Genomic DNA, 257,965 nt, shown 5'->3' with positions numbered 1-257,965 from the left:
ATTAATTTGCTCTTCTGTTTATACATTTATTTAAAAAATATTAAGTACTTATTATATGTTAGAGGATCAATCCCTAGATTATCTTGATAGAGAAAGGAAATGTTCTGGAGAGATGGTGGGGAGTCATTCATAGGAATATAGCTAGAAGTTTCACTGGAGCAAATGGTAAAGTTGTTTGAGACCACTAGGTGGTGATATTACATTATGAAAATGATATTCTTCTAAGACTGGAGGCCTCTGGTTGTTTCTGAGACCGTCTGTATACACAGCCAAAGAGACTTCTTTGTGAGTAAATGGAGGAAAAGCTACGTTTCACCCTTTACATAAGTGATCTAATTTAAGTGCTCAAGGGGACTGGAAGCTCCTGGAGGGATTGGGCTGTGTCTGTGTGTCATGCTTATAGGCCCAGCTTATAGCTCCGGCATGTAGTAGGCACTCAGTAAATGAATGAATGAATGAATGAATGAATGAGTCTGAACAATTTAGATTTTCATTAGAAGAACCATTTCAAGAGTGTGGAAAATTCTTGGAACATGCACAGAGGCCTAGGATTTGGGGAAGTTGGGGGCTATTGATGGTCCTGACAGATCATCAGCTGGGCAGAGACTCAGGGAGGCAGCATTTGGGAAGGTAGAAACATCAAAAGCTATCTGAGGCTCTTATATTGCTTTGTGTCTCCTAACTTTATCTTGATGAGATTTCACCTGTTTAATATAGGGAGGGTGTAAACCAACAAATTTGGATTTTTTTCTTGCATCTGTATTACTTCTAATGATGGCTCTGCCTTGGAAAGGATCTCCAAAAATAACTTACTCTTCTCTGCCTCTCATTCATTGGTACAGTTGTTCACTCAGTAATTTATTTGTTGTTCATTCATTCAGTCCACAAATATTAATTGAGCACCTATTATGTGCAAAGCACTGGTCTAGGCTGTGCGATCATCTCTGACCTTTCCCTATCATGGCCCCTTTGAGTTCAGGGAATCACCAAATCCTATGAGCTCTAGAACCCAAATTTATGCTCCTCTCTGTTCCTTCTGCTCTTACCCTAGCCCAGGCCTCCATCTTCTTTCATCTGGGTCACTGCATCAACCCCTGATTTTTACTGCTCCCATCCATTCTCCCATCTTTCCAGTGTGCAGATATGGTCATGTTACTCCTTTCCTTAAAACTCTCCCTTGGGGACTTCCCTGGTGGCACAGTGGTTAAGAATCCGCCTGCCAATTCAGGGGACCTGGGTTTGATCCATAGTCCGGGAAGATCCCACATGCTGTGGAGCAACTAAGCCCATGCACCACAACTACTGAGGCTGCGTGCCACAACTACTGAAGCCCACGCACCTAGAGCCTGTGCTCCGCAACAAGAGAAGACACCACAATGAGAAGCCCGCGCACCGCAACAAAGAGTAGCACCCGCTCGCCACAACTAGAGAAAGCCTGCGTGGGGCAACGAAGACCCAAAGCAGCCAAAAAAAAATAAATAAATAAAATAATTTTTAAAAACATACCAAACAAAATAACTCTCCCTTGCCCTCAGGGTCAAACCCAACCTCTTTAGCTTGTTTTACGAGCCTCACAAGATAGGACTGTGACCTGGTTGGGCCCTACGTGTTTTCCTTAGCCCCAATTCCCCCAACTCTCACCTCGTTCTGTGTGCTCCAGTCATGATTTTTTTCTTCTGGTTCTTTTAATAAGCCCTGTCCTCTCTTACCTTCAGGCTTTTTCTTCCCCCATACTCTTCCTTTAACCTGTAAAATTCTTTTCTTCCTCCTTCTGCCTGGCGACTTTCTACTCATTCTTTAGATATCAGCTTGTGTGCTATTATTTGGGGGAGCTTTTTCTGAGCACTGTCATGGTGAGGTTCCACTCTTTCCCCTTTCCTCTCATACCCTTTCCTCACAGCTTGTCCGTTGCCACCCTCCACTGCCAGACTGTCAGTTCTGTGGTTGGCATCTGTCTTCACTGCATATCTTTACCAACTGGTTGACTGCCTGGCACATTGTAAATGCTCAATAACATATGCTGAATGAGTGGATGAATAAAAAACACAGTGACATATCTCCTCCTTTGGGGTACATTTAATGTAGCAGTGTGAGCTGAGTGGTACAAAGAAGGAGCTATAGTGGTAAGGAGGAAGGGGTACTTTGGGTGCTACCATCTGAGGCTGAATTAAGTTTTGGCAAGTGGAGATGTGTGTGGAGGTGGCCTTTAGGTAGAGGGAAGTGGGAAAAGTTTGGGGGATAGGCAAGGGGTGTAGTGTTCCTGTCTGGGAAGAGTGGAATGTAGGACTGGAGATAACTTGTGACTAGATACTTTAGGGCCTTGAATGCCAGCCTGGAGAGAGTGGACTCTATCTGATAACACTGATGGCTTTTTTTTTTTTTCTCTTTTTTTTTTCTAAATTATTTATTTATTTATTTAGGCTGCACCAGGTCTTAGTTGTGGCGTGCGGACGCTTAGTTGCGGCATGTGAGATCTAGTTCCCCAACCAGGGATCAAACCCGGGCCCCCTGCATTGGGAGCACGGAGTCTTACCCACTGGACCACCAGGGATGTCCCTCACTGATGGCTTTTGAACAGAGGAGTGATAGAACTAAATTAGTGCTTTAGAAAATGTTAATCCAATGGCAGTGAAACAAGAATTGGAGGGAGACCAGCTCTGTGTCATAGGAGGCTGTCATAGAAGTCAAGATGGGAGATGACCAGGGCCTGGATCACGTGCGTGGCAGTAAGAATGGAGACAAAGGGAAGTTGTGCAGAGGAAGAATTAAGAAGCTGGAAAGTGGAAAGAAAGAGTGAGGGAGAGGGAGGAGTCAAAGAATTTTCAGCCTGACAGTGAGGTGCTGTCATCAGAAATTGTGAAGTTAAAAGGAAGAACCAGTTTACGGGAAGATAAAGGAATTAATTCATCAAACCTTTCAGTGGAGTTCTAGCTATCTATGCTTTTCACTTAATGGAAATTCAGTCAGTGTGCGGGGCTAAAACATGAAGCACAAGTGCGAGGGAATGACAGACTATAATGCGTGCGGTGGGGGCTGTTCTGGCTCTGCACTCAGTGAAACTACATCCCGGAGGGAGTGCAAGACAGAGAAGGTGAATTTGCTGTTCCCCTTTTGATTCACAACACCACGTGCATTTTATGGATGACTAAGGGCTTATTTGAGGGTAATTTTGACTATTCACAGTCTATGCTTTATATGCTGATTTAGATCTGAATTCCCTGGCAAGATCTGCCTTTTTAAAATGTATGCCAGACTAGGCTGGGCAGTAGCAGCTACTAAGAAGACACATCTCAGCCGCTGCATTAGAGTTGTTCACAGTTAGCTGGGTGGAAAGATATGAAAGCAGACAATTAGGGCTACAGTCTAGGTGAGCTGTCGGGGAGAGGGTGGGTGCAGAGAGGAAGGAGATTTTTGGTTCGTGTGTCAAAGCAGAGGTGGCCCTGGGCCCTGGCGTTGCAGAGAGATCCAGGAGTCATCATCAGAACAGGTAGCTGAGAGTAAAAATAGGAGTGGATGAGATCTCAGAGGGGGAGAATATTGAGGAAGGAGGGAGACTGAAGGGCACAACTGGGTAGCATACTCTCACTTGGAGGCAGGAAGAGCCATAAAATAGAGGAATTTTCAGAGAAGTGGGAGAAAAACTAAGGCAAGGGAGATGAGGACTGAGAAGAGGCAAATGATATTCAGAATATGGAAGTCAGTGATGACCTCTGAACAGTTTCAGTAAGTGGTGGGAGCAGAAAAAGGGGTCCCAGAGTTACATGCCACTGTTCTCAGTTACAGTTCCAGTAAAACCAACCTGGATATATTCCCTAATTCCCAAGGAAATTCCCTTGGAGAATGTTTGGGATCTCTAGATGCCATGACCTCTGTCCTTGTATGATCTGCTACTGTCCACTGGAAGACATTTCATCATCACATTACGTTGATCCAGAAAAAGGCTTTGGTCTACATAAGCTTTATATTCAAGCTTGAGTGTCATCCATCAGAGCCACAGATCTCAGCTCTGGTTGTTGCATTTTATACTAAATATATCCATATTATTTTCTTCCATAAGTAGAATCCACATTCCCACCTGACTGCAAATGCTAAGTTGCTAATAGCTTCCCTGGAGTTTGCTTCTTGCAATTACCTCATCAGAATTTAGACAAGGCAACATATAACAATTTATTCCAGGATGCAGGGAGCTCTGGGTGGTTTTTTTTTTTTTTTAATTTATTTTATTTATTGGCTGCATTGGGTCTTCATTGCTGTGTGCAGGCTTTCTCTCGTTGCGCCAAGCGGGGCTACTCTTTGTTGCGGTGTGCGGGCTTCTCATTGCCGTGGCCTCTCATTGTGGAGAACAGGCTCTAGGCACTTGGGCTCAGTAGCTGTGGCTCGCAGGCTCCAGCGTGCAGACTCAGTAGCTGTGGTGCACGGGCCCAGTTGCTCCGCGGCATGTGGGATCTTCCTGGACCAGAGCTCGAACCCTTGTCCCCTGCATTGGCAGGTGGATTCTTAATCACTGCGCCACCAGGAAAGCCCTCTGGGTGTTTTTTTTAGTTAATCATTTATTATCCTAGTTATAGTGTTCTTTTTTAAAAATTTTTAATTAAACATTTTTTTAATTTTTTGCAGCATAAGAACAGTAACCGTTTTGATTCACTTTATTTACTTTTTTAAACATCTTTATTGGAGTATAATTGCTTTACAGTGGTGTGTTAGTTTCTGCTTTATAACAAAGTAAATCAGCTATACATATACATATATCCCCCTATCTCCTCCCTCTTGTGTCTCCCTCCCACCCTCCCTATCCCACCCCTCTAGGTGGACACAAAGCACTGAGCTGATCTCCCTGTGCCATGTGGCTGCTTCCCACTAGCTATCTATTTTACGTTTGGTAGTATATATATGTCAATGCCACTCTCTCACTTTGTCCCAGCTTACCCTTCCCCCTCCCCGTGTCCTCAAGTCCATTCTCTACGTCTGTGTCTTTATTCCTGTCCTGTCCCAGGTTCTTCAGAACCTTTTTTTTTTTTTTTTTTAGATTCCATATATATGTGCTAGCATACGGTATTTGTTTTTCTCTTTCTGACTTACTTCACTTTGTATGACAGTCTCTAGGTCCATCTATAATGTTCTTTTAAAGAGATTTAAATAATAGGAAAAAACCCTCTTTTATATGTACCCACATAGTTACCATTTCTGGTGTTCTCTTCATTCCTTTTGTAGATCAAGATTTCCATATTATACTGTTTTCCTCCTGCCTGAAAGACTTTAGCATCTCTTGTAGTGCAGGTTTGTCAATGATGAATTCAATCAGCTTTTGTAAGTCTGAGAAAAATCTTTATTTTCGCCTTCATTTTTATTTTATTTTATTTATTTATTTATTTATTTTTGCAGTACGTGGGCCTCTCACTGTTGTGGCCTCTCCCGTTGCGGAGCACAGGCTCTGGACGCGCAGGCTCAGCGGCCATGGCTCACGGGCACTGCCGCTCCGCGGCATGTGGGATCTTCCCGGACCGGGGCACGAACCCGTGTCCCCTGCATCGGCAGGCGGACTCCCAACCACTGCGCCACCAGGGAAGCCCTCGCCTTCATTTTTAAAAGATGTTTTTGCTGGGTATAGAATTCTAGGTTGACAGTTTTTTTCTTTAAAGTTTTTGCTTCACTCTCTTCAGGTACATATTTCAGGTAAGTCCAATGTCATTCTTTCCTTTGTTCCTCTGTATATAATGTGGTTTTTTCTTGCTGCTTTCAAGATTTTTCTCTTTGTTACTGGTTACATAGAAAGCTTTTGATCTTTTTAGGTCTTGCTTTTAGGGTTTTTTAGATGAGAACAGAGCATCATTTAGTCTAGGGCTAATTATTCCCCACAACTGGGGTAAAACCCTTCTGAGTACCTACCCAATGCCCCATGAATTAGAAGGTCTTTCCACTCTGGCTGATGAGAATAAGAGGTAATCCTGGTCCTGTGAGAGCCTGGGAAAGATTATTCCCACTAGTTCTTTTTGGTGGTTCCTTCACCAGCCTCAGGGTACTTTCCTAACACCTATGAGCTCATTAACACTTAGTTGAAGATTTGAAGGGAGACCCTCTGCAGATCTTTGAAGCTCTCTGTGCAGCTCTTTCCTCTCTGATGCTCTATCCTGTGAACTCTAGCTGCCTTGAGGGTTTGGAGTTGGTCTCTCCACGCAAGGAGCTGTGGCAATCATAGGGCTCACCTTGCTGGTTTTGTTTCCCAGGGATCACTGCCCTTTGTTGCTTGATGTCCAGTATCTTGAAAACTGTTATTTCATGTATTTTGTCCAGTCTTTTAGTTGTTTCAGGTGAGAGGGAAAATCCAGTCCCTGGATTGGTCCAGTCCCAAGATGTTACTCCATCTTGGCAGGAGGCAGAAGTTTATATTGTTCTTTAAGTCTGGAAAACTTTTTGAGGGCCTCTGGAGCCCTTGACTGTGCCAAGCCAAGCTGCTTGTTATCAGGTCAGGAAAATAGGTGCTTATTGAAGAGGCTAAAAGGGCTTCCAACATAACTACAAGGAAACTGAGCCATTCTAGAAGAGACAGGTGACTCTGCTTTTCAGTCAAGTTTTTGGCCCTTATCATTGGACTCAACTAACTATTTCACATTCCTCTGGCAGTGAAGGTTTTGCTCTCTTCTATTTTGAAACAATATCTCTCAGCTTACTTGAAATCTTGAGTTTTTTTGCTTGGTTACCACTTAGACCCTATTTGTGTATTTAGGTCACCAAAGGCTTCTATAGCTGAGGCAAATTGAAGTTTCTCAGTGGTATTTACAGCAACCAGCACCTGCTCCTGTAGGGAACCACTAACCCAAGATACTGTGTTTTACCTTGAAGATGAACTGCAGACATACTTTTAAAAGGCAAATTCTTCATTTCAAGGGTGAAAAAAATACCACTTAACAAAACATTCCAGCTGGTTAAATTTAGGACAAGAAAAAAACCTGACCCAAGAATATTCTCTGGCTTTGAGCCCAGGGTATTTTTCCTTTTGGTGTGAATTTGGTACAGTTTCATTCATGTGGAGCTGTTGCCTCCCAGCATTTTATTCTGGTATGGAAGGTCAACAGTGATTGTCTTCTTGCTAAATCCAATGGACACTTCTCAGTTATTAACCTCCTTGACCTCTCAACAGTGTTTGAGATTGTTGACTATTGTCTCTTTCTTAATACATTGCCTGGCTTTCATTCTCCCTTTCTAGCCTTTCCTTCCTCTGCCTGTCTTTTCAGTTGGTATTCTTCTTGGTTCTTTCCTGAGCCTTCTTCTCACATTAAACATTCTATTTGGGCGCTTTTATCCATGCCATGGCTTCACTGGGAATTCCTAAATCTATATTTTAGCCTAAGTATTTTTTCCTGAACTTATGTCCAGTGTATTCAACAGTTCACCTGACATATTCAGTTGGACAGCAAGTAAGTAACTCAACCTTAGCAGACTCAGAGGTGAACTCTTCAAGACACCCCTCAGTCCAGCCCTTCCTCTCATGTTCTCCATCTCTGTAAAGGTCACTTCTGAATAGATAATTTCTCAAGCCAGGATTTCTTGCCTTTTACCTTCCAATCAACCACCAAGTCCTGTTGATTCTACCTTTTTCCATCCCTACTGCTACTACACTAGTTTTTTTTTTTTAACCTGGGCCACTGGAAAAAACTTCACCTAACAGCACTTTTGGATTCCAACACTCATGCCACCCCTCCATCTTCCCAATCCATTAAAAAAAAAAATTATTTATTATTTATTTTTGGCTGTGTTTGGTCTTCGTTGCTGCATGCAGGCTTTCTCTAGTTGCGGTGAGCAGAGGCTACTCTTTGTTGTGGTGTGCGGGCTTCTCATTGTGGTGACTTCTCTGGTTTTGGAGCACAGGCTCTAGGCACTAGGGCTTCAGTAGTTGTGGCATGTGGGCTCTGTAATTGTGGCACTCAGGCTTAGCAGTTGTGGCTCACGAGCTCTAGAGAGCAGGCTCAGTAGTTGAGGTGCATGGGCTTAGTGGCTCTGTGGCATGTGGGATCTTCCCAGACCAGGGCTCGAACCTGTGTCCCCTGCATGGGCAGCTGGATTCCTTTTTTTTTTAAAGATACAAAAGATGCCTTTTATTTCTTCAGTAAAGCCCTCCAGGGTTCCCTGGTGGCACAATGGTTAAGCATCCGCCTGCCAATGCAAGGAACATGGGTTCAAGCCCTGGTCCGGGAACATCCCATGTGCTGTGGAGCAACTAAGCCCATGTGCCACAACTACTGAGTCTGCGCTTTAGAGCCTGCAAGCCACTACTACTGAAGCCCATGGGCCTAGAGCCCGTGCTCCACAATAAAAGAAGCCACCGTAGTGAGAAGCCTGCACACCGGTACGAAGAGCAGCCCCCGCTCAACGCAACTAGAGAAAGCCCGCACGCAGCAATGAAGACCCAACACAGCCATAAAGAAATAAATAAATAAAGCCCTCCAAAATTTACTCTCCCATCTTGTAAGGCCCACATTTTCTCCAAGGACCAAACCCACAGCCTTTGGCATTGCCTAATTTACTTTACCAAGGAATTAAAACCATGAACCAAAGGTTGCTGCTTAACCCTTTCAGTGCTGACATTCCCCATATCCAGGGCTGGGAGGGGGCATGGGGGGGTGACAATGAAATGCAGAGAGGAGAGGACAGACACACAGGGTGTACTCATGAGATGCGGGAGCACCAGCGTTAATGGAAATAAAGCCAGCTTTGGATAGGGGGCTCAGAAAGTTAGTCCCGGATGTAATGGGACACAATGGGTCCCATCCTCACACTACGTCTCTGGGCTTTCCTCTTCTCTGATGCAGGTATCAAACCAAGCACTGTTCTTCCAAGATGCCCTGCCGGCCCAGGGGTCCAGGAGGCCATAGGTCTGGCCTCTGTGACATTCTGAATGCCTCCTCACTGAGAACAGCAGTTTGACAACATAAATTATCCAGTGGCGTGCAGTCAGGCTCAGGCTGTACACCTCCACACTGCTTTTTATGGATCCCGCCCCCTGAGCTTCCCGATTCCCCCCGCCCCCCGACCTCCCCACCCCCCTTCCTGCCACATTTGGAGCTAAAGACACCAGCATTTGTTATGACTTCTGCATAAAGCAGTCATGGAAGCGGGCCCCTCAGGGTCTCTGGCTGCCCACTTCCTCTTGATCCTCCCCGACCCCTACGAAGTCCAGTGAACGCAGAAGAAATCATGCCTAGAGTTAAAATGTGCAGTGTTTCTAAAGGGAAGAGAAATGTCACATAGAAAGTATTACAAAAAAGGATTAACTTTGTCAGCTGTCCACACACTATCAAGACCACATGCTTTATACAGCAGCAATGCAGTCGAGCCCACTTCTTCACTCAGCAGGCAGAGCTGGCGACAGGCCTCTTCGGCTCGGGAGGAGGCAGCTGAGGAAGGCGGGGAGGCGCTAGGAGCTCTGCTGCTTCTGAAGTCTCCACTCCGAGGCAGCAGGGCGGGCTGATTCTTAACTACTGCCCCACAAGGGAAGTCCCCCCCCAATCCATTTTTTAATACTCTAGCCATAGTGATCTTTCTAAAACACAAAACCTTTTGGGATGGCTCAAAATCTTTCAACGACTGCCCTACATTTAGGATAAAGCCCAAGCTCCTTTTAATAATATGTGAAGCCCTGTATGATGTTTACCTTCTTGCATATTCCTCCCTCCCTGCCATGTGTCCCATTGTTCCATTCCTCAAATGTATAAGCTTCTCTCATTAACTGGCCTTTGCACGTTTTGTTCTTTTTGCCTGTAACCCTTCCTTCACCTCATTGGCTTGGCTAAATCATCCTTCAGGTCACTTTCTTTGAGAAGTCTTTTCTGACTTCCGTTCTCATCTTGGTTGGCCCAGATCCCCAGGCTAAGTGAGATACTAATCTGTGTTTCTGCAGGTTACCATGTTTCCTCCATTGTAACACTCATCCAGTCTTCCACCAGATTGTAAACTCCATCTTGTTCACTTCTGTATGCTCAGTGTTCAGTGTAAGGCTCAGCACAGCATGGGTGCTTAGCTTAGCAAACATCTGATGAATTGAATTTTAATGTGTTAGAAGCCATGGAGGTCTTAGTACTACTAGTTGAAAATTAGTGTGAAAGATGATATTCTATAGTGGTTCTTTGGCTGGATTCTTATTTCTCCACTGTTTATTTACTACCTTAGCAACCTGATTCATTTAACAGCTCTGAAACTTAGTTGTCTCATCTGTAAATACAAATGCTTGAACTCACTGAAGGCAAATGGTGGGATGATTTTTTTCTTTTTCTGGTTACTAGTATTTTATGTATTAGTCAATTATACTTCCTGTCTTGTGCAATGATTATTTATGTTCTTTGGTACATTTATTTTTTTCTTACTGATTTGTAAGACTCCTTTGTACATATATACATATTTGCCATATATTTTGTAAATATTTTACATTCATTTTTTAATTTAAAAAATTTTTATGGCCATAGAAAAACCTTTTTTAAAAATCAAAACAATTTTTTTTCAACCATTAAAAGCTGTAAAATCCACTCTTAGCTTACTTGCTGTACAAAAGTAGGTGGCTGGCCAGATTGGCCTGTAGGCAGAGTTTGCCAACCCCTGCACTTATATGTTCATTAAATCTGAGCCGTCTTTGCATTCCTGGAATATATACCATTTGAATGTATCATGAATATACTGCTGGATTTGATTTGCTAATATTTTATTATTTAGGATGTTTGTGTCTATATTCATAAATCAGATTGGTCTAGCAGAGATTTCAAACTAGTTATAGGGTAGAGACATATTTTATTTGGCCTACATGTTTTTTTAAAATTTGAATGAATAGTCAATATTTTAAAATTGGGAGACATCATATTAAAAATTAGACATTTCTAACTTTTCTTTTAAAAAAGGAATGTGGCAAAACTGGGGGAATGTGGGCTTAGTTTTGTCACATTTTTAATAGGTCTTCTTTTATCTATGTTTTCTATTTCATTAACTTCTACTCTTATTTTTATCTTTGACCTTTGGTCTATAGTTTTCTGTTGCTAACCTTATCTTGTTTTTGTCTTTGCCTAGCCTTGTATCTAGTACTGACAAATCTTCCAGTTTTTTTTTTCTAGTTCTGAAACAGTTTTAAATTACATAGGCATTATCTATTTCTTGCAGGTCTAATAGAATTGGCCTCTAAAACTATCTGAGTCTTCTGTAATTTTGTCAGGTAGATTTTTTTATTTCCTTTTGTATTTTGTCTATGGTTAGTGATCTATTAAAAAATTCAAACTCTTGTATAAATTTTAATAATTAATACTTTCTAGAAAAGCATCAATTTCCCCCCAGATTTTCAAATTTACAAATAAAGTTGCAATGGTTTTCTCTCACAATTTAAAGAATTACCTTTGTATCTTGGCTATCTTTCTCTTTCCTAAACTTGTTTATTTATAGTTTTCTTTGTTTTGCCAGAGTTCTGTTTTATTGGTCTTCTCAAAGAACCAGGCTATGGTTTTATTGTTGAAGTCTGTTTTTTAAAAATAAATTTCTACTTTAACCTTATTATTTCCTTTAAAAATTTTCGTCTGAATTAGCCGTTCCATCTCTTTGAAATGAGTCTTTAGTTTAAAGAATTTTGAACATTGTCTTGTTTTCTAAGTAAAATCATATTTCCCCTGAACTTTCTATTCTGTTCCATTGAGCTGTCTTCTTTCTACATTATTATAAGACTGTTTAATATCTGGTAGCCCTAGTCCCCTTTATTATTATTTTTCAAAATTGTTTTGGATATTGGGCCAGATGATATCTTAAAGGCACTAAGGTTCTTTGATAGCTAATGTGAAAATACACCCAAATAAACCTCTTTAGTCCCTTCCCTCCAAACACAAGTAGTCCTTATTCTTCTTGAAACAGAGTCAGTCTTAAAAAATATAATCAATCTTTGTATGTGGATGTGCTGTATGTATATAGTGCATTTAAGTGGGTTTTTTTGGTGTGTGTGTGTGTGTCTGTGTAGCATGTGTCTGTGTGCCTGTGTATGTGCATAGGATGCATGAAAATCTGTGGGGTGTGATTGTATATATGTGTGAGGTGTGTATGTGGTGTGTTTGTGTGTGGGGTGTATGTATATGGTATGTTTGTGTATCTGGTGTATTCGTGAACGTACGTGGGAAGTGTTATGGTATGCGTGTGTGTGTGTGCATGCAGTGTTACTGTTGTGCCGCCAGCCGCGGCGGGTCCTCAAAGTGTAGCAACAATCGACGAGAGGGGGTAGGGAACTGAATGCACCAAGGTATGGGATCAGAAGGGCACAAGCAACTGATGGTTGCAAGGCAAGTTTAATAACAAAGCATAGCCATCTATATCCCCCTAAAGCAGGGAATTTGCTTAGTCATGCGTTATCGGCATCAGCTGGTTAATTGGCTTGGTTGCAAGGCAAGTTTTTTTTTTTTTTGTTTGTTTGTTGTTTTTTTTTTGTGGTATGCAGGCCTCTCACTGTTGTGGCCTCTCCCACTGCGGAGCACAGGCTCCGGACGCGCAGGCTCAGCGGCCATGGCTCACGGGGCCCAGCCACTCCGCGGCATGTGGGATCTTCCCGGATCGGGGCACGAACCCGTGTCCCCTGCATCGGTAGGTGGACTCCCAACCACTGCGCCACCAGGGAAGCCCGCAAGGCAAGTTTAATAACAAAGCATAGCCATCTATATCCCCCTAAAGCAGGGAATTTGCTTAGTCACGCCTTATCGGCATCAGCTGGTTAATTGGCTTCTCGGCTTAGTCACGCCTTATCAGCATCAGCTGGTTGATTGGCTTCTCGGCTTCTCCCTCAAAGGCACCAATTTCCCCTCCAGGGTTGGTTTTCCTAGCTTTAGGGAACAACCAGGGACTCCCAGTAACTGAGCAGGTCCCTGGAGCGATTTGGCCAAAGGCCATCTCCTTTTTTACGTTCATCCCATAAAGTCCAGGATGCATACCAAGGAGAGTACAATCGGGCCCTGAGGCTTATGAGGGTCTTAATGGTGCCTTCCTCAGAGGGCAATGCTCGCCACATTTCCCCCTCTTTTATTTTTTAAAGCTTGATAATGGAATTTCAACCCATACACCTCCTGACGAAGAGCAGCGAGAGGGCCAACAATAAAGCGTAATAAACAAGGTAAGGCAATTTTTTTTTTCTTTTGTTTTTTTTTGCATTATGCGGGCCTCTCACTGTTGTGGCCTCTCCCGTTGTGGAGCACAGGCTCCGGACGCGCAGGCTCAGCGGCCATGGCCCACGGGCCCAGCCGCTCCGTGGCATGTGGGATCTTCCCAGACCGGGGCACGAACCCTTGTCCCCTGCATTGGCAGGCGGACTCTCAACCACTGCGCCACCAGGGAAGCCCCAAGGTAAGGCAATTAACATCGACAATACACATGACCCCACGGTAATCAATCCTGTGAGTCCATTTTGAAACCAAATGCATTGGGTTTAACCACTGAAGCTGATCCAAGAGTCCTTGAATTAATTGTTGGGGCCCGTCTTCTTGTAGATGAGCTTCTTGAATTGCTTGTATTTCCGCAGTAAGTTTTTGTATGTTCAAACTAATGTGTCCATCAGTCCATACACTTATTCCAATGAATCGTTTAGGTCTTTTTTTTAAAGCTTCAGATAATTCTAGCCAAGCTTGTATGCTAGTACTATGATACCATGGTTCAGAAATATTTACAGGCAGCATTACATAGGAAGGTTGTTTTAACATCATAACAGAAAAAGTTCCTTTCATAGGCAGAAGGCAAGTACTAAAAATACAATTCTGACAAGTTATATTATATCCTAAGGAACCAGAAGTAAACTCAATCTGTAAGTCTATTAGCAAGGCATATGAGGGTGTAACACAAGTAATAACCGGTTGATAAGAATAAGACAATGCAAACTTCCCCAAATCCCAATGCTTATAAAAAACCAAACTATTATCAGTAACAGAAACTGAAGAAATTAGAATGGTACCATTATTATAATTTAAGGTGCACCAGATTTGAGAATTCAAAATCAGATTGGGGAAAATCAGAAGGAAAAAAGGAGTGAAACTTCAAGCTTGTAACAGCTTTAACTACCTTTAAACTATGGCTGGCCAGTAAAGTCCCTTGTCCTCCTACATATACTTCAACACAAAAATAGTATCTTTGACTTTGCAGCTTCTATTAGAGCTCCACTTTCAGCTTTATGATTAGACCCATCTTTGTTGCTGTAATTACCAGTCTCATTCTTTCCATTTTTGTTATTGTTGCCCTGTGAAATCATTTTTTCTAGAACAGCAAGAACATGTAAAGCTTTCTCAGCTTGGTAGGTTAATATATACAGGTCTACGAGCGAAAAACACACTGCTTGGGCAAATTTTTCTTCAAAAGGTTCTATGAACTGATAAAGATTTTCACCAATGGATATGGCTTCTGTATACTGTTGGACATGATACAGGATGACTGCTTGATTGTAATATAACATACTGCTTTCAAGATCATCTAGTCCATCCATTTCTTCAACAGCCAAGTGCACCTGATTCTTCAGTTGGTTAAGTGTCTGTCTTAAACTATCTGTTGTTGTCTGGTTACTTTTGAAAAACTCAGCTACTGCCGTATTCAAAATTATTTTATAATCGTCTTTGTTTATATCTTGTAGGCAGGCAAGATGTTGCAGACAGACATCATAATTTCCAGCTGTAAAAGCCTGGAAAGCACTGGTGGACAACTCCTTCTCTTGATCAGTGATCTCAGGTCGCTTCTTGGATACTTTTTGTCCCATATTTTTTTACTTCTGACTATTGCCCCGAGTTACTATCAACTTTACTATGTGGCCACACTTTCACTCTTCACTCCGGGGATTCACCTACCGAGATTCAGGTGTCCCTCTTGTCAAGTCCCTGTTTGGGCGCCACTTGCCGCCAGCCGCGGCGGGTCCTCAAAGTGTAGCAACAATTGACGAGAGGGGGTAGGGAACTGAATGCACCAAGGTATGGGATCAGAAGGGCACAAGCAACTGATGGTTGCAAGGCAAGTTTAATAATAAAGCATAGCCATATATATATATATATACCCCTAAAGCAGGGAATTTGCTTAGTCATTCCTTATCGGCATCAGCTGGTTAATTGGCTTCTCGGCTTAGTCACGCCTTATCGGCATCAGCTGGTTGATTGGCTTCTCGGCTTCTCCCTCAAAGGCACCAATTTCCTCTCCAGGGTTGCTTTTCCTAGCTTTAGGGAACAACCAGGGACTCCCAGTAACAGAGCAGGTCCCTGGAGCGATTTGGCCAAAGGCCATCACCTTTTTTACGTTCCTACCATGAAGTCCAGGATGCATACCAAGGAGAGTACAATCGGGCCCTGAGGCTTATGAGGGTCCTAATGGCGCCTTCCTCAGAGGGCAATGCTCGCCACACTGTTGTATGTGTAGTTTGTTTATGTATGTGTGGAGTGTGTGTGAGCGTTAGAGGGATACTGAGGCCCATGACCAGGGGAGCTAGAGGGTTCAGGGCATGTCAGAAAGCCAGGCGTGGTCCTCAAACTCCCTTGTCTTTTTGGAGAAAGCAGGGCCATAAACCTCAACCCTTTCTGGATGTCTGCTGTAGGCAGTACTGTGGGTTAATGGGGCCAGTGTCTCCTGCAGTGCCACTGCCCAGGCTCCCATTCACTTCTGTCCTCCCCCTCCTGAGAAAAAAGTGACCTGCCCCTTTAACAGAAGGAAGCTTCTAGTGCTCTACTAAGTAAAGTGGCCTTACTGTTGGTGGTGAGGGCGGTGGAGGTGGTGCCACCACAAGTCAAATCACTATCAGAGTGGCACTGGGGTCCCCAACTGATGAGGCAGGAGGAGTCAGGAGGGAACCTGCAAGGCAGCAGGACCTTTGTCCCGAGTAGGGGTGAAGTGCCAAGTGTGGGCCTCAGTCTTTTCTCCCCGAGGCCACATCCAGATAATGCAAGTCTACCCAGCTCTCCTGCTGGCTTCTACCCTCCTGAATGTGTATCTGCCGGTTGCTCACAGCTTCCTGAGTCCAAGGTGGTCTCCCTTAGGTGCTACAGTGGTCCCTGAGCTGTGAAGGGGCCACTGTCACCTTGGGCACATCACTTTTCCCTTTGTGGGCCTCCCTTTGCTCAGACTCCTGAACATCATACTTCTTAACTCGTACTGGGGCAGACCCCCCTTTCAGGGGGCATCCTCAGGCCATGCCTCACTCATGCCCCCATCTTGGTCCCGCAGGTCTACAGCACTTCCAGCCTCCGTGTCCTGTCTGAATCCTGTGGCTTGAGCCTGAGGTTGCCTGTTTTCCTTGGCTGGATGGAGTGGCAGAGCCGGGATACTTCCCTGCCCAGAAAGGCTGCCTGGACTCAGACTTACCCAGCCAGGAGACGGATCAGGCCTGCTCAAGTCCAGGGTGCGGGTAAGTCTGTCTGTCACTGGGCTGGGGCCAGGGGAGCAGGCTTGCCCCTGCTAAGGGCAGTGTTCAAGGAGTTGGGGTGGGGGAAAGAGCAGAGCAGGGCTTCACAATGTGCCAGGATTTGAACAACCCATTGGCCTTTATGTGACTCATTTGCACTTGACCATTACTTTGTTGATTTCTGGGCTCCTTTTCCGGTTTCTGCTCCCCTCTGGTGGCCAGCTGGCCCTGTGGCATCTAGTTTCCTTACCTGCCTCAAGAAGGCAGGTCTGCTCCCTCCACCTGCCATTGGCCATGGGGCAGGAGTGGAGGCCAAGGAAGGACAGGAGGAGGATGGCCTTTGGGGCAGACCAGGCCTGGGTTCAAATTTCAGCCCTGCCCACCTTGGCAAAGTCACCTGCCCTCTCTGTGTGAGATTTACCAGGTTTATCCCTGGTAAATTGGGGCTAATACTTCCTAGGGTTACTGTGAAGATTAAATGAGAAGATGTGTGTAAATTGCCCAGCTCAGCCACTGGCACCTGGTACTCCATACATATAACTTTTCTCCCCACTTTCTTTCTTGCATCCCCCAGCCTTGTCTTGAGTGGATCACTGAGCCACAGATATCCATTTGGCAACTGCCGACACTTCCCATTTTTAGATTCACATAAGACCAGCAGCTTTCCCCATGGCAGCAACAGAGAGCTGCAGAGCAGATGTCTTTGAAACTGCTCCCGGGAGGCATCCCATGAATGTTTGCCGACAAAGCAGTGCAGGGGCTGACCTTCCTTCCAGCTCTGCTTCCTTGCAACAAGCTCTGGAGATTGAAAGTGCCTGCCCCCTCCACATACTATACTGTGCATTTCTGTCCGCTCAGATGCTGGGGGCCAGGCTGCCCATGGGGGGCCATGAGGCTGTCTGGAGGAAGCTGCTCTGGTCTGGACCTGTGCCAGGCTGCTCTCATCCAAGAGAAGGCTCAAGAGAGAGATGGAGGGGCCAGGGTCAGGGAAGGGCCCTGCAGCTGGTGGGAGGTGGAGGTCCAAGGGTGGAGAACGTTTTTCCAAACCCCATCGCTTTGGGCCAGGAGGGTGCTCCCCTGCCCTTGCTTGGGTCTGGTGAGTACAGGTCTGAGCTTCAAAGCATGTTATAAACCTGGCTAATTGCTGGCCTGGGGCATCTGGGCGAGCAGGCCAAGCCCGCCGAGTGGGCGCGCCAGGAGCCGCGGGCCTGATATGGGGCTGGCACCTGCAGCCCAGAGCGGCCCCCGAGCCCCGAGCCTCGGTGGGGCCACCCATCCTGCCGGCTCCACGGGGAGAACCACCGTCCCGGCAGCAGATGGGCCGCGGGCGTCTCCTCCCCTCGGCCGGTGGCGGCTCGGTCAGGTGGAAATCTCCCCATTCAAACCGGCGCGGGCCAATCAGGGCCTGGCGCGCCCGCCGGTTCAAACGCGCGCTGCAGCCGGCCTCCCGCTCCCGCCGCCTAGACACTGGCGCGGGGGCGGTGAACCTGCTGCCTCGGTTACTGAGAGCAACACAGACGCCTCGAGTTACAGGCGCCCCGGCCCGGCCGGAGCGGGGCCATTGCCATGGAGCGCTCCCTGCACCGCGTCTCCCTCGGGAGCCGGCGCGCCCACCCGGGCTTGTCCTTCTACCTCACCACTTTTGGTAAGTGCCCGCGGCGGCTGCCGCCAGGGGCTGCTTCACCCTGCCCGCAGCGCCCAGAGAGGGCAACCCCCTCGTGGTGGCAGGTGAGGCAGGGAGCAGCCATCCTTCTGTTTGGGGACATCTGCCTCCCGTGGTCGCGCAGGAGGGGCTCAGGGCACAGGCTCAGGCCGCGCAAGCCGCTGGGCCCCGCCTGCTGCCTGGCCACTGGTGCCGAGCGCAGTTGGTTGGGCCTCGCTTGGCTGGAACAGTCGTGCCCCAGTTAATCTTTCAGGGATGGGGTTTGCCACCACTGAGCTTCCCATTAACAAGCAGCTCAGGGTTAAGTCAAGGTCTTGTTACTACATCTCCAGACCTCCTCAGTCCTCTTTCCTTTGGCTCAGGGACAGGACAGGTGCTGGGTCAGCCCCGATGGCCTTGGCTTCCTGTGGGCTCACTTTGGAGAGGCTGCAGTGCTACGGCTCCAGTGGATGCCTGACCTGCAGCAAAGATGGGAGAATTCTCTCCTCCAGGAGCTACTGCGCTCTCAGCAGGGTCCCAGGGCAGCCCTGGGGGCTTGAGGCAGAAAGAATTGGGCAATAGGCTCCTGCTTCCAAGCCCCTAGATAGCAGGAGTGGGTTCCCCCAAATAACAGCTGGGCAGCAGCTGCCCCAATGGTCTGGGCCAACCTGGCCTTCCAAGTCCCCACAGTAAAGATAAATGGCCGTGTCCTAGGATACAGCTCTTCCTAGCCCTTGTTTCCTCACTGGTTCTGCAACTCTCTGTGGGGAGGGAGTTATGTCTCCTCTCTGAAGACTTGAGATCCCGAGAGGAAGGTCTCCCACTGGAAGAGTTCTCTCCTGCTTCCTTCATTAGTTCTGTTTCCTTGACAAATGCCGTCCCTCTTCCAGGCTGCTGATTTCTTTGTACACTGAGTGATCTTTGCTTGTCTGCTTGGGAATGAAGAGTTTTACCAGTGGTTTTCAAACGTGGCCAGTTATCAGAAGCACCTGGAGATCCCAGAGATCCTGGTTTAATAGGTCTGGGGTGCAGTCAAAGAATCTGTAATTTTAAGAAGCCACAGAAGTATTTTGTTGATGAGCCAGGTTTGGAAGCTATGGATTCAGAGTCAGTTGGCTATCAACTATTCAGTTTGATAGCCAACTTGGACTCCCTTAAAATGAAGGTCTTTGCTAAGTTTTCCTCAGTTCACTGGCTTTTCCCCAGCATGGCAGGCAGCCCCTGGCCTTCAGCAGTGGGCTTTGCCCTGGTGGAACCAGAGGAAGCTGCTGCTTAGCTGGTAGTTCCCTGAGCACAAATAGGTAAAGGGAGCTAAATTTCCAGCATCTCTGGAACTGAAAAGAAACAAAATTGTTTTGACCAGAATTTTTTTCAGGGAGAATACTGTATGGAGTATGTTGTGATTTATGTATTTGTGTGTGTGTGTGTGTGTGTGTGTGCGCGTGTGCGTGCGTGTGCGTGTGCGTGTTTGTGCGCATGAGTACAGCTCCTTGTCCCCCAATAAGGGGCACCTTCAAGTAACGTTAGTTGGCCATACATTATGTAGCCTTCTAAGGAGGTGGCCTGGCTTCAAGGGAGGGGGGTAAGTAAACTAGAGCTCGAACCCAACTACTCCAGAGAGATTTTATATTTATGAGAAATGGTATAATTTGAAAAAGCCATTACAGGTGCACATAAGTTTTTTTTTCCTTCAGGATTATATATTTTAATTTTATTAGTATATTTGTTAACTTAAAAAATAGCTTTTTTGAGATATAATTCATATACATACAATTCACTCATTTAAAGTATACAATTAAATGGTTTTCAGTACATTCACAGAGTTGTGTAACCATTACCACAGTCAGTTTTAGACCATTTTTATCCCTTCAAAAAGAAACACTATACCCTTTAGTTTATTACCCCCAATTCCCAATCCCCTCTGTCCCCTAACTCTAAGCAATCACTAATTTACTTTCTGTCTTTATATACTTGCTTATTCTGGACATTTCATATAAATGGAATCCTATAATAGGTGGCCTTTTGTGACTGGCTTCTTTCAGTTAGCATAATGTTTACAAGGTTCATCCATGTTGTAGCATATATCAGTATTTCATTCATTTTTACGGCTGAGTAATATTCTATTGTATGGATATACCACATTTTATTAATTCATTGATGGACATTTGAATTCTTTCTGTCTTTTGGCTATTATGACTATTGCTCTGCTATGAACACCGATACACAAGTTTTTGTGTGGACAAATGTTTTCAGTTCTCTTGGGTATACACCTAGGAGTGGAATTGCTAGGTCAAATGGTAACTCTATGTTTAACTATTTTAGAAACTATGAAACTCTTTTCCAGAGTGGTTGCACCATTTTGCATTTCTGTCAGCAAGGCATGAGGGTTTTGCTTTCTCCACAACCTCACCAACACTTGCTATTATCTGACTTTTTGATTCTAGCCATCCTAGTGGATGTGAAGTGGTTATCTCATTGTGGTTTTGATTTACATTTCCCTGATGACCAGTGCTATTTAGCATCTTTTCATGTGCTTATTGGCTATTTGTATATCTTCTTCAGAGAAAAGTTTATTCAGATTCTTTGCCCATTTAATTTAAAAATTTAAAATTAATTTAAATAGCCAATTTAAGGACTACTTGTTTATTTTTGAGTTGTAAGAGTTCTTTATATATGCTAGATACTAGTCCCTTATCAGATATTATTTACAAATATTTTCTCTCAATCTGTGGGTTTTTTGATCCACTTTCTTTTCTTTCTTTCTTTTTTTTTTTTTTTTTTTTTTGCGGTACACGGGCCTCTCATTGTTGTGGCCCCTCCTGTTGTGGAGCACAGGCTCCGGATGCGCAGGCTTAGCGGCCATGGCTCATGGGTCCAGCTGCTCCGCGGCACGTGGGATCTTCCCAGACCGGGGCACGAACCCATGTCCCCTTCATCGGCAGGTGGACTCCCAACCACTGCACCACCAGGGAAGCCCGATCCACTTTCTTGATAGTGTTCTTTGCAGCTCAAATGTTTTTCATTTTGATGGAGTCCAATTAATCCATTTTTAATTTTGTTGCTGTGCTTTTGGTGTCAAATCTCAGCATCTACTATCATATCCAAGATCACAGAAATTTACCTCTATGTTTTCTTCTTAGAGTTTTATAGTTTTGAGGGCTTCCCTCGTGGCGCAGTGGTTAGGAGTCTGCCTGCCAATGCAGGGGACACGGGTTCGAGCCCTGGTCTGGGAAGATCCCACATGCTGTGGAGCAACTAAGCCCGTGCGCCACAACTACTGACTGTGCTCTAGAGCCCACAAACCACAACTACTGCAGCTTGCGCACCTAGAGTCTGTGCTCTGCAACAAGAGAAGCCACCGCAATGAGAAGCCTGCGAACCGCAACGAAGAGTAGCCCCCGCTTGCCACAACTAGAGAAAGCCCATGCGCAGCAACAAAGACCCAATGCAGCCAAAAATAAATTAAATAAATAAATTTATTTTTAAAAAAAGAGTTGTATAGTTTTGACTCTTAGAGTTAGGTCTTTGAGTTTGAGTTAAAAGCTTATTTTTAAAAAATTGTTTTGAGTTAATTTTTGTATATGGTGTGAGGAAAGGATCCAACTTCATTCATGTGTATATGGTATCCAGTTGTCCTGGCATCATTTGTTGAAAATACTATTATATCGTCATTAGATGGTCTTGGCACCTATGTTGAAAATTAATTGACCATACATACATGAGTTTCTTTCTGGACTTTTAATTCTATTCCATTAATCTGTTTGTCTATTCTTATGCCAGTATCACACTGTCTTGAAAACGGTTGCTTTGTAGTAAGTTTTGAAATTGGGTACTGTGACTCCTTCAATTTTGTTCTTCTTTTTCAAGATTGTTTTGACTATCTTGGGTTGCTTGATTTTCCATATGAATTTAGGCATAATATTTTATATAGAAAATAAAAACCTAAATTCATAAAAATGTTTGATAAATATTTAAAGCATATCTTCTTGAAAGAATACCAACTTATTAGCTTGCCTGAGGCAACAGATAATTCACTTACCTGGGATTTGGTCCAGGGCCTGAATGTGGTGAGTGATCATGGGAGAGAACAGCTTGCCTTTCCTCCAGGGTGTCTGAGCCAGGAGGTGATAGGCAGGCTGGACGCGTTCTGAGGGCTGCAGGGAGCTGTGGCCATTCGGTGACACAACCTAACTCTCTTTAGAACAGTTATACCCAAATGAAAGCTGTGGGTAGTGGCTCTGCCTGTAAGCTCTAGAGCAAGTGCCTGGAATCTTGGGCTTGCTAGAAGGAAGTCAGAAAAATGTGGTTCTGCAGGCAGAGTAGACTAAGGAATGTTGTTAATTTGGTGGGCATTTTCTTTGTTTTTCTATGTTTGTTGTGATAGTACAATATTAGCTGGGACCTGTCCCTCCTTTCTCTGCCTCTCATTAGAAGCCACAGAGATAAAAAGTCCATTTTCTGTAGTGAGAATGAAGCTTGGGAACAGGTGCCAAGCAGGATCTTGTGTTGGGCAGTGTGAAGTCAGGCCCTGAACTTGAGGCCTGCGACATGTCCCTGCCAGCTGCCCCTGTCTCGCCCGGCTGCTCTGAGCCCAGGACGATGGGGAAACCCATCCAACCATTTCTCAAGAGCTTGTCATTTGCTGGTCAGGGGCCTCAGCATTTATTGGCTTTCCTGTCATTTGGAGTCCATTTGCTTGGGAGCATTCAGAAATTCTCAAAGTCTGGGCTGTTGATAACCCTTTGTTTTCTTTTCCAGTTCTGCTCTCTCTGTTCTTTTTTAAAACACTTTTTATTATGAAATATAACACACATACAGGAAAGTGTCCCTCCAAATGATGTGCAGTTCAGTGATTTATTGTGAAGCAAATACTGTGTAACTTTCACTGGGGATTGGCTTCTGGATTGCCAATATCCAGAAACCTCATGTTTGATATGTAAATAGTTTTTTTCTTTATCATTCAGTTCAAAATGTTTTCTAATTTTCAAGTAATTTCTTCTTGAATCCATGGGTTATTAATTATATTTCTTAATTTCCAAATAGTGGGGATTTTAGTAGTTTTTTTGTTCCTTATTTTACCTTTATGCAGAGAATGTACTCTGCATCCATTCAGTCCTTTGATGGCTCAGCTTTTATATATGTTCTGTGTGTACTTGAAAAGATCTGAAGTAAGTGGGTGTAGTGTTCTTTGCATATGTCAGGTTTAGGTCGAGTTTACTACTTACTATTCATATATTCTATATCCTTGCCGATTTCCCCCCCCCCATCAGTTACTGAGAGAAGTGTGTTAAAATTCCTACTATGATTATAAATTTATCTATTTCTCATTATAGTTCTGTCATTTTTTCCCTTTATATGTTTTGAAGCAATATTAAGAACATACAAATTTAGAATCATTATCTTTCTGATGAGTTGAAACTCTTATTATTCTGGTCTTCATTTATTGTTATGAAGTCTTCTCTTCATTTCTAGTGGAGACAAAGTCCACTTTTCCTGAGATTGACATAGATACCCAGCCTTCTTTTGGTTAATAATTGCTTGGCATATCTTTTTCCATCCTATTTCTTTCAATCTTTCTGTTTCTTTACATTTTAGATGTGCCGTGTCTGTTACAAACGGCAGGCACAGACTTGTTATTTTTTTTCTTCTTAATGCAGACCTGGGATGATATCTTCTTTAAAAAGATCTTTATTTGTTTCTGTCAGTTGCTGGAGGTCACCAGCATCTGGAATAATCTTAATTCAATGTTAGGGACTCAGATTGAGGTGAGCTGCAGTCCCTTGAGGAACTGTGACCATGGTTTACTCTGTTCCTAAGGAGCAACCCTTTGGGGCTCCAACCCAAAATGTAGGGGTGCAGAAGGACCCCACTTCTTGGCAGGCCCTGGTCTCCAACTCCAGCCCAAGAGGCAAGAAACTCTGCTCAGGCTATCAGACTTTGTTACCTCTGGAATTTGTAAATATTCCCAGGAGAAAATTAGCCCAGAAAAACAGTAAACTTAATTGCATGGACCTCCATCCCCCCAGATCCTGCTTCATAGCTCCTCTCTATCTTGTTACATCTCCAAGAAGCTGATTTTAAATATTTTGTCTAGTTTTTCTAGATTTCCTCAGTGAGTCTGTCTTCCCAGGAATAGAAGTCCCCTACGTATGTTTTCTAATTTTTCTGACTTGTTTTTTTTCTTTTTCTTCTTTCCTCCCTTCCTATTGTCATTTCAGTGGGAATGCCTTCTATTTGCCAGGCGCTTCACGTATATTAGTTCCCACTTTTACAACAGCTCTATTAGGGCTGTATTATTATTATTCTTTCCATTGTACAGATGAGAAAACTGAGGATGTAGTGATTAAGGATCGTCAGTGGTGGAACCAGGACCCAGACTAGGTCTTAATGATTCCAAAATGCTTTGCTTAGAGATACATGCTTCCTCTCTTGTGTTTTTCATATTAGACTTGTTCTGCTGGAAAACTTCATTTGATAGTGAAAAAAATAATGAAAATGTAAAACATAATGAAAATAGGGGACTTCCCTGGTGGTCAGTGAGTAAGACTCCATGCTCCAATGCAGGAGACCTGGGTTTGATCCCTGGTTGGGGAACTAGATCTCACATGCATGCTGCTACTAAGAGTTTGCATGCCGCAACTAAGAAGTCCGCATGCTGCAACAGATCCCACATGCTGCAAAGAAGATCCTATGTGCTGCAACTAAGACCCGGTGCAGCCAAAATAAATAAATAAATAAATAAATAAATAAATAAATATTTTAAAAGCATAATGAAAATAAATGATTGACTCCATTGTATGGCTCAAAGCTATTAGCAAGCACATAACAGGTGCTAATCATTATATAATAACATACTTAACGTTGGAGAAGCCTGTAATATGAAATGGATACAGATGCTGAGTAATTTATAAAATGTGATAAAACTGACAATTCTGGAATTAAACTTATATGACTTTATATAGATGTGATTAAATTATTATAATAAAACTTAAAGGAGAATTGGAAAATGCAGGATAATGTGAATTTTCTATATATTACAGTATTGTACACAAATGTGTATAAAAGAAAACCATTTACTCTGCAGGTAAAGCATTTTCTTGAATGTGCTGGGCTGTCCTTGGGTTAATGTGGGACATTTCTAGATTTTGCAGTTTGGTGATAATGAGTATGGTTTAAATCTATGAAAATTCTTTATTAAGAAAATGACGGACCTCAAAATCTGGGAGTCTTCTTTATCCTTAGTCATACTATGCTGATCTATCTTAGAACTGTATTTTCTTAACAATTTTTAAAATTGAAAAATTGCTTCAGAACTGAGATCAGATTTATGTCACCCAATTGTGGAGGCAAACATGGGTATGTATTAGTTATCTACTGCTTCATAACAGGTGATCCCACTACATATTGGCTTATAAAAACCAAACATTTTTTATCTCACTGTTTCTGTGAGTCAGGAGTTTGGGGATGGCTTAGCTGGGTGTTTTTGCTGAGGGTCTCTCACGTAGGTTGCAGTCAAGATGTTAGCAGGCTTATGCTGGCAGTGCAATCTACTTCTGGAAGGAAAAACAGCTTGGGAAGCCACATGAATATGAAGTTTCACAGGAAGCAGAGAGTCAAATGAACAGGGTTGAATTGACCCATCAAGATTTTTCTTCCACCACGGCAGCCCCCTCCTCACTTTCGTTCTGCCAGCACTTACCGTCAAAAGCCAGGGCCGCTTCTCCAAATGGAACTCAAGGTTCTCCCTCCTCAAAACAAAACACTTGAAATTCTCCAGGGCTGCATCCTAAGAGCTGTGTGGCTCCAGTTCCCCAGCACCGCTACCGTTTCTCCCTTAGAGGCAGAGAATGAAATGCATGAACAGGGCATAACCCTCTCTGAGTGTTAGCGGCTGGCCAGGCTCCATGTAGACCCAACCTCCTTTGTATGTTTGTCCTGTTATCATCCTCCTTCCTGTGGCTTTCAACACATGACAGCTCATAAATGGGGAATTGCTTTTGGGGTGAATTGAATTTGGGGGTGACTGCTGCTCCATGCTAGCCAGGCAAGTCCCTCATAAATGTAGTCTCCGCACACCTCTGGGTGGTGGGAGCTCCTTCTAGCACACATTCCTGCTGATCCTGTGTTCAGCAGTGGTGTGCAGCCCCCATCTTCTTGCTTCATTTTCTGAGTAGGTCTCTTCCTGACTGTGTCCTGAGAGTCGGAGCTCATCTTCCTGTGGCCCTCTATTTAGGAAGGTCTGCCAGATTAAATTTCTTTAGCTGGCTTCTATAACTTTTTTCCCATAGTGTCCAGTGAGTCCGAAACCCCCAAGTCCTGTACCCAGCAGAACATGGGTTCGTTGCTTTCTCTGCACTTTCTGAATCTCACTCTCATCTGGTATTTTTCTTGCCATATGGGGCCCGTCTGGTCTCCCTTTACCTCTGGGCCCCTGCTCCCTGGTGACCTCCTGCAGCCTCTCTGGGCACCTGTCACCACCACCCTTTGCAGACAGAGTCGGTGCCCAACTGTAGCCCCATGGGAACTGGGGATGTGCCCTCTCCAGGGCTCCCGAACACCCGGTGAGGATGACTTCAGGCCCTCTAGCCTGAACTTCCTGCGTGTTCTCAGGCCACACCCTGAGCCTAGGGAGAAAGTAGGGATATTGACAAGACCACAGATTTGGGGGGGCTTGATTATCTGGTACCTAGAGCAGCTGAAGCCCCCAGGGATTCAACCTGACTTCCCCTCCTCCTGGTGGTTCATTTCTCTAGACTTGAAGACATTTCTTGGAGCCCACCCTCTCTTGGGCTTTCTCTTGGCTTCTCAAGCAAAGGACAAACCTTGTCCTGTGTCTGATGGCTCTCTCTGCTCCTGGGCCCCAGGGTTGCATTGGCAGATGCCATGGTGCATAGTTAGAGGGCTGTGAGTGTTCTGGAAAACCAGTTCAGTGCACAGGAAAGGTTTGGGCAGGGTTCTGGTCTCTAGCTCTGGCTCAGTCTACCCTGGTCCCTCTGGGCCCAGGGCAAGTCATCTTTCATCTCTGGGCAGGACTGTTCTGGCTACCAAATGAGGAGGTTGGGCAAGGTGATTTCAGGAGTCTTAGACATTTGATGGAATGGACTAAGGGGGAGGACAGAGGGGACAGTCATGGCCAAGGGAAGGGTTCTCATTCTTTATCTTGCCGTCCCTCATCCGTGAGCCTGAGAATGGGCTGGGGTAGGGAGTGTACTGCCCTGGGGACTTGGAGCTTGGTCTGCCGGGTTTGGTTTCTCTGCTGTTACAGGGTGTAGGCAGGGCCTGGAAGAGGAGCTGCGTGGAGCTGTGCAGACTCATCTGATTTCTGAGTCAGTCTTCACCCCAGGCCCATCCCCTGCTGCAGCTCCACCCTTGACCTTGCTCACGCCCCTGTCCTAGCCACTGGGCTCTGAGATCCCTGAGGGTAGGCACTGTTCAGATCTGCCCTTCCTCCCTCAGGCCTTCGTGCAGGTGCCTGGCAAATGTTTGTCAAATGGAATTAGTGACCATTTGTGTCGGGAGATTTCTCGATTCTGATTTCTGGGAAAGGGCCTTTGGAAGGTGATAGGTATTGGGCAGCACAGTGGTTCCCATGGCTGTGGAAAGCCAGATGTGTTTGGGCCCGAGTCGGCTTTGCACTGGTAACAGTTTCAGAAAAAATACGTTAACTGTAGATGCCTTTGAGTTGATGAGATCCAGTCCATGGCTGCTGGCCCTGTTCATCTGTTTCCAGCCTCCTTCTCCCACCCCACGCTGGACCTGGGCCCAGTTTTTGTAGGAGGCTTCTCAGCTCTAGGGAGCCCCAAAGTGGTAATTGCTCAGACCTTGAACTAATAATACCACGGATTCTCCTGGCGCCTTTCATCCAAGGACCTCCTCGCCCTCCAGCATTATCTGATCCCCACACAGCTCAGAAAGTGCGATGACCCCTATTATTAGCTCCACCTCACGCCGAGGACATTGTGGCTCTGAGAGAGGAGGGTAGTTGGGTCTGGGGCTGGAGCAGACCTCCTGGGCTTCTGAGATCAGTGTCCTGGGCAGGAGAGTGGCAGGGATTTCTGATGCGTGAAGAGCTGGACCAGGGTTTGCTGCAGCCTGAATTGCTTGGGACTGTAGATTAAACACCCCAAAGTTTGAGGGGCAAGATCATAGTGGTTGGTGGACTGCTGTAGAGCTATGAGGCATGGAGTTTCCCTCCTTTCTGTGCTATGCCTGTCCTTCTGCCAGCCAGCAACTAAGCGTGAGCCCCAACCACCAGTCCAGTTTCATGGGGCATGTCCAGAGATGAACAGTTGGGATGATGAGGGGTGTCTAATTGTGCCACGAGGAATGCTGGAGGGACTTCAGACTTTGGTGTAAAGGAGAGAGCCCAGAGGCTGCAGAGTGAGGTCCAGTCAATGAAAGGTACTGAGAGACCACTTTTGGCTCAGTAAAGATGCAACACGGAACAATCAGATCTATCTCAAAAGGGACAGGGCTTTCGTTGTGAGAAGTGAGCTCCCCATCACTGGAGGTGATCAAGCAGAGGCAGATAACTTCTAGACAGCGTTGTCATGGATGGAGCAGATGCAGGGCTTTCTGGATGATGTGCTGGTTTGCTGCAGGCTGGGAAGCCCTGCCCTTCCCCTGTGTCCACTGGGTAGATCCTGTTCAGTGGTTTCTTGAAGCTCTAGGAGGAGTCTATTGGATGGAGAGAAGATTTTTCCACGTGTCATTGAGGAGGAGAAGTGTGGTCCTATCTCTCCTCTATCCATGTTGGAGAGCCACTGGGTGTCTGTGAGGATGACCTGGTGTTCTGTTTTTCGTGTGTTTTTAATAAATTTATTTATTTATTTTTGGCTGTGTTGGGTCTTTGTTGCTGCACTCAGGGTTTCTCTGGTTGCGGTGAGTGGGGACTACTCTTCATTGCAGTACGTGCGCTTCTCATTGCAGTGGCTTCTCTTGTTGCGGAGCACCAGCTCTAGGTGCGTGGGCTTCAGTAGTTGTGGCACGTGAGCTCAGTAGTTGTGGCTTGTGGGCTCTAGAGCGCAGGCTCAGTAGTTGTGGCGCACAGGTTTAGTTGCTCCGCGACACGTGGGTTCTTCCTGGCCCAGGGCTGCCATCTGTGTCCCCTGCATTGGCAGGTGGATTCTTAACCAGTGTGCCACCAGGGAAACACCCCCCTTTCCTTCTTTATTTGTTTCCTCTTTAGTTTTTGTTTTTTTTTTTTTTTTTTTTTTGGCACACGGGCCTCTCACCGCTGTGGCCTCTCCCGTTGCAGAGCACAGGCTCTGGACGCACAGGCCCAGCGACCATGGCTCACGGGCCCGGCCGCTCCGCGGCATGTGGGATCTTCCCAGACCGGGGCACGAACCCGCATCCCCTGCATCGGCAGGCGGACTCTCAACCACTGTGCCACCAGGGAAGCCCCTCTTTAGTTTTTTTTTTAAGTTTTATTGAAATATAGTTGATTTACGATGTTGTGTTAATTTCTCCTGTATAGCAAAGTGACTCAGTTATATATATATATATATATATTTTCATATTTTTGCATTATGGTTTGTCACAGAATGTTGAATATAATTCCCTGTGCTATACAGTAGGACCTTGTTGTTTATCCATCCTATATATAATCGTTGCAACTGTTATAAACTGTTACAACAACTACAATAGTGATAGATTGAGATTCCTCTTGACTTCCCTCCCTCCAATTCACAGTCTCTTCCCTAGAGGTGATCACTGTTTTTAATTTGACATCCTTTCAGAACACACACACACACACACACACAGCATACCACACACAGAGAAATATATACCATGTGTATTGTTCTGCAATTTGCTTGTTCTACTTAAAAACGTGTCTCGATAATGTTCCTATTCCAGGACTTATACTGCCCCCCCATTCTTTATATCAACCCATACTATCCCGCAACACAGCTATAGTTTGTTCATTTAACCATTTTCATATGGATGGATTTTTCAGGTGTTTCCAGTTTTTTACAGTGCTGTGGTGCCAGCCTTTGTGCACACTTGAGTTTTTGTCTATGATAGTTACCTGGAAGTATAATTAATAGGTTGAATGATAAGGACATTTATATTTAATAGATTTTGTCAGAAATTACCCTCCATTTACACTTCCTCCAACGGGGTATGAGAGTATCTGTTTTCCTGCATCTTTACCAACATTTGACATTATCGTCTTTTAGATTATCTGCCAGTCAGATTGGGGGAAGGTGGTTTCTTATTAGTAATTTGCATGTCTCAGATCTCCATGAAGTTGAGCATCTTTTTGCATGTTTATGGGCCATTTTGTCATCGCTAAATTTCCAATTCAATATCCTTTGCTTGTTTTTCTATTGTGTTGCCTCATAAGTTTGTTTATGGTATGTTTAATTGTAACAGACATTTTTAAAGTTTTATGGAGTCAGATTTATCTATCTTTTCCCTGTGGCCTCTGCTTTTTTGTGTCTTGCTTAAGAGGGCCATGTCTAAGCTTAGAAACATGTTCAGAGACTCTTCAGCGTGCTCTGGTCTAGGGCTCCTCAACCTTCAATGTGCATGCAACTTCCTGGGGATATTGTTAAACTGTAGCCCTGAATTCAGGAGGCCTGGGCCAGGGCTTGAGATGCTGAATTTTTAACTATCTTCCACATGCTTCTTGTGCTGCTGGTTCTTGGACCTCACTGTGAGTAGCAAGGCTCTAAGCCAAGGTCAGAGAAAGCCTCCTTAGCTTTTCTTTAGGGAGGTCAGGATTCTGTGGAACGACTGGGGGCATTAGCATTGACTTCGAAGGATTGCTCTGCCCACAGCTGATCTCTTTCCTTTTGCTTTTCCCCAAACTCATTCATCGTATGTCCTTGTCTTGTTATTGCCTTCCCAGAACATAGCTAGCTGTTTGTCACAGCTGGAAAGCTTTGGCCAACCCCCCAGCATGGACTTCTGACTGAGACCCAGGATCCTAAACTCTCCAATCTAGCCTCACTGAGATGTGGATGCAACAGCTTTTCCAGCTGTCCAACAGTGAGAGCTCCCCGGCATTGAACTGGGCTGCCTTGTAAAGTAGTGAGCTCCCCATCACCTGGGGGAGTAAGGATGGAAATCAATACCGCTGGAGGTATTGACCTGGTGAGGAGGCTTAACTAGGTGGCTTCTGAGCTCCCTTCCGACCCAGAGACTGTATGAATCTTTGAATCGCTTCACATGGACAGAAGCACATTCCCATCAACGTCACTCCACTTTTCACCTGGCAAGGAAATGAGGTGAAGCTGTCTCTCTTGTTGTTTCCTCAGGTCAGCTGAAGCTGTCCATCGATGCCCAGGACCGGGTTCTGCTACTGCACAGTGAGTATGGCTGTGTGCCGGGCTCACTGGGGAAGGCTGGGCTACTTGGCCTCCTGCATGGAGCCAGGGCCGGGTGGAGGTATTACCATGGCCAAGCCTACTTTTTCATCTTTGTATAGTGTCCTGCCATGTGTCTGTTGAAAAAAGGTGGGTATTCACTTGGGACTCCTAGAGACATTTCCCTGGTCCTGCTCCGATGCAGGTGGAGTCCACAGCAGGCTGGAGCTGTCCCCGGGCACCTCAGCATCCTTCTTGGCCCCAGTGGAGCAGGGCCACAGAAGAGCTTCCCTGTCCTTCCTCTCGTCTTTCTTCCTTCCTTTCTTCTCTTTCTCTTTTTCTCATCCATTCATTCGTTCATTGATGGCAGTGTCACGGCCAAGGTCGCCACCTTTGGAACCAGACTGCTCGTGCCTGAATCCCGGCTCTGATACTTTCTTGCCAAGTGACCTCAAGCAAGCTTAGTTTCTCATCTGCTGGATGGCAATAAGAGTACCTATCTTATGGAATGTGGCAAGGATTAAAGGAGTCAATATTCGTAAAGTGCTTAGGACAGCGCCCAGCATGTGGTAAACCCTATATTAGTATTTGTTAAATAAGATAGAAAGCCATAAATTCCAAAAATAGTGATTGAGCATTGGCCCTGTGCTAGGGGCTGGGGACACCAAGGAGAAGCACCCACCTCTGTCTGGGTGGTGCTGATAGGATGGCAGGAAGGCTTGGAAGAGGGGGCGATGCCCACACTCCATCCTGAAGGAGGACCGAGCCTGAGCCAGGCAGAGGGGAGCAGGAGGGCTGGGCGCTTCACGCTGGGGGAGCTGCAGGTGCGAAGGCCTGGGGTCAGAGAGAGCACGATGCCCTTGAGGACTGTCTAACGTGCCTGCGGCGCAGCACAGGAAGGGGTGCAGGGGTGAGCTGGGACCGGGCCAGGAAGGTCTGATGTGCCACCCAGGGGATTTTATACTTTCCCTGCCATTTATCCATTTGTTTGTCCTTCTATCCAGCACACAAATAGTTACTGAGCTTCTGTCGTGGCCCGGCTCTTCTGTTTGGCCCCGCAGGCCCTGCCTGTCTCTCCAGACTCCCTGGCTCTTGCTGTTCAAGGCACCTTCCGCCCCCTGTTCTGTCCGGTTTTGTGCCTTCCTCGCCCCCCAACGCATCATGCTTGCTTAGGCCCCTGCCTTTGCACCCGCTGTTCCTTGCGTCTGAGCCTGCCTTCTGTTTGAACTCCTTTTGAAGAATAGGTCTCCCTTCCTCTGATTTTGTAAGAAATATGCCTGCCTTAATCTCATTAAGACTCAGGAAGGAAGGCTCATTTTGGCTCACTTTTTCCCCTCCAGGAATCACCCCCTGACCCACCTGCAGGGCTGAGTTTGTTGCTTCCTCCTCTGTGTCCTCATCACAGTCCCGACTACACTGTGTCACCCTGGTGTGTCCAGGATCTGTCTCCTTCAGTAGACGGGGAGTGTAGGGAGGGTGGGGACCATGTCTGCCTCAACTCCACGGGGGCACAGGTAGATCAAGGGGTTCATCAGGCCTGGATCCCGCCCTCAAGAACCACACCCACAGGAAGGTCTCACGCAGGAGCAGTTGCTAGGATACCAGGCAGAGGAGACCAGCAGGCGCCTGGGGTCCTCCAGCCTTGGCCTTGGGGGGCCCAAGGTGAACTTCCCAAGGACCAGCAGACGGGGGTTCTTTGCCTGCCAGAGCCTGACTCCAGCTGTGCAAACAGTTTTTGCCAAGTGCATCTTGGCCTCCCCCGGTCCATTTGTCCTGCACAGTTTGCTTTGGCTTCACCCCAGTCTTAGGCCCTTCATCACTTTCAGCCTGTTCCCCTCTCTCCTTTGGCTTCCCAGGCCTCACGCCTCAGACTACAGGGGCTCCATCTGAGCCAAGCCCTAGGGCTCAATTAAAACTGAACAGAAAAGAAAATAGAAAAGAGGCTCAGCTTCTGTTAGGTCCACTGTCTGCTTCCTACAGACCTCAGGCAAACAAGCCACACTTGCTTTCGTGGCCAGACCTGCACCCCCGCACCCCACCCCCCAATCCCTTGCCTTTATTTATTCTTGTTTTCTTTAGCAAACCTTTCTTGAGCAGCTACCTTGCCAGGCACTCTACTAAGCACCTTAGACACGTGATCTCGTTTAATCTGCACAACTACCATGTGAAGTGGATATTATTATTATTTTTTTTTTTTGCGGTACGCGGGCCTCTCACTGCCGTGGCCTCTCCCGCTGCGGAGCACAGGCTCCGGACGCGCAGGCGCAGCGGCCACGGCTCACGGGCCCAGCCGCTCCGCGGCACGTGGGATCTTCCCGGACCGGGGCACGAACCCGCGTCCCCTGCATCGGCAGGCGGATTCTCAACCACAGCGCCACCAGGGAAGCCCTGAAGTGGATATTATTATCACTAACCCATTATTATCACTGACCCATTACAAAATGGCAAATTCAGTCTCCTGGGTGAAGCAACTTGCTCTGGCTCACGTGACTATGTCCTCCAACTTGGCCCTTCCATCCCAGGAGGCAGTCTTGTGCGGTGGAAGGAGCACCGGACTGGGAGTCAAGAGACAGGGATCTAAACCAAGCTCTGTCATCCCCATTGCTCTGTGACTTTGGGCACGTTTCTTACTGTCTTTGGATGCCCCTCATAGCCTCATCTTCACCATTCAATGAGGGGTTGGACTCCATAAACTACATTCCCTTTCAGGGAGTCAGGGAATTGAAAGCATCCTATAATGCCTCGGTGAAGGTGCTGCCTGAGTGTGGGAGATGATGGGAGTGGGCTAGAGCAGAGAGGGGTTAATATCCAGTGGTTGGTATGTAGATTAAGAGTCTGGTAACGATCCTTCCCACCCACCCACCCCAACATTTTAATTCTCTGTTTAGTCATAGAAGGCAAAGGCCTGATGAGCAAGGAGCCTGGCGTCTGTGATTCCTACGTGAAGGTATATGATGAGCTGGAGGTGGGGTGGAGCGTGGTGAGGGACCACATCACCGGACTGAGTTCCAAGGTCCCAGCACACCTGTGGGCTTCGGGTCATTCGAGGTGGCAGCTGCGGTTACATCATTTGGTCAGTAGGCGTTTATTAAGCCTAGTGGCAAGGCCCTGAGCTAAGATGGACCCCCTTCCCTTAGCCTGGCTTGGTCTCTAGGGCTTCCTGCAAGCTCTGGAATCTTACGGGTGATCTTGTGCCTCACCCCGTAGGTGAGTACGGTGAGCATGTGCTTGACGGAAATCTACAGGCAATCCCAAGCCCTCTGGTGAAAAGCAACATCTTCACCCCTCCCTGCCCCCAAACTAGAGGCAGGGTGGCAGTTTGGGTGGTGGGGTAGAGGGAGTGTCTCTGAGGGCTGGAGGATCCATCTGAAAGGAGCCCTTGCAGTGAAGACAGAGGCCCCATAGGGGCAGGGGGCCTACTTCCAGCCGGAGCCAAAGGCCAGGCGCCTCCCAGAGTGTGGCAGCCAGATGTCAGGTGCAGGCTTTGATGCACCACTCTGCCTTCTTCCCGAAGCCGCCTGACTGCTCAGAGGCCCCTGTGGGCTGGGACAAGGTCAGGAGCGGGGTAGGAACCTGCGGCGGGGGATGCATGGCACTAGGACGAGAGCATGGGTGGGGGGCCTTGGCAGAGGCTGGCCTGGAGCCTCCTGGGAAGGGAGCACTCAGCAGCTGCTGGGAACTTAGAAGAGAAGAGGCCTTGTGCTTGGAGGAAGAGCAGAGATGGTCAAGTTGCACCCCATCTCTGCCTGGGCCTGGCGCTGCCTCCTGGGTACCACCCCTATGAGGCCCTGTCCTGACATCTGACTGCGGTGCCTCCGGCCCAGGGCTCCTCTTTCTTTCCTGGCATTTGATTGAGGACTCCACTCTGTCCTCTGCAGAAGCTGGTTTGAAGAACACTTGGGAAGCCTTCAGCTTGGAGATGTGCAGAGTCAGCCAGTGGAGTTAGGTGATTACATGGCTCTGAGATCGGCTAACCCTTACTTTTCTCCGATTCAAGATTTCTTTGGTCCCCGAAGATAATCGACTACGCTGTCAGAAGACGCAGACCATTCCAGACTGCAGAGACCCAGTCTTCCATGAGCACTTCTTCTTGTAAGAGACTGGAGCAGCTGGGCCCTCGAGAGCATAGGGAAGGAGTGTTTATCTGGAAACAGCTCTGTTTGCCAAATCTAGAATCAGATCTAAGCAGAGAAACAGTGACTTCTAAAGGATATCTTTGTTTTCTCATTTACTTGTGTCCTTGCATCCCTGGCACCTGGCCCAGCAGCGAGGTCCACAGTGATACGGTGTCATATGGCTTGTTCCCATAACTGAAATGTCCAGCCTGAGGCTGGCAGCCCCCGAAAAAAGTAGGCACTTTCCCACTGTGCCTCGGGACAAACTTTCTCCTTTAGCAGAAGGAATTTTCCACGCTGAGGGATGTTTTGCCTCCCCTCCCGCCCGTTCCCAACTTGCTAACCTGAGTCTTGGCTTCCTTATTTGTAAAATGGGGCTAATAACGTACCAACCTCAGAGAGCGGAGGTGTAAATGAGACAGTATAACACAGAGCGTCAGGTGTTACTGTTATTATTATTATTTCTTCCCCTTATCCCTGAACTCTGGGGCCAATGGGAAGGTAATGGACATTTTGTATTTTCCTATTAGTGAAAACTAATCATATTTTGTTATATTCTTTACGACACAAGGTAATTTTGCTTATTGTAGAAAAATAGAAAATATAGGTAAACAAGAAGAAAAAGAGAGAGAACACTCCTAGCCCTGCTCCTCACTGATATGTTTTGTGGTATTTCTTTCCAGATCTTTGAATTTGTGTGGGTGTGTGTTTCCAAAGATGGAATTGTTCTATAGTATTGTGTTGTAACCTCCTTTTCACCCCTAACAATGTAATGTAAACTCTTTCGTGAAGATAAATAATCACCTCCCACACTATTCGTGCTCTAGTTTATTTAACCAGCTCCTGATGGTTGGTGTTCGGGTTATTTCCAAAATTTGCCATGATGATGGACTCTGTGGGTCTGGACTGGAGCTCGGCCCTGCTAACACACTGACTGTCTGGTTTGCTTTGCAGTCCTGTCCAAGAGGAAGACGAACAGAAGCGCCTTCTGGTCACAGTGTGGAACAGGGCAGGTGACTCCAGGTGAGGGGAACTGCCGAGCTGGAGGGGAGATCCTGCTCTGGGCTCATGGGTGGCAGCCAGGTGGCCAGCATACAGAAGGGGCTCAGTTAGCGCTTGTTGGGTAAATGAATGGTGGCGGCTAAGTTTGAGAGGCTGCCACTGCCCTGACTCCCCATCACTCCAGGTGATGCCAAGGATCACGTTACCAACGTGCATTTGCTGAGCCCTTGGTATCAATAAGACACTGTGCTGGCCACTGGGATGCCAACGAGCCTACATGTGGCTTCTGCTCCCAAGGCACCTACTTTCGGAATAGGACACCACGCTCTGCATGGAGGCAAATTACAGTCACAACACACACAGGCTCAGTTCCACAGGAGCAGAAGCTCCATGAAAAACGGGTCCATTTCTCTCTTAGTCACCACTGTACCCAGTGCCTAGCATGTAGACGTTTGGTGATTATTGGTTGAAGGAATAAAAGAACAAAACGAGTAATAGGACAGTAAGTGTGGGAAGAAGGAGAGTTCATCGTGGGCTGAGGCGATCGAGGAAGGCTTCATGCAAAAAGTGGGATTTTGAACTTGGGGCAGAGCTCAAGAAGAAGACCAGGAGAGTAGGCTGGAAAGGGCACTGCAGGCAGGAGCACAGCACGAGCAAAGGCAAAGAGGCAGGAACACGTGCAGTGGGCTCAGGCTGCCATGAGGAGGCCAGTTTAGGAGGTGCAGAGTTTCGTGCGGGAGAAACCGAACAGGTTTCAGGCAGCCCAGGACACAGGAGGCGGATGTGGTCGTTAGTCATGGCGGCCAGTACAGAGCAGGGGAAGAGTGCTGGGTGGTGAGGGTGAGAACCAGCTGCTAAGGGGAGAGAATGGAAGTGGGTGAGAGCACTTGACTGCATGGCCAGCTGTGAGCCGCAGGGGCTCATTCAGCTGGTGCGGCCCAAGAAATCCGGGAGACTCTGTGGCCAGTAACATTTGTCCAATGATCGTAGAACAGAATGGTGACCGGAAAAGGGCCTAGGTGAATGAAAATCAGCTCAACTCACCAGCTTAGACCCAGAAAATATTTTTGGGCTCAGTGCTTTTTGGTACCCTAAATTTGATAGCTAGTATGCTTTTAAAGTTGAGCCTTCCTCAACTTTCGTAATGAAAGATTTGTCTTTCAATAGAGTATCGCTTACTGATACTTTATCGTTTACTGATATTGTAAACAAGAGCAATCGTTTACTGGGTGTTGACCACAAGCCAGGGTTTAACAGTGCATCATCTCATTTAGTTCTTAAAACAACTCTAAGGAAAGTATGTTTTTGTCTTAAGTTTTCAGAAAAGGAAACTGAAGCTCAGAAAGGGAGTTACTTGCCTAAGGTCTCATGGCCAGTGAACAGCAGGGGCGAGATGGGAACCCAGGTATTTAGACCCTAGAGTCTTCAGTCTCGACCAGTAGAGTGCAGAGGGCAGGGCAGGAGTGGAGAGGGATCTGCAAACTCATTGGTGTTGCTGGACGGTCAATTACAAAGTAGGGACTGACTGGAGATAAGATGAAGAGGCTGGCATAAACCACATCGGATGATTCTGTAGGGTTTCTTTGGAGTGTGAATTTTCTCAGAAGGGCCAGTAGTTCTCAGTCCTGGCTATGCATCAGAATCACCTGGGATGCTGGTGAGGAACATAGGTTCCCCGGTAACACATCAGATTGATTAAGTCCAAATTTTCACGGGCAGGGCCTAGGAATCTGCACTTACCCAAGTTCTCAGGGTGAACCTCATGCAGCCAGCTTGGTGTTTGGGAATGTGGTGATGGGGAGATACTGAAGGGTGTTGAGCAGGGGAATGACAGGTGTGTATTCTAGATCTATCACTCTGGTAGGTCTTTTGGAGGTTGGGGAGGAGCTGGGAGATTCTTGTGGTGACTCTGTGAGAGAGATGATTTAGGGATAGAGAGGAGGGAAACAGACCCAGGATATATTTAGGAGCTTGAACCAATAGTACTTAGCGGTGATCTGGCTGTGAGAGCAGTGGGAGAAGTCAAGGATAACTTCTGGGTAGCTGGTGACGTCTCCAGCTAAGCCAGAGTGTTCCAGAGGGGAAGGGGAAGCAGCTGTGGATATGGTGAGATGGAGGTGCCCGGAGGGCAGCCAGCTGAGAGCTGTGTACGAGGGTTGCCTTTGCTGACCCGGAGCTCAGGGGAGAGAGAGGTCTGTGGAGATGTGGGAGCCGTGCCCGCCAAGGTGGTGGGTGAAATTTTGAGCAGGTGAGACCACCCAGGAAGACAGGGGGTGCCAAGGACGAAGGGTCAGAATCCAGCCTTGAAGGGATGGGCACAGGAAGGGAAAGCCCTGAAGGAGACAGGAGGAGTGGTAGAGAGACGGAAGGACGCCTGGCGAGCCTTCTGGACCGAGGCAGACACCAGACTGGGAGTCACCGCTCCCTCTGCTGTGACCACTGTCCTGCGAGAGCACAGTGAGCCAGGCGGAGCCTGCTGGAGAAGGGGCAGCAGTGCACTTGGAGGTTTTTGGAAAAGAAAGTGAGGCTGGGGGAAGTGAGTCAGCGCCCAGTGAGGCAACGTGACAGAGGCAGTGTCTCCGCTTGTTGCCTATTTTGGGAAAGTGAGATTCCTTATTAAACAAAACACAGGCAAACTCGTGGTCCCAGTCCCAGCCCGAAGCTCAAGAGGGACAGAGCAGGCTCAGGCAGACCTGCTTTCCCAACAGATGGCCCTGCCCAAGGTGCCAGCACCACAGTGACCGGCTCAGCGGGTGGGAGGCATAGTATTGATCCATACCTGAGGGAGAAGACCTCTGAGCTGGAGGAGACGGACAGGGCGCTTGCCGGAAACTTCTGCCCTGCCGAGCACTCTCAGATCAAACTGTGCTCCTCCGAAGGACGGACAGACATGCAACTTCGCAACATGAAGGACAATTACAGAAGGAAGGAAACAAACGTTTATGAACTCTTCTCTGTGCCAAGCACTTTACATACATTATCTCATTTAATCCTAACAGCGACCCTGAGAGGTAGGAATTATTACTGTCTCTCTCTTCAGAGAAGAGAAAACTGAGATTTACGAAGGCTAAGGAACTTGCCCAAGGTTATAGAATACCTCATATTTATTAATCACTTAATGTCCACTAAGTGTGTGGACATTAAGCATATTCCATGCATTATCTAATTTAATCCTCACAGCACCATATAAAGTAAGCATTATTGATGTCTCTCTTTTACAGGCACAGAGAGGTTGAGTAACTTGCCCAAGGTAACACAGCCAGCACTTCGTGAACACAACATGCAAATCCAGGTAGCCTGGTGCCAAACCACATTATAGTACACTTGACCAGCTCACCCAGGTGATAAAGGGCTCCGAAGCCACACCTTTTCTGTGTCAGTACACTTGTGCCTCAGGCCTCAGGCTACCTCTCATAGCATTTATAATGTAGTTTTATGTAAATCATCCAGCTGAATATGTGACAATTACATTTTTTAAAAAAATTATTTATTTAGGCCGCGCTGGGCCTTAGTTGCGGCACACGGGATCTTTGTTGCCACGTGTGGGCTCTTCGTTGCAGGATGAGGGATCTTTAGTTGCGGCACGCAGGCTCTTTTAGTTGTGGCATGTGGGCTCTTTTAGTTGCAGCATGCGGGCTTTAGTTGCGGTGTGCGGGATCTAGTTCTCTGACCAGGGATCGAACCCCTGCCCCCTGCATTGGGAGCACAGTCTTAACGACTGGACTGCCAGGGAAGTCCCGTCAGTTACGTTCTGAAACTAATAGGAAATGAAAAGGGAGCATCTGTTTCATGAATTCTCATGATCCTTCCAGTTATGGCTGTAAATTTGTATTAGAGAAGCAAGATGATCTACAAGGAAGTTCTGGGGGTGCTGGCTGATTTCAGCTCACACAGTGATTTCAGCTCTTGGTGGGAGCTGAGGAGAACCAGGCCTCAGAGCAGTAGATTTTGGCTTAGCTCCAACTCTCTGTGAGAGTGTGGATAGGTCCCTTCCCTGCTCTGGGCCTCATTTTCTTCACCTGTAAAATGCAGTGATCTCAAAGATTTCTTTTGGCTTGCAGGTTCTGTGAGTTTTAAAGAAATTATAGACATTTTCAAACATATGCAAAGTTAGAAAATAGTATGTAATAAACCCTCACATACTAATATCTCAGCTTCATCAATTATCAATATATGGCCAATTTTATTTCATTTATGCCCTCACCCACTTTCCCCTCCTCCAGTGGATTATTTTAAAGCAAATTCCAGACATCATCTCATCTCAGCTATATAAATCTCTAAAAGATGGCTTAAGAAAACAACCACAATGCCATTATCACATTTAAAAATTAACAGTGACTCCTTAATATCACTGACTATGGAACTGAACTACTTAAAGGTTTTGTTTGATATGGTAAAAGCCAAACTGAAGCTTCTAGTGTCAATCATAGCATTTTCAGAACTTGTGGTCAGAGAACAGTCTTAGAATTGTAATGTTATGCACCAAGTTAAAAAAACTCCCAAACACACACAGCATATGTTTGAAAAACGTAATCTTTTATGCTAATAGTAATTACGAATATGGAGAGGCTGCTTGCTGTGTGTCGCACACTATCTTGGGTACTCTGTCCTCTTTCCTTTAAACTATTTTATAAACAACCTCAGTGCCAAAGTGCAGTGCCAGAAAGTTAGAAAGCTTGTGACCAGATATGGGGACGGAGCTTAAGGAAAGAAAAAATGATTGGAAAAATATTGTACGATTTAAGCCATCAAATTAAAAATAAATTGAGATTAAATGGGATAAGTCTGTAACAGAAATAGTTTAAGCCCCTGAGAGAGAGAATTAAAGTGCATTCCCTTAAAATAATGCATTTTCATTTTGTAGCGGGTCTCCTACCCTGTGCTCAAAAGTAAACTGAGCCAAGTACAGCCATCCCTCTGTGTCCATGGGGGATTTGTTCCAGGACCCCCGTGGATACCAAAACCCATGGATGCTCAAGTCCCTTATATAAAGTGGTATAGTATAGTTGGCCCTCCGTATACGTGGGTTCTGCATCCTTTCATACGGAGGGCTGGCTGTACTATTGCCTTTGAATGTTCCATGAAGCCTTACCTCTGAGCCTTTGTACCAGCTGTTCCCTCTGCCTGAAATGCTCTTCCTTTCCTTCTCTTTGGCTTAACTCTTTTTTTTTTGTTTGTTTGTCTTTTTGCGGTACGTGGGCCTCTCACTGTTGTGGCCTCTCCCGTTGCGGAGCACAGGCTCCGGACGCGCAGGCTCAGTGGCCATGGCTCACGGGCCCAGCCGCTCCGCGGCACGTGGGATCTTCCCGGACCGGGGCACGAACCCGCGTCCCCTGCATCGGCAGGCGGACTCTCAACCACTGTGCCACCAGGGAAGCCCTGGCTTAACTCTTTAGGCCTTCTTTGAGCATCTCAGTCCTAAACTACCTCTTGCCTCTCTAAGCTTTCAGCATTTGTTGCCTGCACTGTTCATCTCTCGATCCCACTCTGTCTAGTGACATCCCTTGTACTGCTGACTTGAACTGGTATTTAAATTCCTGCATGTTTGTCTTGTTTCCTTAACGCTGCAGCTCCTTGCCCAGTGCCTGCCAACATGGGCATGATGGATTCATCCGTTTGTCAAGGCTTCGCTGAGCTTAGGGTTCGGCATTCAGAAGGACCCAAGGCTTGGCCCCTGAGACTAGGTGCCTCGAGAAATTTCAGGCGGTGTCCCAAGTTTATTACCTGACCAGTATATTGCCGTGTACTCAGGCTGCATGTAAAAAGTCTTTCTTCTTCCAAAGGTTTTCAAAAACAGGCTTCAGAAGTAGCCCATTGAAGAATGCTTAGAGGTTCCTGCTTATGGACATTAACTGTGACCATTTGCTTGGCCTAAATTATCATGAAATCTTTGGAGGCCCCTTAGCAGGAAGCAAAGCTCACGGGAGGCTATTAACCATTTAGCATTCTCTAAGCACCAGGGGATGAAATTTCCACTTACTGAAGAGCAGGGAGAGGCAGCCTTTATTACAGCTAAAGCATCCTGCCTGGAGATTTAGAAAGTTACAGCCGTACTCAGTGTGAAAGAATAGCGCACAGCAAGGCAGTGTGGGCACCTAGATACCAGCTGGGTTGCTTTTGAATGTGCTGACACACAAAATTAAATCAGTGATTAGGACTTTGGCAAAGTCTTGACAAGGCTTCTCTGGGATGTCAGCTCAGGTCAGTGTCTGTCACTCATGTTGGTCACTGCAGCTGCCCCTCCATTAGTGCTGACTTGGCCACTTGCCAGGAGGGAGGAGTATTTGTTTTTGGTGCTGGGTGGGCAGGTGGATGTGGAAGGGTTGCTTTAATGGAGTGACCTCACTGTTCTCTATCGGTGGATGGTTAATATGGCCTGGTATGATGGGAGGGGGCAAGGAAGGAGAAGAGAGCAGGTGCAGCCAGGGCTGCAGGAAAGCGGGGGGGGAGGAAGAGAGAACTGGTGGGGGCGGGTAGCAGAGTGAGAGTCGCTGGTGAGACACGGCCTGATGCAGAGTGTGCATCTGTCGGGGAGGGGTACCAGCGTTGAGAATCCGTCCCCAGCATTCTGCATCCCTGGCCCTCAATCGGCTGGGCTGCCGGCAAGAAGCCAGTTTTGTTTTGCTTAGGGCTGTCAGGTGGTAGGCTGCCACCCTTTCTGGGGAATCCAAACAAAATGTATTTATAAAGATGTGGTACACTACCGGTCCTCGACTGGGGCAGGCACGGGTGGGTGCCCTGTAGGATCCCCTGGACAGCTGTCTCCAGACTCCCATGCCCAGACCCCCACCTTGGACATACTGGGTCTGGATCTCAGGAGCAGGCTCTGGGGCACAGGACTTGGACAGGCTCTTCAGGGTGTTCTGTGGACTTGTTCAGGCCCCCTTAGACCAGGCTCCGAGGAGGCACATCTCCAGGGAGTTAGTTCACTACCCATCTAGGCAGCTCATTACAACCTTGGCTTTGATATGGTGCCTTCCCCCAAAACGTGCGGAATCCCTCGTCTATGTGGGTCCCTCACATATTGAAGTCAACCATCAGGGTTCTGCTCCAGTCTTAATACCCATGTTGTTTCTTGATTCATAGCTATTAAACCAGTCTCTGAAGAGGCCTGAGTTGGGGATATGCCAAGAGAGAAGAGGTAGAAAAAAAAAAAAAAGCACCTCTAGTGTTAGGGTAGAGAAAGATGTGGTAGACTAGAAGGACTTTCAAATACATTTATACTACTTTTTTTTTTCTGATTCCAAAAGTAGCACTTGTTCCCAGTGAAAATTTAAAAACACTAAAAACCCAAAGGAGAAGAGAAAAACCTTTCTATTCCCACCTGCCAGATACACCCATTGTTAATATTTTGGTGGACATCTTTCTCATTAAACTAGAGATTTTTAAACTTGCTTTTATCCCATAATAGCTGTATTATTTTTGGCATTTCATTAATATTAATCTATGCTATCACTGTTGAAAGCTGCCAGGTATCAATCAGTCCCTCAGTGTTGCACATTGGAACTCAATGATGGACATTTTTCAGGAACTTTGAATTACCCTTAGTCAAGTAGGACCCAACTGAACTCAGCCTGTCTGCACAGCATGACATTTCCATGAGTCCTGACCCCACTGGCAGCCAGGTTACATTGGTCTTGGCAACTCTTGTGTGTCAGGTTGGTTTGGTCCTTGATCTGGAACTGTCCAAGAGCTTCCCAGGTCTTGCCTGGACCTAAGACAAAGAAAGCTTCTCGAGCTTGAGGCCCCATAGCTTTTCTCCTGGGTTGAACATCCCCAGCAGATGTGGGAGGTGAAATTCCCTTTGGGGACTTGGCTCTTCAGACCTACCAGCACCAGAACAGTTCGAACCTCCGAGGTAACTCTGAGCTTCTGTGGTTGGTTTCCCATGGGACTCTACTACTAATGAGTCCTGTGACCTTGGGATGGGGATCGACTCAGCCTCAGTTTTCTCCTCTGTGAAATGGAGAGAATAACTCCACTCCAGCCTCACTCACAAAGTTGGAAAGATCAAAGGAGACAATGCAGGTTAAAGTGCTCCGTAAGCCACAGTGCATCAGGCAAACCTATGTTACACTTGACAGTCGACCTCCCGACGTAGCGCAATGAAGAGGTGCTCACTCGAGCTTCTCTTGCTCTCCCAGACAGAGTGGACTCATCGGCTGCATGAGCTTCGGGGTGAAGTCCCTCCTGACTCCGGACAAGGTGGGTCCTAGGGAAGCTTCTGGCAGGGTCAGGCCACCTACGCCAGGGCTGGTACAGGCACAGGCCTTTGTCTGGAAGCCCTGTGGTGGGGCTTCAGTCTGTGAGATGGTGCCCCACCGAGACAGGTGCCCCCTGGCCTGATAACAGCACTGTTAACGGCGTGACCAAGGGTCTGGGTTCCTGCCTTGGCTCATTCTTCTCAGAGACCAGTTGTTAGGCGGCTCCAAGTCTTCCCAGAAGGCTCTAGGTCTGGTGTCTTCCCTTAAGGACACTGGCAGGTCCCCCAGAGCTCAGAGCACTCCCTGCCCTGGAGGCTGAGGGATGGATGCTTCTCGTGGTCTGTTCCAGGGGTTGTCTTGACGTTGTTTGCCAGGGTCTCAGGTTTCTGGGCCTAGCAGGTGCTCAGGGATGGAGTGAGCATCCTCTGTGGAGCTTTCCTTCAGGCTGGGTGAGGACTCTGGGACCTAGAGGCCCCTTCCTCTGGGTGGCCAGACCCTTACCCAACGCTACTTGGATGGCACTGCCCGCATTTGAGGCTTTTGTGCAGGGGAGGGATGTGCTCCTCTTGCATATCCCTGGAGATGTTCTGGTGGCCCGCTGCAAGGAGTTGCCAGGTGGCCCTGCCACCCAGCTCTGTGTCCCGGAAGTGAAGTCTGGGGTAGGTGGCTGAGGACCCTTTATCCTACATGTGGGTCCCAACTATCTTGTCTTGGCCTTATGCCCTCTTGGGAGAAGATGTCTGCCCCTGGGGACTGCTCAGGGGCCTCAGGATGCCTGCCTTCTGGCCTCTCCCTCCCTCCCTTCCTCCGTTCTGCTCTGTCAGCATTTACTGGGCTCCTGCTTTGTACCAGGCATGGTGCTAGGCACATCAAGGAGCCTGTGTACAGCCTAGTTGGGGAGGCAAGCCTGTGAGTAGACTTGTTCTCCAGGGACAAGAGGCGTGGGAAGTCGGCAGAAGGGGGGGATCAGCTCTTAGTGGAGCATCAAGGAGGACTTCCTGGAGGAGCAGGCATGGCAGCTCCCTTTGGGGAAGGGAGGCCGGAGTGTGTGTGTCTGCAGAGATGCTGCTCCTGAGGAGGCTCTCCAGCTGCTGCTTTTTGACGGGGATTGGTGGCTGCCTGACCTGTGCCCTCTGCCTCCTCTGAGCATGTCACGCCTTCTCTTGTGACAGGAGACCAGCGGCTGGTACTACCTGCTGGGCGAGGACCTGGGCCAGACCAAGCACCTGAAGGTGGCCAGGCGGAGACTGGGGCCCCTGAGAGGTACATGCCCACCACGTTCAGTTCTGCCCAGACATGCCAACCCCCAGGGCTCCCCCCACTCCACTGTGTAGTAGCCTCAGTCCCTGTGTTTTGTGGCATGTGTCAAGCTAGGCTGCCATCAGACCCTGGGTCCAGGGACTTCTCACGAGCGCTTGCTAGAATGAAGCCTGCAGGCAGCCTCGTGCCCATGACTCCTTTATTTATCTAGCTCATGGAGGGCTGGGCTTTTGGACCTTCCCATGTTGCCCTTCCTCAGGGTCCGTGGTCTCAGGATCCCCTCTGGGCTGCCTGGCTGACCTTCGGGCGCCCACCTCTGCAGACAGGCCATGTGGGCCCTGCTGTGGGTCCTGAGGATTTTCCCCTTCTGCTCCGTCCTTCCCACACACCCATCTGGCTCCTGAGCCCCTGCCTGGCCCGAGCCTGGGCATTCCCACATCCTGGAGGCCAGCAGTGGCCTGGTCCACCACATGGGCCTGGCACCCTGGCCTCATCCTCTGGGTGGTCTGTGGAACGGGCACTTAGATGCCAGCAGAAACTTTCTGACTCTGCTCTGTCACCTTCCAGACCCTCTGTTGAGACCGTTGGGAGGTGAGGACACCGAGAACGGGGAGAAACTCAAGGTAGGTGGGGACTACCTGGGCAGGACCGATGGGCCCTGAGCACTGCTCTGGGCTCTAACCTGCTTCTGGTCAGTCCCTTGGCCCAGGAGACCCCTAAACAGGGCAGCATTCGGTGCCTGAGACTCAGTTTCACTTGGTGCTTGGAAACTCAGCACGTTGTGCATTTTTAAGAGGTTGTTTCTGGTGCTTTTCTCGGGTTACTCAAGCTTGGGGCAGGAGTGGGGAGAGAGCCGGGCCCCGGCCCCTGGAAATAGAGGAGTCTGGGTTGTACTGACTTTTGGTCTCTTGAAGCCGAGTCCTCCCTTTCCTGCAGGCCCCCTCAGGCCCCTTGCCCCCCCTGCCACTGTGGCCCAATTCCCCTTCAGGTTTGGCCCCCTTGATATCAGGGAGCAGCTGTGAGTCTGAGCCCGAGACTTATGGGTCCTCACTTCATTAGGGCTTTGAAGCTAGAGAGGAACCTTCCTATAGGGATTTTGGGGAATTCATCCAAATTTGTCACTTTGCAGGCCATGGCAGGTGATCTCTGGTTTTCTCTAACCATGAAGAGAGGGAGAAACAAGCTCCCAGTGCTGAGTAGCCCCTCGGTCGTAATCTGACGTGACCCTCACTCCCACCTCTGAGGTGGTTGTTACTACCCATTTCACAGATGAGTGGGACTTGTAAGGTTCAGAGATGTTAGGTCACTCTCTGTGGCCACACAGACAGCAAATATGGCTTCAGGTATGGCTGTCTCCTGCAAGTGGCCTGGTTGGGAAAATATGACAGTGATATTTTCCATGATAATATATGGCACTTAGGTGTATTATTATCTACAAGACATTTCCCCTTTCATTCACTCAAGTCATTCACTCATTCATTCATTAAGTATTTATTGAACGTCTACATGGGCTAGGCCTTGTGCCGGGAGCCAGGATATAGCTGTCAAACATCCCTGCCTTCACAGAGGGTACAGGCTATAGGGCTGCACTGCCCGTTATGGCAGCCACTAGCTACCGGTGGCTACTGAGCATTCGAAAGTGTGGCTAGTATGAATGAGGACCTGAATTTTAAATTTTATTTAAAAATTTAAATTTAAATTGCACCTGTGTCTAATCGCTACCATATTGGATAGTGCAGTACTAGAGTAACTTGCTGGGTCTCTGTTTTCCGTGGCTTCATTACAAGTTTAAAAGCTTTCTTCCAGCTTCAGTGGGGGAGCTGCAAAGGCCTTTCTCCCTCTCTCTGTTACATGCCGAGCACAGAGAGGACAGTGACCAGGGAGTCTCCCCGGGGATTTGTGAGAATTGCCCGGACATCAACACTGCAGGTTTCTAGGTGGCCTGGGAGAGTCCTACTTCGTGCTGGGCTCTGCACACAGGCCCTGACCTCTGGGGGCATTGTCCTGAGGCGCGTTTGATTTTCCTCGGCTTGCACATGCAGCGATGTCCGTAGGACTCAGCAAGGTGTGGGTGATTGTCAGAGGCTTGGTTAGGACAGAGGGAGAACCCCGAGAGGTGACCTGTTCAACTCCCTCTTCGTGTGCATGGAGGGATGGAGGCTTAGAAACCTGGGTGGCCTGACCACTGTCACAGTGACCAAAGCTGGGCTGGACCGAGGGCCCCTCTCTGGCATGAAGGATGTGAGTGGCTGGGTAGTTTTCCTCAGGGGCTCTGAGGTTGGTGGAAGGGGCTCTAGGCTCACCAGGCACTGCTCTACAAAGCAGGGATCGAGACTGGGGCTCTGGTCCCAGCTCCACCCCACCCTGCTGTGTGATCTCAACTGCTCAAGGCCCCCACTTCTTCACCAGTAAAAAGAGGACGCTGGATTATCTAGTGATTGGAAATCCCTTCCCAACTTGACTTTATGGTCTGTCATCAGATCCTTAAAGCAGCCCACGTACCTGGATGAGGGAACTGACTTTTAAGTAGCTTCGGAGTGACAGGCAAACTCCAGATGTTTTGTATTTTCTGTCTTGACGTGGGATGTCTGTGGGTGCAAAGCATCCTTAGGTTCTTAGGCTGAGTTAGTTCCCTGCATTTGTACCCGGGGTCCCGGGATTTGCAGGGGGAGGCGGCATTGTTACAGAGTGGGCCGTGTTTTCTGCCTGGGTTCTCCTCCAGCCAGGGGTGTTTGTGAGAACGCTGGAATCACAAAGTGGCCCATGGCGGAGAATGCAGCCAGAACAAAGGCGCCCTCTCCCCGCCGGGGGCCCGGGGAATACTAACTAGTTGACAGGAATTTTAATATAAAACTCTCCCTCTTCCTTGTCATTCGGAGGTTTCAGGAAGCCTTCGGGCTTATCGTGCAGCGGCACACAGCACAGACAGGGCTTGGGGAGGTGAGAGGTGATTTCCTGCCATTCTTCTGCGGGGCGGGCTTCCCAGGGCGGCCATGCCAGGCTGACGGGGCGCAGTGCGGGCTCCCACTGCTGGGGGGGAGAGCTGGGTTTTCATGGGGCGGCAGTCGAGGCAGGACCCGCAGCCATGAACCGCTTCAATGGGCTCTGCAAGGTGTGTTCGGAGCGCCGCTACCGCCAGGTGGGTGCTTGGCCCCTCGAGGGGGGCGCGTGGGGTGTCGTTGAGGGTCAGGGGTGTGGGCTCACCGAGCAGGACTTGTCTCCCCACAAGGCCTTCCTTGCCTCCTCCTGGCCCTTGCAGGTTCATTGTGACCTGGGGGGAGGATAGAGGCAGGAACTGGCCCCGAGGTGGCCTTTACCTGCTGCCCCTCTCTAGGGGCAGACGAGGCCAGCTCTTCGCCATCCTAACCACTGACTGGGTGGTGTCCGTGGTGAGATCATCTAGTTGATTTTCTGTCATTTGGGAGGAGTGTGGGTTAAAAAGAGCATCATCCCAAGCCTGAGATTGTAAGCGGCTAGATTGCTGAGCAGCTGCATTTGTGGATTTTTGCTAACTTTCCCTACTTCTGATGGGACGGCAGTGCCTGTCCTGTGTTGTGTAGGTGTGATTGTGTTTTAGCGTGTGTTGGTGTGTGCTTGTGAGCGAGGTAGGATGTGTCTGTGTATATGTGCGCACGCATGATTTTCCTCCCGGATGGCTGTGATGCCTTGAGGTGGGTCCGGAGTCCTCTGGCTCCAGAGCCCAACTTCACAGAGAGGGCTTGGCCCTCAGCCTCCAGGCTCAGGATGTGGGGCAGAGTGGGAGTGATGATCCCTTAGCCCCCAAGACTCTTCTGGAACTTTGAGGGACATTTTTTTTTTCTTATAAAAAAGGCATGGGGCTTCCCTGGTGGCGCAGTGGTTGAGAGTCCTCCTGCCGATACAGGGGACGCAGGTTCATGCCCCGGTCTGGGAGGATCCCGCGTGCCGTGGAGCAGCTGGGCCCGTGAGCCATGGCCGCTGAGCCTGCGCGTCCGGAGCCTGTGCTCCGCAACGGGAGAGGCCACAACAGTGAGAGGCCCGCGTACCGCAAAAAAAAAAAAAAAAAAAAAGGCATGGTGTCAGACAGGGTGAAGGCAAGGGATGTCCAGATTTTGGGAATGTCCAAGCTGATGGGACTCTGGAATGGTTCTGATTTTAAAAGTATAGAAAATTCCCTCTGTGTTTTAATGACCAGCCTGGAATCTGGGTCCTGAACTCCTTCAAACAGGCAGACTGAGGTCTCAGGGAGATGCTCAGAGGGGCCTCCTGCACTGTGAGTGGGACATGTGTGTTCTTGCTCCAGTCCCCAGCTCTTAGGGCCCTCCCGCCCTCCTGGAGCCTGCAGAGCAGCCCCTGCGACACGGGCAACTGGATGGCGGGGTGGTGAGGCACAGAGGGCACTGGATGGGAGGTCGAGAAGTCCTCAGTCACTTGGGACTACAGGGCTGAGGACCGGGACACTCTGGCAGTCAGAGTAGGACCCCAGGCATGAGTGCGGTCCAGGCCTGGGGCTCTGGGACTCACGTTCAAGACAGATCCCCTGCTAGAAAGTAGTGTGGGGTTGAGAGCACCAGCTCTGTGCCAGACCCGGGCTCACATCCAGCCCTTCTTGAGGTCTGACTCTTGTGCATGGCAGTCTACCTCCCTGAGCCTCAGTCTTCCTGTCAGCGGAATGGGGTGATAATGTGACAATGCTGTGAAAGTAAGTGGAATGTGTATGAAGTGCCTGGTGCAGGGGGTTCAATAACTGTGGCATTTAGGGATTGGGATTGAAGTCTAGGCATGACGGAGGGTCAGAAATCAGGCAGGAGGGCAGAAGTGAGATGCCGGCATGGGTGAGATCTGAGAGCAGTAGCAGTTCCTACGCTGGACAGGAAAGAGCAAGAAGCACCCCAGGAAGGATGGCCTCTGCCAGGAGTCACTGAGGTCCCAGAGATAGGGCAGGGCTGCTTCCCTTGCCTCCTGACCCTGAGGCCTGAGGTCAGAGAGGAGGGCGGAGAGCTTACTTGCTTCAGGCCTCAGTTTCCTTCTCTGTAAAATGGGCATACTGAAACTAGCCCTGCATTCCCTCAGGGCTGCAGTGATGATCAGGTTCTTTGGACATTGTCCTCTCAACGTGGTCGTGGCCACGATGGACAGAGCATAATTCTGCTTCCTTCACGCAGTCCCACCCCGTCACACTGAGCAGGAGAGGGGCTTGCTTCCCAACACCGTCTCCTCTTCCCCTCTTCCCAGCCCCCAGCTGGCCTGGACTGTTGTCTGGACTGGCTCTGCTTAGGCTGGTGCCCAGGAAGGCAGAGGGGTCTCCTGTCCACAGTCCCACCTGGATGCGGGGAACAGGCTGTTTTCTGGAGCACCCTCCTTCTCTCCAGATTCAGCTTTGGGGCCAGTCCCCAAACTGTTAGCCCTGGGTGCTGGGGCTAGTTTTCCAGAGCTGCGCCCCAGGCAGGAGGGGCTGTGGCTCTTGGTGGGGTAGGACTGGGGAAGTGCTAGCAAGATGCTGGCATCCCAGCTTCTGCCTGGGTTGAGGGTGGGTTGTGAGGTCCCTAAAAATCCCTGCTGGTCGCATGGAGTGGACCGGGCTCCTGTCATCGTCCCTTGGCCTCAGTCTGGGCTTTCTGCGCTCACTCCAGAGTTTGTTTTTCTTTCTTTCTTTCCATTTTTTTCCTCTTCCTGTCTTAGCTGTGTGTTTTCCCAGAATTCTTATGGGAACAGGGTATTTTCCTGCCCCCCCCGCCCCTTCCCCTTGTCTGTCAGATTTCCTGTTTTACAAACTCGCTTTGAATCCAGGCCCAGGGCTGGTGGGAAGCAGAGCCTCAGGGGCCTCCCCAGCAGCATCCAAGGGCCTGGGTCACCCCGGGCTCCCCGGCCCTCCCCTTTCCCATGCCTGGCCTTTGGGACAGCTGGCAGGTGAATGCTGGGCACCCAGCCTGGAAGAGGTAGCCCCTAAAGGAAGGAGACAGCAGTCTCCTAAAGAGGCGGTGGCTCTTGACCTCTTTCAGGGCTGCTGAGCTGGCTTCTTCCTCAGCCTGCCTGGGGTGCCCTACCCCATGCTGCACCGGGGCCCATGCCACATCCAGGGAGCCAGACCCCTTTTCTGACTTCAGCTGCCTTCGCCTGTTGCTCTCATACACCTGCTCTGAGCAGCCTGGAATTGCTCTTTGAGAGGGCAGGGGCTGGGCTTTCTGCCCCCCTCCCAAAGCCTAACTGGGAGTGCACGGAGAGGGCATGCAGCAAGGTAGAACTGAACTGAGCTAGCAGACCGCGCCGCCCCCTGCCAGCTTTCCGCTGCTGGTGGGAGGCTGCAGCGCTGTCCTCACTAGCGGAGCACTTGCTGGTTCCTGCCGTGCGCCAGGCCTGTCATCTAAAGTCAAAGCACAAAGGACTCTTCCCAGCACCATCCTCACGTTTCGCTGTAATGCTTGTCGTGACCTGCTTTGCTTTGGAGAGATCAGTGTCCCCTCATGCTCCTCTGGGAGCCAGAGACCAAGGCCTCATGACCTGGTGCCTCAGCAGAGCCTGGCATGCAGTAGGAGCTCAGTAATTGCATGTTGCTTTGAAAAGAGCATCCAGATGGCAGGGCCCTTTCAGGGGACTTCTGAAAGTAGGGGTTGTGCACCTGCCATGCACACAGGCTGCAGCTGGCACAGTGAGGTCATTGGCTAGTTCAGGTTCAGCCAGGAAGCCTATCTGTGCCCTCACTTGCCCCCTCACCTGGGAGCCCTCACTGATACCTTGAGACCCTGGCGGTGGACGGCCCTGAGAACCCTAGCACGTGTCCCCTGCCCCTTGGCCTGAGGTGGTGAGTGTCTGCATCCCTGTCTTCCCTCCCCTGTGCTCTGGGAGGGCAGCCAACAGGCCAGCTTTGTCTCTGGGCCCTCAGCGTGGGGCCAGCCTTGGGCCGATGCTCCATGAACCCCTGGGGAAAGGAGGAAGGGACCGAGCAGGCAGTGGGGTCACAGGTGAGGCGGAGACGTGCAGTGCAGTGGGCCCTTGGGTAAAGGGCTAGGCCACATGTCTTCCAGGGCTGAGGAAGGCGAGATTCACCCTTCCAAGGCTCTGTCTGGGCCCTTCCACGTGGGCCTGGCTTACCTCCTGAGCTCCCAGCCTTCCTGCTTGGCCCACAACCCAGTACTCAAGATGCCTGGGCCAAGATAGGGACAGCGAGGGGCCAGCCAGCCTCCTTCTTGGCTCCAGCAACCTCGGAGAGGAAGGTGGCTCTGGGGTGGGGACTGTGTTCTTCACGACCTTGGAGCAGAGACAGCAGCCTCATGGCTTCTGGGAGTAACTGGGCAGGGCTGTGTCCTAGATTACCATCCCGAGGGGGAAGGACGGCTTCGGCTTCACCATCTGCTGCGACTCTCCGGTCCGAGTCCAGGCCGTGGATTCTGGTGAGTGAGTGTCTCGGGTGATGCCAGCCCGAGGCTTTGCAAACAAGATGTTGGAACTGAAATGGGAGCCCTAAATGGAGCAAAGTGTCCTGGTTTTTGAAAAGGAAAAGAATAATATTTTTAAATGACCATAGATGAAAGTGAGGTCTATGAAAATACACCTACTCTCTCTTTTTTTTTTTAAATCAAAATGAAAATAGATTTTTATATTTTGTTTCCCAGTCATTTCAAACAGGAACTAAACCTATATTTTCAGTAATGGCTGCATGGGAAAATTAGAGTCATTTATGAACTCGATTTGGAACCAGTATTTTATATCCTATTCCAGCCTGATTAGCACTTAAAAATAGTCATTCCCTCCCTATTTTTCACAAAGAAAAGACTTCTAGTCACCGAGTGAGCATCCAAAGTGGAGAAGCTGGGACATGGTGAGCTGAGTGCTCCCATTTGCCTGTGAGCCTGGCAGCAAGGAAGGGTTCTCAAGGGCTGGGAGGCCCTGCGGAGGGAGAGGGGCCTGGCAGGGAGGTGGAGAGAGGTCAGCCAGTCCTGGGTATGCGGGCAGGGAGGAAGTGAGGGCAAAGGGGAGCCTCCCTTCAAGGTCCCCGAGAGCCTCCGAGGTTGGCCCCTCATTCACAGATGAAGAAACAGAGGGGAGCGGTCCTTGTCCAGGGTCACTGTGGAAACAAAGGACCCCGGGGCTTTTGAGGGGGTTGCGGGCTTTAGGAGCCCTTGAGTGGCTTTTCTCTGTCCCTGCAGGGGGCCCGGCAGAGCGGGCAGGGCTGCAGCAGCTGGACACGGTGCTGCAGCTGAACGAGAGGCCCGTGGAGCACTGGAAATGCGTGGAGCTGGCACACGAGATCCGGTGACAGGGGCGGCGGGCAGCCTGGGGCCTTGGGCTGAGGCGCACCTCCCCTCCCCAGACCTGGGCACACGCCTCGCCCGTCCCTCCTTCCCAGCTGTGAGCAATTCACTTTGCTCCTTGGGGGATCAGTTTCTTGGCCTGAAATTGGAAGGTTCAGGTTCTGAGCAATTTTGGATCCCAGAGCAGACGGCGGGGAAGAAGCTCTCAAATAGACCCTGTGGTTCGTGGTGCAGCTCCAGGGGGTCGCTCTCTACTTTAGCTCATTAGTTCTGCTACCTCAGAGCTAAGCCCTTAGTTTCCTAAGGATGCGTAGGTGTTGTGAACATTTTCAATTGCACAATTAAACAGTTATTCTTTAAATTTTGGGGTCCCCTAAATTTCGACCCTCTGGGTTAAAGCCCTCGTGGCCCATTTTAGGTTTGCTTCTAGAAGGACCGGATGAGGGGTTGTACACAGGCCGTGGCTTGCTGGCTCCTCCTTGATAATACTTTGTGTCCGGGAGGCATATCACTAGTTGAGTTTGGTCTTTTTTCTTGTTTACTTGGCCTTGGCCTCAGTGTCCTTCCCAGCCTCTGCCAGTCAACTAGAGTCGACCTAAGAGACCCCTTTGCTGTCTCTACTGTAGATGGCCTCTGCATCCCCTCCTGCTCTGGCACTGGGAATTCCCTGCCCTCTTCCCCTCTCTTCCTCTCTGCCCCCGCAGGCCCCCACCGTGGCTGACTTTGGTCTCCCCCAGACTCAACTTCCCTTTGTGACTCCCCGCCTCCTCCAACTTCCAGGAGCTGCTCCAGCGAGATCATCCTGCTCGTGTGGCGCATGGTCCCCCAGGTCAAGCCGGGGCCAGATGGCGGGGTCCTGCGGCGGGCGTCCTGCAAGTCGACCCATGACCTCCAGTCGCCCCCCAACAAGCGGGAGAAGAACTGCACCCACGGGGCCCAGGCACGGCCAGAGCAGCGCCACAGCTGTCACCTGGTGTGTGACAGCTCGGATGGGCTGCTGCTCGGTGGCTGGGAGCGCTACACTGAGGTGACCAAGCGTGGGGGCCAGCACACCCTGCCTGCACTGTCCCGTGCCACTGCCCCCGCCGACCCCAACTACATCATCCTGGCCCCGCTGAACCCTGGGAGCCAGGTATGGACAGCTGGTTCAGGGGAGGTGAAGGGCATGGGTCCCTGAGTGAGGCCAGGGAGATGGGAAGGCTCAGAATTGTGTTGTGAGGAGCCTGCCAGGGGCTTGGAGTGGGGAGCAGGGAAGTGGGCTAGGTGTTAGCTCCAGCCTCTGTAGGGCTGTCCTGGGCAGAGACAGCAGGTGGGTCTTTGTGGCCTCAGGGCACAGATCCAGGACCAGGGGAGGTCACACGGTGGAAGATTTCACCCCAAAAGAAGGAAGAACTTTCTGCCAGTGTGCACTTTTCTGCAGCGGAATGGGCTGCGTGGTAGGCAGCGAGCCCGTCATAGGAGCTGTAAGATGGCCTAATGGGATGTTGGCGTGTGTCCCCCAAAATATCGGTCCCAGGAGATACTCTGGGAAGAAAGTCTCCTGAGGTCAAATGAGTTTGAGAAACACCTTATACTCTCTTCCTCTTCTGGGAGATTCCCAATGCATATTAGCCTATTTGAGGCTCTGAGGGTACCTGCAGTGAAGAAGGTGGTTTACCCTTGTTTAACCGAGCATTTCTCAAACTCCCCTGACGGTGCACCCTTTGCGCCAGAGTCGTTAGCCTCCCAAGTGCCAGTGTTTCACAGAAGACACTTTGGAACAAGCCGCTGTCAAGGAAGTTGGGGACTTGGCCCAGGGGTTAGACTTGACGACAGCTAAAGCCTCGTTCAACTCGAACATTCTGGAGGATTCTAGATTCTGTGATCCCTCCAGGCCCCCCTCTCAGCTCGTTAGTGGGACTGCTGTTTTGCCCTCGTGCCCTGAGGTGCTCCCCTCCTATCCCCAGGCCAGGGCTGAGCAGCCTGCCTGGTGGTCTGCCCCGTTCCTGGGGCTGAGGTAGTTCTCTGTCTTTCCCTCGCAGCTGCTGCGGCCTGTGTACCAGGAGGATGCCATCCCCGAAGGTGAGTCTCTCCTCTGCTGCTGTGCCCTCTGAGCCCTGGAGAGATGGTGAGGTTAGCCATCTGTTGGGAGGCCTTCCCAATTTTGACACAGACTCTGTCTCCTCTTGGGACCTTTTTCTCCCTCACTGAACCAGTGTCTTTCTTCCTTGGAGCCTGAACTGAGGAGAAAGAGGGGGCATCTTCCCAGAGCAGTCTAACAGATGGTGTTCAGGACTCAGGCATTCAGCTGAGATTCAACCAACGTTACTGAGCAACCAATATACATAAGGTGCTGTAGGCGCTGTGGTCACAGGCCAGCTCGGGAGGGAGGCACGGAATTTGGAGCTGGGAGGTTCCAAATTGGAGTTGTGTGAGTTTGAGCAACTCGTGTCCCCTCACTAGCCTCAGTTTCTTTATCTATAAAACAGGGCTGATAATTCCCACTTCAGAGGGTTGTTGGGAGGACTGAAGGAGATAATGGTTTTGAGTAGCAGCCTGTTTACTGAGTGATGTTACACAGAAGTTAGCTGTCTTTGAAGTGCACAGATGTCTCTGCTGTTTGAAGGGACTTTTCTCCTTTGTCCTTCAAATCCTGGCCTTATTTTTTAAGGGCCAGGGAGAGAAGCTGGGCTCAAAACCAGTTCCTTCTCCCAGGAAAACTGAGGTATCAGTGTTGCTGCTGGATTTGGCTGGGCATTCCTTTAGGCCCTCTCTGCGCTGGCCTGAGTCTAGCTGGCTGGAGTCCAGATGGTATCTGGAAGGTTGAGACTAGCCTTGCGGTGGTCCATGGTACTGACCTTGGATATGCTTGAGCCCTTCCTTCAGAGCCCACAGAATGCCCTTTGACCTCCTTCTTTGTGAATGGCCTTTTCCCAACCACTTGCAGACTTGCTTCCTTGCTGTCCCCCTCTGTCAGTAGCATGAAGACGATGCTTGCTTAGAGCAGGTGCCCTTTGGAGGGAAAAGGGCTCCCATCAGGCTCAGAGTTGCGGATGGAAGCCATCTTTATTCTCTCCAGGCTGGGGCATTTGGGTGTTAGGGCTTGGTCTGTTGGAAATGAATCTGTGTTCCTTCCGGAGAAAAGTCTGACGGTGATTCAACGCTGAGTTTTAAAAAGGCTTTTAGTTGCCGCATCAGGTTAGAGTGGAGATGTCACTGCTAAATGGTGACCCCATTAAGGGCAGGGCCTAGGCCTGTTCACCTCCGTGTGTCTGATGCTGGTCCCAGGGTCTGACAGACAGCAGGTACTCAACGGAATTTTATTTGAGTGACTGACTGAAGGGGAGTGACTCTGGTTGCCTCCAAGGTTTGCAGACCGCTCATGGGGGAAGGGAGCTGGAGAGGAGTGTGGGTTGAGACAGGCTGGTGTGGTTCCTTCTCGGCCGAGAGATGCTTCTTGGGGTCCTCCCAACTCGTGTCCACATTTTGGTTCCCCTCTGAGAATACAGTACTTAGTAAACCAAGAAGGGCAGAGTCACAGAGGCTGTGGGAGAGGGACAAGCAAGGAAATGATGCTGCTCTTAATAACAGTGGTAACTTTTGAACGCATTATATTAAGAACTTGACCTGACTTCATTTATTCTTCACGCTGATAATTATTTTGGTATCCAAGGACATCTTTGCTCTTCACCGGGGATCAAATATTCCTAGCCCCTGGTCCGCGGGTTCAGAGGAAGGGGTGGAATTCAGGGTACAGATCTTCCGTTAAACGCACTCAGGGCTCTCCAGAGGCTAAAGCTGTCGCCAGGGTGCCGACTTCTGTCTCCTCCTCTGGCTGCGCTGCTCGGCCTCCTTGCAGGAGGGTGGGTGGGTTGAACCAACCTGAATAGAATGGGGGCTGGTGCCCTTCTGGGACCTGGGGTGCCTGCCCGCCTGTCGTCGGCGTGTTCTCCAGGGCTGCGGGTGCCCTTGGCATTGTCCCTTGCCCTGTGAAAGCAGCCCAGCCTCAGATTCGCCACAGCCGGTGGGGGGGTGGGGGGGATGGCTGCCAGGGCTCACCTCGGAAGCCGGAGCAAAGCTGAGTAATTACTGTTTGGTCAGTGAAGCAGGTGTTTAAGGGGTGATATGGGGATTTGGACCAGAGGGTGTAAGCGGTAGCAGGTGGGAAGTTAAGGAGTTTGCTTTCACAGAGCTCAGTAGCTGGGTTATAACTTGGACTGTTTTTAAAAAAAGATATTTCAAAAACATCAGTTTTGGAAAATCAAGTCCACTTGCTACACACTATCCAGGGTATGTGGAGATGGGGCACGAGGGCACGCCACATAGGTTGGGTTGATTCCGCTTTGTACCACTTACTGGCCAGATGACCTCGGGCAAGTCCCCCAATCACTCCAGACCTCAGTTGCCTTGTCTATAAAATGGGGCTGCTTCCCACCTGAAGGCAAAGGTGTATGTCAAATGGCTTATTCATGACTCTCTAGGCCCAAGGCAAAGATTCTGTGACAGCCCTATGCAGCTGGGCTAGGGCAGGGAAGAAGTGGATTCCTTTAAAGGTCAGACTGGGGGAGGGCAAAGGCCCAGATTTGGGCATTAGCAAACAGCCCCCTTCGTTAAGTTTGGTCTACTTTGCCTCGCTTGTCAGTCCTGTGTGGTTTTGCCTACTCTGGTCTAGGCTCGGTTGTGTTAAATTAGACTGTCTAGTTCCAGACTGACCCCATGATCCCCGTGCATGGTACAGTTTGTGGCGCAGCAACCCTGTCCTAATGCCAGCCCCGACGGGTGGATTATTCGTTGGCTTGGGTTTATAATCCTCGTGCTCTCACACCCTGGTACCATTCACCAAACCCTTTCCCATCGGGTCTCTCGTGTGTGCCCTCACCTGCCCTGGGGCAGGCAAGGCAGCAGTGTGTATTATCTCTGCTTTGCAGTGGAGAAAACTCTGGCTCAGAGGGGGAAGGAACATGGTCAGGGTTACACAGCCGGTCTCTGAGGAGGCCAGTGCTCAAGTTCAGGTGTCTTGTTCAACTCAAATCCAGTGCAGAGCTTGAGAGCCAGGATGGGTTCTTTCAGCAAAGGGGCCAGTGCCTGGCAGCACAGAGCCCTCTGGAGGCGTACGTCTGGGGCCAGAGCAGATGAGGAGCTGGGTAGGTACTTCCATGCATCTGCCCCCCGCCCCTGTTCTGGACTCACGCTCTTTTCACTCTTCTCTAAGTGACTCCTTGAAGAAACAGAAAGTGTTTTCAGTTATTATGGTTTGAGTGCTGCCCCCAAGATACTGCTGTGATCGGTGGTCACTCGTGTGTGGGGGTTGACTTGTTTTTCTCACCCTCCTCGGTGAGGAGGGGCATGGAGTGGGTAGAGGAAGCAAGTGTAAAACCTTCCGAGCTGAGTTTTTCCCCCGAGGCTGTGGACCACGCGTTGGTGGGGAGCTCCCCTGAGTACTAGCAGGGGTCAGGCCACCTGTTCACCCCCAGGCTGCCAGGACTGGGGGTGGCGGAAGGAGACCTGGGCCTCAGTGGGCTGCCCATGCAGGTCAGGGAGGGCTGATCAGTTTGCCCACCTGACAGGGACCCTCGGAGGGGGCCCAGGTGTGTGCAGAGTCTGAGTGCCCTGGAGTTTGTCTCCTACCTGCTTGTGTCCAAGAATTCCTGACTTTTTAGCTACTCTGTGTTTTGCTCTTCTGCCCGTTGGATGAGACATGAAAAAGATCTGTATGCCACCCCTTGTTCAGTGTGAGGGTGTGTGTCCTGCTGTGTCACCTTATAGAGGGACTCCCTGCAGCTCTCTGCTCTCTTCCCTGGGGGTGATTCATTCTCTTTCTCTCTCTCTTTTCTTTCTTTCTCTCTCTCTCTCTCTCTCTCTCCTCCTTTTCTTTTTTTTTTTTTTGCGGTACGCGGGCCTCTCACTGCTGTGGCCTCTCCCGCTGCGGAGCACAGGCTCCGGACGCACAGGCTCAGCGGCCATGGCTCACGGGCCCAGCCGCTCCGCGGCACGTGGGATCTTCGCGGACCGGGGCACGAACCCGTGTCCCCTGCAGCGGCAGGCGGACTCTCAACCACTGCGCCACCAGGGAAGCCCCCTCCTCCTTTTCTGATGAGAATAATTTGTGAGCTGATAGCCAAGCCGGGGAATACCTCCTGGCTGCGATGAAGCCTAGGATTCCCAGAGTCCCTGGAGTATCTGATTCACTTGCTTTTCCAAGTGGAGAAATCACAACAACGAAACCACAATAAGTTAGCAGCTCGCTTTTATCGCGCACTTATCAAGTCCCAGGCATTATTCTAGGGGCTTTACTTGGAGTGTCTCATTTAACCCTCAGAGCAACCCCACAAGCTTGGTACTATAATTGCAGTGAGGAAACCAAGACTGTGAGGGGGGAAGTGAGTTTCTGGTGGTCACCAAGCTGGGGAGCAGAGGAGTGGGATTTGGGTGCAGCCCTCTGGCTCAGGACTGCTGCCCTTGCCCAGGAACTGGAGCGACAGGTGCCACTCCTTATTCCAGACTGACTCAGTGAGCCAGGCCGCTCCAGCTCCCTTGGCTAGTAGAAGGCAGACCCCCAAACATCCTGAGAAAGCCCACTGTCTCTGCTATCACTGCAGAGACATGACCTCCAGTCCCTCTGTCCCAGGGACCTGGGAGGCAGCGAAACGGGCCAGCAGTGCTGGGTGTGCACAGGGAGCAGTGGGGATGGGGACAAGGGGGAGGACACATGCCCTGCCACCCGGGACGCTCCCTCTGACTGCTTGTTTGATGTGGGACTGTGGGCCCGGTGAGGTCAGATCTTCTGATTTTTCAAATCTGAGAGATTTTCTGGTTTTTTTTTTTTTTTTTTTTTTTTTGGTACACGGGCCTCTCACTGTCTTGGCCTCTCCCGTTGCGGAGCACAGGCTCCGGACGCGCAGGCTCAGCGGCCATGGCTCACGGGCCCAGCCGCTCCGCGGCATGTGGGATCTTCCCGGACCGGGGCACGAACCCGTGTCCCCTGCATCGGCAGGCGGACTCTCAACCACTGCGCCACCAGGGAAGCCCAAGATTTTCTGATTTTTAAATGTACGGGGCCAAACCGATAGGTCAGGAACGCTGCCTTTATCATTGTTGGCGGTTCCCAGCTCTGTCCTTGCCCTGGAGTTGCAGGTTTACACGTTAGTATCTCTCACAGAGTGCTTCTGAGGTCTCCCCGTCTTCTCAGCGCCTTGCTCAGAGCCCCGCACAGCTGCTGTTGTTAATGGCTGTTAATGGACTGAGACTGTGTTCCTGTTTTTGCAGAGGCATGCCTCTGCAGCGAGGGGATAGAAATGCCTCACGGTCCCCCATCTCTGTTCCACAGAATCAGGGAGTCCCAGTAAAGGGAAGTCTTACACGGGCCTGGGGAAGAAGTGTCGGCTGATGAAGACGGTGCAGACCATGAAGGGCCATGGGAACTACCAGAATTGCCCGGTCATGAGGCCGCACGCCCCACACTCAAGCTATGGCACCTACGTCACTCTGGCCCCCAAGGTCCTGGTGTTCCCCATCTTCGTTCAGGTGAGCTGATGGCCGACCCCAGGGACTCCTTCTGGAGGAGGTGAGAAAGAATAGGGTCCTTCACCCTGGGACTCAGAGATGGTACCTTGTTCCAGGACTGAGGACCCCCTTTTGGGAAAGACAAATAGCTTTAGGGGCTCAGGATTCCGGGGGTTATACTTAGGGAGCAGAGGTTTCCAGGAGGAGGAACAGGAGAGTGGGGGCAGGGAAGCTCAGCGACAAGTGGGTTCCCCCTCCCCTCTCCCCCTCCCCTCCCCCTCCCCCTCCCCCTCCCCTTTCTCTGGGGCCATTTTAGACACGCTACAGCTGCTGGTTGTATTGTCACAGGGCCTGTGTGCTGAGGGTTCTGCTTCCTGGCTCCTCCAGTGCTTTGTTGTTCAGAGATGACCAAGGGAGAGAGCCTCGAGGTCTGGCATCTTGTCTGGCCATCAGACATCTTAGCAAACATGTCTGGCCGGTACTAGCTGGTGGCCTGAGATTATTTAGATCTCCCTTCTCCTGCTTTTCTCTTTTTCCTTCTCTTCCTCCACATTTCCAAACCTTTATTTATTCTATCACCCAGCTATAACCAATGTGAGTATTTAGATATCTTTCCTGTGCATATACATATTAAAAAAAAAAACCCAGACAGATCTGATTGTACGTTTTATATCCTGTTGCCTTTTTAAACAAGAATTGCAGCATGAACATTTCCTACATCATTAAATATTCTTTGAGTCTGTGTCTTGTAGCGGTTGGACACTACTATATGGATGTACCATATTTATTTAACCAGTTCTCTATTCTGTCCAGACACTTGTGTTATGTCTACTCTTTTGCTATTGTAAATAACTCTGTGATAAAGATCCTCATGCGTGAATTGCCTCTCGGATTATTTTCCTTGGGGGAGATTCTGAGAAGCGAAATGACTGGGTTATGGGTCATAAACATCTTAAAGGTTCTTTATGCATATTTTGACAAATTGCTTTCCAGAGAGACTCTTAGTTTATCCTCTCATCAGCAACCTAGAGGGGACGTGGCCCCAAGAGCTTCATTTCTGACCATGCCTGCCTTCTCTGGTCTCCCTGGCGTCCCATTCCGGGCCTGTCACTGGCCAGTGGATCTTAGAACTCATACTTTTATTTATTTATTTATTTATTTTTGCGGTACGCGGGCCTCTCACCGTTGTGGCCTCTCCCGTTGCGGAGCACAGGCTCCGGACGCGTAGGCTCAGCGGCCATGGCTCACGGGCCCAGCCGCTCCGCGGCATGTGGGATCCTCCCGGACCGGGACACGAACCCGCGTCCCCTGCATCGGCAGGCGGACTCGCAACCACTGCGCCACCAGGGAAGCCCAGAACTCACACTTTTATAGGACACTCACAACGCAACTCTGGCAGGTGATGCGCCTCTCCCCAGACAACTCCGTGGGCAGGGTCTGCCCTTTGCCGTTCTCTTGGTCTCTTCTGTTTCTCGGGATGTAACCACAAAGGTTTTGGAATCCATGGGACTTATTTTTCATTTTCATTTTAAAATTTATACAAAAAAATTAAAAATTAGTTTTTAAAAGTGATAAAAATCTTTTGACTTGTAAAATATATAAACCAAAAATGGTATAACACTTAAATGCAGAGTTTAACGGGTAATTATAAAGCAGATATCGACTAAGAGAAAGGATTAGACCATTGCCACCGCTCTAGAGGCTGTGTATCTCTCTTCCTGATTATGATGCCCCCTCCCCCCGAGACATACCCACTAGCCTGACTTTATGATAATCATATCCTAGCTTTTCTGTAGTTTTACCACCTATATGTGCTTTCCTAAATGACTTCTTTTTGAATATTGCTTAATGAAACCATATCTCATGTCTTCTTTTGGGCCTTGCTTCTTTTGCCTCATGTTACTTGTAAGATCCATCTCGGTTGTTGTGAGTAGTTGACATTTGTTTCGTTTTCTTTCTTCCAGCACCTTGCTTGGGTCAGGTGCCCACAAGCCATGTTATAAATGTGCATTCACGAGGATAAGCCCTGCTGGGTAGTCCAGAGCTGAGGGAGGTTTCTTCAGGTTGCGCGGGGGCAGGGCTCCATCGTGGGTAGGGGGCAGGGTCATGTGGTGGGGTGAGAGGTTTGGGTGAGACTTGGTCCCTGGGAAGTGACAGCTGAGAAGGACTCAGTGAACTCAAGTGTGTTATGAATGTAGAGCGGGGACTGGCCTGGCCTTGAAGGGGCTCAGGTGACCAAATCTGGCATGAGGCTCTCAGGATACTGCCAGAGGCGTCCTGAGAGCCTGGGCCTGACAGCATGAACAGGACAGATGGGGGCTTGTGGGGGCCGGGAGCGCCCAGGAGCTCGGTGCAGTTGGGGAGCTGGGGCGGGCTCGGGTGGTAGGGTCGGGGGTGGGGAGGATGGCAAAGGCCGACCATGTGGTTGCACTTCCTGCAGCTAGTGTGTGAGGGCTGGTGGGGAAGGTATAGCAGCAGCAGTTCCGCCCAGGATGAGCATCTCTGTCTTTCTGTTTCTGTCTGGGTATGAGTGGGCATGTGGGCTCTTGGGGTGTTGGGACAGGGCTAGTGGTCTTCTGTGGCTGGCTTTGGCAGGCTGCCTCGCCCTCCCCCTCCCCTCCCCTCCCCCTCCCCTCCCCTCCCCTCCCCCTCGCCTCCCCTCCCCTCCCCCTCGCCTCCCCTCCCCTCCCCCTCGCCTCCCCTCCCCCTCCCCCTCCCCTCCCCTCCCTCCCCTCCCCTCCCCTCCCCTCCCCCTGTCCCTCCCCCCCAGTCTCCACCAGGCCTCTTTGAACTGTCCTCTTTGTTTTCAGCCTTTAGATCTCTGTAACCCTGCCCGGACCCTCCTGTTGTCAGAGGAGCTGCTGCTGTACGAGGGGAGAAACAAGGCTGCCGAGGTAAGATGCTCACGTTTCCCGGGTGGGGTTTCTGGTGGGCTTCACTGGCCATCCTCCAAGCCCCTAACTTTCCTCTCTTCCTGATGGTCTCAGAATTGTACAGTTGGGGTAGAAAAGACCAGAAAAGACCACCATGCCCTCTTTACCAAATGGCTACCCAGCTTTTTTTGGTATATTTCCAGTGATAGGGAACTCACCACCTCTCAAAGCGATAGAGTCCATCTTTGATGGTTAGAGAGTTTTCCCAACCCCTAATGACGTTCCACTGTTTACCCCAACTTCCTCTAAGGAGCAGGAGAGATGGCATTTCACCCCAGCTCTGATGAATGACTTTGTGGATGAGAAGATTAAAGCTGTTAGCCAAAGAGAATTTTTAGAAGAGCACCCGTTACCTGCGTTTTTGGGTGTATATTAACCCAAATCCAAAATCCTCTTCTGAGGGATAAGTCTGTGATCTCTCTTTGGGCTCTAGCTCTGCCAACAGAGACCTAGGTGTGTAGGTCACGCTGTTTTTCCTGGGAGGTGGCCCTGGCTTATCTCTAACTGGGGGGATTTCACTCGCCCACACCATCCCCAGAGCTGGTCAGGTTCCGGCTCAGTCTCACGAGTTTAAATCTACTTGGGAACAGAAGTTGGAGCCCTGGGGTCTGACTGGGCTACCTGGGAGCCTTGAAGAGAGGGTAGGGGGCTTGCCTCCAATCAGGCCCTGATTCAGAGCTGGCAGCATGGCTTGGCTGAGTTGAGTGGCAGCTTGGGGTGGTGGAAAGATCAGGAAACTTGGAGGTAGAAGGCATGTAGCCAGCTCTTGCTCTGCTGCTGGTTCACTTACAACTTCTTCCTTCTTCCTCAGTCTTCCTATCGGAACAGTGGGTGTGTGTGTGTGTGTGTGTGTGTTTGAGGCAGCAAGGGCAGGGTCTGAGGTCAGTTGATCTCTAAGGGCCCTTTCAGCCTCAGCATTCCGGGACATTTTGTGTAGTCGTGGCTAAAGCAGGCCGCTTTTGTTTTGTTTGTGAAACAAGCAGACCAGAACTCATATTTTCCAAATGAGCGTTGTCTTTCAGGGGCGCTCCCTGGGGAGACTACAGGATTATTTCTACCACAACTGGCGTTGCTTACCACATTTCTGGACCTCCTCTTCGGGAACTTTCTTAAGAACCTTGGCATAACTTCTGAATTGCCTCTGTGGGAGTAAAACTTCATCTGTTGCGGGGGATCTGGGTTTTAGGAATGAGAAGTCCTTTGGAGCTGTGCTTGGTGAATAAGTGTGTGGTGGAGCTCAGTCAGGTAGCCAAAGATCAGAAACTGAGGTGTGGCTATAAACTCACAAGGCTCAGAAGGAAGCAGTTAGAAATGGCAGCCGCTGTGGAATACATTCATATGTCTCAATTTTCTTCCCCTACTCACTCCCCATTAAGCCTGCAAACCTTGAGCACTTTTTATTTATCCTCACTCTGCAAGTTTTCCATACTTGATCCCAGTTAACTCTTGCAGGTCCCCGAGGAGAGGCACGTTTGTCCCAACTCAGTAGATGAGGAAACTGAGGCTCCAGTGAGATTAACTAGGACCTGAGGGTCTCAAGACTCCTAAAAGATGGAGCCATGATTAGCACTTGGGATCTCTCTGGCTTAGCAGTTCTTTCCAGGATCCCATGCTGGCTCTGGTGTGTTTGTTTAAAAACAAACTAACAAACACAGCTAAAGCCAGAGCCTGATGATAGTGAAAATCTGTCCAAAAGCTCTTTGCCTAGTGGGTCTTTGGAGCCCTAGAACTAAGAGACCCCTTTTGACGGTTGAAAGAAATGATCTGAAGACAAGGAAAAATGATGCATTTCTTTTTCTTGAAATATGATAGGAAGCAAATATGTGGCTCTTAGTAGCCTGTCGTGTTATTCAGGCCAAAAATATAAACCAATTCAAGAGGGGTGTGGAGAAGTTCAGAGACTCGCATCGTGGCTGGGGCCTCAGGAGCCGTGCATTCTAATTGCTTCCCTGTCACTTTCCAGCTGATCGTTCTCCAGCCTCTTCTCGAGTCTGCTGAGGGAGCCCTCCCAGCAGTGGTTCTATTACCAGAGAGCCCTAAATTGTAGAGGGTTCTCCCTGGTGCTCGACAGAAATCTTTGTTCGTGGAATGTTCCCCCTTGGTTTGCTGTCCCTTCTCTTCTCTGGGCATGCTCCATGAGCTGATCCAATCCCACACCGTGAACTGCCCTCATCACACACCCTCCCGGAAGTCACCAACTTGATTCACGTGCCCTGAGATCAAATTAGCGTTTTGGTACAGCCTCATTTCTACATTCAAAGAATGGGTACCGAGCATCTACGATGGAGCCAGGCCCTGTGCTGGAGGTTCCAGGAGTCCTGTGGGGAACAAGACAGACATGCCCTCACTTTACACACTGACTCATTAAGTTTACCCTTGGCTCAGGCACCAAGGCCTTTGCTGCAAAGCCTGCCCTCAGGCAAGACTCCTCCGCGGAAGCTTGGTTAGGACCACGTGGGATTAGTGATAATCCCACGTGGGATTATCCTTCAAGTCGCAAGGATTTCCTAACCAAGAGATTCCTCCACTCTTGAGCCTTTGGGAAAACAGATGTGTCCTTGGAGCAAGTGTGGGGAGGACAGCTGGCGGCCCCCAGGGCCTGCTGTGGGAAGCAGAAGGTAACTGGGCTGTGGAGATGGGCGTCCCTGCACTGCGGGCTGCTGTGGCTCCCGCGGGGAGCAAAGCTCACAGGGTGCTGGTGAGACGGGAGAGGGGCCCACCTGCCCTCCTCTGGCACCCTCACCTCTCTGCCCTGTCTTCCGCTGTGCACCAGCTCTGTCCTTTCCATGACCTGGCTTTTGGGGAAATTCTTCGTTCAGGCCTTAATCACTTCCTGTCTAGACCACATTTTCAGCTCTGGGAATCCGGGCCAGAGCAGCGACCTGGGTGTTTTCTCACCTTGCTTGTGCCTCTTCTCCACTTGCCATCCATCCAGCCCTCTCTGAACCTGGGTTGTTTTTTGAATTTTTAGGCTTCTGGCAGACTGTCTCCTCTGACCCTTCCCCTGCCAGCTTCCCTGTGGGTCCAGAGACCACTTCCAGGTTTCCACTGAGTGGGTCAGGGGAGCCTGAGGGTTTGTTTTGTGCTTGCCTAGTGTAGAGCTTTCTCCTTTCCACTCATTGGATGTTGAGGTCTTCTTCTCAGACAACCAACCCCTAAACTCCTGAACTCTGAGATCATTTTCTTCCCTTCCCTTAACTTCCTGTTTCTGTCTCCTTTGTTCCTCTTCTTTGGTCCCTGCTTGGATTCTTTCACATTCAGGGACAGGACAACTGTAGCCACATTACTACCTCACCATATTGTGAGAGCTTGGGGGTCATCCAGACCTGGGCAATGGTCTCTGGCTGTGTAGCCTTGGACAGGTCACTCAACCTCTCGGTGCTGTAGGGTCCTCACCTATACATGAGGGCAATGATGTTAGTTACAAGTGAGGATCCACTGAGCAGAAAGTAAGTGCTCAATAAATGGAGGCTTCTGTGGGCTATGTTGGGTCAGGACTGTGAAGGGAAGGGGTTTGGAGAGAGTCACTGCCAGGATGCCTTCCAGCCCAGGGTTCAGGAGCCCTTGTGTTTGGTCTCCCGTTAGATAAGCCAGAGCCCCTGAATGCCTCCTGCTCAAGAATGCCCCCTATCGTCTCTGTGGCCCAGATTCCCTCAAACCTCTGTGTGCTGCGTAGTCCTTTGAAAAACACTTATGTATTTTTAAATTATAAAAGTAACAGGTTCTCATTGCAAACTAATGCAAGTTAAACAGAAATGTATAAAGTCAAGTCCCATTCCCCACAGTGAAGACTGTGATGAGTATTTTAGACATTAAAAAATGTATAAATACAGACAGATTTACAGTTTGGTTTTACGAAGTTGGATTATACGCTAGGTAGTTTTTGGACATTGCACTATTTTGATTTATGATGGACAGATTTCCATTTCTGCCCACATAGCTCTACTTTATTCTTTCAATAGTTGCATAAAATTCTACCGCATGAAAGTAGCATAATTTAGTTTATCCATCCTCTCTTAATGGGTGTTTATGTTCTTTTTAAAAATTACAAAAATTTGTAATGCTGAGAACTTCCCTACATGTTCATATTTATATGTCCTTGTAAGTATTTCTATAGGCTAGAGTCACAGAGGTGGAGTTGTTAGGACATCTTTAACAGTCTGACAGCTAAATGTCAACACGTTGGCTTTTTAAACTTCGTCAACAATCCAGCACACACTCACTGTGGCCCTTCGTAGAGCATGCCGACCTTCCAGCAGACTCTTCTTACCCCAGATGAGATGAAACATCAGATTTTGACACCTCAAAGGGAATTCCACATAATTAATAATATTTTGTTTTCTTCAGAGAATCTAAAATAGGGTTTTTGTTGCTTTTGACTAAAGGCCACCACAGGATTTACAAGACTAAGAACAGTGTAATCTTTACTGGCATTAGAGGATCAAGTGGATTTTTTTTTTAGCATAAAAATATGCTGAGCATGCCTGATGGTTTACCTATAATGTCTAAAAATATCTTTCTCCTTTATTTTTGGAACAGCTAGTGCATAAAAGAGATAAAAGTTCTGTGCATGTCTGTGTTGGAGCATAAGTAACTGGCTTTTTCTTGAACTGATTGTGCATGAGCGCAGTTAAAATTATCTACAAGGAATTTGGTAAGAATACTCACATTGCATGATGCTTCAAATTCACTGTCTACACAGACCTTGTGAAAGAAGCCTGTAGGGAGCTGGGCAGGGGCGTTCCCCCCTGTTTGCACAGATGAAAAAAAAACTGAGGCAGAAGGGATTCAGCAGACTTCACCAAGTTTTCACGGCTACTTAGCGGGACAGGTGCCTCGACTTCTGACTCCAAGTCCAGTGCTCTTTCAGCCAGACATTTAGAGGAGAATGCAAGCAAATGTGGCACATCCTGCAGCTCAAGGGTGGCTCCAAGCCAAGGGCACTGGGTTGGAGATTCCAGAGGCGTTTGGTCAGAGAGGTGGGCCTGTGGGGTGTCGTGTTGTTGAGAGGCTGGCAGAGGCCATCTGGCATGGAGGATGAGGATGAGGGCTGATTTTTGTCCTGTTATTTTTTCCTACTGTGAGGAGTAGGCAAAAGGGCAGTCTTGACTGAAGGTCAGGTCTCTGCCCTTGGCTTAGGCCACGCGGAGCATCAATCTGCTCCTGGTTATGCCCGAGATGATGGAGACTCGTTACCTGGACTCCCAGAGGAGGCTGTGGCTTCTGGCCTCTGGGACAGCAGAACAGCGAGCTCTGTTTGCTCTCTCCCTGTGCAGGTGACGCTGTTTGCCTACTCTGACCTGCTGCTCTTCACCAAGGAGGATGAGCCAGGCCGCTGCAACGTCCTGAGGAACCCCCTCTACCTCCAGAGCGTGAAGCTGCAGGAAGGTGAGTGCATGCCCGAGATGCCCTGGACTCCCTCTGCATTCTCCCTGAGCCCTCCTGCTCTGGGCAGCATGGATGGGACGTGTGCCCCTAGGTCTGGTTCTCAGACACTGGCGTTCCAGTCTAGGCTGGCAGGCCCCCGTACACCCTGAGCTTTGCCGGCAGGCTTCTGCTCCAGTGAGGTTTCAGGGAGGCTTGGGAGTGGAATGGGAAGAGCGCTGGGTTCAGACAGACCTGTGTTCAAATCTTGGCTCTGCCCCTCACTACCTGTGTGTCCTCAGGCAAGTTCCTCAACCTCTCTGAGCCTGTTTCCTCATGTGTAAGTGAGGACACCGATAGTATCGCAGAAGCTTTTTGTGAAGATTAAATTAGGTCGTTTATGCAAAATGGCTGGCCCACACTGTGTGCCCAGGTAACACATCCGGGACAGGAGCACGTGGGAGGGTGAAGCGAGTTTCTACCCCACACTTGCCACGGTGCCCTCCCCTCCACTCGGGAATGGGAAACCAGCGGGAGTATCTGTCGAGTGGTTTGGTTTGGCGCCTGAGGTCTCTGCTGAAAGGGGCTCAATTTCCTCTCCCGGATTATGAAAACAGCACCAGACCTGTTTGAGCATGGGTGACAGGGGCAGGGAGGAAAATATTACCCAGTGAAAGAATTCTGTTTTGACGGGTTTTGCTCCAGGAAAACTTCCTGCCTGTTTGCAAACCCAGCCTGCGTGCTCGGTGCCCCCGCTCTTCTTCCTCCTTAGAAACCCAGGCCGTGTGAGAACCTCCATTCTCGCAGCCCCACAGGAAGTCGCTTACAACTTCTCTTTCTCTGCCTCTGGCTTTCTCCTGCCCACTGACCACGGCGGCCACTGAGGGGAAAAAGCAAGTCACCTTGCTTGGGGCCAGCCTCTCCTGCAAGGTGGGCTGGGCCTGACCAAGGTCATGGGGGGGAGCAGCCCTCTGAGCAACTTGAGCTGAGATCCTGGCATTCCAAGGAGCCCCCCAGTACCTGCGGGAGCGGGAGCGGGGCGGGCGAGAGCTACAGTGACTCTGCCCTTGGCTTCCCCGCTGCCCTGCCCCTCCCTGTCCCTCACGCCCAGCTTCCCCTACACACCCATTCTCCCGTCCCTCCCACCCCTCTGCACACACATGCACTCACACGCCTGCCCACCCCCAGCTCCCACTATCCAGGACGCAGTCAGATTTGAGGGGTGCTGGTGGGGGGCTGTGCTTGGTAATAAGGCTGATTGATTATGAGAACCATCACACAAGTTGGGCTCCTCACACAAGTCTGGGGCCTGCAAGCCCAGGATCCTGGGCTGCTCAGCCTTCTGCTGAAAGGAGGGAGTGAGAAGAGGGCTTTCAGACTGGCTGAGCGTTGGGTGCGGGTTGGGAGGGACAGGGCGGAGAAGAGCTGAGGGCAGTAGCTGGGGGCGTGAGGGCGTGGGCCGGCTTTGCTGCGGACGTGTGGTGTGGCTTTGGATGCATCTTCCTCCCTTTTCTGGGGTGCAGTTTTTCTGTGAAACCAGGCTTGGGCAGTCCAGTGTGTTCCCTCCCAGACCTGACGTGCCCACATGGACCCCGGGGTTGCTCTGAGAAGCTGGACAGTGCTCGTTTGTCTGGTCCCCACCCCTAGCCTGGGTTGGGGGAATCCTCTGGGAATTGGTTGGATCTTCCCCTCCTGGCGGCCCCAACCTAAGGCTTGAAGTGAGAGGCAGGGTAAGCACCATCCTCCACTGGGTGGCGGCTGGTCAGGGTGGGTGGCGTGAGGCCTTGGGGCGTGGCAGAGAAACCTCCCACGTGCCCAGCCTGTGCGGGCATGGCCTCCTGGGGCTGGAGACTGTGGGTGGCCAGACCAGCACTGCTCAGAAGAGATGACCACAGCCCTTGGAGCCTATTGGGTTGGTACATGAGGGGCGTCTGTGTGTGTGTGTGTGTGTGTGCGCGCGTGCGCACGTGCACGCCTGTCCTGGCTGGCCGGACAGTTGTTCCGCTGCGAACTGTCTTGCCTTTCTCCAGCAGTGTCAGTCAGCAAACACAGCGAGTGTGGCTTTCCATGGAGCCAGGGAGCTGCTGGGAGCGAAGGAAATGGCTCAGAGACACTGAGCACTCAAGGTGCACGTTCCAGTGCTTAGACGTCTTTTCAGGCACTTGTGGGGAGCCCTTGCCTCCTCCCCGGCCCCCGCTCCCTGAGACAGCCTTGGGGGTCCCGGGGTTTGCAGAAGTCCGGTGACCACCTCTCCAGCTGTCGGAGTTGGAGCCGCAGGACCCGGTGTCCTGAGTCCTGGTGCCCGCACTCCTGCCCGCCTCCCCGCACCTCCAGAGACTCGCTGCAGCAACAAGGGCCTGAGCGAGGCTTTTAAGAGATTCATTTGGGGCCTCAGCTGGAGCTTCTCTTGGCAGGATGGTCTCTGATTAGCATCGCTCATGACTCCTAAGGTTTCTCGTCTCTCTCAAATCAACATGTGCGGAAAGTTCAGTTTGGGGCAGAGAAGATGGTGAACAGGGAGCACACCCAGCCTTTCCTGCAGGCTGGGGCTGGCGAGGGCAGTTCCCTGGCCGAGGAGGATCTCCCCCACCCAGGGACCAAGGACTCCCTTGTGTGACATGCCGGATGCATGCTTGGCTCTGCTGGCTAAGCCTACTACCAGGGCTGGACACGGGCACAGAACATGGTGGGTGCCCAATGACTGTTTGTTGGGTGAATGAGTGTAGGACCCAAGGGAGATGGGAAGCGTGGCCTCAGCTTGGGGGCTGGAGTGCACTCCTCCCTCAGGGCTCCCGGCTGGTGGCCACTTAAACCTTGCCCGCCCTCCTCCTGCCCAGCTTCCCCCGAGCTTCAGCAGGGCTGAATGGCGGTGTAGTGGGAACAGGCGGAGAGCTGGCGCTAACGACTGGGACATCTCCGGTCAGCTGGGGCCCATTGTGGTCTCTTCCTGCCTCTGCCGCCCACTGGCTTTGCTGTTCTTTGTGTTTCTGCCTCCCGGGTGGCCAGTATCCCACCCACAGTGTGTCTTCCTGACCTGCTGTGGTCTCTCAGGATGGCCTGGAAATGTCCAGCTGATTCTTGGGTTCACCATCCACCCTGAGGAGCCCAGGGGCCCCATCTTGGAAACTCAGCTGCTTAGGTCCCAGCTGCTGGAACACATGGAGTTAAATTTAGTCGGTTGACATTTTCTGAGCACCTCCTCAGAGCCCACCTCAGTGCTGGCCGCCAGGGTGAGAGCAGAGGAAGAGACACATACATCCCCACCTCCAGAGCGCATGGCCAGGTGAAATGACAGATGAGTAAACCGGGAGAGGGACAGAAGTATGACATAGTGGTCAGAAGACAGGCTTTGGAGGCAGGCGGTCCTGGGTTCAAGTCTCAGCTCTGTCACTTGCCCACTGCACGCCTTCTGCAAGTTGTTTTCCTTCCCTGGGCCTCAGTTTCTGCATCTGGAAAATGGGGGCAACAGCCCTCCTAGCCTGTCTCACAGGTGGGGAGGACTTGGTAACTGGGTTGATCTGGGGATCTCAGACCAGGCTTGAGAGGACTCTGGGAAAATGACAAGAGGGGTCAGACCTGGGCCGGGAAGCCACCTCTGGGCTCCCCACAGCCCATGACTGGGGATCACCCTTGCATAGCCCATGGTCCATGGCCCACATTCCTTGATGGGAAAGAGTGTTCACCCATCACCCAGGAACCAAATGGCTCCTTGTTAAATTTCAAAATGGTGAAAGTGGTTGGAGTGTTGGATGGGAAGCCCGAATGTGTGCTGCCTCACTGTCCCTTTTCCTTTACACCCGCCCCCATTTCCACACTCTGGAAAGTCCAGAGCCCAGTCCAGCGTTTTGGAAGGGTTTCTGGTGGAGCTGAGGTTTCTCTCCTGGGTCAGCCACGCTGCAGCCTCCTTTGCTGAAGCTGCAGCTCCTTACAGGCACCCTTGGCTCCTGAGCCTTGTTGTCCTTTTATGAGGCTCTGAGCCATGCTGAGTGCTGCCCCCATTCTGTCCTTCTCCCAAAGTACTGCCAGCACAAGGCCATGACATGGAGCAGATTTCAGTGAAGGTGTGCAGTAACGCAGGGGTGCGATGGTGGGGTGTCACGGCACAGAAAAATTTCACGGCGATCCGTCAGCGATCCCTCGCCACTGGGAATATGTCCTAGGCTGCATCCCCCAACCTTGGCCTCCTGTCTCCCTGAGGCTGCCATCGACCTGGCTTTCCCCTCCCTTCTAGAACCTTCTCTTCTCTCACTGCCAGCTTCTAAAACCCAAAATTCTGTTATTTTCTTACACAGATCTTTTTGTTTCTCCCTTGGCACTAAAGTCTGCTTCTGGAAAGTCAAGGAAACGTCCCAGTGTGTTTTCTTAAACAAAAGAAACCACCTCCCCTTGTCTCCACCCTCAGCAATGCAAGGAACTGGCAGAAGCTTTGAAATCAGAGGTTTCTGAAACACGATGGACTTCTTAGGCAGGGCTGCCCCCTGCCCCCCAAGCCATCTCTAGGTGGGGAGAAGCAGAAGTATTTATTCGAATTCCAAAGCAAACCCCCATTTACTTATGAGCTATTTTCATCTGGCTCTGGCTGGCATCCCTGGCCTTAGGGATAGATTTGCCCAGGAAACTGCCCATATGCTTGCTCTGAGGGGGCCTGGCCTCCACCCCACATGAGGGCCTCACTCACTACTTGTCTTAGGAATAGGCTTGACCCACCGTCTCTGTTTTTCCCTTGCCACCTTTACTTTGCAACGCATTTTGGGTTTTTTGGACAACTTCTTTGATTCAAGTGTATGTTGAGGGTTCTGCGTTGAGCCCAGCACTAGTCCTGTTTCCTTGAGGGGACAGGCGGCTGGGTAGGGCCTACCTGGTGGGCATTTGAGAGGCAGGTGTGTAGTGGTTCGGAGCGTGAGCTCTGGGACCAGGCTTCCCGGGTGTAAATCTGGGTTTTTCCCCCTTCTACCTGAGGCATGTTACCCATCCCCTGTGCCTCAGTTTTCTCACATGAATCATGGATGATAATAACCCCTGCCTCATAGGGGTTGTTGTGAGTGTCGAGTTTATGCACATGAAACATTTGGCGCTGTGGTTGGCACACAGCACTGGGTACGCTAAAGCCCTATGTCAGTTTAAGTGTTTGCTGTTATGTGTGCTGTATGATTGCTTCCCTCAAAAAGGATGACCTGCCTGGTGAGGTCGAATGCTTGAAATACGGGAAGTTCCTAACCAGCCCTGGCCTGTGCTCAGATGAGCGGCCCACGGGGAGTGCTGCCAGGTTCCGGGGAGCAGCCTGCAGCGGTCAGGGAAGGCTGCCTGGAGGAGGAGGCGGGGCTTCCTCACACTTGCCATCCCTTGAGCACAACCTGTGCTTCTCCATCTCCATGCCTTTGCCGGTGCTGTTCCCACCTCCCAGAGTGCCCTCTCTTCCCATCTTGAGTTCAAGCTCAAAAGGGTCCCCCTTTTGTCAGGAAGCCTTCCCTGACAGCTGTGGGTCATCTCTTGGCTCTTGTGTTTCTGAAGCAGGCTGACCAAATCATCTTCCGCCTTAGGGTAGGTATCCCGCCTCAGCTTCTCTGCTGGAGGAGCGGGGAGTGGCCGACAGGCCCTCCCAGCTGCTTCCCAGGTGGAGAGGGTTTGGTGAGTGTTTGAGTTTGGGATTCTAGACCAGGGGTGAGAAGGCTCTAGGAAAACACACTGAGGGGGTGGGCCTGGGCTGGGAAGCCATCTCTGGGCTCCGCCCAATCCGTGATGGGGGATCCCCCTGCATAGCCCATGCATTCCTTGGTGGCTCCTTGTTGAATTTCAAAATGGCAAAGGCAGCTGGAGTGTTTAAAAGAAAACCCAAGTGTGTGCTGCCTCCGTGTCCCTCATCGCAGGGGGCATGGAAAGGAAGAGGCCTCCTGGGATGGATGACAGCTCCCTGTACCCCCACTGCTTGATGCCCAGAGGGTACTCCTGGCTACCTTTCATAGGGTGAGAGCTCAGTATTCCTTGGGTCAGGCTGACCTGCAGGCAAAGGCCTTACAGCTGTATCTCAACCTAATTAGATATTAAGTGGGCTTTCCTCCAGAGATTTCCCTGCCCCTTTCTTCCTCTTTTTACAGGAAGTACCACACACAGCCCTCTGGGTGAGACAGCTGGCTACGCTTAAGCAAACAGTTGAGGCTCTGTAACCAATTCTAAAGCAAGTCTTACTTTTTGTTCCCTCAAAGGTTCTTCAGAAGACCTGAAATTCTGTGTGCTGTATCTAGCAGAGGTGAGTCCTTCCCCCTGAATCTGAGGAGAGAGGTCTGTGTCCTGGTGCCTGAAGGAAGATGTTGGGCCGGGTTCTAGTGCAGGTTCTGATGCTGCCTCCACACCAACGCCTGCAGTGGTTCCGGGCAGGTCCAGAGTGGCCGTGTCCTGCTCTGCGGAATGGGAACAGCAACCCCTGCCCCTGTGTCTCTTACCTCTGTAGAGAAGAGCAGTGGACGTGAAGGTGCTTAGAGGGGCCAGAAGGACACTGTGGTCTCCTGCTTAGGACTTCCTGGTCTCCAGCCCCTGCAGGGGGTCACAGTGAGGGTGTGGCCTGAGAGCCAGGCATCATCGTATTCATTTGGTCGTCCCTCCTCTAGAGAGTGCCCCGATTCTTGTGCCCACCTCTTTCCTCCTCTCTTTCTAGAAGGCACCACCTATGTCCCCTCCTGCAGGGTCTTGTCAGTGTTTCAAAAGGCCTGAAGGTACCTGTACCTTTACCTGGGCCAGATAATACAGGTGAGAGCAACCATCTAGCATCTGTGCTTTGGGTCGGAGTGATACCCACTCAGTGTGATTGGTGTTCCTCACTTCCTCATGCTGGTTATCTCAGTCTGATTAGAAGCTCAGCTAGACAGTGTGCCTTTGCTGAGCAAAATGGGGGCAAACAGCTTATTGCTTGGTACGGTTTGGGAGATAAAATATCATTACCAGGGATTTAATCAAAGAGGGCCTTGGGGGCCTCCCTGGTGGCGCAGTGGTTGCGAGTCCGCCTGCCGATGCAGGGGACGCGGGTTCGTGCCCCGGTCCGGGAAGATCCCACGTGCCGCGGAGCGGCTGGGCCCGTGAGCCGTGGCCGCTGAGCCTGCGCGTCCGGAGCCTGTGCTCCGCAACGGGAGAGGCCACAGCAGTGAGAAGCCCGTGTACCACACACACACACACACACACAAAAGAGGGCCTTGGTGATGAAAACGTTGAGAGCCACTGAGCCATCCAAATTGTTTGCATTTCCAGCAGATTTTCTAATCGCAGCCTCGTACCGCTGCTCATATGAGTCGGCTACCAGTTCCAAGCAGGGGTTTATGAGACCCGTTCCTTCCCTCTGCTTCCGCTCATCTGTCTTACCCAGTAACAGTCCTGGGAAGCTGCCTATTCTGTGGGAGAATCTCCACTGGCCACATGCTATGGGTGAGGCCTGGTCTACACTGGCTGGCCAAGAGGAGTACACCATTTTGAGAAGGAATTTGCATGTTGTTTGTGGTTGGAAAATCATTCCTTCAGTTCCTGGCTAAGATAGGAGGTGCAGGGCTTCAGACGAGTCCCTTGGGTGAACACAGACCCCCTGAGGACAAGACAGTTGATGAGAGGTTAGCTTCAGGGGACAGCAGGGAGTCCAAAGGACAGTGGACCTTGTCGGAACTGAGCCAGGGACCCTGGCAGCCTAGAATGGCCACTTCAGGTCCAAGAAGGCATTGATGTCCTCCCCTGTGTCAGCATATCCCTCCCGGGCACAGGAAGTAGCTGGTGGAGACCCTTCAGGGCCGGCGTGAGTTCATTTCCCCAGAGCCGAGCGAGCAGCTTAGGAGAAGCTGTGAGGCAGGCTGGGAAGAGAGCATTTACCTCCCCAGCCTCACCCATCTGGATTCCAGTTCTCTCCAGCGGGGCCTGAAATGAGGCTCCAGGTTCTTTAATGCCAAGACAGCTTCCTGCCAGGCTGGGGTTATTTTTCCCAGAGAGAAGCACTTCTGCTCCTTGGTTTCCAGGGAGCTGTGACCTCCTACCCCTCCAAAGATTGATGAAGGGACATTGATCTGGGACCTTTTATTTCAGTAAAGTGTCAGGTGATCTGACCCCAAGGGGCTGCGTCTTTGAAGCTCACAGGCAGCTAGAAGCCCCTCTGTTCTCTTAATGGGCTGCTGTTTACGAGAGGCATGTCTATATCACAGGGAAGACAAGATCCCTGCTTGCCCTGTGGCCTGGAATAGGCTTGACAACAGTGGTTTTGGAACCCATGGGGAACCCCAGACTCATGTCTTAGTTGGAACTCCCAGCAAGCGGTTTCTCTTCATTGCCTCACATGCAGGTAGTGTCCAGAGAAGAACCAGGGCAGGGCAAGAGTCAGGATTTGGGGACAGTTTTCCAGTCTGCATTGAGAAAGACCCAACTGCCTGCGGGGGGCAGCAGCTCTGATTGTTCTGCAGCAGTAGGTCCTGGTTAGTTATCAAGTGGGTGGGATTGTTCTGAGCAGGCCTTGGCCCTGGGGCCTCTATTTCCCTGGACAGGTGTCCCTCAGCCCCTACAAATCCATGAGACAGATGCAGCCATGACTGGCTGTACCAGGGGCATCGGGTCAAAGGCCACACAGGTCAGGGACCATCCGCTAACTTGGAATTTGATCCTGGCTCCATTAATTTAAGAGTCTGCTCTTTGGGGTTAGGAAGACCTAGATTGGAATCTTGGCCCTGCCATTTCCTAACTGAGTGATCTTGAGCAAGTCACATACTCATCTCTGAAACAAGGCTGATGAGTCCTACCTTGTAAGGTTGTTGTAATGATTAAATGAGATTCAGTAAGATACTGTGTCCAAGGCACTTAGCACAGAACCTGCTACACAGTGAGTGCTCAATAAATGGTAGCTATTATTTCTGTCAGCTCCCTAACAGGGGGAGAGCTTTTCATATTCATTTACTCTCCATTAGAGACATCACCAATGATTTATTGATCCTTTAAAATAAAAGCTAAGAGGAATATCTCACATTTTTTGTAATGTACATATACTGTTAAACAAATGAGACAAGATCGAAGGCTCTGGAGGGAGGCGGAAGACAGACTTTGAATCCCTCCTCTCCTGAGACCTCCTGGGGCTGCTGACTTCACCTCTCTGAGCCTTAGTTTTCTCATCTGAAAAACAGTAACAGCTGTGTTTTTCCTTCCTCCCCATGTCATTGGGTCACTGGGAGAATTGAATAAAATGAGAGAACATCTGTCACAGCAAGTGAGCAAACGTAAATTGTAGTAGAAGAGGTTTTAGTTTTTACAAGGATAATATTAATTCAGGAACAAGGAGATTGAGGCAAGGGGAGCCATGTTTCTAGTTGGATTTGGGGATGCTCATGTTTGAATGCAGAGGTCTGGGCCCAGTGCTGTCACATCTGGCGGGCTCTGTGCTTAGCTAACCACCCTGCAGTCAAGGAAGCCCTGCCTCTGAGTGAGTTTCGTGAGGATGCTTTCAGGGCAGCTTACAACCTTGACCTTGGAGCCTGATATTCGAGGGCACGGTGTCTATCAGTGTTGAAACTGATGAGTCAGATCACAGAGTGGACCAAGAGAGACGGTTCACATGCAGGGACAGCCAGGCAGATGGTGGGGGGCCCTGATTTAGACAGATTTAGGCAGATGGAAACTCAGCATCCCTGGAGGGAGCTGTCTCCATGCTCCCCCTCTTGGCCAGGCCAACCTCCAAAGCTCCAGGCAACACTTAGAGAGGAGCCTTGGGAGCAAGGCCCTCCCCAAAATGTGTGCCCGTCTAAAACAGCCAGCCCCACCCCCCAGCCAGGCCTAGGGTTACGTCCTTGGTGCCTCAGATGCCTTCTTGAGATCATGCACGGGAAGGTGCTTTTTAAAATTGATACTTAGATCAAGGGAATTATTATTAAGGCAGAATCCTGCTTCAGAACAGAAAGAGAGGAGGAAGTTGGGGCTCAGGGAGATAAAGGTAGAGGCAGGCCTGGGAGGCTCAGGCCAGGACCAGATTTGTGGAGTGATGGCTTTTCCAAGCGGGAAGGGACTACAGTCCCTGCCCCGACTCGAACACAATGAGACAGGGAGCAGAGGGCCCTCTAGTCAGCTCCTGCCCCACCTGGTTTCTCCCTGGAGCATCTTGGGGTCTTTGCTGGGTGTGTCCTACCCCTGCAGTGGGCTGGGGGTTCTGGGAAGTGGAGGGAATCGGTTATTAAGTGGGAGGATTGCCTCACCACATCCACTCAGTTCCCTGAAACCAAGAGGTGGGGCTTTCTTCCCTCTCTCTGATCCTTTTAGGAAGAACAGCTTCTGAGCACGTTGGGGCTGGAGAGGAATGGCTGACACCCTGGGAACACTTAGCATGGGAGGTGGCCCTTCCCTGAAGGGGAGCATCCCTGAGGGTTGGGTTTGATGGCAGGGTAGACTGTGTCCCCAAATGCTGTTAGATGATGCTGATAACCACCCCAGCTCAGAGCCTTTGCATTTGCTGTGCCTTCTGCCTGGAACAGTTTCTCCCTAGCACTTTCCTGGCTGGCTCTTTCTTGTTCAGCCTTTGTTGGAGTGCTGCCCCTTAGAGGACCTCTCCCTTTTGGCCTTTCCACAATCTGTAATTACATTGTTTATTGGTTTATTGTCTCTGCCCCCATCCTGAGGGCAAGAACTCAGTCTCTCTTATCTCCCTCTTCACCCCGAGGGCCTACTACAGTCCCTGACACAAAATAGGTGCTCAATAAATATTTCTTAAACAAATGAAGTACTAATAACAACGATAGCTGCTGTTTATTGAGGCTTGGGTTATTGCTTGCCCTCCCAATAGCTCTGAGAGGTAGGTGATATTACTGTCATTCCCATTTTACAGACTTTCCTGAGGTGACAGCTAGGAAGTGGCAAAGCTGGGATTCAAACCAGGCCTGTCCAACTGCAAAACAAGGAAGGACCGCGTAGAAACACTGTCTTTTTCTCTGTTCCAGTCCATCCGGCTCACGCTCTTAGCTCCCTGGATGAGTTCATCTAATCGCAGCCCTGTGGGGTTATAATCAAATTCCAGCGGAGACAGAAAGAGCTAGCCATCCCCTGCTCAGAGCGTTCTGGAGAGGATGTTAACACTGGGCATGCTGTCCCGCCCCTCCCCACCCCCGGCACATTCTGACTCCTTCGGGGCGGGGCCGACTCCCTGGGTCCCAGCCTCTCCCTGGTGCCTGTAAGCTGGCCTGGATTTGACCTCATCCCGGAAGTCCCTCCAGGGAGCCAGAGCTTACTGAGGCCTTCACTTGCCAAGCACTGCGCTAGGCCCGGCTGAAAAAGGCCTTCCTAGAGTGAGTTTCTAGTCTAGTTGGGGAGACAAGACTGCAGCATTTAACAAGGTTAAATAGCAAAGTGAGATTTAAATGGCAGCAGTGGGAGAGACTTGCACTCAGTTGAGCTGAACGGTCACTGATCAGACCCAGCTCACGTGTCAGGCAGTAGTGGGGCTGCACAAGGCCACACAACTGCTCTCCAAGGACTTTCCAAAGGGACCGAGTCGCCGTTTGGGCACCCATCTAACCTTGGCCTTGTGATCAGATGAGTGTGCTGAGGTGGGGGAGAGGGGCTCTGTGAGCCCGGGGAGGGGTCGTGGCTCCGTAGAGCATCAGAGGGGCGGAGACCTTGGCCCTCTGGGTTCCCCACGTGCTCCCCCAGCTGTCGCCTCGTGCCGCCTGTCCCCGGGGGTGACCTCACCATCGCAGTCGGTGGCCCTCCACAGAACTCCACTGTGTTGGCAACCGCTGCCTCCCTCCCTTCCCCCAACCCGTGGGCACACGGCTTACCAGCCGACCCCCGAGCCAGCTTCCCTGCTCATGTGGCTGCCTCCGTGTCACCGGGGATTAGTGGGCATTTGTGGCTTTCAGCGGTCACTCCCCTCCCTGCTGCAGCCTCACCCTCTGGAGCCCAGGGATGGGCTTGGGCTTGGTCCTGGGAGCCGCCGAACCAGGGAGCAGCGCTGACTGCCCCTTTCTCTGTTTCCCCTGACATCAGAAGGCAGAGTGCTTATTCACTTTGGAAGCTCACTCGCAGGAACAGAAGAAGAGAGTGTGCTGGTGCCTGTCGGAGAACATTGCAAAGCAGCAACAGCTGGCGGCGCCGTCCCCTGAGAGCAAGGTAAGGGCCTCGCTGGTGGCCACAGCCCTGGCTGCCTGGCTCCCCCTCGGCCAGCCTGCACCCCTGAGCCTCCGAATTGAGCTTGGGACCAGCCCTGCCTTAGGACTTGGATCTGGGCAGCAAGCTCTTGGCAAGGAGGCCTGTGCTCGAACGACTCTCACCCTTGGCCTGTCGCAGGATCTGCTGAGCGAGTTTGACGGTGCTCAGGTAGAGCGACAGAGCCAAATCGAGCATGACCCATCAATCCTCGGTTCTCTTCTCTAGTTTGCCGACGGCAAGGTCTAGTTCGGGCTGGCCTCCCAGCTGCTGCCTGGCGTGCGGTCCTGCTCTGCTGTTGGGTGTAGGTCGTGCCCAGGGACAGCAAGTACACTGGTGTCTAACACTGGCCTGAAGCAGACATAGTTGCGAAGGGACGTTTGTGGCAGAAGCCGTGCTGGTTCGATGCGGGCCACGGCCAGGTGGAGCCAAGTGGAGTTTTCTGGGGACTGGGAGCCTGCCAGCGGGAGCATCAGGGAAGGTTAGAGACTCCCAGCTGAAGCTGACCTGGGGCAGGCACCCCCTCGGCTGGTCCCGTGCCTGTGGAAGGCATTGGGATCGGAGCTGGACTACAGCCTTCCCCTTGGCCCCCCGGATGCCAGGCCAAGGCACAGTTGTATTCCGCCATTTGTGAGTCACTCGGGTCCCTTCTCCTGCTGAACGTGTTGGCCGTGTTGGAATTTGGTCTGATTTGCTGCAAAGGGAGCCGTGGTGGTCGGCTGGCCGGAACCAGGGAGAAGAGGGTAAAGGAAAGCGAGCGACAGCTGGTCAACTCGCAGGCCTCGTGCTCCTTCCTGCTGCGTTGAGGGCCGCCCTGCGCCTGCGCGTCATGCATACATAGCCCAAAGGGGCAGTGGGGCAGGCTGCTGCGGATGGGAGGTGGGGAAGAGGCTGCTGCGCAGCCCCTGTTGGTGGGGTGGTGGCGGATGGCAGCTCCTCAAGTAGTGCATGTCTGAGGATTATGTGATCTCAGGCTCGACAGTTACCTTGTTTTACACTTGCCAGGGGCAAGAATAACCGTGATGAGGGAGGACAGCGGGCACAGCATGGACACAGTCACATTCTGCTGCTGGCTGGCGGGTGACCTTGGGCAAGTCACTGTACTACTCTGTGCCTTGGTGTCCCCATCTGGGGATAGTAGTTTCTCCTCCAAAGGGTTGTTGTGCAAATTAAATGAGACAGTGCATACACAGTTCATAGCACAGTGCCTGGTATTCAGTAGGTGCTCTTGCTACGCCGGCTGGTTCCCAGTCTCAGCTCCTACTCCTCAACAGAGACTTGCCAAGGCTGTAGGCTGCCTGGCCCCCTTGATCCTGGGTTGGTCACCATCAGAGACCAGGCCACTTCCTCCTCACGGGGGGGTGGCTGCTGGGATGTGGCATGCTTGCACTCGTGTTCCTCAGTTTTCTTGTGTTTTAGGCTTAGCTCCTCCTGATCTGGGGAAAAAGTTCTTTCTGCCTCAACTTCAGAGTTTGCCGGCTCTGGAGAGTGTTGGCAACAGCCTTCTCAACGCCCTGGGGAGTCTCTCCACCTTCGGTTGCGGGGTGAGGGGGACAGTTTGAGTGACTGAAGGTAGGCTGGGTTTCTGAGACAGGCGCTGGTCACCGCAGGGCCGTGGGCTTGGCTGACTGACCCTGGAAGGGTCCGAGAGTTTGGGGCCTGGCTTCCGGGCCACGCCAAGATATATGGGCAGCCTGGGCAGGCAACAGCTGGACGCGTCTTCAAATCAAAACTCTTTAAACGTGTGCTTAATGGAGAAGCTCTGTGTTGGGCGGGAGGAGGGAAAAGACGGAGGGCCCGACCTCTGGGACGGCCTCAGGATCGCCCCCTCGCCTGGGAACGGGCCCTGCCCAGCTGGCACACCCCACTTGGCCCACGCTCCTTGAAAGGCAGTTAGGAACCACTTTTTGTTAGGCAGGCGCCTTGGGGATCTCCCTGCCCAACCTTCCCTCCCCCCCATCACACCCACTGGAAGAGTCATAGCAGCTCATTCCTTCTAGTCACTTGCAGAATGCTTCCTGAGAGAAGTTCCCGTAAATAGGATTTTCTCCAGCCCCGTACGGTTCCAGGAGTGCTTCAGCAAAAAAAAAAAACCTTAACTGCCGGGCCCAGGTGGCTGTCCAACCGGCACAGGCCATCCACCTGCGCTTAGCTCCGTCAGGTCCTGGCTGCCTCCAAGGTGACCGTGAACCTCCTTGCCCAGGGCTGGGCCACAGCCCTTTTACTAGGCTTGCTGTCCTCCAGGGGAGAGAGAAGAGGGAAGGCCAAGCAGAGCTTGGACACTGGCTTCTTGCTTCGGTCAAGCAGACCACTTCTGCCTGAAATCTGTTTTGAGCCCTCACTGAGGGGCATGCCTTTTTTAAAAAAAAAAAAAAAAAACAAAACACGCCTTTTCTTTGTTCTGAGCCTGTTCCGCCTCCTGCCGCAGAATGGAAACCGATGCCTAAGCCACTCCTTGTCTGCCCAACTCCAGTGCCTCTCCGGGGAAAGAGGGCTTTGCAAGGCAGCTCCCCAAACTCCTGTGCTGCCTCTTCTCAACCCTGTTCGTTTCAGCAGTGTTTGCTGACACTTGGAATGTGGGATTGGGATTCTTCAAACATCTCAAAAAATGCAGAAGTTCTTCCCCAATTTGCAAAACACGATAAATGTGATATGCCCTGAACACGAAATGCTTCTGGGGAGAGATGGAGGGAATTGGAGGAAGATGGATTCAAAGGACAGTAGAGAGGCTGGTGTGCCACTCCCTGCTGTGGGACCTCTGGCAGCTGCTTCCCGCCGTGGCGGGCCCATCTATGCATTGGTCAGGTGGCTCTTCGCAGCTCTTCAAGCTTTGTGATTCTCATGAAAGTTGAGGACCTGGAGTCGTCCAGTTCTCCAAGATTTCTGTATAACTTGATTGCCTGTGAAGTGCGCTGCCCTTAGGGGCCAGGTCTACTCCCCTCCTGGCGGGGGGAGACATAGACTTCCTGCGCTGTGTCTGAGGTGCCTGTGACCTTGGGTTGCAGTGTTGGGGTCCCGGCTGGGGCAAGGACACAACGAGGCAGGCCGAAGCGGACTGCATCCCGTCTCTGGGGCCCCACTGCCTTTCTCCGGCTCACTCCTGGCTGACCGTGGCAGGTGGAAGGCTGCTCCAGGTGGGCCTGCGTGCTCCCCCTTTCTGTAGCCATAAGTGGCCGGCTTCCTCTCCTCTCCCAGCTTCCTTTTTCTCACCACCCCGTTCTTCCTCATCAGCATTCTGCCCCCTTTCTTGCTTCATCGTCTATGCCTGGAGGGAAACTACCTGTCTTCTTTCACCTGGGACAACTTCTACTAAACTCCCTGCCATGGGTACCGCTGCCATGCTGCTAATCTAGAATAACTCACAGGTGGTCTTACCTGTGGCTGTTAAGGCTAAGGTAATAGGGAGAGACAAATGCATATTGTGTTGGTTATTCAATCAAATATAGAAATAAATGCCTGCTCTGGGCCGGACACTAGTTTAGGTCCTTTATGGGGGCGGGCGGAGGGCTCTTGGCTGTACATTCATTGTCAGTGAAACTCCACGAGCTCCCACCACATGCACAGCGCTGGCCTGGGCAATGGACCTTTCTCGGGGTACACCCTGAGCTCAGTGCTGGGAATGCACGGGTGAATCTGTCATATTCTTTCCTTGGGAAATTGCGGTCCAGCGGTGGAGACCGATATTGCCAACAGACGGTTCAAAAATAACATAGCGAGTGATATGGGAGGCGTGAGCTCTTACCGCTCTGTGACCTCAGGCGAGGCACCGAGGCTCTCTGAGACTCAAGATTTTCATTAGTAAAGCAGATGGATGAACAGGGTTCTCGTGAGGATTAAACTCATGTAATGTGCTTAGCAAAGTGGCACACAAGAAGAACTCTGTGAATTCTTATTATTATTAAAGTTATGTCTATATAGGAAGATTCATCTAGTGACCTTGTTTATTGAAGCTGAGTGCTGCCGCTTTGAGCACATGTAACGACTGCTCCATGTCACTTCCTGGTAGCCACCTGCTGTATTCCTGGGACCAGGCAGGGAAACTGAGGCCTCCTGGGTGTGCTCTGGCTGTAAGACTTCTCCCAGGTGTGACACCGAGGTGCATGCCACCTCGTCATCTCCACTAGGGCGGCTAGAGATGGGGCCCTGGAGACGCCAGGGTCTATCTGAGCACCTTAGAGAGCAGCAGGGCCAGGTCCTGGAGTCAGGCAGCCCTGGCCCGAGTTGACAGCGAGCTAATTCCAGTTCTGTCTGGTTCCACAGAAACTGCACCCTTATGGCTCTCTCCAGCAGGAGATGGGGCCGGCCAACTCAACCAATGCTACCCAGGATAGAAGCTTTACCTCATCAGGACAGACTCTGATTGGCTGAGCAAACTCGAGGGCAGGACTCTGCTTCTGGCAACTTAACCCTTTCTTGGGCATCCCCTACCACACAGTAACCTCACCTCAACTGGACCCAAAACGGAGGACCAAGATGGTGGGCCTAGGGTCATCTGAAGGGAGTGGCCCCACAGGTGTGTGGACTGGCGTCAGAAGGACCACAGTGGTGTGAGAGGCCCTGTGGGCAGACGCACACTGGATCAGAAAGTCCCACATGGAGAAGACCCAGAAGCTTATTCCCTACAAGGAAGAAGGAGGTGAAATAGCATCTGGGCTACTGGTGGTTCCAGCACCTGCCTCAGGCAGCAGGAGAAGTTGGGAGAGGTCAGCCCTGACGGAGAACAATGCCAAGATCCGCTGCTGCCAGAAGATATCTCCACCCATTCACTCATTTTTCATCTGAATTCATGCATTCGTTCCTTCATTCATCAGATATTTTTAGGGCATCTACTTTATGCCAGGCTCTGGGCTGGGAGCTGGAGATACTATGGAGAATGAGAGGGACATGGTCTCTGCTCTTATCAAGATTTCAGTCTTAGTAGGGGAGAGAGCATTACGTAAACACCAACACACACACACACACACACACACACACACACACACGGGATTACACACTGTGATCCTCTATGAAGGAAAAGAAAGGATTACTTTAAGAGAGAATATTATTAGAGATTGCTGTGTGTGGGTGTGGGGTGGGGGAGGGGAAGAGCCTAACTTTTAAGCCAAGAAAGGAGTTAGCCAGTCAAGGACTTTGGAAAGAATTTTCCAGACAGATGGAACAGCCTGCGAAGAGTACCTGAGATAGCAAGGAGCATGGAGTGCTGGAGGAACGGAGGCCAGGCCGTTGGAGCTGGGGCTTAGTGCGGGGGAAGACCAAGTAGGTGGGGGCCAGATGGTACAGGGCTTTGGTGGTTAATGTTGTATTGATTGCATTTGAGACACAGTGGGAAGCCACTGAAGGCTTTTGAGAAAGGGAGTCACAGAATCTCAGGGACATTTCTAGATGATGAGAGAACCCAAGGAGGGGCCCAAGTGGGTGTAAGGAGATCAGTTTTGTTTTGGGAGGGGGGGGGGTCCCTTCAGTCCTTCAGGTGATGGGTGATGGTGGCCCATCCTGGATGATGTCTGGGGAGGCGGGTATGTGAATGCCCAGACCCTCGGGTAGGGGAGGCTCTGCGATGAGAAGAGAGAGTTTCCTGTCCCTCCACCACTCTCACCCTCATCCTCCACTGTATCGCACTCTTTCAGTGGATGCAAGTAAGGATGGGGCCTTCCTCACAGAGCCCCCTCCTGGTGAGGCCTGGGTAGGGACCAGTGCTGAGTTCCAAGAATGTCCCTGGGAGTTGGGAGTTATGGGTGCTTCAGCTGGCCCAGGTGGTCAAGTTCACAGCCCCCCAGCCTCAGCAGGGGTGGCCTATGCTGTCCCTCCATCCTGTGAACACAGCCCTCTGGAAACTGACTGGGTTTGCTTTCTGCAGAGCTCCTGAGGGTCAGGGACTGGGGCTAAGTGTGGCTCAGCACACTTAGAGGAGACCGTCCTGCCATGAGGCTGACAAAAGGCCTCTATGGGGACGGCGATTAGAGGCTCAGCCTGCTCACTGCCTGCTGCACCTTCTGGTGCAGCCCAGCGTTGGGCAGCTTTCACACCCTTCTCTAACCGCGCAGGCATAGCTCACACATCAAGGGGATGCGTAGGATCAGGGTCATTTGCATAGAAAGGGGGTCAGAGAGGCTGGACTTCAGTTTAGAGAAGTCCCCTCGGAGCTTGGACGCCCCGTGTTGTGTCTTGTAAGAGCTTCTCCGTGTCTTTAGAGAGGGGTCTTGTGCCCTGGTGAGTTTGCTCAGCTGCTTTGGCTACTTGACCCCTAAGAAGGGTGGCCCAGAAGAGAATTTGCCCCTTACCTCCCACGGATCACCCCTCCTCCCAGCCTAGGAAAGATCCGACGCGTCGCATCAGTCATCTAGCAGGGGATCAGCCCAGTGCCCTGCCCAGCAGGGGAACAGCCTGGGCCTGAAGTGGGACAAGTGATCCGCAGAGTCTGTCAGCCGAGACTCCGCCTGCAGGGTTAATGCTGAGAGGCTGTGCAGCTGAGTCTGCACAGACAGCAAGCTGCACCATGATTTCATTTGATTCCCTTACAAAATGACATTAAGGGGAGTGTGAGCCACAGGAGAATTGCCTGTCTGGGAAGACAGCGAGCTTGCCTCTCCCGGACCTGGAGACCTACCTCTGTCCACCAGACAGGTGCAGAGGATGGGGGAGCTCTGGCAGCAGGGAAACGGAGACTCGGAATGAGGCACTTAGCCCTGGGGACAGCACTTTCCTCTGGCTTGTCCCAACAAGCTGCTGAGTGGAGCGGAAGCTCCCGTCAGGGTCCTAGACCTGGCTGGCTGCTGGGAAAGCACACATCAGCTCCTGGAGGGCCCTGGACCCACCTTCCCAGTGACTGCTGCGAGCCACAGCGCCATTGCTGCTCTGACTCTCAAATCGATGAGACAATTAATTTGGCTCCACGGGCTCGAGAAGATGAAATATGACCGGGTGGCCACTGCTCCTCAGAGGCCCAGTCCATCCCAGACGTCCAGGATGATGAACGCATCGAAATCGCATTTGAGAGTCATAATCACGGGAAACATGGCCGAGCCCCTCCCTCCACATAAATCACGCTAAGAAGCTTCACACAATGGTCTCTTTCCTGATGGGCCAATTGTCTTGGTGTGTGTCTCCGGGGCGGCGAGCTGGGAGCACGGGAGCACAACCATTTATTGTTGAAAAGGCCATCTGGGTGATTTGAATACAAAGTGATTCTTTAAGTTCCCCACACATCCTTTGATCCCATTTTTTTTGTTTTCTTATTGTCTCAGGCTCTGCGTCTGCTGAAACTCCCAGTCTCTCCTGGAAGCAGTCATGCTCTGGTCTCTGCCACCTGGGTCCTTTTGGCCCTTTGGGAGTGGGAACCTATTGGAAATAATGATGACACTTATTTATGTATGCCTTGTTCTTTTTTATTCTTTAGTTTAAATTCTTTTTGTCATAAATTCTGCCACCAAAGCCTGAATTTCTCATACACGGCACCAAGAGCATTCTGCAGATTGAAGGTGCAGGCAATTTCACAGTGAGGGAGGGCTCCCCACAGCGAGAGCGTGGGCTTCACAGATGGCACCTGTGATCCCCGGGCATTACCTCCCTTAGACCTCCCAGCTGCCTTGTTTTATGGATGGAAGGGACTAAGACTCAGAGAAGTGAAGTGATTTATCCCAGGTCACATAACTGGTCAGAGACCGAGCTAGTCCTCAAGCCAAGACCTTGCAACCTAATCCATTGCTCTTTCCAGATGAAAGGTTTGCCTCTTAGGAGTGGAAGTAAGAGAAATCAGTCATCTCCTCCAGGAAGAGCCAGGAGGAAGATATCCTGCATGCAGAAATCGTGGCCCTTTGAGCTCTAGAGGGGATGCTTTAGGACTAATAAAAATGAGATGCCTTATTCTCTACACAGTGGAGAATAAACTTCGAGTTCCTATGGCCCAGGGGTGGCCCAGGCTGAAAAGATGAATAGCTTCACACGAGATTTAAGAGGTCTGATGTGAAAGACAAGGTGGAAGTCCTGAAGACAGGCTCTCAGCAGCACTGGGATGGGGGGTTACCCCATCCCTCTTTTGAGTCTGGCATTCAAGAGGACCAGCAGCACAGTCTTGGGATACCTGGCCGCGATGAACAGCGGCCGGAGGCAGAAAGGGATGGCTCAGGTTCAGGCCCAGCTGCACTGAGCATAAGTACAGGAAGGAGACCTTTGACCTCTGCCCTGTTGAGGGTGAGGAGAGAGCCTACTCCAGGTTTTGGGCCCAGATTTTGCCGGTTGACTGACTTGGAATCTCAATCCTAAGTAACTGGGTGTCAAATGGACTAGATTTCAGATATTCTCTACCCGTTGCCACCCCACCCCCCCGCCAAAAACCTGTTTTCCAGTCTCTCCAGCTCTCTGCCCTCCCCTCCTTGCTGCCCATCTGGCTACGGAGAGACTGCCTTCTTCCCACCTTCCTCTTGGCCTCAGTCATCTTGCTATCTTTTTTTGTTCTTAAGGAAGATAGCACAACCTTACCCTCTATCTTGTCTCGACCTCATCTTTCTTCAAGCCTTTCTCGGAATAGGGCCACTGTCCTCCAACCTGTTCCCAGATCCTTGGTTTAAGAGTAGAATAATAACAGTAGGTAATTTATAAGCGAGCGCTTAGACCGTGAACCTGGAACGATGCCGGGCTCTTCACCTACACTGTCTCTTTAATCCTCACTACAAGCCTCGTGAGGTTCTTTGCGGTCCTTACCCATTTACTCTCATTATACCCAATTGATATAGGTAAGGACGCTGAGTCTTTGAGAAGAAACTTGCCCAAGGTCACACAGCCAGTGGGTGGCTTGGATTGGAACCTGGGTGCCCAGCTCCAGAGCACTGGCTTTGGATTGCTCTACTCTCCTACTTTCCAGCAGCCACGGGCCATCCAAGCTGGGAGGGGTGGGGAAGCTGAGCAGTCACACTTCCCGCTTCAAGACCATCGTGGGAGGCCGTGGTCCCAGCCTGCTTCTTAAGGCTCTCCCTCTGCCCTCCTGCTTTGTGCCCACATCTCGGCCGTATCGGATTATTTTCCTTCTCTGAATTCCCCATGCATGTTCGTGTTTCGGCTGTTTCTTCTGCCTGATGTTGCCTGCCCCCCTCTGCTGTTCCCGACACATACAGTCCTCAGCCTTCAAGCCTCCCCCGAGACACCTTTCTCAGACGTGCGTCAGAAGTCACTGCTTCCCCCTCTGTGTTCCACAGTGTTTTGTTCCTCTTTAGCACAGTGAGTTAGGCAGATATGTCTCGCCCGCAAGACCGTGAGCTCCTTGGGAGCCAGTGGAGGTCAAAGTTTACTTATTTCTGATTCTGTTACTGCCTGGTCCCTGGTAGGTGCTCAGTAGATGTTGTAGGATTGGATTGGTCCATGCAGTTCAAGCCTCTCACGTTCTGGAATCTAGACAAGGAAACTGAGGCTCAAAAAGGGGAAGTGACCTGGCCAGGTTCATGGGACAAGGTAGTGGCAGAGCCAGGACTAGAACGCAGGTCTCCTGACTTTCTTGGCTCAGAACTTTTTCCGTTGCACCTCGGCTTTGTAAGACCAGAGCCTGGATCCCCACTCGGTCTTAAGCAATCTGATCTGGGCAGACTCACTTCAGGGTTATAGATACCACGATATCCACGCTGACTTCTGGGCATCCTCAGAGGGAAGGAGACCCTTCTGAGACCCAGAACTGCTCCTATGGTTCTCTTGCCTGGGTTTGTGGAGCTCCCTTCTCACTGAGTTCCTTGCCTTCAGAGAAAACCAGAGTAGGATTCTGAAGATCTTGGTTCAAATCCTGATTTTGCGTGGAATTCACTGTGTGACACTTTGGGCAAATTACTTCACCTCTCTGATCATTTGTTTCTTTTTCTTTTTTTTTTTTTTTTTTTTTTTGCGGTATGCGGGCCTCTCACTGTTGTGGCCTCTCCCATTGCGGAGCACAGGCTCCGGACGCGCAGGCCTAGCGGCCATGGCTCACGGGCTTAGTTGCTCCGCGGCATGTGGGATCTTCCCGGACCAGGGCACGAACCCGTGTCTCCTGCATCTGCAGGCGGATTCTCAACCACTGCGCCACCAGGGAAGCCCTGATCATTTGTTTCTTTACCAAGAAAAATGAGGGAGTTGAATTTAGGTGATCTCCAGGAGTCATCTTCAAAGCCTCAGGACTCTAACAACAGGTTAAAAGAAAAAAAGAAATCAGACATTTTGGTCTTCACATTGAAACAAGGGTGTATGTGTGTGAATATATGCAAACGTTGTACGTGGTTAATATTCATCATGTACTTGAGACAAATAAGTGTACGTATGGACCTTATACAGGAAGGGGTCCTCATCACAGGCTCTCGGATTGTAAGCCCAACCCTACTTCCTCCCACCCAAATGTGCCTCCTTCAGGCTCGCCCCAGGGAAAGTGGCAAGGAGCTTTCAAACCTAGAATCTTCCCCTGGCCCTTCTTTTCTCCTGCTCGCTGGACTCTCGTTTTAACTTCACATATATAGGTATACCCGTATGTTCTTTAATCGGACTCCTGGTCTACGGCATAAAGCTAACTTTGTGCAGCGCCTTTAGTTTCTAGTGTGGTCAGAAGTCTCCTGCAGACTCTTCCCCAGAAGTTGCCACTGACTTTTTCATTGCCTTTAACGTATATCTTCTTTTGCTCAAACACTACTCAGGGTAAATTTTCTCAAACAGTGTCTTTTAAATGTTAGTCATTTCCCATTTTGGTTAAATTCTATCACAATATAGGTTTCTGCTATTTCTCCTCGTGGGAGAAAATTAAGTGCAGTAGGCCAGCCTAGGAAGCTGACCACAATTTATAACACAATTTTCAGTGGGAAAATGCATTCTGAGACCCGTCATCAATTCTCAGATGATTTGGGAATACAGCTCAACCCACACCACAAAGCAGAGAATATACTATTTATTTCACGAGTGACTAGAATTTTGCTAGAACCACAGAATCGTTGAGTGTGGAACTGAAAAGCCTCCTTCCCTCCCCCACCAGGATCAATCGATTAACAAGCTGATTTGTGGAAACCAAGACCAAGAGAGGGGCAAGAACCTGGCCAGGGGCACGTAGTTGGTGCTAGAGCCGGAAGTAGGACCCACTGCTCAGTGCCTCCCCTTCAGGGGCCTTTGAAGAGTCTGCCAGGTTGGGGACGGGGCGGGGCACAGACTCTCCTAGAGACACTTGTCATCTCACTCCGCTGCATTGTCATTAGGAAAAATAAGTCACCACTTTGAGCTGTAATGGAAATAGTGAGAAATAGCCCTGCTAATGGTGTGGGGAGAGGTTTGTCTAGTCGGCTGGCTTGTCCATAAATTCCCCACGCGTTCTTGCTGGAGCGGAATGAATGGGGCTGCTGTGTTTTACCTGGAGCTCCGAGCAGGGCAGGGCTGGCGGAGACGCTCCCAGTTCTAAAAATAGTAGTAGGATTGGAGCTGAGGGGAAGAGGAAGGGGCTCCTTGGGGAGCTGGGTGGGACGCCTCACCCCCTTCCTCTTCCTGCCGGGCCCTCTGTGAGGAAGCGCCATCGATTCAGAGAATTTAGATCTGGGAGGGTCCTGGAGCCACCAGCCCTCATGGCCCCTCCTCACACAGAAGAGGAGACCCTGGAGGCCCGGAGTGGGGAAAGGACTGGCCAGCCGTCCCCAGCCCAGGGGGAAGGTCCCAGATGGCAGGCTGTTTTCCTCCTGCTTTTAGCAGGGCGGCAGCAGGCCAGGAGAGGTTTTTCTCTCCCTGCCACTGGGAGCGCACAGGGCCTGGGAACTCCTGGGCCCGGATGTGGTTAGGCTTCCTGAATGTCGCCCAGCAGGCGAGGAGTCCCTGGCTAGTCTGCCCTGAGCCCTGACCTCAGCCAACTGGCCTGCCAGCGCCACGCCTTCCCCTTGCCGTTGTCCCCACCCTTGCTGATTTGTCCTTCTGTCACCCCCTAGACCGTCTGCGGGGAGGGAGGACAAGGGCCCGCACAGAGCCAGCCTGCAGGACAGAAGGCCTAGTGGCTTGGGACCTTTCTCTGCCCATCCCCAGCAACAAGCAGGGGCAGCTAAGGTAGAGGCAGGGGCCTGATTCAGAGGTAGGTAGGCCAGGGTTCAAATCTCAGCTCTGCTTCTCACTAGCCGTGGGATTACTGGCACGTTACCTAGCCTCTGTCAAAAGAGACAAGGACATCTCTCTCACAGGGTTCTCCTGAGGAGTAAGGGGAATTGGTCTGTGCAAAGTGACTGGCGTGTAGTAGGTACAGACAGCCCTCCGTATCTGCGGGTTCCTCTTCCACAGATTTAACCAACTGCAGATAGGAAAAAAAAAAACAACATTCCAGAAAGTTCCAAAAAGCAAAACTTGAATTTGCTGAGCTGGCGACTATTTACATAGTATTCCCCTCGTACGACTATTTACATGGCATTTACGTGGTATTAGTATTATAGGTAATCTAGAGATGATTTAAAGTATATGGGAGGGATGTGTGTAGGTTCTATGCAAATACTATGCCATTTTATATAAGTGACTTGAGCATCCCTGGATTTTGGTATCTGCTGGAGGTCCTGGAACCACCCACCTCCCACCACACGGGATACCGAGGGGCGACTGTGCTTAGTGGCAGCTGTTGTTGCTACATCAAGTATGAACATGTGCTTGACTCTGCAGCCCCCTTCCTTGGCCCTCCACCCATGAGGGCATGGCAGGTGTGGGTTTTTGTTTTTTTTTTTTGGAATGCAGTTGACTTTTGTTGTATTGTTATAAAAGTAATTCATGTTTATTATGAAGAAAACATTTAGTACAGTTGAAACAGGAGAAGGAAATGAAGTTCACCCTTAATCCCAACACCCAGAGATAACCACTGTTAACATTTTGGGGTGTGTCCTGTCAGGCATTTGTTTATACACACATATACGTTTGTGTGTATAAACAAATTGCAAATTGGGGTTACCCATACACACAGTTTTCTAAGTTGCTTTTTTCCATTTAACAATGTAGTGTATCCATGTTTCCATGTCAATAAATGTGCTTCTACAACATCATTTTTAGTGCCTATAGAGTATTTCATTGTGTAGATGAAACAGGTTTTATTTTAAAAAATCTCCAGTAGGTCAACATTTAGGATGTTGCCAATATTTCATTGTTACAAAAACCTGAGATAAAAATCTTTATAGCTATATCCCCAGCATCCAGTGTACATCTTTGACCCACCACAAATACTTGTTGATAAAGGAACGTTTTGTTAGAATAAATTCCTGGTACTAGAATTTCCAGATGAAAGGGTATATATTTGTAAAAAAGGCTCTTGATACCTATTGCCAAATTGCTCTCCAGAATGACTGTACCAATTTATAATCCCAGTTAATATTGACCAATTCGTCCTGCTTTGCCCCAGACTCTTCCTTTTTAACATGGAAATTCTTGCTTCCTGGGAAACCCCTCGGTCCCAAGCAAATTGAGACAGTCTGGGTAAGAGACCATTTCTCCACACACTCACCAACACTGTGTGTTCATTGTTACATTTTTTAGTAGGTTCATTTCTTTGAGTACTAGAGATGTTGGATGTTTATATGCCTTTTAGTTATTTACGTTACCTCTTTTGTGAGTAGCTTGTTCAGATCTTTTGCCCATTTTTCTGTTGGGCTGTTCATAGTTTATTAATTCACAAGAGCTCTTTATAAAATGAGGATATTTGTATATTAACCTTGTATTTTTTTAAACTATAGCTGTTTCTGATTTATAGGTAGTCATATCTGTAAATTGCTTTGGCGGCAGCTTTATTAAAGTATTATTCACATATCATACAATTTATCCTTTTAAAGTGTACAACTCAAATGGCTTTTTAGTATATTCACAGACTTGTGCAACCATCACCACAGTCAATTTTAGAACATTTTCATTATTTCCAAAAGAAACCATACCCTTTAGCTATCACCCACCCATTCCCCCATCTCCTCCAGCCCTACACAACCACTAATCCACTTTCTGTCTCTATAGATTTGTTCTGGACATTTCCTATAAATGGAATCATGTAATATTAAGTCTTTGGGGACTAGCATGAGGTTTTCAAGGTTTACCCATGTTGTAGCACGTATCGGGACCTTATTCCTCTTATGGTGGAATAATATTCCATTGTATGGCTATACCACATTTTATTTATTCAGTCATCTGTTGATGAATCTTTGGGTTGTTTCCACCTTTGGGCTATTACGAATAATGCTGCCATAAATGTTTGTGTACAAGTGTTTGTGTGGACGTATGTTTTCGTTTCTTTTGAATATATACATAGGAGTAGAATTCCTGGATCAAATGGTAACTCTTTTTAACTTTCTGAGGAACTGCTAGACTCTTTTCCAAAGTAGCTTCACGATTTTACCTTCCCACCATCAGCGTACAAGTATTCCAATTTCTCCACAATCTCTCTAACACTTGTTATTTTCCTGTTTTTTAAAAATCACAGCCATCCTAGTGGGTGTGAAATAGCCTCTCATGGTGGTGTTGAATTGTGTTTTTCTGATGACTAATATCATATTTATAAATTAAAAAAATATTTTTTTGCCTTTAGTGTTGTGGTATCCACCCCAGGGTTAAACAATATTCACTTCCCCCCACACCTTGAACTTCATGGTCTTATTTTTCAACTTTTAACATTTAGTCTATCTGGAATTTACTTTGGTATATGGTATGAGCAAAAATACTTTTCATTCTTTCCAAACAGTTATTTGCTCCAGTGCTTATACATTATGTTAGGATAAGTATCCTCTCATTACTCTTTTAAAAAAATAATCCTGTTCTCACATATTTGTTCTTTTATTTTTTTTAACATCTTTATTGGAGTATAATTGCTTTACGATGGTGTGTTAGTTTCTGCTTTATAACAAAGTGAATCAGTTATACATCTATATATGTTCCCATATCTCTTCCCTCTTGCATCTCCCTCCCTCCCACCCTCCCTATCCCATCCCTCTAGGTGGTCACAAAGCACCGACCTGATCTCCCTGTGCTATGCAGCTGCTTCCCACTAGCTAGCTATTTTACATTTGGTAGTGTATATATGTCCATGCCACTCTCTCACTTCGTCCCAGCTTACCCTTCCCCCTCCCCGTGTCCTCAAGTCCGTTCTCTAGTAGGTCTGCTTCTTTATTCCCGTCTTGCCCCTAGGTTCTTCTGACTAATTTTTTTTTCTTTCTTTTCTTTTTTTTTTTTTTTTTTAGATTCCATATATATGTGTTAGCATTCGGTATTTGTTTTCTTCTTTCTGACTTATTTCACTCTGTATGACAGTCTCTAGGTCCATCCACCTCACCACAAATAACTCAGTTTCATTCCCTTTTATGGCTGAGTAATATTCCATTGTATATATGTGCCACGTCTTCTTTATCCATTCATCTGTTGACGGACACTTAGGTTGCTTCCATGTCCTGGCTATTGTAACTAGAGCTGCAGTGACCATTTTGGTACATGACTCTTTTTGAATAATGGTTTTCTCTGGGTATATGCCCAGTAGTGGGATTGCTGGGTCATATGGTAGTTCTATTTTTAGTTTTTTAAGGAATCTCCATACTGTTCTCCATAGTGGCTTTATCAGTTTACATTCCCACCGGCATTGCAAGAGAGTTCCCTTTTCTCCACACCCTCTCCAGCATTTATTGTTTGTAGATTTTTGGATGATGGCCATTCTGACTGGTGTGAGATGATATCTCATTGTAGTTTTGATTTGCATTTCTCTAATGATTAATGAATATTTGTTCTTTTAAATGCAATTCAATATAATTTTATTCAGTCCCCACCTCCTCCCTGCCTCTCCCCCCCAAATCTCATTGAGATTTGCATTGTAATTACATTTAAAAATATACATCAAAAAGGGGAGTTTTGAAGTCTATACAACACTGTCTTCCTATCCAGGAATAGGATTAAGTCTCTTCATTTATGCAAATCTTCTTTGAAGATTTCTGAAGTAAAGTTTTGAAAAAAAAAAATTTCCATACTGGTCTTGCACATTTGTTGTTAAACTTATTTGAGGAAATTTAAAATTTTTATTTATATTACAAATGGGAATATTTATTTGCATTACATGTATTCCTTGATATACTTGTACAAAACTTGTACAAATATATCCTAAACATTGCTGAGCTGAATAAAATAAAGAAAATCTCCCATTCTCCAAGCCCTTTCCCCACTGATAGCCACTACTGTAAGTTTGGTGTGTTCCTCCAAAGATTTTTTCCATACACATAAACTTAGTATATCATATAAACCTTTCACATCAGTCTTAAAGTTCTCCCTCTTTCTTTTCATTTTTATTAAAATTTTTTTTAAAATTAATTTTTATTGGAGTATAGTTGCTTTACAATGTTGTGTTAGTTTCTGCTGTACAGCAAAGTGAATCAGTTATACATATACATCTATCCCCTCTTTTTTAGATTTCCTTCCCATTTAGGTCACCACAGAGTTCCCTGAGCTATGCAGTAGGTTCTCATTAGTTATCTATTTTATACATAGTAGTGTATATATGTCAGTCCCAGTCTCCCAGTTCATCTCACCCCCAACCCTCTTGGTATCCATAAGTTCTCTACATCTGTGTCTCTATTTCTGCTTTGCAAATAAGTTCATCTATACCATTTTTCTAGGTTCCACGTATAAGCAATAGTATATATGATATTTGTTTTTCTCTTTCTGACTTACTTCACCCTGTATGACAGTCTCTAGATCTATCCATATCTCTGCAAATGGCACTATTTTGTTCCTTTTTATGGCTGAGTAATATTCCATTGTATATATGTAGCACATCTTCTTTATCCATTCCTCTGTGGATGGACATTTAGGTTGCTTCCATGTCCTGGCTATTGTAAATAGTGCTGCAATGAACATTGGGGTGCATGTATCTTTTTGAATTATGGTTTTCTCTGGGTATATGACCAGGAGTGGGATTACTGGGTCATATGGTAGTTGTATTTTTAGTTTTGTGAGGAACATCTATACTGTTCTCCATAGTGGCTATATCCCTCTTTCTTTTTAGTAGCCAGTGGGCCATAATTTATTTAACTGCCCCCCCATATTGATGTGCAGTCAGGTTGTTTCCAATGTTTTGACATTATGAGCACTGCTGCACTAAACATCCTGAGAGTGTCCTGTATGTTACATCTTGCTGCACTTTTCTGTAGGATAGAGCGTGACACACACTATCAAAGTGCTGTACAAATGCTTCCCTTCTGTTTAAACATGTAATCTGCCCAACATTATCGTTATTATCCCCATTCTACAGATGAGAAAACAAAGAAACAGAGAGGTTAAGTAGATGTACAATTTACATCACAGTGAATGACAGTGCCTATTTCCCTACACCCAACCTAATATTGGATGTCATTGCTCTTAATTCTTTTTTTTTTTTTTTTGCGGTATGTGGGCCTCTCACATTGCGGAGCACAGGCTCCGGACGCGCAGGCTCAGCGGCCATGGCTCACGGGCCCAGCCGCTCTGCGGCATGTGGGATCTTCCCAGACCGGGGCAAGAACCCACGTCCCCTGCATCGGCAGGCAGACTCTCAACCACCTCGCCACCAGGGAAGCCCAAGCTCTTAATTCTTTGTTGGTATGAAAAGGGAAAATTTATATTGTATTTTTTAAAAATTAATTAATTAATTTATTTATTTTTTGCGATACGCGGGCCTCTCACTGTTGTGGCCCCTCCTGTTGCAGAGCACAGGCTCCGGATGCGCAGGCTCAGCGGCCATGGCTCATGGGCCCAGCCGCTCCGTGGCATGTGGGATCCTCCCGGACCGGGGCACGAACCCGAGTCCCCTGCATCGGCAGGCGGACTCTCAACCACTGCGCCACCGGGGAAGCCCTATATTGTATTTTAATTTATAATTATTTGATTATTAGTGAGGTTGGGCTTCTTTTTACATTTGTTAGTCATTTACATTTCTTCTTCGGCTCATCAGTTCATATCATTTGCCCAGTTTTCTACTGGGGCATTTGTTTTATTTGTACTATTAGAACATTAACCGTTTGCTTATTATGTAGGTTACAAATATTTTTTCCAGTTTATCATTTATCTTTTAACTTTATTTATAGTATCTTTTATCATTCAGAAGTTAACATTTTTTAATAATCAAATATTTTTGTAGTCAAGTCTGTTTTTTGAGGGTAGGGGGCTATACTTTCTGAGGCCTTTTCCTCTCCAGAATTATAACGAATATTCTTCTGTATATTCTTCCAGTACTTTTAACCTTTTATGTTTTACATTCATATTTTTAATTCATCTGCACTTAATCTAGTGCCTGGTGTCAGATGGAACTCTTACTAATTTTTTCCCCAAGTGGTTGACCAGTTTTTCCAAACCTATTTTTTTGAGTTATCCTTCCTTTACTCGTTTATCATAGACCAAATTTCCACACATTGGTGGGTTGATTTTTGAATTCACTTGTTTCCCTCATTTATTCGTCTATTTCTACATCATACTGAGACTTAATCACTGTAGCTTCATAATATGTTTTAGTAGTATTAAATATCCCAAGGCTAACTTCTCATTATTCTTCTGTAAAATTTCCTCTGAAATTACACATGCTAATTCTAGTCTGCTGGTGATTTTACCCATATCTTTTTCACCGACGTATTTCAATATCAAGAATGACACCCCCAAAAATCTACAAACAATAAATGCTGGAGAGGATGTGGAGAAAAGGGAACCCTCTTGCACTGTTGGTGGGAATGTAAATTGATACAGCCACTACGGAGAACAGTATGGAGGTTCCTTCAAAAACTAAAAATAGAACTACCATATGACCCAGCAATCCCACTACTGGGCATATACCCAGAGAAAACCATTATTCAAAAAGAGTCATGTACCAAAATGGTCATTGCAGCTCTGTTTACAATAGCTAGGACATGGAAGCAACCTAAGTGTCCATCGACAGATGAATGGATAAAGAAGATGTGGCATATATATATACAATGGAATATTACTCAGCCATAAAAGGGAATGAAACTGAGTTATTTGTGGTGAGGTGGATGGACCTAGAGACTGTCATACAGAGTGAAGTAAGTCAGAAAGAGAAAAACAAATACCGTATGCTAATACATATATATGGAATCTAAATAAAATAAAATAAAATAAAATGGTTCTGAAGAACCTAGGGGGCAGGACAGGAATAAAGACTCAGATTTAGAGAATGGACTTGAGGACACGGGGAGGGGAAGGGTAAGCTGGGACGAAGTGAGAGAGTGGCATGGACATATATACACTACCAGATGTAAAATAGATAGCTAGTGGGAAGCAGCCGCATGGCACAGGGAGATCAGCTCAGTGCTTTGTGACCGCCTAGAGGGGTGGGATAGGGAGGGTGGGAGGGAGACGAAAGAAGGAGGAGATGTGGGGATGTATGTTTATGTATAACTGATTCACTTTGTTATAAAGCAGAAACTAACAGACCATTGTAAAGCAATTATAATCCAATAAAGATGTTAAAAAAAATGACACCAGATCTATAATAGCGTGTCCTCATGTCCTACAACCCATAATAAGCATGTCAGCTGGCCCATACTTCTCTTTGCTTTTCTCCATGACTCCTAGGTATTGCTGAAATCATCTGAAATTTTATTTCTGATTGTTATTATTCTTAAACATTAGTTCTATTGCATTTTGAGAATCATTTACTTAAAATTGCATTTAACTTATCAATTATGTCATCTGTAGTTAAGTGTATAAATGTTTCTGGCTTCATAGCTTCCCAGTCTCTTGTATCCTACAGCATCTTATTCTTGACTTCTGGATTTTGATTCATTTTGGTCTGGAGAGCTTTCTTGAGTAAATTTTTCAGAAAGGATCTGTGGGTGGCATACTTTCTTAGTCTTTGTAAGTCTGAAAATATTTGCCCTCATGTTTGAGTCATCTTTTGCCTGAGTAGTGAATTCTAGGTTAATAGTCCTTCTCCCCCCAGAAACCTGAGAGAAAGGCTCTATTGTCCTAGCATTTGGTGTTGTAAGAAGTGCAGTACTTACTTGATTCGCTAAAGTTTCTTTGCGGAAGCAAGCAGGACTTCTCTTTCTAGTCTTTGGAATTTAGAAATTTCCCCAGATTATTTCTAGTTGTTTGCTCTCTTTTGGTAATTTTTCCTGGTACTAACTAGGTAAGCCTTTTTGGTCTAAAGACCCAAGTCTTCCCTTTGTTCAGGGAAATTTTTTACTGATTTTTGGAATAATTTATTTTCTATGTTTTAAAATTTCCTCTCTTTGGATTTCCTACTACAAATAATAATAATACCACCTAATATTTATCAAATGTACTTTCCTTCTGCTGTAATATGCAATCTGCTTAACACTGTTGTTATTATTCCCATTTTATAGGTGAAGAAACAAAGGAACAGAGAGGTTAAATAGACTGTACAAGGTCTCACAGCTAGGAGGTGTAGTCCATGATCCAAACCCAGGCATCTGGCTTCAGAACCTGTGTTCTTAGCTACTGCACTATACTCCCTGCCTGTTAGAACTAACCTCCAGACTTGACCCTGACCCTGACCTCAATACCCTTCGGTGAAAATTTGAGTGTTGACAGCTAGGGACTCTATAAGCAGTAGGAGAAAACATAGGGATGCTAGAATGAAGGAGCTGAAAGAGATGAGAAACTGAGGACCAGAGAGGAGCAGAGATCATGAGAGGTTCTCCGCTGAATTCAGAATTGGGAATCTTCCCCTCCCCCCTTTTCCCTCTGTTCAGCCATGCTCTTCAGGCCTCATCTCTGTCCCTGGTACTACTGCATGGTCTCCTGGTGGATCTCCTGGTTCCTACTCCTGTTCCTTTAGTCACCTCTCTAAACAGCAGCCAAGATGATTCTTCCTATAAAGCAGACCCGGTCACCTTCTCACTGCTGAATGTTTGTTGAATGACTGCATGAATGAAAAAATAATTCCAGAATACCTATTGTATGTCAGACACGGTGCTAAATACTGGTGATTCAGCACGCATTAGGCAAGAATCTTCCAGTTGCAAGTGACAAGAATCCAACTCAAATTAGCTTCAGCCAAGAAATGGAATATATTGGATTTAGGAGGGTAGCCTTCAGGCATAGCTGGATTCAAGACCTTGAGCAATATCACCAAGAACTGGCTTCACCCGCTCTATCTCTTGGCTCTACCTGCTTATGTGTTGACTCACTCCCTTAGTGATGGCAGATAGTTGCCAGAAATACCAGGGTGAAGGCCTCACAGTTTGACTCCCTCAATCATTTCAGCAATAATCCTGGGTCTGAGTCTTATTGGTTCAAGCTGGATCATGTGTCTATCCCAGTCACTGAAGACAGTAAGATGGGATAAAGTGATTGGCTGTGGCCTGGGTCACATGGCCATCCCTGGAATGGGAGATGGGTCAATTCCACGTGAATCACCTGGTTTGAGAGTGAGGGAAGGAGGGGTGGTTCCTCAGATAGCAAAGAAGCACAGATAGAAGCTGGCCAGGCAAGTGTCCTCTACTTTGTGGTTCATCACCGGACATAGTTCTCATCTCCATAGGGCTAATTAATAGTCTAGTGTGGTAGAGGACAGCTGGAGGAAAGACAGACCCCAACCAAGTAGGAACAATATATAATGAAAAGATAACTTTTGTGACAGAAGGCCCAGGGAGGGCACCGACTGGGAGGATCTGGTCAGGGACATGAGGCAAGGGGCAGGAGCTGGGATGTAAGAAGGATCACTCTAGGTGAGGACCTTAAGGTAGACCAGTGTGCGTGGGGGCATGAGGGAGGGGAAAAGGAAGCATGAGATGAGCTGGAGGAGTGTTCAGGGTCCTAGAGGCTGTGTAAGGAATCTGAACTTTATCCTGGGGCGCTGGGAGCTCTGTGTTCGACGTGTGTCATAGAAGGCTCACAGCCTTGTTGACGAGGATGGCATAGAGTATGGCAAAGCGAGAGGTAGGGAGGAGTTAGGAGGCTGTTGCCTTCACCCTGGGAAGAGGTGCTGGTGCCTTGGACTAGGGTGCAGGTGGCAGGGATCAAGAGATGAGAGTTCCGCATGATGTGGAGGACGTGGGATCTGCGAGACCTGGTGATTAATTGGATGGGGGGAGAGTTTGGGGTAGGGATGACGCCCATGAGTCTGGTTCAGGCAAACAGGTGACTGGTGGTGCCATTCTCTGAGCTGGGAGCAGTGGAGGGGGAAACATTGGGGTGACAGGATCATGAGTCCCACTGCAGGTGTGAGTGCTGTGATAGAGGCCTAGTTAGTGAGTTCTCGTAGAAACAAGGACATTTTTGACCAGGGCTTCTTAAATCACCTGCGGTGAAGAGCCTCATACTTTTGTTAAAACGCACACTGTATATGATATCTCATGCTGGTTTGACAGCACCCAAACTAGCCTTATAAGTATTCAATCAGACCAGTCCATTGTCTTGCACTTGGATGTCATGGCAATGTCAAGTTGCTACCGAAGTTTCCAGACACTCTTGATTTTGCTGCTTATCTTGTTGTAAACCAGTAACAAGCAGTTCATGGACCAGTGCATCCTGCAGACCACATGCTGGGTGGCACTGATCTCGTCCAACCCTAGCACCCATTTTAGAGACAGGGAAATTGAGGCCCAAGGAGGGGACTGGCCTTGCCCCAGGTCCTGCAGAAAACAGCAGCAAAGCCAGCATTTCAGTCCGTCCAGTCTTTCATCTGCTGACCCTCTGTTTTGGTGACCCGGCCTTAGGCCCAACAGTCCAAGGGGTGAACTCGGGGGAGTCCGGGGATGAACTGCATTTAGCAGCCAAGGTCAAGGTCACAGGGCTGACCTCCACATCTGTGCCAAACACTTCCCAGGGACTCCAGTAGTCAAGATGGCCTGACCCTGGAGCTGGCACAAGCACCAGTGGGTCGAGGATTGCTCCCCAAAGCCTGAAATCCCAGGCCAGCGAGTGGCTGGTTGGACTGGAGCCAGGAAAGGAGATGGTCGTGGCTCTTGGCCATCCTGTGCCACTGCAGCACCCAAGGTCAGGCTGATGCTTGGTGGCTGTGATGCGTGCCCCAGCCCAGCGATGGTTCTCAGGACCAGCTCTCTGGTGGTCTTTTGTCTACTGGCTTTTGCTGCATGTGGGCTTCCCCTGGCTGTCGTTGGGGGATGCATGAGCAGATCGGGGATTGTCCTTGCTGCCTGAAGTTGCTGAGGAAGAGGCACATGTCAAGGGCAGAGACATTTGGGGAACATGAATTAGGGCAGGGCATACAGCTTAAGAGCATACACCTTGGTGCCATGCTGCCTATTTTGCCATTGCCTTTGCCATGCAACCTTTCTGTACCTTAGTTTTCTCATCTGTAGAATGGGGATGATGATAGTAGCCTGTTGCTCAATAAATGTTAGTGATTATCAGCTATCAGTAGAACTGGGCACCATGTTAGGCTCTCATCTATTAGACCCTCAACAGATATTTTTACATTTAACATTACTCTTTTTTTAAAAAAAAATACGTTTATTTATTTATTGATTTATGGCTGCGTTGGGTCTTCATTGCTGCACACGGGCTTCCTCTAGTTGCAGTGAGCAGGGGCTGCTCTTCGTTGCGGTGGGCAGGCTTCTCATTGCAGCGGCTTCTCTTGTTGCGGAGCACGGGCTCTAGGTGTGTGGGCTTCCGTAGTTGTGGCTCATGGGCTCTAGAGTGCAGGCTCAGTAGTTGTGGTGCACGGGCTTAGTTGCTCCGCGGCATGTGGGATCTTCACGGACCAGGGATAGAACCCGTGTCCCCTGCATTGGCAGGTGGATTCTTAACCACTGCGCCACCAGGGAAGTCCTGACATTACTCTTTTCACCAACCCACTCAAGGTCAATTCTGTCCTTTGACAGATGATAGCAGCAACAATGACAGCACACCAACAGGCCCTCCATATGCACTATCTCATTTAGTCATCCACAGGGCCCATTGAGGGAGATGGTAATAGCCCCATTTTACAGATGAGGAAACCGAGACTCAGACATTAAAGTGACTTGCCGAAGATGACTCACATTCAGACTTTTTTGGGCTGCAAAGTCTGTGCTCTTTCTAAATACCACTGACAGAACCTAATCCTTTAGTGAGAGGACCTCGTGGGGCCTGGGACTGACTCTTGAAGGGGAGGAGTGAAACTGGGGCACTACTGGACACCCATCTCTGGCCTCATTTTAGGGGTGGAAGACTGAGACCATTAAGGGGGAAGGGACCTGCCCTGGGTTCTGCAGACTACAGGCCAAAACTCTCCCTGGGTTTGAACCTGAGGATGGATGCCTGCTCTGTCCTGCTCACCTGCACTCCACTTGCAGGACGTGCCCTCGAGAACAAGGCAAGTGCCCCCAGGAAGAGCCAGGAGCATGCCCTTAGCAAGCGGTGGGAGACTGTGTCCCTTTCCCTGCTGTTAGGGTCATAGAGGCCAGAACATGGCAGGACAGTTCCTGATTAAGCATCAGCACCAGAGTCAGCTGTGCCCACCCTCCAAGTCAGACCCCAGGAGCAGGCTGCTTCCCTGACTGTGTCCATAGTTCTGAGTACAGCCTCCAGCACATAGTAGGGATTCAGTAGTTATTAAAATAACCAATAAACGTTTCTTCACCCACTCTTCTGTGGGGATGGCATTTCTGCATGGAGACTATAGGCCCCAAAACCAAGGCTGTAAGACCCAATGAGTAAAGGCCCAGAACTTCCTAAGTGGGTTAGCAGATTCAAAGCTTGGGCTGGAGGGGCATATGCAGATACTTCCACAGTTCCCCAGGGCCACCCAGGGCCTTTGCCCTCTTGCCCTCTTCTGTAACAGGGTGGGGCAGGGGCAGGGCTCTGTAGAAGGCGGGGCCAGTGTGTCCCGGCCCACCCTGGCTTTCATTACCCCCATCACCCGAGCACAGGCCTGGCCCTTTCATTGTCCAAGGCAGTGAAAGCCTGAGCAGCTGCTGGTGGGGGCTGGGAATGGTCTTAGTCTGTCATAAGCTCTGTAATTCCTGAGACCACACCTCTCTGGCTTTGTGCCCAGTTTCTGCTGTAGTGGCATCACTCTCCTCCCCACTCTGGAATAAAATCCCAGTGGACTTTGGATCAGAAGCCAGGACAGGGAAGCTCATTAAATAGCTTTTGGCAGCTACCCTCCTGTTTTTAAGGAGGGTATTGCCAATGCTCAGTCTCCCCCAGGTGGAGTCTGCAAAGGGAAGGAAGGTGGGTGGGTTTCCATCTGTGCAGGGTTCATGATGGGGTCTTGCGAACACGATTCCGAGCGGACCAGGCTTAACACAGTGGAGGCAGTGAGGGAAGACAGACGGAGCCTTGCCGCGGTGCAGCTGCAGGGAACGGCCTGTCCGGGGTGTCTGGGCTGTATCTTGCTGCTGCTGCATCTCCCTAGGGGCCTCTCTGGAGCCGTGGGCTCTGCCTGGGGGTGCTGCTTCTCTTAAAATGGGAGGTGCACATACACTGGCTCCCTGCTAACCCTCCCTGGTCCTAGCTCTGGAAGCTGCCGCCAGCTTGCCTGAACAGTGAGCCGTTTGCCTGCATGGCTGGGCTGTATAGCCAACTGGCTTCTCAGTATGTAGCTGGAGGGCTCTGTTCCATGGCCGCCCTGTGCAGTGGTGCAGGGCACAGCGGATAGTGGATTGGGTTTGATCCGTAGCTATGCATTTACTGGTGACCTTGAGCAGGTTTCATTATCTCTCCGCCTCTGTTTAACTATCTGTAAAATGGGGACAGTAGACATCATATCTGATAGGGTTATGAAGATTTCATGAGTCAGTAATTGGGAAGTGCTCTGAACAGTGCTGACACGTACTGTCAAATAAGTGTGTGTTAAATAAAATATGGAGATCAATAAGTAAATGGGGCCCAGGCTCTGAGGGCCCAGGTGCTGATCCTGTGGCCTGTGGGCCACCTGGATCTCGCTGTTCCCTAGATCCCAAGTCCTCCTGTACTGAATAGCACCATCATTTACGTAGGTCTGAGAAGCATTGGGGTGCAACAGAAGGAGCACCGGACTGGGAGTTAGCAAGCTCTGGTCCCAGCCCTGCCACTCAGTTGCTCTGTTTCCTTGGGAAAGTCACTAACCCTCTCTGGGCCTCAGTTTCTCTGGCTGTAAATAGGGAATATTTATAGAGTGAAAGATCTCCAAGGGTCCTTTTGGCTTATATAGCCTGACTGACAGTGACTCTCCCATCCTACCCCAGGCTGTACACTGGGAGTGTCCACATGCTTTGTTGATTTGTGTCTGGAGCTATGGAGAGGCAGTGGGCAGTGGCCGCCTGGGCTCCCCCGGCACTAGATGCTCTCCTAGCCTGGCCTGGCCTGCTCCTGGCCCTCGGGACCCTGAACTGCTGTGCCCTTTCTCATTATCCTTGTGGTCCAGAGTATTGACGAATGCATTCTGGATCTGTTCTGGACTCAGTGCCCTGGGTTGGCAGGGCTGCTCTGGCACAGTGTCTAATGATGGGCTGGCTAGTCTGACTGTGAGCCTGACGTCTGTCTCCATCGCTAAGCTGTCGGCTTGGCGAGTGCAGGGCCCCTTTCTGCCTGTTCTCCACCGCATCCCCAGGGCCCAGCACAGAACCTGGCCTGTAGCTGGTGCTCCAAAACTGTTTGTTGATTGAGAGGTGAAGACTCAGCTGAACTCAAGGACTTCTCTCATCTCAAGGAACCCTATATTCAGGCTCTCCACCCTAAGGAATCTTATCCTAAGCACCAGAAATTCCACCCTGGGAACTATCAGCCTCCCGTTGGAACTGGCCGTCTCCTGAGACTCACCTCCTTAGTTTCCCAGGACAAGAATGGGCCCTGCTTCCCAGGAACCTGCAGGATGACAGCCTTCCAATCTGGAGGGTTCTTGAGCCCTGCAAGGACTGCCTTGGCTCTGTCCCCAGGGACAAGGCAAAGTGTTGATTGGAGTGCGTAAGTGCCCAGCTCAGATGAGGGCTGTTCCGAGTTGACCCTAATAAAGGATGTTTTCTTATGTCAGCATGCATGAACATGCTGGTATGTGTGAGAGAGACAGGAATAGAGAGTCAGAGACAGGGTCAAGGAGGCAGGCAGAGACAGACATTCAGAGACTTTGAGACTAGTACAGGGAGACTAAGAGGCAGAGGGACAGCACTTCAGCCTAGGGTGGCCGAGGCAGGGTGAGGAGGGAAAGGAGGATAGGGGCTCCTCCTGCCCCATCTTTTTCTGGGCTGACATCCAGTTTGCCTGCCACTTGGGTGGTAAGCATGTTCAGGTTGGAACTGGCTATGGGACAGACACCCCTGACCTGAGCCCCAGGCGCGGCCCAGGGTGTGTTTGTTGACATCAGACAGCCAACTGCGGCAGCCGTAGCCTCGGCATCAAACAGCTTTGCGCTGGCAAGACGGCTTCCTGTGGGGCTGCACAGTGGTTTCGAGTGGGCACCCTGGAGTTGGACCTACCGGTCTTCAAATCCTACTGGTCTTCAAACAGCAAGCTGTGGGCGGCTCCCACTACCATTCCCTACGCTGGATCCTTCATCTGCAAATAGGGTAATACTAGTACCTGCCTCACAAGGTGCCAATGAGGATCAAATGAATTAACGAAGGCCAAACTCTCAAAATAGTGCCTGGCCCGGGATCCCTGAATCCTCTGTTAACCCCCCAGGTGGGTAGGTCAAGGGTTATCAACCCCATTTTACAGATGAGGAAATCCAGGCTCAGAGATGGGCAGGGACTTGCTCAGTGCACCCAGTCAACCAGGGCTGGAGCTGGAACCTGAACTGGGGACCCTTGCCTCCCAGCCCCGTGCTCTTCCTCCGCCCCCCCCACCCCCCGCGGTCCCTGTTAGGGACCTCTCCTTCACTTGTGATCCTAACTCTTGGGCTGTTGTAACATGCTCCTCCTCGCAGCCACCGTCCTGCGGGGAGGAAGCCCCAAGCTCTGCTGTCCATCTCTGCTTGCCCGGATTTGGCACACAAAAGTGCTAAATAAAAACATGTGTGTTGGGCTGCGCTGATGGTGCTGCTGGGAGATGATTGAAGCAGCCGCTCCGCCCGCTCCGGGGGCGGTGGCATTCTTGGAGTCAGTGCCGGTAGGTTGCAGGACCCTGGGTTAAATTGCAGCTGCCCACTGGGACGAGAGCAACAATGTGGGGGGGGGGGGAGGGCGCCGGGAGGTTTCCGTGATTGGCTCCGTCCTGGTCCTGCCGGAGAGCCGGAGCTGCAGCCAGTGGGGTCGCGCTGCCCCAGCTGGGGGAGCCCTCGGGATGTTTGTGGGGAGCAGCCGGCCGGGAATCCCAGTGCCAGGGAATGCTGCTGTGAGCCGCGGATGCCTCTCCCTCCAGAGCGACACTCCGGGGGGCCAGCCCCGGGCCTGGGGACTGATGGCAGGGGAGCCAGGGCTGGCGCATGTGAGCCTGTAACCCAGGAGCTGTCCGGGCCCCTCGCAGGCTGAAGGACGGGGTGGCCGAGGACTCTTCCTCGAGACATCCCGGGCTCCTTTTCAGATGAAAGTGTCTTGGGAAATTACAGAGTTTTCTATATGATGGAAGAAAGAAGTCCAACCTCTCTCCAGAGTGGCGGCAGCGGGCTGGACAGGGTGTGTGTTTGGGAAGGGCGCTGGAGGAGGAGGAGGAGGAAGAGGAGGAGGGACGAGTGATGCAAGGGTTTTGGAAACGCTACTTAGATGTGGGAGGGGAACCCGGTCATTTGGTTCGGCTTTTCCCGGCAGGTATCGCTCCCCCGGGGACCTTGGGTAAGTCCATGAATAGCCCTGCGGACACAAAGGAGCTCTGTCTGCGGAAGGCAGCTGCTTGACGCGCCACCAAGAGCTGCCACAGCTGCCCGCCCGCCCGCCCGCTCGCTCGCTCGCTCGCCGGCGGGAGGAGCTGGGCGGAGACCCGGGGCGGGCGGGCGGGCTGGCAGCAGCAGCCGGGAGTCCCCGGGTCCCTGCCGGAGTGTGCTGGGTAGGTGCCTCTGTGTCAGGGTGTGTGTATGGTGGGCGGGGGGCTCTTGTCCAGGCCACCCCGTGCCCCTGTTTCTATTGTTTCTTCCCCAGGGCAGCCATTGGTAGGCATGTTGCAACCAAACCATGTGTGTTCTGCTCTGAGATAGCTCTGTGTGTGTGTGTGTGTGTGTGTCTGTGCGCTTGTCTGTCTGTCTGTCTGTCTCGGGGTGAGTGGGTGGGAGCCTGCAGGGCTAGGGGCATGCATCCACTGTGTGCTGCTCCCACTTCAAGACTGGTCATCTGGCTTTTCTTTCTGAGGGGAATGAATGTTTGGTGAGCAGAAAAGTCGGGCCACTGCATAGGGAGGGAGCGCTCAGCCAGCGGTGCTGGCGGTCCTGTCAGGGATGCTGACCACACACGAGGCACCAGGATGGCTGTTCTTGCCTAGTTCCATGAGGACAAGGAGGTGGTCTGGGGGGCTGGACCGGGAGTGGGGTTGCATCTGATTGCTGAGGCTTCGGCTGTAAGGTTCACTGGAAGTACAAGCAGAAGTGCTCTGCCTCCTGAGCCTCTTGGGAAAGGTCTTGCACCTGCTCCTTTGACTCCTGCTGAGACCCGTTAGGAAGGGGATAATTGTTAGGGACCTGCTCACCCCACAGAGCAAGCCGCTGTAAGCAGACAGAGGCCAATTCTTTTATCAACTTGGAGGCCTCGCATCTCTACACTTGTCCCGGGGTGTCCAAGAAGAGCCCTCGTGCCCTGGGACCTCAGGGCTGAGGAAAGCCCAGGTCCAGAGACGGGAAGGGCTGTGCCCAAGTTCGCACAGTAGGTCTCTGGCCAGGAGCAGGATGGAGGACGTCTGTCCCCTGGAACAGTGAGGACAGGATATGTGGGTGCCGTTACCCTGAGCTCAGCGCTGAATCTGGCGCTCCTGGCTGGAGATGCCTAGCTAAGTACAGGGCCACTGGGCCCCTCACCAAAAACTTGCAGCATCTTGCTGCCCTCAGGCCTCACGGCTGGGGGCTATCTGGCTACCCTCTCGAGGTGGCTGGAGTGGTATATCTCCTGGAAGGAAGGAGCTGCACTGTCTGACCTGCCAGGGCCTGCGGGATCCCAGCCAGGGCACTGCGGCCATAGTCAAAGTTTCCACCAGGGCCGCTTGAGTCCTCCACGCCCAGCCAAGGGGCACCTCCCCTCTTTGCCAGCCCTAGCACGTGGCAAGGCTTAGCCCAGGGCGGGCCCTTCGGGGAGCGAAGTTCCGCAGCAGGGCCTGCTCCAGGCCGGGGCTGGCATCTGCTGCAGCAGGGGGATGGTGAAGATGGAGGCAGCTGAGGTGAGTGACCCCCTGTTGGGGAGTCTCCAGCACTTTGAACCAGAGATCATCGATGGGGCTTCTGATTATAAGTATCTGCTATCAGTGAAACCACCCCAGCCCGTAGCCTTCTTGCCTTTGCATATGCTGTTCCCACTGCTTGGAAAGCCCATCTCTTCTCTTCTCTCCAGGTCTTAATCCTACCCAGACTTCCATGACTAGAGCAAATACTGCAGTTGGAATCTGTCTGTCCCTTGGTGGTGGTACCCACTGTGGTTGCTTCATGTCTTATTCATGTGGGATTTGAGACTTACTCATCCCTTGGTCCCAAGGGCCCAGCCTGGGGCCTGGGGCATGATAGGAAAGGGCTCAGATGGGTTTCCTTGAGGACAAGCTCTGATGTCCAAGTCAACTCTTTCTACCCATCTCCTAGCTCTGCCTGGCAGACAGTGGGTACTACCAGCTTGAGGCCTGGCGAGGAGTCCCTTAGGAAGGGTCCTAGTTTCTGCATGGCAGGGTTGCTTCCACAGAGCCAAGGGGTTGGGGGATGGGATTTTTGATAGGAGACAAGGCAGGGAGAACCTTGGCTTCAGCCTGGCTGAGGCCACAGGGAAAGCCGGGCTGGGATCGTGCTGGGCTGGGTGGTGTGGTGTCCACCCCATGGCCCGGGCCACAGAGGGTGGAAGGGGCAGCCCCAGCTGGTTTGAATTCAATGCTCCTGGTCCTCTGCACAGACTGCAGCAGTTTGGAGCTCAGATTGGGCCCTGTTGGGATGGTGCCAACCAGGATGGTGGATTGGAGGGTTGGGGGAGCGTGCGGTTCTCAGCCAGTGGTCTGCCTGGCTCCCCCAGAAGAGGCGCAGCTGAGGAGGAAATGCCCACACCCCCCTGGGTTCCTAGGGGCGCTGAGAGCCTCTTCCCGTTCAGTCTCCCAAGGCCCTAGAATAGCTGAGTCTGAAGGAAGGATTTGCCCGAGGTTATATGCGACTCAGCAGCACAGCAGGGACAAGAACCCAGGTCTCCGGGTCCCGCACCCAGGTTTCTCTCCGTCACATCAGCTGGATGACTCAGTGTACTTGGCTTTCACCTTGATGCTCCCTTTTGGGGGACTCCCTTAGTGACACATTCCTTTCCAGGACCCCCGCATTTACTAGCTAGAGCCCGGCTCTCCTCTGAAAAAGCAGCGTGTGCAGTAGAGAAAGCCCTGGCCCGGCCAACAGGCTGGAGACTGAGGTGCAGTCTGGTCCCTGCTCACTGGATGATCTCAGGCAAATCTGCTGTTTTTCTCTGGCTCAGTTTCCCCTTTGGAGCAACCAGGGACTGGACCAGGTACTGCCCGGCCCCTTCCAGGAATCCAGAGAACCTTCCATTCTCTGCAGACCCTCTCCTCTTCCTGGGTTCCGAGAGCCATCGGTCAAGGCCAGGATCCGGTTTCTCAGGAAAGCGGCCCCCAACCTGTTCTTCTGGTCAGAAGCCTCTTGCAGGCTGGAGCCTGGGCTGAGGCTGGGAGGTTTGTTGTTGTTTGTGGAGTCAGGCCGTTTCCAAGATGTCATTGCTCAGGGAAAACCGTCATTCCTCCAAGGGATAAAGAGGCTGCTTATGGCTCAGCCGGCTCAGCCTGGAGAGGCTGGAGCCACTCACGGCAGGCCCGCCAGACTCGGCCCCCTGGGAGTCACCACCTTTGCCTGAACAACCAGCTGGGTGGGGCAGGATTGGGAAAGGGGTGCTGGGGCACCCACGAGCCGCTTGAGAGCTTGGAGCTTCTAGGCACGGAGGAGAGGAGAAGGGGTCCCAGGAGACCCTCTTCCTCTGGCAGTGGGCGAAGGTCATCACTCCGGACGTGTGGAGAGTTGCCAGGTGTGCCCTCTGCTCCGGATGGGACTCCGGAGGGACTCCCCTCTCCGGGCTGGCCTGCCCACACCTGGCACTGGGGCTCAGGCTGCTGCCGGAAAACTGTCAGCGGCTCCCAACTTAGAAAGGTGGGGAGTGCAGAAAGTTATTTGGAACTGGGCGCGCTCTCCCCTGCGTAGCCAGGGCTCTCTGTGGTGTCCTTGGTTATCTCTTGGTGGGGTTAACCTCGGGCTGATAGCAGAACTCAGACACTCGGGGCAGGGTGGCAGAGGGTGGGAGGCATGGGGAAAGGCAGAGGAGAAGCTGGGCAGAGCCCCTGGGAGCCAAATGGCTGGCCACAACCTTGAAAAAAGGCTGGAGGCAGCCACGGGGAGGACCTGGAATGGAAGGTGGTGTGCCTGTCCCGCTCCTCTAGTCAAGGGGTGCAACCGTCTCCACGCAGAGCTCTGAAACCTTCACTGCTCACACCTCGATTAATGAAGTTCCCAGTTGATTCAAACAGCGGCTCTGTAATTGCTTTCTCTGCCTGTCTCCCTCCCTTCTCTCCGCATGTGTCTAACACCCACTATGTACGGTGCACTGGCCAGGTACTGGAGGTATAGGTCCAATCTTTAATCTAGTGCCAGGGATGGGCGTGTAATGGATGGTAACAAGACGGCTTTGACAGGGAGGCTCGTGGAGGGGGAACCCTGGGGAAGCTTCTGACCCAGCCCGGGAGCCCCTGCAGGAGGTGAGACTGAATCCGGATGCACAGACGCTTGTCCATCGAAGGAGGAGATCTCCATCCCAGTCTGCCCTCCCCTCTAGGGTGTAGACATGATTCCTGCCTGACCATAGAGATTGCCTATGTGTATCCATCCACATGCTGCGGCTTATCACAGGCGTGGCCAAATAATGTTGTGTGCAGGGGCATGGGCTCTGGACTTGAAGGCAGGCTCTCCCTCTCTACACTTGGGCGCACTTGGGTAAGACACAGAAACTCTCGGTGCCTGCACTTCCTCAAGCAAGGGCCCAGCCTCACTGGGGTAATGAGATGAGGTATGTACACAGAGGGCTGCGTGCATGCTGACACTGCGGCATGGGGGCAGCGGGGGTACCCCTGGCACCTTCCCTTACTGGTGGCTGTTATTGAATGAGATGATGTGGGTGAAGTGAGGTGCTCGGCCTGGAGTCTGACACTGAGCAGGCGTTTGCTGAATGGGAGGTGGCACAGCAGCTTTGGGGCTGGGAGGGAGGAATCAGCTGGAATGTGCTATCAGGCCCCGGGATGAGGGCTTTTATTTGCTTTTGAAATAAACTTTTATATTGAAATGTAAAAGACAGCAAGGGTAGAAGTATGTAGCCGATGAATTTTCACAAAGTGAATAAACTCTCCAGGTCAAGAAACAGAACATTCTGTTACCCTGGGACCCTACCCCGCCCCTGGCCACGCCCTGCCCCTCAGTCACTGCCATCTCAAAGGGTAACCCCTTTCTTGCCTTCTCTCACTGAGTAGTGTTGCCTGTTTTTGAATTTTGTATACGTGGAATCATTGAGTATGTATTCTTTTATGTTGACTTCTTTGGATCAGCATTTTGATGGTGACTCCTTCAGTATTATTGTACTCAGTTTTATTCTGTTCACCCCCACTGTGTGTGGTATTTCACTGTGTGAATATGGGTGCCACAATTTCTCCAACCTATCATTGATGGACATTTGGGTTGTTGCCAGTTGGAGGTTATGTCATGAATAGTACTACTATGAATATTCTCATACATGTCTTTTGATGCACTGTAATATACTTTTCTGTTGGGTAAATACCTAAGGTTTGCAATTGCTCAGTCATAAAGTTGTATATAATTAGCTTTAGTCGATTCCACTGTATAATTTTCTTTTTTTAAACATCTTTATTGGAGTATAATTGCTTTACAGTGGTGTGTTAGTTTCTGCTTCATAACAAACTGAATCAGTTATACATGCACACAGGTCCCCATATCTCTTCCCTCTTGCATCTCCCTCCCTCCCACCCTCCCCATCCCACCCCTCTAGGTGGTCACAAAGCACCGACCTGATCTCCCTGTGCTATGCAGCTGCTTCCCACTAGCTACCTATTTTACGTTTGGTAGTGTATACATGTCCATGCCACTCTCTCACTTTGTCCCAGCTTACCCTTCCCCCTCCCCGTATCCTCAAGTCCGTTCTCTAGTAGGTCTGCATCTTTATTCCCGTCTTGCCCCTAGGTTCTTCTGATCTTTTTTTTTTTTTTAGATTCCATATATATGTGTTAGCGTATGGTATTTATTTTTCTCTTTCTGAGATACTTCACTCTGTATGACAGTCTCTAGGTCCATCCACCTCACTACAAATAACTCAATTTCGTTCCTTTTCATGGCTGAGTAATATTCCATTGTATATATGTGCCACGTCTTCTTTATCCATTCATCTGTCGATGGACACTTAGGTTGCTTCCATGTCCTGGCTATTGTAAATAGAGCCGCAGTGAACGTTGTGGTACATGACTCTTTTAGAATTATGGTTTTCTCAGGGTATAAGCCCAGTAGTGGGATTGCTGGGTCGTATGGTAGTTCTATTTTTAGTTTTTTAAGGAACCTCCATACTGTTCCCCATGGTGGCTGTATCAATTTACATTCCCACCAACAGAGCAAGAGGGTTCCCTTTTCTCCACACCCTCTCCAGCATTTATTGTTTGTAGATTTTTGGATGATGGCCGTTCTGACTGGTGTGAGATGCTATCTCATTGTAGTTTTGATTTGCATTTCTCTAATGATTAATGATGTTGAGCATTCTTTCATGTGTTTGTTGGCAATCTGTGTATCTTCTTTGGAGAAATGTCTATTTAGGTCTTCTGCCTATTTTTGGATTGGGGGGTTTGTTTTTTTGATATTGAGCTGCATGTGTTGCTTGTATATTTTGGAGATTAATCCTTTGTCAGTTGCTTCATTTGCAAATACTTTCTCCCATTCTGAGGCCACTGTATAATTTTCTAAAGTGTGACACCAATACACCCTTTTGAGGCAGCATAGGAGAGCACTTGTTGCTCCACGTCCACACCAACAGAATTGGCATTAGCTATTGTGATATCTGATTGTGGTTTTAATTTGCGTTTCCTTGATGACGAATGAGGTTTAGCACCTTTTCTTATGTTGCTTGGCCGTTTGGATAATCTCTTCGTGAAGTGCCTGTTCAAGTCTTTTCTCCAGTTTTCTGTTGGATCATCTTTTTCTTATTGATTTGAGGGAGCTTAAAAAATATTCCGGATATGTGTTCATTGTTGGATGGGCACGTTGCAAATATCTCCTCCCACTCAGAGGCTTGCCTTTTCACTCTTTTCTGAAGAGTAGAAGTTCTTCATTTTAACGCAGGCCAACTTGTCATTCTTTGTCTCTGTGGAGAATGCTAATTGAATCCTGCTTCTTTGCCTGTTACAAGGTTGTAGATATTCTTTTGTGTTGTCTTCTGGATGTTTTATTGTTTTATGTTTCATATTTAGATCTGAAATCCACCTGAAATAGATTCTTACATAGGATGGTCGTAGAGGTCAAGACTCATTTCCTCTGGGTGGATATCCAATTTATTCAAAAGATCATCCTTTCTCACTGTCGGTCCCTATCACCTTTGTCAGAAATCAAGGGGCAGTAGGGTGAGCTGAGTTTTGAAGGATGCGTAGGAGTTCACCAGGTGGACAGAGGAGAGGAGAGGGTTCTGGGAGAAAGCACAGTGAGCACAGATTTAGAGGTGCCTGAGAGGAGAGTGTGCTTGGGGAACTACCAACAGTTCAGCCTGGCTGGAGGGAAGAGGGGAGAAGTGGTGTGGTAGAGAGGCCGGTTGGCAGGGACAGGACACACAGGGGAAGGAGCTGGGACACCAGAGGGTTGTGGTGGATTTAAGCAGGAGGGGAGTATAGTCAGGTTCATATAAGAGAGATGAGAGACGGTCCCATGACAGGAGGATGAGTTTGGAGCCTGCTGTCAACCCAGACAAACCCAGCCTTGACATCCCCCTCAGCAGAGACAGAGCATGTCTTCTTCAGGGAGGCAGTGGCGGAGGTAGCAGTGTGCCTGGGGCCTTGGAGGGTGGCCTTTGGCTTCAGTTTTGCGGCTGAGTCCAGTGGCGAGATATACATTCCAGTGTCCTTGAGTAGAAAAGCCTCCCGCCACTCCCACCCCAGCTGCCACCCAGTGCCGCCAGCACTGCGGGCCCTGAAGGAGGAATAGTTTAGAAACTGGAGTAGATGGACAGGTGGGGGGGGGGGCGTAGATCTCTGGAAAGGGGGTGCTTTCTGCTTCTCCCACCCTTGATGCACCCACAAGGATGCCGGCCTCACCTTGGGCCCTGAGAACAGACCCTTCCAGGCTGGCTGAGATTCAGAGCTGTACAGACCGTCTCTAGCAGAGGGAGGCCTAGAGAGAGGAGTCGCTTGGCGGGGGGCCACGCAGTGAGCCGTACTTACCCAGTTTGGCTACCCCCCAGCCTCCCAGGGCCTTTGGGATGGGCCTCAGTTTTCTCCTCTGAAATGTACAGATAATAATAGGGCCCCCACCCTAGGGCTGTGGTCCGAATATGTCAAGTGCCTTCTCCTGGGGTGGATGCAGGGGAAGGGACCGGTGATGATGGTGATGATTACAAGGATTGCAAATGCTTATTGAGCACCCACTACGTGCCAGGCCCCTGTCTCTGGATGGTCTGCCAACAGTATCATGGTCTGGGTACTGCTACTTCTGTCGCCATTTCACAGATAAGAAAATTGAGCCTTGAGGTTAAGCAGCTTGCCCAGGGGCGCCGAGCCGGGTGGTGGCAGGGCCAGGATTTGAACCTGGATTCGTATGTCTCCAGACCCCCGTTCTTCACCAGCAATAGGCTTCCCCCCTCCACCCCTGGCTCTGAAAGTGCTCCCCGTTATCCAAGCTGCTGCTTGCAATTAAGCCTGAGATTTGGGGGTTGGTCTCCGGTGCCTGACATGGCGGAGAGTCGAGCAGTCGAGAGGCAGGTCATGGCCGTGGGCTGAGCACTGCTGCGCCCCAGGCCCCGCCTCCTGCCGCCCGTCATAGCATCCCTGCGAGGGAGGCATCGCCGACTCAGCCACATGGTTAGGAAGTGCGATGGAGCCCAGGCCCGCCGGATTCCAAATCCCGGTCTCCTGATCACAGTGCTCGCCATGTGCTTCCCTGACGTCCTCCTAGCTTGGCAGAGCTTTTCTGTGTGGTCAGCCTAGTGTAGAACGTCATAGAGAAACCACACGCTTCTGACTCTCCCGCCCAGGGGGCGGGAGGTGGTTTGGGAGGGTCACCAGGTGTCCATGATTGTTGTGTAGCAGCCCTGCCCTCACCGGGCGAGTCAGACACCTGCCCCTCAGTCGCCACTAATTTGGGGCAAGAGCAGGGACCCTGCATCTGCTGTTGTTCACCGCTGCCTAGCACAGCGCCTGGGCCTGGGTGGGGGCTTGGTCAGGTCTTTTGAAGACGGAGGGGGAGGGAGAGAGGAAGGGCAGTGAAGGGGCCAGGAAAGAAGATCATGGGGCAGGAGAAGGAGCAGGGCTGTAGGGCGAGCAGACCATGTTTACTTTCGGAGGCCTCTGCTTACTCAGTTTTTGACCGTTGTGTAAGTTCCTTAACTTATCTGAGTCCCAGATTCCTTATTTGTAAAACGGGGCCAGTTTTGCTATTGACCTCATAATGTTGCTAGACGTGAGGAAGTGTAGGTAAAGCAGCTGTTGCAGTGCCTACTGTCTAGTGGATGCTCAATTATTGCTTTCTGTCTTCCCCTCTCCACCCATGTTTTTCACTGTTTCCCGTTTCCACCATCTCTAGTTCCACCTTCCTTATCTTTGCAGAACTAAGTAAACGTTGCTTTCAGGGTGAAGTTCGAATTCCTCAACACAGCCATGCTTCTGCTCCATGGAACCACCTGCACTTCCTCAAACACTCCCTGCTGTCTCTGGCTTTGGCCTGGATACCCTCTCCCATCCCTTTCCCAGCCTCCTCCAAGAGCTATCCCAGTCTTTCCTGTTGTCTCTGTGCTTCCTTAGCCCCTTGGAGTGGGGGGGGGGGGGGGGGTCAGTGGGAAATGGACATGGGCCCCTTACCTGGTTCTCTCACCCAGAGACCCAGCGCCTTCGGGGAAAGACATGTGTCTTGCCACCGTTTGGCTCCGGTGCCACACACAGGCCCTAGCACAGGACTGGGGCCCTGTAGGTATTTGCTGAGTATCTCTGGGTGATGCAGTGGGGGTGAGTAAGCCAGGGACGCAATCCTAATGAGCCAAAGCAGAACCTGCCCAGGGCCATGACAGCAGTGCAGACCAGGCGTTGGCAGGAGAGCAGAGAGCCCCCCCCCCCTAGCCAGGGTATCCCAGGGAGCATTTAACTGGGCTCCAAGAGATGGGCAGGAAGTAGACTTCAGAAGGTTGAGATAATAAGGAAATGAGACAGTGCACGTGCACACATCTGGATCAGGGAGAGAAAGAGGGTGTCAGGTGGGAAGAGAGTGGTGGTGGAACTCACAGGAGGACTGGATCTTGAGCAGAGAGCCCGAGGGTGGGGTAGGAGAGGCCCGTGGGGCCGCGCTCGCTTTCTGACGGAGGCATCAGTCACCACAGGGACAGGAAGAGACTGGGGAAACTTCTGTTCTCCACTCGCGTGGCTTTCAGATGAGAATAAGGCTGGAGGTGGAGAAGGGGTCTTTGGGACGGCGGAGCTGGGGGCAGAGACTGCGAGTCCAGGCCCCCCATGCACACGGAAGACCCGAGAGGAGAAGGGGCTTGGAGAGGTGGTGACAGGGGGCACAGTACTGGAAACCCAGACCTTGGGAGCTGCTTCCCCTGCCTGGTGAGAAACTGGTCATCCAGGAGGATGGTAGGCATCTCAGCAGGCTCCAAAGGCCAGGCCTGAGGGCAAGTTCTTCTGACTTAGCCAGGTGACATTGCCAAGAGTAGGGAAGGTTTCTAAGAGGGGTCCCCTCTCTTCTCACTCCTCAGGGCTTCCTCTTCCCTGCGTGTTGGTGAGCTACTTCTCCTCTGTGCCTCAGTATTGCTTTCAATACAATGGGTATGCTCCCTGCTCTGGTGTGTTGCCTGCCTTCCCGAGCCCCTGACAGATCAGTGAGTTGTTGTGTGATTCTTTAGGGACAGAGAATTTTCAGTCTGCAGTCAAATTCCTCCTCCTTCCACTCTCTCCTCCTGCAGTTGGGCCTCTCTTCATAGGGAGCGTGAACGGGTAGTTGAATCTAGCAGGCTTGTCAGCTGCCCAGCCTGGACCAGGGGCTGCCGAGGTCCTGCCTCTTCTGCATGGGCTCCATTACAGAGGGAGTGCCATGTATTGGAACTGGTACCAAACTAGGTTCTGGTCTGGATTCTAGTCCTGATTCTGTTGTGTGACCTTGGGCATATTGCCTCCCATCCCTGGGCTTTAGTCACCTTGTCTGTTAATGGAGGCAGCTCCCAGAATTTTCTGGGGAGTGAAAAAAAGGTCAAGATGCCTGGGCCCTACTTTTGGGGACTCTTGTCCAGTTGGTCTGGCACTGGGCCCAGATATAGATATTTTTAAAATGTTCCACACATGCTTCTAAAGTATATCTCTCTGTTGAGAACCAATAGTCTAGATCAGTACTTTGCAAACTTTAATATGCAAATGAATCACCTGGGATCTTGGTTAAATGTGGGTTCTGATCCAGTAAGTGTGGACTGAGGCCTGAGATTCTGTATTTCATGGGACTGCTGCTGCTGCTGCTTCACACGTCCCACTTTGAGTAGTAAGAATCTAGATGGGCTTCCCTGGTGGCGCAGTGGTTGAGAGTCCGCCTGCCGATGCGGGGGACACGGGTTCGTGCCCCGGTCCGGGAAGATCCTACATGCCGCAGAGCGGCTGGGCCCGTGGGCCATGGCCGCTGAGCCTGCGGAGCCTGTGCTCCGCAACGGGAGAGGCCACGGCAGCGAGAGGCCCACGTACCGTTAAAAAAAAAAAAAAAAAAAAAGAATCTAGATGGTCTGTGAAGTTCATTGGATTGCCCATTCATTCGTCCATCCATTCATTCATTCATGCATCATCAACATGTAAAATGGGGAGTGGGGAGAGGTGAGGCTAGAGGGAGAGACAAAGCCCAGCATCTTCCAGGGCTACAGAATTGGGGCTTTATCTGGAGGGTTCTGGGGAGCCACGTCAAGGTTTTAAGCCGAGGAGTGACAGGGCCAGATTTGCATTTAGAAGACTCCTCTGACAGGGCACAGAGAAGGAGCAGAGGGGCGTGGACCACGGCTGGGAGGTCAGCATCAATCCCAGTGCGAGCTGTTGTGGTCTTGAGGCAGGTGGTGGTAAGTGGAGGTGGTGAGAGTGGATTCTTTTCTTTCTTTTTAATCAACTTTATTTTTCAGAGTAGTTTTAGGAATTGAGAGGAAAGTACAGAGAGTTTCCAATACTTCCTGTCCCTGTGCACACGTTACCTCCCCCAGTGGAAAGATTCTTTAGATTTTACGAGAGACCATCAAGGAGGATTTGGTGATTGGCTGTGGGGTGGCAATGAAGAGAGAACGATACCCAGGTCTCTGGTTCAGGCAGGCGGTGGCATCATTGATACAGAGACTCCGAGAGGAGGAATGGACTTGGGGGAAGGTCGGGAGTTCAGCGTGGGGTCCATTGACTTGGGAGCACTGGTGGGCTATCTGGAAGGAGGTATCCATGTCCGTGCCTGGGCTCCAGCCACACGGGTGTCCTCTCTGTCCCCCAGGGTTCTCGCCTTCCTGGCTCAGGACCTTTGCCTGTGCTGTTTGCTCCCTCATGAGTTCGTCCCCGCCCACTGAGCAGATTTTAGCCTCAGTGTCCTTCCACAGGGTGGCCCTTCCCACACGCCCCTTTATTCTCTCACGGGACCTTACGGTTTTCCTTCACTATGGATCAGTGTTTTTCAAACTGTTTCTGTGGGTGATGACTTGGTTCAGGCCAGGCCTTCCTCTCCAGCCTGTAAGCTCCATCAGGACAGGGATCACGTCTTTCTTATTCTTGTATCCACAGAGCCTAGAACATTCTGAGAAAGGACAGGTCTGGGCTGGCAGCGGGGACTGGGTGTTGTCCATGACCAGATGCTACAGATGGTGCTTGTTGCCTGGGGAGTGGATGAGTGCTCGAGGGAGCGTGCGGGCCTGAGCTGAGTGAGACAGGAGGCTGGAGCAGGACACAGGCCAAGAGGCCTGTGATGCAGCGGAGAAGGGGGGTCATCGGCTAGTCGGAGGAAGCCCAGGGAAGGAAATGTCAAAGCGGGCCGTGCTGCGGTGGTTGTGGCTGCCGCCTGTGGGGTGCTTGTGTACCAACACGGTGCCGAGCTCTGGGTGTACATCAACTCAGTCACTCCTCTCACAGCATCCTGTGTTACGGCTAAGGAAACTGGGGCCCAGAGAGGTTACCCCCGAGCTCACCTAGCCAGTAAGTGTGAAGTGGGGATCAGTATCCAGAGCTCTCCCCACTGTAAGGTGTTGCCTCCGTTCTCCTGGACTTTGCCAAACTTGTTGCAGTGGGGGCAGGGAAGGAGGGCAGCCGGGAGGCCTCTGTGGCAGGGCGGTGGCTTCAGCCTCTGGGCGTCAAGAAGCCAGGCCTGAGGAGCCGGACTGAGGCTGGGCAGGGGTTCCTGGAAGCCAGCATCGAGCCAGAGACCCAGAGGTATGCCAAACTTGAAGGAGCAACCCCGTCTCAAAAGGCAAGCCTGGAGGTCAAACGGCCATGTGGGAATTCTAGTAGCCTCTCCCTTTCTCCAACGACTTTCCATTTCACAGAGCACTTTCCTGTCCTTTCTCAGGCTTGGAACCCAGAAGTGATAGTCTGGGATCACACAGCTAGCAAATGATGGGGTCAGGATTCCAGCCCAGGTCTTCCGGCATTATGTCCGGGGCTCTCTCCGAAAATCCTTTGTAAGGGCCACTCTGAGATGGAGGGAAACCCCAGTCCCCCGCCCCCCCCCCCCATCCCCTGGCCTCCACCAGCCCAGCCCAGCCCAGCCCAGCCCAGTGCAGGAAGTGGTTTCTGAGGGCAGATGAGGAGCGCGGCATCTGTGGTAGATGTGATGAGTCATCTCAGAGTACGAGCTGCAGGTTGACTCTGGGGTCAGCCGACCCGGCTCCACGGTTAGTAGTTGTGTGACACTGGGCAAGTTATTTCCAGCAGTCCGCCACCAGCCTCAACCCCGATAGCAGGTGGGGGTCTAGGGCCCAGGGGACGTAGCTGGTGTGAGCAGGCCTCTGGATGTCACACCTGTCACCCTTCCCCAGCCTGTTCGGAGCCCTGGATTGGATTGGGGAGAGGATTTGATTAGGTTGTAAACAGAGGCTCCACTTAGAGGGCCTGGTTCATTTCCTGAGACATGCACAGAATTAGCCCTGGTCCAGCCAAGCCAAAGAAGTGATGGATGGGAGAGATACACACTCCCTGCAGAAGAGGGGCAGCTGCATGGAGCTCTCGGACCCAGGGCCCTGGGCCAGCAGGCTGGTCTCTGGGGCGCCTTGGCTGGATTCTTGTCACTCCAAGCTGCTGTAACAGCTGCCTAACTGGGTGTCCCCAGCTGCCTGCACTTTCTCCATGAGAGCAATCACCACACTCATTGAGACCAATTGTCTAACCTGCTCAGCTGAGGGCAGGGACTGTGTCTGACTTGTCCTCTGCTGCCCCCATCCCCACCCCAGGGCCTAACAACGTACTTGGAGAATGAATGACTGCGGGTATGCATGCCATGTCCCAGTCCTCCCGCCACATGTCCTGTTCACACCGCCCAGGGCAGTTTCACGTACTGCGGCTCTGCCCGTGTCATTCCCTCGCTCACAGGACGATCCCACGCCTGGCATCCATCCTGTACTATGGCTCTCATCTTTATTTCTTTTCCTGTCCTAATTCTCCCACTTGCCACCCTCTCCCCCAGGGTTTCAGAGGCCCCCTCCTCCCCCCCAGGTACCCGATGCCGCCCTAGCTTTCCCCGGAACACAGACCTGACCACAGCGGCTCAGGTGTTCACACAAGCCCCGTCCAGGAGCACAGGATGGAGCCGATGAGCTCTGGTCCTTGTCTGCCAGTGTCTGTCCTGTGGCAGGTGGGCCTGGGTGAGGGGCCTCCAGCAGTGCTCACAGCCTGCCCCCCCCTCCCTCAAGACCCCTGGGGCCCCAAACCGTTGTGTGTAAGGGTCCAAGGAAGTGGGGAGAGACCGTTTGCCGGGAGGCAGGAGTTCTAATACTGAATCAGCCTCGGATTTCTTAGGTAATTTCCTTAGCCCCTGGGACCTCAGTTTCCCTATCTCTAAGCTAAGCCTAGACTAATAATAGCTCCCACTTTATCAGATGCTTCTCTGGGGCTGGGCCCTGGGAAGAACGCTAACTTAGTCCTGTGAGTCTGGTGTGATATTATGGCTCTGTTCCAGGTAAGGAAACAGGGCTGGGCTTGGAGAAGTCGGGAGGCTTGGCCATTTTCTTGCACGGCTGGGAAATGACACCACTGGAATCAAAACCAAAGTCCACCTCGGGCAGTCTGAGCAGGAATGGCCGGGCGCTCTGAGAGCCCTCGGTCCTGGGTGGTTTCTCGGCGTCCCTGGGGTGGGGGCCCTCTGGGGACAGAGGCACTTCCCCTCCTGGCTTTGTTTGGCTTGGCTTCGGTTTAGGGCAGGATTGGCAGAGGCAGGCTGACTTGCATTTCTGGTTTTGGGTCTGTTGCTGCACTTTCCCTAGGGGCGGCGGTGGGGGGGTGGCAGGCTCGGCGCAGTCACTGCTGGTACAGGCCCGAGCCCGCCCCCGCCCCGAAGGAAAGGGGAAGTGCAGCCTGCTCCCCTCTCAGGGCCCAGGGCCAGGCCCCGAGGGCACCGATTGCTGCTCCCCTAGTCCATCCTTCCAGATGGAGGGATCTGGCGGGGTGAGTGGAGGTGAGAGAATGTAGGGCACCTAGGAGCTGGCTGCCGAAGTTTGTTTTTCTTGAGGGAGAAGGCTCCCTGGTGGGTAGGAGACAGCCGGCCGGGGACTGGGCTGCTCTGGGGACAGATCCAAAGTGGGCTTGGGAAGAAGGAGCCAGAGGCCGGGCTTTAACCCCAGCTTAGCCCTGGGTTTTTTGTGTGTTTGCTTGTTTGTCTGTTTTTAGCCTTGGGTTTATGGGTGCCTTTGGGCAAGTCCCTAGGTCACTGTCCAGGCTGGGCCCTCTGTCTTCCTGTCAGTGCAGTGGAGGGTCTCTCTGACCCCCTGGGAACAAACTAAGGTTCCCAGATGAGATTCCTGGCTTGGGGCTCCTGGCATCACAATTGCCAACTTCGACTATGGGAGTTTGACAGTTTGCTTCCAGGGTTCCATGGAAAGATGTGGCACTGTTTAAGGTTCGTGACCATTGTTTTAATCACCATGACTACCACCACCATCATCATATTTCAGGGCTTTGGACTTTTTGTAGTCTACTCTCCTGGTGTGTCACTTTGGGTACATTGGTTATCGCATTTCAGAGTTGGAGAGCCTGAGGCCCAGAGGGTTTAGGGACTGGCTTATCCTGGCCCCGTTGTGTGATTCTAGGTTGGCCCCTGCTCCTTTCTGGGCCACAGCCTCCCCATCTGGGCAGTGGAGATTTGGGATCGCTGGAGTTCTAGCGTCCGAGGCAATGAGGGCCCAGGGGTTCCTGGGTGGAGGTGTCCTGGAGCTGCGGGCAGGAAGTCCTCCTGGTGAGCGGACACCTGTCTTTGGCTGTACCTGGGAACCAGACCCTGGCCCGATGATCCTAGAGTCCTCTGAGGCTTCCCCTCCTGGCTCAGCAACTCTCTCTGCACCCCACCGCCCAGGGTGGTGGATGGACAGAACCTTTCACTGTCATCCTCCCAGGCGGCGCTCTTACCCGCACTGGGCTTTCACATCTGCTCTGGTGCTCCCGGACGCCACCGTGACCTCCGACACGTGTGTGCAGCACCCTGCAGCTGCCCCAACCTGTGGCTGGGCCACTTATTCCCAGATGTGAGGCCTGGCTGGTCCAGGGCTTAAACTAATTTCAGCTGCAGGCATAGCCTTTCAGTCTCTGGCAGCTGTGCAGTGGTGCATAAGTCGCTGCTCTCTGGGCTCATCTTCCTCATCCATCAAATGGACATTTGTGCTCTTTACAGTAAGACCTCTTAACCTACGTGCTGAGGTATTTAGCCCTGAAATTTCCCACCTCTGCGTGTGTGTGTGTGCACGCGCGTGCGTAACTGTATAGTTCCCAGGGATGTGTGGCATCTTTCTCTTTCGTTACTTCTAGGTGCCGTGGCCTCTTCATAGATGAAACCTGGGCTCTGAGTAGTTCTAAGTCCAGCATTCCAAGTCCTTAACTGTGATGAGGGACCCAACCTAGCCCAGGCCTGACCGACTTCCCCGTGTGGCTGTGACACTGAGACACCCCTGACTTTCTCTGAGCCCCAGTCTTCCTGTGAGATAGCTGCTTTTCTCACTCCATCAAGGGCACCATTTTTGCCCTTGCAAATGAAATCTGCAGGAACCCAGCAAAAAGTCCAAGGGTTCTGAGGGTGGTGTGTGTGAGGCAGGAAATGCTTCCTTTTTTGTATGTGGAACTTCTGAGGTTCCTCCAAACACAGTTTCAAAAGCACTGGGCAGATGATCCCTCAGTGAGGTTCCACGTGTCTGTGACATCTGTCTAGTCCAGGTGTGAGCAAATATTTTGAAGTTCTGGTTTTATTCCAGTTTATTAGTTTCAGAAAGATCTAAACATTCAGAGCAAGTTCTAATTTGAATGACTCACTAAGGTTTTTTAAAACCTTTGGTTCTGGTAGAAGATATCCTTTGGCTGGGTCCAGGATTCTCCCACTTGGTGATTGCTCTGGCTTGGGGCTTGGTTTGATTCTGGCCCATGAAGGCAAAGGCTGTCTGGCTCCTCATTTATTCACAGAGTGACTTACTCACAGAGGGACCATGACATTTCCCTTCGAGGGCCACTGGGAAGATTACATACGAGGGGTTTAATCTGCCATGGCCCCCTGGCCTATGGTAGGAGCCAGATAATGGTAGCTAACCTCTCCCTCTTCTCCCTTAAATGACCAACCATGTTGTGATGGAGCAGAAGTTTCCAGCAAGGAAATAAGGGTGGGAGCCCATATTCAGTTACACCAAAGGGACTGCCAGGTTTCCATGTGGCACTTCGGCTTTCACAGTGCAGAGTGTGGGGTTTGGGTCACTGCTTGATTTTGTTTCAATCTCTGTGACATTGGCTTGTGCACAGTAGCCTCCACTTGTGGGCCTTCCTCATTTTCTCTTTATTTCTCAGATGTTTGAGACAGAGGCAGATGAGAAGAGGGAGATGCCCTTGGAGGAAAGGAAGGGGCCGGGTGCCGAGGACCCCTCACCCAGCAAGGACCCCTCTCGTGGCCAGGATCCTCCTCCAGGACAAGACGTTCCACCCAAAGAGGACTCCTCTTCCAGCCAGGAACCTTCTGCTGGCCCAGAATCACCATCGGGCAAAGACTCACCTTCCTGCAAAGAGTCCCCTCCGGACCAGGAACCCTTGCCAAGCAAGGGCTCCTCACCATGCCAGGAACACCCTACAGCCCCAGCCTTCTCTCCATGCCAGGACCTTCCTGCTGGACAAGAACCCTCTCCCAGCCAAGACCCTCTAATCAGCAAAGACCTCCCTGACATCCAGGACCCCCCTGCCCAGGACCTTCTGCCCCGTCAAGACCTGCCCCCCAGCCAGGACCCCCTGGCAGCTGAGCCCCTTGCTAAGGAGACCACGAGCTCTGGGGACCCACCAGCAGCCACAGGAGACTCGCCTGTGGCCTCCAGGCCAAACTTCGTGATCCCCGAGGTCCGGCTGGATAGCACCTACAGTCAGAAGGCAGGGGCGGAGGGGGGCAGCTCGGGCGATGAGGAGGATGCAGAAGAGGCTGAGGAGGGCGAGGAGGGAGAGGAGGACGAGGACGAGGACACAAGTGAAGACAACTACGGAGAGCGTGGTGAGGCCAAGCGCAGCAGCATGATCGAGACGGGCCAGGGTGCGGAGGGAGGCCTCTCGCTGCGCGTGCAGAACTCGCTGCGGCGCCGGACGCACAGCGAGGGCAGCCTGCTGCAGGAGGCCCGCGGGCCCTGCTTCGCCTCTGACACTACCTTGCACTGCTCAGATGGAGAGGGCACCGCGTCCACCTGGGCCATGCCTTCGCCCCGCACCCTCAAGAAGGAACTGGGCCGCAATGGTGGCTCAATGCACCACCTTTCCCTCTTCTTCACAGGACACAGGAAGGTAAGGGGGCCAAGGGTCGGGGGGGAGTGGGTACATGACAGGGTGGGGTGGAGTGAGCGTGCGTCCAGGAGCTGCAGGGAATGAGCCTTTGCTTTGTCCCACCTCTGTTCTTCTCTCAGCCTTCCAATGAGCCTTCCACCCATTTGACAGAGGATAAAACTGAGGGCCAGAGGGACCAAGAAGGCAGAACCTGGACTTAAACCCAAGACTTTACGACTCCAGATATTCTTACAGCTCCATTGTACTGGGGGAACCCACAGAAAGTAGAGCAGGTGTATTTGGATCTAAAAGATCCAGCATCATAACTGGAGAAAGAGTTATACTTTACACTTGGTCCAGGCCTAGGCAGACTAGAAATCTATCAGCCAACAAGCATGACAACACATATTTCCTCTGTGCTGGCATTATTCTAAGCGATTTACAGGAACTCATTAACTCTCACAGCAGCCCTGTGAGGTAGATACTGTTGTGAGGAAACGGAGGCACTGGGAGGTTATCTGATTTGCACCGGGTTGCACGATTTATAAAAGTCTGAATCAGAATTAGAATGTGGCTCCAGGGCTGGAGCTCTTAACCACTGTGCTCTTTGCCTCTTGCAAATATTTATAAATAGATGAATAAGTGTTTATTGATTCCCTGCTGTGTGCCAGGCCCTGTGCTCTGTGCCACAGCAGGGGCCACAGAAATGTGTGAGGCTGATCTCAGCCTGTGAGGAATGCTTTTTCTGTGTGGGCCCCGAAGGTGGCCTAACAGTGAAAAGATTGCATCATGGGCTTGAAGCCCATTAGCCAGCTTGAGCCTGGGCTCTGTCCCTTACTAACTGTGTGGCCTTGGGTGAGTCACTCAGCTCTTTTGAGCCTTAGTGTCTTCTCTGAAAAGCAGAGATTAATAGCACTCACATCCCGTGGTGGTTGAGGGTGAACCCAAAGAGCCCAGTGCCTGATGACATTCGTGCAGGCGCCAGGCGAATGCTGTGGAGGTGCTCACAGCCAGTGTGGTGCAAGGTGTTGTTATGACAACTGTTGTGAGGCCAGGCAGGTGCAGATTCAGGGAGGAGAGACCCCAGGGCCTAGGGGCATGAGGGAAGGCTTCTGGCAAAGGATGCTCCTCAGTCTGGCCTTGAAGCTTGGGCAGGTTTAGAATAAACAGAGAGGATGAGGGAGGTAAGCATTCTGTGAAAGACCATGACCTGGACAAAACTGTCTGTAGGAGTCAGTTTAGCTAGAACAAGGGATGTTCTACAGTGCAGGGATGGTAGATGGGTGGCACTCATTCTGCCATTTCTGCCTCCAAACCCATGGCAGACATGACTAATGGATTCCAGCACATTTCCCCACCAAGTTGGGACATGGCCTCAGAAACCTTCTTAGCTTCTCAGCCACTAGCAATAAGGCCTCTGGGCACATGGGAGGACACCTTCTGCTGAAAGGTGGTTGGGCTGGAAGGGCCGGTTGGGGCCCTCCAGAAAAGGGCCTTAAACTTTGTGTCCAGGAATTGGAACTAAATCCCAAAGGGTTGGGGACTGGATCTGTTTTCTCATCTGTAAGCACTTTGATGTGCTCCAAAATCACCAGGGGAATAGGTTATTTATTTATTTTTTAACATCTTTATTGAAATATAATTGCTTTCCAATGGTGTGTTAGTTTCTGCTTTATAACAGAGTGAATCAGCTATACATATACATATATCTCCGTATCTCCTCCCTCTTGCGTCTCCCTCCCACCCTCCCTAACCCATCCTTCTAGGTGGTCACAAAGCACTGAGCTGATCTCCCTGTGCTATGCGGCTGCTTCCCACCAGCTATCTATTTTACATTTGGTAGTGTATATAACTCCATGCCACTCTCTCACTTTGACCCAGCTTACCCTTCCCCCTCCCTGTGTCCTCAAGTCCATTCTCTACGTCTGTGTCTTTACTCCTGTCCTGCCCCTAGGTTCTTCAGGACCATTTTTTTTTTTTTTTAGATTCCATATATATGCGTTAGCATACGGTATTTGTTTTTCTCTTTCTGACTTACTTCACTCTGTATGACGGACTCTGTGTCCATCCACCTCACTACAAATAACTCAATTTCGTTTCTTTTTATGGCTGAGTAATATTCCATTGTATATATGTGCCACATCTTCTTTATCCATTCATCTATTAATGGACACTTAGGTTGCTTCCATGTCCTGGCTATTGTAAATAGAGCTGCAGTGAACATTGTGGTACATGACTCTTTTTGAATTATGGTTTTCTCAGGGTATATGCCCAGCAGTGGGATTGCTGGGTCATATGGTAGTTCTATTTTTAGTTGTTTAAGGAACCTCCATACTGTTCTCCATAGTGGCTGTGTCAGTTTACATTCCCACCAGCAGTACAAGAGGGTTCCCTTTTCTCCACACCCTCTCCAGCATTTATTGTTTGTAGATTTTTTGATGATGGCCATTCTGACTGGTGTGAGGTGATACCTCATTGTGGTTTTGATTTGCATTTCTCTCATGATTAGTGATGTTGAACATTCTTTCATGTGTTTGTTGGCAATCTGTATATCTTCTTTGGGGAATAGGTTATTAACATATAGATTAAGTCCCCCTACCCCAGAATCTGGAATCAGATTTTCTGGAATCAGGATTTCGAGGGGGGAGTGCCCAGACCTTGCATTTTTTTTATTTTTTATTTTTTTTTGGCCACGCTGCAAGGATTGCAGGATCTTTTTTTTTTTTTTTTTAAATAAATTTATTTATTCACTTATTTTGGCTGTGTTGGGTCTTTGTTGCTGCACTCAGGCTTCCTCTAGTTGCAGCAAGCGGGGGCTACTCTTCGTTGCTGTGCGCAGGCTTCTCACTGTGGTGGCTTCTCTTGTTGCGGAGCACGGGCTCTAGGCTCCTGGGCTTCAGTAGTTGCAGCACGCAGGCTCAGTAGTTGTGGTGTGCAGGCTCTAGAGTGCAGGCTCAGTAGTCATGGGGCACGGGCTTAGTTGCTCCACGGCATGTGGGATCTTCCTGGTCAAGGGCTCAAACCCGTGTCCCCTGCATTGGCAGGCAGATTCTTAACCACTGCACCACCAGGGAAGTCCCAGACCTTGCATTTTAAACAAGCCCCTCAGGGATTGGAACGTTCCCCATAGTTTGAGTATCACCATCTTAGGCCATTTCTTGAGGCAGCTTCTATAGGAAAGAGTCCAGAACTCTGTCCTACTGAGGTGAGGCTTCAGGCTGACTCAGGCCAGGCCTGGACACTCTCCTCTGGAGGACGGCTGAAGTCTAAGGGCTTGCCACCTACCTTGGGCCTCCCAATTTCAGTGCCCCTACCAGACCCTTCCAAGTTATGTCCCCTGCCCCCCTTGCTCCAATACAAATATTTATAGACAGATAAATTCACGTACATTCTCAAGTACATTTCTAGTTCCCTAAATCCGTTGATCTCAGCTCCTATTTTGGAGGCAGATACTCCCACCTGGTAGTCCACCAGGCCCGGGCCAGCTCTCTCCTGTCTCAGCTCCCTCCTTTGCCGAAGGTTCCCACTGGCCTCCTCCCCTTCCCCACCCGCTTTTGGCCTGTTGCTTCCTTTCTTGGGCTTGAGTAACTAAGCTGGCAGGGACCTCAGAGGCTGCCACTAGCCCCTTGGTGGCTACCCTTCCACGTGGCTTCTGCGAGCCAGGCCTCAAGTCCCTCATCATCGTTCATATCCTGCTCGCTCCAGACAGCCAACTTCAGTAAGAAGCTAACCCCTGTCAGGGGGAAGTGAAGTCTAGGCTGGGCAGGGACCCTGGTCTCCCTCCATCCCTCGCTGGCAGTGGGCCTTGGGCAAGTCCCTGCCCTTCTCTGTCCCTCAGTTTCCTCATCAGTAAAATGGGTATTATCAGTAAATAATATTGATACCTCCTTCATAGCGTTGCTGGGAAGATTAAACAGCCTGACTCGGGTAAGGTGTTCAGGGCAGTGCCTGGCACTCAGCACCTGCTAGGTGCTCCATAAATGGGGATCGTGTTGATGATGATGCTGATGATGGTGATGAAGAGGTGGAGGGGGGAGGAGGATAGCAAGAGTAGCAGCGGTTCTCCCAGCATTCGCTAGGCGCCTCCAGCTCCCCATTCTAGCCTTCACAACACTGCCGCGAGCTGGGACCAGCTGTACTCATCTTACAGTGGGGAGCCTGAGGCCTAAGGAGAAGGGTTTGTCCCAGGCCACGTGATGATGGAGCTGGACAGTGGCCTCACCCTGTCCAGTTGTCTCTGGCTCTACCCCAGACTCTGCACACCTCTTGCTGGTGAGGGGGCAGGGTGTTGGGTGGGGGGGGGGGTGGCAGCCTGGGGAGGCGACGGGTTTTCCTGTGACTTCCACCCTCCTGGCTTGGGCCTGGCTTTCCAGGGGGTGGTCCATGGATGCCAACAGATCACAGTTTCCAGGCAAGAGGTGAAGAGGAGAGGGGTGAGGTCTTGAGGCTGGGGAGTCAGACGGGCTGCATTCATGTTTCAACTCTGTTTCCTCCCTCCTGGTCCTGAGACCTAGGCCAAGTCACGTTTTTTTTCTCTGAGCTTTAGTTTTCTCTTATAAAATGGGAATGCTAAGTCTTCACGGAGTTGTCCGAGGGCTTCAGGAAGATCGTAGCGTGTTGACGGCTCTGTGCCCACAGCAGTGATCCTGTGATAGAGCGGGACCCGGGAGGGCCGGACAGAGCTGGCGTGGCCTCGGGCCTGTCATCGTGCTGCTGTGTGGCTAAGCCGAGGCTGGCCAGAGCGCATGCTGCCTATCACAGGGATGCCAGTCCCTATGTTACTCCTCGCCTCACCCGTCATTGCTCCCTCTTGCACACTGAGTGATTTCTGCTGTGTATAGGACTGTCTGAACCAGGCAGACCTGAGAGATGTTCCACTCGGCCACGATCGTCTTATGGATGGGCCGCCTGAGGTCCAGAGAGGGAAAGATCCCCCAGGCTTATCCCGCGGGTCATCCCCTGAAGCTGGCCCCCTGTGCTGGGTTGAGTTGTCTCACAGTGCCCTCTGCTGCCAGACCCCTGCCTTGCCGGCTGCTCCCTGGAAGTCTGACAGAGCAGATCCACGGGCCTCTGTCTGTCCTTTTCCCGGGAGCCTGGGGACCTCCAAGAGTATCTGTGTCTCAGCCCACGATGCTGCCATTGAATTTCACCCCAGCCTGGCCTGCCTTGGCCCAGGATCACGGGTCATGCTTTGACAGTGAGGGGAAGAGGCTGCGGCCCCTCCCTGGCTGTGCTTCTTTCTCCCTTCCTGCAGGAAGCTGGCTTGGGCAGAGGCTGTCAGCCGAGGGTGCCAGCCCTGCTGCACTAAGCTTACCACCTAGGCTGCAGGTCAGACAGGAGGTGCCTGCCAGCTCCAAGACGTGACAATACCTTCTAGCCTCCTATTTTTAAAAAGCCTAAAGGACTATTTCCTCTGTCTAAACAAATAAGTGTAGAGTTTAGCTCCAGTGTTTCTACAAGGTTCCTTGGGGTCCGCCAGGATAGTCTGGGTCAGAGAGAGCAGCCAGGTGTGGCCAGGTGGCCCCAGAAGTCAGATCAGGACCAATAGGAGAAAGCAGGGGAGGCCCTGCTCACAGAAAAGCCCTCAGTCATGGGTGGGCTCTGGAGCCAGACCTGAAATTCTCTGCTACTGACCAACTCGGAGAGCCCAGGCAAGTTACTGGACTCCTCTGGGCCTCAGTTTCCTCAGCTGCAAACTGGGGAAAATAACAGCAAATAGCTCTTAGAATTGTTGAGAAGGTTAAATTGAAGTATGATATGGCACTTTAGCACATTGCCTGGCATATAGTAAATAACAGCAATAACCACCATAGCTTATAGTTATTGAGCACTTCCAGCACCAGGCACTTCCGCATGTGTTCATTAATCCTCATAACGGCCCTATGAGGTAGGTCCAATTATTATCCTCCTCTTACAAATAAAGAAACTGAGGCACAGAGAAGGGATGTAATTTGGCTAAGGTCAATTAACTAATAAGTGACTGAGCTAGGATTCAAATCCAGGCAGTTTATTGTTTTATTATTATTGTTTTTTTTTTTTTTTTTTTTTTTTTTGCGGTACGCGGGCCTCTCACTGTCGTGGCCTCTCGCGTTGCAGAGCGCAGGCTCCGGACGCGCAGGCGCAGAGGCCATGATTCATGGGCCCAGCCGCTCCGCGGCACGTGGGATCCTCCCGGACCGGGGCGCGAACCCGCGTCCCCTGCATCGGTAGACGGACTCTCAACCGCTGTGCCACCAGGGAAGCCCTATTATTGTTTTTTTTTTTTTTTTTTTTTTTTGTGGTACGCGGGCCTCTCACTGCCGCGGCCTCTCCCATTGCGGAGCACAGGCTCATGTGGGATCTTCCCGGACCGGGGCACGAACCCGCGTCCCCTGCATCGGCAGGCGGACTCCCAACCGCTGCGCCACCAGGGAAGCCCCCTATTATTGTTTTTTAAAGTAAATTTATTTTATCTTTGGCTGTGTTGGGTCTTCGTTGCAGCACGTGGGCTTTCTCTAGTTGCGGCCGCGGGGGGGCTTCTCTTCTTTGCGGTGCGCGGGCTTCTCATTGCAGTGGTTTCTCTTGTTGCAGAGCACAGGCTCTAGGCACGCAGGCTTCAGTAGTTGTGGCACACAGGCTCAGTAGTTGTGGGTTGTGGGCTCAGTTGCTCCGCGGCATGTGGGATCTTCCCAGGCCAGGGCTCGAACCTGTGACCCCTGCATTGGCAGGCGGATTCTTAACCACTGTGCCACCAGGGAAGCCCCTCAAATCCAGGCAGTTTAGCATTTAACTCTTAACCATGACTATTATTATAGTTATAATTACAATATGAATTATAATTATTCTTCCAGTCCCTGGAGGTGGCCGGGGGGCTGGGCATGCCCCAGGGATTTCTGTCGGGAATGAAGGGAGGGCTGAGTGGTTCTGGGTTCGCCTCCATTCGCCCTTCTGCAGGGGGGGCCATGGAGCAGAGCAGGCAGTGGGGAGCAGACGGGAAGGAGGGACCCCTTTGCGTGCTGGGCCCTGGACGGGCCTCACTGCAGCTCTTGGAGACAGGAGGCTTGGGAGCCACTCGGAGGCTGGAAGTCAGAACCCTGACTCTCTGTGTCAGTTTCTTCTCTTCCCGGTACACAGCACCCCTTGGTGTGTGGGTTTCGCTAGCCGCTTTGGGGGGCCGACTCCCAGGGCCAGAGTTCCCTGGCCCCTCTGTCAGGCTGATTGGTGAGGGCCCGACCCTGGAGAAGATGACCCCCTCCCAGCAGTGGAAGGAAGAGCCCATTTCCCAGCAGTGCAGAGGCTGGGGGTGCCGGGCGGGGCGGGAGTGGTCCCCAGGCCCATTGTGTGGGGCCGATAAAGTGCGGAAGCTGAGGTTAAATGGGAGGAAGCCCAGTGCTGGCGGCCCTTTCCCACGGATGGGGGCTTCGGGCACGGCCCAGCCAGCCCAGCACAACTGTGACCTGTGTGCATGGGGTGACAGTGACAGCGTTCACTGGGCTGTGAATGCTGGCGGTCCCCAATTACTGAGGACGCCCTGTGTGCCGGGTTGGGCCTTGGGGGCCCGGACTTTATGCAGGTGAATCTCTCAACAGCGGGCTGGGTGGCCGTCACCACGCCTCTGCTAGAGCTAAAGAAGCTGAAGCTGAGAGGCCAGGAAATGTCTCCAAAGTCAACGGCAGCAGGATCTATACCCAGGCCTGGCTGCAAGCTGTAGATCCGGAATCCCACACCACAGACGGGCGTGTGCCTGTGTGTGCACGTACACACGTGTTTACAACCTGGGTAGGGCAGCGTTCTCAGGAAAGAGGCAGCATTTCCCCTGAGTCTTGCATTGAAGACATTCAAAATGTGCCCCGTCCTCTACATTTAACCAGCAGCGTCCTCTGGAGGAGAAACACAGGCCCTGAATTCAGACAGACCTAGATTCCAGCTGTCACTGAAAGGCTGTCACTTACATCCTTGGGCAGGTGACTTCACTTCTCTGAGGTTCTGTTTACTTTATGGACTTACTCTGAAGGTTAATGAGATAGTGTCTGGATAATGCCCATTCTGAGGTCTGGCCTATAGCACGAGCTCCATGAATGAAGCTATAATTCATCCATTCATCCCTCCGCGGGTGGTTGCACCACTGAGGCTGGTAGCTCCCCCTGCTGGCTATATCTGGATTAAGGCCACTTTTCTTGCCAGAATTGAGAACGCAGTATTTTAAGGTTTAGCCCACCTTCTTTATTTTACAAATGAGGAAACTGAGGCCCAGGGTATGGCTCATCAGGAGTCCGAGCTGCGATTCACATCTGGGGGCCTTCTGTCTTATCTTAGGACACAGTGTCCAAGCCCAGCCTACCCTTAGCTCTACCTCCTCCAATATCTCAGAGCATTTCCTGTGCTCCTGCTGTGGAGTGGCGCCCTGTGGAGGCCCTGGTTTCCCCTGGAGGAGGCTGGGCACACACAGGCAGGGTGGCAGAGGGCGGCCCCAGTAGAGCTGGTAGGAGCCTGGAGTGGTCTGGAGGAGGCAAGGAGTAGCAGACTGGGAGGAGGTAGAGACTGGGCAGAAGAGGAGAGAGTGTTCCAGGAAGGGGGCAAAGGCGAGCAGGTGGGGGTGGGCTCAATGGAGCCCCGGGGAATAAAGTTGCAGGCCTTGGATCAAGCAGTGAGGCCTTCAAGACACATCATTCCCAGCTTGCTCTCCCTCTCTCTTGATTCATTCATTCATTTAACAAGTATTTCTGGAGCTCCTAATGTATACCAGGCCCAGTCAAGGTGACCTGGACAGAGGTGAAGGCAGACAGAGGCCCTGCTCTGGGGAACTCACAGTCCAGCAGAGGAGACAGATTTGGAAGAAGCCATGTTGGGTATAGTGGGGACCTCACAAGGGGTGAAGGGGGCACACCCTTGGTCTAGGGGCCAAGGAGGGCTTCCCAGGTGAGGAGGCATTTAAGCAGCTTACCCGAGGTCAGGTCTTTCCTGAGGCTGGGTCTTAGGAGGAAAGGGAGGTGAGAGAGTCATAAAAGCATCCCCCATGGAAGAAATAGCACAGCAAAGCCCGAGGTGAGGGGACCGGGCTGTGAAGACATTCCTTCTGGCTAGAGGGCAGTTTGAAGAGGTTGCTGGAGTAGGGGTCGGGCCAGAGAGATAACCAAAGGAGTTGTAACTGAGGTTGTTATGGAGCTTTCTGACCAGATCCTAAGATGGTAGATCCTGCATGTCATGTCAGAGAGTTTGGACATTATCTCGAGGGTACTTGGGAGCCATGGAAAGCTTTAAGGCAAGAGAGGTGCTCTCCTGTGTGATAATTTACTTAACACACTGCTGACCAATCCCAGGTCTCTTTAAAACCTCAGAATCCTGAGTTGGTTAGTCATTATGATCTCCGTTTTGAAATTAGAAGCCCTAGAGGCTCAGAGAGGGACAGCCATTGGCTAAGTCACACAGTAGAACCTTCACTGAAGCTTCTTCTCTGGCCTGCCCTACTGCCACGAATGCTGTGTTTCTGGTTTGTCCCGCACAAGTTGTGTATCAGGAGGAGACTCCTTTGGGTGGGGGCTCTGCTAAGCCAGCCACACTCCATGAACAGACTGCTCCCTGTAGCGGGGTCTCCCTCCCTCCCCTGTTCTTCAAGGGGTGGGAGCATGGAGGTGGGAGTGGTTTGTAGGAGCTGCTGTATCCCCGAGCCTCTCTTTGCTCGGGTAGCAGCCCCTGGGTACCCAGACTGCAACATGTCTGTGTTTTCTCTGCAGATGAGTGGGGCTGACACAGCTGGGGACGATGATGATGCCTCCCGGAAGAGAAAGAGCAAAAACCTGTACGTTGGAAAGATCTCTGGTCCTCACCCTAGCGATCGGGGCTGGGGGTGGGGGGGTGGGCTCCCTGCACCCCCCTTCATCCTCTGCCCTCTGGCTTATTCCCCATGCCCAGTGGCCTAGGGGTAGAGGTAGAGAGAAGGGGCTGAACCCAGTCCTGCCCCAGACAGACACCTGTGAACAACGCGATCTTGGGACTTAGCAGTGGCCCCAGGGTGAGGTCACCAGGGTCCTGAGCACCCAGCAGTGCCCTCAGCATCCACTCAGAGTGAGGCAAGGTGCTGATTTCGTATCTGGAAGCCACAGGGAACCAAGCAGAAGCAACCAAGCAGGTTGCCCTGGCCCTGTCCAGCTGCTAAGCCAAGCAGCGGCCAAGTGACCACGACAAGTTCTTTGCTCCCTCTGAGAAAGGGCTGACCAGACTGGTCACGGGATTCCCCTTTCTCCTCTTGAGCTCTTGAATGCTAGCTGTCTTGGGCATTGCCAGAAGGGGGTGCTGCTGGCTCAGAGAGCAGATCCGGTACCTACCCCACTCCCGCGACCATTTATACTTTCGATTCGATTCGGAGGTTTGTTAGAGGTGCTCATTCGTTAACAGAGCGTGAGTGGTTTCTTCTCGGGTCTCTTTGTACCTCGGGCCACGGAGACTGTGGGGGGGGGGCAGGGATGGGAGGAGGCAGTGAGGCACCTGGTGGCCCACAGAGGGAACCCCTCCCCGCTCCAGGTCCTGTAGCACCCACCGTCATGCACCAGTTGGGCCGGGGGGTGTGGAGAGCAGGAGTCCTTCCCAGACGCCTCCTGCCACCTTCTTCCCTGACCTCGACCTTGGCTGGGGTCCACTCCCTAGAAACTCTTTCCCCAGCTTGCCCTGCCCTCTCCAGTTTCCTGCAGCAACTGTAGGCTTCTCTCACTCTGCAGCCAGGAGCAGTCACACTTTCTAGGGAAGGTAAAATGCACAAACAAAAATAATTCTCTGCACCAACCATCCGGTCCAGGCAGCATCAGAGCTGCCGTGGTGGTGCTCCCAGGGGTGGAGCAGTGGAGGGCAGCAGAGGGTGGGCATCCAGGGTGCCCAACAGGGTGCTGGAGCTGCCCTGTTCCACCAACTCTAGCCTTCTTTCAAAGTGGGCGCTGCCTTTTGCCGGCCTGAGGTTCACATTCTTAAAGGCTTAGTCAAGGACTCTTAGAATCTGGGATGATAATAAAAATAACTCATGTTTATTGTGGCAGGCACTCGTCTGTGTGCATTACATATATTATCTAATTTAACCTTTACCATAATTTTTATTTTACATTTCTTTTTTCTTATTTACTCTATTTTGCAAGTGAGTAAACTGAGGCAGAAGGAGGTTAAGTTACTTGTCCAAGGTCACAAAGCAAGGAAGTGGTAGAGTTGAGATCTGAAACCTGGCATGTTGGCTCTAAAAGTATATATAAATATACATATATTTTTAAATTTATTTATTTATTTATTCAGAGCCTGTTATTATTAATTAATTTTTTTTTTTTTTTTTTGCCTCACTGCGCTGCTTATGGGATCTTAGTTCCCTGACCAGGGATCTAACCTGGGCCCCCTGCAGTGGAAGCACGGAGTCCTAACCACTGGACCACCAGGGAATCCCCATGGAGCCTGTTATTTTTAAGCTTGGCGCAGGACACCCTGAAGGAGGTCCACAGCACCCCAGCTAAGTAGCCTTTGAGCCTCTAGAGTAACAGGAGTCCATTTCCCCAGAGGGCACTCATTCCATCTTTTCGTGGCTCTGATTGGAGGAAAGTGTTCCTTTAGCTTCCTCTTGTGGGTCCCTGTTCTGCTCTCTGGGCCCACATGGGGACACATGAGGCACCTCTGAGCTCTGCCGTCCTTTCTCGAGTGGCCCGTGTGGCGACCAGGGGCTTCCGAGGACCTCTCCAGCTGTGCCCTGCAGCTGTGAGTCTGCCCAGCTGTGCATCTGGGAGGCAAGTGGCTTGTCTGGGCAGGGGCTTCAGCCTCCTCCGGCCACAGAGAAACACAGTGGTCTCTGAGCCAGCAAGGAGCCCAGGTGGATGGTGGCAGCCTGCCGGTTGGACCTCAGGCAAGCTTCTCCTGCTCCCTGGGAGCCGGCCAGGAGCAGGGGCTCTGAGACGGAGCGTTGTGGCCCAGGAAGCCAGGCCCTCTCACTCCTAGCCACGCCAGGGCTCTCTGAGGGCCTTGACCCTCACCAGAGGGCTGCCAGTCCCTGGACTCCTTGGCCTTATTATCTCATTGGCTTGGAATCTGCTAGAGCAGGATCCCAATCTCTAATCAGCTGTCCCAGACCCTAGGGACAAGTATGGATTAAGCCTGAGCTCTTTTGCCCCAGGCACAGTGCTAAAGCTTTCTGTGCATTTTCTCCTTGCCTCAAAACAACCCCAGCAGATGGTAGGTACTATTATCATCTGTGTTTAACAGATGAGAAAACTTGACATTCAGAGAGGTTAGGTAATTTGACAAAGGGCACACAGTTGGTAACTGCTGGAGCTGGGATTTGAACCCAAGACTGTCTTGCTGCAGCACTGTAGCTTTTAACCTCCACCCTGGACCACTTTCCTTCATTAAACAGGGTGTCCCATAGGTCTTAGTGCCCTGTGAATCTTGAATAACTTCAGAAGTATGCTCCCAACTTATAAAACACATTGGAAAGTTCAATTATTCAAATTTCTTTTACACTTAACTTAGCTTTGTGATTTTGATAACACATTTTTAATTTTACGCATTTAATTTTTGGTTAAGTCAGCATTTTTCATCTGTAATCAGAAGGACAGAGATCAAAAATTAAAACAAAAAATTTATTACAGTCATAAGACTAAATATGCAGGAAAAAATTAATTCATTTCAAATGATGTTTTTGAGAGTTTATAGGATTTGTACTTTTGAAGTTATTCAAGCTTAAAACTACTGAAACTTTGTGGGACATTCTGCATGTTCATGGATGGATGTATCCAAAGCCAATGACAGGCTGAGCTGTCTTCTGGCACGAACTATTCTCTAGGAGGTGCCCAGAGTAGGGGTCTAGGGACAAGGGGGAGGCAAACATGAGCATGAGACACTTAACCCCTTTCTTGCCAGCAGCTTGCCCAGGGCTGAAATCTGCCTGGGGGAATGGCAGGGCTAAAAATGGTTCTTGGCTAAAAATAGCTGGTCCTGCCACCCAGGTGGGCAGAGCCTCCCCCCTCCCTCCAGCCTTCCCTCCCAGCAATTTGCTGACTTGTTTTCTCCTCCTTCCCGGGGCGCTGCCATGGCAACGGGGAGGCCAGTCACAAATAATGGGTCTGGCTTCCTGCCTGGGCGGGCCCCAGAGGCCGCCCCTTACAGACACATGCCCCTTTCACAGTCTCCCTCTCAGGGTTGGCCAGGAGGGATATTTTTTTTTTTTCTGCTCGGGTCCTGGTCCCTCCCATTTCCTGGCTCCTCCTGTCTGAGTCCCAGCCCAGCCTGCGCCTGGGAGTCCAGTCCTCCAGCTGGGATCCCGGCGAGCGCTCGGCTGCAGCCCGCACAGTTGCCGCCTGGGGCGCGGGTTGGGAACAGGATCCTGGGGTGCTCCCAGCAGACCGTCCCAGGCAGCAAGGTGGGGGGCCCTACAGCGATGCTCCGAGGCATGTACCTCACTCGGAACGGGAACCTCCAGAGGCGGCACACCATGAAGGAGTAGGTGCCCCTCATCCCAGCCTTCACCCTCCCGACCCTGAATTTGCAGCGGCCGAGCGTGCCAGGCTGACCGACCCCGTTTTCTGCTTCTGTCTCCAGAGCCAAGGACATGAAGAACAAGCTGGGCATCTTCAGGCGTCGGAACGAATCCCCTGGGGCCCAGCCAGCGGGCAAGGCAGACAAAGTGACGAAGTCATTCAAGTAGGTCCTCTCTGGCCCCCCCGGGCCCCCCCTCAGACACTTACTGGTCCCTGTGGGAGCAGGGCTAGCAGTGGGGTTCAGAGAGAAGGCTGTTGGCTTGATCCATCTCTGGGGCGATGGAGGCTCTTGTAGAGGGAGCCTGGTACCCGGCATGAGCAGCCCTCATGGGGAGATGCTGTCCTGGGACTGATGACCAGGGAGGGGCAGAGGTGGGGATAGAAGTGATGCCGGCCCCAGGAAAGGGGGTGGGCCCCTTCCTGGGCTCCCCAGCTGGGCTAGGCTACTTTGTGGGCCAAGGCAGCTGACAGAGGTCACCCGGCCCTAGCCGCCCCACTTCCCTCACTGTGCCCCTTGCCTCACCCCTCAGGCCCACCTCAGAGGAAGCACTCAAGTGGGGCGAGTCCTTGGAGAAGCTGCTGGTCCACAAATGTAAGTGGGGGCCAGCCGGCCTGTTGCCTCCTTGTGTCTCTCCCCACTCCTCCTTTCGTCCTCTCCCAGGCCCAGAGAGTGCATCTGGCTCTGCAGAGGTTACCTTTCCCTCTTTCCTGGGCCCAGTTAGGTGTCCCTACCATTGGGAAAGGCCGAGGCCCTTGGTCTGGCCTTGGAGCCGGCTGCTGCCAGCCCCTCCCTGTCCATGGGAGCTGGCACTGCCTGCCAGAGGCCGTTGGGACCTGTGTGCTCAGACCCATATTCCCAGAATAACAATAAACATTTCCATGTACTGAGGGCTTACACTGGGCCAAACGCGCCTGCCGTCTCGTGGGTGGGAACCCCTCTGATCCTCACAGGGCTCCAGGAAATAAGGCTGATGATCCCCATTTGACAGATGAGGAAACTGAGGCACAGATGGGGAGTGACCTGGCCAAGGCCCACAAGGAGGCAATGGCAGTGGTGGGACCATATCCCAGAGTTCCTGGCTCTCGGGAGTGGGTCAGTTTACTAAGATCCCAGCAGCCGCACCTGAAAGGCCCCAGAAGGGTAAGCTGTGGGGCCTGAGGACCAGAGGAGCCGGTTTGGCCTCTCACCCCAGGATCTGGGCTTCTCCTCACAGATGGGCTAGCGGTGTTCCAAGCCTTCCTCCGCACTGAGTTTAGTGAGGAGAACCTGGAATTCTGGCTGGCATGCGAGGACTTCAAGAAGGTCAAGTCACAGTCCAAGATGGTGGCCAAGGCCAAGAAGATCTTTGCTGAGTACATCGCGATCCAGGCGTGCAAAGAGGTAGGGCTTTGGGCTGGGCCCTCGGGCCCCCATCCCCATGCCCGGTGGCCTCTCAGTGATTGGGGTGCCTGGAAGCCTCAAAGAGGAGCTCAGGAAGGGGAGGGGCCGGAGTGACTCTAGGGACCATGAGCCAGGTTGAAGAGGAAGCAGGCTGGGGCCCCGGGAAGAACAGAATCCTGACTGATAACAAAAATGGCCGGTGTCGACGTGCTGCTGGGTGCCAGGCACATGCTAAGCCCTTCACGTATGAGCTCTCATATTTAACCCTCGTGACAACTTGTAAAATAATGTTTAATATTATTTTCATTTTTAAAATGAGGAGACAGTCTCAGAGAGCCTAACATGTATTGAGTGCTTCCTGTGTGCCAGCTGTGCCTGTTTAATATGGATGATCATGCTTAATTTTCACAACTCTTTGAGGAATATACTATTTTTTTTTTAATTTTTAAAATTAATTTTATTTATTTATTTATTGGCTGCGTTGGGTCTTTGTTGCGGTGCGCGGGCTTCTTATTGCGGTGGCTTCTCTTGTTGCGGAGCACGGGCTCTCGGCCTGTGGGCTTCAGTGGCTGCAGCACGCCGGCTCAGTAGTTGCGGCACGTGGGCTCGAGGACGCAAGGGCTTCAGTAGTTGTGGTGCACAGGCTTAGGTGCTCCGCAGCATGTGGGATCTTCCCGGACCAGGGATCAAACCCGTGTCCCCTGCATTGGCAGGCGGATTCTTAACCACTGCGCCACCAGGGAAGTCTGAGGAATGTACCGTTACGTTACCCTGTACATAAGACATTTGAGGCTCAGAGCACTTAAGTGATTTGCTTAAGGTCACACACCTAGATGTGGCACTGCTGGGATTTGAACTTGGGCCGCCTGACCCTAGAGGCAGTGATTTCGGGCTCTATAAACTCTACCACCCCTACAGTAAGTGACCGAGCCAGGACTTGATTCCGCTAACCTGTGCCCCCCCCCCACCCCCGCGCTCTGAGCCTTAAGATGTGGAGCAGAAGGGCTTGGGGGTGAGAGGCTGGGCAGGTCCTGTCCCGGCCCCTGGCCTCTAGGAGCAGCTTCTTGCAGGCAGCCTTGACCACGTCACCCTCTGCCTCCCCAGGTAAACCTGGACTCGTACACACGGGAGCACACCAAGGGCAACCTGCAGAGCGTCACGCGGGGCTGCTTCGATCTGGCGCAAAAGCGTATCTTCGGGCTCATGGAGAAGGACTCGTACCCACGCTTCCTCCGCTCGGACCTCTACCTGGACCTCATTAACCAGAAGAAGATGAGTCCCCCGCTTTAGGGGCCACTGGGGTAGAGCTCAGCGTTCACACCAGGCGGGCTGGGCCCCTCCCGACCTGCCTCCCTACCCCCTGCAACAGAGGGGGCAAGTGAGCCCCCAGAGGCTGTGTCCGGACAGACAGATGGACATTTGGATGAGAGGCCTGGACCAAGAGAGGCCCAGGCCACTGGAGGAGTAGAGGGACTGGCCCCGTTGGGCTCCCACTGCCCTGGTACGAGGGGGCCCAAGGGCCCTGGCAGGTTAGGGGCCCTGGCTGAGCCAGATCTGGAGCCGCTGCTCCCTGCTGCGGAGACTTTGCAATGACCAAGTTCCTTAAAGAACTGGCTGATGGGCAGGGGGCCGAGGCCTGGGCCCTGGGGCTCTCCAGGGGGGGATCACTCGGACTCACAGCTCAGACCCCCGCCTTGAGTTTTATTTATTTAAGCAGCAGTTGGATGCTTGGCACCTCGTCCTGTAATAGGAAACCTTTGCCTCATCAGTTTTCCTAATTTACAAGTGCAATATTTTAACCAACGCCTTGTGAAGAGCCACCTTGCGGAGAAGGTGGGCACCATTTTCCAGTTTCAGGGGATCTGCTGGTCCCGAGCCCCAGTGGCGGATAGCTGGGCCTGCCGGACTGACAAGGCCCAGAGGGGCGGGGGCTGCAGTCTGACCTCACACCAAAATCCAGCACCCCTGAGTTGAGGGGTCCCTCGGGGCCTCTGGGAAAGCATGACACCCTCAGACCACACAGCGGCCGAGTTCAGGAGCAAATAAAAGCCCTGTGTTCTTTTTTGTTCTTGACCCTTTCTGTGTGTTCCTGGTTTCAAGGCTCCCCAGGGTGACCGGGGCAGGGACGGTTGCTAGGCGGGCTGTCAATCAGCTTCTTCTCCTCTCTTGCCATCACCTGCCTCCCATCTTGGTGCTGGTGCTGTTCTCTGTGCCCGGTGCTCTGCCAGGCTTGTTCTACTTACCATCTCATCTTCACTGCGAGCCTGGGAGGTGAGGGTTATCCCCGTTTTACACATGAGGCAGGTGAAGCCCAGGCAGGTAAGGTGACTTGTCCAAGGTCACACAGCCGGCAAGTGGCAGAGACAGGGTTCGCCTAAGCCCACCTGGCTGCAAAGCCTGCTCTCTGGATTGTCGTCCTCTACCAGCTACTGGATGGAGTCCTAGCTGGGCTGCTAACTGGCTCCGTGACCTTCAGCAAGTTCCTTCACTTCTCTGCCCTGCCACACCCTGAGATTCTAGTGGAACTTTCAGGTAGCACAGGGATGATTGGTAGAGGTGGATGGGGCCAGAATCTCAGGGACGGTGGCAGCTGCAGGCAGGCAGGCTCATGGAGGCCTTTAGGACAGAGGAAGAGCTGGGGAGGTCGGGACAGGGGGTAGGGTTCCCAGAGAGTCCCTCTGTGGCCCTGGGGGAGGCTTCCCCCTCTGTGCCTAACGGGAGATACAAATTTAGGAGAGGCCTTGTTTGAAGCCACAGTTCAGAGGAGGCCCTGGACCCCCTCACTTAGAGGGGTAGAAGAGAGCCCGGCCAAGCTGATACAAAAGCTGCCCCTGATGCTGGACACGTTCCACCTGCCAGGGTCCGGAGGCAGGGACCAGGGTGTGGCCTGGGGCGGGGACTGGCTCAGCTGGGCTGACTTAGATGAAGGCAGACAGAGTGGGTGCCGGAGGGGCTGTGCCCCATCTCCTTGGAGCTTGTTCCCTGCGTGGGGTTTTGGGTTCAGGTCTGCCCACCGGGACTTGGAGATGCAAAGGATACGGGGCTGTGCAGCCACTCTCTTCCCTGCCTTCCCTTGCTGGTCTCCCTGAGCAAGGCCAGCCCCAGGTTCCCCCCTGTAGAAGGAGAGCATCAGAAACGGTGGTCTCTGGGGCCAGGCATACAATAGGTGCTTAATAGGTGTTACAGCCTTTTCCCCTAGCACCAGCGTGTGAGCTTCTCCAGGAGTGGGGCTGGGTCTGCTTCTAGGCACCAAGGGCCTGGCACTAGACCTGGCCATTGAGCCCTGTTTGGCTTTGTAAATGGTGAAGGGCTTTCTCAAGGCAGAGCTGCCAGTGCCTCGATGACTCTGGAAGGATGGGGGACAGAGATGTGCTGCTCGATCAGACTGAGCGAACCTCTCAAGTGTCCAAGCCTGAGATTTGGCGACCTGAAATCTGGAAAAAGCAAGGCCCACAGAGGACTGCAACACAACTCCTGCTCCCCAAAATGGTAGCAGCAGAGCTGACATCAGTGCCTGGGACTTCCGGATCCCAGCCTGCCTGGCCTCCCTGTGGCATCCTCTGCTTGGAGGAGACACTGGGCCATCGAGGAGACTCACCTTCCCCTTTCTTTAGGTTCCAGGGATTCAGCCTCGGGCCAGGCCCTCCACCTTCCCATTCCCAAGTTACCATGGAAACCACCATCCAAGAGAACCAAGTCAGGCAGATGGAATTCCCATTTCGGAAGGCCCCACTGCCTGGTTTCCATTACTCACACATGGGGCCCTTGGCCTCCGAGCTGCTTTGGCTACGCTGAACAGCTGGAGAGCAGCCTGGAAAGGCGCCTAGATCTGCCTGCCCTACCCCCGCCTGGGCTCCTGGGGGCCTTAGGCACAGCCCGCACCGCCTGAGGCCACAGTCCCCTTACCTGTATGTTATCTGGACTGCTCCCTATTTCTTCTTTCATACGTCAGGGAGGAGCAGGCCCCTTGGTCTCCATCTGGCAATCCCAGGCTGGTCGATGTGGGATCCGGGAGCTGTGAGGTCAGCATGTCCAGCTCCCTTCCCATCTCACAGATGGGAAGAACGAGGCAGAGGTAGGGAAACAGCACTGTGTAGAGGTGCAAGGCCCAGGCCCTGGAGTCAGGCTCTAGGACTCAGGCCCTGGTTTCACCACTTACTACTAGCTACAGATCTTTGAGGAAAAAAAAAAAATCTTGTAGCCTCTCTGCCTCTATTTTCTCATCTATAAATTGTGCGTCTCGGCACCTACCTCAGAGTCACAGTGGCTCAGCGAGGGCGTTTGCAGCAAGTTTAGCTCAGTGCCTGGCACAGGGACGTGCTCCTCCAACACGAGAGGCCATCAGCCACATCATTTTCAGGGTCACGGGGAGGCGACAAAGCTCATTCTCTACCCTGATTAGTGGACAGGGAGACTTTAGTCTCAGACCCCAGATCCCTGTCCTTCCAGGAATGGTTTTGCTGGAGGACAAAGCCAGCCTGTTCCAGGGAGTAAGTCAGAAACAGTCTGTCCCTGAACCACTTGCCAGTCTTGGCCTGGCTGCGAGCAGTTGGGGTCAGCTGGCAAATACGCTGTGAAGGGTGGAAAGGAGAGAGGGCACAGTGATGCCCACTTGGTTGGATGCCAGTGGGAGGAGCTTCAGCACTGGCCTGCCTGTGGCAACTTCAGCCCTTTCCTTATGGACCAGTCGAGTCCCTCATGCTCTTGGCCTCTTGGCCTGGCTGGGGGCAGATATGGCCTCCCAGACTCTCCAGCATGGAAGACACCATCTGGATCCAACTGCTACCTGGTGCTTGGGTCCCTTCTTGGGTTTCTACTTGCATCCCTCCTGTGGTGGGGAGCTTAATACCTCCCCAGGCAGCTCAGGAGGGCCTGGGAGCCTCTTGGGGGTTCTAAAGTTCTTCCCGCGAGCTCCCTACCCCCACCTCCCTGCCTTGCTCCCCCTGGACCCTTTGCCTAATGTCTCCTCCCTGCATCCCTCCTGCTGACATCCTACCCTAGAAAGTCTCCGATTCACCTCTCTTCCTGCCAAAGCCTGCCCTTCGCCCCTGCCTCTCCCTCAGTGCTCTCAGGCCCTCAAGCAACAGACCCTGGGCCTCAGAGAAGACGCTCCTGTGCTGTTGTTTTGCTTATAATCTGCAACATCTGTGAAACATCTGGCTTTGCCTGTCCTCTCCCTGGCTGGGTCAGGCAGGAGGGAAGGGGGTACCCTGGGCCCCCTGCTGCCGGGGGACCCCTCCCTTGGGTTGGAGGAGACAAGGGGGCGCGGTGTGGGGGCGGAGGGGGGTGAGGAAGAGCCGTGGGGCTGATCTGGGCCTGCTCAGCACGATGGGAGTGAAGGCATAGCTGGGGCTGGGAGAGGTCAGTGCCGGGTTGCAGATAAAAAGTGAGTGATGGCTGAGGCTGCACTCCAAGGGCATTCCATACCTCATCTCCACCAGGCCTCACAACAGGCCTGGAGAGGGTCTGAGTATTGTTTTCATTTGAAAAGTGAGAACGGGGCTTCCCTGGTGGCGCAGTGGTTGAGAGTCCGCCTGCCGATGCAGCGGACACGGGTTCGTGTCCCGGTCCGGGAAGATCCCACGTGCCGCGGAGCGGCTGGGCCCGTGAGCCATGGCCGCTGAGCCTGCGCGTCCGGAGCCTGTGCTCCGCAGCGGGAGAGGCCACAACAGTGAGAGGCCCGCGTACCGCAAAAAAAAAAAAAAAAGTGAGAATGTTAAGGTTCAGAGAAAGTGGACAAGTATGTGGTGGCTGAGTAGGAACTGGGGCCCCAACCTTAACTCCCAGGCAGCCTCACCTGCAGGCAGCCTGAGAGATTTGGTGGCTTGGTTCGGGGGCTCTTAACTCAGATTCTCCTTGGCTTGAGGGCAGAGCTTTTCTCAGGAAGGTGGACGAATGGCTGGAGCTTAAGTGTGTGGGGATATCTGGTCCCGAATGTCAGCTCTCAGTAGAGCTGTGTGAGAAGTTGCTTTACCTTTCTGCCACTCGGTCATCTCATCTATAAAATGGGAATGATAATCCCACCTCATGGGACTCGCGTGGACTCAGTGAGATAATGAATATGTATAAACCCTCAGCACAGTGTCGGCCACGGAGGGTGGCCCACGTCGGGGTGGAGGGAGGGAGGGAGGGAGGCCTGGGGAGGTGACCGAGGGATCCAAGAGGTGAGGTCAGGCCCAGCCCCACCAGTTGCTCAGGGGCAAGCGGTCCCACCTCTACTCCACAGCCAGTTTTTCACTAGATGGCTGGTGACTCAAGACAAGGGCAAGGCCCCAAGAGGATGGCATTGGGCCCCAGGCCCCAGTGGGCTCAGCAGAGTCCTACCTGCCGTTTCAGGGGCAACTGAATAAAATGGATCCTGCCAGGCAGCTGCCCTACCTCCACATCGGTCCCAAGCTCTCGAGTGACCTTGGATGAGGCCCCTCCCCTCTCCTGTTGTTTTCTTCTGGTTTTCCTCCTGTCCGAGGACCTTCTGAAGGGGCAGATGGCACTTTATGTGATGTAAAGGCTGGGATTCAGGCCAAGTGTGTTGGTGTATGTGGTGTGTGTGTGTGTGTGTGTGTGTGTGTGTGTGTGTGTGTGTGTGTTAGGATTCTAAAAATGGGGTTTAGCCACTTCCCCAGAAGACTAGAGGGGCTGGCTTGGATGGAGCAGTCTACTGACCACTGGTCCCTGAGTCTCCATGTGTTCACGCCCCTTGGGACAATGCCCTCTACATCCTCTAGCCAGACTGGGCTGAGGAAGGATCTGCTGGTTATTTATGCTCCTTCCCTTGAGGTAAGGTCCACACCCCACCCTGCCTCTGCCACACACACACCGAGCCCAGGTCAGAGCAGTCCCTGCCAGGAGCCCTCTGACTCCGACACCTTGGGCTGTATTTGCGTTTCCCTCTGAAGTGTTCTTGCAGGAGGACCAGCTCCATCCCTGGAGCCTGTCCGCTGCAAGGCAGTGGAGAGCGGTGACTAGGAGCGTGGGCTTTGGAGGCTGACAGACCTGGTTTGAGTTCAGGCTCAGACGCTTATTTGCTGTGTGACCTCAGGCAAGTCACTTATCCTCTTTGAGCCACTGTGCCCTCATTTATAAAGAGGGGGTAATAATAGTTCCCACTAGGGCTTCCCTGGTGGCGCAGTGGTTGAGAGTCCGCCTGCCGATGCAGGGGACGCGGGTTCGTGCCCCGGTCCGGGAAGATCCCACATGCCGCGGAGCGGCTGGGCCCGTGAGCCATGGCCGCTGAGCCTGCGCGTCCGGAGCCTGTGCTCCGCAACGGGAGAGGCCACAACAGTGAGAGGCCCGCGTACCACAAAAAAAAAAAAAAAGTTCCCACTAATAAGGTTGTTGTGAAGGATAAAAGCAGCCTGTGAGCTCTCTGCATACCGCCCTTCTGCTCTGCTTTCAGGTCCTTGAACGCACCATGCTCCCTTCCACCTCAGGGCCTTTGTATGTACGTTTCCCTGCCTAGAACACTCTTTCCCTTCTCCCGTACTTGCTAATGATAATGACAATAATAATAGCTAACATTTATTGAGCACCTAATATTTGCCAGGCAGTGTGCTAAGTATTTGACTGACACTCTTATTTTATGCTCACAGCAACCCCATGAGTTAAGAGCCAGTGTTATTAACCAGTACAGTGTAGTGTCCTGAGGACGTATTCTGGAGCCAGATCACTTGGGGTAATAACTCCCAGCTCTTCCACTCATTTGTGTGACCTGGGTGGGGCAAGTTGCTTCACTTTCTGGGCCTCAGTTTACCCATCTGTATTTGGGGATAGGAATAGCACTAGTACCGTAAGGTAGCTATAATGAGAATTGAAAGTGTTAACACCTGTAAAGTACTTCGAGCAGTGCCTAGCACATTGTAAATCCTATATGTGTTTAATTAAATAAAACCCTATTTCTCAGGCAAGAAAACTGAGGCACAGAGAGGTTGTGCCTTGCTCAAGGTTACATGTTGACAAGAGGGGAATGGGTTTTGAACTCAGGCCGACTGGGTCCAAGCCCATGCTTTTAAGCACTAAGCTGTATTCCTATCCTCTCTTCCCCTAGAGCGCAGATTCGATGTCACTCCCTCAGGGAAGCCTTCCCTGATAGCCCTGACTAGAGGAGGGCCCTGCTTCCTGCTCACAAAGTGGCTTGTGCCTCTCTTTCATGGCCCTTGTTATAGATGGTAATTACTTATACATATGCGTTCACTTCATTGCTGTCTTTTCCTCTCAACTATAAAGCTTTCGAGGGTAGGGGCCGCGTCTGTGCTGCTTCTTACTGTTTTCCCAGCTTTATTACATTGCCTGACACATAGTAAGTACTTAATAAATACTTATTCAATGGATGGGAGGCATATAGTAGTCCTTAGCATGGTTAGTAGTTACACAAAATAAACTCATGAAAACAGGTAAGAAGCTACTGTATAAGTAAAGATTGTGTTCTGTTGTGAGTGACAGAAAACATAAGATAGAAGTTTGTAGCCTCCCTCACATAAGGGAAATTGATATATGCCAGGGCTAGTATGGCATCTCCATGATCATCAGGAAACTAATTCCTTCTATTTTGTTGCTTTGCCATCCTCATATTGGAACTTCCACTTCATGTCCACAATGGCTGCTGGAGTTCCAGCCATCACTTCTGCATCTCCATGATCATCAGGAAACTAATTCCTTCTATTTTGTTGCTTTGCCATCCTCATATTGGAACTTCCACTTCATGTCCACAATGGCTGCTGGAGTTCCAGCCATCACTTCTGCATGCGGGAAGAGTGAAGGGGTAAGAAAGAGAGGGCAAAAGGTGGATGTCAATTATTTCTTAGAGAAGGCTCCCATAAACTGTCATACGACACTTTCCTTTATATCGCATTGGTCAGGGCTTGGTCACAGGGCTGCACTTCATTACAAGAGAGGCTGGAAAATGTAGTCTGAATCCAGATAGCCATATGACCGGATAAAAACCAGAGGTTCTGTTACTTTGGGGTAACAGAAGGGTAGAGGGGATGCTGGGGAACAACTAGGTGTCTCTGCCACAGTCACCAGTGACAGACATCCATCCTCTTAGGGCAGTGGAGAGGAGACATGGCAAGCTGGCATGTGTTAATCAGCTATTGTCTTACTAATTCTACAAAACAAATCGCTCCAAAGCTCGGTAGCTTAAAACAACCATCATTTATTCTCCCTTATGCTTCAACAAGTCAGCTAGTCAACTGATCCAGGAGGAGCTGGGCTGGACTTGGTTCTTCACTATGGGCTGGGCTCAGCTCTGCTCCACGCGCCCCCTCCCGGCCCCACCCCGCCAAAGGGTCAGCACCTACCTGGGGCAAGTTCTCACTGACATGAAAGCGGTTTTTGTTTTTCAATTTTCAATTTTGAAATAATTATGTACTCACAGGAAATGGTGCAAAGATAGTACAGAGAGGTCCCATGTGCCTTTCACCTAGTTTCTCCCAACAATTACATCTTACTTAATTATAGTACAATATCGAAACCAGAATCTGACATTGGTACTATGTGTGTGTATAGTTCTGTGTCATTTTATCACATGTGCAGATTATGTGACCACGACCACAGTCAAGATACAGCACTATTTCACCACAAAGGTCTCCCTCAATATCCCTCTATAGTCTCACTCATCCTCCACTTCCACCATCCCTAACTCCTGGCAACCACTAATCTGCTCTCCATCTCTATAATTTTGTCATTTTAAGAATGTTATATAAATGGAATCACACAGTATGTGACCTTTGGAGGTTGTCTTTTCCACTCACCATAATACCCTTGAGACCCACACGAGCTCTTGTGTGTGTGAATAGTTCACTCCTGTTTATTGCCGAGTTGAGTCGTGTTCCTTGGTACGGATGCACAGTAGTTTGCTTAACCATTCACTTACTGAGGGACATTTTGGTTGTTTCCAATTTGGGGCTCTTACATATAAAGTGCCTGTGAACAATCGTGTCGAGAGTTTTGTGTGGACACAAGTTTTCATTTCTCTGGGATAAATGTCCAGGGGTGCCACTGCTGGGTCATATGGTTTAAGTATAGGTTTAATATTTAAGAAGCTGCCAAACTACCTCTGACTAGATGACTGTGAGAGATCTCTGCATCCTTGCCAGCATGTAATGGTGCCCCTATGTTTTATTTTAGCTGTTAATAGGTATGTAATGCCATCTCATCCAGGTCTTAGTTTGCATTTCCCTAATGGCTAGCGATATTGGACATCTTTTCATGTACTTATTGCCTCCTGTATATCCTCTGGTGAGATGTCTTTTGCCCATTTTCTAATCAGAATGTTTGCTTTTTTACTGTTTAGTTTTGAGAGCACTTTATGTGTTCTGTATATGAATCCTTTGTGAGATATGTGATTTGCAAATAATTTCTCTCCATCTGTAGCTTCTTTTCATTCTCCTAATAGCATCTTTTTTAAAGCAAAACTTTGGATTTTGATCAAGTCCAATTTACCAGTTTTTTGTCTTTTATGGATCATGCTTTTGGTGTTATATCTAGGAACTTTTCACCAAGCCCTAGGTCCTGAAGGTTTTCTCCTATGTTTTCTTCTAAAAATTTTGTAGTTTTACATTTAAATTCTATGATCCCTTTTGAGTTAATTCTTGTATAACATGTGAGATTTAGGTTGAAGTTTATTTTCTGCATAAGGACGTCCAATTGCTCCAGCATCATTTGTTGAAAAGAATATCGTTCATCCATTGATTTTTATTTTTTTAATAACAGCGTTATTGGGATATAATCACATATACAATTCACCTATTTAAAGTATACAGCTCAATGGTTTTTAGTATATTCACAGAGTTGTACAACCATCACCACAACCAATTTTAGAACATTTTCATCATCCCCTAAAAAAATCTCCACACCCATTAGGAGTCACTCCCTCCCCCATACCCCTTCTCACTCAGTCCTGGGCAATCACGAATCTCCTTTCTGTCTCTACAGATTTGCCTATTCTGGACATTTTATATAAATGGAATCATACAATATGTGGTCTTTTCTGTCTGGCTTCTCTCACTTAGCGTAATGTTTTCAAGTTCATTGTCTTGTTGCATGGATCAGTACTTCATTTCTTTTTATTGCCTGATGATATTCCATTGTATATATCACATTCCAAATATCACATACTATACCACATTTTATTTATCTATTCATCACTTGAGGGACATTGGGGTTGTTTCCACATTTTGTCTATTATGAATAATGTTGCTGTGAACATTCATGTGTACAAGTTTTTGTGTGTAAATGTTTTCCATTCTCCCGGGTATATACCTAGATTTGGAGTCATAAACTCTTATGTTTAAATTTTTGAGGAACTGCCAGACTACCATTGCACATTCTCACCAGCAGTGTATGAGGGTTCCAATATCTCCACATCTTTTCTCTTTTTTTTTTTTTGCGGTACGCAGGCCTCTCACTGTTGTGGCTTCTCCCGTTGCGGAGCAAAGGCTCCGGACGCGCAGGCTCAGTGGCCATGGCTCATGGGCCTAGCCGCTCCACGGCATGTGGGATCCTCCCGGACCGGGGCACGAACCCATGTCCCCTGCATCGGCAGGCAGACTCTCAACCACTGCGCCACCAGGGAAGCCCTCTCCACATCTTTACCAAGATTTGTTGTAATTTTTTTATAGCCATCCTATCATTGAATTCCTTTTGCATCTTTGTCAAAATCAGTTGGCCATACTCGTATGAGTCTATTTCTAGAGTCACTATTCTGTTTCATTGATTCATGTTTCTATCCTTCCATCAATGCCACATAGTCTTGATTATGGTAGCTATGTAAGTCTTAAAATCAGGTAGAGTAATTCTTCCCACTTTATTCTTTTTCAAAATTGTGGTAGTTATCCTAGTTCCTTTATCTATCTGTATAAATTTTAGGATAATCTTGCCTAATCTACAAAAAGTCTTCCCGAGATTTTGATAGTAATTGTGTTAAATGTGTATTTCAATCTGTGGAGAACTGGTATCTTTGCTATGTTGAGTATTCCAATCCATGAGCGTGGTATGTCTCTTCATTTATTTAAATCTTTGATTTCTTTTGTCAGCATTTTGTAGTTTTCAGCATATAAGTCCTGTACATGTTTTGTTAGATTTACACCTATGTATTTCATTCTTTTTTGGTGATTGTAAATGATATTATATTTCAGTTTCCCCATGTTCATAGCTAGCACATAGAAATACAATAGATTTTTGTACCTTGATCTTGTAACTTGCGACCTTGCTGAACTTACTTAGTAGTTCTAGGAGTTTTTTTTGGTAGATACCTTGAGTTTTTCTATATAGACAATCATGTCATCTGCAAATGGGGACAGTTTTATTTTTTCCTTTCTGATCTGTATGCCATTTATTTCCCTTTCTTGCCTTATTGGGCTTCAGTCTTTACCAACAAATATGATATCAGCTGTAGGTTTTTTGTAGGTGTTATTTATTCATTTAGGAAGCTGTTTTATTTATATAGCATGTTCATTTGCATATATTTATATGTACATATATATTTATATTGGAAGTTTATTTATATAGGAAGTTGCCCTCTATTCCTAATTTTTGAGATTAAAAAAATAATATTGGGAGGACTTCTGTATATTTTTTTATTTTTTAATAAATATATTTATTTTATTTATTTATTTTTGGCTGCATTGGGTCTTTGTTGCTGTGCACGTGCTTTCTGTAGTTGCGGCGAGCAGGGGCTACTCTTCGTTGCAGTATGCGGGCTTCTCACTGTGGTGGCTTCTCTTGTTGCAGAGCACAGCTCTAGGTGCACGAGCTTCAGTAATTGTGGCACGTGGGCTCAGTAGTTGTGGCTCGCGGCTCTAGAGCTCAGGCTCAGTAGTTGAGCCACAACTAAATTGTGGTTTAGTTGCTCCTCGGATCTTTCCAGACTAGGACTCGAACCCGTATCCCCTGCATTGGCAGGTGGATTCCTAACCACTGCGCCACCAGGGAAGTCCCTTGAGAATTTTTACCATGAGTGGGTGTTGAATTTTGTTAAACGGGTTTTTAAAAAAATAAGTTGATATGATCATATGACTACTTCTTTAGCCTGTGAATGTGGTGGGTTACACTGATTGATTTTTGAACCAATCAAATCTTGAACCAGCTTTGCATCCCTGGAATAAACTTCATTTGGTAATGGTGTATAATTTTAAAAATATGTTGATGTGTTCTATTTGCTAATGTTTTGTTAAGGATTTTTGCATCATATACATGAGGGATATTGGTGTGTAGTTTTCTTTCTTTGTATTATCTTAATTTGGTTTGGGTATCAAGGTAATACCAGCTTCCTAAAATAAATTGGGAAGTGCTCCCTCCTTTTCTATTTTCCAGAAGAGATTGTGTAGAATTGGTATTAATTTTTCCTTCAGGTGCAAGTGTATTTTAAGCCTCTGGTGGAAACTTGTCTGCTAATATCCCATTGGCCAAAACAAGTCACATGGCTGTGCCTGATGTCAAGGGTGGGGAAGAATGACCTACCTTCTGTATATGTCACGAGAACGAAGCTCTTCACTGCAGGCTTCAGGCACCCACAGGCCAGTGCAGGCTGCTGGGCTTTTCTAGAACCCATGTCTGCCTGACTGGGCCCTCCTGGGAAGGACTTTTGAAGATGCTGTCTGTATAATATTGATATGCTTGATTTAAGCACAGCATATTAATCAAACTCTCAATGTACAAATGATACAAGGCCTTCCTTACCGAATAATCAGTGATCTAATTCCCAGATTCTGAATTTAAAAGATAGGATTTAATCTACTCAATTTGGTTGATTTTCATTTTTCCAACAATTTCATTCACCAGCCTCGGGGTGACTAGTATGTTTATGTCCATGGGGGGCTCAGAAAAGTTTAGAACCTGGCCCCCAAAGGTCTCTCCAGCCTCATTACCCTCACGCTCCATCTCCAGCCTTGGCCCTGCCCACGCATACACACCAGGTAGACTCACTTGCACCCTTGGGTCTTTGCACACGCTGCCCTCTGCCTGGAACACGGTTCCCGCCACCTCTTCACATGGCCATCTCCTCCTTAACCTTTGAGACTCAGCTCAGGGGGTGTGTCCTCCAGGAACATTTTGCTGACTTCCCAAGTCTGGAGGAAGGCTCTTCTCTGGGATGTCCCAGCACTGCGCTCCAGTGACCCAATCCTGGACTTACCTCTTCACTTGTCCCTTTCTCCCCTGGACTGTGAGCCCCTGCAGGGCTAGAACTGAGTGGCTGTCTGGGTCCGCAGCACCCAGCCCGGGGCCCAGCCCAGAGCAGGCTCTCGGAAGCTGACAGTTGAAGGCCTGAATGGCTGCGGGCTTGGTGTTCACAGCCCACAGGCAGAGCCTCCGGAGTCCACCTAATGATATGTCACCTGTGAGAAACCCCCTTCCTGAGAGGCCTGGAGGGCTGTGCTAAAGGCGCTCAGCTCCTCCCTCAGGGCTGTGACTATCCCTTAGGGAGGAGAACTCGGGGGAGACCCCGGAAGTGAAGGCATCCAGGGCACCTCCCCCAGGCCAGGTGTGGCCTTGAAGGTCAGGAAAGCCTTGCCTGGCATTCAGGGACCTGCTCAACTGAGCCTGAGCTTCCCTTTGAGACTCCCTTCCTGCTCTCCCAAATAGACTTCCCAGAGCCTCTCACTGTTCTGTTCAGCCTCCTCCCTCCTCCCTTTGCTTCTGCTGTCCCTGCCACCTGGAATGCCTTGCCCTGTTTCTCTTTGCTCTGCCTTTTCTTCCAGGCCCTTCCTCCCAGCCCACCGCAAACCAAGTCTGCAAGTCTGCTCCGAGCCTCTGCCCTTTGGGAATTAGAGCCGGCCTCGAATTTTCCACGAAATACTTTGTGGGTGTGAGTTTGGACCTCCCTGAGGGTGAGCTGGGAGCCGGCCAAGTTGGACTTCACCCAGAGTAGTGACCAGGAAGAGGGGGGCAGCTGCTGATCCCCGGAGGGAGATAAGCAGCTGGGCCCCAGCACTCCGGTGGGGCTATTTTTAGCGGCTGGTTCCTGGCAGGCCTGGCGTGGTCTGGGCCTGGAGGGAGAACAATGGGCCACTGAGGCCAGGCGGAGGGCGAATGACAGGGCTCAGAGGCAGGGGAACAGGGGTTGTCTGCCCCCCATGCCGACCGGCAGGAAACGCTTCTAGGGCAAGCTATTTGTCAGACTTCCTGCAGAGCCAGGTGCGGGGCCAGCTGGGTGATTCCAGAACACTGTCCTCCTGAGCAGCTCCATCCTCTCCATCTCCTCTTTCTCAGCCTCGTCGTACAGACGTGGAAAGTGAGGCCCGGCTCAGAGAGCTCAGCAACTTGCTCGCACACAGCAATGAAGAGAAGCAGTAGCGATTCAAACCCAGGTCCTCTCTGTCTCTCCTTCCAGAGGGCGGGACGCTGCAGAGCCTTCCACTCCCAGCCCTCCTTGCCTCAGACCCTCCCTGGGCCCCGTGGGCTTACCTGCCTAGTGGCTCTGACTCCATGAATGACCTCGTGCACGTCACTCGCCTTCCTCGGGCCTCAGTTTACCCATCTGTAAAATGGAGGGGAGCTTTTCTCCCAGGGCTGTTGAGGGTTGAAACAGAGGCCAGGTGGGAGCGCCACAGGTGGGCACCAAGGAGGGAGGAGACGTGCATTTTCCGTGCTCTCCGCTTGCCAGCATTTGCTGACTGAAAGAACCCATGGACCATAGTTCTGTTTATCTCGGGAGGTGTTCGCCCAGGAAACGCCCTGCAAACCTCTCAGGGTCTAGTGGGTACGAGGCCCCACGGGAGGGACAGGTCAGCTCTGTCCAGGGCTTTTGGGGAATTCACAGTCTGAAAGGGGAGACAGGCCCACGAACAGGCGATGAGAGCACAGTGAGAGAGAGGCATCAGAACATCTGTGTCGGCTTCCTTGGGCTGCCCTAAGAGACTGGGGGTGTTTAACCAACCAATTTTGTTTTCTCACAGTTCTGGAAGCCAGAAGTCCAAGGTCAAGGTGTCAGCAGGGTTGTTTCTCCTAGGCTTGCAGACAGCAGCAGTCTTCTCCCCTTCCTTGTCTTTGCATGGCCTTCCCTCTGTGTGCGTCTGGGTCTAAATTTCCTCTTCTGATAAGAACACCCGGTACTACTGGATTCGGACCCACCCTAATGACCTCATTTTAACTTCATCACCTCTTCAAAGGCCCTGTTGGCAAACAGGGTCACATCCTGAGGTCCTGGGGGTTAGGATTTCAATATAGGAATTTGGGGAGGCACAATTCAGCCCAGAGCAATGGCCGTGTGAAATAACCGACGGCAGATGTCTTTGCACATGGACAGAGAGTGAATCTGTCTCATGTGGGACCCCGCTGGGGTCTCCAAGGAGCCAACCAGACAAAGATCTTCATCCTAACAGGAAAAGGAGGAGGGGCTCTGAGTGGGGAGAGGGAGGAATTGCCAGAACCCTCCCAGAGGTCAGGTTCCCCCCTAACCCCCTCCAGCTGGTGAGACATTTTCTGGGGTGAGGGGTGGTTGACAAATTCCTGAGAATTATGCTGCCTGACTCTGAATGTCGACTTGTTTTGTTCTCAGCACTGGAATTGCTCTCTGCCATCTCCAAAACGTCAGTAAACTCTGTTTTCCAAATTCACTCTGCACTGCAAGGCCTTTGGGATAAGGTGGGAGTAAGGTGCCTGCAGCTGGGACAGAGGGCAGCCGTAGCGCTGAGAGCAAGGAGGACCGATGAGTGGACATAAGACCTACCGAAATCCACGGGGACTGGAGGGAGGACATGCCAGGCTGCTGGGTGGGGACCGAAGTTACCTAGATAGGACGGCAGTGACGGGAGGATTGGGGGCCACCAGGCAGCTCTACTTGGGAAGAAGGCACCTACACTGGCCTGGAGGGGTGGGCATCAAGGAAGGCTTCCTGGAGGAGGTGAAGACCAAGGGGGGGTCTTTAAGTGTGGGTCAGAAATTGCCAGAGGAGAGCAATGGCATCTCAAGCACAGAATCCTGTGGGGACGTAAGCCTGGTGTCTCTGCCGACTCTGGATCACGTCTTGCTGAGCAGTCCCCTGTGGACCAGGCCCGGACTAAGCTCTTCCCACAGGTAACAAAACCAGGTGGGCATGTGGGACTGGCTGTAGCTGGTGTGAGGGGTGCTAGGTGAAGAGGTGCAGGAGAGAGAATAGCGGGTGCTGGCCAGACCGAGAGGGCCTGGAATGCTGGGTGGCAGTAAAGGACTTTATGCCAATGGTGGGGAAGGGAGAGGCTTTGAGCAGAGCAGGGTCAAGTGAGATGTCTGATGGTGGTGGCCGGTGTAGGGGTAGACACAGAGTGGAGAACAGGACCGTGGAACTCAGAGTGAGGCAGCCAAGAGGTCACAGAGGGCCACTCCGGGCCCGGTGGTTGGTGTGGCCTCCCAGTGGCATCTTGATAAACGGCCCGCCTGATCCAGAGAGGACTCCATGGTGGCTTTCCAAGAACTGCTGTTTCTTTCTTCTGCAGCTTCTCCTGGGGCCAGGAGGGGAGGGACCTTTGGACTGGTCAAGCCCCACTATAAGTCGTTCTGTCCAGGGCAGCTGGGGATGGGGACAGGATACATGTCAGTCAAGCACCTCCCTGTGCCAGGCCTCTGTCAAGCGCTTCACACACCCGCATGTGGTCCACAACCACTCCAGGAGGCAGCTGTTGTTATCCCCGTTTTACAGAGGAGGAAACTGAGGCTCAGGGAGGGAGGAGGACTTGCCCAAGGCCTCTAGGCCGGGAAGGCCTTGAATCTGGGACTTTCTGCCAGAAAAGCCCAGCTCCCTTCGGCCCCAGCTGGGCTGCCTCAGTTTCTAAGAAGTAGGGGGTGAGCCTCTAGCAGTTCTTGCTGCCTGGGGATAGAGGGGCTACATGAGTATGAGGGTGCCTGGCCTGGCTGAGCTGCCAGGGAAGGATGGAGAGGTGGTCGGGGAAAGGCCCATCCCATGTCCACCCACTCCGGGCGCCTATTCTGGGTCTACACCTGTGCAGACATGAAAGAAGTGGCTCTCATGGAGCTACAAGCTCACAAGTGTGCAAGGCGCTCCTGACTCCCCTACCTCATCCCCAAAGTCAAGAGCCTGCCTTCCTGTCTCCAGGGACTTCCTCTCTCCTCCTGGCTGCCAGGGACCTGCCTTCACTTCTGTTTGCCCCGAGCCTGTTTCCTCTTCTGATAAAATGGGGTAAATCACGCTCGTTTGATGGGTGGGTGTGAGAGGGAAACGAGGTCATGTTTGTAGAGAGCCCAGGTCCCTGAGTGCCCGCTCTGGCCCCAGTTGCCGGGCCCGCTGTGGGCTTTGCTCGTTGGCTCTGGCACTGAAGGCCAGCCCACTGTGGGGAGGAGGTAGGAGGCTGGGCTCCGGCTCCTACTGTCTGGGTGGCACTGGGCTGCAGGCTTCTCTGAACTTGAGCTGTATTGCCTCCATCTCTTTGGACTGGGGGTTTTTGGACTGGGTGTCACCAGGGGCAAAGTTTAGTTCAGATGTTAGGGGCAGGGTCTGGTGGGGAGTAAGTTCGTAACATGGCCCCTTTCCTTTCAGCTGCTTTCTCTGTGTGTTGTGCTTTCCCTAACAAATTGCCCTGGAAGGATCTCGAAAAGGTGTCACTTCGAAAAGTGTGCCAGGGGAACCCCTCCCCAGCATAGTCCCCCTTCCAGATGTGTTTCTGGCCTGATCACAGCATCAAATACACACAATACACAGAAAATGTATCAGACACACACATCACACACACACCTCCCCCCCCATATAGAGCACACACCAAACACATCTCACACACGCACCACACAAACCATACCACAAATATACACACTACACATGAACATACAAACACAGCACATACACAGTACACATACACACCACCACACATGTCACACACATAGACCATTTTCACACACATCACACACACACATACACCAGCAGAACTCCGGTGCATTTAGCATCTTTTGATTGAGAAAGTGCATTTCAACAAAAGCTCTATGAGTTCAGGGATGCTTTGAAATGATTTGTATTTCATTCATCCTGACAGTATCTTCAGACAATTGAAAACCAGCCATTGAAAGATGCATCAAACACATTCTTCATTCTGGTCCCAGTTCCCATGGATCCAGGCAGCCCAGTGGGAACGCTGCACACCCCAGGCTCTGGGGTTCAGCCACCATTCAGTCACCCTCTTTCAGTGGGATTTGGGGTCCCTCTTGCTCCGCTACTGTCCTTCGTCTGAGGCATGGCTTCCCTCTCTCCACGTCAAGGGCTCAAGGTTGTACGCATGTGTGTGTGAGTGCTGCCATGTCTATGAGCTCATAAACCACTGTCCTGCAGGATCCTCCTGCAGAGAAACTTCCCCGCCAGCTCCACCCAGAAGGCAGAGCAGATGGAAAATTGGATCAAGCCCCCATCTCGGGTCAGGGAAGAAAATATTCTTTTTTCCCCTTCTCTCTAAAAATATGCCCAGGCCTTTTTTGAGCCTTGATGCAATAAAAACCAGCTGTGGCTCAGAACGGCCCCTGCAACCTTTGCCTAGGGAGAGGGAAAACAAAAACAGCCAGTGGAGGCGGGGTCAATGGCTGTGTCCAGGAGCCAGGCCCAGAAGCCAGCCACCTCCCACCTGGACTTGGGTCTCAAATGGGCACGGAAGCGTCCCTGTCTGTTCGTCCTGGTGTGGGCTCAGGGAACCGGGGATCACTTAGCCCTTCCTTTTTTAATGCTTGGTGCTGAGGATGGGAAGATGACAAGAGGTGGGTGTGACTTGGAGTCTGCTCCCAGCTACCTCCCCATCTCCCGGAGGAGACAGGTGGGCACTCGAGGTACCCAGAGTCAACCTAAGGGAGTCTTCTGGTAGCCTAGAGGAGAAGCGGCTGTGTCTGATTTGGGGAGAAGGAAAGTTTCCTAGAGCACGTGACATTTGGATGGCCTTAAAGGAAGGAGGCAAGCAAAGGTGTTCTAGGGGGAGGGACCAGAATCAGCCAAGGCCTGGAGATGGGGCAGTGGTTACTGTGTGGTGACCAGAATGTAAGGCAAAGGTGGGGGAACACAGGGAGATCAGCCTGGGGAGGTAGATTGGGACCTAACGCTAGGTGTTCTGTGGGGTGATAGGGAGCCATGGAAGGTGCTTGAGCAGAGGAGGGACTTGTCTAGAGGGGGGTCTGCTTGGAGGATACTTGGAGGGGAAGTCTGGTTGCGTAATTGGAGTTGAGGCTTTGTTGGGGGGTCCCTTAAAGAGGGAGCTGAATCTTCTAACTGGACTTCCTGGTACCCTGCCCAACCCAGGGCACAGACCCCTCTGGAGGAGAGTGTGGAGAGGTGCTAGGGATTTGGAGGCAGGAGATCTGGCTTCTAGTTCTGACTCTGATGTAGATTCATGTGTCCTTGAATGGATCCTTGTCCTTCCTAGGCCTCTACTTTCCCACCGGCACAAAGGAACGGTGAAGTCTTTACCTTTCCCTGGAATATCAGGGAAACATCAAGGTCAGGCTTATGATTCCCTGAAGGACAGATAGGGAAGAGGTTGCCCACAGTCCCCCAGCATGGCAGCTGGAGAGGGACCCAGGCACCCAGGCTCCCGGGTTCCAGGCTCTGGAGGAGGGCTTCCTGGTGTGGATTTGTGGCTTTGGGGGTCCACTGGGTCTGGCTCCTGTCCCCAGAAAGCTGCCGCCCGCTGCAGCCCTGCCACAGGTAAGAGGCCTGGGCTAGGGTCGGGGCTCAGAGGACTGCCCTCCCCTCCTGGGCAAAGAGCTTCAAACGGTGCCAAACAGGGACTCTCGTGTCATTCCGTCCCATTTCCTTCATCAGCAACCCCGTGAGGATGGGTCTGTCACCCTTTTGCAGAAGACAAAACCGAGGCTCCAGAGGTGGACCGACTTTCCCCCAGACTCACAGCAGATACAGAGCAGAGCTAGGGTCTGAGCCCTTGTCTGTCTGCCGTGGACTGCTCTGCCACGGGACCCTCTCCCTCCTCCCGCCCCCTGTTCCCCCAGTCAGACTCAAGTTCTCGCTCACCATCGGATCTCAGGGCCCCAGCTAGGCACACAGTGGGTGCTCAGGAAATGCTTGTGGGCTGGATGGTTGGATGGCTAGATGGATGGATGGCCTGGGGAGAAAATACAGGCTAGGCCAGCACCTCTTCATCCAAAGCGCTTTCCTGGGCAGGAGAGATGCCCCTCTTTAGGCAGCCCCAACGCGATGGCCCTTCGACATCCCCCAGTTCCCATGCAGTGACCAAGGGAGGCCTGTTCTCCCTCGCTCTCCATGCCCAGCCCAGCAAGGTGAGTGGACGCCAGGGCAGACACTTGGAGGTGGTCAGTAGTTACCTCAAGGCTGCTGGGGCTGCTAAGAGTGGTTGAGCACCCCTGAAAAGTTAGAAGATCAGCTAAAAGTCTGTTGGTTGCAGGCCATGCTGTTTCCTGGACCAACTCCCCCATTGGCCCTGGGTGACCCCTGAGCGCAGCGTTTTCCGGAGCTTCTGAGCTGTGCCAGCTGCCTGGCAGCGGCAGCCCCTGGAGGCGGATGCCTCCTGGCACCGTGGGAGGCCTGCCATCCTCCCGGCCTGGGCTCCTCACGGTCTTATCGCCGAAGCCCCCCAGCCAGCACAGAATCCCCACCTTGCTCTGTCTTAGCCGGGACCCCTCCCACCTGCCAAGACTTGGGTTTGTCTTGATACCCACCCCTCTCGCCTCCTCTGCAGCTTCTCGGAGACCCACGGCAACCTGGAGTCCAGGAGAGATAATAATGATAAAGCCACCGATATTTTCAGTACAAGTCACAGAGCACTAAGTACCAGGAGCTGCGCTAAATGCTTTGCATTCGCTATTCCTTTTAATCCTCACAATAAGCCTAAGGGCTAGCTAACTGTGCAGACTCCTCGCAAGAAACACGTGGCCCAATCCAAGGATTTATTGGGTGGGTCTCAAACTTGTGTGCACATTGCAATCATCAGGGAGGCATCAAAACTCTGGTGCTCGAGTCCTACCTGAAGGGGGTGTGATTTAATTGGTCTGGGGTGTTGGCCTGGGCTCTGGAATTTTTAAAAGATCCCCGAAGAGTCTAATGTGCAGACCAGTATGGAAACCAACAGTTTTCGTGAAGAGAGTTTCGTGAAGGGACTTTTTTTTTTTTCAAAGAGCTTTACTGAGGTATATAGTAAACGCACACTAAACCCAGCATATTTAAAATATATACTTTGATAAGTTTGTTGCTTCTTTTTACCATCAACCATTTCTAAGCGAACAGTTCAGTAATGCTAAGTATATTCGCAGCATTGTGCAATGAATCTCCAGAACTTTTTCATCTTGCAAAAATGAAATTCTGTGCCCATTAAAGCAACTTCTCTCCATTTCCCACCCCCTTTTCCCCTGGTAGCCATCACTCTACTTTCTGTCTCTGTGACTTTACCTGCTCTAGGCACCCCATGTAAGTGGAATCATACAGGACTTGTCTTCTTGTGACTGGCTTATTTCACTTACCATGATGTCTTCAAGGTCCATCCGTGCGTGTCCGAATTTCCTTCCTTTTAAGACTGAATAATATTCCATTGTGTGTATACACCACATTTTGCTTATTTGTTCATCCATGAATGGATGCTTGGGATGCTTCCACGTTTTGGCTACCGTGAATAATGCTGCTATGAACATGGGTGTACAAATATTTCTTTGAGAAATTGTTTTCAATTCTTTGGGATATATATACCCAGAGGTGGGATTGCTGGATCATACGGTAATTCTGTTCTGAATTTTTTGAGGAACTACCGTACTGTTTTCCATAGTGGCTGTACCGTTTTACATTCCCATTTAATAGTGCACAAAGTGGTCGATTTCTCCACATCCTCACCAGCACTTGTTATTTTCTGTTTCTGTTTTTGTTTTTTGACAGTGGCCATCCTAAAGGATGTGAGGCGCTATCTCATTGTGGTCTTGATTTGCATTTCTCTAACGATTAGTGATGTGGAACATCTTCTCATGTGTTTGTTGGGCGTTTGTATATCATCTTGGGAGAATAATGTAAGGATTGTTTTACTGAAGTGTGGTCAAGAGGGTAAAAGACCCAGTAGGGGATGGTGACAACTCAGAGACCAGCCACAGCAGGAAGCCGGAAGCACCGTTAGGCCCGAAGGGGCAAGAGGCGGGCATCGTGTTAGCTTAACCCACCAGAGCGGGAGGTGTGGAGGGAGTGGTGATCCTGGGAGGGGGACACAGCCACAGCCAGGGATGTGGCCCAGCAGAGGGAGCACGGACATCCCCTGATTTCTCTCTCCTCCTTCCCACTCTTGGATCTCTAGCCTGGTGGGGTCAGCCTGCTGGGGAACAGGGCGGGGAGAGGGGAGAAGGAATCTAGGGGGCAAAGGGCAGGGCAAACCGAGTGACTGCCCCCCCACCGACCCCCTCAGAGAGGTATACATTGCTAACTCCATTTTATAGTTGAGGAAACTGAGTCAAGTGTGGCACAGCTTGGAGGCTGTCACACCAATATGTGAGCCCTGGTCTAGGTGATGCCAGCCTGAGTATTCTAACCATTAGACTGCACTGCCTCCCAGCAGGGCTCAGTGCACTAGGGGAGGGGTGCTCCTTCAGCCAAGGTCCCACACCCTCCCTTGAGCTTGACCAAGGCTGATCTGGCTCTTTCTCCCTCCTTCCTCTTCCACTGAGAAAGCAACAGGGTTGAATGGTGATTCTGTTCTTGGTGGAGGTGGCAGCAGGAAGGGAACTGCCATGGGCTAAAGACACCCAGCTCTGCCGAGCTCTGCCCCACGTGGGGTCGCACCCTGGGCTTGTTCTGGAGCCACCAAGTCCTAGAGCTGAAGGAGACCCTCCAGGCTCTCTGGATGAAACTTCTCCTTGTCCAGAAGAAGAAGCTGAGGCCCTGTCCTCATGGCTTGGCCTAGAGCCCAGGCTTCCTGACTGTGGTCCCTGGGCTCCTCCAGGGTAGCTGAGCACACTCTACTCATCAGAGCTGCTCTTTACGGCTCCCTCACCTCCCGGGGACCCACAGGTGGAAAGATGCCCGACTGTGGGTCATTCTCATCCATGCATTAAAGCAGGCTCCCCTGGGCTGCTATTTCCAGCACTCTGCTGGTTCAGGATGTTCTACCAAACTCCAGACCAAGAAAGAAATGGGGTTGGTGGGTGAGACAGGTGCCCAGTCCTGCAGGAAGAGAGTCTGTTTGCAAACACTTTGGTGGCTGCCGTGGCCCAGTTGGGCAGGGTGGCCACTTTCCTCTTCTTCCAGCCCCCAGCCCTGGGCTCCTGTGTGTGTGGGGAACTCCCTTGTGCATCTGCAGCCCAGAGGCCCCCTGAGACTTGAGCTGGAGGAGTCACAGGGTCTTGGACTCTCCCAACGGGCAGGGCTCCTGGCAACACCCAGGTCTGGTCTCTCACTGTAGAAATGGGAGGACTGAAGTCCAGAGAAGTTGAGGAACTTGTCCGGGGTTATCCTGAGATGCATGAAATTGCTGGATGCCAGCGCTGCTGGTGCTTGGCACGCTCCGAGCCCTTTCTTACCCCCACTTCCCTGGAGCTCTGCTCGGCAACCACCCGCTACTTGCATTTTTGCAAAGTGATGTCATCTGCAGATAATGGTTTTTCCGTTTCTGGTGGAGCAGGAGTTCCAGATATTGCGCTTTGGGGGAGGGACTCAGGAGAGCTGATTGTCTACCCCTCAGGCATGTGGGGGGGCGCTGGGTAGACCCCCTCAGTCCTCCCATAGCCACGTCTAAGTTGCTGAAGGCAGACCCGTGGTCTCAGGCCTCCTGGTCTCCCAAGTCTTGAATGATCAAAACTATGAGAGCCCCAGAGAGGGGCCTCCTTACCTCTTCCTTGTACAGATGGGAGTCTGAGGCCCAGAGAGGGCAGGGCCTTGCCCAAGCTCACACAGCATTTTGAGGCAAACCTGGACTCACACACAGACTTCTAACATCCTGAGCCACTTGCCCATAGTTCAAGGTCTCCCAACCTCAACACTACTGACATTTTGGGCAAGGGGTGAGGGGTGGTTGTCCTATGTGTTGTAGGATGTTTAGCAGCGTCTCTGGCCTCTACCCACTAGATGCCAGTTACCCTCCTCCCCCAAGCTGTGACAACCCAAAACGTGTCCAGCCATTGCCAAATGTCCCTTCCCACCCCCAGGAGAGAGCAAAATTGTCCTCTTTTGAAAACCACTGTCATAACTGTGGTACCTGGCAGCAAGCTCTTATTCCACCACCCTCCATTTTTAGATTTTTTTTAGGGGGTGGGGGTGGGGGTGGTGTAATAGGAGATGCTGGGGAAAATTCCTTTTGTCCCCAGGAAGAAAGTAACCCTCCACCTCCAGAGCCCTTTAGCCACCACTGTTGGCAGGAGAGGGTTCTTGAATCCGAAGCCCAAAAGGCGCTTTGTCTAAGGACCCGACTCCATGCGAGACACCTTCAGGACGTTAAGGCAGCACTGGAGGGGGCTGCGAGGGGCTGGCCAGGGTCCAGGACCTCCTCCTGGCTGGGAACACTGCTTCCTCTGATCACTTTTCCTGGAGCAAAATTGCCGATTTATTTTCTTGGGGAAATAAAAATAAATGCTGGCTTTTGTAATCCCATCCCCAATCCCATCTGGAAAAATCAGTCTCACGGAGCTTGGCTGCCTGAACTCTGAGGGCTGTGTCTGGCAGAACCTGGAGTCACAAAGGGCGCTTGAACATCGGAACAGGCACAGCTGACATTTTCTTTCCTGTTACAAGTTTCCTTGGAATGTTAGCAGCCCTGGGAGGCAGTCCGTGGGCAGGCGGAATTTGGTGGAAAGGAGCCCTGGACAGGCCAGTGGCCAGCTGAGCTTCTGACTTGCTGTGTGACTTCAAGTCTTAGTTCTTTTCCTCTCTGCGCCTTGACTTCCCCATCTGTGAAGTGGGACGAGGAGTGTTTCTCAACGTGTGGTCCACGGACCACATGCATCAGGATCACTTAGGGGACGTGTTTAAGATTCCTCTCCCAGATGTCCTAAAGTTTTATGAGCTTCCAATTGATTTCAATGTGCTTACTTTTGGGGGACCCACTGCCCCAAAGACCCAAGGGATTTTCCCTCCGAGTCTTAAATTTGAACACACTACGGTTTTGCACCGTTTCCTTTCCCCCCTTACAACCACGTACGAGGGTCTCGCCTATATAGTGGTTCGGCACTGGACATCGCTCCTGAAAATTATCTGCTTTCAAGCTCTTGGCAAGGTCCCTGAGGTCCTCCATCCAACTGAAGTCACTGTTAAAGCACTTTATTCCTACAATGATGAAACTCTAGCTGCTAGTTACAGAGTTTGGTTTCAAAATTGTTCCATTTATTATTTTCATTGGATTGGCTTGTAAACCCTTGTAGAGTCATACATCAATTATAACTGCATTATTCCATAAGAATGCATTTTCCAGACGAGGTTTATTCCTTCTGTGAAAAACTAAAAAAAAATTTTTTTTCTTTCTTTTTATATTAAATGGAAGTCTTTCACAATGTGTTGCCTACTTATACCATCTTTTTTTTTTTTTTTTTTTTTTGTGGTACGCGGGCCTCTCACTGCTGTGGCCTCTCCCGCTGCGGAGCACAGGCTTCGGACGCACAGGCCTGGCGGCCATGGCTCACGGGCTTAGTTGCTCCGCGGCATGTGGGATCTTCCCGGACCAGGGCACAAACCCGTGTCTCCTGCATCGGCAGGCGGATTCTCAACCACTGCGCCACCAGGGAAGCCCCTTATACCATCTTAAATGGAGGTCAGGTAACATAAATTTTTTTTTTTTTTTTTGCTTTTAAAATTTCATTTATTTAGTATCAAGGAACATATGTCCACATTAACAATTTCTGACCATACAATGAAAGTACTAATATTAGCTAGTGTTGACCATTGTTCCAAGAGCTTTACATTTACCACAATGTAAAGCTTCACAATAATCCTCCGAAGAAGGTAGTTTTGGGATTGTTCTCATTTTGCAGATGAGGAAACAGAGTCTCAGACTAAAAAACATTGGCAAGGTCAAACAACTAGGATGGGGGGAAGTCAGGATTTGAACCTGGGTAATCCAGCTCCAGTGTGTTAACCATTGAGGGAACATAATTTTACTCTTTCTTGATGCCCAAGGGTTGTCAATGTGAGCTTCAGCAATGGTATGCATGATGCTTGTACGGACTCCTAAATTGTGCAGTTGCTTGGCCGGGCCACGAAAAGTTGCCCAAGATGCTAAATCGCTGTTTGTTTTTAAAAGTTTTGTTTTATGTTTATGTTTTAAAACATTTCTTCTTCACAGCATGGTCATGATGATGCCCTCTAGTGGAAAGCCAATAACCCATGTGTGTTAAAATTGTATTGCTAAAGTTGATAAACAGCAAATGAGAAGATTCTCAGATGAGTTAAGGGCATGAACTTTTTTTTTTCCGGACGCGCAGGCTCAGCGGCCACGGCTCCCGGGCCCAGCCTCTCCGCGGCATGTGGGATCTTCCCGGACCGGGGCACGAACCCGTGTCCCCTGCATCGGCAGGCAGACTCTCAACCACTGCGCCACCAGGGAAGCCCAAGGGCATGAACTTTTAACTTTTATTTTGGCAGCTGGGAGATGGGGGTAGTTTTTTCTTTGTATTTTTAAAGCCCGGTTCCAGATGCCTCTGATAGTTTTCTGGATAAATGAGGAGTTCGTGTAGATAAATTTTTCCATGTAACGAATTTACATTCCAGGTGTATTTGTTTTGCTTCAGAATTAGACATGCTTTGATTTCCTCCTTATCCACACCCTGTTCTCGGGAGCAGCTGCTCCACCCCTAACCTATGACACATGACCCATCTCATTGGCCCACTTGATCTTGCTTGGGCCACTCAGATTCTCTGGCCAGGAGATTTGCAACTAGGATTCAAAACTGGAAAAAGTCACCCGTGGGCAGCTGAGCTTGTAGGCCATGGGACTCAGGGACTGAGACCATCATGGGGCACTGCTCACTTGGTCATGGGCAAGTCCAGAGTGAGCCCAGAAGCTAGGCTGTGGAAATCCCCTGAGCAGAGATGCAGGGTGTGAGGTATCTGTGTGTGTGTGTGTGTGTGTGTGTGTGTGTGTGTGTGGTAGTGGTGGTGAAACACAAGGGTCCCAAGGCCCTGAAAGGGGGGCTTGCTCTGGTCACGTCACAGAAAACCAGGGCCCTGACAGAGCCCTGGCCTCTCTCTGCATCTGGGAGACTGAGACCTTGGGAGAGGCAGAGACTGACCCAAGGTCACCTAGAGGGGATGTGGCTAAGGTGGACTTGAACTCTGCAATGCTTGTTCTGCTTTCGTATCTGGGCAACTGGTTCAGAGGATGGACAGGCCATATCTCCCCTGTCTCTTCTGCCACATTCTCTTCTGCTGGGAATCTGAGGCCGAGGCAGATGTTGGCATTGCATGATTTGCTCCAAATGTCTCCCCAACAGCTGGTTACAGTATCTACAACCCCACCATCTTCCATTTCCAGAAGTAGCCATGGGCAAGTGCACACCATGCATCTTGTTCACAGGAAAGATTAATTAATGATTTGAAAAGCCCAGGATAAGGAAACTCACACTTATTGAAACCTCAGGCAACTTATACCCAGCCCACAGCCTTAGGAAGGTAGCCCAATCGCTCCCATTTTACAGGGGAGGAAGCTGAGGCTCAGAGACGTCAGGTGACTTGCCCAGGGTCACACAGCAAGTCAAGGGCAGGGCTCAAATCTGCTTCCAAGCCCAGGCTCCCTGCTCGAAAGAGCACAGGTACTGAGTTCTGGAGCCAAGGATAGGCTGAGGTGTCGGGCAGGTTATGAGGTGAACTTGTATCACAGAATCATTCAGTAGGAATTGTCTGGGCCTCGGAATTAGAGCCATCCATAACCTTGGACTCCTTTCTGGACCTCAATTCCCTAACCTCCAAAGGAGGGTAGGACTGGATGTTCCCTGTGATCCCAGAGAACTCTGTGGGCTAAGAGTGGGACTAGGCTCTGGAGCCTGAATCCGAGAGGCCTAGAGGCAGTAGCTGACAGACTGCCCATAGTCCAGATTCCAAGGGACTGGACAGTAAGAGCATGGATGCTGGAGCTCAACAGCCTGGCTTCAAATCCCCCTGCTCCACCCACTACTACTATGTGGGCTCAAGGAGGTTAAATGAATGGCTCCAGCCTCAGTTTCCTTATCTATAAAATGGGGATAATAATAGTATCTACCCCATAGTAAGGATTAAATAGGTTAATACACATTCAGTCAGAGCAGCACTTGGCACTAGTAAGTTTTCAAGATGTGTTAATTCTTGCTTCTGTGCCCCACACCCACACTTTTGGGGGTTAGAAGGTTTAAACTTCCAGTCCTGCTGAACATCGACCTCCTCCCAGATGCGGTGGCAGCCCTGGGATGCAGCAGCTGGTCCCCGTGGGCCTGTTTCCTGGTCAGAGTGAGTCCATGGTCATTCAGATGTGACACATGGCCTGGCCACCCCCACTGGGACCGCAGGCAGCCAGTCCTGGGCTAAAAATAGTGTTTTCATGAATGGAGCCAGGCAGGGCCGTTCTGGGACCCACAATTAGCGCTTGTGTTAAAACCCAGTCTCAGACTCTCCGGCCCTGACCCTCAGCCCTGCCCCTTCTGTGCTTCTGCTTGGAGGAGATTACTCAGGGTTAGGGGGAGTCTGTGTGGTCAGGGAGGGGCCTCGGGGAGGGGAGGAGTGCAGTGGTGGGTCCTCTAACAGGTAAGGGGGCCAATTTCTCTGTAACTTTGAGAGGTAGGAAGGGAAATCTCCCCTGATATGGAGGAAATGGAAGTTTTCAGAGTTCACAGCCATGGGGGTACACAGTCAAATTTGGGCTCTGGACTTGTGTCCCAGTCCCAGGTCTCTTCACCTCCACCTGCTGCTGCCATGGCACGGCCCACTGGGGAGGGATCCTGACTGGGGTGAGGGCTGGCCTGAGCAGGCTTCCCTGTCTCCCTGAGAGAAGGGGTGGTCATCTCGTGAGGATCAGGGTCAGCCAGGAGGGTCCAGCTCAGGGAACGGCTGAAGCAGAGCCGAAGCTGAGCTGTAGGCGACCCAGCGGAGCGTGAGGAGGGCCAGGCCCGGAGCGGGCAGGCGGAGCAGCGGGTCCCGGCCCGCGGGAAGCCGAGGCGGACACCCATGCGCCGTGACCTGGGCGCGGCTGGCAGCGGGGGGCCTGTAAGAGGCAGGGTAGGAGCTCAGGGCCCCCGACGGGGATGAAGCCTGGCCATGCCCCGGGCCGTGCTAAAGGTCCTTCCAGGGCTCCGTGCTGCTCGGTCACCTGTCCCCCACTAGACTGGGAGCTTGCCGAGGGCCCAGGGCTTTAGAATAAGCGAGCAGCGCTCGCTTCGGCAGCACAGATACTAAAATCGGAACGATACAGAGAAGATTAGCATGGCCCCTGCCCAAGGATGACACGCAAATTCGTGAAGCGTTCCATGTTAGTTAAAGCAATTATACTCCGATAAAGATGTTAAAAAAAAAAAAAAAAGAATAAGTGAGCAGATGGGACTTTTGGCCCGGGACCCCAGACAACACTGACCTTTCCTAGGGAAGGCCTGGGTCCCCGAGGGGGAGGGAGAAGGACAAAGGTCCAACGTAGTCTGCTCAGGGACCTCTGCGGCTCCTTGTCAAGGAGAACACTCAGAACTCAGAAAACACTGTCCCCTCCCCTGACCCTCAGGGATAGACCTGCCCAAAGAGGGGTGGCCATGGCCCCTGGCCGGAGAAAAATCAAGAGGTAAAGTTGGTGGCTGTGCTCTTTCCAAGTTCCTCAAGTTCGATTCCGCGTTGGCCCAAAGTGGGTTTGGGGTGGGGAGGTGGCTTTTAGAATTTGGGGAGTAGAGGCCTTTGGAACTTCGAGAATCTTGGCAACTTTCGAGCTTTCAGAATCTTTAGAAGTCTTAAAATCTTGGAAATTTTAGAACCGTTGGCATCTTAAAATCTGGAGCACTTTTAAGATCTTGGACTCTTGACATTCTGGAATGTAGAGGGATATAAACTGGGGGGTTCTTCTTCTTTTTTCCTTTTCTTTTTCTTTTTGGCCTTGCCGCGCTGCTTGTGGGATCTTAGTTCCCCGACCAGGCATCAAACCTGGGCCCTCAGGAGTGCCAGCACGGAGTCCTAACCACTGGACCCCCAGGGTGTTCCCAAACTGGGGCGTTCTGATCTTGGGGTGGAAAGTGCCTTTTTGGTGTAGGGATGGACACTCACCCGCAGACCGGACCCCTCTCTTCCCACCAGTCCCCGGAGCCCAGTGTTTCAAATATCCTGGTCTTGTGCAGCTTTTCATTTGAGATTTAAAAAATAAAATTGGGACTTCCCTGGTGGCGCAGCGGTTGAGAGTCCGCCTGCCGTTTCAGGGGTACACGGGTTCGTGCCCCGGTCCGGGAGGATCCCACATGCCGCGGAGCGGCTGGGCCCGTGAGCCATGGCCGCTGAGCCTGCGCGTCCCGAGCCTGTGCTCCGCAACGGGAGAGGCCACGACAGAGAGAGGCCTGCGTACCGCAAAATAAATAAATAAAATAAAATTGTATTGATCATCTTAAAATTTTTTTTTTAAAAGATGATTGTTGCTTCTCGTGTCACCAATTGACCAAACATTCACGCTGGAATGGGGCATAGAAATCACCTACTTTTTCAGATGGGGAAACTGAGGCCCAGAGGGGGTGTGGGATTTGTTCAGGGTCCTCTGGCGACTCAGAGTCATATCTGGGCTTCTTGGCTCCTGCATCTGAGCTGTACCTGCCGCTTCCCTTAGTGCCCACCCAGCTCCCCTGTTCTTGGTAGCTGCCCCATCCGCTCAGGCTGAGGATTTTCCATGCTTTTCTACAGCTTTCTCCCACGTCCAAGTTTCCTCTCTACAAGATGGGGCCAGGGATTCCTGAGCCAGGTTGAGGCCCACGTGCCTGGAATGTGAGATGCATGTAAAGAGCAGGGACCCTGCCAGGTCACTTCCGGCAATCAGGGTACACAAGGAAATGAGGAAAACAGCATCTCCACTGCAGCTCAGCCAGGGCTCTGGAGTCTGGGAAGCTCTTTGGAGAACTGGAGGGTTGTTTGGATCCGGGTCCTTTGTCTCCTGCAGTAGCCTGCCCTTGTGCCTGCCCGTGGAGGCTTCTCAGCCCCTCTCTGCCCTCTTCCTCCACTGACCACTGTCACCTACTGCATCCTCTCCGTCTCAGGGTTTCTGTTTCTTTGTGGCCTCTGCCTCCTCATGGTTTCTCCTGCCTATGGCTCCCGTGAGCGCACACCCTTTGCGGCCGCAGAGTTCCTCTTTCCTTCGTGTATCTCGGCTTTGACTCTCACTCCCAACTTCTCAGCTTACACTCAATGTCCCCCTGCGAGAGGACTTGATTGGTTTGGAAGTCCCCACTAGGACAGGCCCTGGATTAAATGGACTCTCGTACACGGGCTCTGATTCTTTGACACCAACGGGGTGTCCGGCAATTCAATGTCACACTAACTCGCCGAGTTAGTGCAGAACCCACAGGTTTAGGGCTCAGTCCCACTTCAGATGCCGGTCACGAGTCCCAGGGGCAACCTGGGCTTGAGGCTATGAATTCTGGGGTTCTCACAACCCCCTTCTCAGGTTCCATAATTTGCTAGAACAACTCACAAAACTCGGGAACATGCTTTACTATTACGGGTTTATTATAAAGGATAAAACTCAGAAGCAGCCAACTGGAAGAGGACGAAATATGGCGGGGACAGGGGAGGGATTTCACAGAGCATCCAGCCCTCTTGGGGCACACCACCCTCCCCGCAAGTCGATCTATTCACCAACCAAGAAGCTCGCCAAACTCTGTTGTTTGGGAGGTTTTTATTCAAGTTTCATTATATAGGCATGATAGATTTGATCCTTGGCCATTGGTGATTGAATTCCATCTCCAGCCTCTCTCCCCTGCTGGGAGGTTGAAGTGGGGGTGAGGACAGCCAGCCTCATTCTGAACCTATCTAGGGTCTCCCCATGGGTCATCTCAGTAGCATACAAAAGACAATCAATTCCAAGGGATTGAGGACCTCTGGGCCAGGAAGCAGGGACTAAGACCAAATATTAACTTTTTTATTATACCATACTGACCACTTCTCCGGCCACTTGCCAACTACAAGATTGGCTGCTCATGGGTCAAACAGCCACTTTGGTCCAGGCAGCCCTGGCCAAGGTGGAAGGATGGCTCAGAGTAGCGTGTGGTGGCCCATATGTAAGCTGCTCAGGTGGGAATGGACATGGCAGGTGACAGAAGCGTCTGGGCAACTGGGGGTTACTCAGCCTGGCTGCACAAGACCAGGATATTTGAAACACTGGGCTCCGAGGACTGGTGGGAAGAGAGGGGTCCGGTCTGCGGGTGAGTGTCCATCCCTACACCAAAAAGGCACTTTCCACCCCAAGATCAGAACGCCCCAGTTTGGGAACACCCTGGGGGTCCAGTGGTTAGGACTCCGTGCTGGCACTCCTGAGGGCCCAGGTTTGATCCCTGGTCGGGGAACTAAGATCCCACAAGCAGCGCAGCAAGGCCAAAAAGAAAAAGAAAAGGAAAAAAGAAGAAGAACCCCCCAGTTTATATCCCTCTACATTCCAGAACGTCAAGAGTCCAAGATCTTAAAAGTGCTCCAGATATTAAGATGCCAACGGTTCTAAAATTTCCAAGATTTTAAGACTTCTAAAGATTCTGAAAGCTCGAAAGTTCCCAAGATTCTCGAAGTTCCAAAGGCCTCTACTCCCCAAATTCTACAAGCCACCTCCCCACCCCAAACCCACTTTGGGCCAACGCGGAATCGAACTTGAGGAACTTGGAAAGAGCACGGCCACCAACTTTACCTCTTGATTTTTCTCCGGCCAGGGGCCGTGGCCACCCCTCTTTGGGCAGGTCTATCCCTGAGGGTCAGGGGAGGGGACAGTGTTTTCGGAGTTCTGAGTGTTCTCCTTGACAAGGAGCCGCAGAGGTCCCTGAGCAGACTACGTTGGACCTTTGTCCTTCTCCCTCCCCCTCGGGGACCCAGGCCTTCCCTAGGAAAGGTCGGTGTTGTCTGGGGTCCCGGGCCAAAAGTCCCATCTGCTCACTTATTCTTTTTTTTTTTTTTTTTAACATCTTTATTGGAGTATAATTGCTTTAACTAACATGGAACGCTTCACGAATTTGCGTGTCATCCTTGGGCAGGGGCCATGCTAATCTTCTCTGTATCGTTCCGATTTTAGTATCTGTGCTGCCGAAGCGAGCGCTGCTCGCTTATTCTAAAGCCCTGGGCCCTCGGCAAGCTCCCAGTCTAGTGGGGGACAGGTGACCGAGCAGCACGGAGCCCTGGAAGGACCTTTAGCAGGGCCCGGGGCGTGGCCAGGCTTCATCCCCGTCGGGGGCCCTGAGCTCCTACCCTGCCTCTTACAGGCCCCCCGCTGCCAGCCGCGCCCAGGTCACGGCGCATGGGTGCCCGCCTCGGCTTCCCGCGGGCCGGGACCCGCTGCTCCGCCTGCCCGCTCCGGGCCTGGCCCTCCTCACGCTCCGCCGGGTCGCCTACAGCTCAGCTTCGGCTCTGCTTCAGCCGTTCCCTGAGCTGGACCCTACTGGCTGACCCTGATCCTCACGAGATGAGCACCCCTTCTCTCAGGGAGACAGGGAAGCCTGCTCAGGCCAGCCCTCACCCCAGTCAGGATCCCTCCCCAGTGGGCCGTGCCATGGCAGCAGCAGGTGGAGGTGAAGAGACCTGGGACTGGGACACAAGTCCAGAGCCCAAACAGTTGTCTGCCCATTTAGCCATCCCACAGCTGGCTGTCAATCAGTTCAGTCCATCCTCCTTCCTCTTGGATCCCTTTCAGTTCACCCCCTCTTCCCTTTGCCTTGTGTCTACCCTGTCACTCAGGTCTACAGTTAGTCGCTGAAATAGGCAAAGCCTTTTCCCATCTCGAGGGATTCACACATGCTGTTCCCTCTGCCTGGAATGCCCTTCCCTGCCTCCATCCTGCCCCTGGCTATCTCCCCCTCCTCGGGCCTCGCCTGGCCTCCTGCTCTGAATGACACGCTCCTCTCACATGTGTCCCCTGAACTTTTCCTTAATAATACTCCTCAGTCTTTGTAGTGATACACTGCTTTGCGTGATTGTTTACCAAACCACTAGACTGTATGCTCCAGGAAGGCAGGCGTTGGATCTGTTTTGTTCAGCACCGTTTCAACAGGACCTAGAATAGGCCTGGCTTAGTAGATAGCTGTTGAATGAATGAATGAAATTGCATCAGAGATCATTATGATATACAAAGGCTTATATATCTGCATGAATTAGAAAAATAGAAGCAACTTGAATATTCAATAGTAGTCAATTAAAAAATACATTATAGTAATGTACCGTGGAATTTACATAGCCACGAAAATCACAGTTTAAAAACATATTCATACTCAGCATTATTAGTCATTAGGGAAACGCAAATCAAAACCACAATGGCTATAATTTTTTTAAAAAAGGAAAATAACCAGTGTTGGTGAGGATGTGGAGAAATTGGAATCCTCATACGTTGTTGATGGGAATGCAAAATGGTGTCGCCACTGTGGAAAAAAGCCTGGCAGTTCCTCAAAAAGCTAAATATAGAATTACCATAAACCAGCAATTCTACCCCTATGTATATATCCAAGAGAAATGAAAACATTTGTCCAGACAAAACTTTGTAGTATACAGATGCTCATAGCAGCATTATTCATAATATCCCAGAAGTGGAAACAACCCAAGTGTCGATCAGCTAATGAGGAGACAAACAAAACGTGGCATGTCCTTACGATAAAACACTATCCAGCCATAGAAAGGAAGTACCGTTATACGCTATAACGTGGATGAAACTTGAAAACATTATGCTAAGTGAAAGAAGCCAGACATAATTCTATTCATATGATTCCATTTATATGACTTATACAGAATGGCAAGTCCGTAGATAGAAAGTAGATTAGTGGTTGTCAGGAGATAGGGGAAATGGGAGAATTGGGACTAACCACTAATAGGTCAGTTTCTTTCTGGGATGATGGAAATGTTCTGGAATGAGATAGTGGTGATAGCTGTACAGCATAGTGAATATAGTAAAAACCACTGAAAAGCGCACCTTAAAATGGTGGATTTTATGTTATGTGAATTATATCTCAAGAAATTAATTAAGAGTATATTCCATGATAGAGGAGAGTACTCATGATGTATTACAGGGAGAACACAGGGTACTTAATTTAGCTACAGAATCTACTATGGTCAGTATATACCACAATTTCTAAAAATTATTAGAGAATACAGATACACAGCCACAAACTTAGATATGTAAGAAATATCATGTTTGTCTCAATTTTTCAAGTGGACCAGTAGGAAATTCAGTCTCATTTGGGGGTTCCTTTCCTCTCCCCTCTGTCCACACTAGCCAGTGGGCCCCAACCCCTGCTTCCTTGGGGCTGGGGGTTGGAGAAGTTGGGGGTGTCTGGGATTCAGCCTCCCTAGATATCCTCACAGCCATCCCCTCCAGGCCCTGCCTCTTTCCCAGTTGGGAAGCCCTTCCCTCTCTACTCTCCCGTCCCCTCCCCTCTCCCTCCCCCTTCCTGCTCGCTGTTCTTAAAGCCACAACCTTCCCCCCACCATATCCCAAGAACACTTAGGATGAACTCCTCGGTGAGCTCAGACATCCTCAAAAGGTGGAAGCAGAGATTCTCTTTAGGAAGCTCTGCCACTCAGCTCTGAAAAAGTACCTTCTCCTGGTCTCTCGCCAGGGATACTGTGGTAACCAGGCTACCTCCTACAATGGAGAAGCCGGGGCAGAAGCAATGCGGAGGGAAAAACAAATTATCCTGCCATATATGCGAACAGAAAACAAGACTTTACTTTTTTTTTTTTGCGGTACGCGGGCCTCTCACTGTTGTGGCCTCTCCCGTTGCGGAGCACAGGCTCCAGGTGCACAGGCTCAGCGGCCATGGCTCACAGGCCCAGCCGCTCCGCGGCATGTGGGATCTTCCCGGACCGGGGCACGAACCTGTGTCCCCTGCATCGGCAGGCGTACTCTCAACCACTGCGCCACCAGGGAAGCCCAAGACTTTACATTTTTACAGCATTTGTCTCTGGGGGCAGAATGAGGGGTAATTTTCGTTATTCTTCTTTATGCTTGTTTGAATTTTCTACAATGAACAGATATTACTGTATCGATTTAAAATAGGATTTAAAAATCCTACCACCCACCATCTAAAAAAACCCAAACTTTCCTCTCCACAAAGCCAGGTCTTCTTTAGTCCTTCCTTCTTCCCTGGCCAGTTACAATCAGAGTGGTAGCTATGCTAAAATGGCACTCTTCACCCCTGTTTGGACAATAGCAAAGCCCTCATGGGCTGAGCAAGGTCGCTGAAATTTTCAAGAAAATGACAGAGAATGCCATGACCCTTGAATGTCAGACACTGAGAAAAGGGAAGGGGAGAGAAGATTTGTGGGAAATTTCTTTGAAGAAAGCTTTTGTGTGAGGGGTGGGCTACGAGGGGGCCCAGGGTGTGAGAGGGCTGCCACCTTCTTCACTTTAATGAAGAGAGCTTGACACATGATCCCTGAAGGTGGGGGACACTGGGGACTGGAGAAAGCTCAAGGGGCCTCTGTCAGAGGAGAGTATGACCGTCATCCCAGAGGGTGTTTCCTGAGGCCCATGTGGGCAAGGAGAGCTGATAGGCAGCCTGTCCAGTACCTGCCTAAGAGAACATTCTGGAAGAGGGCGGGGTCTGGGGGAGGGCTCTGTGTGGGAGGGTAGAGGGAGAGCACTGGCCCCCCTGGGAGCCTCAGACACCCCCGTGAATCTACCCACAAGAAAAACGGCTTCAGGCTCAGAGAGCATCAAGCCAGCTTACCACGGAACCAGCGAGGTCAGAACTTTCCCCATCTTCCCTACTGCTCAAAGCCTGGCTGGGTAGAAATGGCAGCCTGGACTATGGAGTACGGGGCTGGGGAGAGAAGAAGCTGACCTCTGCCCCTTCTTCTGGACCAGAACATTCTACATGGGTCTGGGCATTCTCATGATTGTCTCAGAAGGACTGATTGTCTCAGAAGGACTGTCCTTACCTGAGCAGAAAAGTTTCCCCTCTCCAGAGTCATCCCACTGACTGCATTTTAAAGAGGGTGAGATGCAAAAATCAAGCTGCGGGTTTTTTTTTTTTTTTTTTTGGTTGCTCTGGGTCTTAGTTGCGGCTCATGGGCTTCTTGGTTGTAGCTTGTGGGCTCCTTAGTTGTGACAGGCATGTGGGATCTAGTTCCCTGATCAGGGATCGAACCTGGGCCCCCTGCATTGGGAGCGTGGAGTCTTAACAACTTTGCCACCGGGGAAGTCCCAAGTTGTGCGTGTTTTTTTTGTTTGTTTTTAAGGGTTTGTGATTATCAGCTTTTATACTTTTGGTTGCAGTATATGTAAATTGATTTTTTTGAGGTATATATATTTTTATTAATTTTTATTGGAGTATAGTTGCTTTACAATGTTGTGTTAGTTTCTGCTGTACAGCAAAGAGAGTCAGTTATACATACACATATATCCACTCTTTTTTAGATTCCCTTCCCAAAGGGCACCACAGAGCATTGAGTAGAGTTCCCTGTGCTACAGTAGGTTCTCATTCGTTACCTATTTTCAAGGTGTGTTTTTAATTACATCACAATCTGACTTCTTCAACTTGCTAGTTCCAATAGCATTATTTTCAGCAGTCGCTCTGAGCCAGGCATGGAGCTACTAACAAAAGTAAATGCCCATCTAGCCTCAGAATAATTCTAGAGGCAGGCACTGCCCTCCTAATGATCTCAAAGGAGAAATTGAAGCCTGGAGCAGTTAGAGGACATGTCCTCTGTCACACAGCAGGTATGTGGCAGATCTGAGGGTCTCCGTGACGCCCTGTCTGGGCTGACCAGCTTCATCTGTGAAATGCGGATGCAGTGGGCTACCTTGCAGGGTCACCACAAGGATTCATTCAGAGGTGAGTGGAGGTACCACAGCAGGAGGTGCAGTAAAGTCACACCCTTCTGGGCCTACCCTCTGCCCCATCCCCTAGGTCTGTGTCTCTAGGTGGGACCAGAGCTGTGTGTTTCACCTGGTGGGTCCTCACGTCTGGAAAGCACAGCTTTGCTGGCACATGTTGGCTTTTGGATTCTGGAACCGCCCCCCCACCCCACCCCTCCATCTGTCTCCCATCCTCCATCTCCAGGCAGTTGACAGCAGGAATCCCACAGCCAAGCTGGCGGGGAGGTGAAGACAGGGGAGTCCAGGCCGTGGGGAGAACGGCTGCCTCTCCTGAGAGCTGCCAGGGTGAGGTCTGGCTGCCCTCCCCTCCCTCAGGCCAGAGCCCCTGCTAACCTCACTTGACATCAATGTTTCTGGTTTACTGGGAGCCAGGAAGTACACGTGAGTCCTCAACATGTGAGAGTCTGAGGTTTTCTCTGCTGCTGTCTGCCTGGCACCTTGCTGGCCCTTCCAGAGGGGCCAAGGAATTGGGTTTGCAGAGATCTGGAGCAGGAGGAAATGAGGGACCCCATGCCCTGCTCCCGGCCTGGGGACAGAATGGCCTCAGCCTCCACAGTGGGGCAGTGAGGGGGCAAGGACTCCTGGGCCAGACCCTCCTGCTGGAGGCAGGAGTCCTGTGTTCTGGCCTTGCTTACTGTGTGACCTCAGGCAGAGCTGTCCACCTCTCTCAGCCTTGTGAGCCCAGGTGTATGTAGGGTAAGAAAAGTAATGTTCCCTCTACCCTTCTGAGTTCTTAGCTGAGACCCCTGTAATAAAAGACATTAACAAGAGAAAAACAGAAGTTTATGAACATGTATCCCTCATGAACACATGGGCCATAGCCAGGAAGAGTCCCTCCCTGAGATGGCCTAGAATTCAGGCTGAAGCACCATCTTAACAGGGAAAGGGGTGGGAGGATGCAGATCTCTTAGGGTGGAGGAAATGAGTTTTAGGAAAGGTGAATGGGCTCCTAGAAGAATAAGACAGGAATTGTGTTAGTGTAACAGGGAAGAGCAAAATCTGACTCCATGTTGGATCTATTTCTTTGACTTTAACCTTTGCTTTTCATTGCTTTTGTTAGTAGAATCACACATAATGGCCTGCCTCAGGGAACCCTGCCCCTCTGCCTGAATGTTAAACTAAAGAGCCTTTGTTCAGCTCACAATCTGACCCTGCCCACCTGTAAATGGCTGCAGAAAAGAAGAAATGAACACCTTCCCTCCCCAATGCTGGCCAAGCCAGGCAAAACTAATGGCCTTTTTACTTTACTTTACTTCCTCAACTCCTCCCCCTCTCTGTTCTAGAAAAGAAACTGTCATCCAGACGCTGATTAGAAGGTTTTGGGGACACTAGTCTGCCATCTTCTTGGTCTGCTGGCTTTCCGAATAAAGTTGCTATTCCTTGCTTCAATACCTCGTCTCCCAATTTATTGGCCTGTCATGTGGCGAGCAGACAGGCCAATAAATTAGGTTTGTGATGAAGCTTGTGTGGGTGTGGCATCGACAGTTAGTCTCTTCTGTGTCTAGATTCAATTCCCCTGGTTGACGACACTCCAGGGGAGGACAGTGATGACCATTGAGTTCCTTTTGGAGGATCTATCTGGAGGCAGATAAAGAGAGTTCAGCGGAAGACTTTCCTTGCATCTGCTGCTTTTTAAGTGCTTACAACTCACGATAATCGATAAACCAAAGAGACATATATTGGGGTGGCACATTCTGTTACCCTTCACCAAGAAAGAGGGAAGTAGTTCTGCGCTGTGTGTGTGCGTGTTTGTGTGTGTGTGGGGGGGGTGTATGTTTCCATGCTGTGTGCTTGTGCGTGAGTATGAGTGAGAGCTAAGGGGCTTTGGAAATGTGGGGGGAGAATTTTCTGTTGTCACAATGATGGACGCGGGGTGCTATTGACATATAGTGCTGCAAAGCCAGGGATCATAAATGTCCTGCTCTGCGCAGGACCGTCCCATGCAGTGAGGACTGGTTGTATCTCATAGAAATGCTAAGCAAGATAACTTCCAAGGTCTGGAACGTTTGATATTTTGGGATCCTTATTGGAAAAAAAAAGAAAGCTTGTTGCTACTTAACGTGAGGAAGAATTTCCTTGCGCTATTATGGTTATGGCGCCAAAGAATGAAGACACGTCAAAGCCCCCCTTGCCCTGGAAGAGGGTGGATCTGGTTAACTGGAAAGCCCCTTGATGGGGGAGACTCTGGGAAGGTTTGGGATGAAGGGCTGGAGGCAGCAGAGTTCCTAGCCCTGACACACTGGAGTTGGGTGCAGGGGGAGGGGGTGTGATGGGGAGGAGGAGAGAGGGGACCCTTGTGTGTGGAGTGCTGGGCCCTTGAGGGCAGGAGCCCTATGATGCAAACTGAACAGGGAAAAACTCTTGGAGGTGTGGGGTTGGGGAGAAAAGGATGCTTATAAAGTTGTGTTCCACAGTGTAAACATTTTTCCACATTCCATCTTCAGTTAAATCTAGGGCACACCCACAGATGCCTTGGGGGAATGAGTTTTTCCTGGCCGTTGAGGAAGGGGCTGAGTGTTGCATCTCAGTAGAGGAACCAAGGAACTGGGAGAGTGCTCCCGGGGATACTGAATGATCCACACTGAATCATCTCTGAGAAGTTTGGAAGCAGAGACACTGCAAGAAGGCAAAACCCTCATGCTGAAATCTTGGAGAGGGCTTTAGACTGGAGTGAAAGATTCCTGGCAATCCAGTAATTATAGCCCTAATGCTGACTAGCATTTACTGAACGCTTACCGTCAGCAGGTTTGAAGAGGCATGTATTACAGTGGTTAAATAAGCAGTTCCCAGTTTGGGTTACCTGGGTCTAAATCCCGGCCTATATCATTTCATCGGTCTAAATCGATAACGTAATATAACCCACATAAGGCGCGGAGCACCGTCCATGACCTACATTTCTCAGTAGAATCAGTGGTTATCGTGACAATGGTCACTGCTCCGTTATCTCCAGGGGCGGAGAGACTGCAGCTGACATTCAGGTTTCCATATGTCCTCTCATTTCATTCTCACATCAGTTCCATGAGGCAAATGCTTTATTCCCCATTGTACAGATGGAGAAATGCAGGCTCGGAGAGGTGAAGCCACTTTCCCTGAGGCCACATAGCTAGCAAGCACTGGAGTCCGGGTTTGAACTCAGGTCCCTCTGACCCCATAGCTCCCCATAGGAGGTCCTTGTACTCCTCCAGGCAGCCTCTGGGATTGTCTAGCAGTGGGGTGAGGTGCCTTGATAGGTCATGAGTTCCCTGTCAATAGGCACTGGAAGAGGGTTTTCTGCTCTGGGCAGGAGCGCAGATGATTTCTGGCTCTAGGTCTCAACGCTGTGACTCAGTTTTAGGCTCTGGGAAGGGATGTGGGAATTGCTGGTGAGCTTCCAGACCTAGTCACAAGGTTTGAGAGCCAGGGTGTGCTAAGAAGGCCCGCAGACCCAGGAGGCCACCGTGCTGCCCTTAACACATATGGAGGTGGTGTGAGTGTGTGTGCACGATGAATTGACACTGTTTTGTTTTCTTCACCAAGAGTGCTGGCCCTGTTTGTGTGGTCACCTAACAAGGAGTAGTCTGCTCTCTGGGTTGCAGGTGGTGACACCGGATATGGGCACAAAATTCCAGGAAGAAAGACGGGGGCTGGGGGTGGGGGTGGCTGGAGGCTTGGTGACCACTGAGTTGCTGACATTCTTTATGCAGAAAGTCTAACCCTTCTGTTCTCCTGGGCTGGGAACACTGCCTCAGGAGACAGTGGGCATGAGAGCCCCACGGGTGGGTCCAGAGGCCTGGGAGCAGGAGACAGTGAGCCAGGACCAGCTGTGCCACCAATGCATTGGGGGGCCTTCGCTTCCCCCATCCAGACAAGAAGGGGCCTGGGCCAGTCTCCTGGGCAGTGGGGAGGGTCCTGGATGTCTGACTTGACATCCTTGGAATTCCCCAAGCTGGGAAGGCTCAAGGAGTATTCCCCTAAAAGGCCTGGTTGGGGAATGACTAGCCCAAAGAAGCATTATTGCATCAAAGAAAAGGAAAGCAATTCGGTGCAGAAATTTCCGGTAGGAAAGGTACCAGGAACATTCCCGGGTTGGGAGTGGGGGTGGGGGGCACTTTCTTCCTGCATGTGACCTCTCCAGGGGAAAAAGAACAGCTGCTCCCACCTCAGGACAGAGTGTGAGAAAATGGGCTGGAATTACAGCAAGAGGCATTAAGGTTAGACACTTCGTTCAACCAGATAAAGCACTCACTTGGACCGTTTACTCTGAGAGGGAGTCAGTCTGAAGTTGTAAACAGGTTTAACAAGGCTTAGAGAAATCCACAGAAACTGCGCACGAATGCAGAAGTGTGGGAAAGGTAAGTTTTCAAATCAACAATGGAGTTTTAGTATCGGCCATATTCCTGGTACTGTGCTGGGTGTGTTGGCAATGGGTACATGGTCCTTATTCCCCAGAAACTTGTAGCGCATTGCTAGAAGAAAGAGTCTGAAAACTAGTCAAAAGCCAAAAAAAAATCAAAGTTCAAATCCAGGATGTAATATTTATTGAGCACTTGCTGGGCACTAAGCCCTTTGCATTCACGAGATCATGGAATGAATGAAAAAAGTAACCCTATTTTGTGGAGGGAGAAGTGGCCTCAGAGAGGTTGCATCCCATGCCTGGGGCCACACAGCTGTTTCGTGACAGAGCTGCCTTTCTACAATGTGCCACATATTCCCACGCTAGATGCCCGAGCTGGGGACCTTTCTCATTCCTTCTCTGTGCCAGGTGCTGTGCCACATGGTGGGAGTCCTAGGGTCAACAGGCCAGCCCCCATCCTCATGGGTTTACCCTCTATGGCTGGTTCAGAGGAGGAATTCTTTCTACTGGACATTTGGTGTCTGCAGACCCATTCCAGAGGCATTCAAGGCAGTGAGAAGCCCAGGCAGGGATGCAGGGGCTCAAGGAAGGTGGGATCGGAGAAGTCACCAGGAGATCAAGGCTTTCTGTGGGACGGTGGTCAGGCTACGTGAGGACAGATGTCCCTAACTCTGGGGTTAGTCACGGAGGGGAGGTCACCGTGGATGGAGAACTTCCAGGAGCCCCTGGCTGTAGCGCCTGGATTTGCAGCATCCCAGGCATATAGTGAACACTGCCCTTGGAGACAGGATGGGAAGGTGGTTAGGGGCACAGGTTTTGGAATTGGGCAGATCTGGACTCAGCCCAGCTCTAGCTCTGTGTGACCCTGAACAAGTTACTTGCCCTCTCTGAGGCTCAGTTTCCCCAACTATTAAACAAAAATACTTTCCTTTGCAAGGGTTGGCCCGGTGCTTGGCACGTTATAAGCACCCCATCTATGGGGGCTGCTATCATTCAGTTATGACTGGGCAATTCTTGGCTCTGCTTGCTTTCTGGTCTCAGTTTCCCAGATAACAGGATGTCTTCGGAGCAGCTCTGAGAGGCCAGGGCTCTGTCAGAGACTCTAGGCAGGGACTGACCAGAGCCTGGTCCCCACGGAGATCAAATTTCCAGCCCCTCAATGGAGCCAAGTAAACACAGGGGAGACAGCGAGGCTCCCTCAGCTACCCACTAACAACCAGATTCCTGAAGCCACCGCAGCCGCAGCTGCTCTCTCTGATTGCGTCTGGCTCCAGTGTCTCCAGGCCCTGCTGCTCTCACCCTCATGAGACCCTGGGGTTTGGGGTACGGGTGTGGAAGAGGCGGCACAAGCCAGTTTCGTGGTGTCGGTGGCAGCCAGTGTGTCAGCTGCTTCCAGGTACAGATGGCTTGTCTCTCGAAGTTTTCCTTTCCAGATCCCTCCTTCCTCTGTTGGTGATTTCATGGACCACTAAAGCTGCTGACAGATGAGATAGAGTGCAGGATGCTAAGAAAACTCCCTCCCCCAGCCCTGCAACTGCTGCACCCCCATTCATCCAGGCCAAGGGCAGTGGCCCCAGCTTTACAACCTCTAAAATCTTCTATTCTCTGACTTTTTACTTTCCAAGAGAAATCAGCATGTATTTACTGAGCACATCTATGTACTAGGCATATGTAGCAAAATCCCAGTCTTTAAGGATTTTATCATTTCTGCCTGGTGAACTCCTATCCACCCTCAAAGCCCAGTTCAAATATCCTCTTCCATTTCTCCATGCTATTCATCTCATGCCACTTCCTCAGTGGTTCTCTGCACGTGGTCATGTGAGCTTTTCAGCAGCTCTTTGGGGCCAAGCTTCCTCCCCCTTGAGAACTTTCACTGGTGCTGCCCGCTCCGATCTCACCATTCCCGAGCAAACCATATTCACTCTTCAGAACCTGGGGCCCCTGGACTTTACCCCCGAGGGGTAAAGATGCTCAAGATCCCCAAGGGGTTCTGTCAGTTAAACATTTACAGTGGGTTATTTGATTCCTGTCTGTCTCCCTCCCTGGAATATAAATTCCACGGGGGCAAGGAGTGTGTGTCTTGTCTTTGTTTACTTTTGTCATCTTGGGTCTGGTATGTGGAGGACTCTCAGTATGCATCTGCTGAATGGACCCGCTCTTCCATGAAGCCTTCCCTGATTTCCTCAGGCACTGTTTCTCTCCTGTCTGCGTGTTTCTCATCACTTTCTTTCTTGTCTTACTTTGTTTATTCTGGAATATTTATACATATAGAAAAGTGCACAAAATATGTGTACGGTTTAACAAATAATTTTAAAGCACACACCCACTTAACTACCACCCAGGTAGAGATACAGAACATAATCAGCAACCAGAACTCCCTGTGTGCCTTTCTCTTCCTACTAGAGTTAGCCATGACCTTAAGTTTTGATCATATCTGGCTTTATTTTATAGTTTTGTTTCTACAAAGGCATTCCTAAACCACAGAGTTTCATTTTGCCCACTTTTTGGAACTTTATGTGCACAGAATCATGCTGCACATATTTTTGTGTGGGCTTGGCTTCTTTGGCTCAATATTATGTTTGCGAAGCTTGTGCACATCGGGGTGTATAATTGCAGTTCATTAACTTTCTCTGAGTACAGTTTTTTATCATATGACATCATTTATTTATTCATTCTTCTGCCAATAGACATTTTAACTGTGCTGCTATAAACTTTCCTTTTTGTCTTCTCTAGCACATGAGCACTCAAATTTCAGGCTATATACCTAGGACTGGAATTGCTGGGTCATAGGATATGCATTACAGCAATTGTATGAAATAATGCCAACTGTTTTCTAAAGCGTTTGTACCACTTACCCTCTCGTAGCAGTGAATGAGAGTTTCCCGTTGCTCAACATCCTTGTGAACACTTGTTATTGCCAGATTTTTAATCTTTGTCTATCTAGTGGGTATGTTATTGCATCTCATGATTTAAATTTGCATTTCTCTCGTAAGCAGTAAGCTTGAACACCTTTTCTCATTGTTATCAGCCATTTGGATTTTCTGGGCGAGGTGTCTTTTCAGGTCACTTATCCTTTCTCTCATTCGATTGTCGGAATTTACTCTGGATATGGGTTCTTTGTCAGATACGTGTTGTAAATATTCTCTCCCACCCTGAGGTTTATCTTTTCACTCCTTTAATTGCATTTTTGGGGGTTCAGACATTTTAAAATGTAATGTATCAAATTTATCAAACTTTTCCTTTATGTGTAGTGCTTTTTGAGAAGTCCTTCCCTAGCTTGGGCTCATAATATCTTTTCAAAGTTTTGTAGTTGCTTTTCATATTTAAGTCTGCAATCTACACGGAATGTTGTTGTTTGGTGTGGTGTGAGATAGTGGTCAAGGTTCATTTTATCCTTCCATATGGCAATCCCTAAACAGCATCATTTATTGTAAACACTGTCCTTTCCTCACCACATCACCCTTGTCTTCAGTCAAGTGTCCATCTATGTGTGGGTCTGTTTCTGTATTCTGTTCCATCGGACTGTGTGTCCATTCTTGTACCAACATCACATTTTACTGCAGCTTGACTTTTCTGTATTATAGCTTTATACAATTCTTGACAGCTGGTAGAGCAACTCATTCAACTTATATCAATATATTCTTTGAGTATCTTGTTCTTTTCAATTTCTGTATACATTTTAGAATCAGCCTTTCAGTAGGGAGACACAAAAGGGAGGAGATACAGGGATATTAGTGTATGTATAGCTGATTCACTTTGTTATACAGCAGAAACTTAACACACCATTGCAAAGCAATTATACTCCAATAAAAAATAACAAAATAACATTAAAAAAATCCAATAAAATGTTTTAAAAAATTAGCCTTTCAAGTTCTGCTAACACACACACAAAAACACACACACACACCCCTCTGTTCACCCCTGAACTTTCTGTATCCATCCTTCACAGCACTTAGCACTGGATTATAGATGTTTATGTGTCTAGCTCCCCATCCAGACTGTAAGCGTTGGTCAGGGCACAGACTATGATTTCACTTCGTTTGTACATCCCAAGGCTTTCCTTCCTTGTTGAATGGAGTGGAAGATATACTCGTCTTGCACAAAATCATCTAAAAGGTCCCAGAGAGTTGGAGCAAGAGAATGAGAATGAGGATGCAAGACAAGTTGAACACGAGGCCCCAGCAAGGCAGCCGTCTCATCCTGAGTTCAACCAATGAAACTACAGTCAAATTCATGCTAGAGGGGAGCTCGCTGTGTTGAATGTACCGAGAATGTTCTAGGATATTGGTCTCCAACATGGCATCTCCATAAAGGATTTTCAAACTTAGGACACCCTGAGGGTCCCAATTTTCTTTTTTGGCCACGCAGTGCGGCCTGTAGGGTCTTCCCCAGCTAGGGATCAAACCCGCACCCCCTGCAGTGGAAACACGGAGTCTTAACCCCTGGATCGCCAAGGAAGTCCCATACAGGATTTTTAAAAGATGATATTAACTATTCCCAGTGTTCTCCTTATGTGCTGACCTTAGAACCAACTTCCATATATGTCAGGACTCCATCTAACCTTCTATGGCACAAACCTCCCCAGTAACAACTTTTTTGCAAGTTCCTTGAAAGCAGGGTCTGTTTCTCTTTACCGCAAAAGTGCCTTTCCACGGTACTTGGCACATTGTAGGTCCTTAGTAAATGTTGTAATTATGATTAGTAAATGTTGCTAACTCTTCAGTCTTACCTGCCTTCCACAAATGTTTTGTTTAAAGAACTCTTCTAAAAAGTAACTATTGAGACATACCTTACATGCAATAAAATGCATCCATTTAAATGTATATTTTGATGTGTTTTGACAGATGTATACATCTGTGTAGCCACCACTGCTATCAAGATACAGAACATTGCTGTCACCTCCAAAAGTTTCCTCATGACACATTCCTGACAATACCTCCCACCTCTGGCCTCAGTCCACACTGATCTGCTTACTGTCACAGTAGATTAGATTTGCCTTTTCCAGAGATTGATATAAATGGGGTCATATAGTGTGTAGTATTTTGTATCTGGCTTCTTTTACTCAGTGTAACGTTTTTGAGATTCACCCATGTGTATAGGAGTAGTTCACTTCTTTTGGTTGTGGCTCAGTGTTCTATTGCATGAATGTACCAGTTTGTTTATACAGTCACCAGTTGACTGACATTTGGATTATTTCTAATTTGGGGATATTACAGATAAAGCTACTATGAACATTCATGTACAAGTCTTCTCTAAGATAACTACCTCGGAGTGGAATTGCTGGGTGATGCAGTAAATGCATGTTAAACTTTATACGCAGCTGCCAACCTGTTTTCAAAGTATCATTTTATATCCTCACCAGTGATATATCAGAATTCTAGTTACTCCATATTTCGTCAGCACTTGGTATTATCAGTAATTTTAATTTTAGCCATTCTGGTGAGTGTGTACTAGAATTTCATTGTCATTTGTATTTACTTTTCTCTAATGACACGTGGCATTAAGCATCATATGTGCTTATTGGTTATTTGTGTATCTTCTTTTGTGAAGTGTCTATTCAAACTTAAATTTTAAAAATTGGATTATCTTTTTAGTATTGATTTGAAAGATTTCTTCATATATTCTGGATACAAGTTCTTTGTCAGAATATTGTATTGTGAATATTCTTTCCTAGTTTGTGGCTAGTCTTTTCATTTCTTAACAATGTCTTTAAAGAGCAGAAGTTTAAATTTTGATGAAGGTCGATTAAAATTTTTTTCTTTTACATTTAGTGCATTTTGTGTCCTTTATAAGAAATTCTTGCCTAATTCAAGGCTGAAAGATTTTCTCCTATATTTTCTTCTAGAAGTTTTATAATTTTTGCTTTTATGCCTCAGCCTATGATCTATTTTACATCATTTTTTTGTATATGGCAAGAGGTAAAGGTCAGGTTCATTTATTTTTTATACTGACTCCTTGAATTATCTTGGCACTTTCATCAAAATCAACTGACCATATATGCTTGAGTCTATTTCGGGACTCTCTATTCTGTTCCGTTGATCTTTTTTTTTTTTTTTTTTTTTTTTTTTTGCGGTATGCGGGCCTCTCACTGTTGTGGCCTCTCCCGTTGCGGAGCACAGGCTCCGGACGCACAGGCCTAGCGGCCATGGCTCACGGGCTTAGTTGCTCCGCGGCATGTGGGATCTTCCCGGACCAGGGCACGAACCCGTGTCTCCTGCATCGGCAGGCGGATTCTCAACCACTGCGCCACCAGGGAAGCCCTGTTCCGTTGATCTTTATGTCAACAATTTTGCCAGTAGCACGCTGTCTTAATTACTACAATGTTATACTAGGTTTGAAGTCAGGAAGTTTAAGTCCTTCAAATTTCCTCTTTTTCAACACGATCTTAGTTATTCTAGGTTTTTTTTCTTTTCCATATACATTTTATAATCACCTGGTCAATTTCTATAAAAAAGGCTGCTGGGATTTTGTTTGGAATTGCCCTGAATCTGTAGCTCAATTTGGGGGGAATCTGTAGATAACTTCTAACAACAATGAGATTTTTCAGTCAAAAAATATAGTATATCTCTCCATTTCTTTGGGAATTTCTTAATATCTGTCAGCAATGTTGTATAGTTTCTCTCATACACGTGTTGCATATATTTTGTTAAGTATATCCCTAAGTGTTTGATATCTTTTTGATGCTATTGTAAATGGCATTTTCATAAATTCAGTTTCAAGATGTTCATTGCCATTATATAGAAATACAATTTATCTGTGAATATTGACCTTGTATCCTGCAACATTTTTTTTTTTTTTTTTTTTTTTTTTTTTTTTTGCGGTACGCGTGCCTCTCGCTGTTGCGGCCTCTCCCGTTGCGGAGCACAGGCTCCGGACGCGCAGGCCCAGCGGCCACGGCTCACGGGCCCAGTCGCTCCGCGGCACGTGGGATCTTCCCGGACCGGGGCACGAACCCTCGTCCCCTGCATCGGCAGGCGGACTCTCAACCACTGCGCCACCAGGGAAGCCCCTTGCAACATTTTAAAACTCACTTATTAGTTGTAGTAGCTTTTTATTAGGTTCATTGGGATTTTCTGTGTATATGGGATTGGGGTTTTTCCCCAGTAAAGATTGTTTTGCTTCTTCCTTTCCAACATGTATGTACTTTATTTTTTTCTTGCTTTGTTGCACCGGTTAGAACCTCCTGTACAATGCTGAATCAAAATGTTAAGAGTGAGCATCTTGACTTGCTCCCAGTTTTAGTGAGAAAGCATTCAGTCTTCACCATTAAGTAGGATTTTAGCCCTAGCTTTTTTAAAAAATAGATATTCTTTATCAAATTGAAGAATTTCCTTCTATTTCTAGTTTGCTGAGAGCTTTAAATTATGCATGAGTATTGAATTTTGTCCATTTTTATCTGAATTTATTGAGATAATCCTGTGTCTCTTCTCCTTTTTCTGTCAATATTGTGAATAATATTAATTAATTTTCAAATGTTAAACCACCTTTGCATTCCTGGGATAAATGTACTTCATCATTTTATGCATTGCTGTGTTCAACTTGCTAAAATTTAAAGGATTTTTCCTCTCTGTTTATGAGGGATATTGTTCTGTAATTCCTCCCTCCCTCCCTTCCTCTCTCCCTTCCTCTCTCCCTTTTTCTCTTTCTTTCTTTCTTTTTCTTTCTTTCCTTCCTTCGTTTCTTTCTTTCTTTCTTTCTTTCTTTCTTTCTTTCTTTCTTTCTTTCTTTCTTTCTTTCTTTCTTTCTTTCTTTCTTTCCTTCCTTCCTTCCTTCCTTCCTTCCTTCCTTCCTTCCTTCCTTCCTTCCTTCCTTCCTTCCTTCCTTCCTTCCTTCCTTCCTTCCTTCTCTCAACTTGTATTGTCTCTGATTTTGGTATCATGGGAATGATGAGTATCACAAAATGAGCTGGGAAGGGCTTCCCTGGTGGCGCAGTGGTTAAGAACCCACCTACCAATGCAGGGGACACGGGTTTGAGCCCTGGTCTGGGAAGATCCCACATGCCACGGAGCAACTAAACCCATGAGCCACAACTACTAAGCCTGCACTCTAGAGCCTGCGAGCCACAGCTACTGAAGCCTGCGTGCCTAGAGCCTGTGCTCTGCAACAAGAGAAGCCACCACCATGAGAAGCCCACACACTGCAAAGAAGAGTAGCCCCTGCTCACCTCAACTAGAGAAAGTCCACGCACAGCAACTGACCCAATGCAACCAAAAAAAAAAAAAAAAAAATTAATTAATTAATTTAAAAGAAATGAGCTGGGAAATTCCTCCTCCTATATTAGTTTAAAAAAAGTTTGTGTAAGATTGGTGTTATTTCTGCTTTAAATATTTGATAGAATTCACCAGTGAAGTCATCTGGGTTTGGAGTTTTATTTGTGTGAAACTTAATTACAAATCTAATTCTTTAATAGATATAGGACTATTCAGATATACTAATTTTTTTGAGTTACTTTTGGTAATTTATGTCCTTCAAGAAATTTGCCCATTTAATCTAAATTTTCAGATTTATTAACATAATGCTGTTTGTATTGTCCCCCTATTGTCCTGTTAGGATTTATAGTTATGCACCTTCTGCATTCTTGATATTGGTAATTGTGTCTTCTTTCTTTTTTCTCTTGATCAATCTGGTTAGAAGTTTATTAATTTTTGCCCAATAAACATCTTTTTTTTTTTTTTTTTTTGCGGTACGCGGGCCTCTCACTGCTGTGGCCTCTCCCGTTGCAGAGCACAGGTTCCAGACGCGCAGGCTCAGCGGCCATGGCTCACGGGCCCAGCAGTCCCGCGGCATGTGGGATCTTCCCGGACTGGGGCACAAACCAGTGTCCCCTGCGTCGGCAGGCGGACTCTCAACCACTGCGCCACCAGGGAAGCCCCCCAGTAAACATCTTTTGACCTTACTGACTTATTCTATTCTATTGTTTTTTCTCTTATGGTTCATTGATTTCTGTTCCTAGTATTCCCTCCCTTTTCCTTCCTTTGGGTTAATTTGATCTTCTTTTTCAAGCTTCATCAAGTAGAAGCTTAGATCAGTGATTTGAAACCTATCTTTTTTCTAATATAAATATTTGAAGCTGGGCTTCCCTGGTGGCGCAGTGGTTGTGAGTCTGCCTGCCGATGCAGGGGACACGGGTTCGTGCCCCGGTCCGGGAAGATCCCACGTGCCGCGGAGCGGCTGGGCCCGTGAGCCATGGCCGCTGCGCCTGCGCGTCCGGAGCCTGTGCTCCGCAACTGGAGAGGCCACAACAGTGAGAGGCCCGTGTACCACAAAAAAAAAAAAAAAAAAAAAAAAAAAAAATTGAAGCTATAAATTTCCCTTTAAGCACTTTTAAAGCTGCATCCCACTCATTTTAGCCCCTTCCCTGGGCTTCAATTTACCCCGAATGCCTACTTCGCAGGCTTGGCGTGACCAGGGGAGAACTCCATAAATGTCCTCTTCACTTCTGCTGTTGTTCCTTCTAATGCATTTCCCCAGGACAGCCGAAGGGAAGTTTACCATGTTCTTACAACATTCCACTGGCTCCCTCTCTACTTAGAAAGTTCTCCAAGCCCCTGTCAAGGCCCTGCATGACCTGGCTCCCATCCACCTCCTGGATCTCATTTGCTCTCTCCTATCTGGTCCCTCACTGCATTCCAGCTGTGCTGGCCTTCTTTTCTGTTTCTCTCAACTTATGAAGCTCCTTCTTGCCTCTGAGCTTTTTAAAATGCCTTTCGCATTGTCTGGAATGCTCTCCCACTGTATCAGTTAACAAACCATCCCCAGACCTAGTAACTTAAAGCTACAATCATTCATGATTTCTTAGGAGGCACTGAGTCACCCAAATAGCTCTGAGGGTCTGGTTGGGGCTTGGTTGACCTTGGTTGGGGCCACTAATACATCTTGGGTCACTAGTGGGTTGGGTAGTGGCTCTGCTGATCTTGGCTGGGGTCCCTTACGTGCGGGTGATCCGAGGGCTGTTGACTGGTCTAGCCTGGCCTTGGCTGCAATGGCTGAGACAGCTGGGCTCTCATCCATGTGCCTCTCTCATCTCTCTAGTAGGCTTGCTGGGGGTGAAGGCAGGAGTCCAGAGGAAGGTAGACTCCTGCAAGCATGTTTTCAAGCCTCTGTGTAGGTCAGGTCTCTTAATAGCCTATTGGAAAAGCGAGTCCGTGGCCAAGCCCGGATTCAAGGGTGGGGAAATAGACTCTTCCCACCTTAAATGGGAAGACCTGCAAGGTCACAGGTCCTTGCAAAGGAGAAAAGTGGGAGCATCTTCATCCCAGCCCCCTCTTTCTACCTAGTACCTTCTCACACTCTATCTCTTCCTTGAAGAAGTCTTCTCTGACCTTCCTGGGGGCAACAGTTGTCCCCCAGTTTTTCTCAGTCACAATCCTGGTTTGCTTCCTTCACAGTCCTCAGCTGTAATTCTTTCTCGTGTGTGTGTGTGTATGTGTGTGTGTGTGTGTGTCTGCTTCCCATGGCCTGGCAGGGGAGCAGGGACCACGTCTGTGTGCCCTTTGTGTCCCCAGGCTCAGCCCAGGGCCTGGCACACTGTCAGTGCTCTGCAAATATTCGTGCACTGCCTCCGGGCAGTCAGTCCCCTTCCCTGAGTTGCCAAGTCCCAGGAGTGAGGCCTTACAGAAAATAGCTCCCACACTCAACCTGGGTGCCAGGTCTGCCCTTGGCGTTCGAAATGAGGTTCACAAGTCAGGCTGACCTGGGGGCCACTCCCTGTCTGGAAAGTCACACTGCTTGCTTAGAAGGGCAGGTCATCCTGCCCTGAGGGACTCACAGGCCTTGCTCTACTGTCCTGCATTCTTAAACGAGATTTAAAACCCCACCCTGTGGAGTGAGGACCTCTGGAGTTTCAGAACTGGAAGGTCAGACCCTGTGGGTCCTGGTCCCCTGTGGGTTCGAGGCCACGGTGACTGCTTGGTGGGACATCATAGGACCAAGCCTGCCTCTGACCCCCAGGTCTGATTCCACCCATCACATCCCCATGGGACTTCCAGCTCTGTCCCTCTACATTGTAGCCATAGGGGTATTCAGAAGCCTGCCCAGCTCACCATTGGGGGCAATACATTGGAAGTGAGATATTGAACTGGACCTTCTTCATTCTCTCCAACATTAATGTTAATAATAGTGTAGCAATTCCCTCCTCATCTGCCGTTTTTGCTTTCCGTGGTTTTAGTTACCTGTGGTCAACCATGATCCAAACATATCAAATGGAAATTCCAGAAATAAACAATTCATCTGTTTTAAGTTGCACACGGTTCTAAGTAGCGTGATGAAATAATCTACCCCCGTCCATCTTTGTCCTGCCTGGGAAGTGAATCACCCCTTTACCTGCCTGTTAGTCCCCTCTCGGTTATCAGATCAGCTGCTGAGGTATCACAGGGTTTGAATTCAAGGGACTCTTATTTTACTTAAGAATGGCCCCAAACCTCAAGAGTATCGATGCTGGCAATTCGGATCTGCCAAAGAGAAGCCGTAAAGTGCTTCCTGTAAGTAAAAAGGTGAAAATTCTCAACATAGTAAGAAAAAAAAAAAAAATCATATGAGGAAGTTGCTGAGATCTACTAAGAACTAACCTTCTGTTCGTGAAATTGTGAAGAAGGAATAAGAAATTCTTGCCAGTTTTGCTGGTGTACCTCCAACTGTAAAATACAGTGCATGATAAATGCTTGGTGAAGATGGAAAAGGCATTCAATTTATAAAATATTTTGAAAGAGAGAGAGAGAGGCCATATTCACATAACTTTTATTACTGTATGTTGTCATAATTGTTCTATTTTATTATTAGTTACTGTTGCTAATCTCTTACTGTGCCCAACTTATAAATTAAACTTTATCATAGGATAAAACATAGTATATATAGGGTTCGGTACTATTTGTGGTTTCGAGCATCCACTAGGGTCTTGGAAACTATCCCCTGCAGATAAGGGCAGGGGGGCTACTATAATAGTAGTAAAATAGTAACTACAGTTTCCTTGGCATGTACAGTGTGTAAGATACTTTGCATAGCTTGACTCATTCAAGTCTCACAATGACTGTGTGTCTGGTAACATTTCAGACCCATTTGACAGATGGGGAACCAGAGCACGTCGGAGTGTGCCTGAGGTTGCAAAGTACGGATTTGAATTCAGGTCTGTCGATCACTGGAGCCAGTGACCGCGTCCACCACCAGGCCCCAGCTGCCCCTCTGTCTCCCCTCCAGCACCCAGGGCCTGGACCAGACCTCTGGCTCTGGCCCTCCCGCCCCGCCCCTTAGCCCCTGCAGGGTCTGTGTCTGAGTAAACCACCCAAGGCCTCTTAGCATCTCCTCTTCCCCACTAGCTGACCCTCTGGTCACTCAGCTACTGCCCAGCTGGCCCCTGGGTCTGGCTGCTGTTCCAGGGCAGGGAGGGTCCTGTGGGAACTGGAAGGGCCGCCCAGATGGGGCCTTTGTCTCTTCTTCCTTAATTGGGTCCCACCGTCTCTCCAGTCCCTGAGAGCCATGAAGCCATGGGCCAAGTCCTCGGCAGGGTGGCAGGCGGAGGACACTGAGTGGAAGCAGATGTGCCCGGGCCGCCTCTGGACCACTGCCAGAGGAGCCTTCGGGCCTGGGAGGATGCTGGGATGCTAGCGCTGGGGGAGGGCTGGGCTCGGAAGGAAGCTGCCTCAGAGCCGAATATTTTAATCTGTTGGGTTTGAGAACAAAATCAAGCCTTCATTTTTGGGTTCTAAGCCAAAGGTAATTAGAGAGGGAGCCCGACCTCTGGTGTGTCTTATGGATGGGGAAACTGAGGTCCAGGGCAGGGATTTACCCCAGGTCACCTAGTCTTTTGTGAACTCTGACATGCTATACAAATTAGGGTGGTGATTGGGGTCCCCAGCCTTCCAGTGGCAAGGGACTCGTGGGCATCTTTCTTGTGTGGCCTGAGCGACACAAGAGACACCCCTGACCTTCTAGGAAGGGGAAGATAGCCAGTGTCCACATGTTTGGTCAGGTGAACTCCTGCCCCAAGACCACAATGGGCTCCTTAACCACTTACTGGCAAACGGACCCATCTCCCTAGGGGAAGGAGTGTTTGCCTTACTTCAGTGACCCAGTTCCTGGGGTCTTTTGAGAAAGACAGCTCTGAACTGGGAATGGGAACCCTGGGTTCAAGCCCTGAGAATGTCTCTGATGTGCTGTGTGAACTTGAGCAAGCTGCTTCTCCTCTCTGGGCCTCAGTTTTTTCCATCTGAAAAATGGGGTAAGAGTAAACTAAGGTCTTCTGTGCAGCAGAGAGTAGATTTTGAAAATCTGGCCCCTTGTTCATTTCTTGTGAGCTTCCAAGATCAGTGCTTTGAGATAGGAAGAGCAGTATTCTCACTGCCTGGAAGGGAATTGAGAGATCAGAGTGGTGAAGCGACTTGCTCAATGACACACAGCATCTGTGAAGCAATGCTGTGGGGTTGGATGGAGGTTTCTTGGTTTTTAGTTCTGTGGTCATCTCCTCCTCAGGAGACCCACTACCTTCTGCCAGACCACATGGAGACAGCAACTCTGGGGTCCTCTACCACCTATCATGGAAAAGCTGAAAAGGATGGTAAGGGCCACAGCATTGAAGCTGGCTTCACCTTCCTATCAGAAGGGACTTCAGAGCCTCGACATGGTGCCTGGCCCAAGGGCCTCCTCAGCAATCCCTTTGGAGAGTGAGGTCAGCCAACCTCTGCTGGGATAGCTCCTGGCTTCCTTGGGCAAGGTTAGCCCCAACTGTGAGAAAGCGTCTCCCACCTGGGCTGAGACCTCACTCCTTATCAAGATCTTGCCTGCTCTCCCCGCCCCTCGCAGCCCTACACAGGCTGCTCCCGAGCCTGGGGAGATCCAGTAGGCCCTGGAAATGCGCCCCTCTGCTGCTGCCTTGTTCTGAGGGCCTCCCCGTCTGCTCACCTGGCTCGCATTGCAGAAGCGCCCCTACCCTGAGGCTGTGGCTGCCTCGCCCAAGCAGGTGGGAGCTGGCCTCTCTCTGCCCCTGGCAACATCAGAGGGGCTCCTGGCGCTGCCAGCTCTTCTGATGGACCCTCATGGGGGAAGGGCCCAGACTCCAGGGACAGGCCAGCAGGAAGACTCAGTGGTCTGGAAGTCAGGACATCTGCGTCTGTGAAACATTTCTGCCAGTTACTTGCCGGGTAATCTTGGGTGGGTTGTTTTTCTGCTCCGGTCTTAGTTTCTTCATCCGTAGAATGGGGATGGTCATAATCCCCGACCAGCAGGACCTACAGGGTTTGTATAAAACCCAATGCAGGGCTTCCCTGGTGGCGCAGTGGTTGAGAGTCCGCCTGCCGATGCAGGGGACGCGGGTTCGTGCCCCGGTCCGGGAAGATCCCACGTGCCGCAGAGCAGCTGGGCCTGTGAGCCACGGCCGCTGAGCCTGCGCGTCCGGAGCCTGTGCTCCGCAGCGGGAGAGGCCACAACGGTGAGAGGCCCGCGTACCACACACACACACACACACACACACACACACACACACACACACACACAAACAACCAATGCGGGGGTGGGGTTAGAAGTGCAACCTTTGCAGACAAAAGCACTGGACATAGGTGAGGGCTGTGCGGAGTGACGTCATCTCACCCAGCAGTGATTCTGGATAAATCTGAGCCTCTCCGCTCCCTTCTGCAGTCGTGGGTGGGTCCCCAGGCAGGTGTGCAGGTCACCTTAAGTTGCCTGCTTCACACCCTTCACAAACCGCTGGGTCCTGGGGCTGGACCAGGGAGAGGGGGACAAGGCCGTGGGATCAGTAGGATCGGAAGGATATTCTCTGTTGATGGCAATTTAAAACATTTTTAACATGTTGAAACAAACACGGATATATTATGGAACAGAAGGAGAATTTGGCTCGCTGTTTGAAGATAAAGCACAAGCTGAGGAGACTTCAAGGCAATGGCGGGCTTTGCCTTGCCTGGCTCTGTCCCTCTCCCCACCCTCCTGCTGGTGCGTGTCCCACTCTCCTTCTGTAGAAGAGAAACTTGAGGGAGAAACTATGTGGCCCTGGGACCGCCCAAGTCAACCCAACTGATGGAATTTCTGACTAATACCCCGCAGGGCCCTTCCTCCATCTAATTCCACTCTTTTTAAAAAAATATATTTTTTAAAATATTATTTATTTATTTTTATATTTGGCTGCGTTGGGTCTCCTCTCCAGCTGCGGCAAGTCGGGGCTACTCTTCCTTGTGATGCACGGGCTTCTCTTGTCGCAGAGCACGGGCTCTAGGTGCGCGGGCTTCAGTAGTTGTGGCACACGGGCTCAGTAGTTGTGGCGCACAGGCTTAGTTGCTCCGCGACATGTGGGATCTTCCCAGACCAGGGCTCGAACCCGTGTCCCCTGCATTGGCAGGCGGACTCTCAACCACTGCGCCACCAAGGAAGTCCTCCACTCTTCTTATTTATTATAAACATGCCATTCAGAAGTCTTGGTTAAATAGCTGAGCTCATTTCTGTTCCTTAGAAATGAGCTCAGACATTTGTTGATTAACAAAAAGAAATACGGTAGTTGTCACCGTCATCATCATCGCCATCATCACCGTCTTGCACAGGCAGGTATTAGACTTTGCTTTTCTGAAAAGGCCAGACTTGAGCAGCGCTGCTCTCACCTGGAAAGGCTGAAGCTCCAAGAGACTGAGCTCTGCGGACATCCACAGGCACACGGATCCCCTAGGGGCCTTGCTGGAATGCAAATTCTGACTCAGAGACCCGAGTTTCCAGTAACCTCCCAGGTGAGAGATGCTGCTGGTCCTAGGGCCACCCCTGGGCCCCACGGCCAGTTGGGGATGAAGTTGGGGCTGGCGCCGGCCTCCTCCCCTGCAGCAGCCTGCCTACCCTCCTTCCTCCTGCTGTCCAGTGTGACCTGGAAAGCACTGGGTGGCCTGGGACAGGCTCAGATGGCACCACATCCAAAAAGGACCAGGCCTGCTCTCTCTGCTTGAAGAATTAGGAAATTAACATAGCGTAACCTCCAATGTAGTAAGCGAGGCAGGCAGGAACCGTGGAGGCATGCTAAGAGCACAGGGTGAAAGTTGTTGGGGAACAAGATATTTACAGTCTTGAAGCGTCCCCCCAAAGATTACTTGTTAATGATAGAGGGGAGCGTGTTTTGATGCTGGAGGGGCTTGGCTGTCACCATCTCCACGGGGCCCTCAGGCTGGGCCCCGGCCGTGATGAGATGGGCTGATGGCCTGTGCCGTACCATGAGGAACGGAGTTGGGGAGACGTAACTGCCAAATGCCGCACATGACACTTCACTGGATCCTGGATCGGGAAAAATAAGCAAATGGGAGTGTGGATGTTGTGTTGGGCGATTTGCCTAAAGAGTGTTGATTATCTTTGGTGTGGGGTTGTGTAGGAGAAGTGTGCCCTTGTTCCTGGGAGAGGTATGGTGAAGGGTTTGGGGATAAAGTATCATGAGGCCCCACCTTACCTTTGGATGGTTTGGCAAACATGAGATGTGTGTGTCTATGGAGAGGGAGAGAAAGAGACAGAGACAGAGACAGAGGAGGAGGAGGAGAGAGAGGTGACCTGGGTATGGCAAGATGTTAATAGTTGGTGGATCTCCATGAAGGGTATGCTTGCAACTATTCAGTGGTTAGAAACATTACGAAATTTACAAAATGCAAATAATCATAAACGGAGAAAGTCACCAAAAAGCCATACATCTTTACTGAAATCTCTCTAAGAGACAAAAAGGCAGGTCTTACATGACAGAAAAATGTCTTAAATATCCTCTTCACCCATCCACCACTCAAAATCTCACTTATTATGGAAGCTGCTCCTCATAAAATCCCTTTTTCTCTCTTTTTAGATCCCCCTTTTCAAAGGTTAGACGACTGGGTATGAAGTCTTACTCTGGCATTTACACACAGTGTGGCCTTGGCCAAATTGCTTAAACCTGCCTGTGCCTCAGTTTCCTCATCTGTAAAATGGGGCTGTGTGGATATTGGTACCTACTTGCAGCATCGTCATGGGGATTAAATATTATCATAGTGCCCAGGGAGCACCCGGCTGATAGCAAGAGCTCAGTACATGACGTGACTGTCCATGGCAGGTTGTCCATGGCCTGTTTTGGGGATGCTCAGCTAAGTGAGGGCTGGCCCCATGGTGGCTTCACAGGTGTCTCTGACCGCCCATCCCATGGTGGGGGGCGGACATGAGTGCTGCTCAGACCAGATCACATGGGATGATTGCGCAGAACCGCCCGCGGGAGGTTGGGCTTTGCCACGTGCTTCACTGTGACCACCAGGTGGCAGCATTTAATTGCAGACACTCCTCTTTCCCTGTGCTCTCTTCCCATGTTGAAATGCAGGGGCCACGCTGAGCCAGCCTGAGGTCCTGCTGCACCTATGGTGGACTCTGTATGAGCAAGAAATACATCTTTGTGGTTTTAAGCCTCTTGGATGTAGAAGTTGTTTTGTTTCCAGTACAACCTTATCTAGCCCTTCTGATAAAACTGGTTTGCCCTTTCCCCGGCTCAGTCTCCCTGGAATGTTCATCTAGAGGAAGGTCAGTCTTAACTGGACATTCCCAAGCGTCTCTGACTCCCAGCCAGTATTCTTACCCTGTTAGAAGCCTCCAGGCTCAGTTCTGCAGCCCCCAGCAGTCCCTTTGCCCTGGCCGAGGGCCCCTGAAACATGATCACAGAGAGGGCAGCCTCGTTTCCCCAAATATAGGCTCTTATCAGCCCTATCTGCCACAGGACATTTGGTCATTGTCTTAGTCTAGACATCAGAATTAAAATCTTTTATCAGCTCGTATACTGGGAAAGTTGGGTCAGGCAGTATCAGGGCCAAAATTCCTCTGCTTCCAGCACAGCTGCTGCTGCAGCTGCAACAGAGATGAAGCTTATTGGAAGGGAAACCAGGGATGAGGGAAGGCGCCTTGGACGGAGAGCCAGAAAGCCTGGGCTCCAGCCCTGGCTCTGCTTTTCATTGTGTGATCTCAGGGAGTCTCTTCCTTTCTTTGGGCCAAAGATTAAATGGATTCCTGCCTAAGGGTCTTTGCTCAGGTTATTCCTTTTGCCTGAGAGCTCTCACCATCTCCTTCCCTTGACATCTGCTTAACTCTTCCTCGGCCGTCACATCTCAGCCTGAAACACAGGGTCACTGTGTTCCATGCATTGTGTTTCATGCTCACAGCCTTAGAGCACACACACTTGTTTGCTTTAATTACTTGAATTAAAGTAATTAATTACTTGTTCATAGACTGCCTCCTCACTAGGCTCTGAGCTCTATGAAAGTGACAATGTGTGATTCAATCGGTTTGGCTAAGGAATGAGTGATGTGTGTGGATCTGACCTGTGAGAGCCTCCCTGGCAGCCTCGGCATGGAGGGATGGAGGGTGGTGTTTCAAGGTGCCCAGCCCACCCCTCCCAGGAGTTTCAGGAGGGTCCCTGTCTTCCAGCTCCCTTGGCAAGGGTTAAACGTGGCCTAAGTGACTTGGTCCTGTGCTGCACCCTGGTGTCCACCTCTAAGATTACAGTCCCAGACCCTCCCCTCTGTGGAGGAAACTGCCTGGGTGCTTTCCCTGCCTTGGGTGCATTCCTATTAGCAGCCTTGTGAGATGGAGGCCTGTTCGTTTATTTGAAAAATATTTATTGAGCACCTATTATTTGCCAGGCACTTTGCTAGGAGCTGGTGCCTCACTGCTGAACTTTCTTCCCTCACGGATCTTACATTTAGGTCTGTGATGGGGAAGGAAGACAGTAAACAAATAAACACACAGAATTGGGTGGGTGTACACGTGTACGCATGTATGTGTTTGTGTTTATGTACACGTGTGCGTATACGTGCGTGTATTTGTGTGTGTATGTGGACAGCACATTGGTGGCCCAGATGTTAACTGACTTGTCCAAGGTCACAGAGATGCTGCTGGATTGGAACCCAGTTGTAACGATCATAGCTCATAATTGCATAACCCTAACTCCCTGCCATGTGCCGAAGTCAGTGTGCTTTACATATGTGTTAATTTGTTTAATTCTCACAACAACCCTATTGTCATCTCATTTTGCAGATGGGGAAACAAGGCACAGAGAGACTAGATAATTTACCCAAGGTCACTTAGCTGCTAAATGGCAGAACCAGGACTTGAACTCAGGCACTTTGGCTCCAGAGCCCATCTTCTTAACATTGTGCTACACAAACTCTGAGAGTTTTGACATCCAGGGCTTCAGTGATGATGACCAAAAACCCAGTGCCACCCTCTCCTCCCACCCCAGCCAAGAAGGATCAGAACATCCTGGCCCATCCTCTGTCTCCAAAACATCCAAGATGGCTGAGTAGCCTCTTGACCCACGAGAGAGTGGGGAAGAGAGGGTGTTGCGGATGGTCCCTGCTCTCTGGGAGCAGAACCAACCCTGCTTAGCTATGAGGTAAGGAGCTCAGGTGCAGAGAACAGGGAAGGCTTCTTGGAGGAGGTGAGGGCTGGGCTGGGCCTAGAAAATTGAGTAGGACTCAGATGTACATTTCCAAGAGGGAATGGGGTGAGCTGAGGTTCGGAGGGAGGAAGCCTGAAGCCGCCCACGGGCTCTGAGCTTCAGGGCTTGCCCACCAGGCCAGGAAGCTGGACCGCCTGTTGGCTGGGGGCCCTCAAGGGGAAGGACGGGGTCAGGTCTGGGGTTTGGAGGAGCCTCTGGCTGCAGAGTGGAGGGTGGGGGTCTCCCTGAAAGAGGGAGACCAGGTGGGGCCTCTTGCAGGCATCCAGGTGAGAAGGGCAGGGACAGCCAGGGGAGAGATATGAAGGACTCACAGAGGCTGAAGCCAAGGTGAGTTTTGGGATGACCTAGACTGCCCCCCTCCTCCCACCTCTCTGACTTCCTTTCCTCCAGTTTCCCCCCACTCACTCTACTCTTTGCTCTTGCTCTATTAAAGAAAAATTATTCTGACACTTGTTAAAATGGTAAAGACTTTGTTCAAGACTATTGCAGTAGGGGAGAGAGTCTGAGCCCAACTCGGAGTGCAGCAAAGACCACTGGGGACTCCTAAGCAAGGAGAAGAATGAGGGGTCGGTGGACAGAAAGTTACTAAGAACAGGCTTCAAGGGTAGGGAGGTGCTTGCTAAACTGGCCTAACAGGATTCTGCTAAAGGCAGGCCAAGGACTTGGATGTCAAGGGTAGGGGATTCTTGCTAGACGGACTTAGGATCCTTTGCTAAAAAACGTCTTCAAATATGTGACCAGGCACACACGCACATATACACACACAGACATATACACGTGTGCCTACACACACAAGAACTCATACACACACACACACGTATACACACATGCATGCGTGAGCACACACACGTATACACACGTGCATGCGTGAGCACACACACACACAGGATATATACACAGACATTGTACCTATACGTATGTGCACACGCGCACATGCACACGCACTTCTGACACCCTGACTCTGACCCCCTCCTCTGGCCACAGCGCCATGCTAGGGTTCCTTGGGTATCTGTGGACTCAGACCTGAATGGGTGACCCCAATGATCCTCTGCTGCCACCTTGTGGCCACTTCTCAGAAAGCAGCAGATAGGAGGCTCAGGCCTTTCGCTGGTTCCAGTCCCTATGAAGCCCCGAGACCCAGTCCTGGGAAACTCTTAGCTGCCCCAGAGCCTTGCCCACCCTGGAGCACTTGCTTTTGCCAATTGCTGTGGGTGATTAGTGGAGCCTGGAGCAGGGTGATGACCCAACTCTCACGGTTACCCTCGAATCCTCTTCATGACCCCTCACCTCCAGGCCTCCAGGGTGCTTGCTCTTCCCTCAGCTTAGGGCACCCCACACCCCATCTCTCCCAAGTGCTCCGTGAGCCCTCTGGGGGCAGAGACTGTTGTGCTCATCTCCGGATCTGGGGACCTCAAGTGGCATCTGGAACAGACAAGTGCTGGGTGAGCAGGGGAGGGAGGGGGAAGGAAGGAAGGGGGAAAAGATAGGCTCGATAAACTGTTACGCACCCCAAGAGACAAATGATCCGAGTTTTAACAAGGAGACAGAACAAAAGCCTGAGATTTTTTTCACCATCTTTTTATCTTGCTCTAAGTTATTACTTGCTTTCTGATATTTTTATCAGAAATAAATGCTCATCTCTAAATGCTCCCCAAAGGCAAAAGTTATTGGATGTGACCTATGTCTGTCACCTCCATGGAAGAGGAGGCACTTAAGCTGTAATAGGGGAGGGGTGATCTTTGCAAGTGAATGTTTGAAACAGTGAGAGAAACCTCCCTAGTCGGGGGCTGAGAACTCAGTGCTGGCAACACCTGATGACTATTTGATATGATTCTGAGTAGGTAATAGAAGGAACTTTGTGGAAAACCCCTTTCAACTGATGTCTATCTCTTGGAGTTCTGAACTATCTCTCACTACCTTTAAAGAGAAGCGTTTAGGTCTTTTTAAAGTCTGGCAAGAAGAAGGGTATCTTCTCTGATATTTGGCCAAGAATTAATTTAAAAATGTTATTTGAACACCCATCATTCGCCAGTTCCAAGGTGCCGGGATAGAGTCATCATGAATGATGCAGACAGAATTCCTGCCTTCATGGGGCTTACACTACAGAAGGGGAGAGAGAGAGTAAACAAATCAACAGAGATGTGTGAAATCCTGCCAGGTAATGATGAGGACATGAAGAAAAATATAGCAGGGTGAGGGGACAGAGAGTGACAAGGGCACAGTTTTAGGTACATGGCCTAAAAGAGGCCTTTCTGAGGGTGACTCATATGAATCCACCTAAAGCAAGTGAGCAAGAAGGCAGGACACTTCGATGTATACCCTGAATAAAATATTTTGATTTTTTTTAATTCTTAAAAATTCCACAGGTAATTTAGGTTTATTACAGACTTTTTTTTTTTTTTTTTTTTTTTTTTTTTGGCGGTACGCAGGCCTCTCGCTGTTGTGGCCTCTCCCGCTGCGGAGCACAGGCTCCGGACGCGCAGGCTCAGAGGCCATGGCTCACGGGGCCAGCCGCTCCGCGGCACGTGGGATCTTCCCGGACCGGGGCACGAGCCCGCGTCCCCTGCATCGGCAGGCGGACTCTCAACCACTGTGCCACCAGGGAAGCCCAGTGTGCTACGTTCTTTCATCCAGTCATTCCTTACACATATCCTGGATCCGATTTGGCTTCAGACACTCTGGCATCCCTTCTTACACTGTCCTGTGGGGAACAGATCTCATTCACTGTGTCCCCAGGGCCCAGCAGTCCGTAACTCATTCAGTGCTGGCAAAACTTAACAAAGGAACCCACACTACCATCACAAACCTGAACCATGCTTCCACTAGAGGGCAGCACTACACAGATGTCACCTTGAGACCCAGTTCCAACAGTTGGTGGTGCCGGGCTTCGGGGAAGGGCAGTCAGAAGGGCCCCAATCTCCAGCCGGGCAGCTCCAGAATGTCCCAGGCTTCTGACCGAGGTCCTTCAGCTATGCCCTTGGCCTGTCCCAGGACCACACATCCCATCTAGTTCAATTTTGTTAAGAACGGTTTAGAATCCAGGAAAGCATATGAGGGCCAAGGAAAGGGAGGGGCCTTCTCCCTGTGGAGGAAAAGGCTTGGAGTAAACCTTCAAGGGCTGTGTTTAGGAAATGCAAGGGTGGAACTAATATCATGCAATTGGACATTTCCTAAACTATTCCTTTTTGCTTTAGCATTAAAAACCAAAACCAAAACCAAAACCAAAACCTCATTACCTAAATTGCTTTAGAAATCTGGAAAGACCTATGCATAATCTGTCTTTCCGAAGATAGAAACTCAATCCCCCTCTGCTGTTGGGAACAGAATATAAAAATAATCACCAGCTTTGGGGTCTGAATGCCACCTCGACGGAGAGGAGGTTGCTTGTAGCAGGGCAGTGCCCCGCCTTGCCCCAGCCTTGCAAGGTAAGGTGGGCGGAAATTAGCATCCCAAAACTGCCCTCTGCAAAATTGTCATTTAACCAGTTTAAAAAAAGATATTCCCAAACAGGCTGCTTATGCTGGCCTCAGAGCTGATGTGGAAGCCGCCAAATGTGTGTATTTGTGGAGTTGTAAGTAGGTCAGATATTTCTGTCGCTAATTATTACTTGTGAAAAAATATGTCGTGAGCTTGCCGCAGGGAGAGACTATCGAAAGCAGCATTGATCTTTGGAAACGCCAGCCAGATTTATCCGTACAGGGCCGGCATCCCGAGGACTCTGTCGAAAGAGGAGGAAATGTCCTAAATCCAGGTCCACAGGGGGCAGTTGCAGGAACTCCAGCAGAAAGTTGGGAAACCTGGGTCCTAGCCTTTGATTTTCACTTCCCTCTCCTGGGCTTCAGTTTTCTCATTGGGTTAGATTTTTATATTCAGTGCAAATGTTGTCTGATGCCATGACCTCTTTGGTGGAAAGTCATTTTCTGGGGACCTGGGCTTTCCCTTCTGTTTAAGGGATGAATTTTCCTGTTCTGTGGGATTTCGGCAAGGAATCAGTTCAGAAGTGAGATAAAAATTTTTTGGCATCGAATATTAGCAGGAAATTTTGCTGCACTTGGATCAGACTCATGTGCCTAAATATTTGCTGAGTGTTGAATATGTGTTGGACATTGTGGCAGGCATGTTGGGCACACAAATGCATGTGACTCTGCCCACTCTGTATATCTAGGATTGGTGGCTCCTTCTTACTGAGTTTCAGAGGGTGAGATTTGTCCAAGGTTACACAATAGGAAGTAGCCAAGTAGGGATTCAAACCCACCTTCTCGCTTCAGTATCCTAAACCAGCCCCCATAGCTACGCTTGAGTGAGTGGTTAGGAGGGCAAAGATAACCCCTCCCCTTCTCCTAGATGTGAAGTCTGGATACCAGGGCAAGATGCTGCTCTAATTAGTTTTATATTACAGGCTCTGAGACTTGTCAATGCTTTATGCAAAGTTATGCAGAATATGCAAATCAGGGGTGGCTCTGGTTCTGTTGTTACCAGTGCATCACCTGTGATTTTTTGATCTGAAAAAATTCTGCCTGCAGAGCTTCCTGGTAGCACAGGCATTGGGAAGGGTCCTGGGCTGCTTTCCACAAAGTCACACGTGCTCTCAAGTCCCCTGTAAGAGTTGTGTCCAGGAGTTGGAATGTAAACGCCCTTGCCATACAGACAGTATTAACCCCAAATATTTGGGCAGGAATGAATTTAGTTGATCTGAAAAGTTCTTGTTTTCGTTTTTAAAGAGGTGGGCCCGTTTCCTCACCTTCAAAATGGGTAAGTTGGTCTCAATGATATTTAAGGTCCTGTGATAACTACCAGTCTTCAGAATCCTGTGTCGAGGCTTCTGGAAAGGACAATCTGCTCTCTTTCTCTTCAATACTCTGCTTATGAGGCTTCTGCCCCTACCTCTCTCCTGCACTCCTCACCACCACCCCTTGTTCACACTCCCCCTGCAAGCTATTTGGCCCTCTGGAACCTGCTGTGCCTTTTTTTTTTTTTTTTTTTTTTGCCTCCCATGCTTTTCAGGTGCTGTTTCTGTGCCCTGGAATGTCTTTCTCTCTCTTCTCCTTCTCTTCCTTCATGGACCAGCTGAGATGTCACCTCCTCCTGCCCTGCATCCCAGGCAACAGGCAGCCTCATCCCCAGTCCTCTTGGACCTAGCTGGCTAGCCGGGAGGTAGCCAGCCCAGGAGGTGGTCAGTACACTGGGGACAGAGACCCCAGGCACGTGGCCCAAGACTGTCAAGGTCGTTATGCCTCAATATTTAAGGAATTAACTAATCAAAGAATAAATGCATCCACTCATTTTAGTTTAGAAGTGTCCAAAGGAAGCAGTTACAATGAACTCCCCCTACCTAGCTTGTGACTTTAGACTAAAAATAGGTATAGGGACACCAGGCTCCTCGAACTCCCTAATATGAATTTTAATTTTTAATAACTTGAGAAATCAGTGAACTATACCTATGGGAAAATGATGAGGAATCAGCCACATAAATTAATGGAAAGTATGTGTTCACATTATCTAACTATATTAAGTGTGAATAATAATTAATTATAGATTCTACATGCAGTCTTGTCTCTGAGAATTCAATGTGAGAGAATTTAAAAAGTCATTCATCACCCCCCTGTGCTCCACCCCAGGCCATAACATAAAAAGCAATGGCCAAAGAATTTTCCATAATTTATGAAAATCATCATCTTAGAGAAAAAATAACTCTCAGTAGGAGCATAATAACTGGGAAAAAGAAGCTGCATCAAGTATATGGTTGTTAATGCTGTTGTAATCACCTGACCACCCTTCCCTTTCTCCCCTGCATTTATTCATTCTCCCGTTCATGCACACCACTCTGTGGTGTACAGAGAGGTGGTCTAGCCAGTGGATATGAACATGAACTCTAGAGACAGATTGTTTGAGTTCAAAGCCAGGCTCATCTACTTTGCAGCTGTGTGGTCTTAGGCAAGTTGCTTAACTTCTCTGTTCCCCACTTTCCTTACATATAAAATGAAGATAATAATAGCTCCTATTGCATAAGCCTGGTGTGTGTGTGTATGTGTGTGTGTGTGTGTGTGCGCAAGGGTAGTAAATAAGCCAATACACATAAAGTGCTTGGCACAGAGCCTAAGCACCCAATAAACACTAAGTCTGGTTGTGAGCCTGACATTAATACTGGGTGCCGCTGAAGATGGACTGAGTTTCTGTCCTTGAAGAGTTTGCTGACTGGTGAGGGAAACAGACTGTAAATAAGCAAGATTACAAGTTGTGTGTGTTACATACGGAATGAGGAAGGTGCTATGGTAGGGCTTCTCGCATAAGGGGGACAGGGCCACTTCTCTGAGGAGGTGACATTTTGGTCAAGATCTGAAGGGTAAGAAGAAGCTGGGGTAGTGAAGTGTCAGGGCAGAAGCTTTCAGGTCTTGGCTTGTGTGCTATTATCTACCGGGGCTGCCCTTTTCCTGTGTCCATTTTTTAAAGTGTGGATCTGCTGTATCAGCTATTAAGACAGGCCATAGAGCCACAGTGATAAGGACACTGCTGTAAAAGATATAGAAAAGTTGGTAAGTCCTGGCACAGGCTTGATCATAGTTTTTGCTAAAGAGGTGCCACAAGACAATGGGGAAAGGACAGAGTTTGGAAAACTGGCCTGCTCTAGGGTGAAAAAGAAAGCTAATTCTGCCTTACCCCACACAAAAGCTGGACTCCAGAGAGGTTAAAGACATAAGCTTAAAACTCTAAAGGGAGTGGAAGAAAATTGGGGTAATAGGTTTCCGATTTGGGCGGTGGGGCCAGAAAAGACTTCCTAACCAAGACCAAAAAGGCACAATGAGCCAAAACATTGTTAAATTTGACTGTGTCATAATTAATGACTTCTGTTCAGCAGAGGAGAGCATAGACGAAATAGGCAAGCAGATGCCAGGCTGGGCTTACGCAGTACGTCTGTATTACGTCTAAAACAAAAAGTGATTGTTACCTGTAATGTACAAAAGACTCCTTCTGATCAATAGGGGGAACCCCCCAGTAAATTCAATACAAATAGCCAAGAAGCTCATGAAGAGATGCACAAACGTGCTAAAATCCAAGATATGCAAATGAAAACAAGACACACGGAAGCCACCTTCTAAGCCTCAGAAGGGCGACACGTAGAAAGGTAGGTGACACCAAGGATGCAGGGAGAAGGGGATGCAGTTGGGAGCCATACTCAAGAACGCTGAGGACTACAGCACAACGGCAGTTGGCTGAGAGACCAAGGGCATCCCGAAGGCCAGTCACTGCACCAGGACAAGCCGTGCCCATGGCCTAAGGCTGGCTGTGCCTGGAGGAATGAGATCCCCTTCCAAATCACACAAGATACCTCCCGCCAGCCGGCAGGTTTATGGGGCAGCATCTACCTGGAGGGGGCGCCCTCCTCTGATCCACACAGAGCTGCCATTTGGGCTACAGGGCCCCGGCCTTTGGAAAGCCATTTGTCCACGTTTAAGGAAATTACTTATCCAGCAAGATCACTTCTGGATGTCTGTCCCAGAGATATCACATAGGACAAAAGGGAACCCGCATAAAGTGCCACGGCTGCAGAGTTTGGAGGGTCAGGGATTTTGGAGGTCACCCGGGTGTCCATCCCTGGGGAAGTGGATGAGAAAAACACAGTGGATTCTCACCATGGAACACTGTGACAGTTAGAAGCAACTATTACATACCACTGAATATACTTTGGTGCTGAGTGGAAAAAAAAGAAAAAAGAATCAGACTGAGAGCTTTAGCATAGAATTAGTCATGTTAGATAAAAGCATATACAAACACAGAACAGCATGACATGTTCTGTAAGGATTCATACATATATTTTTTTAAATTAATTAATCTATTAAAAAAATTTTTTTGCTGCGTTGGGTCTTGGTTGCTGCATGTGAGCTTCTCTTGTTGCAGAGCATGGGCCCTAGGGCACGCGGGCTTCAGTAAGTGTGGCTCGCGGGCTTGGTTGCTCCACGGCATGTGGGATCTTCCCGGCCCAGGGATCGAACCTGTGTCCCCTGCATTGGCAGGCAGACTCTTAACCACTGCACCACCAGGCAAGTCCCAAGGATTCATACATACTTAAGAATATATATCAACCATATCAGTAAGGATGCCTATGGGGGAAGGGGGATGATGTGGGGATCAGGGATGAAGGAGGAAAAAAATTTAAAAAACAGAAAAGTGAACCCGTGGACAGGGTCCTGGTCAGTTCAACGGTGAGAATGTGCTGGGGGTGAGGAGATGAGGGCCTTTGCTCCCCACACCTGAGTCTGATAAAAGTGTAAAGACAACAAAACTGATACAAAAGCATGATCCACCCTGTCTGTTGTGGCTGAGCCCACACTTTTCTCCTTCAAGAGCTGGGCATCATTTCTTTTCTCCTCCCAGAGCCCCGGACGCATGTTTCGCTCAGCTTGGGAAATTGTGAGCCTCTTGAAGATGGAAAATTATTTATTTGTCATCTATCTTTCTACCGATTGCAAACAGCAGGGCCTAATAAAAGCTTGCTTCATTGAGTCCCTTGCACTTTAGAGCAGCATGGCACCTCCACACATTGATGAGTATGAAGGGGGAAAGTGGTGGACACCCTGACCACCTGCCTCCAGGCTACCTACTCGGCCGTTGATTTGCTCGCCTATCACAATGTTTATCTCAGTTGTAATTACTTGTTCATTCTAAGGCTCCGCCCCTGACCTGTTGGGGTCCTGATGGAAGGACCAAGCCTGCCTGACTTCTTGTTGGATCCTCACACCCCACTGGCCCTGCCTCGTTGACTGTGCTCACAGTTAGTTGTCAAACAGATATATCAATAAATGAATGAATAATGAGCAAATGGTTGAGCTTGCATCTCTGAAGAGCAGGTCGTATCCTGTGTCATTCTGGAGGGACGCACGTATTTCTTGGAGGGCATAATGTCTCTCAAAGGAACGGAAAGGTCATCCTTTGATGCATTAGGTCCCTGTGGGTGACGGCATTACGTCTGTGGCTTTCCATAGTGAATCTGCAAAGCCTCAGCTCACTGTCTACTGTCCAGAGAGCTCTGATAACGGACACCAGTGAGGCCGCTAGATTCTGGCTCTCGATCTGAATGCGGAGACTTATTAAGATGCAAAGATAAAGCGTGAGTTGCCGAACTGGAAGGTATGATTAGTGTTTACGATGCAGACAGACAGACTGGGAGGGGAGCTCATTGGCTGCAATGCACCCCTTTTCCTGTACATAAACTCATCACCATGGCAATTGTTTTCTCTGCAAGTTCCCTCCAAGCAGCCATTTGTGTTTCCACACAAGGATGACCTCGTTAGGTCTTGTTAGATAGAAACAAGACAAAAGCTCCAACAACACAGGCTTCCTCTGCCCAGTTTCCCTCGGGCTAATCTCCACACGCCTGAGATGCCCCTTCAGGTGGATTAAAATGAGACGCTTGACGGTTAATTTAAATAACAAACAGTGTCAGCCGCCATCTGCATCTGCAGCCCGCCCCCAACCCCTCAGCTGTTCCCCATAAGCAAAAGGATCTGTCTTTTGGTCCAGCAAGATTATAAAAGCCCCGGCCAAGAGACTCCAGGACGCCCCCAAATACCAGTGCTGGTGCCACGAGGATTGGGCCCTTATGGGAACCTGCAGTGTCTCAAAGTTGACAAGACCTGCAGTGCCAGACCCTCTGCCCAGCACCCCCTTAGGCCTGGCAGTTTACGGATTTCATCCTTTTTCACCTCTGTGAAAGGAAACCTGGGTGCCTTGACCTATTATTGCTGTTCTGTTAATGACTGGCATAAATATTACCTTCCAGTTACGCAGAATTTTGAATTTTTTTCCCCCAAACCTTTGCCGGGTTATTTCACTGTCCTGTTTTTCCAAATAGTCTTTCCATTCATCTAAGATTTTAGTGGGGCCACTCCCTGGGGTGGTAAGAGACAGACATGCATGTTTCTTTCTTCCAGAGACTGGGTACTGCTCCAAACTGGAGGGGGCTGGGCCCGCCTGGACCGAGTGCGGGTCCTAGGCTGCCTCTGCTGGAAGAGCCTTATTCGTGGCAGGGAGACTGAGGCCACCGCGTGCAGGGAGCTTGCAGCACACAGCGGTGGCGCCAGGTGTGGGCCACAGCCGCTCCCCCAGCCGCCTCCCAGGCAGGAAGAGATGGCCAGGCCCCCTCCTGGCAGGATGGGAAACCGAGGCCAGCACCCTTCTCCACCCCTGACCTGCCAGTCTCACCGTCACCTCAGCTGATAATCACAGCAGCTCCCGAACCCGTCTCCCGGTGGGGTGGTATCCAGCCACCCAGCCTTCCTTCTTTGATTATAGCAGCCCCTCAACAACTTTCTTTGAGGAACAGCCTCTTCCTTACTTGATGTGGTTTGGGTAGGGCATCTCTAGACGTTAGGATTTAACTGGTCTGGGGGTGGCTTGAGCACTGGGACTTTTTTTTTTTTTTTTTTTGCGGTACACGGGCCTCTCACTTGTTGCGGCCTCTCCCGTTGCGGAGCACAGGCTCCGGATGCGCAGGCTCAGCGGCCATGGCTCACGGGCCCAGCCGCTCCGCGGCACGTGGGATCTTCCCGGACCGGGGCACGAACCTGTGTCCCCTGCATGGGCAGGCGGATTCTCAGCCACTGCGCCACCAGGGAAGCCCCGAGGACTGGGATTTTAAAGAATGCCCCAGGTGATTCTAGAAGGTAGCCAAGTTTGAAAACCATTGCCTCTTCCCCTGGCCCAGGGATGGGCCGATAAACAGTGGGCCAATCAGAGTCCTTCCCTAGGATTTCACTGTGGATAGAAGAAGGTCTTTCTTTCAAGGCTATTAGTGGGAACTAGGTCAGCCTGTCTACACTCAGCCCCCCGCTCACCCCCTGCCGCCGCCCCTCTCCTCACGCCCGCTTCCCAGCCCCTCCCTGGATCACCGGTAGCCCTCAGAATTGCTGGGCTACTCCCTGGGAATGCACCTTTGCAATATGGTATTTCTTTCTCTGGGAAGGGCTTCTTTCTCACCAAGTCCCACTTAAGCTGGAAGAACCAGGTAGGCATGATTTACCCATGCTGGCTCCCCCCGTGGACTGGGTCTGGGCTGCTCCCCTGCACCGCCCCAGCCCTGGAGGCTCCACTGAGGACCTCACCACTGGGTTGCCATCTTCTGGCCACAGCTGTGTTCCTGTCAGACTGTGGGCTCTTCCAAGGCAGGGGTGCGTCCTGTTCCAATTCACCCCCTACGTTTAGCTCACAGCTGGGCACAGGGTGAGGCCTGATGAATCTTGGTTTGGTAAGTGAGCCATATTTAGCTCCCAGAAGCATGGGGGAAGCGCCGGCTGTGGGCCTGGGGCTCGTCGTGTCTCTCCATGTGCCTGAGAGGGAGGGGGAGGTGAGAATGGTAGAAAAAGAGGGTGTCACAAAACAGTGGGGAGAGGGAGGGGGAGGGAGAGAGAGGAGTTGGGGGAGGGCACAGCGTTCGACTCTTTTGTGCCTTCCTTCACTTGACACATTTTCGGAGCTCCTACTCTGAGCCATACACAGAAAGTTTCCCAGAGGTGAACTAAGGTACAGATGATTAAAATAAAACCATCAGTCATTTGGCCTTTTGGAAGAAACAGTGGGGGATTTGCAGAGTCCAGCCCTTCTGGTGAGTGTCTTAATTTTCTACTCTGCTGGGCAGGGTGGGACACAGCTTCACAGAATGAGGCACTTAGACGTGAGAGATGGGGCACCTGGAGTGTCTCCTGATGCTTGGAAGACCTCCAAGATAATGCTGGTTACTTTTCCGGTTTCCTGGAATGCTGGTTTCAAAGTACACAGACATCCTGCAGCAAACATCATGGCATTGCCTCTTGATTTTTTTCTCTCTGGCTCCAAACCAGTGGGGTCCCTTTGTTTATGGCCTACAGGGAAACCAGAGCAACTATGAAAAATTACATTTTATAAACCTGCTGTTTTATAAAACTACGTTTATAAAGCTACAAAACAAACAAACAAAAAGGAGCCAGCAAGGATCGAATCAGCGCCCCCTGCATTGGAAGCATAATGTCTTAACCACTGGACCACCAGGGAAGTCCTGGGATAGCTCAGAAGTTCTACTGATCCAAGCTAGGCTGGGCTGATCTTGGCTGGGCCCACTCACGTGTCTGAGAATTCCAGTCAGCGTGTTCCTCAGAGGGCCACCTTCCAGGGATGTCAGGGGTGCACTGAGAAATAAAATAAGGTTCTGTGAGCAAATAAGTTTGGGATCCGCTGGGTTAAAGAAAGTTCGCTTATTCATTGATCCAACAAACATTCATTGAATGCTTATTATATGCCATTGTTCTAGGGCCTGGGAGAACATCAGTGAATAAAGCTGAAACAGACAAAAATCCTTGCTTGGGGATTATAGTCTAATAAAAAGGTTGAAGAGTTTTCTTTTCTGCAGGACTTCTCAGAGCCTTTAATATGCGAAGGGGCATCACCCAAAGAGGACAAGGCATGCAGTGTTGTCCAGGGTTACTGGACCCTGGAACTCTTGTTCTGCGGGGCACTGGCAGAACTGATGTTCTGTGAAATAGACTTTGAGAAACACTAACCCAGTCCAACCTCCTGTTGTACAGATGGGGAAGCTGAGGCCACGTTCAGGGTCACCCAGGCAGGGCTGGTGCTGGAGCATGGTCTCCTGACTCACTGCTCAGTGCTCTTCCACATCCTTTCCCCTTGAACTTATGTTTTCTTTCTTTCTTTTTTTTAAGGCCAAACCTGGCTTTAGAGTGCCTGAGATTTGGGTGGCTCCGATGAACTTAGATGCTTGAGATCAAGATTTCTGGGAGCTCCCAAGCCCTCCACAGGGCCTCGGGGGCTGGAGTCTTGTGGAGATGTCATACCTCCAACCGCACTTGTCATGTGACCTCTCCCCAAGCCCAGCCCCGCTGATAGGAGCCACTGTGCTTATCCCGGGGGAAAATAGGCAAACTGGGACCTTGGAAGAGAAGTGAGATTGTCAGGGGAAAGGCCAACGCCCTGGTGCTTGGGGAAGTTGTCTGTTTTCTTGATTAAACCTACAGTGTCACTCTCCTCTGTGGACATCCTTGGGTGCTCTGACGTCCCCTAGTCTGTTCCCTGAAGTACAGGCACTGTGTTTAGTGTCTAGAATCTTCTAAGAGCTTGCAATGTCCAGGGGTGTTTTCCATGCAGGCCACCGGGCAGATATGTTGCAGCACAGAGGGGGAAACTGAGGTTCACAGATGTAAAATCACCTGCACGATGTCATCAGTGGATGACATCGCTTGGTGGAGCTGGGGCTGGGACCCAGGTCTGCCTGTCCCTTCAAAACACTCACACTCATCACTGAGAAGTGAATGATTTTTAGGAAACTCTTTATCTGTGAAGCAGGAACAAGGATTCCAGCTCTGAGGACCTCAGAAGGTTTGGGAGGATCAAATGAGATGCTTTTTTGTCAGAGAATGTTGACAACAGCATTAACTTTATGTCCCAGGCCCTGTGCTAGGGGCTTCTCCAACATTATTGCAATAATAAACATGGCATTTTGCTGACAAGGAAACTGAGGCCCATGGGGGTGAAACAGCTCTCCCAGGGTCACTTTCCAGTGATGGCAGAGACCTTAGCTTGTCTGAGCTGAGAGCTGAGTTCTTCCTACGGCCTCACACGGCCTGCCACGCTGCAAGGCGATCAGCTTGTGAGCCACTACTATTCTTGAAAATAGTCCATAAGCCAATTATTAAAGAACATAGGCTGCCTTAACAACCTCAAGTGGGGGCTCCTGACCTCCACGAGAGCCTGGCATCCTTCTCTTTCTGGAATTTTCCACTTAGCCCTTCCCTCATGCACTTGCTTCCTGAAAACACCGAAACCTTATAATAAGATAAACCTGGCTTCACCACAAACAGCAGCCCCTGCAACTCACTTCTTTCTTCTCTAAATATTTCTTTAGTACTATGTCTTTGATTTCAAGATATTTCAACAACCCCCCTAAAGGATCTCAACATTTTCCCTGAACTAGAAAAATAAAAAAAATAAAACACTCTGCTGGCAGGAAAAGGAAAATTATATGTTCTTTTGTTTACACGAGTGTACAAAAAATCATTACAGATCTCCATGTGGCCTTGGTGATTTTCCATCGTGATATGGAAAGAGAAATGGATAAACGGGAGTCTGCCACCAATCTCAGGGGATTTCTTTTCTATTTGGGTGACCCCTGAAAGGCTCCTGAGCATATGGCTATTTTTGAAAGAAAAGAGGAAACGCTGAGGGGCGGCCGTGATTAACAATAGTTCACCCAGATGTTAACTTATTCTGATGTTTGCTTGTTTTTATTTTTATTTAATCTGACTTTTTGATGTAATTGTTGGCATTTTTGTTTTTGACCTTAAACCAGTATAATTCATCTTGGGCATGACAAGAGAGGCAATGGACTATCAGTGATCAAGATGCAACCTATTTTCTTAAATTATGACCCAGCCATGTTCACTGAGATGATGTTGAGTAAGGTTCATTGGGGGCTGGGGGATAGGGATGGGGACGTGGCACTGCTTTGCTCTTTGCTTACTTTGATCACAGTTTACCCTTCGGTCGCCTGGAATAGGGGTTTATTTCTGCTCACCCAAGGCTCCCACCAAGAGGCCTTTACATTTGGGAAGAACTTGAGCCACGTCCTGACCCATGAATTCTGGATGCAAAATGTGCAGATTCAGAATGAAGAATTGCTTTCCTAAAATTCTGAGCTATGTAAATTCTAGGTATAGTGGACTAAGCATTGGACCAGGAGTCAGCTCATGTAATCCTCCCATAAGCCCTAGGAAGAAGGTTGTTATTGTGTCCATTTTATAGATGAGGGTACTGAGACGTGGAGACTTGAACTAATTTGCCCAAACCAGCAAGCAGTGGAGCTTTGGATTCAAGTGCAGCCTCCTCCCTGCAGAGGCTGGGATCTCGAAGACCAAGCACAGATAGCTTTGTGACCTCGGGTCAATCTCCTCCCTTCTCTAGGCCCTAATTTCCTCTTCTCTAAAATAAGAGGGCTTGGGCTTCCCTGGTGGCGCAGTGGTTGAGAGTCCGCCTGCCGATGCAGGGGATGCGGGTTCGTGCCCCGGTCCGGGAGGATCCCACATGCCGCGGAGCAGCTGGGCCCGTGAGCCATGGCCGCTGAGCCTGCGCGTCCGGAGCCTGTGCTCCGCAACGGGAGAGGCCACTACAGTGAGAGGCCCGCGTACCGCAAAAAAATAAAATAAAATAAAATAAGAGGGCTTGGATGGCTGGTTTCTGGGACCCTTTCTAGAATTGACTACAGATAAAATTTCATGGTCTTCCTCAAAGCCCAGCAGGCATCCCGACTTTAACAGGGGGTTGCCGTCACGTTTCCTCTCCAGAGTCTGAAGACGAGAGAAGAATTTAGTATGGATGGAGAGGAGAATTTAGCGTGGATGGAGAGAAGTAGCATTTAATAAGCGAATGCTCTCTGTGCTATGTGTTTTACACATGTACTTGATCGCCATTCAATCTTCACCGTAACTTAATGAGATAAGTACTTTTATCATCCTCATTTTACAGATGTAGAGACTGAGGTTCAGAGAGGGGATGCTTGTATCAAGGTCACGCAGCTGAGGAGTGGTGGAGCCAGCATTAGCCTCCAGGTTCCCACAGTAGCCTGTCCTTCTCCCATCAGAGCATGCTTTGTATCGCCTGCTTATCTGTGTCCAGTCTAGACCGTGAGCTTTGAGTGGCAAGGATTGTGTTTTAGTCTCTATGTCTGCCTAGGGGCCCGCACAGGGTCTGGCCCCAAAATAGTGATCCATAAACATTGTCAAATGGTTGTATGAGTGCAACACCCCGGAGCTCATTCTATCCACTGAGCTAACAGCGCGGGGGTCTCGGTTGGAAGGAAAAAAACGGGTGTGAGGAGAAGTTCTCAGAAACAGTCTTTATTTACAGGGTGAGCAACGTGAACTGACTGGGCTCGCAAACCCAGATGCCCACCCTCTTTCACAAGCTGGGAATTGAGCTCAAATGGGCAAAACGTTCTGTCGAAAGGCTTCTATTTTCTCTAAAGAAACTCCTGGTAAACCAGGAGGACTGTGACCTCATTCCCTTCTCCTGCTGGCTGTGATATAGTTAGAAAGCTTACTCTTGAGTTTTACTTTTTTCTTTGTGCTTTTCAATATTTCCAAAATTTTGTATAATGATTTTTTTAAAAGTAAATTAAATGAACACTTGTTTTAAGGGAAGATCAATAATGAGACTGGATCTTCATCCTTCAATGCTTTGGAAAACATCAAAGTGGCGGCTGGGGGTCATATATTCATAAGAACTGTGGCACTGAATTAAAGAGTACTTTTTTAAAAGAAAAAGAAACGGAAACAAGACTCCACCTGATAGAAGGCAGAACAAGTGGAAAACCTGCTGCTACCACTGATGCCCACAAGAGGGCGCACAGGGTCACCAGGAAGGCAAAACTCAAGCCCAATATCCACCCCAGCAGCTGCGAAGGACCGAACACCTGGTTCTGGAACATCAACCATGACACCGCCTCTCCAGCACTTTACAGTTTACGTTAGGCTCTTTCTCCTCCCCTTGTCAGTTGAACCCACAAGGGTTTCCACCCCTGGGGCATTTGTGGTTCTCTCTTTGCCTAGTCGGGGCACTGCTGGCATTTAGTGTGTGTGTGTGTGTGTGTGTGTGTGTGTGTGTGTGTGTGTGTGTCTGTGTGTGTGTGTCTGTGTGTGTGTGTCTGTGTGTGTGTGTGTGTGTGTCCAGGGCAAGCAGAGGTGTAAACAGGCTCCACAAGCTGTAACAGCTGCCAGTACACCTGGGAATTCATTCATGAAGATATGGCCTTCCCACAAATAGCACCCCCTTGTTAAAACTCTGGGTCTGCAACCACCATATTAAGGACATTTTTCACTAACCTTGTCAAAGTCAACCTGGCTTTTGAGAGTAGAGGAGAGAAACCAATGAACAGACAACAGCCTTGCACCATTTCTCCTGAAGAGGAGAGTCGCAGGAGGGCCCGAGGTGGGAAAGCGGAGAGCCTGTCTTTTCTCTACGACACTGAGTCAACTTGGCTGAAACCCACTGTGGGCACTTTGCTTATGTCACGTGACTCTTTTAGGGCCTGCAACAATTCTGGGAGGGAGGTATCACTATCCCTACTTTACAGATGGGAAAACTGAGGCTCAGAGAAGTTAAGTCATCTGCCCAACATCCCCCTCCCCCCCAGCACTTCAGACACATGGAAGCAAGATTTTAACCCCGAAAGAGCCCAGGCTTCACCACCCCCACCATTGCCTCTATTGAGGCAGATGCAGGCCTGGGAGTGACTTTCCAGAGAAGGGGTAAAAAAGCAGGGGTGGGTTAGGACTCAAGCTCCTGACTCAGGAGGCCAAATTACCCACTCCAGATCCTAGCAGGCTGCAGGGAGGCCATCGCTGGTTCAAGTGTTCTGTGAGCTGGTGCATGAAATCTTTTATGTTTTTCCCCATTAATGCATTCTGTACTTACAGTTCTTACTATAATTACTGTACAGTAATTAACAAGGGAAAATAACACATCTGGGTCTATACTGCAACTTCAAACAGATGTACAGATGCAGAGGCGCGTGGAGGCCCTTTCAATGTTTGACAAATAGGTCTTGAGCACCTACTATGGAGCAGCCTCTTGAGGCGCTGGGGGTCCTCAGCGAGCCACCCTGTCAAGGTCCCTGGCAGAAGGGTGAGGGATGGCTGATAGACCGTGGGTACACGAGCATGTCAAAGATGTCAGTTCATATGAAAACAATAAGGCTGGGTGACATGTGGCCAGGACGGCCTCTTCCTGGAGGTGGCATTTGAGCTGCGGCCTGCAGAGATCTGGGGAGAAGCACGCCAGGCTGGGAGAAGGGCAAGTGCCAAGGCCCCGGGGTGGGAGTGTGGCTGACAGAGGCCCGAGATGTGGAAGTTTCCTTACTCTCCTCTCTCCCTCCCCATCCTTGCAAAGGAGCCCACAGAAAGCCTCTGCCCTGAGGCTCTGGGGGCTCCTACTCCGGACTCCGGGGGGCCTGGTGTGAAAGCCCCCTGCAAAATGGCCAGACCCTGACAAAGGCCTACTTTGCCCCCAGCTCTGAGGGAGCCCTAAGATTTCTTTTCTTTCATTTGCCATCACTCTGCAGGGGGTGGGGGGTGGGGGGGATGGGGTAGAGGGCACAGCAGGTGCAATAGGCGGCTGGAAGAGGGTTGGCGGGGCTGGAGCTGGGGTGTGAGGGAAAGTGCGGGGTAGCTGAGGAAGCAGGAGTTAGATCTGGTGGGCTCTGCGGGGCAGCACGGCATTGTTCTGCGCGGTGGTGTTATTATTATTCCCCACCCAGAGGAAGGGACCGAGAGTCAGTCCCACTGGGAGTGACTTGCCTTTGTGGTTGGAGGCTGGTAGCGCAGAGTCCCTGGTGGGGAGGAAAGCCCCAGGCCAGCCTCCCACCCTGGTCCAGATGCCCACAGAGGCTTTCCAAGGCCACCCCTCTCTACCAAGGGATGGAGCCAGCATTTGAAAAGGGGAGTCCCTGCAGGTCTTGGGGAAACTGGGACCTTCCCAGAGGCGGGGACTGGGGCCCCCTGCTGTGAAGGCAGTGGCTGAGGAGGTGAGGGCAGGAGGGAGGGGACTGGAGAGCAGGGCTGGGGAAGGGCCAGAGGAGGGAGAAGGCACGGCGCGACTTGGCCCGCACCACCTTTTAAAGTGCGGACTAACCCCCCAGCCAGGCCATGAGGACACTTGGCTCTCTCCTTCCTGGGGTCTCAGTTTCTCCTTCTGGGCAGGTGGGCTTGGACCAGAAGTCCTCTTCCAGCCCTTTCTGTTGGTTTTTCTAAATCCTCCATCCCCTGCTTCCTAGTCTGGGGGGTTCTTGCTCTCTGTGTGTGGTGGCAGTGGGTGTGGGTGGTAGACACACTGAGAAATGCCTCCCATAGACAGAAATCGGGGTCCGAGGGGATCGTCTGGTGCACCACCGTCTTCTGGCTTCTGGTAGTTCTGTGCCCATCCTCCCCTCCTCCCTTCACCCTTCCTTCTCATCCCCCAATCCTGCTTCCTTCTCTGGGCCCCGAGGGAGCCCCTACAATTAGCTCTCCCGCCCCGGGCTTCCTTCTAAACTCTCCCGGAGGGTCTGGCTCTCCTGCCGGCGGCGGTACCACTGGGGACGTCCCCAGGCAGCGGTACCTAGCTCTCTGCTCCAGGATACAGGCTCGCGCAGGGGCCGAGGCAGCGCTGCCCCCGCGCTGGGCCCTGCGGGCTGGGTCGGGGGACACGGCGTTGGGCGTGGCTCGGAGGGGTTGGGGGAGGACGCCGGGCAGCCTGCACCCACGCCTCCGCCCTCGCTGGGACCCCTGGTTCCACCCCGCGCCCTCCAACCTGGGCGAGCGCACTGACACTCGCTTTCCATCTGACTTGCTGTTGACCGTGGACCTTCTCGGATCTGTCTCCTCTTTAGTAAAATATGGAGATCATAATAGATGATCTCCGGAGAGTGAGTGCAGGCTGGCCAAAACCGCTTTGTAAGCAAGGGTTACGTACTATATATTGGGGGAGGGAGCTCCCTTTCTAGACTTGCGCCAGAGTGGCTAAGTTGACAGATTTGGAAGTAAGCTGCCTGGGCTGAATGACCTCGGCGGGTCACTCCGTTTCTTCAGGGCCTCAGTGTGCTCCTATGTGAATTGGGGATGATGTTAGTAGCGCGGCCTCAGTTTGAGAATTCTGTGTTCATTCCTGTGAAGTGCCTGGAAGAGTGGCTGGTACAAGAAGTGCCCATTGGGCTTCCCCATTGGGCTTCCCCGGTGGCGCAGTGGTTGAGAGTCCGCCTGCCGATGCAGGGGACGTGGGTTCGTGCCCCGGTCCGGGAGGATCCCACGTGCCGCGGAGCGGCTGGGCCCGTGAGCCATGGCCGCTGAGCCTGCGCGTCCGGAGCCTGTGCTCCGCAAAGGGAGAGGCCACAACAGTGAGAGGTCCGCGTACCGCAAAACCAAACAAAACAAAAGTGCCCATTAAGTGTTAGCTCTTGTTACTATCACGCTGTTTTGCAGGTGAGGGTAGCAAGGCACCCGTTCCGGTGCCTTTCCTCAGGGCGCACAGCTGATAACCGACTCCGTCTGCAGCGCCTTCATGGGGTCAGGCTCGCTCGCTCGCTGGGATTCCCTGTTTTGCTCCCCTGTTGATCTCTGCTTCCAGCCACCCCTGTGTCATCTCCAGGTTGTTCTACTGAGAATGAGGCACAGCCCCTGTGAGAAGCAGAGATACCCAGCGGTGGGCTAGCTCTGAGCTCTTGAGGGAGTTTAAGGTAACCTGCCAGGTTCAGGCCCTGGACCTAGAGGGAGCCCCTTGTCTTGACTGTGGGCAGCAGTGGGGAGAGCCCTGAGCTCTGAACTATCCCTGGAGGCTCCTGCTGGCTTTGTGGAGGGATGAAAAGATCCCAGGCTGTGGAGGCAGACAGACCTGGGTTTGAATTCTGTCTCCACCACTTATGCTTGGTGTCCTTGGGCAAATACTTCCCCTCTCAGAGCCCAGTTTTCTTAACTGTAAATGAAACAGTAACATCTACCTTGTGGGTGGGGGTAATGGCAAAGCTTAGAGATTATTATGCTGAGCCCCTCTCGTCCTGCCTGGTACCCACGACGTGGTAACTGGCATTAGGGTTATTATCATTGCTGGAGACTTGCTCTGTGAACTTGTGTGTGTACCCTACCTTCTCTGAGCTTCATTTTCCCCAGCCTGGTAATGAGATGGCCGATCAGATCTTTAATGCTGCAGAAGATCTAAACTGTGATTCTTATGGAGAGGGAAGATGCTGGCGGTGACCTGCCCGTGTCCACCTGGCACTTGTTGGATCTGTGCGCACCAAGGCTTCCTAATTCAAGCACCTGGAACTCTGGCCTAGAGCTTTCTGTGGCTGCTGCAGGAGCAAGCTTGGCCTGCAGGTGGGGATGGCCAGAAAAGTCATGGAGTTAACGCCCCAGGAGCAGCCCCCAAACACTGGTGGGTGAGAGCTGGTGGACAAATACCCCGACTTCCTCAGTCCCGGGTGGGCAACTCTGAGACCTTTCGATATTATGCCTCCCATTGTTACCCAGCCGGAGGGAGCCCCATGCCCACAGAAGTGACCTGCACTTCATGCCCCCTGAATTGACTTCCTTCCCTATCCGGAGTCATGTCCCTGCCCCTTAGCGGTGCTTCCCTGGATCATCTACCAAATAAACTGTGCACTCAGCTCTGGAGCCTGGAGTCTCCCTCAGTGGTGGTCATCATCCAGCCCTGGGTGGAATACAAATATCCTCCCTTCCCTGAAGGTCAAGTCCAAAGGACATCTATTCCAGGAGCGCTGAGGGGACAGACACCTGGACTATCTTGCTGCTGGTACCTGGATCTTAAAAGGCTGTTTGAAATGTATCCTGAGTGAAATGAACAGAGCTAGGAATGCTGAGTGCCTGAATGAATGAATGAATGAATGAGCACTTACCCACGGATCTCCTTCCACATCGCTGCTGCGTCCAGGCTTACGACAAGGCCTGGCAACACTGGGGAGGCGGGGGGGGGGGGGGGGCGGGGAGGATCAAGTTGCATGAACAAGGAAGTCATGATTCACAATCAAAGCATTAATAAGAGCCCAGACATCACCAGTCCATCTGGCCAGGTCACAATGTACCTTCACATCTAAGATCTCACTTGTTGTCCCCAACGACCTGACCAGGAACGTTTTCTTCTAATTACTGTGATTATTATTTATGTCATCATTACTATTTATCTCATCTTGGTGTAGGATGCAGCCACTCCCCACTCCTGGGTCCTGCTAGACATGAATAATCAATCAAGGTGTTCTCCCCCACGGAGCCTCAGTGTCCTTCTCCATCCAGCACCGGAGGCAGTGGCTACCAATCAGCTGACGTTGGCATGAAAGCTGAAACCCATTTTGCTTCCCTGGCTAGCAGCTTTCCTGACAACAATAAATTCTTATTAAATTAAATTGAAAGGCTCAGGGAAGAAGAGGCAAGCTAGGCTCGGGGCCTGGGTCTCCTGATGTCCACCCAGGCCAGCGGTCTGAGTGCAGACATCAGTTAGAAGCCTGCTCCGTTGAAAGGTTCCCTCATTTCTCTAACCTAATGAGACAGCCCCAGAAACTGTGCATGTGACACGTGTGAGCGCACGCACACGCACACACCCTTTCTCCATGGCAGGCTTCCCTTAAAACTTAAAAAGAATCACTGAGCAGTGTTGGCAAGGAGATCAGGCAAAAGAGAATTTGGGGATTGGCCAGCTGCTACAGCCAGGTACATGGGCTTCCTAAACCACGCAGCGGGGCCGGATACCGCAGGGAGACTCTGCGCTGTAATGAATTAATCACTGATAACGAAGACTCAAATTTACTCTTATCTCGAAACAGGGAAATGCTTTTTGACTAGCAAATCGGAAATTTTCATTTTCATCACCGCAAGAGCATGAATTTTCTCTCTCTTTTTATAAATTTATTTATTTATTTTTGGCTGTGTTGGGTCTTCGTTGCTGCGCACCGGCCTTCTCTAGTTGCGGCGAACAGGGGCTACTCTTCGTTGCGGTGCGCGGGCTTCTCATTGCGGTGGCTTCTCTTGTTGCGGAGCACGGGCTCTAGGCGCGGGGGCTTCAGTAGTTGTGGTGCGCGGGCTCAGTAGTTGTGACTCCCAGGCTCTAGAGCGCAGGCTCAGTAGTTGTGGCGCACGGGCTTAGTTGCTCCGCGGCATGTGGGATCTTCCCAGACCAGGGATAGAACCCGTGTCCCCTGCGTTGGCAGGCGGATTCTTAACCACTATGCCACCAAGGAAGTACTGAATTTTCTCTTGATTTGTTATTTTCCAGACAGAAAGTGTTCCTTTTAGAATCTAGGACCAGTGGCTGGAAGCCCCTGCTTCATGGGTCCCTGCTGGCTAGAGTGGGGAGAGGCCTTGCTGAGCCCATCCAGAGCAGGGACCCCTGCCTAAGCCATGTGACCTCCCTGAGCCTCGGTCTCTTCATCTGGAGAATCCAATGCCCGCCCCTGTCTGGCTGCCACCGTGCAGGGCGGTGGGGTCGGTTGCCAGCTGAGTAACTTTGGGTAAATGACTTGGCTTCCCTGGCCATAGTTTTCCTATTTAAAAAAGGAAATAACGACATCTTCTTTGACAAGATGTTGAGCGGATTACATGCAAACGTGTATGCAAAAGCTATACCCGGGAAGCACAGGGTAGAACTGAATCTTTCAATCTTGTTAGTCCTCTCCCCCTCATCTTACTGAATTTTTTGTAAAATTCAAGATGATGCGTGAGAAAATGCTATCTACACTAGTGCTGTCAGTTAGAACTTTCAGCAAAGATAGAAAGATTTTCTACCTTCACTGTCCAAAACTCCTGAAATGGTGCTCATGTGCTCAAGTACCGTCTTTTACATTTTATTGCATTTAAATCGATTGGAATTTAAAAGCCACAAGTGGCTAGTGACGACTAGGGCGGACTTGACACATTTAAGCATACAGCAATGATCTCCTTTAAGAAGTAAATCTCTTCACCGTCTCCCCCAACACCCTCATCAAAGTCAACACCTTGGCACCAAACAGTCACTGTTGCCCAACTATATACAAGTTCATGAAGCTGGCTTAGAGCCCAGGAACCTTAGAGACAAAGCCAAATCTGCAATTTTTTATAGAAAAAAAATCGAGACCCAGAAAGGGTGACTTAACTCACCCAATGATCCATGAGCCGGGTCTCCTGATTCCTGGTGGAGAGCTGTCTCCACCAGCAAAGAGGGTCCCCCCAGCCATGGTAGGCTAATTGATTCTCCCTCTCCCTGGGGACAAGGTCAGAGGTGACCTGCAGGATGAACCCTGCCTGCGGTCTCAGACTGAGACCACTCTAATTACTGTTAAAACTCTGAAATGCTGATTCTCGCTGTAAGTGCTCCATTTGTCAGACTAATAATTCGATTTTTGTTCTTTCCTGTTGCCAGGAGAGTCCCACAAAGTAGCCACAGACCTCCCCAAAGGGAAGATGTGTCAGATGAAGGGATTTTTTCCTATGACCTGGGAACCTGGGAGTCCAGTGGGTGAAACTTCAGGTGAGTGACAGCCAACATGGGCCCTAGACAGGCAAAGCTCTGAGTCGTTCTGAATGTAATCTCCTCTTCTTACAACTGCACGAGGCTGGGAGTGAATCTGGTCCAGTGAAGTCCCAACAAAAGCACATGGTAAGAGATAATGAAGATTAAGGGAGAAGTTTCAGCTGAGGGCGACAGAGAAATGGATTAACTGAGATATTATCTTATCCAAACGGAAGGCAGAAACAGCCTGTCTAAAAGCAGACCGTTGCGCGGTGAGGGGATTGCCCATAAAAATCATCATATGGATTATCTAATCTAAGAGGGTTTTAGTACTTGAAGCAAGACACCGCTCAGGTACTATCAGAGCACTTTCTGCTCCTTTCTATCCATCACGCTAGCAAGAAACCCAAACCTTGCTGTGTAGAAAATGCACTGTGTTCCTCCAGTGACAGCTTAGCTGCCAACCCCAGGGGAGTGATGGACATTGGGCCGAGGAGCCCTAGGAGATGAAAGCCTTGTTTGAGTGCTGCTACTGCCTGGCCGTGCAGTGCTGGACACCTGACCTCACCTTCTTGGACCTCAGTCTGCCATTGGTAAACAAGGAAAGAGTTAGGAGGGCCCTTTAGCCAGCCCCTGTGACCCACCTCCCACTGAAGACCTCAACACCTGCTCAGGGCTCCAGGCTCATGGAACTCCTGGTTTCCTGAATATGCCATGTGGTTTCATTATCCAGGGCTCAACACCCATTCAATTTATCCTGTTTGTTTGTTTTCTTGATTATTGTCTGCTTCCTCCACTGGGAGGTCAGCTTTTCAAGAACGGTGGGCTGCCTGTTTTGCTCACTGATGTGTTGAGGTTTACCCAGCCCTAGATCAGTGACTGGTACATAGCAGCTGCTCAACAAATAACTGTTGAAGGCTCAAAATGAATCATAGATCTAGACGTAAGAGTTTAAACTAAAAAACTTTTAGAAGAAAATGTAGGGGTAAATTTTTGTGACCTTGGGTTAGGTACTGGTTTCTTAGATATGACACCATGGGCACAAGCAACAAAAGAAGAATAGATAAATCTGGACTACATCAAAATAAAAACAAGTTTTTTCCTTCAAAGGACACCATCAGGAAAGTGAAAAGACAACCTATAGAATGGAAGAAAATATTTGCAAATCACATATCTGATAAGGGCCTAGTCTTTATAAATATATAAAGAACTCAAAAACCACAAGACAAATGATTGTAAAAAATGGACAAAGGATTTGAATAGACGTTACTCCAAAGAAGATACACAAAAGGCAATAAGCACTGAAAAGTTACTGATGGTAAGTTACCATCAGTTATCAGAGAATGCAAATCAAAACCACAGTGAGATACTACTCCACACCCACTAGGATGGCTAGAATCAAAAAGTCAGATAATAACTAGTGATAATGAGGATGTGAAGGAGTTGAATCCCTCATAATTGCTGGTGGGAATTTAAGATGGGACAGCTACTTTTCCACTTTGGAAAACAGTTTGGCAGTTCCTTAGAAAATTAAACATTGAGTTCCCATATGATCTGGCAATTCCACTCCTAGGTCCATACCCAAGAGAACTGAAAACACGCCCACACAAAAACTTGTACACAAATGTTCACAGAAGCATTATTCATAATAGCCAAAAAAGAAGTTGGAAACTACCCAGATGTCCATCAACCGCTGAGTAGATAAATAAGATGTGGTATATTCACACCACATGCTAACTGTTATTTGTCAATAAAAAGGAATGCAGTATTGATACATGTTACAACAGGGATGAATTTTGAAAACATGATGCTAAGTGAAAGAAGCTGGTCACAAAAAACAATACATTCCATGATTCCACTTACGTGAGATGCCCCAAATAGGCAAATTCATAGAGACAGAAAGTAGATCAGTGGCTGGGGGAGGAGAGCATGGAGAGTGACTGTTAATGGTTATGGGGACTCTTTTGGGGGAGATGAAAACGTCTTAAAATTGTGGCAGTGTACTAAAACCATTGAACTGTTCATTTTAAATGGGTGCAATGTAGGGCACATGAATATAGCAACAGAGCTTCTTTTTTTTTTTTTTTAAGTTAAAAAAAACCCAACTATGGAAAAATGAAGTTTTCCAGGAAATCATGATGTCTGGGCTGAGCCCTGAGGTGGGAGTAGAAGGGAGGGAGGTGAAGTTTGGGTTTGGTGTTGGGGTCACCGAGAAGCATGGAGAGAGAGTGAGTGCTTTGTGAAGGAAGAGCACCTGGCAAAGGTCCCAAGGCGGGGAGAATGAATCCTGGAGCTGAAGGAAGGGGAGCATGGCTGGCTTGCAGCAGGAGGGCCGGGAACGAGGCGGGAGAGGAATCGCGGGCAGGTAGCGCGAGAGAAGGAAATCAATTCCCACTCTACCGGCAGAAAATGGAATCCACTTTCAATCCCTCATCCTGAACTCTTCATGTCTTCAGGGGAATCAAAGAGTGGATGCCCTGGGCAAGAACCCAAGTGTTTAGGCTTGACTTAGGTGCATATTAGCAACTACTGCGTGCCATAGTAGCCCAGATTCCAAGCCTATGAGATGTGTGTTCTGCTCCTGAATACCAGTCTGCCACTTGCATTTGGTGGGGGCAGGGAAGACCAACGTGATGACAAACTCCCCTAAAATGCATGTGCGTGTGTGAACGCACATGTGCTCATAAACTTTCACATGTGCTTGCGCACCTGCACGCACGCAGTTGCACGCACGTGGACGTGTGCACACACACCCATGCAAACACGCACACGCACAGACGGTATTCGCAGAGATGCGTACTCACGTAGGCACACACACGCATACCGTGCACACACATAAACTCACACGCTCTCACACATGGCTCCCACATGTACACACACACAGACACATGTGAGTCCACACGTGCACGCACACACTCACACGCACATCCAGAATGGGGCATGGGATCCCTTCTGCTGCCTCTGGGAGCTCTGTAGGCGTGCCTGGGAGCTCTAGCTTTCTGAACAGCAAGCCCACTCATCCGCGTGGCTTCCCCTTCTATCACTCTTCCCTGGCTCTGATTTACTCATGTCAGCAAAATGTATCTTTTCATAACAGTGTTGGCATTCTGCATTTTCTTTCTAGGTGTTATTGCAGGCATCCAGGTGATTCATGCACCAAGCAGGGCATTTCTTTCTAATGTGGTTTGTATCGTTTCCTTTCTCCCAGCTTGGTGTCTTGCCTATAAATTCAGAAGCTCACTAACTTCTGGGCACATTTCCTTCCCCTCCTTCACCTCAAGTCTAATCTGATGGCAGGTCTTCTCTGCAGGGTTTCCTACTCTGATGAAATCACCTTCTTGACGCTTGACCACAGGGTTTTTGTAAATCTGGACATCTCCATCCAGAATATTCAAAGCCCTCCAGTTATAATCCCAGCTCTGCTACTGGAAATCTATATGTTCCACATGACAGTAAGGGATAGGAGAGCAGGATCCTTGTCTACGGTGATTTTGCTGTATCCTTAGTACCTACTGCAGGGCCTGGCAAATAGTAGGTGTTTCAAAATATCTGGTAACGATTGAACGACCTAATGAATAGTCAGAGGGAACGGGAGCCTTCTTGCGTATGTGAGGGTCTGGGCTGGATCATTTTGTCTGTGACCTGGTTCATTCTCCTAGACTATGGCTCAGATTCAGTGGCCGGGTGCCCAGGTCACATGTAAATTAGTGGCAGAGGGCACTTTCCAAATGAGAGCTTTATGTCCAGAATTTGCTTTCTGTTAAGGTGCCCCAGATTTGAGCTTTGTCAATCCAGGGGCCAGACGCTTAGGTTTCCAGTTGAGAAACAACAGCTGTGAATATTAAATGAGACTCATGCACCGAGAGAGTCTTCGATCAGTAGAATGTGTATAAATTTCAATAATAATGGGAATGCATACATCAGACCTATCAATCATTACCCCCTGTGCCGCTAAGACATTTCTCAATGTCAGACACACGTCTGGCAGACATGTTTTCTGGAATCCAGTGGCATGGCCAAAGGCTCGTGGCCCTCACTGTGGGCAATTCCCTTTCCCTCCCAGGCCTCAGTCTCCCTTTTTACCTGGGCGGGGGGGGGGGGGGATTTGCAGTCGAGAGCCTTGCTCTGACTGTTTAGGGTTCGGAACTCTGAGTACCAAGATGGCACGCGATGAAACATCAGTTCTTTGCCCTCTGTTGATCTGCACAACTGCCCACATGTCTAGTTATGTCTCTAACCCTAACCCTAACCCTAACCCTAACCCTAATCCTAAAAATGCCTGCTATGGGTCCCTTTCGCCTGGAGAATGAAGCTCCGACTCATCACAGGGCATTTGAGACCTTGCTTGGTCTGGTCGCCAAATCCCTTCTCACTGACCTTGTCGTCCTTCCGGATGGGAACCGTGTCATGCCTTTCTCACGTCTCCCACCTCTGCTCCTGCTACCCCCCCGGTCCTCATGCACCTCCACCCTTCACCTGTCCTCGTCGTGCTCGTCCTGAGTGTCTGACAATGGGCCCGTGACACAGTAGATGCTCAAACACGTGTGCTGCGTCTTCCTGCTCAGGAGCTTGAGGAAGGTTTCCGGGTCAAGTGATTTCATGGTGGTGAACGTGGAGAATTTGGACAGGAAGACATGGTGATGACAAGAAAGAAGGAGGGCCTTTCAGGTTGTGGACACAGCAGAGCGGAGTGACCCGCATGTAAGAGGGTGGGGGGAGGGGGGGTCAGGAGGGGCATCTCGTGACTTCACATTTTAGGAATCCACCCCGTTAGCACTCACAGGCCTGGATGAATAGTGGCCTCCAGGCCACCTCTGAGATTTCAGAGAAACACTTACTGGTCATCTATTCCGTGCCAAGCTCTTGGCCAGGCACTGGGGATGGAGCTTAAAAGACATATTTAAACAGTGAACGATAGTAAAAGGCGTAAGAACCATGCGCCGAGAAGGATGGGATCTATCATTTGTTGGGCACCTGCCTTACGCGGGCATTTGCACTCATTCTCCCCGCGGTGGGTTGTGTTTCCAGAGAAACCACGATGATACCCCACCCCACGTGCTCTTTTGCCATGTGACCATAGCACTTTCCCATCACAAATTGGTGTTTTTATTCTTCTCCTCTTGAATCTGGGTGGATCATGTAACTTCTGAGACTGGGCCTTAGGACACCGGCAGCACGTCCGCTTTCCGGCTTTACAGTCTTCTTGAGGGAGAGCCATCTACGTCTGACCGCCAGAGGCCATGCTGCGAGGGAGCTCACGCTAGTCATGGGGGAGGGGCCGAGCAGAGGGCCCCCAGGGAGACAGTCATGTGAGCGGAGCTGTCTCGGATCTTCTAGTCCAGCCCAGCCATTAGTGAGGAGAATGACCCCAGGGGACCCCCCCCGCCTCGTGGACCAGGATCACCCAGGCCTGAATTCCTGACCCATAGAATCTTGAGCGAATAAAACGGTTGCTTTATAAGCTTCTAAATGTTGGGATCATCTGCTAGGCTGCAGCAGAGAACCCAACGCCTCTTTTATCCCCCTTCACATCTCCAGGAGGCAGGGGCTGTTATCTCCACTTTACTGTTAGGAAACCAAGGCTCGGAGACCTGAAATGACTGATCCAAGGCCATATGGGAAGTCAATGGCAGAAGCAGGATTCCAGCGCAGGCCTCAGTGACCTAAAGACTCTGCGCCAGTTCCCTCAGTCACGGCGCCCTCAGAGAGCAGAGGATGAGGAACTTTCCTTCTGCCGAGGGGAGCTGCCAGGTGGGAGGAAGATTTTTCCCACCACCCTTGAGTACCTTTACAATTTTGAATATACTACCTACTCCAAAGTGAACAAATAAAGGTTCACAAGTAATGTTTTCATTGAAAAGAAAAATAATTGCGGTGTATGTGTACATTAGGGTGGGAGCAGATGAAATTAGAGGCCGCTTCACGAAACAGAACCGTTGGGCTTGGCATAGAATTGGGTGGTTCCCATCCCCAGTGTCGCAGGATTAGACGGAGGACCAGGATTCTGCTAGGAGGTGAAAGGCTGGGGAGGGGAAGGGTGGGCTGTGCCGGCCCGAGGTGGGTGATTTGTGGGGAAAAAAATGGAAAAGAATTGCTTTGGGGGTGTAGGTGCTTAAACCAAACCAAACCAAACCAGCAGAACAGAACAAAGGGAGTGGCCCTGCTTTCTGTGCTCTGGTGTGTGTGATCACTGAGTCAGTTCACAGAAACGCTCAACCTTCATGACCAAATTGATCAATCTCAGGGAATTAATTTGAAGGGTGGTAATTAATAATTAGGTTTGGTCATAGGGAGAAATGATAAGCAACAACAAAAAATCCATCACTGCACCGGGCACCTCCACCTGCAGCTAGCCATGGCCTTAGGCTGCTGCACTGTATACTGACCTGGAAAGATCTACAGTATGTTGGTGAAAAAGCAATTGCAAGCAAGATGGGTAATAAAAAGCTATTCTTACGCATAATGTTTTGGGGCAGCAGTGGGCGCTGGGATAAGTCAATGATGGTTAACAGTTTCTACCGTGGTCCACTTTTGGCAACACATCAATTTGAGCTTCCAGAATAACTGAGGTAACTTTTGGGTGAAAACCAGGAAGAGTCTTTCTTGAAGGGATCACACCATGAGACCTATGAGCCCCTAAAGCTTATGCCTTTAGGCTTTGAAATGATGATGATGGTGATAAAGATATCAATACCATGGAAGCTGTGCTTCCTGTGTGCCCAGCGCTGTGCTAAGTCTTTCACATGCATCAGTCCAGGCAGGCTCAGGTTCAAATCTCAGCTTTGCCACTTACTAGCTCTGTGCTCCAGTGTCTCTGTTGTCCTGTTGGTTAATAAGGACACTGCTTCAGCTGAGGTGACCTTGGTATTGCATGCACACAAGGACTCTCCACAATTCACTGCCAATCTAAGGGTCACTTCCTTTCACTAACCCCCCTAATGGGAATTCAAAGTTTAAACTCAGCCTATTTACCAGCTTCCTTTTGTAAAGCTCTGCTATCAGCTTTCCTAAGATTTATTCATGGGTTGGTTTCAAATTTTCTATTCTCGACCTATTAGGCAACTCTCTGGGTCTTGAAATCATTCGGCATCAATGTTACGACTTCCTAGTATAAATTGCCCAGCCCTCCATGACCCATGGAGGCCTCTGGCTGCATGTGACATTTTAAATACTAACTTTGGGGTTCTTGTCTTGAAGAGAGGAGGAATTAAGTTCACATTGTGGCTCTTTAGAAATACATAAAACATGAGCTGGGCTTTTAATGGAAAAGTCACCTTCTCACAACCTCTGCCAGTCATGGCTGAGACAGGCCATTGAATCCCCTCCCTTTTCCAAAATCAAGAGCGAATATTGGTTTACCCTTAACCAGGATGACCTCGAGCCCATTCCTGTTGCAGGAAAACTGCAGTGCAGTGGGTGCTCAAATGCAAGATGGAGCCGTGGCAGGACCCGTGAGTTGGGGTCATTGTACTGTAGCTAGTCGGGCAAAGGAACACTGCAGGTAAAGTGGTCTTTTCTCAGGAAGAGTCCTTTAGCCAAAGGAAGGAACCTGGACATGTGGAATTCCAGGAATCTGTGGAGTTCTTGAAGGCAGGGACCTCCTCACGTGTTTGTGTGTCCAGTGTGGTGCTGACCAAGTAAGGAAATGGGCTGCTGAATGAATTTGGATTGTTCCAAATTCATGATGGACCCAATCCTGTTCAGAAGCTTGTCCCAGAGTGGATCCTCTTGAGGACACAGGTCACCCAGCTGTTTAGAAACAAACACGGAAATTCTGGTTGGACGAAAACAGGTGAGACAACAGCTTGGTGTTAAAGCATAGACCCCGAGGCCTGGCTGCCTGGCTGTGCAATCTTGGGCAAGTTACTTAACCTCTCTGTGTTATCGGTAAGAATGGGAATAGAAATAACAATACCTCCCTTACAGAATTGTTGTAAGGATCAAATAAGTTAATTTTTTTTCAAAAAGATTAAAAGAAATCGGCACTATTAAACAAATTAAGCCAAAGACTAGCAAAATCTCATGCTAGGGACCCTCCCTTGAGGTGACTTATGGCTACTGAATCTCAGTGATCTTTCAACAGATTGGGCCACATTAAATCAAATTCCCCTACCTATAGGACTTTTGATTTTGATGAGAAATCTTAAGACACCTGCCTTCCCCTCCAAGCACCATGGAGAACTTGATAGCCTTGGTCATCACTGTGTAATTCGTGGGCAGAGAGAAAGTTCTCTGGCTCCAAAAATGCCCCCTCCACCTGCTCGTAGGCTCTGGAAACCGCACTCAGTGCCTCTGCCTCTCCTTCCACCCTCGAAGCATAGTTAAGTATTCCCACGCCAGGCAAGGACCACTTGCTGTGAGCTCTTACACAGCCTTATTTTTCTGCTCTCTTACCCTCATCCCATTTGTATTTACTTCTTCAGTTTCTGCCTTCCCTGTTAGGCTGTGTATAGTAAATTTAGGTGTCAACCTGAGCAGGCTACAGGATGCCCAGATATTTAGTCAAACGGTCCTCTGGGTGTGTCTGGGAAGGTGTTTCTGGGTGAGCGGAACATCTGAACTGGTAGAAGTGGAAGAGCTGATTGCCCTCCCTAGTGTGCACGGGCCTTAGGCAATCCGTTGAAGGACTGAATAGAACAAAAAGTCTGACCCTCCTTGAGGAAGCGGGAGCTCCTCCTGCCCGAATGCCTGAGTTGGGACATTGGTTTTTTTCCTCTCGCCCTTGGCTTTCATTCAGAATGGAACTTATACCATTGTCTCCCCTGGGTCTCCAGCTTGCCTGTCTACAGATCTTGGGACTTCTCAGTCTCCAAAATCACTTGAGCCGATTTCTTATAATAAATCTTTTTATATATACATCTTCCTCGATCTGTCCCCATAAGCCCGTCATAAGTTGAAAATATCATTAAGTCAAAAATGCATTTAATACACCTAACCTACCGAACATCATAGCTTAGCCTAGTCTACCTTAAACATGCTCAGAACACTTACACTGGCCCATAGTTGGGCAAAATCGTCTAACATCAAGCCTGTTTTATAATAAAGGGGCTCATGTAATTTACTGAATACTGCACTGAAAGTGAAAAACAGAACGCTTGTCTGGGTACACACTGCTTGTTGTTTGCCCTCATGATCGCTGGCTGGGACCTGCGGCTGACGCTGCCCAGCGTCAGGAGAGAGGATCACGTCTCACGTCACTAGTCCAGAAAAGATCACCATTCAGAATTCAAAGTAAGGCTTCTATTGAATGCGTATCGCTTTTGTACCATCATAAAGCCAAAACATTATGCGTTTAACCTTAAGTTGGGGACTGTCTGTAGGTATATATACCTCCGATTGGTTCTGTTTCTCTGGGGCACCCTGACTAATACAGGCTGTAAGTTCAGGGAGAACGGGGAAAAAAAAAATCTCTCTGTGCCTCAGTTTCTCCATCCTTAGAGCCTAGTGCAGGGCTGGCGTTCAATCAATATTTGTGGAAGGAAGGAATGCCTGAGTGAGAAGGGACCCCTGTGGCAAAGCCAGACCCCTGAGCCCTCAGCCCTTCCAAAGCCCTGAGGGCAGCATGCACAGGCTCTGGGAATTGGAGACTCTGACTCTTGCTTTTCTTTCAGCATCCTTCTCTCTACCCTGGTGGATCCCTGGGTTCCCAGGTCCTCCATCGATTCTCCAGCTGGGGTCTACTCCACATGCTAATCCACACTGATGCATGAATTATGAGAAGTGTGCCTTCAAGGGATGAGGAGCTCATGGTGGACATAAGGCATTTCCCCTGGTGCCTGATGTGGTGGGAACTCAACTGTTACTTGTGATTTTTGAGTAGCACAGGAATCCTGAGAGAAAGGATTAGCCTCATTTTATAGAAGGTGCTGTTGAAGCTCAGAGGGGTAGAGAGGCTTGAGGGTAGAGCTGGGATTCCAACCACCATCGGTGGGACTCTGAGTCCCATGCTTTTCCCAAAAAGCTCTCGTGGTGATTGGGTCATTGCTCCCAAATCTTTACTCCTTCCCTTAATAGAATCATACGTCTTCATGTCTGCATGGCTTTGTGGTGGCAGGCAGAGGGCCCCGCCCCATCCCTGACTTTGGGTTTGGCCACGTGACTTGGTTTGGCCAATGGAATGTTAGCAGATGTGATTTGTGCAGAGGCCTTGAAGGTGCTGACATGGTTTGGCCTCTTGTGCTCCTCTGATCTGCCGTGAGAAGAAAACACCCAGAACAGCTGCTGATCCAAAGAGAAGACTGAATCCAAGCCACTGCCTGCAGCCAAGCCAGGCCAACCTGAAACCTGGAGTACAGCCATACCAGTCAATCTGTGATTTGTGAACAAGAAAAGTGAATGCTATTGCTGTAAACTGCTGAGTTTTCGAGTGGTCGGTTATGCAGCACTGGTACAGCAATTGCTGACTAATACACTTCCCTAAATGAGTATCTTTAAAAATGGTTCAAGCACAGGAGAAAGGGAGAGAAACACAATATTTGGGTCCCTGGAAAAAGTGTCATGGACAGTTATTAGTGTCTAGTGAAATGAACTTTTTACCTTGGCGTACAGGAAACTTCCCAGCTTTCCTGAGTTGTCAGGACCATGTAACTATTTCTGGCTTATGAAATATGAGTGGAAGTGCCAGCTGGCACTTTCAGGCTATGCAGAGCAATTCTGGTACAATTCATGGTTCCCTCTCCCTGTGTGGCAGGGATCACGGTGGGGGGCTGGCTCAGACTGACACGGGAACTATGAGATCAAAGCAGCCTGTATCACCGAGTCACTGCCCTGGGACCACAGAGGATTTTCATGAGCAAATAAACTGTGTAGTATTAAGGCACAGAGATTTGGGGATTGTTGGTTACTGCTTAACCCACCATCCTGACTAATACAGAGAGAGCACAAGAATATGGGGAGCTGCAGCTGCAACCTGCTCAGAAACCCAGTGCCAGTTTTCCCCAGGGACTGAGCAGGGCGCTGCCACAAGCCTGCTCCAGGACCCAGAGCAACCCTCACTCCTCTTCCTCAGCTTGCTCAACGGCCACATGGGGGTCCACTGGCCCCTCTAGGAGCACGAGATGGTGGGCCTCTGGCTTGCTGCTGACACTCAGGTGATGTGATTATATTCCACGGGGACTCACCCAGGCAGGGACCTCGCTGGAGCTGCAGGCAGGACTCACCCAGGCAGGGACCTCGCTGGAGCTGCAGGCAGGGGCTCTGGGTGCAGAGGGTGTGACTTCATTGGTTTTCATGAGGTCTCTTTATGCAGGGAGCTGGGGAATCTGTGGGCTCACTGCAACACTTGACGAACCTGTAAATATGTATTTGGAGTCACTCACTGCCCGGCCTTTGCATGAAATCTGCATTGCAAAGCCATGGCCAAAGAACAGGGCTTTTTAATCAGGCCAGTGTGGCTCGGGCCTGGCTGGCACCGCCCCTCCTGCAGCCTCAGTTCCCTCGGCTGGGATGGGATAGCTGTCCCAGCCCTGCTGACTCTTGGGCAATGTTATGGACTGAGAGAGAGAGGATGGACTTGAGCGTGCTCTGTAAACTGTAACATACCAGGGGCCGGGTTCTCAGAGATGTACACAATAGATCCTGCCCTCTCATTGCTGGGGAGCCCGTCAAAGAAAGAGATGACCCACCACACAAGGCAGGAGAGTGACCTGTGGGATGCAGAGGGATAGAGAACTGTCTGCAGGGGTATCAGGGAGGACTTCCTGGAGGAGGGGAAGTTGTAATGGATTCTGAGGGGCAGGAAGAAAGTGGACAGGAAAACTGGGAACAGCGTGAGAGAATGTGTGTGTGCATTGACGTGCATAGGGCACAGCATGGAAGCCGTCGCTGCTGCTGGAATACTCTGCAGGAGTTAAGAGCAGAGGCCCTGGGTAGACCGCCCTGGGCTTAAGTCTTGGTACCATCATCTCTTGCTCTGTGACTTTGGTAAGTCACTTCACTTCTCTCAAATCTGGTTTACTTACCTGTAAAATTGGGCTAATAGTACCTACCTTAAAGGATAAAACCATGTGCAGGGGGAAAGGCCTTAGCACTTTGTCAGGTGGTTCACATCCCAGGAAGGGTAGCTAACGGCAGTGGCCTGGTCCAGGAGGCTAGAATGACCCAAGAGAGGAGGAGCTAGTCTCTGCGGTTGGCAGTAGCCTCTTTGGGTAGCTGGTAAGCCCTGTGTCGATCCCCAGAAAGATCATGGCTTCTAGAATCAGAGGGTTCTGAGTTTGGGTCTCAGCTCTGCCACTTCCCACCTGTGCGACGTTGTTCTGAAACCTCCCAGAGCCTGTGTTCTCTCATCTGTCAATGGGGTGTGTTAATATCTTCATTGCAAGGACTAGATACCCCTATGCCATCTTGAGAAAAGGAGGTTTATTGTGAGGATATGTATGGACTGGGAGGGCATCCCGATTTGAAGTATGAACCCCTTGGGCCTTTGCCATATCACAGGTATCCAGCCTACGAGTGGGCCCTCCATAGCCACATGCCTGCCTGGACGAGTCAGTGGAGGCCCCATCCAAAGGAGCACCTCTGTCTGTTCCCAGCAGGCCGTGTGGAGGGGAAGCTTGGCTGTTGGGTGGGGCAGCCCCCATGCAGACGGTGGTAATTTCCCCCTTACAAAATGCTCTCGAGGAGCCAGTGACCAGTAGCTATAAAGTGATCAGCCCAGAGCCTGACCGTGTCAGGGTTGAGAGGGTTTGAGTGGTTCAGCCCCCAAGGACGTAGGGGGACCGGAAAAGACTCAGTGTAACTGAGAGAAGCAAGATCAGCAGTCCTGGCAGAAAGGACACAGGGGACTTGTTGGAAGCAGAGCCTGGGGGTCAAAGGCTGATGTGAGGACAGATGGCTGGAAGCAGTGTTCATGGCAGTGGGCCGGGGGAGGCCGCCAGACCCCATGATGAGAGGTCTGGATTTTAATCCCAGCTGTGCCAGAGACTTGCTGTGAGGACTTGGCCTGGTCACTTAACCTCTCTGTACCTCACAGTCCCCCCCGGTTGTAAAGTAGATATAACAATGCCTATTTCCTCCATGGCTATTACTCAGCAAGTGCATTTAGCTTTTCTGCCACATTCCCCTGTCTGAAACCAGAAGGCTGGCAAGATCTTTTGGAAGAACAAGTTAGAAATATTTATCGAGAGACTTAAAAAGGCAGGTGTGTAGGGTGTAGATGAGAGCCCAGATTGTGGAGTCAGACACCTTGACCCTCAAAGTCCTCCTCTGATACTTACCTGTGGCCTGATCTGGTCACATCAGCTCTCTGAACCCCAGTCACGTTCCTTCTGTAATATTCGTCTCCCAGTGGCTGCCTTGTAGAATTGTTGTGAAGTTTAAAAGACATAATATAGAGTATGTGTCTGGCTTATGGTGTGCATTGAATAACTGTGGATGCTATTATTATTATTATTATTATTATTGGCAACATGACAAGGTGAAGACTATTTTAGCATCTTGACAACTGGTACCAAACCCCTCTTAGGGGAGGAACTGTCTTTGTTTGGGAAAATGCCCTGCGAGGGCCTCTCAGGGAGGAGGAAAGCCTGTGGGTGTGGACTAGGCAGGAGCCAGGGTGACAGAAGATGGGGCAGCTGCTCTGTTAGAGGCATGAGAAGGCATTTGTGGCTTTGACTCCAGGGGAGGGACAAAGAGGGAGGGAGAGGAGGGAGAGTGAGAGAAGGGAGGGGACACAGAGCGGGAGAGGCGCTAAGACAGTTAAGGGAAGCCTAGTGAAACCCACTGTCGGGGTGTCTGGACCAGTGGTCCTGATGGGGAGGCCTCCCACTCCACTTTTATATGCTCATCTGTCTTCCACGTAAGTGCCTTCTCTGTGCCCCCCCCCCCCCACTTCCTGGACTTAGGAACATCTACTGTGATCATCGGTGCTCGGGGGTTGGGAGGGGGTGAGATTCGGATGGAGGTGGGGCTGGAATTCTGAACAGGGACAGACTTTCACAACCACGTAAGTGGTGAAGATCAGCACAGGCAGCAGGGACGGCCCCGGAACTCACTAGAATCTTGAGCTGCCTCTGGGTTTGCACAGCTCCCTCCTTGTACCCTGAGGGGTAAGGGGGATGCCGCTGACATCGGGTTCCACTGGTATATATGTGTCAGTGGCAGTAATACGTACATTATGGAATCCTTGAATGTGTCAGGTACCGAGCCAAGAACTCTACACGTATCCTTCCTCTAAATCCTCACAACTACCCTCCAGGAAACCAAAGTTCAGAGTTTCAGAGACTTGTCCAGGTCAGAGAGCTTGTCAGTGAGGGGAACAGGCTCAAGCGTCAGCAGAATGATTCCAGAGCTGGCCCTTTCAGCCACTACAGTGACTGGAGCTGGCTCTGTGAATGGACACTCAAAGTTCCAAAAATAGAAAGCCAGAAACAGACACAAGGGTGTGATTTTGTACATGTCTGTACAGGCATAACTCGGAAGTATTGCAGGTTTGGTTCCGGAACATCACAATAAAGCGAATATGGCAATAAAGCGAATTAATTTTGGTTTCTCAGTGCAAATAAAAGTTATGTTTACTCTATAGTATTTAATATAATAAGTGTGCAATAGCATTATATGAAAAGAAACAATGTACATACCTTAATTTAAAAATACTGCTCGTGGAAAAATGGCGCCAACAGACTTGCTTGACACAGAGTCGCCACAAACTTTCAGCCACAAACTTTCGATTTGTAAAAAATGCAAAATCTGCAAAGCACGATAAAGCAAAATGCAATAAAACAAGGTATGCCAGTATATTTTTATATGACAACTGTCATTTCCATGGGCAAAGGGTAGGGTATGACTGAGACCAACTGGCTACTGGGAAGAAATAAAATCAGTTTCTATCACACACTAAAATAAAGCCAGATGCTTATAAGATTTAAATGTCAACACATAAATAAGAAGAAATGCATAATCTTTGATCTTCATTGTGTAAGTAAGATCTTTCTAATCATATGTGCAAAAACAAAAACCATGGAAGAGAAAAGACTGATATATTTAACTGAATAAAACTTTACAAATTCCGTAAGGCAAGAATACTAAAGCAAATTTGAAAGTCTAACAATAAAATGGCCAAAATATTTGTAATATATACGACAAACAGCAAAAAGCCCTTATAAATTCATAAGAATAAAGATGAAAGGGTAAGGGATGTGAAAAGGCGATCCAAAAACTATGTGGTAAATAAAGGTACCAAAATATTCACCCCTTCTAATAACAAAATACATTCAGATTAAAATAACCTTTTCTTCTCCCACCAATAGTCCCAAATTAAACACACTCAGTATTGATGAGGGTAGACGGAAACGGGGAGCTTCCAGGCTGAGAGGAAATCACTGGTACACCTGTTCTGGGGAGAAATGAAAGACAATACATCAAAAGTCTTAAAGCCATACCAACTCCTTTCAGCCAACAAATCTATTACTACAACTTTATCCTGAGGAAATAATCATGGAGGTATGCAAATATTTAGCAACAATAATATACATTGCAGTGTGGTTGCTTTTTTTTTTTTATGATGACAAGATAAATGAAAACAACCTAAATGTCTAATAACAGGTAATTGGTAGTGTAAATTATGGGATATGGGTACAACAGAATAAATCCTCAACAGCCATTAAAACTGACAGTGTAAATTTAGTCTTAATAACATGGAAAGATGTTTTAATTTTATTATTTAGATAAATAAAACATATAACAAAATGGTGTTAAGTGTGACCCCATTTTGTAAAAACTTAAAAATCGATATGTATAAATTTGCAAAGGAGAAATCTAGAAAATGTATACTAAAATGTCAATATATCTTTCTGGGAAATGGGGTTTCTGATGATTTCAGGGTTTTTTGTTTGTTTGATTGTTTTGTTGCTTATGATTTATTTTTCCTCTAAAATATCTCATTTGTCTATAAAAACATATCTAAACCAATGAAAGTGATAAACAGATGATTTTCCAGGATGTAGACATAGCAGAACTTACAGGGAAATTCACAACTTTAAACAATGTTATCTTTAAAAAGAGAAAAGCGGGCTTCCCTGGTGGCGCAGAGGTTGAGAATCCGCCTGCCAATGCAGGGGTCACGGGTTCGTGCCCCGGTCCGGGAAGATCCCACGTGCCGCGGAGCGGCTGGGCCCGTGAGCCATGGCCGCTGAGCCTGCGTGTCCAGAGCCTGTGCTCCGCAACGGGAGAGGCCACGACAGTGAGAGGCCCGCATACCACAAAAAAAAAAAAAAAAAAAAAAAAGAGAAAAGCAACCAACTTTATGTACTAGAAAAGGAACAAAACAACCCAGAGGAACGTGGTAAGAATGATAAAATAATAAAGATTAAAATTAAATAGAGAACAACGACAAAAAAACCCCCAGTGGAATTAATAAATAAAACCATGAGCTAGCTCTTTAAAAAGATGAATAAAATGCAAACTTCTGGCAAATCTAATCAATGGAAAAAGGAGACACAATTAAAATGAGAAATAAGCATAACCACCCAAATAAAGGAGATCAACACAGATAAGAAAAAGCCATGCACCTTTTCATAGTCTTATATTAAAAATAATACTAATGAAAATGCCTCGTTTTCTACAAATAGATAAACTACAATGGGCATCCAAAGACGCACTTCATTCATAGGTCAAAATTCAGTCACCAAGGGAACCCAGGCAGAATGAACCAGCTTTCCTGTCCAGTTGTTCTGAGTCAGCTCTTGACAAAGTAAAAACTAATCAAATAAATAAATAGAAAGAGAAACTTCTGCCAGGAGCTCAAAGCATGTCAAGATCAGCCTCAAAATATTATCTAAGACGTGTCAGGGTTGCGGGGTGAGATGACATCATTTGACAGAGGCTGCAATTTTCTTCCAAGGCGCAAACGAGCTCCGCCATTTCTGGGGTGCAGGCTCCCCCAGGGCCTCTTGGGTTATGTGTGGCCTCTTTTGCTCAGTGAGGTTTAAGACCTTGGAGCATGCTTCTAGGCGAGGCTTGTGTGTCCAGGCACATTTAAGTTCTGATGAAGTTCCAGCCTTTAAAAGCGAGCCTTCTCCTGGAAAGACCCTGTGTTGAGCACTGATAATATGGGCCCCTTCCTGCTTTAATGATCATGAACTTGCCCCCTGAGAAGCGCTGTGCCCTGAGTCTCCCAACACGTTTTTGGATAAAAGTAAAACCCAAAGGGTGTGGGAGTTTCCGTGTACATTCTTTGCTCTGACATTATCTAACTTAGTCTGGGACTTCTGTAAACATTAACAGATGTTCGTAATCATAACTGCAGAGTAAGTCTTAAAGTATGTCTTTTTAAACATCTATTTATAGGAAACTATTGTGGACACCAAAACCCAGTGATGGTGATCAGATGTTACCTAAGCGTGGAGACAACTGCCCACCACACTGTATTTGCTGGGAGGGAGATATTAATTTGTCATCAACCATTTTTATTTAACAAAGATTAGTTTCAAAATACAGTACCAGAAGGGAAATCAAAGGGAGAACATGAGTTAGGGCCTCTGGATTTAAATTTTCCCCCAAAGCTCATCTAATTGCAGGGAGCCCGAGTCAAGACTCTTGGGTCTTATTCTCTCCTCCCATTTCAGCCCAGCCAGGAGCACTGCATGGATGCTCAGGGTGTGGAGCTGATAGAGGCTGTGAAGATGGGGGTCTCCGCTTACAGACGAGACACACAGACCCCCTCAACTCTTCATGGAATTAATATAAACAATCATCTGGGGAGGGCATCCCTCAGGCACTTTGCAGAGTTCCTCAGTGTATGAGTCAGGGTTCTCCAATGGAACAGAACCAATAGTGTGTGTGTGTGTGTGTGTGTGTGTGTGTGTGTGTGTGTGTGTGTGTGTGTGTGTGTGTGTGTGTCTGTGTGTGTGTGTCTGTGTGTGTGTTTTATAGATATAGATAGATTGATTTTAAGGAATTGGCTCACAAGATTATGGAAGCTGGCATGCACAAAATCTGCAGGGCAGGCTGGTAGCTTATAACCTCTGAACTCTACCGGCTGCCTCTGATGAAGGATTACAGGTACTCAAGGAAGACTCCCGGGGGGAGGTGGCACTGAACCAAAGGGGAAGTGACAGCTAAGAAGGACCGAGCGTCCACTTGACTGAGGCTCTGAATGTGGAGTAGGATGTGGACGGGCGGAGAGAATTGGAGAAGGCATCATGGATCGTGGTCCTGCGGACGCAAAGGCGAGGAGGCTGGGCTGGAGCGTGCTGTGCACTAGGTTCAACGGGGACGGTGAGTCACCTGCGCAGAGGCACACGTGAGGACCGGGAACCTGGCCGGGTGGCCGAGCTGCCATCCACTGCCCCTGCATCACTGCTTGTTCCTTCGCCCTGGGAGCCAGGATGTGTGGTTCCGCCTTGGGTCCTCTGGCTTTGGCGCCTGACACACTGACCCACATCACAGGCAACTGCACGCTCCGTTCCAGCCACCTTGGCGGGGCCTGCTGGCTTCATGGCTGCCGTCACCAAGTCTTACGCTTGGGCAGGCAGGCAGGAACCCACCCCAGCCAGAGAGCTCCGTGCTCCCTGATCTACAGAGCCTGTCTGGCCCTCTCCGCTGAGGTTTCCTCGGAGCCCGGAGCCCACTCTGGAGGCCCTCCACCATCCCTGTGTCTAGGCCAGGGCAGAGGATAGGATTGTTCTGGGCCCCGCAGGCTGCTTCCAGTGAAGGAGCCGCGTGTGTGTCAGCCCCATCCCGACCCCCAGGGCTCCTCATGGCTCCTGCCCTGGGGTCTGCAGACTGGCCACAAAGGCGGTGACTCCTGGAGGATGTGGCTTGGTGGGATGGGCAAGATTTAAAGAGGTAAAGAGAGGAAATAAGGAAGAGAGCAAAGTGAGAGAGGTGTGTGTGGAGACCAGCAGTCAGCTGCTCATTTATTCAATCCACAAACACTCGTAAGTACTGAGGCCAGGCCATTCACAGGAAGGAAGGTCCATCAGCTTGGCTCTAACGGGTGGCAAAATAAGGCTGGAGCCATTTTGTGGGACCTCTCGACCCCTGGGAAGTTCCCCAGATTCATGTCCACTTCTGCGTGTCCAACACTGACCTCATCAGATTTATCTCCTGCTTTTGGATTCCCGTTGTTCCCATGAATGACACCACAGAAACCCAACTGCTCAAGCTGAAAATTTAGACAATATCCCTGACTTCTCTGTCCCTCACTCCCGGCAACCAGCCATGCGGCCTTTCCTGTGGAGCTGCCCCTCTGAACAGCTCCACATCTGTCCACTGCTCTTGATTTCCCTGCCTCACTCACGGGAAGGACCCATGGCCTCTGGCCTGGCCCTCTACCATAGCCTCCCGCTGGTGTCTATGCTTTCACTTTCGCTTCCTTCCGGTCCATTCTCTGCACTGAAATTGGAGGCATCGGTCGGTCAAAAGCATCAAGCTGATCACGGCACTTCCAGACTTCAAATCCTTCATTGGCTGATCTCCCACTTCTCTCAGGACAAAGTGTCCAAAGCCCTGAATGATCTCCGCTGCCTGCTCCACACAGCTAGTTTCTCTCCATTTTTGATGCCATCACAGCTGCTCCTCCTGGTGAACCCCCCGGACCCGCACAGGAGTTGCCATTAGTCTTCATGTCACCTCCCCTCCCTCACCTCCGCTTGCAGCTGCAGCTGGGATGGGCACTTCCCCAGCATGTCGCCGGGTCCTACCACCAGCTTCCACCTCGAGGGCCTGCTGGGGCTCTCTGAGTTTCCGGCTCCACACTTCCATCCTTTGGAAGGACAGTTCTAAGGCATATTCTTTTCAGTTCTTCAGAGAATTCCCTAGAATTGATCCCTGGTTACCCTCAAGTGTGCCCATTTCACACCCTCACTGGCTTTCCCTCTTTCCTCCTACGCCCTCGGATCATCACCCAAACAAACTCTCTGCTCCCAGGTCGTTGCCTCAGGCTCTGCTTTCAGGGGACCCAAACCAAGAAACGTCTTCTCTCACCCAGACAGGAGTAGATGCCCCTCCATTCTTATGGTTCTGTGTTATAATTGTCTGTCTGGGTGTCCATCTCGCCTGTGTCAGTGTGAGCCAGGAAAGAGAAGGGACCATGACTGTCCCTTCCCAGCAGACAGCACAAGGGGTTATGTCAATAGGTGTTGTGAAATGCTGTGAAATGAATGAATAAGAAATAGGGTGGTCATGATCAAGATACACAGCAAACTGAGGATGATAAAGGTCATTTGTGAAAACTCCACAACTAACATCATACCCATTGGGGAAAGAGAAAGATTTTTTCTCCCTAAGATCAGGAACAAGATAAGAATACCCACTCTGGTCATTTATATTCAACAGTGTACTGGAAGTTATAGCCAGGGCAATCAGGGCAGTGTCTTAAATGAAATAAAAGGCATCCAGATTGGAAAGAAAGAAGTAAAACTATTTCTATTCACAGATGACATAATTTCATATATAGAAAATCCTAAAGAATCAACCCAAAACTATTAGAGCTAATAAATAAACTCAGCAAAGTTATAAAATAAAAAATCAGCATGCAAAAATCAGTTATATTTCTATATGCTAGCAATGAATAATCCAAAAAGGAAATCAAGAAAACAATTTCATTAAAAATACTATCAAAAAGAATAAAATATTTAGGAATAAATTTAACTAAAGAGTTGTAAAGACGTATACACTGAAAACTGTAAAACATTGCTGAAAGAAGTTAAAGATATAAATAAATGGAAAGACATCACTTTTTTTTTTTTTCAAATTGGGGTTGTTTTACAATGTTGTGTTAGTTTCTACTGTACAGCAAAATGGAGTTCCCTGTGCTATACAGCAGGTTCTCATTAGTTATCTATTTTATACATATTAGTGTATATATGTCAATCCCTATCTCCCAATTCATCCCACCCCTTCTTGCCCCCCTTGGGGTCCATATGTTTGTTCTCTACATCTGTGTCTCTATCTCTGCCTTGCAAACTGCTTCATCTGTACCATTTTTCTAGATTCCACAAATACAAGTTAATATACAATATTTTTCTCTTTCTGACTTACTTCACTCTGTATGACAATCTCTAGGTCCATCCATGTCTCTACAAATGACCCAATTTCGTTCCTTTTATGTCTTAGTAATAAGACATCCACTTTTATGGATTCAAAGATTTAATATTGTTAAAATGTCAGTACTCCTTGAAGTGATCTAATGATTCAATGCAATTCCTACCAAATTCCCAATGGCCTTTATTTTTCTCTGCAGAAATGGAAAAGCTTATCCTCAAATCCATATGGAATTTCAAGGGACCCTGAAGAGCTAAGGCAGTTTTGAAAAAGAAGAACAAAGTTAGAGAACTCACACTTCTCAATTTCAAAATGTATTACAAAGCTACCATAATCAAGACAGTGTCTTACTGGTAAAAGGATAGAAATATAGATCAATGAGAATTGAGAGCCCAGAAATAAACCCACATATCTATGGTCAGTTGATTTTTGACAAGAGTGCCAAGACTACCTTTCTGAAGGAAAGAACAGTCTCTTCAACAAATGGTGCTGGGACAACTGGTCTCAAAATGTAAAAGAATAAAGTTAGACCGTTTTTTACACCATATGCAAAAATTAACTCAAAAACAGGTCAAAGACCTACATGTAGGTGCTAAAACTGTAGCTTTTCAAAGAAAACAGAGGGTTAAATCTTCATGACCTTGGATTTGGTAATAAATCTTAGATATAACACCAAAAAAAAAAAAAAAGAAGCAACAAAAGAAAAAATAGATAAGTTGGACTTAATCTAAATTTAAAACTTTCATATATCAAAGAACACTACCTAGAGAGTGAAAATACGACCTATAGATTGGGAGAGAATATTTACAAATAATATATCTGATAAGGAAATCATACCTAGAATATACAAACAGCTCCTAAAACTCAACAACAAGAAGACAAATAACCCAGTTTAAAAATGGGCAGGGTGGCTCCACATGCTGTAGAGCAATTAAGCCTGTGCACCAAAATTACTGAGCCTGTGCTCCAGAGCCCACGAGCCACAACTACTGAAGCCTGTGCACCTAGAGCTCGTGCTCCACAAGAGAGGCCACCACAGTGAGAAGCCCGGGCACCACAATGAAGAGTAGTCCCTGCTCACCTCAACTAGAGAAAGCCTGTGCAATGAAGACCCATGCAGCCCAAAATAAATAAATTTATTTTAAAAATGCAAATCAAAACCGCAATGAGAGATTATTTTACACTTGATAGAGTGGGAATAATAATAATAGTAATAATAATGGAAAATAGCAAGTGTTGGCAAGGATGTAGAGAAACTGGAACATTTGTACATTGCTGGTTGAAAGGTTAAATGGTGCAGCCTCTGTGGAAAACAGCTTAGCAGTTCATCAAAAAGTTAAACACAGAACTACTATGTGACCCAGCAATTCCACTCCTAGGAGTATGTCCAAAAGAATTGAAAACAGATATTTTAAAAATTTATACATATGTCCATTGCAGTATCATTCACAAATGCCAAAAGGCAGAAACAATGCCAATGTCCATCAACTGATGAATAGATAAACAAAATGTGTCAGATCCATACAGTGGAATATTATTCAACCATAAAAAAAGGAGTGAAGTACTAACACATGCTTCAACATGGATGGACCTTGAAAATATTATGCTAAGTGAACAAAGCCAGACACAAAGGGCCACATATTATATTTTCCATAAATACGAAATATTGAGAATAGACAAGTCCATAGGGACATAAAGCATATGAGTGATTGCCAAGGACAGGAGAAAGGAGAGGATGGGGATGGGAAGTGATTGCTTAATGGGTACAGGGTTTCCCTTTTTGGTGATGAAAGTGTTTTGGAACTAGATAGAGGTGATGGTTGTACAATATTGTGAATGTACTAAATGCTACTAAACTATACACTTAAAAATGGTGACTGTTATGTGAATTTTACCTCAATCAAAACAAAAAGGAAGTAGGGTAGGTCTGCCCATGGTGTCTGGTGATCTCAGTCTTCCCATCCTGCCTCCCAGCTGCACAAGTGAGTCCCACGCAGACAGGATCCTTCCAGCCCAGGTCTTTCACGTTTCCCACAGAGCAGCCACCCAGGCCTTCAGACTTGGAGCTGCCGGTGATCTTTGTCCGTCTCTACCCTTTCCCGTGTGTGTGTGTGTGTGTGTGTGTGTGTGTGTGTGTGTGTGTGTGTGTGTGTGTGTGTGTGTGGCTGGGCAGGCGTGGGAGGATTGCCTCACATTTTGAATCCTCCATTTCTCTGCGAGAGCCCATCAGAATTTGGCCAGAACTATCGTCCTCGCTAACTATGACTTCTGCCAAAGGTGTGTGAATATTTATGATTGCTCATATGCTTTCTGTTTACCATGTCAGCAGCACCGTTAGCATTCGTGCTGATAATGAAAACTCTTTGTAATAAAAACACGCCTTTTGTTGTGGAACTGGGTTTTAAAGATCCTGTATAGGCTTTGTGGAGATTTATTTGAGCCTTGTAAATGTCTTGCCCCAGGGTGACACTTCAGAGCCTTCCAACAGTTCATTCTGAAGGATTTGGTTATTAGAAAACTTTTATAGTCTCTTTAATTTAATGGGAGAAGAATAACAAACTGAATGGCTTCCAACAATAATGGATTCCTGTTATCTGGAATGTCTTCTTACCCTAAGTAGGCTACCCTAAATAGTGCGAGATCTCAGTAGTTGGGAGCTGGGAGGCCATAATAAACTGACAATAAAAAATAGTAATTGCCATTTATAGGTCCCCCACCACCATCTCAACCCAATACCACCAACACTGGGATGATGCTCATTAAAACGAAACTGATTACTTCCAGATGATGGGATTATGGTTGATTTTTGTTTTCTCCCTTATGCTTTTGCATATTTTTCAAATTTTCTATAATGAACACATATTACTTTGATAATCAGAAAAAAACAAACATCATTGAGATAGCAATTAATTTTATAAAGAATATGTGACAGGGCTTCCCTGGTGGCGCAGTGGTTGAGAATCCGCCTGCCGATGCAGGGGACACGGGTTCGTGCCCCGCTCCTGGAAGATCCCACATGCCGCGGAGCGGCTGGGCCCGTGAGCCATGGCCGCTGAGCCTGTGCTCCGCAGCGGGAGAGGCCACAGCAGTGAGAGGCCCGCGTACTGCCAAAGGAAAAAAAAAAAAAAAAAAAAAAAGAATACGTGACAAAGAAGAAAATGCTTTAGTTATAATGTGAAATGAGAAGGAAACAGAACATGAAATGAATATTCAGATTGCAACTAAGTTGAAATGGTAACAGATCAAATCTCTGAAAAACCACTTTGCCTAATTATCAATTCATCTAATAACCAATTCTCTGAAAATTCACCCCTGTGCCTTTAGGTGTTTTTAATATCTATTCAATTATCATATTCGTTTTCATTTTATCATCTTTTGACATATTAAGTATTTGTTATCCAATTGTCTATGGGTACTTCTCATAATTTTATATTTCTAAGAGTTATTTTAAACATTTGAACCATCCCTTGATTATGGGTTTGTTTTCATCCTTGTGTGTGTAATTTGTTCCTTTTTAATTTACTTTGAATAATTTAAGGACTTATTAGGATGTTTGTTAAAAACCCTTTATTCAAAATTTAATATTTCGAACGCACTTTTCAATGGTACCCAAGACACTAAGTCTAATAAATTATAAAGCCTCCTTTTGACTTGATCCTTCACTAGAATCCCATCACCAAGCTTATGGATCAAGCAAGATATGAATGTCTTAAAATATAAAAATATCATTTATGAAATGCTGATGATTTAATCAGTGTAAACTCTCAAAAAGATGGCAAGGAAGAATAAGAGACCCAGGTGGATTTAACACAGCATCAAAATGTAGGTGAATTCATCTTAAGGGAATGGCTATAAATACACTGACATAAAACCCAAGGGAAATTGAAATAATAATAAGGGTAATAATAATAATAATGCTGTGTCAGGGTGGTGGAATTTTGGTGTTTTTATTGAAAATTCTCTTTAATTTTGATTATTTTTCCTCACTTTATTCCTCTCTGAAAGCATCTGAGTATATTTTAATTTTTCTTTCGGCAGTATGATTTCATTGTAAACACTGAAGATGAGAACTTATGACGAGTTTTGTGTTCACTTAAGCCATTTCTTGTGTGAAAAGACAGAGGTCAGCTGTTATTCATAGTCCTTGGTACTTTCTAATGAGGGGACATCCTGGTACTAGGAGCAGAGGTGGTTACTTTGTGGAGCAGGATGGTGGATATAGCTAATGAGGATTTAGCAAAGCTAAATTGCCCTGCATAAGAAAGGGAAAGAGGTTAAGAGTATGGGAGTCAGGGAGCTAGAGTCAGATGCTGAGAAGACTGAGAGGGAAGGAAAGGATCCAGGGGAATAGCAACCCTTCCTAGTTGATCATGACACTGAAGAAGAACTTGAGGTGGGGCGTCTATAGGGATTTGTTAAGCTCTTAGCGGTACAGTGCACAGCAAGCACTGCCACTCTTTCTCCTACCAAATCATCAGCAACGTCTGCTTGGCTCACAAATCCTTTGGAATAAGTGGAATTTCTAATGACAAACCTTGAACTTTTGGGTCTTACCTCAAGATTGGCCCAGTGCAAACAGGGCTTTCCATAAGAGCAGGCGACATATGGGTTACGTCCGACTGTTTGAACGTCTGCGTGTGAACATACGAAGAAGGAGAAAGAAGGGAAGAAATGGGGAAGAAAGAGAAAAGAACGAAAGGAAACATTTTATAAGAAAAACTTTATACTGTCCATGCTAGTTTAAAATTGGAAGTATGAAATTTAATTATACTTAAATTTAACAAAATAGAAAGAAATGGGATGGAACGTCAGATAAACATTTTCTCAAAAAAAGCAATATTCATTGCTAAAGATTCCTCTAAAGAGATGAAAGGCATGAAAAACTTTAAGTTGTCAGAACCTTTGTTATTTTCTTTTAATTAAATCTGATAGTCTCTGCTGTTAATGTCAAGTTAATTTGTTTATATTTATTTGATCCCTAGTTTTTGGACTTACTTACATCTTTTTTTCCTTTTTATCCTTTTTCTTTTTTTCTTTCCTGTTTTTATTCTGTAAGGTCTTCTATATATTGTCCCCCCTTTTGCCCCTGTTGACTAGGAAGCATAGATTTTATTTATATTCCTTTAGTGGTTACCTTTAAAAACTTAATGTGTATATTTAATGACTAATTTCTCTAGTACAATCTAAAATTATTCAGTATCCCTACTCATCTTTTGGGAAATTCAAGGATGTTGGCACACTTTTTCACATTGATCTGCTAATCTCCTTATTACCACAGTCTAGATACTTACTTTCATTTCTGTTTAAATACAAGAAATGGTCTGATGATTATTATGCAGTCAATAGTTAACTGTATTTGCTAAAATATTTTACCAATTTCTGTGTTCATTGTTTTCTTTGATTCTCCTCTTTGATTTTAAACTTCTTCCTGATGCAAAGGTCAATGGGTTTATTGTCTTTTAAATTTTCTCTCTTATATTTTACTTATTGTTGCTGTGAGTTTGGAGCCTGAGGACTGGGGGTTGTGGCAGTAGACAAGGCATGAGTGAATAAAGTCGTCTTGACTATACGGTGTGGAAGAGGTGCCATCATTTAAAATTTTTAACTATTTTCAACCTGAGAGGGTATCTATTGACTCTCTGCCCTGATACACGAGAAAATTAGCCTAAAATGATTAAAAATGACAATACATACCTATGGCATGCTCGAAAACTGCAGGTAGTACTCATGAGTCTGTTTCTCTGACAAAACTACTGCTACTGCTTTCAAAAATAAACATGCCAAGCATATATCTTGATTTTGCTTTCCAGGAAAGCACAGAAATAAGGCAGCAATCATCATAACAAGGAATTTTTCCTTTTCTTTTGTCAAGCATGTTTTATGAGCGTGAAGAAGTGGCTCTGTGGAGGATAACAATAATTCCCAGAAAAACCATGATTCCATCCAATTATATTTGTAGGCATATATACAAACATGGATGAAAAAACCATAATGTCCAACTGAGTAACACTTCACTAACTACAAGTTTAAGGAAGAGATTAGCCTGATCCAGTTTGACCAAATTTTGCCAAACTTCTACAAGGTGCAATTTGTAACCCTAGGCAATGCATGGATTACAGAAATGAATGAATACTATTCTTGTTCTCCAGGAGAGGGGGAGGGAAACTTAATAATTTGAGCGTATGCACCGTGATACATGCTTACGACTCTTACTGAAATTGTTTCTGAGTGCAGGCCTGAGGATCAGTGCCTCCGATGACACCTGAATGTTTAAGAATAAACTTC

The 257,965-nt window shown here is 49.8% G+C and overlaps 1 protein-coding gene, 1 long non-coding RNA gene, 2 other non-coding genes and 1 pseudogene across 17 annotated transcripts; 2 read left to right on the top strand and 3 right to left on the bottom strand.

Annotated features, from left to right (window-relative positions):
* Positions 1-2,662: 2,662 nt before the first annotated feature.
* On the bottom strand, positions 2,663-9,528 carry LOC131761533 (uncharacterized; annotated as a pseudogene).
* A 4,995-nt stretch (positions 9,529-14,523) lies between these two features.
* On the top strand, positions 14,524-146,127 carry RGS3 (regulator of G protein signaling 3). Of its 14 annotated transcripts, none has more exons than XM_067040935.1 (24): positions 14,534-14,709; positions 16,186-16,366; positions 31,271-31,321; positions 34,207-34,265; positions 35,316-35,410; positions 36,388-36,456; positions 44,580-44,640; positions 45,815-45,902; positions 46,467-46,522; positions 53,188-53,269; positions 54,026-54,131; positions 54,911-55,262; positions 56,152-56,191; positions 61,437-61,633; positions 64,423-64,506; positions 69,822-69,933; positions 76,113-76,156; positions 81,892-82,014; positions 128,257-129,225; positions 138,918-138,982; positions 142,744-142,845; positions 143,213-143,274; positions 143,897-144,063; positions 145,168-146,127. In XM_067040935.1, the coding sequence occupies exons 2-24, from the start codon at positions 16,264-16,266 to the stop codon at positions 145,351-145,353; spliced, it is 3,273 nt and encodes a 1,090-aa protein (XP_066897036.1). In that variant the 5' UTR covers positions 14,534-14,709; positions 16,186-16,263; the 3' UTR covers positions 145,354-146,127. The 14 variants fall into 14 exon arrangements, with proteins under 14 accessions (XP_066897038.1, XP_066897036.1, XP_066897034.1 ...); XM_067040933.1 differs by having other exon boundaries at positions 45,812-45,902; XM_067040936.1 differs by lacking the exons at positions 14,534-14,709; positions 16,186-16,366 and adding an exon at positions 17,848-18,008 and having other exon boundaries at positions 45,812-45,902.
* LOC136794728 (uncharacterized) lies at positions 144,541-148,655 on the bottom strand. The gene is made up of 3 exons (XR_010841887.1): positions 148,315-148,655; positions 147,970-148,152; positions 144,541-144,764 (listed from the first exon to the last, which is right to left on the bottom strand). It is a non-coding gene; the product is annotated as an uncharacterized lncRNA (long non-coding RNA).
* Positions 148,656-174,282: 25,627 nt separating this feature from the next.
* On the top strand, positions 174,283-174,389 carry LOC131762099 (U6 spliceosomal RNA). The gene has a single exon (XR_009337177.1). It is a non-coding gene; the product is annotated as a U6 spliceosomal RNA (small nuclear RNA).
* Positions 174,390-178,059: 3,670 nt separating this feature from the next.
* Positions 178,060-178,166, bottom strand: LOC131762098 (U6 spliceosomal RNA). Its single transcript, XR_009337176.1, has one exon. It is a non-coding gene; the product is annotated as a U6 spliceosomal RNA (small nuclear RNA).
* Between the last annotated feature and the right edge of the window lie 79,799 nt (positions 178,167-257,965).

Source organism: Kogia breviceps, chromosome 8 (genome assembly GCF_026419965.1).
Source record: "Kogia breviceps isolate mKogBre1 chromosome 8, mKogBre1 haplotype 1, whole genome shotgun sequence".
Taxonomy (NCBI): Eukaryota; Metazoa; Chordata; class Mammalia; order Artiodactyla; family Physeteridae; genus Kogia; species Kogia breviceps.
This window is presented reverse-complemented; position numbering and strand designations above follow the sequence as displayed.

Coding starts and splice junctions, on each gene's coding strand:
- RGS3 (XM_067040933.1), top strand. CDS start 16,264: ATGGAGTGGCAGAGCCGGGATACTTCCCTGCCCAGAAAGGCTGCCTGG. Junction 55,263..56,151: donor CGCTGAACCCTGGGAGCCAG/GTATGGACAGCT, acceptor TTTCCCTCGCAG/CTGCTGCGGCCTGTGTACCA. Junction 61,634..64,422: donor TGTTCCCCATCTTCGTTCAG/GTGAGCTGATGG, acceptor CTTTGTTTTCAG/CCTTTAGATCTCTGTAACCC.